Source organism: Eptesicus fuscus, chromosome 22 (assembly GCF_027574615.1).
Source record: "Eptesicus fuscus isolate TK198812 chromosome 22, DD_ASM_mEF_20220401, whole genome shotgun sequence".
NCBI lineage: Eukaryota > Metazoa > Chordata > Mammalia > Chiroptera > Vespertilionidae > Eptesicus > Eptesicus fuscus.
The window spans coordinates 40807539-41016646 of NC_072494.1; the positions used below are offsets into that span (position 1 = coordinate 40807539).

General features: G+C 45.6%; 5 protein-coding genes, 2 long non-coding RNA genes and 1 other non-coding gene across 15 annotated transcripts; 4 read left to right on the plus strand and 4 right to left on the minus strand.

Annotated features, from left to right (window-relative positions):
* Positions 1–8349: 8349 nt before the first annotated feature.
* On the minus strand, positions 8350–23059 carry SFT2D2 (SFT2 domain containing 2). Its single transcript, XM_008153175.3, has 8 exons — positions 22925–23059; positions 18167–18253; positions 17852–17937; positions 14538–14619; positions 13201–13236; positions 13060–13118; positions 10435–10464; positions 8350–8826 (listed from the first exon to the last, which is right to left on the minus strand). Exons 1-8 carry the CDS (start codon positions 22985–22987, stop codon positions 8787–8789), a joined length of 483 nt encoding a protein of 160 aa, XP_008151397.2. The 5' UTR covers positions 22988–23059; the 3' UTR covers positions 8350–8786.
* Positions 23060–25183: 2124 nt separating this feature from the next.
* Positions 25184–49888, minus strand: TIPRL (TOR signaling pathway regulator). Of its 4 annotated transcripts, XR_008555087.1 has the most exons (8): positions 49651–49886; positions 45154–45333; positions 44394–44493; positions 42600–42731; positions 35750–35845; positions 31934–31996; positions 30587–30787; positions 25184–26512 (listed from the first exon to the last, which is right to left on the minus strand). XR_008555087.1 is itself a non-coding variant. In XM_008153120.3 (7 exons), the coding sequence occupies exons 1-7, from the start codon at positions 49854–49856 to the stop codon at positions 30644–30646; spliced, it is 921 nt and encodes a 306-aa protein (XP_008151342.1). In that variant the 5' UTR covers positions 49857–49886; the 3' UTR covers positions 28647–30643. The 4 variants fall into 4 exon arrangements, 3 of the variants coding, with proteins under 3 accessions (XP_008151342.1, XP_054567477.1, XP_054567478.1); XM_008153120.3 differs by lacking the exon at positions 25184–26512 and having other exon boundaries at positions 28647–30787; XM_054711502.1 differs by lacking the exons at positions 25184–26512; positions 35750–35845 and having other exon boundaries at positions 28647–30787; positions 49651–49888.
* LOC129147871 (uncharacterized) lies at positions 31407–38842 on the plus strand. Its single transcript, XR_008555088.1, has 3 exons — positions 31407–31442; positions 38280–38317; positions 38644–38842. It is a non-coding gene; the product is annotated as an uncharacterized LOC129147871 (long non-coding RNA).
* On the plus strand, positions 46356–46459 carry LOC114226931 (U6 spliceosomal RNA). Its single transcript, XR_003613042.2, has one exon. It is a non-coding gene; the product is annotated as a U6 spliceosomal RNA (small nuclear RNA).
* A 25268-nt stretch (positions 49889–75156) lies between the features above and the next one.
* GPR161 (G protein-coupled receptor 161) lies at positions 75157–95142 on the plus strand. Its single transcript, XM_008153118.3, has 5 exons — positions 75157–75545; positions 78456–79180; positions 84989–85093; positions 93604–93723; positions 94664–95142. Exons 1-5 carry the CDS (start codon positions 75172–75174, stop codon positions 94927–94929), a joined length of 1590 nt encoding a protein of 529 aa, XP_008151340.2. The 5' UTR covers positions 75157–75171; the 3' UTR covers positions 94930–95142.
* Positions 81574–84730, minus strand: LOC129147972 (uncharacterized). Its single transcript, XR_008555180.1, has 3 exons — positions 84662–84730; positions 82970–83109; positions 81574–81876 (listed from the first exon to the last, which is right to left on the minus strand). It is a non-coding gene; the product is annotated as an uncharacterized LOC129147972 (long non-coding RNA).
* A 6415-nt stretch (positions 95143–101557) lies between the features above and the next one.
* DCAF6 (DDB1 and CUL4 associated factor 6) lies at positions 101558–190519 on the minus strand. 5 transcript variants are annotated; one of them, XM_054712329.1, is made up of 21 exons: positions 190070–190519; positions 179298–179359; positions 177254–177346; positions 173352–173537; positions 171040–171153; positions 167414–167549; positions 156901–157115; positions 154303–154396; positions 152990–153109; positions 150859–151104; positions 133255–133314; positions 122809–122926; positions 118350–118465; positions 116367–116453; positions 115228–115555; positions 107155–107293; positions 105551–105707; positions 104710–104798; positions 104541–104594; positions 102870–102975; positions 101558–102014 (listed from the first exon to the last, which is right to left on the minus strand). In XM_054712329.1, exons 1-21 carry the CDS (start codon positions 190164–190166, stop codon positions 101950–101952), a joined length of 2682 nt encoding a protein of 893 aa, XP_054568304.1. In that variant the 5' UTR covers positions 190167–190519; the 3' UTR covers positions 101558–101949. The 5 variants fall into 5 exon arrangements, with proteins under 5 accessions (XP_054568304.1, XP_027983617.2, XP_054568305.1 ...); XM_028127816.2 differs by lacking the exon at positions 104541–104594 and adding an exon at positions 140356–140511 and having other exon boundaries at positions 190070–190518; XM_054712330.1 differs by lacking the exon at positions 133255–133314.
* A 428-nt stretch (positions 190520–190947) lies between these two features.
* On the plus strand, positions 190948–208327 carry MPC2 (mitochondrial pyruvate carrier 2). The gene is made up of 5 exons (XM_008153116.3): positions 190948–191332; positions 195966–196006; positions 205032–205116; positions 205604–205715; positions 208108–208327. The coding sequence occupies exons 1-5, from the start codon at positions 191224–191226 to the stop codon at positions 208142–208144; spliced, it is 384 nt and encodes a 127-aa protein (XP_008151338.1). The 5' UTR covers positions 190948–191223; the 3' UTR covers positions 208145–208327.
* Positions 208328–209108: the final 781 nt, after the last annotated feature.

Below are 209108 nucleotides of genomic sequence, written 5' to 3' on the forward strand. Positions count from 1 at the left end.
GGGCCTGGGACCCACGGCTGGGCACTCGGACTGGAGAAAGGAAAAGGCGCGTGCCACCCGAAGGCACCCGAAGCAGAGACATCTTACATGTCATGTGGGGACAGACAGAGTGTCTGCAGCCAGTCGGCCTGCCTGCCTGGGACCTCCCCTTGGTGCTTCCATCCATTCAGCATCAACTCGGGGGAGCCTGCCCTCCTTGGGTGGTGAGCTGGGGGCACGGCAGGCAGCAACAACAGACTCAGCCCTCGGGGACTTCGGGTCTGCCAAGGACAACACAGAGGGGGGGGGGGGCAGGGGGGCGCTCCCCGAGGAAGCGAGGCCGACTCTGAAACGTGCAGGTGAGGAGGAGTCGTCTGGCAACGAGGGGACAGAGGCCGATGGAGCAGCACGTGCAAAGAGCACACGGCAGGAGAGGCGGCCGGAGACAGGACTGACAGACGGAAAGGGAGAAGCAGAGGACCCCAGGCCGGACAGCCCTGTGGGTCTAAGTAGGAGACACGCCTCGTCCTAAAGGCAATGGAAGGCACGTGCAGAGGCCACGCTGGCTGCGATGAAGAGACTGCGGTGGAAGGCGCCGGGACAGGTGAGGGGTAATCAGCAGACACGGCCGGCCATCACCCCAGCAAGCGACGGGCTCGCTCGCACCTGGCCCTCGGCACAGAAACGGTGTTTACTGCCCCCCGCCGCTCTCCAAGGTGAGGCTGAAGGGGCTCCGCTCGTCTTCACGGGGTTGCTCGGTCCTGGGACTCAGCAGGGTGGGGGCACCAGCCTGGGTTTGCGTCCTCACGACTCCCACGCCCCCATCACTACGGGGTTCGCTTCTGGCCCTTCGCTGGCTGGCTTTTCTGTGGGAAGGCTCCCACCTCTCCGTCCCGACCCTGCGCAGAGGCCCCGGGGTGTCGTGGACCGTTTCCGGCTCACCACAGGGAGAGAAAACACACACGTATGTTCTATCTGTAGGAAATGATCGATGTTAACTAAACGTACGGCGGTAATCGTTTTGCAGGATATGTAAGTCATTCCACTGCACACCTTAGACTTGCCCAGGGCTGCCTGTCAATTAAAGCTCAGTAAAACGAAGCAGGCAGGCATCCTGAAGGCAGCGAGCGCAGGGGCGCCGGACGCGGCAACAGGATGGCAGTGACCTCTGAGCGGCACGGGAGGCACCGCACAGAGCACAAGGCAACGCCGAGGTGTTGGCAACGTTCTCTTTCTTGATGTGGGTGGTGGTTACACCATCATTGAGCTGTACATTCTTTATTGTTTTGTATTTTATTTTGCCTCTTTGTGTGTTTTATTTTTCAAAAGGTTTAAAATAAGCGAAGTGTAAACAACTGATTGAATAGTTAAACCCAAGTTATAATTTCTAGAAGTAGACAAAATCAGTAAGGCTAGAACTTGAACAACACTATGAGACAATTTGACATAATTGATATTTATAGAATACTCCACCCAACAACTACACAATCTTTTCAAGTACACCTGGAACACCCGCCAAGATAGACTATATGCTGGGCAATAATAAAACAAGGCCCAATAAATGTTAAAGGATTAAAATCATTTGGAGTATGTTCTCTGACTACAAAACAATGAAACTATAAATCAATAATAGATGCTTGGAAAATCTCCAAGTGTTTGAAAGTTAAATACACTTCCAAATAATCAATGGGTCAAAGAAGAAACCACAGGGCAATGAGAAAATATTTCAAACTGAATTAAAATGAAACACATCATATCAAAATTTGTGAAGTGCAGCTAAAGCAGTGCTTAGAGGGAAATGTATAGTATTATATTAGAAAAGATGAAAGATCTAAAATCAATTATTTAAGCTCCCACCTTAAAAAGCTAGAAGAATCAGTTAAACCCAAAGTAAGTATAAGAAAAGAAATAATAAAGGTAAGAAAATAAATCAATTAAATGAAAAACAGATAACCAATCATGAAATGAAAGTGGGTATTGTTTATTGTCAAATACATAACAAAAGTGCACATACACAAAAAACATACAGTGGGATGATTTATCAGAGTGAACATCTTGTAAATGTAAATTCCACTTAATCAAGAAATAGGGCATGACCAGCACCCAGGTCCGCCTGCACACCGTGCCCCTTCCCAACCATTAACCTCTCCAACCCTCCCGAAGTCATCACTATCCTAACTTTATGCAAATAACTTCCTTGCCTGTCATTTTAATTTTACCGCCTAAGAATGCATCTTTAAAGTCAAGAATTTAGTTTTATTTGGTTTTTAATCTTCATACAATACCACAATCCTATGTAATAAAAGGCTAATATGCAAATCAACCAAACAGCAGAACGACCAGTCACTATGATGTGCACTGACCACCAGGGCACAGATGCTCAACATAGGAGCTGCCCCCTGGTGGTCAGGGTGCTCCCACAGGGGGAGCACTGCTCGGCCAGAAGCTGGGCTCACACCTCCACGGCAGTGCTAAGGATGTCCGACTGACAGGGAGCAGGCCTAAGCCGTCAGTCAGACATCCCTGAGGGCTCCCAGACTGCAAGAGGGTGCAGGCCAGGCTGAGGGATCCCCTCCCCCAAGTGCATGAATTTCGTGCACCGGGCCTCTAGTCCTATATAATAAAAGGGTAATATGCAAATAGACCAAAAGGCAGAACAATCGAACAACCAATCAAAGCATAATCTTACCTAATAGAGAAACATGTAAATTGACCATACCTCCACTACGCCCACAGCCAAACAGAGTGAGTATACAAATTAACCCAATAAAGATGGCGGTTAATTTGCATACATACCTGGGTCCCAGGAACCTCCTCAGCACCCAGGTCACTCCCAGCCAGTCATCGGAGGGGCAGGGGCCCCCTGCCCAAGTCTAAAGCCTCGGGCAGAGGCTTTAGGCTTGGGAAGGGGCCGAGCCTGCGATCAGAGGGAAGGGGAAAAAATCAATGGAAACATATCCTCAGGTAAGGACAAAAGAAAAATAAAGAAATCTCATATCTTATGGAAGACACATCTTGAAAATGCCTAAAGAAAGTTGTCATTTTTTCATGGTGAAGGGACTGGAGTCCGTGTTGATGAAAACACCTTGGCGGCTGCAGTGACTGGCAGTGGCTGCAGCAGCGGGGTTATGGGGCTGGCGCTTTCCCCTGATCAGCCTGGTCGCCTCCTGCAAAGGGAGGTCAGACTGAGGCTTAGATCCGCTCCCAATGGGGAGCGGGCCTAAGCCATCAGTAGGACATCCCCTGAAGGCTCCCAGTATGTGAGAGGAGGCAGGCTGGGCTGAGGGACCCCTCCCCAGTGCACGAATTTCATGCACCGGGCCCTTAGTATGCTAATGATATGCTAAGGCTGCTCAACAGTTTGCTATGACATGCACTGACCACCAGGGGGCAGACAGTCAACTGGTTAACCAGTCGCTATGACGTGCACTGACCACCAGGGGGCAGATGCTCCGACTGGTAGGTTAGCTTGCTGCTGGGGCCCAGCTGATCGGGTCTGAGTGAGATGGGCTGGACACACCTTGGAGCCCTCCCTCGGTCCCTCCCTGGCCCGATCGTGCACCAGTGGGGTCCCTCAGCCTGGCCTGCATCCTCTCACAATCCGGGACCCTCGGGGGATGTCGGAGAGCCAGTTTCAGCCCAATCCTGCAGGCCACTCCCCTTGGGAGGGCATCAGACACAGGGCTCATGGCTGGTAAGCGCTGCTGTGGCAGCGCGAGCCTCTCAATATCGGGACTGATTGGGCGCGAGCCCATGGCAGGCATAATGGGGTCGGGATGAGCAGGAGTAGCAGGTAGGAGCTGCAGGAGGCGTTGGACTGCGGGTCTCGGCCTAATCCCTGCAGGCCACCCCGAGGGACCCCACTCGTGCACGAATTTGTGCACCGGGCCTCTAGTATTAGATATGTTTGTTAACAATTCACATATCTTCTTTTGTTAAATACTTGTTCAAATCTTTTTAACTAATGTTTCTTTGAAACAATAAAATTCATAAACCTCAGGCAAAGAGAGGAGACGCAAAGTACCAGCCTCTGCAATGAAAGACGGGACACTACAAATCCTATAGACATGAAAAGAATTTAAAAAAATTATAAACTTTATGCTAATGAATCTGACAATCCTAGTTTATTCAATGTGACTAAACAAGCTAGGTGTATAGGAACAGCCCCAAAACAACTTACCTCTCAAACACCTTCAGAACTGTCCTTAGACCCAAACACAGGTCCTCTGAGAGGACCACATATAAACACCTGTAAGTGCCTACAATGTATGGTACCCACTAAGGATTCATATTAAAGGCGTGGTCTTTCCTTATAGTCATACAATCATCATTTGGTGTAGTGACTCCTGGAAATACAAACAAGAATAAGAGGCAACACTAGCTTTATTAAAGATCATAACGTTATCATTTATTAAAGAAGGGAAAAAAGCAAAACAAAAAAAGAATTGTTTTGTGATTCTCTTTTTTTTGGGGGGGGAGGGGGTGTGAAATAGCTTATACCAGCAAAATTCTCTCTCTCTGAAATGAGCTAGTAAAAAGAGCACAATCTTTACTGTATGAAATAGTCTCAAGGTAGGAAAGGGCGCACACACACAAACCTTTGTGGATATTAAAAAGTTCAGTGATGCAATCAGCAACATTCAAAATTGTTGACTATACAAAAACGGAATCACGTTTTAACAAAGTGTTTTAAAAGCTCATCATATTGAACAGGCACAATGTTCTGAAGGCACAGAAATTTCCATGGGTTTCTGAACATCCTCACCCCCACCGTCCCCATCCATTTACAAATGCAGCAAAAACTATGCGTTCAGAGGGGGGTTTTGTGTGTTTCCTTTCCTTGTTCTAAGCGGCTAAGTCAAGCAAATATATGGAAGGCAAAGTAAACGTGTCACGGCGGAAAGGCAAGATGAACTGTAAGCTATGATTCTCCTGCAGGACATTTCACAAACCCGGGTTCGTCCAGACTTACGGGAAGCCTCACCGCCCTCTGCCAGCACGGATGTCCGGCCGCAGCCGCACCTGCCCAGACCCGTCGGCATGGTCCCAGGATGCCTGGCTGATGCTCGGTGCGGGCAGCCCGTTCTCATCAGGGAACTTTTACCTGTGACTTTTCCTGGTTCTGGTCATTAGGTGTGGTGACATTACTCTGCTGTGAAGCACACACTAGTATTATCACACGGATGGTCACCCGTGTGCCAAAGGAATTTTAAAACGTGCACCGCCTGACTGTGTAGCCCAGGCACTGACCTCTCTCCCGGAGATGCCAGATACAACAACAATGACAACAGCCAACACAACAGTCACCCAGCGTGAATGGACCAAAATTACACCTATTCTGTTTCTGGTCAAATTGTCAAGAAGCATGTTGTTTTTTGGTGTGCCGCAGAATGTTAGCAGTTGGTTTGTGCCACATGATGAAAAGGTTGAAGTCGCTGGTCTATCACAATGCTGTGGACCGACCTGTGGCTTCAAAGAGCCGGTCCCTCCTGCCCCACGGACTCCCTCCTCCCTGCCCTTAGCTCGTCCGAGCGACAGGATGTTCCGCACATTTCTGAGCCGTTGCCAGCTGGATCACAGGAGGAGGCGATCCTGTTCCGTCCATGCACCCAGGCTCTGCAGCTCCCACTGGCCTCCCGGGCCTCGCCCACCCTGGAGCGAGGTGCCCGCTGGCGCCCCGGGAGCACGCTGGTGCGCGCCGGAGGTCACCCACGCACGGGGTAGGACTGGAAAGCGCCCGAAAGGGGAACGAGACACCCTGTATCTTGAGTGAACTGGGATTCAATACGTTGCACAGCACCTTCCCTCTTTACTCAAATAAAACCCTCAAGATCTCAGAATTTCATCAAGTTTTGTGTTAGAAGGTACTTGAAACACATAATTTAACCTCCCAATGTTTTAAGTAAGGACTCCCAAAAAAACCTGGACTTCTAAATCTAAATTTTGTTGATGTCTTATCAAGAGACACACGGATATAAATCTGCATTTAACTTCGGTGGAAGGTCTGTTAGCTTTTACAAAAATAACATCTGCAAACAAACTACTGCACATGGTTGGGTTGTAAAGTCAAAACTGTATCAGAAACCTAGCCACGTGGCTCTGTAAGCCTGCACCCTGATCGGCTGTGCAGCAGTGATCCGAGGGGACAGGGCCCGGCCGGCTGCCCCACAGAGAGGGGTCCCCGGCCACAGCCCTGCAGCCGCTTCCTAACTCATTCCACGTGGTCTCATCACTCACATGGCAACAGCCGTCACCCGTGGTGCTCCCCAAGCCAGACGCGGCCAGAGCAGCGTGCCCACACCCTCGCACCCTCTTTTTAAGGCACGCCCCCCCTCTCCATTGTATTTAGAGCACACACTGCCGGGGTGGGAGGGAGGGTCACGCGGGTGAACAGCCCACCGTCGCTCCGGTAAGCACGTGACAGTGCTCAGCTGGGGGCAGTTTTGTTCTTCCCAGAGACGAGGCGGCCTGCCCAGGAGAGGGGGACGAGGAGCCAGCGGGCCTGGTAGCCGTGGCCGGGCACAGCCACGCCGAGGAGCCGAGACTCGAGGCAGAGGGAACCGTCTTTGAGGGAGACAGGAGGTGGGGGGCAGGCTCTGCGGGGCGTGGAGAGGCCAGGAGCTGCTGGCCAGCTGCTCCCAACCTCCCAGCACAGCGGCCTCGGGGCGCAGGTCCAGGGAGGAAGGGGGCCGGGGTCCTGCTGCACACCGCTGGAAGTGTGACCGCAGGTGAGCACATCCCGTCTGCAGGCGTCACCTCAGTGGTCCCCTCCACTCCCAGAATGCTATGCTCTCCCCCCCCAGCAGTGAGCATGCCAGGCAGGGGAGCAGCACGAGCCCTACCGCCCCGGGTCTGAAACCCCAATTCCCCACGCCCGTCTCTCCCACCCACTGGGCTGCTGTGAACCAGCAGTTGCCTGGTAACGGTGCTCAGCAGATTTGAAATGGAGTCTTCCTCCCACAAAACCAGGCCTGAAGCAAACAGAACAGGCAGCGGCAGGAGAAACTCAGGGTTCCGGAAGGTCCTGGAAGGCGGGGCCACGCCCACGCTGCCCGAGGTCCTGAAGGGAGAAGTCGGAGCAAACTGGCCGCGGCCACAGAGGCGGGCAAAGCAGCTTTTCTGCGAGAGCCGCCGCCCCCTCCTGGTGGGATAGACCCGAGGCCAATGCAGATGAGACCACCCCCGGGCGAGGCACTGACTATTAAATGACATCCGCATGCAACACCTGCAGGGCAGGCCCGCTGTACTGGGGCACGGCCTTCAGGTAAGTGAACGGCCAGAGACATGCACCCTGTCACCTTCCACGGCCATCATTGATTTCTGGGATTAAATAACGTTTACTGCGACCCACCACCATGCTGGGCCCTCTCCTGCCACAGCCGGTGCGGATTTATTCCCGTTGGTTAAACGTGAGCAATCTGAGGGCCAGAGGTTAGGTGACTGGTTCGACATGGCATGTGACAGAGCCGCAATCCCACCCCGACGGGTCTGACATCAACGCCCACGCTCACGACCACCATCTACACACCCTGGGGCAGCGTAAGGCAGTGCCGCGCCCTTCAGAGACCTGGACTCTCCAAGAGGCACCGGGACCCATAAAAGCCAGAGGGCATCGCTCAATGTCCCTTCCCGGCTGAAAGCAGGTCCGGCACCGCAGCCTCGCTCGGGCCTGTTAGGACCTCCCCGCGCAGAAGGGAAGGCTGGCCGGTCTGGGTCTCAGTGGCAGAGAGAGTCCGGCAACAGCCACAGCCGGGGACCACCACGGCCTCGGTGTGGAGGTGCCGAGCAAGAGCCCGCGTGGGCGGCTGGAGCTGGGCAAGGACAGAAAGCCCAGCAAGACTGCGAAGGTCCTTCAGGACGTTCTGATGGTCAGGCGGCCGTGGCTCAAGGACACAGAGAACAGAGAGGCCACAGGCCAGGGCGCCTCCCAAAGGGACAGGGCCGGAGCCCCCGCAGTGGCGGAGATCGGCTTGCGGAGGGAAGCAGGGACCCAGGCCCAGGAGCACCCAGGGCCACCCCGGGAAACACGGGGTCCTGAGCGCGGCGGAGGCTGGGCGCCCGCGCTGGCTCGGCTCTGCCACCAGCCGTAGCTTTGGGTAGAAAAACTGGTAACCTCTCTGACCCTCGGTTTCCTCAACTGCTCAGCCACGAGGCTTGTGAGGCCCAGACAAGGCCAGGGACACGAGAGCACGTGGGGGGGGGCATCCGGCTGAGCGGGGCCCGCCTGCAGCCCACGGCGCCTTCCCCAGCGTCTCCAGCGCGGCTCAAGTGCCAACGCTGGGAACGCCTGCAGGTCAGGGGCCCTGGGCTGTTCCCACCCTCTCCCCCCGGCTCCAGTCCAGAATGGAAATGAAGGAAGGAAAAACACAGCAAAGGACAGCAAACATGTTCACCTCCTGTCGGCTCTCCCAGAGGAAAGCAGCGTTTTCTCCGGGGCCTTGTTCTCCATCTAGTTCCAGGAGGTCATGAGGAAAGGAAGCTAGAAACCCCAAGGGGAAAAGGCGTGCGCCGAGGTTACAACCCATCCCAGCCGGGGCGGACTCTGCAAGGGCCGACGTTCGGATTCAGAAACACCGCCTGTCACCAGAGGGCGAGGAAGACACAGAGCCCCCCGCCCGCTGTGCTGCAGACACGGGGGCTGGGACCCAGCTGCCTCCCAGCACGTCCGTACACGGTCCGGTCGCGGGAACCCGCTGCCGCAGGAGGAAAGGCCGGTGTCCGTGAGCGGGAGGTTCGCAGGTATTTACAAAGCGTGTGCCGGCTTCCTTCCGCCGCGCCGTCCGAAGCTCTGCGAAGCCGGCCGCCTGTTACTCAAGACACGCGGAAAAACACTTCTTCACCGCGTCCCTAGGAGGAAAACACGAAGGTGAAGGGAGATGGTCACCCCGGCTCCTGTCCACCTCCTGCACCCAGAGTAGCACCTTGCAGAGCAGCGAGCACCAGACTGGGGGGTCAGACCCCCTAGGCAGGTCGCTTGCCATGTTTGAGTTGCAAATGTCTCATCTGTGAAAAGGCGTGTCCCCACTCACACTCCTGACCAGCGGTGGGAATGAGGGCGTGGAATGGAGGAGGAATTTGCTAACTGACAGCCAGCGATCATGACGATCAAAGGAAAAGACAGGAAGGAGGTAGAGACCATCAGGAACCAAGGGACACGCCAGGAGGGTGCCCTTTCTAGCACCCAGAATCCCAGAATGCAGTCAATGCCCTCAGCGAAACAGCCGCTCGGGTTCTTCCCTCTAAGCAAGCAGCCGACGTGCCAAGGGACAGCCGCCAGGGGCTCCTGCACAGGGCGCCCTGCAGCGGGCGCTCCCCGATGCTCCCGGGACGCAGTGCGAGCCGCACGGGAAGACGGCACTCAACCAACCGACACTCAACCAACCGACACTCAACCAACCGACACTCAGCCAACCGCTGCCCGACTCGGCCGGCCACGTGGGCTCGGGCTTCCCCAGCCCCGCCCGTTCCCAGCGGCACCTGTGCCCGGCCCTGGGCGCCCGCTGCAGGGCGGTGAGGGCGTGGACTCCCGTGCGCTTTAACAGCAAGATGATTCTAGAAGAACGTTTCCCAAGCTCTGCTCTGCCCTGTGGCCCCAGGAGGTGCTCTGCGTGAGAGAGGGCCCCTCGCGGAAGCTCACAGGCACACGTCACGTTGGGGATCTGGAAGGCGGAGCCCTTCACAAAGCCACCGCCGCCGTGAACGCGGGGGGCTTCGAAGTTCTCGTCCAGTCACTCCCAGCGTCCACATCACCGTCGGCAACAGACCTGGGAGGCGTCAGACGTAAGCCTGCTGCCCCTGCTCACACACCATTTTTCTTTTTCTCAACACAGTTTAGGAAACACGTGTTGGTTAACAAGAGAAGAACGGGAATTAAATGGTGACATGAGACCAGAGTCAGAGGCAAAGACCACGGACGGTGCCAATGTAAGGAGGTTTGGAGTCAGAACCTTGGCGCTGGAAGGGCCAACCCGCTGAGTCGTCAACGAGCCCTGAGGCCGGAGGGGCAGCGGGCTGCCAAGGTCGCCAAGGTCACCAAGGTCGCACTGCTCCCAGGAACCCCGGCCCTGCTGACTTCCCTGTACAGACTCCTCCCTGAATCGTCCCCAGCTGATGCAGCAGGAAGACAGCACGAGCTTCGATCCCTCCACCTCTGGCTCAGGGATATGAGAAAATCTCCAAGCTGCCGGTTAATGGGTGGGCATGTGCACAGACACGACAGATCGCAGCAGAATGTGCGGGTGGCCTGGGCCGATGCCCATCGCTGCTTGTTTGGGGGCGGGGTGACCTTAGCTCACTAACCTATAAATAGGTATACAACACCTGCCTGCTTGTCTCAAAGGGCTCAGGAAAGATGAAAGAACAAGCACTCTCTGAAAACACTTCATACCAACAGTCCTGTGCAAACACGTCAACATCCCCCAGTGACTATGTTACATCCTCACACAGCCGACTTACCTTGCAAACGGTATGAAGGAGAGGCTATACCTACAAGGAGAAACAAACAGAAGATCAAATTAAATGAAGGCGCAGACGATTACGACAGGACAGGCTTCTGCGCTCTAACAGCATCTGCAGTGACTTATGGGGTCCTGGGGTGAAGGGTGCGCGCACACACACACACACACACACACACGCACACACGCACATGCACACGCATAGTACTGTGCATGCACGTGCACACACGCTATGCCACCGTAAACTTGGGAAGGAAGTGTCATCTGTGTCCAAAGGAGGAAGGCAACACGCCCAGGTGGAGACAAGCCATGTGACTCCAGGCTCGTGGGTGACCGATCTGACCAGCTGAGCCAGCAGCGTCACCGCAAACAGGCAGATCCAGAAATCCCGATGGCACAGAGCCCTGTCCGGAGAGGATGCCAAACAAGCCCCAGGCCCACTGTCCTCTCATATCTTGTAAATCCTCAACAGAACACAACTTCCACCACTGGGAGGAATTGCCTGCTCTGCTCCAATTACTTCTGAAACAAGAAAGAACAGGAAAAAATAAAACCCAGTACCAACTGCTCTATGGATGAAACTATAAACAAGCTCTGATTCTTCAAACCCAAGTCCAAAGACACCTGGTGGCCCCAGGCAGCCCAACGCCCTGCCCGGCAGGGAGCCGTGCCCGCCACCGAGGAAGGCCTGCCGCCGGGCGGGGCAGACACCGCAGCCCTAGGAAAAGCAAACCGTCGGAAAACGTCAGTCCACGGGGATGGCGCCTGGCCTGAGCCCACAGGACGCGGGACCTCTGAAAACTGGCTTCAGAAGCAGTCTCCAGCCGTCCCTCCCCGCCCCGTGCCCAAAGGTTCGCTTTCCATGGTTTCAGTTATCCCTGGTCAACTGTGGTCCAAAAATACTAAATGGAAAATTCCAGAAATAACTGAGTTTTAAGTTGTGTGTTGAGTTGCGTGATGAAATCTCATGCTGTCCCATCTGGGACATGAATCTTCACGCTGCCCAGCGCCTCCACGCTTCCACCGACAGTCACTGAGGTACCAGCTCAACCTTCGGAACCACAAGGCTGGTGTTCGGGTCCCCTTACTTCCCTTAGTAACGGCCGAGTGCAGGGGCAGTGGCCTGCGCTTCGGATCTGCCCCGGAGAAGCCGGGAAGGGTTCCTTTCAGCGAGGAGGGGCAGCCGCCGACTTAAGGCCCTTTACCGCCCCACCGGGGTCCCAGGGAGGCCGGCACGGCAGTGAGGTAATTTGTACCCACAAGAGACCACATTCACATGACGTTTATTGTACTAAACTGTGTAAGTTGTTCTGTTTTACTAGTTACTGTTGTTAACCACTTGCTGTGCCTGATTACTGAGGACACCTCATCACGGGTGGGGATGTGTAGAAAACGGCCTCGTATATACTGTATGGAGTTTGGTGCTATCCCTGGTTTCAGGCATCCACGCGGGTCTTGGAACAAACATGTCCCCCTCGGTTAAGGGGGACAACTACATAAGAAAGACATATGTATGTGGGTACACATTTCTGCCCCCAGAAAACAAAAATATAAACATAAGCGGTCACGCCAGGCCCGTGCAGCGCCTGCTACAAAACACGTGTCATGTCAAAACGGGGCCCTCATTCCCCTCCTACCTGCACTCACCGGCCCGTCTACCCGTGAACACAGTGAGTCCCCGAAGGACCAAAAGCACATTCATCCCAAACTGCCCCCGGGAGGGAGGGCGCCACGCTTGCCGTCTCAGGGTCCACTCCACCACACCGGGTGGACCTGATCCTCGGACGCTCCAACAGTCACGGTCCTCTAGTCTTTGCGTCAGAGCAAACATTTCCCCCCAAAGTACATCCGTCACCCCTGCACTGACCCTGGCCGGCAAAGATCATCCCTCGGTAAGCCCTGAGTGGCTTACAGAAACGGCAGAAGCTACAGACGCCATACGTGCCCCCCCCCCCCACCTCCCTTTGACGCTGGACCAGAATGAAAGGGCCATGAACCCGCAGCCACGGGGGGTCCAGGGAACCACAGCTCCAGCAGCCCTCCCACGGGCCTTGCCCCGGCCTCCGTGCGGGGGCTGAAACCGCCCACAGCCACGTGGTTGCCCGTCAGCGGCGCTCCTGGTCTCCTGCAGACAGCGCCCTCTTCATCCTCCGGTTAAATGAGTCATCCCATCCCAAATGCAGTGCTCATCACTCTTCTTACCACGTTCCTTCTCTTTAATGTCTTTTTGACTCACAGACTATTTTTACCAGCCCTTGTCAGACTTCATTACCCTCGCTCGTACTGGACGCGAGTGGTTAGTAACAGTAACATCTCAAAATCAAGCAGGAGCCCAGCAGCCTCCCCGGGCCACTCCTGCCACCTGCTGGCAGCGGCCCGTCACAGGCGGCACCGCCCCGTCACAGGCTGCTCCGCCCCGTCACAGGCGGCACCGCCCCGTCACAGGCTGCTCCGCCCCGTCACAGGCGGCACCGCCCCGTCACAGGCTGCTCCGCCCCGTCACAGGCGGCCCCGCATCACTGAGAACGCTGTGCTCTGCCAGCCCTCCTCCCGCAGCACACCGAGTGTGGGGCCCCGCGCGTTCACCCGAGGCCGTGGGCAGGGACTGCGCGCGAAGGGTACTCACCACGTCAGGGCCAAAGACTGCAAAATGCAGAAGATGAGGGCGAGCCCCTTGTTGTGCCACTGGAAGGAAAGCGACAGGTCCCGTGAACAGGGGTGCCGAGCGCACACAGAGGGGTTCAGGAGAACGCAAACACAAACTTACCCAAAAGGCAGAACACAGGGTGAGCGTGAAACACAGCTGGAGAGAGAAGGAAACAATGCTGAGTTACTACGGCGGCAATGACGACATGGGGGAAACCAGCAAGACTCGTTGTTGGCAAACGTACACCAACACTGCGCGAGCTGCTGGGTGCAGACCCGAGACGCGCTCGGCAGCAGATGCATCCTTCACGTCAGAGCATTTCACCGCCTGAGCACCCGCGTTTCGCAGAAAAGTTAAAATCGCCAATAAGGTCCCCAGCGGATTAAAGAGAGAAGGATCCTTTTCTAATTTCCCCAAATCTCTGCCCAGCAAACAAAGATCACATTTCTAGTCCCGTCCGTCTTTCCATTCAAACTGTAAAGCGGGTTTCACCCGTACCTGTACCCTAACTCCTGCCAACATCCGTCTTGAGAGTGGAAGAGCCACCTGAGGACAGAGGTTAACACGAGATGCCACGCTCACAGGCGACGAGCCGGGTACCTGTGTCCTTGCCACCTAGCACTTCCTCTAGGCCCCTTCTCAGAAAGTTCTTTCTACAAGACACACCGGTCCAGGCCCCTCCACCCTCGACGGCCAAGGACGACGGGTGCTAGAGCGGCCATCACGCCTGTCGCCTCCTCCTTCCGTCACAGTGACTTCCAGAGAGGTAAGTCTAAGTATTTTCTGTGTGTCCGGCACTGGGCCCAGTGCTCTGGAGGGACACGAAGTGAACAGCCACGTGGGCGTGGCCTTAGAAAACTTAGCATCTGAACAAAGGCAAGGAACATAAAGGAACCCAACAGTACAAGTGTGCTGCCCAGCTCCCAGTGTTACACGACTGGTAATGGACAGACAGCGTGGTCTGGGGTGATTCTGATGGAAGCGAACGGGCCAAAGAAATGACGGGCATTCTGGGTTAACAGACAGATAGGACGCGACTGAAGGCACTGTCGTCAGAGCAGGAAACAGGGCGATGGCCGCGAGGAAGACCCATGGAAACAAACATGACCCCAAAGTCACAGGACGATGAAAGCCACCCCCGAGACTGAGCCCTCCTTCCCCGCCTCCCCGCCTCCCTGAGAATGAACCTGGTCTCTCCCGAGGGATTCCCTCCGTTATGGCTTCACCCACCCTATCGCTTTGGCTAATTTGACAAGCAGCGCCCTCTGGAGGTGCTTTACAGAACTGGCAGCACCTTAACACCCACCCACAGAAACACAAAGTGGGGGTGATAATCAGGTGGAGCATGCTCCCTTCTGCCACAGGGTCACCGGCATCGGGAACTAGGTCAAGAGGAAAGGAAAAGGCTTTAGGAAAAAAAGCCCCGGAGCAGAAGGCCCAGCTGAAAGGCGACCTACCAGCACCATGATGGTTGCGATCAAACGCGTGGGCTCCACCATTCTCTTCAGCTGTTTCATGGGCCCCATGAGGAAGACAGTGCTGCGGACACACACACAAGCATCAGCCACAACAGCCCGCACCGGGCACCGCCGCCTCCCACCGCCCCCGGGATGACCGCAACCACGGCAACGACGGCAGCGTTTGAAGGCTCTTACTCTGTGCCCAGCACTGCGCGGAAGGGCCTTGCGTGCATTATCCTCATTTAACCCATCAACGAACGGGGTTGATCATGGGAACACACATCAGACATATTTTACAGATGAAGGAACTGCAGCCCAGGAGGGCTGGGTCCATCCACGCCACCCAACTAGTAGTGGGGAGAGGCTGTAGGTGCAGGCAGGGCTGACTCTGGGGCCACAGTCACCTCCGCTGGGGGCGAGGACCCTCTCTGAGAGGTGCCACCTTGCCTCCTTCACCGTCTACCCTGGAAATGACCAACCAACCAAAAACACTCAAGTAATTTAACCATTTGTACGCCATAAGCATCTATACACTGAGTGGCCAGATTATTATGATCTCTGAATGCATCATAATCTGGCCACACAGTGTGTATATATATATTAGAGGCCCGGTGCATGAATTCGTGCATGGGTGGGGTCCGGCCAGCCTGGCCAGGGGGAGGGGACATGGGCAGTTGGCCGGTCTGCCTGCTGGTCAAACTCCTGGTCGAGGGGACAATTTGCATATTAGCCTCTTATTTTATAGGATATACACTGAGTGGCCAGATTATTATGCGTTCAGAGATCATGATAATCTGGCCACTCAGTGTAGATGCAAGCGGTGGACCTTTTTAAATTAATTTCAAACTATCGTGGCAGCCCAGTGGTTAAGAAGGAAAAACCACATCTGACAGGCTTAGGTTATGTGTGTTAACAGGAGAGCAGGTCCTTTCCTTCCTCCTCTCCAGAGAACACTGCTGCTGCTGCTGGGAACAGCTCTGAACTGCTGAACGCTCGCGAGACGCCAGCTACCACATACGTGACCTCGTTTCCTCCCCTCAACAGCTGTGGGAGTCGGGTGTTAGCACAGTTCTGTAGAGATGAGACAATGAAGCTCAGAAAGGTTAACTGACTTACCCACGGCCACACAGCTGGGAGCCCAAGGGGCTGCCATTCAAACCCGTGTGCCCTGTGTGCGAACGGAGGGGTAGCCTGCTGTAGCCAGGCTTCCACACACCGGCCAGCAGACAGCACTCGCCACCGAGTGCTCCATAAAGGCAGACATTTTAAGCGTAAGTCCACCTCTCCTTGAAACGCCATTTAGTTCCAGTGGAATTCAAGGCTGTGCTCTTGGGTCAAATATTCAGCCAACACTGAACAAGAAGCAACAGCCGAGGCTGGCCTTAAAAGCTAAATGCAGCACATACACCGACCCCGAAGACTACAGGTAGAGCCACAAACGCCTCGACACAACTGGAAACAGCGACCCGCTCCCCGACTGTCCCCCTGCGCCAGTGAAGGGCAACCTTTTGAGCTTGGGGTGTCAAACTTTGCCCAAAAACTGAGCATAACTCGGGTAGTGTGTCACTTTGAGGAAAAAACATTATTTCGCAAATGTTTCATCCTCAGGAGCAGCAAATGTTTCATCCTCGGCATGCGGCCGCCTCAGCGGCCACGTGTCATCAGAAATGGCTACACGTGTCAGTGCTGACCCGCGTGTCATAGGTTCGCCATCACTGACCTATGCAAGGCTGCAGAGCTGGTCCCGTTGGGATTTCCGAACGGTTCTTCTGGACTAAACCGGCCTGTATCTTTTGCTCAGTCTAGACTCTACATTACGACCTGCGCCGTCTGCCCAAAGCAAAACTCCCGGAAGGTAGCACGGGAGGGCTTTCGAGGCACAGGAGACACGGCGCGCGGCGTCCGGTAAGGAAGCTCCGAGAAGGGGCCGGCGGCAGGCACAGCCATTGTCAGCACTGCAGCTGGCACTGAGCGGGTTTGGGGATGTCAGGGACAAGCAGCCAAGAGGCTTACAGACTGGTGCCGAGGCAGCTGACGCGCCGTGTGCGCCACCACGTACATACATGCGGGCATGCAGAGCCTGTGAGAAAGAGGGGGTGCTGATCTAGAGGGGAGGAGCTGTCTCTTCGAAGAGGTGACTCTGGAGCCAGGTCTGGCGAGTATCCACCCAATGGGGGGGGGGGGGGGCATGGAGAGGAGCGGCACGGGGGCGGCGTCCCATGCAGGAAGGCGGCCTGAGCAGAGGCTCGGGTGTCGGGAAAGGCCGAGGCTCAGCCTCAGGCGCAGGGGGCGAGGCGCAGGGGAAGGCAGCCCTCGAGGGCCTGGCCGGCACGCAGCTGCTGGCTTGGACTCCACCTGCAGAGGGACCAGGAGCCACCGAGGAGCTCCGGGGGCAGTGAGGGGGTGGCCGGCAGGGGGCGATGGAGGAGGCAGAGGACAGGACAAGGGACTCCCGCCGCGTCAGGTGAGCCACAGGGCAGTGCGAGCAGCTGGCGCTCCACCTGCTCCAGGAAGCCTCCCCGGTCCCTGGTCGGGTCAGACCAGGTCAGCTCCCTCCCCGAGCATCTCTCTCCACAGCATCTTCAGTTATCAGTGTCTGTCTGTCTGTCTGCCTGGCCGGCCAGTGAGCTCCACCGTGGCAGGAACCGAGCCATACTGGTCTCCGAATGCTCACAGCCCAGCAGGGTATGATCAAGGCTCCTGGTGTGAGGGGCAATGGCCATAGGAACAAAGGGGCGGAGCCTCTTGATGGGGAAGGGGTGGGCCCCCGGGATTGTGGGGAAGGCGAGGAGAGAGGACAGAGTCGGGCCAGCGCTCCCCCCCGCTGCAGGCGGGACGGGCTGTCAGCCCACGGGTGTGGCTGAGGCGTCAGAGTGAACACACTTGACCCGGAGTGTCTGTGCACCCACAGCACGTGGCACGGGCTGATGCCCTGCCCTCACGAGCAGGTCTGACAGGGTGTCGCTCTGAGTAACTAGTTTCACGTGTCGTGAAATCACGGCCTCAGCGCTGGCGGCAGGAAGACAAGAACAACGCAGAGGGCTGCGTCGTGCCCGCACGGCCATCGTTCGGGGCCCTGCGCCACGTCCCCCCGCGTGTGAAATCACAGCACAACATGCTTCCTGTCTCCCCCCAGGCGTGTCTCAAAGGTGAACTTTGAACTATAAACGCATCTGGAAGGGACAGGACATGGGGGATGGACCCTGACGACCTCTTTCCTTCCCCACCCTCCCTTAAGGCACCTCCTCACCCCCCACGCAGGCACAGCCTTTCCCACCGAGTAACTGGCTGAGGGCAGATTGAAGACTTACCTCCCAATCGAAGCGATGTTACCAAAGGTGTAAAACACTGCAAAGAGGTACAGCCCCTTCCTCGGCACCCAGAGCAGAAGCGTGCCCTGGAAGACAAAGCGGGGTGCCTGCATCTCTGCCACAGCCTCGACCAGGGCCCCCCGAGAAACCTGCCACCCACCCCCACCGCCAGTCCCCTCCCGCTCCCCCCTCCTCCCGCTCCTCTTACCCATGCATTTCTGTGAAAAGCAACAGAGAAAAGGAGGTGGGTGGCCCAGAAGGACCAAGCTTAGGAGGGCAGGGGCAAAGGCAAGGGGGGGGGGGGGGGAGTCTCACCAGCAGAGAGCAGAGAATTCCTGCAACAAAACACGCAATGAAGCCTTTGATTCTGGTATTCCAGCTCAGTGAGGATGTCTCAGCCACCTGCCGTGTGAAAAACAGGTCACACACAGCCCCGAGACAAAGCACGCACGCAGTGTGGTTGGTGTGTGACTGCTTTCAGGGCGCGGGAGCACAGAACCCCACACGCTGTAGCCGAAGAGCCCTCCTGAGCGGCGGGACCAGCTCCTTCTCCACCCACGAGCCGCCTGTCCTGCGGCGGTGAGAGGCCGGGCACCCCCAGACGTGGGGCTCTGTCTCCAGCCCCAGCCACTTCCGACAGCCAGCAGGACGGCGGCCCGGGCAGGCGCAGGCCCCCACGGGGAAGGCACGTGCCCGGCCAGGCAGGCCCCAGGAGATGGGGAAAAGCAGGGACAGCACCCAGCGGCTGTCATCGTCTCCTGCGTCCATTCAAGCTCAGCAGTTGCTGCTCCGCCGGCACCTCTGAGACTCGGGGCTAAGGCCCCCCCTCAGGACGCTCGTTAAGTCCTTTGCTGCTGTCGGTGTTGTTGTCCAGGGCTGGCACCAGCCACGTCCCTCAAGTGGGAGGCAGAGCCTAGTTAATTAGTTACCTCGCTCCCCATCCTGACTCTCTGCCACCAAGATTAATCCCTCCCGAGAGCAAAGTCCAGAGCAGGCCACCGTTTCCAGAGCAACTCTGCCCAACAGGGAGCCGGGAGCAGCTGCCAGGGCTCCTCCCCGTGTCAAAGGCGTCGGCCAAGCGTCCGCCCAGAGATCGTCCCAGTCCGTCCGCCCGACAAGTGGCACGGCAGCTCCAGGCCAGGCACGGGCGCTGCCACGGAGACCGAAGGCCCCGCCCGCTCAGCCAGGGCGGCCGGGCCGGGTCTGTTCGCCCAGGACCCCGCGTGTGGCCCACAGTCTCCACCTGGCCGCGCGGTGGGAGCCGCTGACCACGCTCCCGCCGGCTCTGGAGGAAGGGAGGTGGTGGCAGAGGCTGCGGGGTCACCGGACTGGCGACTCCCTCGGCCTCGGGTGTTCCAGCCCAGGGCCTGTTCCCAACCTTGTCTCCAAATTCCTGTCCAACCGGAGCGGGAGGAGAGCCTGGGGCTGCCCCGGCGCGGCAGGCCTTGCTCCGGAACAGCGGCCTCCGCCCAGGACGCCGCGCTGAGGGCAGGTTCCACAGGGGTCCTGCCTCCCCGGTGTCCACACGCAGTGAAAGCAGGCGAATGACACCGCAATTCCACACACACACACACACACACACACACAGCACCTGCAAGAGCGGGTGGCAACACAGGACCCTGCTCGGGGCTGGTGACATGCGGTGGGAGAAGCAGGTTAGGACCAGGGACACGGCCACCGGGTGCAGGGACAGGAAAACCTCTCCTCCCAAGGAGTCCGGTGATGCCCTGCTGTCCGGGTGCACCCAGACAACCTGGCGAGACCCCCTCTGACTAACCTGTTCAACTCCCACCAAGAACAGAATAAAATCAAACACCACGACTCCTCCTACTCATGCAAGCACCGAAGAACTTACCTTGCCAACGTGGAAAAAAGCACCGGGCTGCGTGTGGGAGAGAAGTGTGGTACAGGGTTGGGCGGGATCGGTTACCGGAACACTGCACCAACGGGGATACTTTATTTTATTTTGTAATATTTTTATTGATTTCAGAGAAGAAGGGAGAAGGAGAGATAGAAACATCAATGATAAGAGAGAATCATTGATCGGCCGCCTCCTGCACACCCCTCCTCTGGGGATGGATCCCTGACTGAGAATCGAACCGTGGACTCCTGGTTCATAGGTCAACGCTCAACCACTGAGCCACGCCAGCCGGGCCAACAGGGATATTTTAAAAGATTCAAACTTTTCTTTTTTTTTTAAGAGAATAAACCATAAGGTTAAGTATCCAACTTGAATTGACCCTGGCATGGAGGATATGAAATGGTCTCAGCAGGCGGACGGCGAGAGGCCAGCCCCGGTAGAAATCAGAAGCACTGGCTCAGGAGGCAGCCTGCCTCCCACCTTCAGAAGGAAAGCGATATGTTGGTTCGACCAGTCTCTCAAGCTGAATTCCACCCACACGCCACCCTGCTCACCACGGCGGGCAGATAACTTTCCACCAGTTTCCACTCTGAGTGGTTGCAAGTTCTCGGTCAAGGGCAGGAGGAAGCTGCGGCCCACGGCTTCTAACTGGACTCGGAAAACGAAACACGTGTATGAAAATACACTCAGCTGGTGCAAAACGTCTCTCTGAACTCATGGTGGCTGGGAACTGGCTAACACTCTTTGGAGATCAGAGCCGCTAAAACAGCACCCGCACAGAATCTGGAGGCAATCCGTCCGTTCACACGGTCTGGCTGGCAGTTACGCACAAAGGTGCCTTTGACTCTGGGATGTGGACAGAAGAGCAGCTCTTGCCAGAAAGAAGAAAAACCAAGAACTGTTGGGGAAACAGGGCTGGTGAGGAGACGGTGAGGAAGGAATACGGCCTCGTTCCTGCGCTGTCCGGCCAGGTGGCACTCAGACCGTCCTTGTCCCTGGAACCCTTTGCAGGAACATAAAACCTAAACTTCTGAAAGCAGTCCACTGACACCACACACTGCCGGTCAGTTAGGAGGATGCGGCGTCAGCAAACCCACCGTGGGACCCCCTGTGCTTGGACATGGCCACGCGATGTGTAGAACCCTCGTTTCCTACCGGAGAACAGACCCGGTCATCCTTCTATGGTTTGCGTTAAAAGAAGAAGCTTTTAAAAGCACGTGCTGCCCTGGCCAGTGTGGCTCAGTTAGCGGAGCATGGACCCCGGCACCAAAAGGTCGCCTGTTGGATTCCTGGTCAAGGGCACAGGCCTGGGTTGCCAGCTCAATCCCCAGTAGGGGGTGTGCAAGAGGCAGCCCAACGATGTTTCTCTCTCTCCCTCTCCCTTCATCTCTCTTCAAAAACAATAAAAACGTATTTTTAAAAATTAAAAGTAAAAGCACTTGCTTCTGGTGACTTCTGACAGCTTATACGCTGACCTGGCAGAGACTGTAAGGCCACCTGTCCAACTGACCACAGCAGACAGACGTTAACCCACAGGAAACCCTGCAGCCTCGCCAGCCCTCAAGCCCTGGGAAATGGGAGGCCAATCGAGCCAGGACCGATGTTTTAAAGGAGACTCTCCCCTAACAGGAAAGAACAGAGCCAACGACAACTCTGAAGATGATTCGGCCGCTGAAATGCTTCCCAGGAGTTCGGACTCTGACGTGCACCGGAATCTACGCTCCAGAGGAGGGGACGGACAGCGGTGTTCGGGAACAAGAGAGCAGCGCCTACTCTTTCTTACACTACACTTAACGCATGCCTGAGCTTCCAACTCACTGCCCTTCCCCGTGTCCAACACGCACAGTCACCGTTTTAGGCCAGAACAAGCTCAGTATGTAGTTTTCAATCTGTACTGCAGCTCTCCCTCTGGGGGGGGGCGGGGGGGAGGCTGTCCACTGATTCATGACGATTTCTAAATACGTAACACTGGCATCACCCCACTGTCAACACGCCTTCCCCAGAGCCTTCGGGAAGAGAAAAGGTCGCCCTGCAGAAGCCCGCTGCTCACAAAGGCTGTTGACAGTCCACAGGGCATCGAGCTGGACACGCAGGACCTAAGTGTTCTGCCCTGTCCCGTCCGAGGTTTCAGGGAGAGTTCATCAGAGAAGCCAGAAATCCGGAACCAAGAACTCGGGAAATGACTCCTGAGCCTCCGCCAATTCATAAAGGCAGCAACTTGAAAGGAACCCAGGGGGCTGTTCTGAAATGCCAGGGGGGAGTTAAATCTGTTCCTCCAACACTGGCTTCCCACGGTGTTACTTCAGGGTGGAGTGTGCAGTTCTGAGATCTCACGGAGGGTGGAGGTACTGGCACCACACAAGACTCAGTAACACCAGCAGTGAAAGAAGCGTGGGAGAAAGCCATGGGAGACACTGATGAAAGTGAGAGGAAAAACAGGTTTGGCGTCGAAAGGAGATGGGGAAACTGAGGCCCTTGAAATACAGGCCAAAAAGTAAAGACATGATATTTTGTTATCCAGAAAGGAAAACAACAGAAGGAGAAAGCACCCAAGAGAGGAAATCAGCATTCTGGAGGCGCCAGCACCCAGGGCACTGGTGCCCGGCTCAGCCCTCCGGAGGGTCCGCAGGGCCCGCGTGCAGGCTGCGTGGGCAGAGACAAGCTGTGGTCCCGGCCCCAGGAGCCCACGGTTTCGCGGCGGAGGTTACACAACACGCGGATGTGCACAGGGCCGGGGAGCGTCACATCACACCCCTACGGAGCAGGAGGCCGGGGCCCCCGGTGCGGCCACCGCACCCGCCGCGCGGAGCAGGGGGAGCCCCCGCCCGGCCGGTGCTCGGCCCAGCCTGACCCTAAGGCCCCAGTCCGGTCTCCAGGGCCGGGCCGACCCACTCCTCTCGCAGACGGTTCTGGGTTCAGCTCCAGCGCCGCCCTCTGCGCGGGGGGATGGGGTGCAGGACCCAAGTAAACAGACGCGGACGGCCAGAGCCCAGCGCCCGGACCAGCCTTGGGGAGCGCGGAGTGGGGAGCAGGGGTCTGCGCGGAGCCCGGCCGGGACGGGAGAAGGGGAGGGCGGGGCAGAGCTGCTTTCCAGGACGTCCTGGAAGTCCTGCTCCTGCCCACCGCCCGCAGCCCGCGCCATTCCCCCACCACCACCCCCCCACTCCGGCGCCTGCGAGCCCGCGCCACGGCCGGGCGGGGGGCGCACTCACCTCGGCCAGGCCGCCCCGGTCCTCGGTGTCCTGCCCACTCAGCACCTTCTTCAGCTTGTCCATCCCGGGCCGCTCCGCGCAGCTGCCCCTCGGCCGCCGCCTGTTGCGCTGCTCGGTCCTCGGCTCTTCCGGGTGCGCGCCCCGCCCAGGTGCCCGCCCACCTGGCCGCCACCGGCGCAGGCGCCCGGCGAGCCCCCCGCCCCCCGCCCGCCTGCGCCCCGCCCGCTTTTACTGGCGGGTTTTGGTCGAGGGCTTCGGGGGGGTCCGGGAGAGTGGGAATTGAGGGCCACCGAGCCCGCCACGCGTCAGTCCACGTCCCCACCTTCCCGCGCCCTCCCCGCCTCGCAGGTTCAGCGAGCAGACGCCGAGTGCCCCGCGTGCGGGGCTGCGGGAACCCACAGGCGAGCCCGGCCCCTGCGCACGTTCCCAAGCCGGTGGGTTCGGACGTGGGACCACGCTGTGCTCTACCCACGTTCTGATTGCACCTGCAATCGGTTCAAAACCCCGTGGGACCACCTGGAAGAAGGTCCGTCTGGAACGAGCTTTGTGGAAACCTTGAAAGACGCTAATTCCAAGTGGAAATGCACCGAGTGTGATTTGGGCGAAGTCAGGTAGGACTTGGGTTTGAGGAAGGGATGTTCGTTTGTTGGTTCCTTTCACCGACTTCAAAGCGGAGCCCCGCGCTAATGAATGCATGTCGGAGAACCCCTAACTCAGGACCGGGGCTCACAGACTGCTCGCTGGGTAATGTCTGCAAAGCTAACTTCCAAGATGAAATCGCTTTAAAAAACAAATCCACAGACCGGTTCCCTGGAGCGTCCACTAGAGTCTCCCGCCGCCTCCCGGACACACGGAGACTGCCTGGACGGACATTATTACCAATGTCAACAAAAGGTGGCTGCCACCAACCAATGCCAGCAGGAGTCCTCGGTCTGAGGTGCCCTGAAGAGAACCGTTTCCCAGGTAGTTTGCTAACCCGGGAGACACAGACGCTGCCAGAAAGTCTAAGTGCACTCCTCTGACACCAAAGGGAGGCTGGCTTTTATAAAGTTCCCTCCCTCGTTACTAATTGGTCCATTGTGATGCAAATGAGGAACCCAGCTTTACAATTTGATTGGTCTAGATAGTAACTGTCCCAAATGGTTGGTTATAGAGCTGCTCGGATTGGTAAGTATGTAAATGAGGGCAGAGCTGCACAGTTCCGATTGGACAGGGCAGGTCTCCGCCCATTGGTTGAAAGCCGATTCCAGGAACTCCTTTATAAAGGTGGGTTCCCCTGGCAGGAGCTAGTGCAGGAGGCTCTCAGCCTGGTCTGGCTTTTCCCTGAGAAGCAGGCTGTGTGAGAGGCCTCTGTTGGCAATGGCTGCTAGACTCTGGTTATGAATTTGTGCCCAGTTAGCCACCAGGAGTGGTTCTTGGTGGATATGTTTCTTCTTGAGGTCTACACCAAGCACTTGGGCCTGTTGGAAATTACTTAAAAACAACCAGGCAGAGGGGGTTACACAGGACCCTATTCAAGTCAGTCAAAAGGTTGTAATTACACTCCTTATGTGACTTCATCTTTATGGATATTCAAACATGTCTTGCTTCTATAATTTTAGTTTACACCTCAGAACTTGAATAACAAATGCTTCTGCCTGGATGCCCTTTACCCCCCTTGTTCCTCTCAGGTAAATTCCTACACATCTTTCCAATGTGAGAACACAGTGGCAAGTCCACCCTCCGTGGAGTTAGGAAGACCAGGGTTTTATAACTCTAGCACCAACTCTTACTGCTAGTTGTGTGGCATTGAGCAAGTTACGTAACCTTTCTGATCCTCAATTGTCCCATCTGTAAAAGGGACAGAAATTGCCACCTCTGTAAGTTATTGTGGGAAGGAAATGTAACAGTGTATGGAGAGCCTAGGACATGGCAAGCATTCAGTTAGCATCTAATGGAAGCCAGTGTCACTCTGCTACCTTCTCTGAAGCCTTCCCTAAGCCGGCCCACACTGACATGGCAGGATGCAGCAGAATCTCACAGAACAATGTACCATTTCCCATTTGTTCCAAGTGTCTATTTTCTCATTTCTCTATATGTTTTGACTATTGCAGAGGTACTCACAGAATGATGCAGTATTTGCAGTTCATACAGAGGGTGAGGAATATTCTACAATATTAAACAATTCATATTACTCTTGATGTGTAAATATGTAGTACTAGGCATTAAATACATGAAACATGATACTGATTCTAAGATATTGAACATTAGAATCACAAATAGCTTTTTAATAAAAATATTTAATAAGATTGCATTACATTTTCAGAGTCAAGTAGAAAGTTTCAACTTAAAAAATAAATAACCCTGGCCACGTTACGGGTTCAATCCCGTTGGGTGCGAATGGAAGGCAACTGATCTGTTTCTCTCTCACATCGATGACTCTCTCTCCCTTCTTCTCTCTAATACCAATAAATAAATAAAGCATGTAATCAAACCCCTCAAAAAAATTCAACTTTATTCAAATACCTGAAATTTAATTTATAAACATTTGTGAATTAATTATAAATTAGATTTCTTCCCTTTAATTTTTGCAGATGATTTTGAATACTTTTAAATAACTGTTGAAAACATAAAAATTTCCATTTATTTTGAAATTGAATTTATATTTTTATATTTTAATTTTGTGATCATTGAATTTAGGTGTTTGAATATCATCTTTTTAAAATTGATTTTAGAGAGAGGGCGAGAGAGAAATATCGATGTGAGAAACATCGATCGGGTGCCTCCCACATGTGCCCTGACCAGGGATCAAACGCGCGCCTTGGGTGTGTGTCCTGACGGGGAATCAAACCCACCACCTTTGGGTTTATGGGACGACACTCCAACCGATTCAGACTGTCCAGGGCTGAATATCATCTTTGACATTTGGCCAATTTTCAGTCATATAAAAGCCATAACTACAAGCATTTGTCAATATAGGAGGGCCATACATAATTTAACAATTATTTAGCTTGATGTATAGCTACGAACTATGTATGGCTAATGGCCTTCCATTTGCACTTTCCCAGGCCCCACAATCATAGGGCAACCCTGCCTGTAAGTGGTTAGTCAAAGGCCTAACCGGATGCTAGATGGCTTCAACCTTGTAAGAACACAAGGATTTTGTTTTACAACAGGAGAGAAGCAAGCTGCTACCTGAGCGTCAGCTCGGGAGCCTCACGTCCGAGTAGCGATGACGTTACCTAAAGCAGCAGATGGCAAGCGTGCAGCCCAGTGTCTACAGCAAGGCCCTAATGCAGACTCAGCCTGAGCCCAAGGGAGAGGTGTCTGTGTCCAGGGGATTGGGTTGCCTGGGTCTTCCCCCAGGGACACCTGGTACAGTCTCCTTGCCCTTGAAGGTCTCTAGACCCTCTCCAAGGCAGCATCCCTGCCTCCACGGACTCAGCCTCACAGGCATCCATTTCTTTGAGCACCTATTACACACCGTGCACAATGCCTGGTGCTTGACACAAATGCAGAATTAACCATTATCCCTGCCTTCAAGGAACTTTAGAGACCAAGCTCCTGTCCTGCTGGAAAGAGGGAATACTTCGAGTTGATTGCAGGTCCCTGAAGAAAGAGGGAGTGAGGCAGAGTATTAGAATTTGCACGGAGCCCAATTTCACTAGTTCTATCACTATGCAAGTAGTTATGTAAAGTCTGAGGAATATCTTAGAACTTTCTCCCCCAACCCCTTTGTTCTCAGGGTTGCTGATTCATTCTTCTAATCCAGTGGTCGGCAAACTCCTTAGTCAACAGAGCCAAATATCAACAGTACAACGATCGAAATTTCTTTTGAGAGCCAAATTTTTTTAAACTTAAACTTCTTCTAACGCTACTTCTTCAAAATAGACTCTCCCAGGCCGTGGTATTTTGTGGAAGAGCCACACTCAAGGGGCCAAAGAGCCTCATGTGGCTCGCGAGCCGCAGTTTGCCGGCCACGGTTCTAATCAATCTCTTATTCACTCTAAGCACATGTATTGAGTACTACGTGCCAGTGAAGATACACGCAGTTCCTGCTCTCCGAGTGGACCACTTCCGCAGGTCATCACTAAGACTGGTGACCCTTGTCACTTAGTGCGAGGCTGTGGTGGCCCAGGGAGGGCTTCTCAGTTGACTCTGATGCCTCAGTCTAAGGCAGTCTGTGTGCCTGGGCCTTGGAGGGTGGCTCTCTCAACACTCCTGCCCCGTCCCCTGTGGCAGCCAAATTCTGCCTTAAATCTGCTGCTGTTCGTGTGTGTGAATTCCGTGCCCATCCCTCAGGGGTAGCACATCTCTGTTATCCCGGCAGGACCCTGGGGCCAGGGTTTTCTGCCCCTGCTCCAAGGTCAAGGGTATTTGCTTGGCCTCCTCTAGCAGTGACTGTGTCAGAGCATTTCTGACTTCTGCCCCAGAGGCTAAAGGGTTTTGCCTTTATTTTCCCCCCAGAAATCAAGGGTTTTTCCCTGGGTCTGAGGGTAATGTGATGTGTTGTTTCTCCCCGCCAGCAGCCTAAGACTTGAATCCTTCAAGGAAAGGGTCTGGGGGGAATCAGGCAGGGTTTCATACCTATGCCTCATACTTCCTGCCTGCCTGAGCCACTAACAGGGGTTCCCCCGACCCGCCCCAGCATCTGGTGAGTGCCTGGTGTAGACCGTTGAGAAGAACTGTGTGTCTCAAGTCCCTTATTTGAGACTCTCAGCTCTTCCAAACTGATGGGCTAGCCCAGTGGTCGGCAAACCGTGGCTTGCGAGCCACATGCAGCTCTTTGGCCCCTTGAGTGTGGCTCTTCCACAAAATACCACGTACGGGCGTGCATGTACAGTGTGATTGAAACTTCGTGGCCCACGCACAGAAGTCGGTTTTCGGCCTGGGCGAGTCTATTTTGAAGAAGTGGCGTTAGAACACTCAAGGGGCCAAAGAGCCGCATGTGGCTCGCGAACCGGTTTGCCGACCAGTGGGCTAGCCCATACTCAGCCTTTAAAAAACCTGTTAACATTTTAGCTTTTTTTTTCTTACCTGCTTGTGTAGTGGCCACCTGTCTCACGTTCTTCTTGAGACAAAGCAATTTGTCCCATCTTGTCAGAGGGCTCATCCCTCTTTGGGATTCCGTTTACTCTGCCATTTAACCTCAGCTCTGACACACCCAAAGAACGCTGGCATTCTGTCGCTTACACAGACTTTTCTCCTTGTTAAATTAGAAGTGACATTCTCCTGAGGCTTTCTATATTCTCTTCAGAAGCAGAACCTCTACTAACAGTGATTTGTTCTTCTCTTAAATCAGTGTTATTTCCATCATTGCACTTACTAAAATCTGTAATTATTTTTACTTTGTCTCTTCCATTAGACTTTAATCCCATGAAGACATAAACTCTATCTCTTACTGCAATCCCTTCTAGCACCATATGGGACACTCAAAACTCCCTGGGTGGAAAAAAACTACATGGAAGGAGGACCTATGAAATACTTTGAACAATAAAGATTAAAAAAAGAACTACATGGAAAGAGGCACACAACAGGTATTCACATTCCCAAGAACAGAAAACGTTAACCCAACACACAGTCAACACTGGCTAGTTGCAACATCCAGAGAGTACTGGGGTACAGAAGGGAGAGAGAAAGAACCCAAAAGCAAAACTGGGATTATATCGGATTTTCATTTATAATCTGTCTGGAGATTCTGGCCATAATGTTGGCCAATTTCAAAACAAAAAGCACAATCAAGAAAGGTATACCAAACCATTCTTTAATTAGCTTTAAGAAAAACTTAAGTAAATGAAATAGCAAAACAGATCAATAATTCCTTGTTTATTCTCCTCTTACAAAAAGACACTTGGGACAAATGAATGTAGAATGGTATATGTCTTATTTAGCAATGGGCAAATACAGGTTTTCTTGGTGTTCTTTGCAGGAATAAACTCATGAGTTTTCAGAAGTACATTTTCCTATGCACAACTCACCTTCTATAAACAAGGCCAGTTCTTTTAATTCCCTGCAATGTTTAAAATGAAGCAAAATAAGCAACCTAAGAATGACTCAAGGAGCAAGACGTCTGAATCAAGTTTTAAAAGATATATATGATACTGCCCAGAAATTTCGACCAGTGAATATTCTTAGAGGTTTTTCATTTCTTACTATTTGTATGAAAAAGAGGCTGTTCTGTTCAAATCTGCATGGCAAATAAAATAACACAGAAAGCTGAGTACAATATGTTTACTTTCCTGGCCTAAGAGAAAACATGAAATTCAGGCATATTTAATACACAGTGAACATGCCATGTGTTTTTGTAAAGTCAACAAAATCTTGATTTCCTATATGTCACAGGTGATGCAACAGATGGCAAACAAATACCAAAGCCATTTGAGACCAAAATTAGGTAATACAATTAGTGAAAACACAATACACACAGGAGTGCACCAGAGTTCGACCAATGAATGAATGTTCACTAAAACTTATCATCAGGCTAATAATACCTGAAGAGCTTTGCTAATACTTTTATTTAAACATTCTTATTTAATGATTTATCCATCAAGTGGAAATATGTACAACAGTTATTTCAAACCAGGAGAAAAGGGGATGATGTTTTCTCCCTTGCCCTGTAAAAAAGTCATTTTAAAAACCCATTTTAGGTAAGTCCTTACTTGGTGCTGTATAACCACTTTCCACTTTCGGAAGATCATTGAGAAAGGCAGGAACGGATATACAGTATGTTTAAAAGGTCATCATCGAATAACCAAATGGACTTTAAATGTACTTTGGAGTACTTTCTGGACTGACTACCCAGGTCTTGTACTAATTACACTTTACTGGATTCCCTGTAATGTTAACAACATGAATCTTAAAACCGAAAAACTGGCTTTGATATTTAAAAATTAGCCGCCTCCTCCTCCTCCACAGCTACCTCTCAAATATTTTAAGCAGAAATTAATCTGGTTGGTAGGGGTTGATGTAATATGTGCTAACCACGATCCACATGGATTCTCTCCCATCGGCGGTTGCGTGGAAGATGGAAGTGAAAATGTCAGTACTAGCAGAAGCGCACAGGCAATAGCACCCGAAGATGGACAGACAGCTCTGCGTTCTGCTGTTAATGCCAACCAGGCTCTGTGTTTCCAGGGGCACAACAGCTCACACTCTCCAAAAGACCAGGTTACTTGGTTCTATGTCTGAAATGTTTTTAAACTTCAAGAGTCACTTTAAATTTAGAGCGGAAATGTATATTTCTTTAATTTTGGGGTGAAGATCATTAAAGTATGAGGTCAATTTCCTGGGAGGCAAGCCATGACTATGCAGCAGGGGGAAAAAACGCCACAAAGCCCAGGTGGAAGGCTGACAACATGCTGACAGCAGCCCGTGTCGCAGTGCTGCGATCCAGGGATTTAGAGCGACCGCCTCCCAGGGGAAGACAGTGTTCCCCAAAGGATACAGAGTATGCCCACTACTCATGAGACATGTACACATCCCTCCTGACGACATCCCACTGTGACAAGTTAGAAGTGCAAGTTAACGCCAGGAAACAAATCTGGACTATGAACCTGAAGCTAGACAGTATAAACAGTAGTTGAGTGGAATCTATCTGCAACAATCTTTTTTTCTTTTCCTTTAAAGTCTACAGAAAATCTGCACATAGACAAGGCAATTAATTCTCATAATAAAAAAACCCACATCCACGTAGCCACGGTCTCCATCAGATTCCACGGTGAGGATCTGGTGTGTCACATTCTATTCCACAGGCGCGTTTGCTTGTGAGTCTGAGGGGTTCTGATCAATTCTTTCTGGAAATATTAGCTTCTCACAGACTGTCTCCTTGATCGGTAAGTACTGTGACATTTCATTAGGTTCCGTGAAGAGGGAAGGCGGGACATGCTGGGAAACACATAAATTATATCAGCAACGATTCAGTTATTGCGCTGACGCTCTTCAGAAATGCTCGGATATAAAGCATGCCGGTTTTATTTTTTTATTTTTATTTTTTTTTAATATATTTTATTGATTTTTTTACAGAGAGGAAGAGAGAGGGATAGAGAGTTAGAAACATTGATGAGAGAGAAACAATCAGCTGCCTCCTGCACACCCCCTACTGGGGATTGCCCGCAACCAAGGTACATGCCCTTGACCGCAATCGAACCTGGGACCCTTGAGTATCCACTGAGCCAAACCGGTTTTGGCAGGTTTTAAAGGAAGTACATAAATGTAGGTAAGGAGCATCACCCAGTACCTGCTAATAACAGGCATCTTTGTTCCTGACTCTTCGACGCTGCTACTTACTGATAGCAGGAATCACAGGGATACGGTATTTACAACGCTGCCATCAATGTCCTAAGAATTCAATACCTCTTTTCTTTCTGCTGAAACCTTTTTATTCCTCTTTGAATTTAGGACCACTTGGCCCAGTCCCCTTTCTCTGTGGCTGCTGTACCGGGAGCCCAGTGTGCGCAGTAACTTCTCTAACCGTGTGCACTCTGTGCCCAGACAGAGGTACGCACAAAGGGTGAAAAAAGAATGTCAAGTCTGCAGGAAGGTATCACGTTTTAAGCAACTTATTGTAGAATTGTAAATCCCAAGGAAGGCCCTTACAAGTCCCAGGGGAGCAAAAATAGAGAGAAATTATGCCAAAAAGAACAAGTCATGGTGTGAAATTACCACACTTGAGGGGAAAGGGAGCCTGGGTAGGAAGACATCACAGGGTGGCATGTGGAAAGAACATCCAGGTGGTGCCAACCAGCCAGAGGTGTGACTCCAGGTAATTCCCACCTCTGGATCTCAGGTTTTCCAGAATGAAATGTGGAAATTAGATTGGATGATGGCTATAGTACCCAGCAACTCTAACTGTTCTTGTATTTGAGGTAAGCTCAGTTATATAGAGTAAGATCCACCCTATTGAGCCCTTTGGGTGAATGAATAGATTTAAGGATGCAGATCTGGGTGGTTGGGGGTGGGGGTAGAGAGGGGGGGAATATGTATCTGGAAAGAAAAAAATTCTACATTTGAAAACTTATTAAAATGCCATACCATTAAATTAGCAATTCTGCTCTCTCGTGACGTATATTCTCGTAACATGTAGGTCTTGTCGGCCTAGGTTTAAAAACAAAAAAGTTGCAACAAGTTTACTTATATTTATTTTATAAACCTTTCTATCAAACAAAGCTGCTTACATTTTAGTACAGGTTGTGATGGTGGCATGAACTCCAATGAGACTACCTTATTCTCCAGTGAAAGAACTGCTATTTAACTCTCACCAAGAATTCTGAATTGTTAATTCCAATCCCTATAAATCACAGTAACATCAGATACAAAAATACAAGCAGATTTAATAATTACCATGTAAGAGAAACACAAGCAAGGTTTTACCTTGAAAGTAAATATGTATATAAGTGAGATACGCAAGAGATTTTCCTGTCACAATATTATCATTACCTACATAACTGCAGCTACTTTTATGTTCCAGAAAGAAAAAAAAACAAACTTCTCCAGTCAGGGCACATACAAGAATCAACCAATGAATGCATAAATAAGTGGAACAACAAATCAAGATCTCTCTCTCTCTCTCTCCTTCTCTCAAACCAATCAATCAACAAAAAAGTTTTAAGTTTTTTAAAGTTAGGTTTTAAAACAGCAATTTATCATAATTTGTTTTTAGAGGTACTTTTCAATAAAAGAAAACCACAAGATTAAACACCGTAAGGTTTCAGTCTTTCATATCAATAAAGACAGATTAGTGTTCATGTAAAACAATCTAATAACAAAGTATGCTATATAATAAAAGCCTAATACGCAAATCGACCGAACAGCGGAACAACCAATCGCTATGATGCGCACTGACCACCAGGGGGCAGACGCTCAACACAGGAGCTGCTCCCAGCCCACAGTCCCCAGGCCAGCCAAGGCGGGTGCCAGTGGGGACCCCCCCCCCCGATCATCCTGCCAATCACTCCACAGATTGGGCCTGATCGCCAGCCAGGCCTAGGGACCCTACCCATACATGAATTTCGTGCACTGGATCTCTAATCTAATCTAATAATAGACAAATATGCAAATTGACCGCACCTTCGCTACACCTAAGCCACGCCCACCATCCAAGCCACGCCCACCAGCCAATCAGGACGAGTATGCAATTTACCCCAACAAAGATGGCGGTTAATTTGCATATCAAGACAGTGTCAAAAGAAGCCAAGAGCTGCAGAAGGGAGTAAAGCTTCGAAGAAGCAAGCAAGCCGGGAGGGGGGGGGAGAAGGGAGGAGTGAAGTCAGGGCCGGGGTGAAGGGAAAAGCAGGTGGGCTGGAGGAGAAGGCGGGGCGGGCGACAAGGGCGGAGCGGAGGCGGGGCCTGGGGCGAAGGGAAAAGCAGGCGGGCTGGAGGAGAAGGCGGGGCGGGCGACAAGGGCGGAGCGGAGGCGGGGCCTGGGGCGAACGGAAAAGCAGGCGGGCTGGAGGAGAAGGCGGGGCGGGTGACAAGGGCGGAGCGGAGGCGGGGCCTGGGGCGAATGGAAAAGCAGGCGGGCTGGAGGAGAAGGCGGGGCGGGCGACAAGGGCGGAGCGGAGGCGGGGTAGAGTGCAGCAGGAAATCCTATTGCAGGATTTTTCCTGCAACGGGAACGCTAGTCCTATATAAGAAAAGGCTAAAATGCAAATCGACCAAATGACAGAATGACTGGTCGCTATGACGCGCACTGACCACCAGGGGGCAGATGCTCAACACAGGAGCTGCCCCCTGGTGGTCAGTTCACTCCCACAGGGGGAGCACCGCTCAGCCAGAAGCTGGGCTCATGGCTGGCGAGCACAGCGGAGGTGGCAGGAGCCTCTCCCACCTCTGCGGCAGCACTAAGGATGTCCAACTGATGGCGTGGGCCTGCAGAGCGGGCACAGCCAGGCTGAGGGACACCCCCCCACCCTGAGTGCATGAATTTCATGCACCGGGCCTCAGGTATAAAGTATAAATCATCAGCATCACAGCTCATATAGATAACTATTCTTAACGTTTAGAAATCTCTACACAAAATCTTATGTAAGATTTTATGCACATCTTTCCAAAGCAGTTAAATATAACTCTCTGGCATTAATTTTAATGACTACTATTTTTCTACTATATGAATATAAAGTAAAAAATTTAATCAATGTCCATTCAATGGGAAGTGTCCTCCTTCCCTCCTGTTTGAATTACAAACAACATTGCCATATACATACTTGTGGATTCATATTTGTGGGTTATTGTATATTAAATCTTTTTTAGGGTAATTCCATAAAAACTCAATATTGTTGAGTTAAAACATAAGATTTTTAAATTTAGATTTATTTCACTCTTTCTGAAGGAAAAAAATACAGCCTATTTTTAGTATTTTGTTACCACTTTTAAAAAGAAAAAGGTCATCACAGCCACCGTATTATTTCAAGGGGAAAAAAACCTTCCCTAAGTGCAGGATTTGGGAAACGACCAATCCAATCCCATCCTATGGGGCTCAGATCCCAGCTCTGCCACCATTAGCTGTCCGATGTGGTTGATATTAAAGTCAGTCAGTCGTTCTTTACCTCGGCTGCGTCAGCTATGAGACAGAGATCATACAGCCCATGTTTCTTTGGGTTGTTAGGAGAGGTAACCATTACCCGACAGCCCTAACTGATACTGGCAGTCTCTTCTCTAATTCATCACCCAACAAATCTGAAGTTAAAAATTCATTCACAAGGGGGAGGCCATGACGAAGCTACTGGAAGAGTTTCCATGACTCAATTTAAGCCTCCCCCATCCTTTTAAAAATCACTTTATCATTATTGTTTATAAACTTTGTTTGTTAACAGTTCCTTGAGCTGGAGCACAAGCTTTCAAACTTTAGAAGAACTTTCCAATATTAGGACATGATATAAACCAGCAGTCACCAACCTTTCAGACCTCACGGACCACCAATGATCCACGGATCACCGGTTGGCAACTGCTAATGTAAACAATACATACTATAAACAAAGGTAATAGTTAAAGGACAGTTTTCTTAAACACAGATGAAGTACAAACACAATTTTTTAAGAAGCATCAGACCACAGTAGGGAGTGTCTTGTAGAACAAAGTTTCAGCTGCCAAAACTTTTGGAAAAGATGGAATGTTTCAGTAACCATGGTCAACAGTGAATATGAAGCATGCCATCCTATTAAATAAAGAGGTACAATGCAAATTGACCATCACTCCAACACACAAGATGGCCACCCCCATGTGGTCAAAGATGGCCGGCCCCATGTGGACACAAGATGGCCGGCAGGGGAGGGCAGTTGAGGGAGACCAGGCCTGCAGGGGAGGCCAGTTGGGGGCAACCAGGCCAACAGGGGAGAGCAGTTAGGGGCAACCAGGCCGGCAGGGGAGGGCAGTTAGGGGTGACTGGGCCTGCAGGGGAGGGCAGTTGGGGGGGACCAGGCCAGCAGGGGAAGGCAATTGGGGGCGACCAGGCCAGCAGGGGAGAGCAGGCCGGCAGGGGAGGGCAGTTAGGGGTGACTGGGCCTACAGGGGAGGGCAGTTGGGGGTGACCAGGCTGGCAAGGGAGGGCAGTTAGGGGTGACCAGGCCTGGACGGGAGGGCAGTTAGGGGCATTCGGGCCGGCAGGCAGGCAAACGGTTGGGAACCAGCAGTCCTGGATTGTGAGAGGAATGTTCGACTGCCCTTGAGGGGTCCCAGATTGGAGAGGGAGCAGGCTGGCCTGAGCGACACACACACCCTGTGCACAAATTTTGTGCAACGGGCCTCTAGTAGAATATAAAGCACTGTTCAATTTCAAATTCTCACACAGACATGAAACAACACAAACAGGCCCAATATCAGTTAGTACATTCATCAAATGAGATTAGATACCTCGTGGTAAAGTCTCGTGTCATTCATTCTGATAAGCACTCCATCAATTCTCAAGAAAAACCGCAATAGCAGAAAAAAGCTGGAAGGCATTACTCTCTGAAAGAAAAAAAGGGCATTAATATTTTAATGAAAATTAAATACTGTTACTGTGCTAAAAGAAAATGAATTTGTTAAAGCATGGGAGGAGGGCTGAATTAGCATTATATAGGAATCTCTGAACTAGAGGTTCTTTGTCCTAGCACCAACTAAGGCTCAAAAACTTGTGTATATTATTTAACATCCTGGTTTTAGCTTCGTACAATAGAAATATATTTTTTCTAAGTCAAAAGATATTTATCTTAAAAAGACAACACAGCTCGGGCCAGTGCTCTCAGTGGTTAGGACACCAGCCTGAGCACAGAAGTGTCTCAGGTTCAAGTCCTGGTCAAGGGCATATACCTGGCTTGCAGGTTGCATCCCTGGTCCCGATGTTTCTCTCTCACTCCTACCCAGCTTCCCTCCCTTCCACTCTCTAAAATCAATAGGGAAAAATATCCTCAGATGAGGATTAAAAAAAAAATTGGAAAAAAAAAAAGACAGCACATACCTAAATAATGAGAAAATTATAATGTTCACTTTTAAAAAATGGTAGTACAGCCCTAACCGGTTTGGCTCAGTGGATAGAGCATCGGCCTGTGGACTGAAGGGTCCCAGGCTCAATTCCAGTCAAGGGCATGTACCTTGGTTGCGGGCACGTCCCCAGTGGGGGGTATGCAGGAGGCAGCTGATTCATGTTTCTCTCTCATCGATATTTCTAACTCTCTATCCTTCTCCCTTCCTCTCTGTAAAAAAAAAAAATCAATAAAATATATTTTAAAAAATAAAAAATGGTAGTACTTATAGTAAATGGTGACACCAGTAATACCAAAATGAAAGAAGAACCTAGTTCTCTGTTGCTGCTTGTCTTTTATTCACTTTGTATAAAATAAAGACGCGAGACCTGAACTAGAATGGTCTAAGCAGCACAGCCGATTAGGTACTGTGTCCTACTACCAAAGCCAAGTTCATCAGGTCATTATTCACATCCCTGACATCTTCCATCTGTGGCACATCTATAAATGTCTGTTTCCCAAATACAACCGGAAAGCCAGAGTTAGTGGAGAGTGAAAAGGTGGATTCTGGTGGCAAGGGGAGAGGGGTGTGGATCCTCAGGTCTTCAAAAACAATATTTTTGACCATTTACTAAATAGATTCTTACTGCCTACCACGTGTCAAATTCTTACTACAGCAGGTATTAGATTTATATAGATGCAAAGATACAATCCCAGTGTTTAAGGAGTTTATCCAGGAGGAAAACAGACATATCCAATGTGGTGGCTGCTGTACAGAGGTATGCACAGGGTTCAAAAGCACTCAGAGGAGCCCAGAGGGGTGGCTCAGTAGTTGAGCATCAACCCATTAACCAGGAGGCCACAGTTCGATTCCCGGTCAAGGCATATCCCTGAGTTGCAGCTTGATCACCAGTGGGGGGTATGTAGGAGGCAGCCAATCCATGATTCTCTCTTATCAATGACTAGTGGCCCAGTGCACAAAATTTGTGCATGGGGGATGGGGGTGTCCCTCAGCCTGGCCTGCACCCTCTCCAATTTGGGACCCCTCGAAGGATGTCCTACTGCCTGTTTACAGAAATCGGGCCTAAACCAGCAGTCGGACATCCCTCTCGCAATCCGGGACTGCCGGCTCCAAACTGCTCACCTGCCTGCCTGATTGCCCCTAACCACTCTATCTGCCGGCCTGCTCACCCCCAACTACTCCCCCCCCCGCCCCCGCTGTCCTGATCACCTCCAACTGACCCCTACTGACATCCTGCTTGCCCCCAACAAGCCCCCCTGCTGGTCTGCTTACCCCCAAACAGCCCCGCCCCCCACCAGCCTGATCACTCACAACTGCTGTCCCATCCTGTCCTGATCACCCACAACTGCCCTCCCCTCCTGGCCTCTAACCACCTCTACCTCAGCACCGCCACCATGGCTTTGTCTAGAAGAACATCCGGAAGGTCTCCTGGAAGGTCTCCCAGTCTAATTAGTATAGATAGAGGCCTGGTGCACGGCTGGTTTGCCCTGAAGGGTGTCCCGGATCAGGGTGGGGGTTCCCTTGGGGGGTGGGGAGGCCTGGGCGAGGGGCCTGTGGTGGTTTGCACCCCACTGGGGGGGACATGGCCAGCCTGGGTGAGGGGCTGAGGGCTGTTTTCAGGCTGGCCACAGCCCCTTCATGGTGGGGGGGGGTCCCGCTGGGGTGCCTAGTCATCCTGGGTGAGGGGCTGAAGGCCATTTTCAGGCTGGCCACACCCCTTTCAGGGTGGAGGTCCCCACTGGGGTGCCTGACCAGCCTGGGTGAGGGGCTGATGGCTGTTTGCAGGCTGACCAAGCCCCCCAGCAGGGACCCTCACCCCATGGGGGTGTGACCAGCCTGGGTAAGGGGCTGAGGGCTGTTTTCAGGCTGACCACGCCCCATGTGACCCAGGCTCCCAGCCCTTCCTTTTTTTTTTCAGCACCTCCTTGAGCAGAGGCCAGGGCCACCTGGAAGCAGGTATCTGGGATTTATTTATCTTCTATAATTGAAACTTTGTAGCCTTGAGTGGAGGCCAGGGCTGGCCAGGGAGGGTGGGGAGCTTGGCTTCCTCCATCGCCGGGGGCAACCCAAGCCTCCTCCTCGCTCCAGCTCCATGGTCGCCATCATCTTTGTTGGGTTAATTTGCATACTCGCTCCTGACTGGCGTGGTGGAGGTACAGTCAATTTGCATGTTTCTCTTTTATTAGTGTAGATATTTCTATCTCCCTCTCCTTTCCTCTCTGAAATCAATAATATACATATACATATACATATATATATATATTATCTTTTTTTTTTTTTAGGTGCTCAGAGGAAGTACCTGAGTCCACTGACAAAAGTCAATAAGAGTGACAGAGTGACACCTGAGCTGCCATGGAAGGAGAGCTGGGCTGGGAGTTCTGGCTGGAGAGAAGATGGTGTGTATACAAGTACTGAGGCATGAAAAAGGAAGCTATATTCAGGGAACTGCCTGGAATTCCATATAAGCACAGGGCAACATTAACCAAGAATAAAGAATAACAAGATAACCCCATGATGATAGTGGCTTAACTGCCTAAGAGTCCCCAGCCACAGGCCAAGCTCTTTCCTGCCCTTGACCTTTCCACACCCTGTTCCCTGACCTGGAGTGTTCTCCTGGCCAGCACTCCCTGTCCTTCAGAGCTCAATGCAAAAGAGACTTCTACATAGGGGCCTTTCCTACACTGCATGTCATCGCAGATTTCCCTTGTTATTCCCTCTCACAGTGCTCATTACGAATGAACAGGTCTATAACTACATCCATTTATGTGTTCACTTGCTTAAAGCCTCTATTTGACTATAGGTTCCACGGTGGTGGGAATACTGGCTTGGTTCAGCACCAGGTCCCCACTGCCTAGAAAAGGAGCCAGCACACAGCAGGTGGCCATTAACTGTGGGCTGAACAAAAGAGGCCAGATGCTCGCTGCTGGAGAAAGGGCTGAGTCAGATGCACTGGGATGGGCTAAGCAGCAAGGGACCCAAAGGAAGACGCAGTAACACAGAGGCAGCACTGACTATGACAATATGCAACAAGTCGATCTGAAAACACATCATTACCCAGCAGAGTGCTAGTTAAAATGTATGGGAAAGAATGACTTACAATATTTCTTCCAATTCAAAATTAGTAAACCTGACACAACGGGGAAGCAAACTAAAGTACCATTTCTGCACAGCACAGTGGGGAGACCAGGAATTAGGGGCCTGTGTTCTAGTCCCAATCCTACCACAATCCACGTATAGTATTTTAAGACAGTGGCTCTCTCCTAAGAGCATCTGGAATGCTGTGGTGAGCAACAGTGATGAGCAACCAGCACCAACATTCAGAGACGGTCGCTGTTCTGTAGTGCACAGGACGACCTTATACAACGAAGTCCAACCCTGCATCTCACAGACTTCCACATCTCTCACCTGGCATCTGTCTAACCTTAGAACCTAATTCCATTTTACATATAAATAAAAAACCCACTCAATTATCCATAAAGGCAATGGCCTTGTAAATCAAGGAGAGATTATACTTCGTTTTGTTTGGAATTTTGTTATTTCACTACTTTGAAAAATGCATCAATGGAATGCCAACCTGTTATCTGAGTCACTGTCAGCATTTCTGTCAGCCTACATCTGTAACTGTCACACCCACAGTGACTCAATATGCACACATAAGCACCTGACAACTTCATCATGTCACTTAGTGGTCATATTATGCGCTTACCTAGTGAAATACATCTCATTTTACTCCAAGTCAATTTCTTTTTAATTTACAATTAAGACATTATGTTAATTTACTGAAAAGTAGTACCTTATCTATGAATTTCATTTCAGGGTAGTAAATGGAAGGAGGTACTTATAGTATTTGGTAAAAAAAAAAAAAAAAAGGAAAAAGAAAAAATGGAGTGATGGGTCTGATGAGATGGCAAACCAGTATCTTAGAGCAAGACACTGAACCACCCAGGTCTCCTCCTCCATCTTAAAAGCGGGGCGTGAGGAACGACCTCAGGCTCTCTCTGTAAAGTCCCCATGATGACATTTCTAACAAGGGCCCCTGCACCAGCACTGCGGAGTCCTCGGCGCCCTCCTCCATGAGACGTGTCCTCCCCCCAACTCTCGGGCACCACATCCCTGCATTCTCCAGACACCCCTACTTCTCAGCTAGTCTCTGCGCTTCCATACAAGGGAACGCCATTGGTCCACCCTCATCACCTCCGAGTACACTAAGTGAGAAGAAAAACGTCTCACAATGATGATTACTCTTCAGTTTGAGACTTACTATTTACTCTGGTACACACATGTTCCATTTATGCCCACACCCTCTCCAACACTTTCACCCACACAAACACGTGTGCTCCCCACATGCCTACCCACTTGCATACATCACAGACATATCCACCCACTTGGTTACAAGTGCCCAATCAGATATGCACATCATAATGAACATTCAACACCATCAGCTCTGTGAGTGGGTAGACAAATGGAAAGGTACATGACTGAATGAGTCAGCATGAACAAATCTAAGTGACAAAGATAAATTGGGGGAGAATGATAAGTGAACAGGGAGTGGGGTGCTCAGAAAACAGTGATGTAATGCTAGAATAACAGATATTGGTTCAAAGAAAACAGTGCTAATTAGTTACCCCAACTTAGATAAACTAGTCTTTTGGGAAGTCATTTATAAAATACAGAGGCTACACTAAATGATTCTGTAAAAATTCATCACAATTCCAAAATCCTAGGATTCTACAGAAATCTTGACTTTAAAACAAATTTACTGCTGCTTTTGATTTATTGTTTTCATTCTTAACTAGAAGCCTGATGCATGAATTCGTGCACGGGTGGGGTCTCTCGGCCTGGTCAGCAATCAAGGCCGATCGGAGCCGGCTGGCTTGGGGGAGTGATGGGGGACCACAGGAGGTTGGCTGGTGGTGGGAGGTTGGCTGTGGGAGCGCACTGACCACCAGGGGGCAGCTCCTGCATTGAGCATCTGTCCCCTGGTGGTCAGTGCGTGTCATAGCTACCAGCCGATCGTTCGGTCCTAACGGTCGCTTAGGCTTTTATATATATAGATTATTGTTTAAACCACAGTACTCACTATCATTGTGCTTTGAGAACAATGTTTGATGCTGGGGCCCATCTTTGATAGACCTTATGATAAGTGCTATAATGGAGGGGTTAAAAATAATGTATTTTTGGAGTATGGACAAGGGATATTTAACTCTGCTGTGGAGGACCTCATAGAGGAGCTGATATTTTAGCTAGGTGTTAAAGGATAGGGCATTTAATAAAAAGTTGTGGTTTTTCTGGAAAATGTTAAGAAACCCAATTACAACCTAGTAGTAAACAAATATGAGTAACTGTTGCAGCCTGTTTGTTTTCTTTTTATGCATGTTTCACCAACAGCATTGGTAATGGAAGCAGTCCATCCTCCAAAGGAACTGATACTTGTCATTCCTGTTTTCACTTGGATGCTAGAAACTGAAGTATAGTTTATGGGGCACTGAGTCCTGACACATGGTCACTTCCTTAAATAGTATCCACCTTGCTGTCTGCTCAGTCTCTCCACGTTGTTTTTAATTCAAAATGTGAAAATTAAGTCATAGTTTTCATTCAAATTACATAATAAGCAAACAAAGTACAAAGTGACCAGGCAGGTCTTTTAAAAAAATGCTTTGCTAAAGTCTTAACAATATATTAAGATTTTGTGAATTTTCTAACGGATATTAATTAGTAAGAAATACTCTAGAGCAGTGGTTCTCAATCTTTTTAATGCCGCAACCCTTTAATACAGTTCCTCATGTTGTGGTGACTCCCAACCATAAAATTATTTTCGTTGCTACTTCATAACTGTAATTTTGCTACTGTTATGAATCATAATGTAAATATCTGTGTTTTCCGATGGTCTTAGGCGACCCTGCTAGCGGTTCTCAACCTGTGGGTCATACAGGTTGAGAACCACTAGCAGGGTCGCCTAAGACCATCGGAAAACACAGATATTTACATTACGATTCATAACAGTAGCAAAATTACAGTTATGAAGTAGCAACGAAAATAATTTTATGGTTGGGAGTCACCACAACATGAGGAACTGTATTAAAGGGTCGCTGCATTAAAAAGGTTGAGAACCACTGCTCTAGACTCAAATGAAACTTTACATGATATCATATTAAGATGGTATAATTCAAAGTGAGTCTTATATTTCTGACCAATAGTAGAAACAGAAGAAATTTTAAACAAAAATCACAATACTCACAATTTTCACACTTAGGCTTGAAACTCCATGATCATGAAGTTCATCTTCAAACAGTAGAACTTCTTCAAAAAACTTAATCTGCTCTCTGGCTTTCAATTTCTCTGTATCTATATGATCTGTTGTAGGCACAACCTGAAAGAAAAATGTCCGAAGGAGCACATAAAAATCTTTCTGAGGAGCTGGAGACATAGGAAAGTAGCTAATGCTACTCCACAGCCTCCAGGAGGCTTTTCCCAAGTCAGCCCACAGTCATCACCATCATTACTGCATCGGTTAAAACAAGTTCCGGAAATTTCCTCACTCCTGGCAACCATGTGCCAGAGGGCGCCCCTCCCAACCCCCGCCAATTTACAGAGTTCTTCAATCAGGAGTGAGGAGAGAAGACATGAACCTATGAAGCATTATAAAGGTCAGACGAACCTTGCTCCCATGAGACTGCAAAGGAGGGATTTTTGTCTGTCCCCTGTGTATCCAGGGCTCCTAGGATTACTGCCCAGCACATAGTAAGAGCTCAAGAATGAATGAATGAATACATGGGTTCTCAAAAACTGTGTTTTTGTCTTGGAAGCAGCACAAAATAGTTAATGCTTGGAATACAGGAATGGCAGCAACTGAAGACAAGAATTAAGTTGCTGCCATGAACTTCCAGGCTCCCAAGATTCTAACAATCTCCTCAGAGACAAGGAGCCCCCACTCCTTACATTTCTGCCTAAACACCCACATATGATAAGGGGTCTCCAGTAACTATTATTTTTTAAAATATATTTTATTGATTTTTTTACAGGAAGGAAGGGAGAAAGATAGTTAGAAACATCAATCAGCTGCCTCCTGCACACTCCCTACTGGGTATGTGCCCGCAACCAAGGTACATGCCCTTGACCAAAATGGAACCTGGGACCCTTGAGTCCACAGGCCGACACTCTATCCACTGAGCCAAACCGGTTAGGGCTCCAGTAACTACTTTTAATGAAAATAGTTACAGTGAAATACATTTTGTTCTCTATGACAAAGTGTGATATTTAGAAACTGCAACCTAAGCCAAATTTCCCTCATTTCAGTCACACTGGAAGATTTCAAAATAAATAATAAGCAAACAAAGCAAATAAATAGGCAGATAAAGCTCCCAATATGAGACCTACCTATTCTGCCTTCCTTGTGTATTTATCATGACGTAATCTACCCTAAGCAGGGCTTACACAGATGCAATTTAACATTCACATAGAGCTTCAGATTCGGTTGGGAGCTTTCCCATCGATGACCTCGTATCAAAACTCTGCTGTGAGGCAGACATTTCTGTTTACCCTATTTACTGACGAGACTAAGACTCAGATAAATAGATTAAGTAACTCCCCTAAGATCATACCAGTTCACACATAGTACAGGCAGGACAGAAGTCCCATCTGCCCACATCTCTATTCAACTGTACAACTGGGAGCTGCTGCTAGCAGGTCTGTCTAAAGCAGCGGTTGCCAACTGGTGGTCCGCAGACTACTGGTGGTCCGTGAGGTCCGAAAGGTTGGCGACCGCTGGTCTAAAGTACATACCTGAACACCTCTTGACAGTGACAACATTAAGGCAGTAGTTCACGATCAAACCACGTGTAATTAAAATCTCTCCACTTTATTTCCTGCTGATAATCAATAAGCAAAATTCCCTCATGTTAGGATCTGAAGCGCCCACAACAGAAATAAACAGGTGAAAATAGTAGTAAAAAATAAGCCATTACTAGAAAGTTCTAATGCCAAGACCGTCCAAGATAATTGATGACTCATAAAAGCAAAAAATAACAGTTACCTTTAACTTGAGGGCTTCTCCAAGTAACGTTCCCTTATAGTCTGTTGTAAAGGTCCAATCGTATGGTTTAATGACTTCCTTGGAGTGCTCACCCTCCGTCCTCAAATACCAAAATGAGAAGGACCAGATTTAGTGATGCAGCATGCAGATCATCTGCATTCATTATCACACCAAACTACATTCCACACATAATGTAAAACATCCTACTACATACACTTGTCAGAATTCACTAACACAAGGCCTTTCTTTCTTCCTGCACACTTACTGCGGTGTCACTTGTCATGTGCTGTGTAGTCTTTCCAATTAGTCTCTACACTGCCTGAGGACCTTTGTTAAAGCCCATACTCCTTGTATCCTCCAAGGTACCTAGTACATAACAGGCACCAAGTAAATAATATCTGATTTGACTATCAAAGAAAATAAATTTTTCTTAATTTCAAAGGTCCTCAATTTTCAATGCAAATCACAGCGTTTTTCTTGAAAAACAGGAACATTCAAGTACACAGTGTACTCTTCACTAAAGAACACTAAACGCTCAAAAAAGAAACTCCGCAGAGCTCAGCTCCAATGTTACGCAATTAACTCAACAAGCATTTAAGAGGTGGGGTAACTAATCTCCATGTTATAGATGGGAAAGATTAATTTTAGAATAATCCAATTACCAAGTTTAATAATAATACTAGCCCCTCATTCTAATATCGTGACTGAGTATTTCTTTCAACTCTCCTCTCGGTTTTACCCATAACTGCGGGACTCTCACCTGCTCTCCTGCCACTCCTCCGCACAGGCTACTTTGAGCATTCCCTGGTAGTTGTTGACACATCTTAAAGCATCTGTAGCATTGAACTCAATCCCAAAGCCAGAGCCATGCTGGATTCTTAAAACGTTGTCTCCAAACATCATTTCGGGGAGGGATGGCATATGCAATTCATCAGCTAACCTACGCACAACCAGAAGTCAGGCAGGATTATTTTATACCACTGTTGACACTTTGGTTTCCTTTTCTTCCCTACATTACTGAGTGAGTTAATTAACATGATACATTTTGTACAATCTGTAAATGCTTCAATCATCTATTCTCTCTATGTTTATCTTTTTTTTTAACCTTCACCTGAGGGGAGATTTTATATATATTTTAGAGACAGGAAGGGGCGTAGAGAGAGAGAGAGAGAAACATCCACCAGTTGCCTCCCGTATGTGCCCGTCTGGGGAGAGAACCTAGGTATGTGCCCTGACTGGGAACTGAACCCGAAACCTTTGTGGTGCACAGCACAATGCTCCAACCGACTGAGCCACCCGGCCAGGGCTTCGGACTTGGCAATGGGCTAAGAAACAGATAGTAAACAGAGAAGTAATAATATATTCTCCGCTACTGGTAAGTGACATAAAAAATAAAGGAAGGCAATGGTGGGGGCCTATTTTAGGTAGGATGATCGGAGATTGCTTCTGAGATAGAATTTGAGCCTCAAAACTACCTTGTGAGCTGAGAAACGCCGAGTTTAGGTACCTAATGACAGATTACAGAGCCAGTAAGTAGTAATACCAGGCCTCCTCCATTATGCCAGCTGCTTTATAAATACTTGTGCCTTGCCCTGCCTCACCCAGCCAGCATGGCTCAGTGGTGGAGAGTCAACCTGTGAACCAGGAGGTCACAGTTCAATTCCTAGTCAGGGCACATGCCTGGGTTGCAGGCTCAATCCCCATCTCCAGTGTGGGACATGCAGGAGGCAGCCAATCAATGATTCTCATCATTGATGTTTCTATCTCTCTTTCCCTCTCCCTTCCTCTCTGAAATCAATAAAAATATATTTAAAATAAATAAATACTTGCCCCTCATTTAGCCAACCTCATTAGAAAAGAAAGTTTTATTTGACACACTATGAAGCCAGGATCACAAATTATTAATCCACAGATGTGTTTTGATTTGCCTGAACAATATTTGAAATAGTTGCCAACAATGATGTGCTCGCTTTGGCAGCACATATACTAAACTTGGAACAATACAGAGATTAGCATGGCCCCTGCACAAGGATGATATGCAAATTCGTGAAGCATTCCATATTTAAAAAAAAAACCACACACAGTGATTGAGAGATAGTTGTCAACAAAAATTGAGAGTCTTTTGAGGAATCTGGACTTCTGGTTTCTTTTTTTTTTTCCAAAAAAAAAAAAAAAAAAAAAAGGGGGGGGGGAAGACTGGCAGTACTGGGCCTGGCAATCCACATAGCACTGACAGGCTGAAGCTGAGTAGAGGCTGCCCCCTTAACGGGGCCCCGGGGGTGCACCAGTCCCCTTCACCCTTAAGACAGTTGAGTTTATAAAGGTTTGTAAGTGGAAGCTACTCACTTCTGAAAAAAGCAGCTATATACAGTATATAAATCACCATGCCCATGACCCATCACCTCAGTCAAAACCAGGACTTTCAATTTAGAGATGCAAGTTCGGCTTCTCAACCAAAGGCAATTATCTATGGGCTGGCAGGAGCCCTTCAATTTTAGCCTGAGAACTCTTGCTGAATTGAACCATGGCCAAGGAAGTATACTCTGACCTCTCTTTTCATAAGTCTGAATGACAGCCAAAGGAAGCACAGACCAAAAGAGGTGACAGGAAAGAGCAGCATGAGGTGGAGAGGGTGAAAAGGTTAAATAACAGCAAGAGAAGCAGAGAGCAGAAAGCAGAGATGGAGAAATCCTATATAATAAAAGCCTAATATGCAAATCGTCGAATGGCAGAACGACCGGTCACTATGATGCACAATGACCACCAGGGGGTAGATGCTCAATGCAGGAGGCAGCGCTAAGGAGCAGCGAGCCAGGCTCATGGCTGACGAGCGCAGTGGTGGTGCCAGGAACCTCTCCCACCTCCACCACAGGTGGGCTGTAAGGAGCGAGGGGTCCCAGACTGCGAGAGCCCTGGACTGCAAGAGGGATGTCTGACTGCTGGCTTAGGCCCGATCCCCCCGGGGGTTCTGGACTGTGAGAGGGTGCAGGCCGGGCTGAGGGACGCCCCCCCACCCCTCCCCAGTGCATGAATCTTGTACACTGGGCCTCTAGTAACAGTAATAAGAGTAGAGACTTGTATATAGTTATTGTTGGGGCCACAAGAACTGCTGCTCATTTTCTGAGATAATTCCTGTGTTTAATTTTCTCCTCACTTACTATTAAATTCCCATCACTTAAGGCAACTTGGGTCTCTGATCCTTTTAACCTGAAAGCAGAGGTTCCATGGAAGTGAATTTTCCAGTTACCCTATGTACCAAATTTATTTTATGGAAAATTTTCAAAATGTGTTATAGACTTTTCTGTGTTCTTAAACAGAAAACATAAAATATTATTTAACTTTTTCTTGATTATCAGAGATCATCACATTTAAGATTCTTGAAAGATACCATGCTCAAGTTCGATTGAGTGTGTACACCCCTAGTGGTCCTATGAAATATTCCAGTCACATACGTAAAAGAATCACTGTCACTAACTTACACTGTCTCAAATGTTCTAAATTCAGACTATCTTAACCACTGGCCAAACATAGTATCTTAACACCATTTCTTTTTTTCTTTTTCTTTTTTTAATTTATTTGTATTGATTTCAGAGAGGGAGGGAGAGAGAAATACCAATGATGAGAGAATCATTGATCAGCTGCCTCCTGCACGCCCCCTACTGGGGAATTGAGCCTGAAACTCAGGCATGTGCCCCAACCAGGAATCCAAATATGACCTCCAGGTCATAGGTCCACACTCAACCACTGAGCCACACATGCTGGGTTTAATGTCATTTCTAAGGCTAAGATTCACTCTTAACAAATAGGTATTACCATTAAGGAGGCAGGGAAGACAGGAAGCCTCTATGGGATTTAGATGTCTTAAATCATTAAAGAAAGCGTCGTTAATCCAATACTTCCCCTAATCCATTTACTTAGCACCCTAGAGGTTTTAACACCCTGGGTGATGCATCACAGGAAATTCAGAATGGGTGAAGGTCTAGCCTTTCTTTTGTCACAGGGAAGGACTAAGTAGTATACTCTGGCAGATCTATTTTAGAAATAACAAATAAAGAGACTGAAGACCTAGGATTTGAATGCCTTTAAAACTCACTATGCATCCAGCCCCTCTTAGAGAGTCTGGAAGTAAATTACATGTTAAACACCACTGCAAGCTGACTGCTTTATATATGCACAAGTTTACCTCTATGGTGCGATAGTAACAGAGAACGTGATAGGGAGAGGAAAACCCAGACAGTAAATCAATGTGCGGTGGGATGAAGGGAATTATTTTTCCCTTTCTTTTCTGCATTTTCCTTATTTTTCTTAGTGAATCTGCAAGAATATTACTTTATTTAATGTATTTATAACTAGGCAGCTAAACATTCTAAGACTCCCTCTCTCCTCCCCGCCACCCACCCCCCGCCACTTCCCTCTACCTCAATCTTCAAAGGCCAGTGCTCCCTAGGGTCCCATATCATGACCTTTTCCTTCTCTCCTAGAAGATGATTTTCACTCACTCCCAAGGCTCCAGGTTTCAATTACAAGGTGATGATTCCCAAACCGTGGCGGTTCTCCCAACAAATCAGCGCTCTCCCTCTCCCTGACCGACGCTCGGTCAAGATCCAGTGCAGGCACCGCCAGCGCTCACAGCCGGCACCCTCCCTGCTCTCCAGGAGCCCCCACCCCCGCCTCATCCCACCACCTGGATCAAGATTCGGTTCAGGCATCCCCGCTTCCCGGATGCCTCGTCCGCCCACAGGAGCTCACAAAACCTCTGAACCATTATCCACACCGGGTATCACCGTGTCTCTCCGAAGACCCTGCATCCCTCAAGGCAGAGGCTCTTTCTCACCTTCCGAATCTCCAGGGCCCTGCCCGGCGCAGCACCTGATGTGCCAAAAACCAAGCACGCACATCATCCCCGTTACCGACGCCAAGAAAACAGGTCCGAACCCCTCAGGAGGAGAGGTGCAAAGGTGACCGGGCAGAGACGGGGGGCAGGTGGAGGCCAGGGCGGGCAGAGATCCTCCGAAACAGCCAGGCGCCACTCAGACCGGGTCGAGTGACGGATTCACGCAGGCGAACCCAACCGAGGGACGGGAGGGGTGAAGCGAAGATTTACCGCGGCTGTCAGTCAGGGGCCCGGCCTCGGCCCGGCCTCCGCCCCAGGGAAGGGTGGGGGCTGCGCGGGGCCGCCCTGCTCTCGCCCAGCCCAGCCCTCGGCTCCCGACCCCCGCCCCGCGCCCCGCGCCCCTATCCGGGCCCGGAGCCTCACTTCTCCACATCCGCCGACTTCATGATGTGGGTCTTGGTGGCCGTCAGCTTCCAGGGCCCGAAGGAGAAGTCCCGGTGGCTGCTCTGGAAGCCGTGGATCATCATGGCCGCGGCGGGGCCGGCGCGGAGCAGGCAGGAGCGGCGGCAGCGGACACCGGTTTCCCCGCCTCTGCGGCCCGGCCCTCTCGGCTTCCGAGCCGTTACCATGCCCCGCCCCGCCCCGCCGCCCACCCCGACGCCCGCCCTTCTTTCCGCCCTCTTCTCCGCCCTGCGCTTTTTGCTTCCGGGAGCAGGCGCCAATGTTGCGTGACCCACGTCTACGTCACGACGCACCGGAAAAGGGGCGGAGGAGAACCAGGTGAGGGGCGGGGCTTCGGTCGAGAGGGGGCGTGGCCAGCGTCGTGCCGCCCCCGGAACTCCTTGGGTGACGTCATCGAGGGGCGTTTACTGAACGGGAGAACTAGGGCTTGGTCAGCGGTGGGAAGGCCAGACTGATGGACCCACTGGATCAAGGCAGGGCTTGGGAGGACCCCAGAGATGGTTGGCGGGAGGAAGCCCAGAGAGACGGGTGGACCCCTCGGGAGAACAGTAGGCAAGCAGAGACACTCCTGCTCCCACGGGGAAGATAAACATGAAGAGAGGGCAGGTGCTCTCCAGGCTTGAAGATCCAGCCACAGATCTGAGGACCCAGAGCAGGACTTGGGCAGCACCGCAGGAAGAGAGGAAGGCAGAACCCCAGCCGCAGAAAGTTGTTGGACAGGCAGGGGATGTGTCAAAGCATCAAGCAAAGGCTCAGTCATAGAGGCGCAGGCAAAGAGCTTAGACCCTGAGTTGGGAATGCACTTTCCTTTTTCTCATGCTTATGGTTAGATCAAGTTCCACCTCCACCCCCCGTTTAAAAAACCTTGGGGGTGCCCTGGCCGGGGAACTCAGTTGGTTAGACCTTTGTCCTGATACGCCAAGGTTGTGGGTTCGATGCCAGGTCAGGGCACATGCAAGAATCAACCAATGAATGCATAAATGAGTGGAACAACAAATTGTTGTTTCTCTCTCTCACACACCAATAAATACATTTTTAAAAAGAAAAGAAAATCCTTAGTGGACTTTCTATTTGTGGGAAACCACCTATTGTTCTCACTAGCAGAGAGGTGTGGACAAGGAGCCCGGAAAGATGGTAACCCTTGAGCCCTGGCAAAGGTCAGAGCTATGCACCCACTGTTTAGTCGAGACAATGGTAGCTGAAGCAACTTCCCCACCAGATAGTCATGTAAATCCTTACTGATAAGGTAGTCTGTCTGTTACTGGAAATTGCCTGCCTAAGGGCTATAGGTGTATCCTAAATTGAATAAAAGGATGGCAAGGCCTGAGCCCAAGCAGAGTCCTTCCTCTTGGGATGGGCTCCCGCCTGGCCCCCCAATTTCCAAATTATTATTTCTTGTCTGGTCTCTTTCATTTGCGTGCAGCCCCTTCTCCAGATCCCGAACCCTGAACCACGCGGGACGTGGGTCCTTCACCTGTTTCTTACAATCAAAGAGCTCTGTGGAAACAATGGGCTGCCTTCAACATCTCCTTGAGTTGCCCTATCCACAACCCTTCATCCCCCAAATATACACATAAAATATATAAGGGAGGCCACGTTCTGTGGGGGGGAGGGAGGAGACAGAATAAGAATTCATGCTGTGGGGAACTTAAAAGGGGGGAGGGGCATGCTAGAGATGAGAATATAAATATTTCAGCAGTGTAATAGGGTAGGGAGACAGGGTATAGAAGACCCATAGGATTTGAAGAGCCGAGAGAAGAGCAGAGTTGATTGCATCCAAATTTATTTTTAAAAAGGAAACATTGCCTACTCTCAACTTGTGGCATGACTTGGAGATAAAAGCAACCCATTAGTAAAGGAGAAATAAAAGCCAGCCATTGCAAGCTCTCAGAGATTTTCAGAGAAATATATTAGCTGACAAGTCCCTGAATAAATATACTTTTACAATATATAGTTTTATACACTTCCAAAACATATATTTTTACCCATTGGTATATTTTCTTAACAATATACACGGTGAAAAATCCTTCCAGAGCAGTTTATACCACTTTAACGCTTTTTTGTTGTTGTTGTTCAATCCTCACTCGAGGATATTTTTCCATTGAATTTTTAGAGAGAGTGGAAGGGAGAGGGAGAGAAAGAGAGAGAAAAACAACAATGTGAGAGAGAGCCCCGACGATTGAGCCTACAAGGGCCTGCAACTGAGGTACATGCCTTTGACTGGAATCAAACCTGGGACCCTTCAGGCCGTGGGCCAACACTCTATCCACTGAGCCAAACTGGCTAGAGTGAACTCTTTTTTATTTAATAATATAATCCCTAGTATGGCTATTCTAGTTTATTCAACCTTTCCTCTGTGGATGTGTGTTCACTTTGCTTATGTTTTTTTGCCACAACAGATAATGTGTCAATAAATATTCTTGTATATGTATAGTCTGTATTGGTGTTTTCCTTTCCATGGGATAGATTCCCGGGAGTAGGATTTCTGAGTCAAAGGACATAGATTTATTTTAACTTAATAGATATTGTCAGATTGTTTTTTCAAGTGGCTATATATATGCAGGATAGGGCAAAAGTAGGTTTAGAGTTGTTTGTATGGAAAGAATACAATAATTAATAAAAAATAATACAAGGACAAACTGTCTCTAGTACTCTCAACTGTAAACCTACTTTTGCCCCACCCTGTATGCACTTTTACCATGAAGAAAACCCACCTCCAGAAACATTAATTAGCAGGTGTTGGGAGGGACTTGGGAATCTGAATTTTTTCAAGGCTCTCCATGTAATTTGATAGAAAGCAAGATTTGTGAGTCACAGGTTGACCTTGCTGCAGGATTTACCAAGAGGGGGGAATAAGGGGCAGGGATCAGGAAAGCCATTTGATGGGACTCCCTTCTACAAATGGCCTCAAATGTAAACTTTCACATGATCACCAGGTAACATAAGTAACAGAGACACCCCAACAAGACTGAAAAAAGAAAATATTAATAATTCAACCATAAATGTATGTCTCAGTATCTGTCCATCCCATTGGTAATATTTATCATTTAATAAATTTTTGTTGCTATCACAGTTACATGGTAGAACACTGCCATCTGTGATGGAACATTTTAAATTCAGTTAAGTCTATAGCTTATGGATAGCATATGGCCATCATTCAAACAGTAATTGGAACAATTCTTTCAGCAATATTATTTTCCTGCAAAAATGTTCTTTTTATATCAATCAAAAATACTTAAATGTTCTAATTTTGGGGGTAGACAAATTATTGTATTGTGTTGGATAAAGTTATTAGAGGTACTTATTTGCTAAAAGCAACTATTGAATGTGCCATGTTTTATAATCCTAGGTTGGCATTTCTTCATTCTTGTCTTTCCTATTCTTCCCTCTCTCCTTCCTAATCTTTCCCAATCCTCTTTCCTTCCCAATCTCCTTCTCCCTCTCTCTTCCTTCATCCCTCTTCCCTCTCTCCCTCTCCCCCATCTCCCCTTCCTCTTCCCCCCTTTCTTTTGCACCTGATCCACCTCCCAGGCCCATCAAGTCATCCGCTGGGACTGTTGCAGCTCCAACATTGGCCACTAGGGGCCCTCTACTACCCTAGCCTGAGAGGAGAGAAAAAAGTCTTTTATCCAACTTTCTTAACAGAAATACCATTCATTCTCATGGGTATTTTCAAAAGAATATCCCCAAGTAAACCAAGGGAAAATGAGAAGAAATAAAGAAAAGATGCGCCCAACAGCAAACAGTCGTTTCCAAGGTGAAGAGGAGTAAACCCTCCCAGCTTCTCCCTGAGAAAACTTCAGGGGAGCCAGCACCCCTGTCAACAGCTCAGCTCCCAGCCTGCTAACACATCCCCCGCCGCTCCAGCCCTGGGGGAGTCTCCACAGGTCACGGCCCTGGCTCCTTCCCTTAGCGCTGCCCATCCCTTCATTTGAGCCTTTGGGAAGCGGATTTGATTCCTGCCAGGATCCAAAGTGTCACATGCCCCTTTGTGACACACTGCAAACAGCTTTTCTCTGTTTGTTTGTTTGTTTTGGATTTTGCTCTGGGTGATTTTTCATGAAATTATTTTTTAAAACTGTGTACTCAAATCTATCTTTTCTAGTATTGTTACTTCTGGATGTGGTTTCTAGTTAGGAAAAAATTTTCCCACCTTCAGATATAAAGGAATTTAACCTTTTTTTCTTCTAGAATTTATGTGGGTTTCCTTTTGACATTTAGATCTCTGACACATTTGGGATTTGTCTTTTACACAAATTCTTTTTTTTAAATATTTTATTGATTTTTTACAGAGAGGAAGGGAGAGAGATAGTTAGAAACATCGATGAGAGAGAAACAACGATCAGCTGCCTCCTGCACACCCGCCACTGGGATATAACCGCAACCAAGGTACATGCCCTTGACTGGAATCGAACCTGGGACCCTTCAGTCCTCAGGCTGACGCTCTATCCACTGAACCAAACCGGTTTCGGCCTTTTACACAAATTCTTAAATCACCTCCTGGGTACAACTTTTATTGATTTGGAATACGCCATTTTCTGGGCAGAGTCATAATAATGATGAAATGATCATAATCACTTATTAGGACAGTACAGTTTAAGACAGATTCTACTAATAGCAATAATACTAAAATCAATAATAATAGCTAACTTTAACGAGAGCTTGCTAAATTCTAGGCATGTGTCAAGCATTATGTCATTTAATCCTCATAATTAATGTTAAAAACAAAATTCAACTGAGTAAGTTTGAAGATCTCATTGGCTTTATTAAGTGACTCGTGAACCAGGGTTTGTACACATGGACGATTTTTATAGGAAGAAGAGCGGGCAAGGGAGCTATTCACAAAGAAAACACAGGTTATGTGGGGACGAGGACGAGGACATCTTTTCTTTGGGGAGAAGAGAACAGGAGGGATTTTATCATTCGATTGCCTCTTCTTTCTATGGGGGATGGAGAGGCCCATGTAACAGATTGTCTTGCTGGTGGTTGGCCAGAGAGAATCCAGACTGGTTGATTAAGACTGTGTTTCTGAGAGAATGAGACAGAGTCCCCTAACTTGGTAAATCTGACACCATGAGTGCCACTGATCACAGTGATGAGATTTTCCAAAAGGATGAACAATTCTTTTTTTGTTTTGTTTTGTTTTGTTTTTTTTGTTAATCCTCACCCGAGAATATTCACTGAATTTTGGGGAGAGTGGAAGAGAGAGGGAAAGACAGAGAAACATCGATGTGAGAGAAACACATAGATTGGTTGCCTCCTGCACGAGCCCTGACCTGGGCCCAGGCCGGGGAGGAGCTTGCAACCAAGGTACTTGCCCTTGACCGGAATCAAACCCGGGACCCTTTGGTCCACAGACCGACACTCTATCCACTGAGCCAAACCGGCGAGGGCAAAAAATGATGAACAACTCTTGATGAGCTTTGAACAAATCAAAGCACATGTTTTCCTCAGTTTACACAGGAATGGTATTCCTGCCGAAACTGGTTTGGCTCAGTGGATAGAGCGTCGGCCTTCGGACTCAAGGGTCCCAGGTTCGATTCCAGTCGGGGGCATGTACCTTGGTTGCGGGCACATCCCCAGTAGGGGGTGTGCAGGAGGCAGCTGATCGATGTTTCTAACTTTCTATCCCTCTCTCTTCCTCTCTGTGAAAAATCAATAAAATATACTTTAAAAAAAATAGGAATGGTATTCCTGGACAAACTGGTGTGTAACAAGACCATGCCAAAGAATTTCAGTTTTGGGGGATCCTTCAAAAGTCATGTGTGTTAATAATAATATGGATGACTTTCCTAACTCGACACCATGCCCAGAAGTAATAATAACAGCAGAGTGGAATTGCTTTTAGTCTTGGACTGTCCCCTGCACTGCACAATGTCTGGTATCCGTGTCCCTACCCACTAAATGCCAGGAGTGTCCTCTAATCATTATGACAACCCCAAAGCACCCCCAGGCTCCCAGAATGTCATATTCAGAAACACTGAATTACATGCTTTCTGTTCCAAATTAACAGAAATAAACCCATATGCGCTTAATAGATAAATATTTATTGGCTTTCGTAACTGATTAGTCCAGGGGTACAACTTCAGGGAAGGTTTCATCCAGGGCCACACAGTTTAGCCAGCATCTAATTTTTCCTATTTCTCACCTCCCTCCCCTTTTTCTGTACTCTGCTTCCTAAATTTTGGTTCCACCCAGTATTCTCGGCAGAATGTCCTCAAGGCTTCGTCTGACCAGTCTCCATCTCTGAATTGACCACAGGGCTGAAAAAGATGGGAAATGCCGACAATCAGAGCCCACCCCTGGAACTGGGGGGACGTCACTGCTATGCAAGCCCCATAGCTGACCCCCAGAGGGAAGCAATGTTTTTCCCAAAGGAAATTATGGATGCTGAGCAGACAGCAGCTATCCCCAATTTCTGCAGACAGGGTCTCTGGGAATGGGTCCTGAAACTCAACATTTTAACAAACTTCCCAAGCGTTTCTTTTCATTGTAAAACAGCTTTTGTGGAGACATAATTTAAAACCCCACAAGGGTTCTAATTTTTCCACACCTTCCACGGTACTTGTCATTGCCCTCTTTATTATGGCCATCAATGAGGGTGTGAAGTGAAATTGTTTTTGTTTTACTGATTGATTGATTATTAGAGAGAGAGGAAGGGAGAGAGGAAAGCAGTGAATTGTTGTTCCACTTATTTATGCATTCATTGGTTGCTTCTTGCATGTGCCCTGACCAGGGATCGAACCTGCAAACTTGGTGTATCAGGACGATGCTCTCACCAACGCAGCTACCAGGTCAGGGCTAAAAGTGTTGTTTTGACATGCATTTCTCTAATGACCGGTGATGTCCAGCAGTTTGTTCTGTGCTTAATGGCCATTGGTACATCTTCTTGGGAGAAACGTCTGCTCAGAGCCTTTGCCCATTTTAAAGTGGGTTGTTTATCTTTTTATTATTGAGTTGTAGGAGTTCTTTATATATTCTGGATGCAAGTCCCTTATCAGATATGTGAATTGCAAATATTTTATCCCATTTTGTGAGCTGTTTTTTCATTTTCTTCATGGTCTCCTTGGAAGCATTAAAGCTTTTAATTTTAATAAAAATTCAAGATATCCAACTTCTCTTTAATTACTTGTGCCTTTGGTGTTGTATCTAAGAAAGTCCAAGAGATACTCATATATCCAAAAGTTTGAGAACCAGAGGTCTTTGAAGACATGCTTTTATTTCCATTTTTTCTTTAATTTATTTAAAATGTTTTATTGGTTTAGGCCCTGATTTTGCTTTGACTAGTTTTATGTGGATTGTGGGATTAAAAAGATATTTTATACCAAAGATGTCTCATCATATGTCGATTCCTCGTGAGCATTTAGGGTTCACTTGGGCAAAACCTCTCATTATTTTAGTTCAGAAATCTTTTTTTTTTTTGGGGGGGGGGGGCGGGGGCGTTACTCCGAAGGGGAATGGCTTATGAAATTGATCTGGGAAAGGAGAATTATTTTAAATCTTTCCCTAACTTTTTTGGAAAAAAAAAAAATTCTTGCTCAAATCAATGTTGTTTTTCACACAACTGTCACCTGTACAGCGATATATAGTGAAATCATTACTTACATAATTTTTGTTTTCTCTGCATTTGACTGAATATTGTTCATGGCTCAGTATTAGCTCTAGAGGAAATAAAAACCAATCTTAAGAGCAACTGAAAAGATGCACTTGTTGGCAGCAATTTCTATCCTAGAATGTACAGCAAGTTCTGAGCTCTTGAGCGATGGGAAGAAAAACCTTTGTGATAAATAATATATTTGATAATGAGCAGCAGGAGAAACAAATGTTTTCATCTGAAGAGTTCACAATGGAGTCAAGTATGGGATGGGCAGTTTTTGCATCATGGGTGGATATGGAGTCCAGAGAGCCATATTGTGTCACAGAAAACCGGAGAAGAACCAAGCAATACTTAAGAGATGGAGTTACACTTATTATGCGCGGGTCCAGAGGAAAATGTCTCTCAAATTCTGGGTCTCCACATGGAGGAACTTTTTCTATTTATATGTTTTTACCTTCTTTGTCTCCCAAATATGGGGTGTTTCCGGCCCCTTTTGCAAGTTCTTAAAGAGCCCCTACGTGCTGGGGCCTTGAGACCTCTACCAGAGGCCTGGCCTGGCGCCAGCACTGATAACTTCATCCAGGGAAGGTTTAATGGCCTCTCTGAAGTGGGAGTAGTCTTATTTTCCTTATTATTTAAGCAAACAAGCATTTACAGAAGCCAAATAGCAGGGTTAAAAGTTCAAACAGCAGTTTTTATATAAAATAGATGCTTCAATTGTAGATTTTCATTCTCGCCATGTTAGCTTATGGCATATATTTTCAGACCTTTCTCTAATTCCAATTTTCAAAGGGGCTCAGCTCTCAGGTTCTATGGCACTAGGGGATTTACTTACATTATCTCTATTCATCTTTTAAAGTCTACAGATAGGCAGGCAGGAGTGTGCCTAGATTGTGTCTGACAAAGCGAGGTTCAGAAAGGTTCAATAACTTCCCCCAAGGTCCCAAGTCGTTGCCAGTGTCGGAATCAGTGCAAATTAAAAAATCATAATAACTAGGGATTTCAGAATAAAAGTACAAACTACTCTGGGGAGCAGACTGCTGGGATCCTTCAGCACCTGGCTCGCTGGTGACCTGGCCTCGGAGGAGCTTCGGCTCGGTTTCTGACCAAATGAAGCAGCTGTCCCACAGGAATGTTAAGCCACCCAGTCACTCTCTCTCCCCATTACACCAGGTGTCCCTGGAGACAAGCGGGGTGCTTGGCAGGTGCTCCATAGTCAATTATCGTTCTAAACGCCGCCTCAGTGGTCTAATAATAACAAGAAAGCAGTTCCCACAGTGCCAGTCTGTAGACAAGGGAATAATCAATGCATTTATCAAAGGTGGATTTCTGGGGAATTTGAATCCTGCTCCAGGGAAAGCATTCATTTTCCCTGGCGTTTGAACTTAACTTCCCACCCGATTCCTTGCTGCCCTGTTGCTCTCTTCTTCCCTCCCCGCCTCCCTCCCTTTTTAAAGCAGTTTTACTTCGCTCGCACTTCTCGTCCTCTGGGTAAGTTGGCTGCAGAGAAAACGCAGGAGGGGACAGAAACCCTCTAAGGAGGCTCCGTTCTGTCCTGCGACCTGGCAGCGCAGTCTGCGTGCATCGCGCTTTTGGCTCAGAGAGACGGGGGAGCAGGCTGGTGAACACCCACCCCGTCACCCCCAAGGGTTGAGGGTCCCCTCCGGCAGGCTTCGCGGTGGCTGCTGTGATACTCCCGGGCCGGGACGTGCCTGGCACCAGGCAGACACTCACACTGGGGCCGGATGAATGAAAGGTGAGCAGGGAGGATGCCCGGAGTCCAGGCGAGACTGGAGGAGGCGGTGGGGCTGCGCGGAGCCTCCCGGAAGAACCCGAAAGTCTGGGTGTGATGCCGAGAGGAACGGAGAGGGGACGTCCCAGAAGTGGAAGTGGGACGGAGGGACGGGCCCGGGAAGGCCGGGGCCTCAGGGGTTTGCGGGCGCCAAGGGGGGCGAGCCGAGAGGTAAGGGCGAGACAAAGAGCCGCTGCCGAGGCCGGTCTGGGGAAGGAATGGAAAAGGGGCGGCGGGGGGAGGGCGGACGCGCAGGAAGGGGCGTGAGGACCTGGAGGGGCAGCGCCAGGGGGAGGGCGCGGGGGGCGGAGGCGCGGGCGGCGCGAAGTTCCCGGCCTGCGCCCTGCGGGTCCGCGTGCCGGCGGCCGGGCGGGAGGAGCGAGCGGGATCGGGGCTGAAACCCGAAACCTCCGGCCCCGCGCGGCCGGGAGGAAGGAAGCGGTGGCGGCCAGGCGGGCGGTGGCCGGTCGGGCCCTGCGCTGCCGCGGCGGCGACCCCTCGGTGAGCAGGCGGGGCGCGGAGCCGGGCGCGGGCGGGATGGAGCGCGGCCGAGGTGGGGGTGCAGGGCGAGGGCGGGGCCTGGGCCGGGGGTCTCCGCGCCCCTCCCCACGCCTCCCCGCCCCTCGGAGGTAGGACTGTCCCCTTGGCCGCACCCGCCTGGCTTTGGGAGCCCGAGTTCTTTGTGGAAGATCCGGGGGGCGCGCCCCTCCCGGCAGCCAGGGCTTCCCAGTGGCCCTGCTCGCAGCCTCGCTCCGCATCTCCGGCGCCGCTGAAGCCGCTGCCAGGACCCGGGCGAGAGAGGACGGCGGTGCGTGCCCCGGACCGGCTAATTGGGGTCGTGCGCCCCCAGGCCGAGGGGCTCAGGCCCAGCTCGGGGACAGGTGTGCGGGGCAGAGCGGCCTCGCCCCTGCGCTGGAACCCGTGAGGACCAGGTGAGCAGCATCCTCCCGCGGGGTTCGGGGCGCTGTCTCACCGCGCCGGGCGGGGGGCGCGCCCAGAAGGCTCCGGGCTACCCTGGCGCCGCGGGGTGGCGCCTCTGCCCCTCAGATCTGCGCGAGGGCGATCCGGCTAGCTTTGGGGGGACTTGGCCAGCCCGCTGCTCCTCCTGGGTCCGAGCTTAACCCCGTGCCACCTTTGACCAAGGCCTGCGGGGCGAGAAAGCCTGCGGGGGGAGCGGGCCGCCGTCTGGGAGTGCTGCTCAGACCTGCGCTCCAGCCCCGCAGCCGGGCGCGGGCACCGCTTCGGGCACAGCTCGGAGGCTCTGTCTGTGCCGGGCTCTGCCTTCGGTCAGTGTTTGCGAAGTGCTTTCAGGATCAGGTCATTTGACGGGAGGTGGTGTGGTTTTGGAGGGAAAGGACCTCAATTCCTGGGTGAGCTCAGTGGGGATAAGGGTAAGTTACGTGGGCCGGGGTGTCCTGGGCCCGGGTGTCCTGGGCCGGGGTGTCCTCGGTCGGCGGTGTCCTCGGCCGGCGGTGTCCTGGGCCAGTGGGTGTCCTGGGCCGGTGGTGTCCTCGTCTGGAGGCCGGGAGAACCGGCCGCACAGAGCCTCCTCCCATCCAGCCGGTCTCCTCCCCTGTGACCTCGACCTGGACGGTCCTCGGGAGAGCTTAGAATCTCCTCCCCGCAGCCCCCAGTGAGACAGGTGGGGAGAGGCCAGAAGCAGAAGGAGGGGGTGGGAGGGACCCAGGTCACACCGTCCAGACTCTTCATCCAACTCTCTTTACCTGGGATCCCCGCCGCCGCTTTGGGCACTTCCTCCAGAGCACCCGTCTCTGTCCAGGGCCACACCCGTCTTATTTTCTACTTGGAAGACGCTTACCAGTACTTTCATACACTCTTTGTTCCTTCACCTGACAGCCCTGTGAAGCGGAGTAGCCCCGTTTACAGGCGAGTTCACTGAGACCGGGGAGATGAAGTTCTCTGTCCAGCAAACTGGGAGCCAACATGGAAGTCAGGTCTTCTGACGCGGCTCCATCACAACTGGGGCCCTGGACTCAGGACCCGTCCCTGTCCTGCTCCACCACCCGGCAGGGAGATTAGGCCCCTCATATAGAGGCCTGCTGAGCGCTTTAGAAACGAAGTCCAAGGCCTCAGGTCCTCACATCCTCCCCTTTTGTGGCAACCCCGTGCAGTGGGAGTCGGAGAGGCGAAGGAGGGCGTGTGGTCAGAGGGGCTGGGGAAGGCAGAACTGGGCTGAACTGAAACTGGCCTAAATGTCAGCCAAAGGAGGTTTGGTTCTGTGTAGTGTGAACTCAGTGCTGGCTGGGGCTGGGCAGGAGGCTGCCTGCGGGAGGAGACCAGGCAGGAGGGCTGTGTGTGTGTGTGTGTGTGTGTGTGTGTGTGTGTGGTGTTGTGGGGGGGTATGCCTTCCCGTAAAGGGACAGGTGCATCAAGGCTCCAGCACAGTGTTGCCTGCCCTCAGGGGGAGCTGTGCATTTTAAAATATATTTTTATTGACTTCAGAGAGGAAGGGAGAGGGAGAGAGAAAGAGAAACATCAATGATGAGCGAGAATCATTTACCAGCTGCCTCCTGCACGCCCCCCACTGGGGATCGAGCCTGCAACCTGGGCAGGTGCCCTTGACCAGAATCGAACCCGGGACCCTTCAGATAGAGCAGGCTGATGCTCTATCCAATGAGCCAAACCAGCTAGGGCGGGAGCTGTACATATTTTTATGGGGGGAAAAACTCCACGTTTTTTAAAGTTGGCAACTAATTGAAAACACTTTCCACATAAGGTGCAGACTTGCACCCTCTGCATCGGCCCTTAGGAGGCACTTGCTGTCCTGGGAGACACAATCAGACATACCTGAGGTGAGAAGCGGTGCTTTCTCTTCTCGATGGTTTTCTTTGAGAACAACAACCACAGAAAACCATCCACAAAACTGGGGGTAGCGGTCAGCTCTCTGGAATTTGGAGGAAGGGCTGACTTGCTGACTCAATTACACCATTAAGTACCCCCCCCCCCCCAGTTTTTCATTGAATTGTTTGTGATTCCATCAATTTGTGAGGCTCTTACTAAATTCTGGAGTTTAATCCTCTTCTTGTTAGTAAGTCAAATATCTTGCCTTTTATGTTTTCTCCATCTTTGTTTATTGTACCTTTGTGCAGGGTATTTATCTTCTAGGTGGTTAAATCTATATTGATTTTTTTTTTTTTTTTAGTGGCTTCATATTTTCTTGATTAGGAAATCCTCTCTGTCTCAATATTAAATTTTCCTTTACCATTTTTCTTGGCTATTGTTTATTTAAATGTATTTTAAATTACTGTTTTTCTTATTTCTTTCCGTTTCTTTCCTCCCTGGCACCAGGCTTGACTTGGTCCGTGAGCCCCTTTAGCCAGTGTGGCATGTATAATTTCTTTCATTTTCATAGTGACTTTTTTACCAGGTTGCTTTTTTTTTTTTTTAGTTCTGCATCCTTTCTTCAATTTAGTGTTTAAAGAAATGGCAGAGAGGTTATCTCTTACATAAATCACTAAAATGAGCAAAGGAGCAGCTACCCGAGTAACATAGGAAATCCACAGAAAAACCTGTGATAACAGAAGTAATTACCAGGCCAGGGGGGTGCAAGGCAAAGAAAATTCTCACCTGATGTAAATTCCAGTCTGATTCACCACGCCTTAAGGATGAGCTCTTCTGCAGGTGGGAGAAGGGGCAGGAGGGACATCCGGGTGATGACAGCATCGTCATGTGCAAAGCCATGGACTTGGAGGATGGAGAGTGCCCCGGGGTAGCCGAAGGGGAGGGTCCCGCGAGCGACTACATCCTGTGGGTGCCAGAGAATGACATGGCACGGTCAGGCCTGCGTAGGGGACTGGCAGCCTGGCGGCAGATTGGAGCGGGGGCGAGATCAAAGTTAAGACGAGATGGGAACGTCTGGTAGTCCTCGGGGGACGATGGGGGTGTTCTGAGCCGGGGCAGTGGCAGGGAGGATGCAGTTTTGAGTGAGACGTTAGTGATGCGCTCAGTGTCTGGGATAGGAGTGGAACCAACCGACGCCTTACACACATGACTTACCGAGAAGGTCAGTGTGGGAATCCAGGGCTCATTCAGCGACCCGGCCACACGGGAAGTGTCAGTCCGGGCCTTCCACGGCAGGAATTCCTGGCAAGAGGAGTCTGGGGCCGTGGTCGGCAAACTGCGGCTCGCGAGCAACATGCGGCTCTTTGGCCCCTTGAGTGTGGCTCTTCCACAAAATGCCACGGCCTGGGCAAGTCTATTTTGAAGGAGTGGCGTTAGAAGAAGTTTAAGTTTAAAAAATCTGGCTCTCAAAGGAAATTTCAATCGTTGTCCTGTTGGTATTTGGCTCTGTTGACTAATGAGTTTGCCGACCACTGGTCTGGGGCATCCAAATTTCTGACTTGAGTGATCGAGCGGGCGGTGTTCTTTCGATGGCAGAGAGAAACGTGCAGAGCGGCATGTTGAGATGGTCGGGCAGGGATGCTGGATTCCATCTGCACATGCATCCCAGGCGCCTGGGCGTGACATCCGGGAGAAGACATCCCCCAGGTGGTGGCTATGAGGCTGGAGCTCCAAAGCGTTGTCGGGGTTATAGATGGAGATTCGGGGATCATCTTTGTTTAAGTGGGTACAGAGAGGGAGCCTAAGAGAGAGAGATGCCATATCAAATCCGACTCTGTTTTCAGTTACAGTTTGCATTTGGTATTATTTCGTGTTCGTTTTGCGTGTATGCATATATGCATAGTGGTTAGACAATCATGTACTTTACACAGTGGAAATAGGATTCTTTTTTTTTTTTTTTTTGCAAGAGATACAAAATCCAGTTGAAATTGACTTAAGCAAAAAGGAAAGCTACTGGCTCATGCCACTGAGGAGCTCGGGGGTCTGTGTGGCTTCAGGCAGGGGTCCAGGTTGAAATCATTTCATCGGGTCTCCTTTTCTGACGTCCTCTGTCTCAGGCTGTCCCCCGAGGAAGCTGTCTTTCTCCCATCTATCCCCGCAACAGCCTCATTATATCTCATAAGCTGATGGGGTGGTGGGAGTTGGGATATGACTGAGAAGGCGCTAAGTGATGTGTCACATCCACGAAGGCACAGGGACTCACACTGTGGCTGTGGTCGGCAAACTGCGGCTCGCAAGCCACATGCAGCTCTTTGGCCCCTTGAGTGTGGCTCTTCCACAAAATACCACGGCCTGGGTGAGTCTATTTTGAAGAAGTGGCGTTAGAAGAAGTTTAAGTTTAAAAATGTGGCTCTCAAAAGCAATTTCAATCGTTGTACTGTTGATATTTGGCTCTGTTGACTAATGAGTTTGCCGACCACTGAGCTATGGAAAGAGGGACCCCACAGAGGAAGCTCAGGGCAGCTACGGGAGCAGGGGGAAGGGATGTAGAGGAGGCAGAATGAGAAAGGAGATGAGAAAGGAGGGCGTGCCCCAGAAGGGAGACAGTAACACTTACAGGGCCGGTAAATGGGGCTGGTCAGGAGCGGAGGAGGGAGCTGCCGGACAGAGCAGGTCAGGGAGCTCAGGCCACAGGGAGTCTCAGGCAGAAACGGAAGCAGTCGCAGGCGCCCCGCTGCAGAGAGCTCCAGGAAGGGCCGCTGGATTCGGCTGGGAGGTCATTGGCAGCCTTGCCCAAAGCGGAGACCACTTTACTATACACTGTGACTGCGACTGTCTTCCAGAGGGGTCCTATCTTACCGCCGTGCGCATGCCCATCCAGCCCTGGGGATGGCCAGGTCAGGGCAGGGATGCAGTGATGGAATCGGGAAACCTGGGCTTTGTCAGTAAGGAGGTGCATGGCTGTAAGTTACTCCCCTCCCCTCCTGGGCTTCAGTTCCAGCTGCAACATAGCAGGACTAGAATGAATTACTTCTCACGGTCTCTCTTAGGTTCCGAATGCTGGGGAGTCATGAATATGATCACTTCACACATTTTTAAAAAACGTTTTCCCTATTGAATATCAGATCTAAGTAGATGTTAATGAATAGGGGGATATAAAATATTCATTTTCTCTACATACAAAGTGCTGCTGGAGATCAAAGGGGCCACTGAGGAAGGATTTCTAAGCCATCTGCAGGGGAAAGCATCTTCTCCGGAAATAAAAACTCGTGCTAGGGCATGCGTGTCTGAAAGGATAACTAAAACAGAAAAGGAAGACGGTGGCTAGTAAGTGGTGCTCAGGGTCATCCTGGAGGTGGAAGATTCCAGAAAGGGGTCTTCAGAATTTTGCTTTTAAGGTGGACCTTGAACTAGATGTTATTCCCTTGAGCGGCACAGGGAGGTCAGAGGCTTGGGCATGGCTGACGCTGGTGATCGCCAGCTTTCCCAGGCTATGAGAGTCTGCCTGCCTGTTGGGGTCCCTTCCCTGGAGAAAATGCTTAATTACAACAAGCAAAGGAGAGAATAACGAGGAGGCTTTTTACTCCAGAGGAGACATAATGTAGCCTGGACCAGGATGGCGGTGGTGGGGATAGTGAGACATAGTTGAATTCGAGATACATTTCATGCGTATATGCATAGTGGTTAGACCAGTGGTCGGCAAACTGCGGGTCGCGAGCCACATGCGGCTCTTTGGCCCCTTGAGTGTGGCTCTTCTACAAAACACCACGTGCGGGCGTGCATGTACAGTGTGATTGAAACTTCATGGCCCCTGCGCAGAAGTCGGTTTTCGGCTCTCAAAAGAAATTTCAATCGTTGTGCTGTTGGTATTTGGCTCTGTTGACTAATGAGTTTGCCGACCGCTGGGTTAGACAATCAATCAGATTGGCTGATGGACCAGTTAGGGGATGTGAGAGGAAGTGAGGAGTCAGGAGGCCCCGATGTTGAGGGTCTGTCTGGGCAACGGGAGGGATGGGGTAGCATCACATGAGATGAAGAAGGGGGTGGAAAGGTTTGAGGCGAAAGATTGGAAGTCGGGTTTGGACACGTTAGGCTTGCGCACAGTGACACCCCCGTGCAATGCTGAGCAGCTGCTGGATGGGCCGGTCGGGAACTCCGGCGTGGCCTTGGCCTCGGCTGCTGCCAGAGCAGGGGCTCCGCGCCACGCCCTCGGTCCAGCCGCCTGGTGAATCACCGCACTGGTGCTGGCAGAGCAGCAGGTGGACTTGGAAGAGCCTGGGCAGCGCTGACCTGGTCTGACCCAGCTCTGCCTTCGGGATTTGCGGGGATCCCGGATCCAGGCCGATGGCCACGGGCCAGTGCGGGAGGCTTTGAGGAGCCTCCTCTGGGAGCGCCGGCCTTTCCGCTCCTCTCCCACCAGGCAGCAGCCAGGTCCGCCGGGGCCGGGGCCGGGGCCGGGAGTTGTTTCTGTAGGAAGGTCTTGCTGCACCTTCGATGGCTGAAGCCTCCCCCTCGCGCTGTGGTCAAGCCGTCACTGGCTTTTCTCCTCTTTCCGAAAGCTTTCCCTCGGGCCCAAGACTCTGCCTTGGGTGACTTGACTTCACCATGACGTCAGCTGCTGTTTGTGGAGTTTCCGGGAGGCTCTGGGGACCTCCCCTGTCCGTGTTGACCGGGAAACAGGAGGGCGATGATGGCAGCTCAGTTGCTGGGGGAGGCCTGGAGAGAGGCCAGTTGCCCTCTGAAGAAGTTCAGCTGACAGCCCGTGGCTCAGAGTCCAGCTGGGCTTAGTACTGGGTGTTCCTCTCGTCCTCCAGCACGCACAGGAAACACTGCAGCAGAGGCCTTTGGTGACCAGAAAGTTGGGTTTTGGTTCAGTATGTGATCCAGGGGGGGTGCAGGCCCATTTCGAGCTGTATTCAGGGGCTCAGCCGTGGACTAGTCCCTTGTGAGGAATGATCCTGGCTTGACAAGGCCTGCGTGTCCTACCTGTTCCAGCAGGGGTTACTCTAGGGCCGTGGTCGGCAAACTGCGGCTCGCCAGCCACATGCGGCTCTTTGGCCCCTTGAGTGTGGCTCTTTCACAAAATACCACGGCCTGGGCGAGTCTATTTTGAAGAAGTGGCGTTAGAAGAAGTTTAAGTTTAAAAAATTTGGCTCTCAAAAGAAATGTCAATCGTTGTACTGTTGATATTTGGCTCTGTTGACTAATGAGTTTGCCGACCGCTGCTCCAGGGGCTTTCTGTGGTTCATCTCTGTCCGTGGGTGAGAGGCTGTGAGGATCACCCTGCCTTCATCGCATGGCCCTCCAAACCCTGTGGGGGGAGAAATTAAAGAGCAGGTACCCTGGGACTTTTTTTTTTAATTTTAAAATTATGGTAAAATACATATAACATAAAATATAGCATTTTAGCCACTTTTAAGTGCACAGTTCAGTGGTACTTGGTACATTTCATATAGTGCAACCACCCCCACCCTCTGTGTCCAGAGCTTGTTTCATCTTGCAAAACTGAAAAATAGCTCCCCATTCCCTTCTCTGCCCAGCCCCAGGCAGCCATTCTGCTTTCTCTATGATATCGACTAGTCTAAGTGCCTCATGATAAGTGGAATCGTACAGTATTTGTGTTTTTGTGGCTGGCTTATGTCACTCAGCATAATGTGCTCAGGATTCATCCATGTTGCAGCATGGGTCGGAATGTCTTGCCTTTTTAAGGCTGAATAGTATTCCGTTACATGGATAGATCACATTTGGCTAATCCAGTCATTGGTTGATGGACACTTGAGTTGCTTCCACATTTAAGCTCTTGTGAATAATGTATGAACGTGGGTGGGCAACTATGTCTTCAAGACCTTGCTGTCAATTATCCGGGGTATATAACCAGAAATCGAATTGCTGAGTCAGATGGAAATTTTGTTTAATTTTTTGAGGAATGACCATGCTGTTTTCTACATTGGCTGCTCCATTTTACATTCCCACCAGCAGTGCACAAAAGCTCCAATTTCTCCACATTCTCACCGATACTTGTCATTTTCTATTTTCTTTATTTCTCTCTTCTTCTTCTTCTTCTTCTTCTTCTTCTTCTTCTTCTTCTTCTTCTTCTTCTTCTTCTTCTCCTCCTCCCCCTCCTCCTCCTCCTCCTCCTCCTCCTCCTCCTCCTCCTCCTCCTCCTCCTCCTCCTCCTCCTCCTCCTCCTCCTCCTCCTCCTCCTCCTCCTCCTCCTTCTTTTGATAGTTGCCATCCCAATGGCTGTGAGGTGGTATCTTGTAATTTGATTTGCTTTTCCTAATGATTAGTGACCGTGAGCATCATTTCATGTCCTTATCAGCCATGGGTTGTTGTTGTTGTTTTGTCATGGAGTTTTAGTTCTCGATATGTTCTGAATATTAATTCCTAATTGGACATTTGATTTGCAAATATTTCCTCCCATTCTGTGAGTTGCCTTTTTACTCTGTCAATAGTATCTTTTGATGTACAAAATTTTTAAATTTTCATGAGGTTCCATTTATCTATTTTTTTTCTTTGTTTGCTTTCAGGGGCATATCCAAGAACTCATTGCCAAGTCCAGCGTGTGACTTGGTATATTTTGAGTTATTCTCAAGCCCCTTTCTCCCCTCCCCCATTTGTTGGTTTGTTTCTTTCTCTCCTTCCATAAAGTTATTAGACCAACAGATCAATAAAATAGTTAGACTTACGGCATCTTCATCCATTCTGCAAGCAGGGAGAGGACAGGCAGGAGCGAAGCAAATTAGAAATGGGAGCACGCAGCACTGCTGGCTGGAGCGGAAGGCACATGAAGGGGTTGGCGGTGAGAGTGGAGGAGGCCACAGCGGGCAGAATCTCACCTGCTCTGGGGATGGAGGGGTTGAAGGTGCATGGCAGCCCTCGGCCAGAGGACCAAACTGTGGAACGACTACTCACTGTTCTCTCGAACCAGGCACTCAACCTTTCTGAGCCTCAGTTTCTCCATTTTATTATTGAACAGACACTTGTGCAAATATTAACTCATTGATTCCTCCCACCAACCCTATGAGGAATATTCTCTGAGCGGGAATATTCTCTCCATTCACGAGTGCGAAGCCGACGCCCAGGGAGGTTGAGGAACGTGTCAAGGCCCAGAGCCTGGAAGCAGCGGAGCCAGGATTTGAACCCAGGCCCTTTAGCTCCTGAGTTCATGCTCTCCCTGAAGTGCGGAGAGGAGCCATTCCTACCTCTCACCGTCACGCACTAGGTCAAATGAGACGATGTTTATAAAGGTACGTTGTGTGCTGCGCGGTGTTTTGCAAACACTGATGATAGTTACTAATAATTAAGCAGCACTCTGGAAATGGGTACGATTCCCCGAGGTGTGGGGAGAGGAATGGATCACGGGCCGAGCCGTGGGGAGTGTCCGTGCTGAGGGGCAGGAGCTTGTCTTGGGGAGACATTTGACAAGAGTCAGCGCTGACGTCCTTGCGGATGTGGTACTGTCTGTGGCAGGATCTGGAGGAACCTGGCCTCCAGGCTTCCAGCTCCCGCACAGGACGCAGGGCAGCCAGGGGCTCACACTGAGAGTGTCTGTGCAGAGGGACCACAGCCCGGCGTCTCCCACGGGCAAACCGGGAACGCAGAGGGACCACAAGGCCACTGGCCCGGACTCTCGCCTCCTTTCCCTCCTCTGGTGCATGGAGCTCAGCCCTGCTCCCGTCAGAAGTGAGAGGTTTTGAACCAAGCCTTCATGGGGACAAGAGCAAAGCACTGTGCACTGTCACAGACCCTGGGCTGGCTGGCTGGCCGTCCGTCTTCAGCTCAGCTGTCACAGGAGTGCCAGGGTCGGATGGAGGAGGGCAGAGAGGGGACCCAGGGTCCTGTGATCTCCTTCTGGCACTGAGCGAGCTGTGTGGCCTGGTTTGTGGGTGGAGTGGGGGCAGGGGTTTGCTCTTTATCTTAGTGCAAAAGAGGGTGGTTATTAGAACCTTCTTCCCTCCCCCCCCCCCCCCCCCCCCCACGCCCCCGCAAGCTGGTGAGTGATGTGTATAAAGTGCTTTGAGGTGCTGAGATGAAGAGGCCCCAGAGTGCGACCAAAATAGCATCACAGTGACCTCACCTGGGCCCCTTTGAAGTGGTGCTGAGGAGTATTTCCTCGCCCCAGGGCTGTTTATTCAAACAGCTACATACCTCCCTGCTGGCCCTGAGCTGGTTCCTCAAACCCAGGTCCTTTGGCTTCTACACTTAACCCCCAGGCCTCGCTGTGGCTCTGACACATGCAAGCGGTGGCTCTGAGCAGGAAAGGAGTCCAGTGTAAGTCAAGGAAAATCCAAGAGTTCTAGGTTAGATATGAGGTGAGCCGCAAAATATCAGACTGACACAATTACATAAGAGGGGACAAATCCACCCTTATGTTATAGTCATTCTGTCCTCACACACCAGGCTTTTCTAGAATTTTATCTTGGGAATTACCATGCTAAACAATTTATAAAGCAATGAATACCCGTCTCAGTATTCCATAGTGTTGCCTTGCGTTTTGTTTTTTGAACCCACACAATGGTATTAATCTCATTTGAGTGGCAGGTTTGGCTTTGATGACTGGAGGCTACTACCAGTCCTGGCTCCTGCAGACAGCTCGCTCCCGGGGATTGGTCAAGAAGACTGGAGGCTTATATGCATGCACACAAGTCCTTTGGTTGATCTCTCCCCCTTACCCCCACCCTCCCCTACCTTCCCTCTGAGGTTTGACAGTCTGATCGATGCTTCCCTGTCTCCGAGTCTGTTTTTGTTCATCGGTTTATGTTGTTCATTATTTCCCATAGATGAGTGAGATCATGTGATACTAGAAATACGCATATAAGAACAGAAAATGGGACAAGCAATAATGGTTATGCTGAGAGGCAAATGAATCAGTCTGTAGTGAGTTTCTTTCTGGGCCAACAGTTCTTTTGAGTCCCAATTTCAATGTCAAACAGTTCCTTATGTGTACATGTCAGCAATGATATTTCAGTTCTGGATGGTGGACAAATAGTGGCAATGCAGGTCCGACTCTCTCTGGTTTGGTCCTGGGCAACCTGCAGCGATGCACAGCTGCTGACTGCTAGTGTGGCAAGGCGTCATCAGTGTCTTCCATCTCTGGACTGTTTCTCTTCCGTCTTCATGGCTGGAGCAGTCCTGTCAATTCCTCTCTGTTGCAGGAATCCACATGGTCTTGGAGTTGTTTTCTGAAAATATACAACCATATTCTCGACCAAAAGTTAATAAAGGAATCTTTTCTATAAATTTGACTTGGGATCCTTTTACATTTTTTGCCCAAACGATTTTCCTTTGGCTTGTTTTGACACCATGTGTGTTTTTCATGGGTGTCTTGCTGTTAGCATTACCAATGAAAGTTAATTTTCTAAAGTAAAAATTTTCTAGATGTAATTTACTTACAGGATATTTTTCCTTACATGATATTCTTCTACTATCCCCCCTTTTTTGATTTAAATATTAGGAGGCTTTTGGATATTTTATAATGCAGTCTTGATAACTTTTAAATTTTAATTTTTTACACTAAAATATGACTGCTTTAGGTTCATTGCATGTTATGCAATTTTACCATGAGATGAACTACCAATAAAAATTTTAGTTAACACTTTAGGAACAGCTTTTTGTCCAGTACAATTAATTTTTCTAGAATATTCGCTTATTTCAATTAGCCAATTTAAATTAGTCTGAAAACTTGACTACTATTTTACTGTCTAACCAGTGCTCACAGGCAACAGGGGGGTGGGGGCATGCGTGGGGAGGGGTTTGGGATGGGAATGGGGGCATGAGGACAAATATGTAATACCTTAATCAGTAAAGAAAATTTAAAAAAAAAGAAAGAAAAAAAAATTGCTGGGCATGATGCAAGGCACGGGAAAGATGCTTCTCCATTTATGGAACCAGAAACAACAACAAAAATGGCCAAACAGAAGAAAGGGAAATAAAATGTTTCCTCATCCTCCTGAAAAGAGCTGCTTTCCCCCTGAAGAAAACAAAGTGGAGCACCCAAGAAAGCAAATTTTAGAATTATTACTTTCAATTTAGGTTTATGCTTTGAAAGAGGCTGCATTTCTAATCTAAGAGTCAGCATGACCTCTGAGAGCCAAAACAAGGCCAAGTCACAAATAACCATCTTAATATCCAATCTCTCACTAGCTGCCTCCATTTCCCTAACAATTAGACATTCCAATCTCCACTTTACAATGTAGGTTTTCATAAGCATAAAACTGCTTCTTCACATGAACACAATTCTTATATGTTCCTCAATTTACTCTTTTATAAACTATATATTTACAAATAAAATTTTAATATATCATATTTGTAGTAAAAAAAAAAAAAAAAGAAGAAGAAGAAGAAGACTGGAGGCAGTTTCAAGAGAGGAGGGGCCATAGTGCATAGAGCCGGGACAGTGCTGACATGCCTGGCCTTCCTTGGAGGGAAGGATTTCTGATGTTCGCATTAAACCTCAATCAAGTTCCAATCATGTTGTTTCTCCAAGCTGGAGCTGTGGGGGGGCGGGGAGGGAGATTATCTGGTCAGGGCAGGACGGAGTGAGTGTGGGAGTGGAACACCCTTGTGTCTGGCAACAGAACTGGCCAGGAGAGTGGAAATGTGAGTCACTCTAGAATTTGCTTCGTTCGATGGGCCCTGGCTTGTCAGGCCCCTGGTACGCTGGCTGCCTGCCTGGGCGCCTTCATGGGCTGGGGCATTCCAAACCCGCTCTTGTTCGTTAAAAGTACACCCCCGAGGATTTGCTGGGGCTTGTGCCCTCCCCTCTCCAGGCTCCTGGCAGAGGCTGGGGTGTGGGTTTCCCTGGTGGGCAGGTCTTTGTCCCACCTCCCTCTCTGCCTCCTGCGCGGAGCCTAGGACTGCAGCCAGCCCGCGGCTGGGATTTCACAGTTCGGTGTGCCTGCTAATACGGCCCCCTGAGAGCAGCCGGGCCCAGGAGGACTTCATTCCTTCTTTAAAATAAAGGTTTGCACCCAATTTTTATTCCTTTCGTGTTTACTTTATAATGTTAACCATCATGTTTGACTTAACAATGACATGGTTTTGAAGGTTAGTCATTCATCAACTGGTAATTCTTGAGTTACACGTTGTGTGCCAGGCACTTGCCCAGGTGCTGGGGAAACAGCCATGACCAAGGCTTCTGGACCAAGACTAACTTAGGTTATTTTTACTGTAATCACACCTCTAAGAGCTTCCATCTTTCTTAGTGTTTTAATTTCATTTTGCTTTAAAAGCTCCTGTCAGTTTTTTGTTCCACCTTTTCATGCATTCATTGGTTGATTCTTGTATGTGCCCTGACGGGGATCAAACCTGCAACCTTGGCACATCACGATAATGCTCTAACCATGTGAGCTACCCAGGGCTCTCAGTCTGTTTTCTTCGCCACTGTGTTATCACGTGTGCAGTTAAGAGTAACAGGCTTATGTAGGGCCTTGTTTTGAGACAGCGATGAATAATTTACAGGTAAGAGTTAACAAAATCTACAACTCACAAAATAAAGACAAAACCCACAGTGACCTCCCAAAGACAGATGTAGACATCCGAGGCTCATCTCTAAAGCGCAGTCGAGGCACAAAGCTGGAGGAACCTAGCACATTGCAGCATTGGATCAAAAGTCAGAATGCTTTGGCAGCCCGGACATATGGGCCGAAGTGGACAAAATAAAATGTAATAGAAAGAACTTTTTAAAATTTAGGCTTAAAAACATTAATTTCATAGGTTCACCATACCTTCCTTCGCAGAAATTCGTATGTGTGTGAACGTTGGCTTTTAGTTGAGCTCACACTTACATGAGCTCATGAAGCCCAACAGGCTGATACACTTGCTTAAGAAAACACTTCTTCCAGATTATCCTGATCGTGGAGGAAATTGCCCCTGTGTCCTCCACCCTCACCCGCCACATCCAGAATGGTGTGTGCAGGTTTGGGGACCACTAGTCGAGAGGGTCACAGACATCCATGAGCAGGTCCCCAGCAGGGAGTCTGAGGTAGGGGCGGCCTGGCTGGCATCTCGGGATCGGGGAGGCTTTATCTGGAGAAGGGAAGGAAGTAACTTGTGAAGTATTTCGAGGCTGTCAAATGCAGGAGAGACTAGAATTACTGGGTCCTGCTCAAGCGAGCGGGCCTAGGACCCGGGGTCATGACCCCCAGGGTGGGCTCCCTCTGCAGGGAATCTTGTCATGAGGAGTGCCGGGGAGGCCAGGGCTGCCTCCCGTGCCAGCTGCTCCCTGTGGCCGGAGGGGTTTGGTGGAGGTGTGGGAGAGCCCGAGGGGCCGCGGCTGTGCGAGGCTCCGGCTCTTCCTGTCTGGCTCGTGCAAAGCAATCTCTCCTTCCTTTCTGGTGTCTTCTGTTTGTGGGGAGCCAGAGCAGGTGGGGAAAGTGGTTGTGGGATTTTTTGGCTGATTGTAGCAGACAGAAATTTTTGGAGAGACATTCATCGGCAGCATTTAATGCTAACATGTGTCAATGTTGAGTTTTCGCCAAGATCCCGAGCCAGTTTCCTGAGAGCAGGAACTGCGCCTCCCAGAGAATGGGTCCTGTGTGCCCAGACCCCTAACTGGCCCTCCACCTCCCACTGGCGATCAGTGCTGGGGTCCTTGTCCGGCCGGAGCGATAGGAACGTCTCCGTGGGAAGTGCACGTGCTTCTGCCCTGCTCAGGGGCCTCAGAATAGCGCCCCCGGGAGTCCGGCTGCCGCCTCAGTGCACCCGGGTCAGCGGGGCGGGAGCAGCACCCAGGCCTGGCTCCTAGAGTCACAGGTGGAGCCTGAGAGGCTGCCTGTCGGGGAAGCTCCAGGGGCCCAGGCTGCTGCAGGTTCAGGGACCACCTGGAGTGGCACGAGCCGCCCGCAGTGTGCCCCCGGAAACCACTTGTTCCAGAACCACCTGCTCCAGCCCGTTTCACATGCAGATTCCTAGGCCGCGCCTCCGGTCTCTGGGGCCAGGATCGAGCAGGTGACCCTTGGAGCTGACACTCAGGGTGACTCGTTGGTGCATTCAAGGTCGGAACTGCCGGCCTGGCGGAATGGATGGTCGTTTAGAACGGAGGAGGCCCCGTTCCCGGGGCACAATGAGTGAGTGGCACACAGAGTGGGTTGTAGAAAACAGGCCGTGTGTGCAGAGCTTGGCAGGGAGGCTGGCTGAGTCTCTGGACGAGCCTGGGGCCTGGGGCCTCTGCTGCTCTCTGTGGAGGTCGGGTGGTCTGACCCGATGACCTTCTCCTGTCCCCCCGTCTTGCCCTGTCCCTCCAGCCATCCAGCATGCTGCGCCCACCCCACGCCCAGGCGCACTGACCATGAGCCTCAACTCCTCTCTGGGCCACTGGAAGGAGCTGAGCAACCGCACGGGGGCGGCCGCCGGTGAAGGGGGCGCCGTCGTCGCCGAGTTCGTCGCCATCGTGGTCATCACCATTTTCGTCTGCCTGGGCAACCTGGTCATCGTGGTCACCTTGTACAAGAAGTCCTACCTCCTCACCCTCAGCAACAAGTTCGTCTTCAGCCTGACGCTGTCCAACTTCCTGCTGGCGGTGCTGGTTTTGCCCTTCGTGGTGACCAGCTCCCTTCGGCGGGAATGGGTCTTCGGCGTGGTCTGGTGCAACTTCTCCGCCCTCCTGTACCTGCTCATCAGCTCGGCCAGCATGCTCACCCTCGGGGTCATTGCCATCGACCGGTAAGCTTGCCGCCGGTCGGAGAACGGAGGAGGCAGGAAGGTGTGCAGAGGGACCCGGCGCGGTCACCTGGCCCTGGGATTGTCACGCTGAGTTTGCTAATGCATTCTGTTTAGTGTCGTGGAACATCGGAGCCCTTTCCAGCATTACGTCCCTGCCCCTGCCCAGGCCGAGAGAGAGGCTGCATCCTGGGAGGGGCTGGCAGTGGGCATTCGAGCCCAGTGCCAGGTGTATGTAATCTGTAATGCTTGTATATGTTTATATATCATTCTCGCTGTAGTTTTTTTTTTAAAAGAGGTTCCAGGGCTTTTAAAGAGCATTCATAGAGACCCCTGATTCTTAGTGTTTAGATGAGAAACAGCAGCTGCGGAAGCTGACGTGGCAGAGGAGGGATTAGGCCTGCTGTCCACTGCCTGTGGCTTTGACCTGGGCCAGAGCTGGGCTCGGGGTGGGGACGCAGAGAGGAAACACTGTCCCCGTCCACAGTGCAGGGACCTCACCAACCTCCCCTCCGGGTGGAAGGAGAGCCGGGGAAGGAAGACAACCCAGGGACGAAGACGCGGGCGCCTGAGAGATGCAGCGCTCTCAGCAGGCTGGCTGCCCCGCGTGGTGTAGTGGCTCCGTAAGGAGGGGCCCTGCGGGTGCCCCTCGCTGCGTCCGACCGGCGCCCTCCGGTTCCCGCTGTGTGCTGTCCCGGGGGCTCGTGGCTTTGGCGGAGAGCTCCCCCCGGATTCAGCTTGGGGATTTGCATTTTGCTGATGGTCAGCTCATTCATCCCAGGCAAAGGGACTTCCTCAGGCAGGAGGGTAGACTCAGGCTCAGCGTGACGCATAGAATCGGGGAAGAAGCCGTCAGGGGAACACGGAGGGGACGAGCCCGTGACACTGTCAGTGGCTGACACAGTCCCCCGGTTCCCGTGGGACCATCAGGGTTTTAGCTGACAAATGGTCGCTGGATTGTCCGTGCAGGGCACAGGCCAGGCCCAGGGCCAGGGTCCTGTGGGCTGTCCGCACGGGGGAGGATGTGGAGGGAGGAAGCAGGCGGTCCTTCACCCCGGATGGAACTCCAGCTCTCAGCAGTGTTCCAATCAGAGAAAGTAGCTGGAGCCACGGCCGGTCCGTTCCGGTGAGGACAGCCACCGCTCAGCATGAGTGACTGTGTCCCCGGGGTGGCCGCAGGATTGCTGTTACTGTAGGGGAGCCTCCTATGAAAGCCAGGGTCATAGCCAGGTCACTGGTCTCCTGGGAGGGGAGCTGAGCGTTGGAGCCCATATGTGCCTGGCGGCCTTTCAGCAACAGGTGACATCAGGAAGCCTCTGGGGACACGGCCCACTTGGGCTCCGGTCGAAGAGGGAGTTGTTGGAGAACAGATGGAGGCCTTCAGAAGACAGCTGAGGGTCCAGGGAGCAAAGGAACCCCCCCGACTTCCCCTGCGTTCCTCCGCGGGGGAAGCTGCCCTTGTCTCCATTTTCCTCTGAACCTGCAACGAGGCCTAAATGAGGCTTAAATTTCAAACATGAAGTTTCAAATCTACGAAATCCATCTTTTGTGGCAGACATGGCAACGATAGAGGTGTAGGTTTGTGCATTCCCATGTATATACATTTCCTCCCCAAGTCCCCCGAAAACCGAATAGCCCCTGGCGAGTGTGGAGGTACATGGCAGTGCTGTGGCCGTCTGTGGGGCTCCGCGGCTGGGCATGCCCACGGGGCTCGGACGCAGCTGGGAGAGCTCACTGTCACCCGGACTTGCTCCTGCCAGAACCTTAGTCAGCGAGGATATAAACACCATTTGTCACAATAAAGCTGAAGTCTTGCCATAAAGTGCTAACACTAACAGCGTCTTGAGAATAGCCAGAGGGCTGTGTTGCAGGGGGACGGTTATTAATCGTGATTGTTTTTGCCAAGGCCAGACGGGGCTGGTCAGAGGAGCCACGATAGCTGGCCTTCTCCAGGCGGGGCCTCCGCCCGCTGCCTGCCCGGCCACCCTGGGGCTGAGGCCACGGCCCGCACGCATTTCAAAGGGCAGAGCAAAGGGGAAAGGAGCCTGGGTCCTTTGTGAGCGGGAAGGAAACGTTCCCAGAAGTGCCCTCGGCGAACTCTCACAGCTCCTTTGCCAGGATGATGGGACCCAGGCCGGTGTCTCCACCCGTCGCCGGGTGAGGTGACCACCAGAACGGCCTGTCTCGGTCCCCAGGACTCAGGCTGCTGTGACCACAGCAGCTTCACGGGAGCAGGAACGAGAGGGCGGCCCGTCCTCAGGAAGGAAGGGGAGCAGTTGGCGGCCAGGCAGAGACGAGCGGGGCCCCCGCTGCCCTTTGAAGGGTGGCGCGGTGCAGGCCCGGCCTGGCGGGCACACTCCGTCCTCGCACAGGTCGGTGGCGAGGTTCTGTGGGTCCGTGTCACAGATGGAGGAACAGAGCTCTGGGCGGCTGAGTCAGCTTGCCCGGGCCACACAGCCTGCAGACGGCAGAGCCACCGTGAGCCAGCGCCCCTGCTCGGAGGCCTGTTTCTCTCTGTGCTGCACGCACGGCCTCAGTGAGATGTAAACCCAGATGCCAGGGTAACAGATGGCTGTGCCCGGGGCACATGCAGTATTCTGTCCGTGTTTCCAGGCCAGATGTGAGATCGGCAGCCTCAGGCTGACCTCGGAGCTGTGTCCCCAGGGACTCAAGAAGGTCCTGGTGGATGAGATGGCTTCACAGGGGATACGTGAGGCTCGCAGCCACAGTCCCTCCTCAAGTCCTGCCTGCACCAGGCGGCGTCTGCGTGGCCGCCCTCGGGGAAGTCCTCTCCCAGCCAGCATCTCCCTCTGTCAGGATCTGGGCGGGAGGTGCTCTCCACCGGGAAGCAGCGGGTGCCCAGCCTGGTGTTTCCTCTGTTTTGACTCCTCTCTCGCCTCCCATCCTTTCCAGCTACTATGCTGTCCTGTACCCCATGGTGTACCCCATGAAGATTACGGGGAACCGAGCCGTGATGGCTCTTGTCTACATCTGGCTGCACTCCCTCATCGGCTGCCTGCCACCGCTCTTTGGGTGGTCTTCCGTGGAGTTTGACGAGTTCAAGTGGATGTGCGTGGCCGCGTGGCACCGGGAGCCTGGCTACACGGCCTTCTGGCAGATCTGGTGTGCCCTGTTCCCCTTCCTGGTCATGCTCGTGTGCTACGGCTTCATCTTCCGCGTGGCCAGGGTCAAGGCCCGCAAGGTGCACTGCGGCACGGTGGTCCTGGGGCAGGAGGACGCCCAGGGGACCGGGCGCAAGAACTCCAGCACCTCCACCTCCTCCTCGGGCAGTCGGAGGAACGCCCTCCAGGGCGTCGTCTACTCCGCCAACCAGTGCAAAGCCCTCATCACCATCCTGGTGGTGCTGGGCGCCTTCACGCTCACCTGGGGCCCCTACATGGTGGTCATCACCTGCGAGGCCCTCTGGGGGAAGAACTGCGTCTCCCCGAGCCTGGAGACCTGGGCCACGTGGCTGAGCTTCACCAGCGCCGTCTGCCACCCCCTCATTTACGGACTCTGGAACAAGACGGTGCGCAGGGAGCTGCTGGGCATGTGCTTCGGGGACCGGTATTACCGGGAACCCTTCGTGCAGCGGCAGAGAACGTCCAGGCTCTTCAGCATTTCCAACAGGATCACAGGTAACGGGACTGGTCGGGAACGGACGCTCTCCCTCAGCCAGGGCAGCCCGCGGCCCCCTCCGCCGCTCTGGCGTGGTGCTGGCCGAGGTCTCACACTGACGGTGGCCTCGAGGCTCAAAGTACAGGTTTCCTTTGGGGGAGGGGCATCCCAGAGGGCCCACTGCGATGCCCGCAGCTTTCCTGAGCTGAGCAGCTCACGGCAGGGGCTCCAGAGCTCAGAAATCTGCTTCCTGTTCCCCTGGCCCCGTCCTGGCCTCCAGAGGACCGCTCCCCCCGCCTGGAGAGAAAACCCAGCACCCCCGGCCGCCTTCTCTCGGCCAATCTCTTCCTTCCAAACGTCTTTCTTTTTTTTTCTTTTTTTAAAATATATTTTATTGATTTTTTACAGAGAGGAAGAGAGAGGGATAGAGAGTTAAGAACATCGATGAGAGAGAAACATCGATCAGCTGCCTCCTGCACACCCGCCACTGGGGATGTGCCCGCAACCAAGGTACATGCCCTTGACCGGAATCGAACCCGGGACCCTTGAGTCCGCAGGCCGACGCTCTATCCACTGAGCCAAACCGGTTTCGGCCCTTCCAAACTTCTTTACAGCAGAGGCCGCCCTCCTCACTGCTCATGCTGAGCATGTCCTTGGCCTTTCGTCCCAGGTCACTGGTGTCCTAGATTGTTACCCCCCCCACACACACCCACACACACAAACACACACACACACACACATACACACACTGAAATGTCCCTGCGAGGCTCTCCTCAGTCAGACAATCGATTCAGGACAAACAAGGTTCTGGACACCATCCCGTCCCCTTTGAGGAGACCCACAGGAATACTCTGGCCAGGGACAGGCCTGTATAAACCTTTTTATTTTAGATAATTTAGACTTTGGAAGGGCTGGGAAAGCCCAGCCTCCCCTAGACTGAACTTCCTGCCTAACCACAGGGGTCACCATCCCCGACGGTAACACTGCCACCGACTACAGACTTGGTTCAGGTGCCGCCCCATTTCCCGCTCACGTCTCTTCCCTTCCCACGTCGCCATCAGGCCCCCTTTGTCACCTCCATGTCTTTGTTCTCTCCTCGTCTCCCGTGACATGGGCACTTTGGTGCAGCGCTGGTCAGGGGTTTGGTCGCAGTCCCTCAGTTTGTGTTCTCAGGATTAGGAGGAGGTTATAGGCTTTTGGCGGGAAAGCCGGGGGCCACGTGCCCCTCTTAGTGATCGTGTCAGGGGCACGTGTGGCACTGTGCCTCATTACCATGGCACCCTTCATCTCTTGGGTGATGTCCCCGTCAGCGCGAGCCCCTGTAAGAGAACACCACAGCCTGGGCGGCCCACAGCAGACGTGTGTTTTCTCACAGTTCAGGAGGCTGGGGTCGGGCAGGGTTCGGGTGCGGGTTCTCGCCCTGGCTGTCTTCTTGCCATGTCCTCTCATGGGGGCCGGGGTGGGAGAGAACAAGCTCTCTGGTCTCTTCTTAGGAGAATCCCAGCCTAACGACCTCATCTGATTGCCTCCCAAAGGCCCCATCTCCAAATACCATCACACTGGGGGTGAGGGCTTCAGTGTGTGAACTGGGGTGAGGGGTACCGGCTCTCACTCCGTACAGTCAGGTTTCTCCACTACAGCCACTATTTGTCATTAATAAATACAACAGAGGAGATGCTTTGAGGCAACTGTTAAACGTCCTGTTGCTCCTTCCACTGTCCCCTGATTTTCCCAGGCTTTGCGGGGCCTTGCCTCCTGCAGTTACTACTGTGCTGTCCTAATGGAGAAGCAGCTGGGTTTGTAGGGTCCTGTTTGAGGGGGTCCTCACCTGGACGAGCTATGGGAAGAGAGATTTTGAGGGCACTTATGAGGTGTTTATGGAAAGAGCCCATACGGGCTGCAGTTCTCATCTCTTGCTGGATGACTTTGGGCAACTCACACCACTCAAACGGAGTCTTCCTCTTCATGAAATAGAGAGGGTGGAGAGAAAGAACCACTCCTAATGATCACCAATACTCAACGGGAGTGATGCTAGGAGGTCCTTTCCCTGAGGCAGTTACATAAACCAACATCACTGGTGTATTTCATGGGTTGATGGAGTGTTACTTCTTTTTTTTTTTTTAATATATATTTTATTGATTTTTTTACAGAGAGGAAGGGAGAGGGACAGAGAGTTAGAAACATCGATGAGAGAGGAACATCGATTAGCTGCCTCCTGCACACCCCCCACTGGGGATGTACCCGCAACCAAAGTACATGCCCTTGACTGGAATCGAACCTGGGACCCTTTAGTCCGCAGGCCGACGCTCTATCCACTGAGCCAAACCGGCCAGGGCGAGTGTTACTTCTTGAGAGAGGGAGGCATTCTGGGACTTTTGACCAAAGGAGAAGCTAAACCTCCCCGTTTATCAGCCACTGGAATGCCACCCAGGACACTTTCGAGATCATGCTTTCAAGTGTGACGTGTGAGCCACGAGCACCTCCAGGGTTTGGTTTTATTTCACTGGTTAACTTATTTGTTCAGATTTTGTAAAATCGCTTATCTTCTAGGCAAAAAAGCATTTTTAAGAATTTTTTATGAAGAATGAGGAAGGGAAAAAAATGAGGAAAGCGAATGGAGGAGGAGAGGGTAGACAGAACGAAAAGAAACGCCTGCTTTTCAGGCCAAGATCCTCCATGCCAGTCACTGGTGATTATCCTGGAAGAGCTTGGGAGGCTGTGAGAACGGGCGGAGAACACCAGCTGTGGTTGGGTTGGCAAGTTCAAGGCAGCCGGCGGTCTCCTGCTCACTGAGGGAAAAGCAGTCTTGTGGGAGGACTTGGGGTGGAAGGGTGTGTGGGATACAAGTTGTTGGCCTTCTCCAGGAATGGGAGCTGGGGGTCCCTATTGCCTCTTCCCTGGAGGTTCCCGGGCCGAGGCCAGCAGCACCAGCACGAGCCTTGGAAACAGCAGGACACAGTGCCCACCAGCTCCGCACCCGGCCCCGTGCATGCTGGGAATGGCTTTCTGATGGGGAAACCCTGGCCTCCACCTCACCTCTGGCCCCTCTGGCTAAGCCAAGGCTGAGCACACCCTGGTCTAGTGCCCTCTGTGGCCACAACTTGGGTCTGCAGGAGGCTCCTCAACCTCTGTCCCAAGCTTGCTTCGGGCCGCCCCTCACCTGAGAGAGTGCACCCCTACTAGTTGTCATCAGGGGCCAAGAAGGACAGTCAGGTCCATTCCAAAGGCAGCAGGAAACCACGTGAGGCCCTGTCCTGCTCCTGCGCCTCTCCAGCTGCCTGGGCACCTGCAAAGCTAGAACCTACGGATGAGGACGTGGAGCCATTTTTCCTGACGGGGCTCGTGAGCAAAGGCAGAGTGGAATTCCAGAAATAGCCGGAGCTCCCAGCTGACTGGGGAGCCAGGAGTTTTATAAACACGGTGTCATGTCTGTTCCACACAGATTTCAGCCACAATGAACGCGTTTTGGTTTTCTCATTCTGTTGCCCCAAGGAAGTGTCAAAGGTTAGGTTCTCCCTGGGGTGGCACCTGCCACTGAGCCACCCAGGTATCTCCTGCTCGTGCAGTGTCATTAGCGACTCCCCTGGGCTCCCCTAGGAATTTGGAGGGTGGCCTGGACAAGGGGGGAGGGCAGCATATCCAAACGCCCCTCGCCTGATGCTCACGGCTCCTGAAACTGGGCATAGTGCCGTCCCAGTTCCTTCCGGGGACAAGGACACTGGCTCACGTGGACTCAGAGGACATGCTGGCTCTTGGGCCCTTTTTGAAAGGCGGGGCTGCAGGGAGGGAGGGGCCTTTGAATTTCCCACCTGCTTTTCCAAGTTCCTTTCCTGGTGCCACCTGGAGCCTTCGGGTTACTTCCAAATGCCCTCTCCCCTGCGCTGGCCTCGCGCAGGCACCAGTGACTGCCCCAGGCTTCTGACTGACCCCTGGGGCCTCTCGCTTGTGCCTTTAAAATGATGTGTAAAAGGGCTGGATTGGGCTCAGCCCAGTAGGTCTGCTATTTCACGTGAAGAATCTCGGGGTGACTGCACCCGCTCCGGTGGGGAATGCTGGGTGAACGGACTGGAGGGCACCTGGCTGCACTGTCCCCAGACCTTCCAGCCCAGCCACGCTGGTCTGGCCCCAGGGAGTCCCCCTGTGGAGGCCGGGACTCGTTCCTGGCTTTCACCGCAGCCTCAGAGTCAGTGTCCAAACCCACTGTGGCCTCAGCCTTCCCACTTGGCAGTGAATGGTCCCCGGCCTCCCTCCCAAGCCAGGCTTCCTGCTGAGACACAGTCCTATTCTGGGGTCAAGACCCTGGAGGGGGTGGTCATGTGGGGTCTCGTCCCAGCCGACCACACCAACCCTGGGCAAGAGGGCAACTCCCGGATGTCATGACGGGGAAGGTCTAGAGCCCGCCCGTCCCTCCACCATCGCATTTCGTCCTTGGCTCCAGAGAACAGAGGAGAGTGAGTGTCTGCACCTGTCCTCTCAGAAAACCAGGTTAAGCCCTGGCCGGTGTGGCTCAGGGTCGGAGGGTGGGCCCATGCACGGAGGGGTTGCAGGTTCGATTCCCAGTCAAGGGCATGAACCTGGGTTGCAGGTTTGATCTCCAGCCCCAGTCAGAGCCCATGCAGGAGGCAACCAATCAATGTGTCTCTCTCAGACTGATGTTTCTCTCTCTCTCTACCTTCCACTCTCTGAAAATCAATGGAAAAAATATCCTCAGGTGAGGATTAAAAAAAGAAAAACCAGGATAAAGGTACAGACTGGAGTTCCCTCCTACGTGTGTTTGTGGGGAACAGGGGCGGCCCCTCGCAGGAGGTCCTGCCGTCTGCCAGGCCGTCGATCTTCCTCGTCACATCAGGGTTTGGCTTTGGAGCTCAGGTTTTCATTCCTAAGAGCCCCTTTTTGTCGCCTCCCTGGTCACCAGCCTCTTGTCCGTGGATTCATTGTTTTCTCCATTTTCAGAGAAAATTAGAACTTTTTTGTTTTCTTAAGCTCCCTGCATTGTCGCCTCTGAGACCCATTATTTTTCTTTCCTTGTTATCCCCCATCTCTGTCTTTCCAGCGCCTTTGCTCTCAGGCCTGGTGGTCTGGGCCTCCCCTTTGTGGTTCATCACGAGGCCCTGGGGGGAGCGTCTGGGCTGCGGGTCCGGCTGAGCCGATGCACGGTGGCCAGCTCTCGGGGCCCACGGGGCTGTGTGTGGCGTCTCCCAGGCCAGGCTCGGTTCCTGTCCCCCCACTCTCCTGCTGACACTGGGCCCACTGCTTCCTGTAGAGACATCCACGAGCCCACCTGCCTGTGGAGGCGCCCGGGGCCTCCACTTCCTGAGCTTTGGGGGCGCAGGGTGAGAACCAGCCTCCTCCCACTGCCAACCCAGCTCCCTCCCGGGTCACACCCGTTGCCCCCCCTCCCCCACCCCCGCAGCTAACAAGCATTCTGCCCTGCTCTGGGGGGTAAACCTTTTTAAAAAGCCCTTTTTGGTATTCAGGTAGGATTTCAGGAGGTAACGTACACCCACGTCCCATGTTTCACCGGAAAATCACCCGGGCTGGGTCACCCCATTTCCTCTCCCACCTGCCTTGTTGGTTTGAGTTGTCACGGGAGCTCCCCTCTGGGGACCCAGTCAGCGATGTCACAATGCAGGCTGCCCGGCGGGCACAGGGCCCCGTGGGGAAGGGCAGCAGCCACGGCTTCCTGTCTGTCCATGGCTTGAGAGCGTGTTTTGCAGGGAGACCAGAGGGGACAGGAGCGTGGAGGTGAGGCGGAGGGGACTGCCCTGGGAGGTCCAGGCCGTGGAGCGGACTCGGTGTGTGCAGTCAGTGCCGACTTTGCCTTTCAGACCTGGGCCTGTCCCCACACCTCACGGCGCTCATGGCCGGCGGACAGCCCCTGGGGCACAGCAGCAGCACGGGGGACACGGGCTTCAGCTGCTCCCAGGACTCAGGTAAGCCCCGGCGCGGCCTGCCTCCCGCGTGTCTCTGACGCGTGTGGGCCCCGGTGGGCGCGCATCTCCTGTGCCGTGGAAGGAGCGGGGGGGGGAGGGGGGGGGGCGGGGGCCGGGGGCAGGGCTCCCAGTCGTGCTTTTAGCTCGGCAGAGCCCGGGCCTCAGCTTCCTTCTCGCTAAAGCAGGGGTCTCACCCCGGCCGTGCGGGCTGTGAGGCCGCGGAGTCGGGGGGCCTGGTGTCAGTCCCTAACCTCTGAGTGTCCCCGTCTGGGAATGAGGGACGGCAACCCCTGTGCCGCGGGCAGCCCCGACGAGGCAGGTACCCTTTCCGTCACTACCGTCCCGTGCCCTGCGCCCGTCCCCGCAAGAGGCACGGCGCCACCACAGATCCCCGTCTTCCCCGGGGGCCGTGCACCCCAGGGCTGTGCAGTTAGGGTCTCTCCTGGCTGCTGGTGGGAAGCGGAGTGCCACATCTGTGCCTGCCCGGCGTGTCCTTGGGCTCTAACCAGGCCCTGGGGTGGGGGGCGGGGGGCAGAGGCTGGCAGTGCCCCCCCCAGTCCGTGGCTCCACGTGGCTGGAGAAGCACCAGGGTTTCCAGCCCAGGGCTCTGGCCTGAAGGGCGCCGCGCGGAGTCCTGGATGGAGCAGCAGCGGGCACCGTGCTGCTGTCGCCGCTGCCGGCAGCTACAGGTCTCTGCCTTGACGGGGCTTCTCCTCCTGAGCCTGTCGTGGGCTCCGGGGGCAGGCACTGAGACAGGCCTTCTGTCGCAGAATCTTCCCTGACACGTTCCCTCACCTGACAGCCCAGAGGGGGAGCCATGGCCACACCATCCCTTGTAGCCCCGGGTCCCTCGTGTGATTTGAAGGAAGGGAAGGTCTCTGCCCCCTTCTCAGACAACCAGCAGAGGTCCCGAGACTCTGACATTCGTTCATTCAACAAATGTTTGCCAAGCTCCTGCTTTGGCCAGACACAGTACTAGGCTCCGGAGAGCCGTGTGAGCCACCCTCCTGGAGTTTTCAGCCTGGTGGGGAGACAGACAGGCATGCACTGTGAATGGGTGAGTTGTGTGGGGTGGGAACTATACCTCAATAACTCTGCTGTTAAAAAATTGTGAGAGACTTCTGGTGAAGATGGCAGAGTAGGCAAACACTCTCCTACCTCCTCCCACAACCACACGAAAATTACAACTAAAGTATAAAAAAAAAAAAAGACAACTAAAGTATAGAGCAACCATCATTAAGAACCAGCTGAAGACTAGCCGAACAGAACTCCTGGAACTAAGGATATACAGAAGAAGGCACAATGAGACTGGTAGGAGGGGCGGGGACGTGGAATGGGCAGGTCCCACACCCACACGCGTGGTTAAGAACCAGGAGGCATGTCTCCACAGCAGAGGTGCCCACTGAGGCGTGAGGGGTCTCGGCCCCATGCTGGGCTCCTAGCTCGGAGCAGCTGTACCAGGAAGAGGAGTCCCCACAGTGTCAGGCTGTGAACATCACCAGGGACTCTACCTGGGTGACGTGGAAGGCTGCTGTGGACCCAGGCATCCTCTTTAAGGACCCGAGGTCACAGATGCTTGCTCTGAGCACCGGGGACAACCAGAGAAACTCAATGGTCTGGTTTCTGGGTGGGGTCTGGAGGGGCAGCTCTCTCAGGGACAAACATGCCAGCAGGTGCCATTGTTCCTTTGTTGAGCCCTCACCCCCCCAGCCTGCAGGCCAGGGCACCCAGTCTGAGTCTCCATCAACCTGGCTCACACCCCTCACCACACCCAGGGGACGCCCTGAGACCCATCCCACACACCGTGCGCACCACTGAACCTCTTTCAGTGGCTGTTCCTCACAAGCAGCCAGGCTCTGCCCATGCTGCAGACTTTCCTAAAATCTCTCAAAGGTCCACCCCCCCCCGCCCAAAAGCAGCATCTGGCCACTGCATGCCCTGTACCTCTGGCTAAGTGGCCCCAAGCCCAGCAAGAGTGGAAGCCCGCCTCAGTTTGCAGCATAGTTTCTCTCAGGTAGCTACCAACTGCAGATCACTTTGTAGCTCCTACAAGGTGGCCCCAGGCCAGGCACAGACAGGGCCAACCTTGGCCTGCACTGGAGTCCCTCCCAAGAGGCCTCAGAAGCAACACACCCTGTGATCAGCTTTGGGCCACATCAGAGCACCACCCAACCACTTCCACAGATGACCTTCCAAAAGGGTGGACTCAGCTGGGACCAGAGTCCCACTAAAGTAAATCCAGCTCCATGGGGTCAGCCCTGCACAATAGCTCATGCGCTGTAGTCATGTAGTCAGCCCCAGGCCAGTCCCACCCACTAACATGCCAACAGCAATCAAGGCCCGACTACAACAGGAGGGTGTGCACAGCCTGCTCAAGAGACACCCTGGAGCACCTGGCTCAGGTGACCAATGAGGCTGCACCGTTGGGCCGCTCAGGACACCTACTACGTACGGTTATCCTGCAAACACTGGGAGACATAGCAGCCTTAGCTGATATATAGAAACAAACAGGGAGGGAGCCAAAATGGGAAGACGAAGAAACATGTCCCAAAGAACAGGGCAAAACTCCACAAAAGGAATGAAATGAAATTGAGGCAAAAAATCTCCCAGGGACAGCGTTCAAAACACTGGTTAAAAGGATGCTCAGTAGTTCAGGGGAAGGTTAGATGAACCCAGTGGGAACTCTAACAAAGATATAGAAAAACATAAAAAAGGACCAGTCAGCCAGAAATCAGTGGCATTTTTAAACACCAATAATCTCTCAGAAAGAGAAACTAAAAAAAAAAAAAAAAAATCCCATTTACCATTGCAAGAAAAAAAAAATTAAGATACTTAGGAATAAACTTAACCAAGGAGGTAAAAGACCCATACTCGGAAAACTACAGGATATTGCAAAAAGAGATAGAAAAAGATATAAACAAGTGGAAGAATATACTGTGTTCATGGATTGATAGAGTTAACATCAATAAAATAGCCATACTACCCAAAGCAAACTGTAGATTCAGTGCAGTTCCTATAAAATACCAATGGCTTATTTCACAAATCTAGAACAAACACTCCAAAAATTTATATGGACCAAAACAGATCCTGAATAGCTGCAGCAATCTGGAGAAAGAACAACAAAGGTGGAGGGATCACAATACCAGATATCAAGCCATATTACAAAGCCACCATAATCAAAACAGCCTGGTACTGGCACAAGAACAGGCATATAGATCAATGGAACAGAACAGGGAACCCAGAAATCGACACAAGCCATATGCTCTATTAATATTTGACAATGGAGACAAGAGCATACAATGGGGTAAATACAGTATCTTTAATAATGGTGTTGGGAAAATTGAACAGGTGCATGCAAAAAAAAGAAAGAAACTAGACCACCGACTTACACCGTACACAAGGATAAAATAAAAATGGGTAATGGACTTGACTTAAATGTAAGTTGTGAAATCATAAAAATCCTAGAAGAAAATATAGGCAGCAAAGTATCAGACATCTCATGTAGAATTTTCACAGATACATCACGTAGGGTAAGAGAAACAAAGGACAGAATAAATGGGACTATACCAAACTAAAAAGCGTCTGTACAGCAAAGGAAACCAGCATCAAAATGAAAAGGGAACCCACTGTACAGGAGAACGTATTTTGCCAATGATATATCTGATAAGGGGTTAATTTCCAAAATATAAAGTACTCATACAGCTCAACAAAAGGAACACAAACAATCCAATTTAAAAAATGGGCAGAAGACTTGAATAGACAATTTTCCAAAGAGGACATACAAATGGCCAAGAGACATATGGAAAAATGCGCAACGTCACTAATCATGAGAGAAATGTAAATTAAAACCACAATGAGACATCACCTCACACCTACCAGAATGCCTATCAACAACAAACCAACAAACAAGTGCTGGGAGCACGTGGAGAAAAGGGAACCCTAGTCCTCTGCTGGTGGGAATGCAGACTGCTGCAGCCACTGTGCAAAACAGTGTGGAGTTTCCTCAAAAACTTAAAAAATGGAACTGCCATTTGACCCAGTGATCCCACTTCTAGGAATATATCTACTAAGAAGTCTGAAACACCAATCAGAAAGAATGTATGCACCCCTATGTTCATAGCAGCATTATTTACAATAGCTAAGACCTGGAAACAGCCCAAGTGCCCATCAGTAGATGAGTGGATAAAAAAACTGTGGAACATATACACAATGGAATACTATGCAGCTGTGAAAAAGAAGGATCTATTACCCTTTGAGACAGCATGGAATGACCCAGAAAGTATTATGCTAAGTAAAATAAGCCAGCCAGAGAGAGACAAGTATCACATGATCTCACATGTGGAATCAAGTGAACAAAATAAACTGGTGAACAAAATAGAATCAGAGACATGGAAGCATGCAACAGACTGATATATTTCAGAGGGAAGGGTGGAAGAGATTACCCGAAGAACATATATGCATATATACATGACCCATGGACACAGACAACAGGGCAGTGAAGGTTTGCGGAGGAGGAGGGAGTGGGGTGGAGGGGTCAATGGAGGAAAAAAGGGGACATTTGCAATACTTTCAACAATAAAGATTAAAAAAAAGAACCAGTCAAAAATGAAGAATATAATAGCTGAAATGAAGAATACATTAGAGGGAATAACACCAGATTAGATGAAGCAAAGGATTGAATTAGTGATTTGGATGACAAGGTAGCAGAAAACACCTACTCAGAATAGCAAAAAAATAATTTATTATTTTTAAACTAATTAATTTTTATTTTTAAATACATTTTTTATATATTTTATTGATTTTTTACAGAGAGGAAGAGAGAGGGATAGAGAGTTAGAAACATCGATCAGCTGCCTCTTGCACACCCCCTACTGGGGATGTGCCCGCAACCAAGATACATGCCCTTGACCGGAATTGAACCTGGGACCCTTGAGTCCGCAGGCCGACACTCTATCCACTGAGCCAAACCGGTTTCGGCTTAAATACATTTTTTATTGATTTCAGAGAGGAAGGGAGAGGGAGAGATAGAAACATCAACGATGAGAGAGAATCATTGATCAGCTGCCTCCCTCCTGCCCCCTACTGGGGATCAAGCTCATAATACCGGGCTTGTGCTCTGACCAGGAATTGAACTGTGACCTCCTGGTTCATAGGTTGACACACAACTGCTGATCCATGCTGCCAGGCAGAAATAACTTTTTAAAAAGAGGAAAATTTAAGGGACCTCTGGGACAACATCAAGTTGTAACAACATTTGCATCATAAAGGTACTAGAAGAAGAGAGAGAGAGAGATCAAGGAATTGAAAATCTATTTGATGAAATAATGACTGAAAACTCCTTAACCTGGTGAAGGAAATTGACGTATAAATCCATGAAGTGCCAAGAGACCCAAACAAGATGAACCCAAAGAGGCCCACACCAAGACACATCATAATTAAAATGGCAAAGATTAAAGACAAAGAACCTTAAAAGCAACAAGAGAAAAGCAGTTAGTTACCTACAAGGGAGCTCCCATAAGATTGTCAGCTGATTTCTCAACAGAAACACTACAGGCCAGAGGGAGTGGCATGAGAAATTTTCAAAGTGATGAAAAGCAAGGACCTACAACCAAGATTATTTTACCCAGCAAAGCTATCATTTAGGATTGAAGGTCAGATAAAGACCTTCACAGACAAGAAAAGCTAAAGGAATCCATTACTATCAAACCAATATTATAAGAAATGTTAAGAGGACTTCTTTAAGCAAAAGAAGAAAAAAGATTAATAATAAAATGACAATAACTACATTACCTATCAATAATTACTTTAAATGTAAATGGATTACACAATCTACAAGAGTAAACTCAAAATGGATTAAAGGCTTAAATGTAAGGCCTGAAACCATAAAACTAGAAGAAAAATAGGCAGTAAAAACTTTAACATTGCTCATAGTAATATCTTTTTGGATATGTCTCCTCTAGCAAGGGAAACAAAATAAATAAATAAATAAACAAATAAGACTACATAAAATTAAAAAGGTTTTGCACAGCCTAGCTAACGGGGATATTATTCAGCAATGATACATCTGATAAGGGGTTAATAAGTAAAATATATAAGGAACTCATGTAACTTACCAAAAAATAACAACAACTACAAAAAAAAAATCCAATTAAAAACTGGGCAGAGGACCTGAATAGACATTTCTCCAAAGAGGACATATAGATGACCAACAGACATATGGGAAGATGCTTAACATTACTAATCATCAGAGAAATGCCAATTAAAACCCTAATGAGGTGTCACCTCACACCTGTCAGAATGGGTAGCATCAATAAATCAACAAACAAGTGTTGGGAAGGATGTGGAGAAAAGGGAACCCTCGTGCATTCTCGCTGGGATTATAAATTGTTGCAGCCACTATGGAAAACAGTATGGAGGTTTCTCAAAGATTAAAAGTAGAACTACCATATGAACCAGCAATTCCACTTCTGAGTATATATTTTATTTATTTATTTTTTAAAATATATTTTATTGATTTTTTACAGAGAGGAAGAGAGAGGGATAGAGAGTTAGAAACATCAATGAGAGAGAAACATCGATCAGCTGCCTCTTGCACAACCCCTACTGGGGATGTGCCCGCAACCAAGGTACATGCCCTTGACCGGAATTGAACCTGGGACCTTTCAGTCCGCAGGCCGACGCTCTATCCACTGAGCCAAACTGGTTTCGGCAGAGTATAGATTTAAAAAAAACAAAAAAAAAAAAAACCCAAAAATATTAACTTGAAAATATATATGCACCCCCATTTTCATTGCAGCATTATTTATAATTGCCAAGATATGGGCGCGACCTAAGTATCCATTGATAGGAGATTGGATAAAGAAGATGTGGTACATATATACAATGGAATATTACTCAGCCGAAGAAGAGAATGAAATCTTATCCTTTGTGACAACATGGATGGTCCTAGAGGGGATTGTGCTAAGTGAAATCAGTCAGACAGAGGAAAACCAATACCATATAATTTCACCTATATGGAATCTAAAAAAACAACCAACCAAAGCAAAAACAAACTCATAGGGACAGAGGACAAACTGGCGGTTTCTAGATGGGAGGGGGGTTGGACTGGCTGAAAAAGGTGAGGCGATTAAGAAGTACAAATTGGCAGTCATAGCAGTAGTCGGAGCTGTGGTATGCAGCAAGAGGACATTCTATATAATAAAAGCCTAATATGCAAATCGACCGAACCGCAGAACGACTGGTCCTATGAGGCACACTGACTACCAGGGGGCAGACGCTCAATGCAGGAGCTGACCCCTGGTGGTCAGTGCGTTCCTACAGGGGGAGCGCTGCTCAGCCAGAAGCCGGGCTCATGGATGGCAAGTGCAGCAGCAGTGGCAAGAGCCTCTCCTCAGTCAGACATCCCCAGAGGGGTCCCAGACTGCAAGAGGGTGCAGGTCGGGCTGAGAGACCCCCCCCGCAGCCCCCACCTCAGTGCACAAATGTCATGCACCGGGCCTCTAGTAGTCAGTAATATTGCAGTAACTGTGTGTGGGGACAGGTAGGTGCAAGACTTATTGTAAGTTATGTAAATGTGTGCCGACTGTGCCGTAACACCTAAAACTAATATAACGTTGAATGTTAACTGTAATTGAAAAATAAAACGTATTTTTTAAATGTTTACTTAGCACAATGTATTTTAACCACAAAGTGTTTACTGCCTGTTTTTCTTCTCGTTTTATGGTTTCAGGCCTTACATTTAAGCTGTTAATCCATTTTGAGTTTATTCTTGTAGATTGTGTAATCCATTTACATTTAAAGTAATCTATATATATATAAAAGCCATGTGACCGGAACGCCTAAATGGCTGGAATGACTGATCGCTATGACATGCATTGTGGCTGGTTGGGCGGCCCCTCCCCCCGGCCAGCCCTGGCCAGATTGGAGGCAGGGCTGGCCAGCCAACTTCCCACAGCCCCTTCCCTCAGCTGTCCCGGTCCCCAATCGCCACCCCCCCCCCTGATCGGGGGCGGGGCCGGCCGGCCAACTTCTCACAGCCCCTCTCTCCCATTGGCCAGGCCTAATGGCCCCCATTGGGGAGGGCCAGCCAGACCCTACCCGTGCACAAATTTGTGCACAAGGTCTCTAGTTATTGATAGAAATTCAAACTGTAAGAGGAATCACTCAGAAGACAAAGCTCTCTTACTGGGGCGGTCTCTGCCACTTCTCCCCTCCCCGAGTCCAGGTCCGGCCCACTGGACACTTGAGTGTGCCCGCTGTGGCCAGAACACCCAGCTCTGCATAGCACAGCTGTAACTTACGTGTCGGAAGAGGCCCAATGGCTGGCTGCCAGCTCCCTGAAATAGGATGGCACAGTGTTCACTTCTTGGGCAGCTCTTGCACAGGATTGTGGGTGGGAATAAATGGGGGAGAGGGATGCAAGGGGGTTGAAAGCGGGCGGGCAAGGAGGAGGCGGCGAGGAGGACTTGGGACGGCCGGTTCCATGTGCGCAACCTGCCCCTTGGTCTTAGGGACGGACGTGATGCTGCTTGAAGACTTCACGTCTGATGACCAGCCTCCCCCCCACTCCACTTGCCCAGCCAAGAGGAGGAGCTCGGTGACGTTCGAGGATGAGGTGGAACAGATCAAAGGTCGGTTTCTGTGCCTGACAGCTTCCGGACAACCCAGGGAAAGGGAATGGTCTTAGGAAAATGCCTGGCTCAGCCCGTCCCCACCCCAGCACACCAGGCCCCCACCTTTGCCCCCTCCCCTTACCCCCCCCCCCCCCGCCCCGTGCCACTCCCAACCCTGCAGTCTCCCTCGAGTCCTTGGGCTTCCCAGCCATTGGATCTGGAAGCTTCTAAGCTGGGCAAACAGGGGCTGTCGAACTCTCCCTGGACACACAGTGCTCACACCGACTCCGTCCTCCCAGATGAGTGCAGGGAGGCAGAGCCCACGCCCCCCCACCCCCCACCCCCCCCCCCACCGAGAGTGGGGTAGAGGTCGCCTGCTCCCGAACATGTGAGGAGTGGGGGTACTTGTTCCCGCGAAGTGTCAGGAGGAAAGTAGGCGGTGAGGTTCACAGTAAGAAGGCTCTGGGGGCGAGGGAGACCCACATCCCTCCCTCTTCTCCTGTTAGTTGTCGGGTCCTGTCCTGGGTGGGGCGCCCGAACCGTAGTATCCTGCCGACCCTGAGGCTGTCCTGACTTTGGGGAATCTGAGCCAGTTCGGAGATGAGGCGTCCCTACTGGCTCAGCACTCAGCCTGTGGAAGTTTAGAACCACAGACATCACACACTCCGGGGAGCCAACGGCCAAAGACCTCTTCCAAAGGTGTAAAATGCGAATGTGGTTAATGGAGAATATCGATCAAGCCTTTTCTGTGAGCCGGACCTCGGCCAAGCATCTTGGGAAGAATGGTTTATCAGACAAACCCTATGGAGTAAGGTGCACCATGACCCTCTCTTGGCAGAGGAGAACCTGAGGTCAGGCTAACTCCTGAGATTTCCCCGGCCCTAGGAGGGAACCTTGGAAACCCGCGCCCTCCACATGGATCTGGCCCCTCGCTAACCTTGTTCTGTCTTTCCCTCAGAAGCTGCCAAGAACCCCATCCTCCACGTGAAAGCCGACGTGCACACATCTTTGGACAGTTACGCAGACAGCCTGGCCAAAGCCATTGAGGCGGAGGCCAAAATCAACCTGTTTGGGGAGGAGGCATTGCCCGGGGTCTTGATGGTGGCGCGGACCATCCCGGGGGCTGGCTTTGGGGGCAGCGGAGGCAGCCGAGCCCTCGGGAGCCAGCGGCTCCAACTGCAGAGCATCGAGGAGGGCACCGTTCCAGCTGCGGAACAGAAATGAGGGCCTCGGGCTGGCCTGTGCCCCAGACGGATGCCCACAGCCCACCGAGCCGGGGCCCTGGGAACGGGTAGGAACGGCATCTGGGGTGCAGCCACCAGAAAAAACACCGAGAACTGCGTCCACGCCAGGAGCTCTGTGTCTGTGCGAGCCCACCCGTGGGCTTCTAGATCCCAGTGATGGGACCGAGGCATCAAAAGCACAAAGAAAAGCAGACGGAGGTGTGGCTGTGGCTTTCTGGGAGGTGGGGCACAGGTGGGGCCTAGAGACCCGGCCGTGGGGACCACCGGGCAGGTCATGTTCTTTTGTTCACATCTGCTACTCACTGTCCCCCCAGGGGGCTCAGGAGGGGGGCTCTTCCAGTGCACTGGGGCGGAGGTACCCCAGGCTTCTGCAGGGTTGAAGCAGGCCGTGTGGGGTCCCTAGAGGAGAACCCAGGAGCAGGGCCCCCACGCAGTTCCCAGGCCTCTGTGCTGGTTACGACCTGGCCTCGGTGGAGCCACCTGCTGGTGCTCGCGGGGCAGCCCCAGGCCACCTCCCTCCTCACTGATTCTTTGCTATTTCGAAAGAAGGGAGAGAGAAACCACTATAACAGACTGGAGGAAGGAGCCGATGGCAGATGCTTCATTTCCAAGAATTAAAACTGTTTGGCTAAGACATGCCTGGACGGCCGTGGAGCCCACAGCAGGGGGAGACACGTGTCACTGGAGGAACTCCCTTCACGGAGGAAAACCACCTCCCAGGGACTCGGGACTCCGTGTGTAAAGTTTGATTGACAGGAGATAAGGCAGAATAGAAAGCACGTGGGCCTGAGCCAGCACCTGCCGCCCAGCTCCACCTCTTCCTCCTCACCTCACCTGCGACTTCCCAGCACTCTGTGCAGCCGGGGGAGACGGGATGAGGGAGTGAGCTCTCAGATTGAATGGTCTCCAGGATCGTTTCCAGCTGCCATCTCTGATGTCCTCTGTAAGTCAGAGATAGGAAAAGAAAAGGGACTCACGGGCCCATGTTGGCACAGCTTCTGAGTGACTGCGGACAGAGACTGCAGGCCCGGGTGTGCGGGCTCCCCGGCTTGTCTGCTCAGAATGCCGCCTGCAGGGGGCCAGTGTGGAGGAGAGATGCCTCCTCGGAGGGGGAGTGGATTTGCGGTGTAGACACCAGTGGTTGGCTGGTCCTCAGTCTGCAGTTTGCAGAGACCTTTGCGAGACCTGGGGGCTTGCACCTTCGTGGTGATCAGCTCATGGATAACGACTCCCGGCCGGCCAGCTGTGGTTCTGGGTGGGCGGGAAGGAGCAGGGTGGCGTCACCTGCGGGTTCTGCTAAGGAGATGGGCAAGTCAGGCTGCTCTCGCTCCACAGCATTCCTCAATCAGAGCTTTACTCTTCTGTTATCTTCCTAGCACTTGTCGTTTGTAAAGGGACCATATTCCTGACAGCTGGCATGCCCCGAGGTGGAGCAGGGCGCTCGCTGGTGAGCCGGAGTGCAGCACATTTGGCTGGGAGCCCGGGGGTTGGAGTGCGCGTCCCTGGGCTGCACTGGGCCGGGCTCTCGGGAGAGTCCTGAGACCCCAAGTCCGCACTGGCTGGTTGCAGACTAGCTGGGATTTACTAGGATTAAATCTAAACTTATCTAGAAATGCCACGCATCATAGAAGGACTCACTGTTTCCTTTTTTTCTACTGAGGACCATTCGTTTCTTCATCTTCCAGGCCCTGCACGTCACCTGTGCAGAGCACCAAGCTCAGCCCGTGAGCAGTAGCATGGACGTGTTTGCACTCTCATTTAGGGACAGACCTGGGGGATGCGGATGCTGATAAATAGCAGTGGAGTAATTATTATAGAGAGAACTGTGGGCTCCAGAGGGAGGTGACTACTTCCACGTAGCTCCGTGGAGGTGGTAGTCGAGCCAAGCCTTGGAGGATATCTGGCAGCTAGAACCATATTTTGCATAATCGAGAATTCAAAGTTGCCAATGAAGCCTGGGAGAAAGAGAAAAGGAGGGAGGGAGCAGGAGGTGGGGAGGGAGGAGTGGGGAGTCCCATACATTCTGAAGCTCCTGAGAGGCATTTTTGAGAACACCTGCCCTTAGTGCAGGCTGGAACCCAGGCCATAGCTTTATAGTTCTGTGCAGTGGCTACATGGACAGTGGCAGGTGGTCCCTGTGCTGTGCCTGCCCAGATTCCAGGCTTGGGGCTGTTATGACCCAAGCCCTGGGATCCCCACACCCCAGCACTGGGCTCCCTGGCCTGGGAAGACTGGAGTTCAGCACCTTAGCCACGAGGTGGCAGCAGTGGGGAGCGCTAAGGAAACACCTGAAGGCTTGCCTCAGCTGAGCTCTGGCTTTGAACTTGTCTCCACCTTGGTCCTCAGCCTTGGAAGGACCACCCAGCTTGCTCACACGTGTGACCCCTTTTGGGGCGGCAGGTTCTGCCCCTGCTCAGCTATGAGATCTTAAGCAAATGCCATGAGGCAGGGCTGAGGACCAAGACCAGGGCCAATGGTGCTAATGTGCTTTGCCATCCCAGGAGCTGCTGCGACCTCTGTCTACACCTGAGCGACCAGTGAGACTAATCAGTATTTGCAGTCAGCCAGGAAGGGGGGCAGGAGGGGAAGAAGCTTGCCCCAGCAAGAGATCTTAGCCTGTTGGGTTTCACTGCAGGAAAACGTTCCCACCGGACTCGCTGAGACACCTGCACGTGAGGCGTGTGTCTGGACAGAGCCCAGGATACTCTCCGGTGTCCAGCTCTGGCCCCCTGTCCTGTCTGGGAGGAACTGTGAGGGTGCTTGGCTATGAGGGTGGCCGGTGCTGAGCACCTACTGTGTGCCTGATGGTGGAGGATTCTGTGCCTGTTGTGCGGCTTGTTAGGCACTTGAGGGCTCTCATTCCGTGTCCGTGTCCGTGCACGTGAGCTCCATGGGAACGTGCAGACTTGGCTGGGCTGAGTTCTGGATTCAGACCCACGCGGCTGCGGGGCAGTTGTGTGTTCCTGGGCCAGTTCATTTTCCTGCATCGGTTTCTCATCTGTGAGGTTTCAGAACCTGTTTCCTGTGGGGGTGTAGAATGCAGGCCCCCCCACGGGAGGTCACGGGGATTAAAGCTCCCGGCACCACATGTGGGACGCAGTGGTGCTGAGCCACTGGGGTCTTGTCCGTAACTAGGTGGGTGTCCTATTCTTGCCTCATAGGACCTCTAAGGAGCTGTTACCCTAGATGAGAGGTGTTGAGGCTTTTGCTGTGGGAACTGTCCGGTTTGCTGAGCAGCACAAAAGGACCTGGGATTAAAGGGATGTGGTGAGGAAGGCGAGAGAGAGGAGGGGGAAGGTGTGTGGCGTTGGGAGCTGCAGAGGTCTGAGGGGCTCAGTGTCTGTCCAAGATGATGGCCCGGGGCCTGGGGTAGACCCCGTGTCACGGCACCAGCGCAGCTTCCCAGCCCCGAAGAGACGCCCCGGAGACGTGACTGGGCCCTGCGGCCAGCTCCGTCCCGCAGGACTAACTGCGTGGCGGTGGCTCTGGGGTTCAGGTTCTCCTGTCCTCCACCCTGAGGAAGTCAGTGCGGGGACAGGAGTCCATGCTGCTACCCCAGTGCGTGCAGAACCCCAAGGCGAACCATGGGGGCTGGAGGAAAATCACCGTTTTCGGCTGAGAGTCATACATTGACAAGAGGAGGCAGAGTGGACACTCCTCCTGGTTGGGGACAGACCCAGAATCCAGGAGGACCTAGGAAGTGAGGAAGTGCCCAAGGTCTCAGGTGCACGACACCAGTGTCAGGGCCCAGCGCCGGGTCTTGGCCACGTGACCGAGAGGAAGGAGCCAGCTGTGCAGCTCGAGGACGAGGGACAGTGAAGTCCTCACCAGAAGGCAGGCCAGTGGGCCTTCTTGTGTAGAAAGAGCTGGCGGCTGAGTGCCGGGGGCCTGGGACACCCGCTTGCCGGGCCTGCAGAAACCAGACCGGGGGATGTGCTTGGAGACTCACTCGTCTGCAGACCAGCATGGGCACCGCTCTGCTCGGCGTGATTAGAGGACGTCACACACAGCTCATCCCCCAGGAAGCATGTTCCTGAGCAGTAGTCATAGCTTGGAATTCAAGGCCACGTGCTGTTCCTTTTGACACCACCATTTTGCAATGTCACCAATCACAGGCAAGTCAGCCCCTCCCAGGGGCAAGGACAGCCCCGGGGCCTGGGCTGGGCAGGCAGGGCCACACCAGGGCAGTGGGAGGAGCCCAGTGGCGCGGGCGCAGGGGTCCAGCTGTGGACCTGCGGAGGGGAGTCCTGGGCTGTGTTCTGGTGATGGAACCCAGGATGCAAACGTGGTTAAAAACCAACCTTCAAACAAAACAACGACAAGCTAGTCCTGAAATACATTTCACTTGAAACTTTTTTTTAAAAACAAGAAAATGTTTAGGGTTATTACAAATCAATATTTATAAACAAGTAAGAGTGTATTTAGAATAGCTTTGTTTACCTGAGTAAATGTTTTTGGTACGTGTACAGATGTGGAAATTGTGAATTTGTACTTGGACTTGTGGACTGTGGGTTTTGGGTGTTCCCTCTTTACCCCGTATCCCCGTTTCCCACAGCCCCTTTCCTTTCTCCCTTCCCCCTTCCCAAGGGCTAAAAGAGGAAGGAGACTGAGCAGGAAGGGCTGACTACTGCAGAATTGGGGGGAGGGGGTGGTGGTGATCCATACCACAGTCACCTGGGTACATCCATCCATGCATTTTCAAAAATACACCAAGACAGTGAGATTCATGGAATATTGTCTAATACAGAACAAATACTCCTAACCCAGATTTTATACAGTTTCTCACACGTTCATCCCATAACCAAGGTCAAGGGGGTGTGGTGATCAGTGACTCAAAACCACCTCAGGGCATAAAACCCAGCACCTCCACCTGAGCCCTCACCGGCCGCAACTGAAGGCAGTTCCTTTTGCTGAGTGCGTGGGTGAGCTCCGGCTCCAGCTGCCTAACCTCCTGCCCCCAGCATGCATTGCACCATGGCCAGGACCTATTAACTCTGCCGGGAACATGTCCTCTTTCTGCCCCTGGACTGTGGTCTGGTCTGCCCTGTGCCTATGTAACACACCAAACTCTACAAAATCACCCAAAGTAGGAGAACTAATTCCTTTGACAAATACCATTAAAAAATAATAACAGCCCAGCCAGTGTTGCTCAGTGGTTGAGCATCGACCTATGAACCAGGAGGTCATGGTTCGATTCCCACTCGGCACATGCCCAAGGTTGTGAGCTCGATCCTCAGTGGGAGGTGTGCAGGAGGCAGCCAATCAATGATGTCCCTCTCTCATTGATGTTTCTCTCTCTATCCTTCTCCCTTCCTCTCTCTCTAAAAATCAATTAAAAATCACGTAAAAAACAAAAACAGCTTTACAGCAGTTTTGGGTTCTGAGCAAAACTGAGCAGAAAGGTCAGGTCCCATATACTTCTGCCCCTCCCCGCTGTCCCATCCTGCCCAGAGGGTACACAGACCATTTTGATTTTCGGTTGCTTTTCCTGCCAGTTACTCCTGACCCCACGGAGTCCTCCAGTAGCCTCTGTCCTGCCAGCTTTCCAACACTCTCTAAGAATCCCTGCAACGGCTTCATTTCAGTGAGAAATGGTGTCCTGGATGTGCTGACAGTAGTGTTTTCAGTTACTCTGTAAAGCCCCTCACCTCTGGGTGTGTTGAGGCCCGAACTCAGCCCCTGGGACATAGGTGTGCAAATCTGATCACCTCCACTTCACGGGAGGTGGAGCAGCAGCCCAGACAAGTCAGGTGGCCCCAGCAGGTCACATAGCTAATTGGGAACCAGAAACTAAGACCCTGGCACTTTCCAGAAGTCACCTGTAGCCAAGTCAGCTGCCGTTTGGCTAAAACTCTAACTCCTTCTCTTCACCCACTGACCTCGTTCTCTAATGTGGAGACACGTGTGCATCCAGGGCCAGGGCCAGGGCCAGGTGTGGAAGTCCAGCTCCAGTTACTGAGCCACCGGAGGGGCTTTTCCTCTCCACAAAGCCAACCTGCCACCCGCAGCCGGGCCCCGGGTGTGCAGCCACCTGGGGAGAAGCGGCCCCGGTCTCCACACCTATGAGTCTCATGGCCCGGCCAGAGAAAAGGATGACAATTTAACAGTGGGAAGGGAGGGTGACTGAAGGGTTAAGTCTGCAGGAACAGATTCAGGTCATAACCTCTAAGATACAGGCCGGGGTGTCGATGGCTGGAGTGGAGGTGAACACTGGAGTTAAGGAAGGCCAGGATGTAGAAGGCAGGATGGTCACAGCTTTCAGCTGAAATCTAGCTGCAGTCAGGAGGACCAGAAGCCAGGGCCCCCAGAACTAGCCTGTGCTCCTATAGCATGTGAACTCCAGACACTCTGGTCTTTGCTGGCCCTGACTCCTGTCTTTGGGTAACGCAGTCTCACTGATCATTAAGATGATGACTGGTGGTGAAGATGAAGTACTTTGGAATGAGACATGAGTAATTCTCTTCTATGTGATTCTATCACACACAAGTCAAAACAGAAAAGATGATTACAACTAGAGAAGACTGGAGAAACAGTCTTATGTGACAGGAAAGACTGGAAAACATGGGCCAGGGTAACAAGGCATTAAATACAATGTCAAATTCAGGAGATCTTACAACAACCAGCTTCTTTAATTAGAAAGCAACAAACATGCAAATGGCAAGTGTAGAAATTTATTTGAACCAACATTGTCTCTACCATGAGAACTGCTCTTCAACGTTGATCCAAGCTCCCCCGTGTGGAGGCTGGCAGTATTGCACTTTCATTGCTAGCACTCCTCATACATGGCAACTAGGTTTTAAAACATTCTGCTAGTTTTATTTCACACACTCTCCCAAGTTCATGCACACAATCACTCCACACCAATGTCAGGTTATCCCCCACAAAAGGGAAAACTCCAAAAACCATAACCTTAAAATTGCACTGAAGCTCTGTAAAGAAAAAAATATAAGTGTCTTATACAAATATCAAAACATTGTAAGTGCTGGCCACTCAGAGTTGCTTATTCCTCATCCTCGTTTTCATTCTCCTGACCGGAGCCTTCTGATCGGTCACCCTCCAACCGGTCTGGAAAACAGATATGAGACTCACTAAAAGAAATACTTTTAGGGTTATGATTAAGATAATCTTCAATGCCTTTTATTTAAAGCTGCTTAAAATGTATAGAACTCAACACACCATTATGTAAAATTCAGTTCACCACTGTGTGTACATACTTAATTTTTGCCTCTACAGAGAAATTTTAAAAAATAAAGGAAACACTATTAACTTTGAAAATGGATGTCATTCTAAACAAACATTTTTAAAACACTACAGATGGCTTCACCATGTACCAGTGGAGTGGCCTGGGTAAGTCACTACAGAAAGCCCGCTGAGAAGGGCCGGAGCTCAATGAGGGTGGTCATTGTTGTCATCAACAGACAGGTGATGCTCAGCATAGGGAGACATTTCATTCGTGAGGTCAGTGAACATACTCGTGTTTATAATGGATACTGGAACTTTTTCTTGTTATGAGCACAGCTTTTGAATTCCTTCCTGAATAGTAGTTACAATATATGCATTTTGTGTGATCTGTGACACTGAGCCTCAGTTTATCACTTAAGACAAAACAATGATGAAGAAAACAGAGAGGTGCCTGTTCAGCCTTCCTAGCATGCTACCTTTCTTTCGTCTGGGCTCTGCCGACCTGGAGCGAATGGACCGCTGAAGGCATTTATGATGACAAGGCTGTGTAGGAGCCTCCACTCAGAGAAGCAGAGTGGGTACGTTTTCAGGGGACTGTCTTTCATTGTGATGCATTCCAATAAATCAGGTTCCTGAGGACATGAGTTACTGCGCTAAGGAAGTTATATATATAAATGTTAAGTAATACCATGTTGTTGAGACATAATCCTAATTGGAACAGAGGCTGACTGTTCTTACCGGCCCGGATGTGGTTCAGGGAGGCCAGCATGCGGAGCATGAAGGAGGCGGGCACTGTGATGGTGTTCCTTGTCTCCTCCAGCATGAGCTCATTCCGAGTGATCACCTGGGGCAAGTGAAACCACCGTCAGAGACCACAGAGCGCCCGCCCCGCCCCTGAAGATTAGGAGAACGGCACGAAAAAGAGTGGCCTTCCTTCCCTACGTGCCTGCCGTCACGTTTCCCTGTTAAGGCTTCTCAAGGCCAAGTAGTTACTTTGACTTGCATATGAGGAGTAAGATGAGAGAACATGCCTCATGCAATTGGCAGGAAGACAAAGGTCAACTCTCGTTGCTAAAACATCCAAGAATTCAATTTGTCTTTACTTGTTCCCCGGAGCAGTCTACGCTGTGCCGCTCCTTATGTTCACCGAGAGGAGAACGGGTACTTTGGGACAAAGCAGTGCTAAATTATTGTCCCTGGGTCACGTGGATCCTTGGAGAGTTGTTACCTTCGCTGAGGCAAAGTAATCTTGAAAAATAAACCTTTGGACAAGAGCTACCAACGACTTGTGTCAGAAGTATCAAGGAAAGGACTAACAATATCCGTGGCTCTGAGGGACCCAATGTATGTCATGGGCAAAGGAAAGAAGGAAGAGTTAAAGCAGAGTGTGGGAAGGAAGAAAGGGAAGCCTGAGGGCAGGAGAAGGATGCCATCCGGCCAACAGTCCCCAGTGAAATGACCACTCTTTCAGCTCCTGGGTCCCTCAGGGCCCTTTACGGTCCTAAATGAGCTTTTCAGTCTGACTGAGCAACTTTCCCTCACACTGTAGGTTCCGCACACGGATGTTTCCTTTACCTTCTAACAACTTGGAACCTGCTGGCCCCGTGTCTCCAGCGCTCCTTTGCTCCTGTCTGCCTGGTGAACGCCGTCCTAGTGACTTTTATAGCCTCTGTGAAGACGTTCCCACCCCATCGACTCCATTCACAAGCAGTTTTTCTTTTCTACAGGCTTCCAAACACTGAGCATACACCTCAGACACTCACTGCACTACACTACACTGTGCTGTCTTTCCCTCTTACCCATGCGCTCTGAGTGCAGGGCTGACACAGAGTGTTGTGTAAATGTCTATTAAATGAGTGAAAGCACCCATGGGAACTGTGCTGAGCTGTCAACCTCACTCTGAGGTGCTGCTTGACCCCCTTACTAATATTATTAAGTGACAGATCCTTATTTATCTATTTGTGCCCTCATCTACCCATAGGAGTTCAGCAATCAGTAGCTGATTAATGCAACGGACCCTAATTATTATAAGAAATCTATGGAAATCAACAAATGAAAACCCTGGCTGAAGCTTGGGGTGGGGGGCGCATAGAAATCAGCTTTCTTATCCTAATTTCATAAAAGACCTAGCCCTTCACTGAACTCAGTTGGAAAACTACTGATTTAACAAGAAGCTGAGGAAATCTTAAAACAGAATAAAGGAAAAGATTCTCATCATTTGTGCTGCTACCTCTTGGCCATGATGATGAAGACGCTGCAGTGAAACCATTTTCTCAAAAGGACAGTGTTTTTAATGATTCTTTACGGCAGTAAGCATAGTCAACCTATTTTTCTTAAACTACAAAACACTTAATCTGCTATTACTAATACTCAGTCTTCTAATTAGCAAAATACTAGTTCAATTTTTACCTCTAGGCATGGTTTTATCTTCATTTTTCTTTTTCTTAAAACTGACTTCCTTACCTGCATGAAATTGTTTTATGTTACCAACTAAGGGAGGAGCTGCTTTGATATTTCTTAAGAAAGCATTTCAGGAACAAGGTAAACTATGGTCTAATAAGTGTAGTAAACATCTTACTTCATCAGCAAGTTTTCGGTTAAAAATCCTTGACTCCTCCAGTGGTGACCAGATCTTGATGTCATAATCTATGCCAGACGAGGCTAGAACTAGAAACAAAAAGTACGGTTAACATAAACTCAGAACACATGCATTTATTCAAGCTATGCACACAGACACGTGTGTGTGTGTATGTATAGAATATGTGTTTGTAGGGTACAGACGCAGGCATATGTACATATACATCAGGGCCTTGAATAAAGTTCTGTTCAACGTCTTTTCACTGTGCCACTGATGAGATGCTGAAGGAACTTAATCTTGTTTATAACCATTAGCTTATGATAGAATCGGTTTTGTTACATGTTGTTTCACTTAAAGTTGCAGATCCTATCTATGACGTTCAGTGAGGACTTCCTGTGTGTACATCATAGCAAACGTGAGCTGCAATGGAAACTGTACTGATGCATGTGTTAACTGAGAATATTATTTTGAAGATTTCCTAAAAGTCACTCTAGAATATAATTTCAAGACTATGGGGAATTTCCAATGGAAGGCAAGAGCACGCCAGTGAGCCTTGCAGATTCAATTTGGTAAGTAGTGAGAAGTTCAATCAGCCAAACCTCTTACAGCTAATACAGCTTAGAAGAAATATTAGGAGAACACTCTTTAACCTACTTCACCACACTTTCTGCCCAAAGCAAGTTATAAGTGTGTTTTGGTTTTAAACCCAAGCAGAGCTAGAAGTGACTCCCGTGGCTGCCTACAGATAATTCGGATTATTTGTATGTTAACTAGAACACCGCTGGGGCTGATGAGCCACACTAATGATTTCTAGCCCTTGCCTTATGCACGGTCCTCTTACTTGGGTCAAATGGATGTGGCTGCAGGCAGTTCACCACGTGATTGTCAGCCTCCAGAAGCATTAAATGCTCAGCGGTGTGACGATCCCAGATGAATATATGGCCGCAGTCGGAACCACTCATCACAAAGTTAGCACCCCAGAAATTGGCTTCTTTTATCTAAGGGTTTAAGAAAAGGAAGTTATAAGGAAATTCAAATTAAAGTTATTAAAATAAAGTCTTATTCTATTCTTGTGTTAAAAAAATTAATTGGCTTAGAAAATAAAATACAAATTGGAGAGTGTCCTGGTCTTCTAGTATCTTCAAATGATAGATTTGCCAGCAAAGAGAACCCGGCCTTCAGCAATGAAGAGTCCCCCACGAGGACAGGGGTATGTTTTTGTTCCATACTGTGTTTATCGTGCCTGTAACGGCTCTTAGCACACAGTAGGTGCTGAATTAATTAACTGCTAAATGAATGAATGAAATTTCTGGGTTTTTGACAGTATAACAAAAAGTACCAATCTTTTTCTTAGTTATTTGAAGTTCTCATAATTAAAAGAAAAGATATAAACACATGTACTTTTATGAAGCAATGAGACAAAGGAATAGACAGTTGGAGTGGTTATGATGACATTTTTTTCAATGGATGCATACTAATGAACCATCAAAATCTTTGTGCTTCAGATTGGATTTTCCAGTCATTTTATCTGCAGCTGTCACTCTGCTATTTTGGGGAGAGCAAAAGAGGAGAACCTGTTCTGTTCTTACTTGGAGCTGTTATTTTACTTGCTTATCTTCTTTTTTTCTTATTCCAGCCCCTAATTATTTTCCTCTAAAATTTTAACCAGCAAAATGCAAGAAATATAAATTGGTTCTTCTATTAATAATAGTATTATTTTTTGAATGATTAAATTGTTACTACCACTGATTTCTATAGAGAGCTTATTATTTCCCTAAAGTAAGAAAGCAGTTTAAAACTGATTCTATAGATACGTTTTGAGAACTCAGTGAATGTGAGAACAGCACTTTCTAGACAGAAACGGTTCAGAATCACACTTAGTTATGACACACTAGCCACCTCCCAATATTCCCTTAGTCGGTGACGGATGTAGCACTGGGTGCACAGATGTGGGGATTGTAAAAACTGGAAAAGACCTGAGAGATCATCAGATCTATTCTGTTCAATTCACAGATGAGAAACTTGAAGTTCAGGGAGCAAAGTGACTAAAACCAATCTTGACTTGTCCATCTTAACGGGGTGATGATGAAAGCAACCTGACTATATTTCTCAATGAATCTGAGTTTCATATATCCAAACCCTTCTCTCCAAAACAATCTACTAGGAAAGTACACAGCAAGTGTGAGAGAGCAAAGAAGAAGCAATGGTTACTTGTATAAGCTAAAAATTTAAACTCTACAATAATTCCCGGGTAGAGTTTCCTTATAAAAACTGTTGGTCTTTCCTGATATATCACAGGACTAGAACGTATTTGGTCTGGAGATAACCATGAAGGTGCCCCCTATACTGGAGCCCCACTGGCAACACGGGAGGATAATTGTTATGCAAAAACATTCATGCTATGAAAGTGCACATTCTGCAAAGAATGCCACGAGCACTTGGTACCATTGTCCTGGAGTTGCGATGGCCCTTATAAACCATCTTCACTAGTGGCCTTCTAATGTTCAGAGTGTCCAGTTCTTCCATTTCCTTCCTTTCTTTCCTCCGCCTGAAAAACTCCTGAATTCGGGCAACAGCAGAGCGTCTATGAGTTACATATGAAAAGAAAAGAACAGAAATAAATGAAAAACACTCACTGTGGAATGCAATGATGCACATTGAAGTCAGTAAGTCAGAAAATATGTAGACTAAATATTATCTCAGTAAGGCACCCCCACGGAAAGCATCAAAAGGCAGACACAACAGTGGGACTCCACGAGACTAGTTGAGTTACTAGAACAAGATGTTTTAGTGAATAGGTCACTTAGAGATTCGGTCCTGGCTAGGACGGTAAGGGGAGTAGCATGCGGCACACTAGGGTTCAAAGGGCTGTTTTATAAAAATGTAATACAGACAAATTCATGTGCAGTTTACCACAAATAAAACAAGTCCTGGTCCATGCCATTTTTCCTCTCCACATTAGAAAATGTAAAGGCATAAATAGGAACCGAAAGAAATTAAGGGTAACATGTAATAGCAATAGATAAACATATGTTTTGAGATTTTGTTTAAAGATGTTCCCAGCAAACAACAGACAAGAAAAAAAGAGAATAAATATTAACATACGTGCAATAAAAAAAGACCTTCCCAGAGCATCTAAGCTATATGGACTCCACGGTGGAGTGCAGATTTGGGGCAACTGAGGCAGACTTTACTCTCCTAAGAGCTCAGCTGATAACAGAGCTGGAGACTGAAGAATAATGGGCTCGTAAGACTGATTTACTTATTAGAAGAAACTTGTCCTAACACATGATACTACTTAGTAAGTTTCTTAGTCTGAATATGTTATTTAAAACATTGTATTTCAACATGTAATAGACCAAAAATCTAAAATATGTAAAAAGTCTATTAAGTCAGTAAGAAAAATGAACATTATAACAGAAAAATAGGCAAAGGACATGAGTAGAAAAATTATAGAAGAAATGGTTAGTAAATATATAAGAAGATGCTCAGCCTTACTAATAATGAGATAATGATAAAACAATCTGATCTCTCTGTCTATTAGATGAACAAGACTTCTGTCAGTGGCAAGAGTGCAGGAAAACAGGCACTGTTGCTGGGAGTTGAAAGCGGTTCTCTAGGTAAAAAGAGAGTGCACTCTTTTTATTGTAAATTTTCCATTGAACACATATACATACATATGAAGAACACCAAGCAGCAAACAATATTCCTTAAAAGCCTACTGTTTGCAAAGTTGTTTTTGAGAATATTAGTTACCATTTCTTTTATGATTCATTATACTAACTTGGCGTATGATTTAAAATTCATGAAAGACATTAATATGTATGAAAAATTTCAGAAGTAAACTCTTGGGCAACCACTAAAAGAAGTAAAATAAAAGTATAATTGACATGCCAAGAAAGGAAAGAAAATGGACGCATATAAAATGCCGAGTTAAAATCACAAAAGGCAGAAAATGAGTGGAAGACAAAAATAGGAATGAGGAACAAGGGCAGGAAGAGACTGCCTTTCCTGAGAAACTCCCCAGACCATCTCTCTGGAAGAAAGAAGCAACTGAGGCAGAGCAGAAGGAGGAGAGGTAAGGGTCACATTTCTGCTTATCATGGTTCACCAGTTCATAATAATCTCCATTTTGATGGTTAAATGTGACTCATTTAAAGCAACATCTTATTTTTTAGTTGCAATCTTCATTGTAAGAGCAGAAACTGGCTTTGAGTATTTGGGATAAAAGGTATAAACCAAAAATTCAAAAAAGCCCTGAAACAAATTCCATCTTACTGTTATTTAACTAGAAAGTGATAATTGGCAACAGACCAATTTGCTAAAAGTTACTTCAAACATACCTTAATGTGAAAACAGTCTAGAAACACCAGCATAAAAGCAAAACCAATTTGAGACACTAACAGGGGATTTCTTAGTTTTGGGCTTATTTTGGCATTCCCTATGGGGAACTCTACCATTGTTGTATTCCTGATTGTTGCTACATATTGTGTCATATTCCACTTTGTTTCAGAAACAAATGGTAAATAATAGGCATGTGCCACCAGAATAAGGTACCAGGTTGATTTAGTCAGTACACCAGGTTTTGTGTAGATAAATAATGGTTCCGAGGTTCACTTTAATGTCATATTTTAAAATGTACCCCCGTGTTAGTCTTCAGGTTGCAGAAGTGTTTGAAGAGTTGTGTACTATCTTGATGTGTTGCCTTATTACGTTATTAAGGTATTTGTAAGAATACAGCTTTCTTTTTAAAAAATCAGAATCTTTAGGCACAGAATTAGACTCAAGTCCATTTTTTAGTTAATGATCTCAAGGAAAATGAGATAATGACAAAAAGTTGCTAACTGTTAGCCCAAACAGCTTTTAAAAATACCCTAAGTTGCATTTCTCAACAACATAGTCAAAGCAGTTCACCAACATTTGAAGTACATCATTCCAGGTTGTAGTCGCTTTAGCGTACGACACACTTGAGTGAGCATCCGTTAGGTGTGCACACAGGACATTTCCTTTCATTCTGTCCCCATGCAGTCATGCAGCTAAGACAGTTCGTGAAAAGCAACCTGCTTTACGATGCTTAGCACTGAAGAGTTCAGTACATTCCAGGAGTATTAACTGTTAATAGGAAAGGTGGTTAGCTGTGGAAAAGGACGACCTGGCAAATTCATCGTAAAAAATAAAAGAATGAAGGAACATACTGAATTACCTCATTATTCTATCACCTATTGTTGTTCCTCTGATAATAAATCTAGTGAAGGGAACACAATAAAGTCACTCACAGACCTCAAAGAACCAGATATGTAAAGCATCAAGGTCACCACTTTCATCACCAAACATCTCAACCTGAAGAAACCTTTGCTTCCCTTTGTGATTTAGGGTATTATGTGAAATCTGTCATTCAACTAAGTGGCTGAATGAATGGTTGAGGAAATGAAGGAAGCAGAAACACTCACTGAAGGCAGATTAGAAGGAAGACCCTGCACTTAACACCTTTGTCTTTTAAACAGGTTAGAACCCAGCCCTGTTCCAGTGGAGGGACCTGCCAGGACTCAGATCTTCCATACCATCCCCTGGGCACCTGGGAGACCCCTCAGGGCTGAGCTGCTCTTTTGGGAAATAACTAATTAAGCCCCGAGTTGACTCACTGTCCTAACCAGGAGACTATATAACAAGGGAGCGAAGAACAACACAGCTTTTAATGCCCTAGGAACCCTGTTTCTTCTCTATGATTATTCTTTTTTCTCTGCAATTTTCTTTAATAAAGAATAAACTTGAATCATTAGAAATACTGAAAGTGATTCTATGATGACTAAATAGATGATGGCAAATTTACAGTATGTGAAGAATTTTGGCTTCCAGTAGGTAACTGGAACCAAATTTCTATGCAAATAAATACTTTTTAAAAGTTATTAACAGGCTTATAGGGTTAATGTCTTGAATTTTGGAGTCTGTAACCACAACCTATTTGCAGGAAGCTTACTTAGATGCCCCCAGTTCTGAGCAGAGAATTCCTGGACTTTGCAGGTGGAAGAGCTACTAGCTAGGCCTCTGCCCTCTACTCTTAAAATGGATTAGGCACCTTGAAAATACTTTACATAAAAACCCACTTGCCATTCACCCCACTCCCAGGCATGTGTGTCTATTTCTAAATCTAGTACGTAAAATCACTACGGGACACACATATTGTTTTTATGTATTGTTTTATCAATATCATTTTTATTTCTTCCTTCACTTTAGTTTCCATTTACTCTTCTGTGTTCCTGCCCCAGACCAAGTTCACAGGGACCTAATATGTGGGAATCATAGACTTTTCGTTGTTCTAAACTCTGGGTATCTGCCAGTCAAGGTGTTTTACCATACACTCTAGCCTGGTTTCTCTATCAGACTGACTGGCTACAAAGGGAAGAGCAGCAAACTATGGCTCTTGGACCTAACCCTGCAGCTAAGACAAGTTTTCGTATTTGTAAATGGTGACATTTTAAATGATTATACAAGGACCTACATAACAGCCTCCATTTTGCCTCTTGGCCAGCAAAGCCTAGGAGTTTCACTCTCTGGCCTTTGAGGGAAAAGTCTGTCGACCTCTGCTATAGGGTCCAGTTCTGTTTACACCGAGACTAGCTGTAGTTAATAAGAGCATTCCATTTTAAAATAGCCATGTTAGTTGTTAAGGTCTTTATTTTCTAAGACATTTCCTTCTCATGCTTAATCTCAGCCCAAAAGTAAAAACCAAGGTCGTATTTATTTAACCAAAATTTAAGAATACAAATCTTTAAAAAGATATCATTACTCTGCATTGCAAAGAACTGTTTTGATGTTTTTATTAAATGTTTGTCCAAAATGGCTTGGCTATAAACTTTTTAGGTTTCATTTTTAAAAATTAAAATTGGGCTCTGGCCTGTGTTGCTCAGTTGGTTGGAGCATCATCTCATACAGTGAAAGGTTTCGAGTTCAATCCCCAGTTGGGACATGTATGGGAGATAACCTATCGATGTTTCTCTCTCACATCAATGTTTCTCTGTTTCTCTTTCACATCGATGTTTCTCTCTCTCTCTCTCTCTCTCTCTCTCTCTCTCTCTCTCTCTCTCTCTCTCCCTCCCTCTTTCTCTCTTTCTCTGTGTGTGTGTGTCTCTCTTCCTCCTTTCCCTTCTCTCTAAAAAAAACAAAACAAGCCCTGGCTGGTTTGGCTCAGTGGATAGAGCGTCATCCTGCAGATTGAGGGGTCCCAGGTTCTATTCCGGTCAAGGGCATGTACCTTGGTTGCGGGCACATCCCCAGTAGGGGGTGTGCAGGAGGCAGCTGATCGATGTTTCTCTCTCATCGATGTTTCTGGCTCTCTATCTCTCTCCCTTCCTCTCTATAAAAAAATCAATAAAAATATTTTAAAAAATCAATAAGTATGTCTTCAGGTGAGGATTTAAAAAAAAAACCACGTAATTTGGGACAAAAGAAATTATGAGCTCTACTATGTAATTCTTTATAGAAATTAAAGTACAGACCTAAATACACACTTTCACCATTTTTAATTTCGGACCATTTTTCTACCCTAACCAAACTAATCTTGATCAGCTTCTCTTTAAGACATGCATACTTTAATTGGGCATCCTATCCACGTGAGAAATGTATCCTGAGACCCCAAGAACTGAATGTTTTACAACAGAGCTTTGGATCCTTTGTCCCTTCAGAAATAAATTCTCAAAAATCATATGCCTACTTACAAGCTGGTAAATTATTCTTTTCCATGTTCCTAAGAAGCAAAGGGTCTTAAACTTTATCACTTTAGAATAAAAATCAACATAGCTATTCCTCTGAATTCAGAAGATAAATAGGCAGCAGTCTCAGGATGAAGAGCCCATAGAAAGGGCAGAGATAGTAAAGTATATTTTATACAGGTAGCTCAAGACTTAAGATGGTGCTATGGAAGTTAGGAACCTTAAAAACTACTTAGATGAAAATCAGAAGGAAGATTTTTCACCATTTACAAATTTTTGGTAATTAGCTAGGAAAGAATAATTCAAAGAAAATTCCTAAATATCAAAGAAAAATTGATGAAATTGTGAAGCAGTGATTATAAACAGTTTGGCATCACATTCATATGTACATCTTTGTAGAGCACGGTATTTAATTTCGTAAGTTTATTAAAACTGTTTTCCATGTTTTTATAAGTGGCTTGTGTACTGTCCTCTGTTCTTCAATTGAGTTTCTCTAAGGCCGTGGTCGGCAAACTGTGGCTCGCGAGCCACATGCGGCTCTCTGGCCCCTTGAGTGTGGCTCTTCCACAAAATACCAAGGCCTGGGCGAGTCTATTTTGAAGAAGTGGCATTAGAAGTAGTTTAAGTTTTAAAAATCTGGCTCTCAAAAGAAATTTCAATCGTTGTACTATTGATATTTGTCTCTGTTGACTAATGAGTTTGCCGACCACTGCTCTAAGGGTAAGGATTTTATCCTTCGGTGACTCTTCAGTAAGTTTACTACCGTGTCCTATAGAATAAAACAAAATAACACAGGGGACAAACTAAGGTTAAATACCTAAGATCAGTATACAGACTATCACATAAGTTCATCAGGAAAAGCAGGGAAGCAAATGCAGACCCAGAAGCGGTCTCAGATCTGGATATGGGGAAGGAGAACATGAATTCAAGAGTGCACGCACCGCACAGCGTGGAGCCAGCATACACAATTCCTCCTTCTCCACTGATGCTATACTACTCTGTTTTTAAAAAAAATGCACCTTAGGTCTAGAATATAGAAAACCCATGCTTAGTACCTCAGATTCCTCAAGTATAAAGCACGCTTGGTAAAAAAAAAGTGTTGTAATTAGCCTGGACAAAAGCTGCTAAATAATTATGATTTTCTGCAAGTGTCTATTATCTATTAAAAATACAATTTCTTACTGAAGCAAACAAATCTGGAAAGTGATAGTATGTTTTATTTAAAAGTGGATAATTTTATTTTTCATTAGACCTTAGTATTGTTTTTGTTACCTATGTACAGAAAAAAACAAGGACACGTCTCCCTTATACCACAGAGGCCTTAAACGTACAGACTTAAACACAACTCTCACTCTCCACCCTAGGTTTTAGAAACCATCAATTTGATTTCCTAAATGTGCTATGCCTGCTAACCTTGTGGGATTCCCTCTGGGTATGTAAAGTGTTAGCTGTCTAAAACATATAGTAAGAACGCTGAAGACTAATGTGTGCAGGTAGAGATGTATGATTAATCTCCAAGTACAAATATAGGGAAAAGTACCTGGCCATGTTAGGAATTCAATTCTTTTTTTTAAATATATTTTTTACTCGAGGCCGGGTGCATGAACTTGTGCACCAGTAAAGTCCCTCGGCCTGGCCTGTGGGATCAGGCCAAAACCAGCTCTCCGACATCCCCTGAGGGGTCATGGATTGTAAGAGGGTGCAGGCCAGGCCAAGGGACCCCACCGGTGCACGATCAGGGCCGGGGAGGGACGCGGGAGGTTGGCCAGCAGAGGAGGAACTGTGGGAGGGCTCCAGGGCATGTCCGGCCCATCTCGCTCAGTCCTGATCGGCCGGACCCCAGTTGCAAGCTAACCTACCAGTTGGAGCATCTGCCCCCTGGTGGTAGTGCACGTCATAGTGACAGGTCAACTGGTCGACTGTCTGCCCCCTGGTGGTCAGTGCACATCATATCGACTGGTCGACCGGTTGACTGTCTGCCCCCGGGTGGTCAGTACACGTCATAGTGAGCTGCTGAGCGGCCTTAGCATATCATTAGCATATTATACTTTAATTGGTTGGATGACCGGACAACCGGACACTGAGCATATTAGGCCTTTATTATATAGGATTGATTTCAGAGAGGAAGGGAGAGGGAGAGATAGAAACATCAATCATTGATCAGCTGCCTCCTACATGCCCCACACTATCGAGCCCGAAACATGGGCATGTGCCCTGACCAGGAATCAAACCATAACCTCCTGGTTCACAGGTCAATGCTCAACCACTGAGCTATGCTGGCTGGGTAGCAATTCAATTCTTTATCATGGTTATATTTGTTATTTGGTGTAATTTTTCAGTTTCTAAATTAAGTTACTAAAATTTAGTAGAAATCAGAGAAAAATAATGTTCTCAAAACAAGAACTGCTATCACACTACCTTATCCAGTGTCAACAGAAAAGCAGATAAACTGAAGAGTAAAAAGTATCCAAAAACCTGCTAAAGGACAGGATGTCCACAGGGCAATATGATCGCTAAATATACCCGACTTCACGACTAAGCTGCTGGGCGTTCCTCCCTCCCATCTGCCAGCTGAGGAGCAGCCTCAGTGTCAGAGAAACAGCGGGAGACTGTGCTCCCTCTTCATGCACACTCTGCTTAGAGAAGGTACCATGTGAAATGATTTCATTTGAAAAGTTCCATAAGTTTACATGACTAAGACATCCTTAGAGAAAGCAACTGTCCAAAATGGAGACTCCTTTATGTGACTAAAAAGAAAGACTTGTGAATTATACTTTTTACAGTTCATTTTAATTAAAAATTTACCAACCTGTCACCAGGTCCTGCTCGATACCTGGCACCTGGGATCAGGACTGGGTCATCGTCACTGTCATCGGTGTCCTGGAGAGCAGAGTCTGTGGCTGAGGTTTCCTCGGGAGGCACGGGCCCCACAGCTTCTGTCTGTGTCTTAGGCTCAGCATCAGGGCTACTGAGATGGGCAGTGCTGTCAGCACTGGTTTGATCCGAAGTCCCTGGTTCCCAGCCTTTCTCAGACAAAGCGGTGTCTTCTGGAACTCCACAAGGACTATCAGGATTGAAATCGTTCCTTTCTCCTGAGCTGGAATCCGACGGCTCAGATGAGAACTTGTCTGATTGTGCTGTTGGAAAATAAAGTAGTAACAGGTGGTCATGTCGGCAACCTTGACTATTTCATCTAACTTCAAAGCTGACACAGACACTTTCTAATAAAAAGTATCTATATATATAAAAGCCTAAGCGACTGTTCCACCGTTCGACCGTTCACTATGATGCATACTGACCACAAGGGGGGCAGATGCTCAACGCAAGAGCTGCCCCTGGTGGTCAGTGTGCTCCCACAGCAGGAGCGCCACTCAGCTGACCAATGGGCGCCAGACACCAGGCTCACAGTCGGCAAGTGCAGCTGTGGCGGCGCAAGCCTCTCCAGCAGACACTCCCCGTGTGCGCCCCTCCCCCAACCGAATCAGGACCAGGATCGAGATTGGCATCAGGACTGACTGGGTGCAAGCCTGCGGCCACTTCTCAACCATGGGCATGCCAGTATTGCCCTAGGGCAGGCACGTGGAGACCGCAGCGGAGTGGCAGCAAGTCTACCGAGCGGTGGCAGTGGCAGGTGCAGTGGGGCTGGGATGAGCGGGAGCAGCAAGGCGCCTGACCCGGGCTCGGGCTCCTCCCCAGCCAGCCGCCACTTCATGCACTATTATATCCCTTGGGGGATATTGAACTGCCAGTTTCAGCCTGAACCCCGCAGGCCATGCCGAGGGACCCCACCAGTGCATGAATCAGTGCACCAGGCCTTTAGTTATATTTACTTTCTAATATAAACTAACATATCCCTAAACAGAGGGGAAAAGTCCACACACATCTATTTGGAAATTACTCTGACTCTAGGAGACTAACACCTGAAGCACTAGAGAGAAGACCGCTCACCTGTGTCTACTTGGCTCTGAACTGTGCTTCCTGCAGATGCACCTTCCTGGGACGTGTTCACATCCTCTGAGGATTCTTCAGGAGCTTCTGGGAAGTAAACCAAATGGTCATTAAATCCACATTATTTTTTGTTTTAATCCTCACCTGAGGATATTTTTTTCATTGATTTTCAGAGGGAGAGTGGGAGGGAGGAAGAGAGAGAGAAAGACATTGACGTGAGAGAGACACATGGATTGGTTGCCTCCCACATGCGCCCTGACTGGGGCTGGGGATCAAACCTGCAACCAAGGTACATGCCCTTGACTGGGAATCAAACCCATGACCATTTTGTGTGTAGGCTGATGCTCTAATCACTGAACCAAACCGGCCAGGGCCCAAACTGTTTGTTGGAAAATAACCACCAACTTAATACATCAGCTCTCTTATGTATAAGTAGTTCTTCACCCTTTGGGGGCCATGGAAACTTGAGATACTCAGATGAGCCTCCCCTCAGTATGACACAAATACAGACGTGCACAAATACGAACACCCTCAAGGAGGGGTGCCCAGCTGTGTCCTCAGCCCCTTCCAGAGGCGCCGGCCTTTGAGAACTAACTCTATGTGAGAATATCTGGTGACAAAGATGCTTCATAGCCAAGATGACCTTATCTTGCTTGTTTCTAATCATCACAAAAGCTAAACTTAATACAGAGTATTTTTCAGCCCCTCAAACATTTGGCATAACCTGAACTATCAAGAACCAATAGTACTGTTGAGCCTACTTTAAATTCTGTTTTGTCCATTGAAAACACTTAATTCTGGGATTTAACTCCAAGACCCATGAAGGATCCGTTTTTTATTCCTAACTGGACATCTGCTTACCTAACTGGACAGTTGTCTTACACATATTTAATTCTTGTAAACTCTGTTACACTGAAGTATCTGTTCACTTCTTAAGAAACAGAATTCATTTATTCCTTCATTCATCAAATAATTATTGAGAATCGACTGTTTCAAGCTCTTTGCTAGACTCTAACTTTCATATAATCCTGCAAATTGTCCCCTCGGATGGTCGTTTGACTGTGAGTTCAACTGCTTGCTATGACATGCGCTGACTACCAGGGGGTGGCGCCGAACATGGCAGGCGGCATCAATGCGGCTCTGGAAGTGGGCAACAGTGGAGGCGCTGCCAGCCCTGATGGGCCCTGATGAGAGCAGGACTGCAGCAGGATGGTGGAGCAGGTGAGCAGGTGGCACCAGGTCAAGGCGGGTGTGAGCGGGGGCCCAATCGCCCCATAGACGGCAACCAGTGGCGGCGGTAGGGGGCCCGACCCTGATTGATCATCCTGCAGGCAGGAAGGTGGAGCAGGTGAAGGGGAGGTGCTAGGCCAAGGCGGGGTGCCAGGCGAGGCTGTGGGGCTGCAGGCGCGAGCTGGGCCTGCGAGGGTGAAGGTGCGAGCTGGGGCCCAATCTCTGCAGGCTATCCTGAGGGACCCCACCCATGCACAAATTCATGCACCGGGCCTCTAGTGTTACATAAAAATATTCTAGGAAAGGGTTCTGAAAAAGTCCCTAAATGGCACTTCTTGTATGAAACAAGATTCACTCATAACTCATTTAGATCACGTTTCTTCTTTCTTTTCCTCCATAAACCACACACACACTGAAAAAAATCAAGACAGATACTCTGAATTCCACTGCTTGGCATAAAAAAACGGCAGGTGATCCAAACTGACACCGACAGTGCACACACTGTCAGTGCGGTGACCACGTCTTCTGGCCATTTGTCCAGAGGGAAACTGGGCTGCACTGTGAGGCCCCATCTGAAATGCTGACAGTCCCTTCCTGGTGAACCTGTTACCTATTTGTCAACAGGAATAGCTAGACTAGAGGAAAAAGTAATTCATTAAAAATAAGAAACCAAAGGGCACCATTGAGGCATCAGAAAAATGGGTGGACGTCCATCATTGGGGATTGTGATGACAAAGCACCGTCACAGCTTACCTGTCTCGCTATCTCCTGCTGGAGGCGGCTCCGAGCTCTGTGGGACCAGGGACTCCTCCTGACCCTCTGGTTTGCTATGGGTCCCATTCCCTCTAGAACTGGAGGATGTACTGCTCCTGTCATCAAAACAAAGGGAGTGATCCCACCAGTAAGTTAATAATAAACAAAAGTTCAGGCTCAAATAAAATATAGGGTGTATTATTTTAATAGTACTTACAAAATATCACTTTTGATAATCAAAGTGACTACTCTAACCTACTTATCTTAAAAAGGAGACCTAGAAATACAAAAGGACCACTTCCACACTGTTTTAATGCTTCTATGATCGGCTTCACATTTCTACCCAGCTCTCTCTTGAACTTCATAACTTAATTACATTGTCTCCTTCTTACCCTCACTAGGGATGGTTCACCCTAATCCTTACTGATTCTACAGACTTTGATCATATGCCCGATTTGTTGTTCTAGGCTACTTTTATTTTATTTTTTTCCTAGGCTACTTTAAAATTAATACTTTAAAAAAGGCCTAGACATTTCTTTGGTCTTTGCACTGCCCTCTGTGGACCACTTCCAGTTCGGACTGTTGTTCAATATGGCAGGTGACTGGGCACCAGTTTGTAGAAGCCGAAGATGTTTTCTGGGTTAGTTTTACTACCCACCTGATGATGGCCATAATTCTGTTAGCATTTTTGGTGAGAGAAGAATGCTAGACCAATTTAAATAAACAATTTAAATGAATTTCTGCGACGACCAGTCATTGCATCACATATTATAGAGAGGGAATTGAGTGGGAAAGAAAATAGGGGAAAATGTATCTGACTCAGATTAAAATTAAATTAACAGAAATGTGACAATTTCTCTAATTTAGAATGCGAACAAGGAAATGAAACTTAAGAGTTACGATAACCTAAAAACCATTAATTACAGACAAATATCAGTGCCTCAGTAAACAATACAAATTATCATGAAATTTTTGGCCAAGATTTTATAAAAAACGCTTTTGGGCTAATTACAAAAGTCAATTTGATTTTTTAAAAAAGGGCATCCATGTATAATATGGAATTTTTTAAAAAAGAATGTGTATCCATCTGGATATATTCCCAGAGAAAAATGTCAGAAAGAACAGGCAGTGGTAAGTGTCATTTCAGTAGCATTATTGCCAGTGATTCTTTTGTGCTTTTCTGTAAATTTTGAATTCTTTTTTGTAATTAATATGTATTTCTTTTTAACCAGAAAAAAGTATATAGTCACTTGGGTAAAGAGAAACTAATGTCATATTCCACTGAGAAAGCTATGACACAGGCATAAATAAAATGCTTATGTATAATAGTTATGATGATTAAAACATCAGGCACTGATGTAGGAATTGAGAGCCATTAGTGGAAAAGACAAAGTAACAAAGTAAATAAATTTAGCATATGTTAATATGGCATTTTAAATCACAGAGAAATGAAGAGATTGCTCAATAATGGGACTAGGACAAAGGAACCACCGTGTGGAAAAATTAAGCTATAGCTCTATAGCACACTTCATGGAGAAATAAGTTATAGAAGCACTAAACATATAATTTTTGATATAAAATCATAGAAATTAAGAGGAAAACAAGAGAAAGCTTTCTCCCTAATCCTGGGAAGGACAGGCTTTTCTAGGCATGAGCTCAAAGGCTGTAACCTTTAGAGCAAAACTACCATAAAACTGAAAGACACAACAAACTGGGGGAAATATCTGCAACAAAGGAAAGTCAATGGTATCACCCCCACTTACTCCTATAAACACCTCTTATAAATCAAGAAGAAAAAGGCAAACACCCCAGAAGGAAACTGTGCCAAGGATCTGAAAGGCAATTTACAAAAGATGGTACTTGCAGCTAACGATTCTTTAGGGCTCGTCAATGTGCTAAGTGCCATGTACTTTTTCTGCGTGCTCGCGCTAACTCTACAAGCACCTCTGAAGGAGATTCTATTAAATATGCCCATTTTCAGGTGAGAAAACTGGAGTCCAACCTCTTAGTCCATGGGCTCGATTGCCTCATTTGTCCTCAAAGAAACTAAACTAAGAGTAGGATGCTCTGTGGCAGAGATGAAAAAAGATTGCATCCTTTCTTGAATTTCTTTTTACAATGGTACTGAATATTCTCATAATCAGAAAAAAAGCTAATTACTTCTTTGATAAATAAATAAGAAACTGGTAAGAGAATATAATTCACGGTCAGTTTTTAGAGACGGAAAAGTTCAAAAGAAGAGGGACTGAACCTTTTTTTCTAAAAAAAAAATGTGCTCAGATGAGATTTTTTATAAGAAACCAGCCCTTTTGTCCAGAATTATGAGAAAAGACAAACAGAATAAGGATGATAATCTTCTGTGATGTTAAATTACATGTTAAGAGAAAGGGCCATAGATATCCTAATTTTAAAAAGCAGAGGTCAAACGCTAGGGCTCATAAAGAAATTCTATTGACTGCACCTTCAAATACATATCCAGAACCCAGTCTCCTCTTACTACCTCCCCTGTGCCCGTCCTGCCCAAGGCACCACCACCTCTCACCTTGCTAGTGCCACAGCCTGTTCTCTGATCTCCTATCTCTACCGATGGCCTATGTCTACACAGCAACCAGATATCCTCTTTCAAATGTCCTTCTCACTTACTCGGCTGACCTTTTCTGCCATTGCTCTCTCCTTTGGTCACTCCCCTCTGGCTACACATGTATGCTTTCCCTTACAGATCCTTACACATAGTAGGTCTGCCCCCACAGAGCCTTGTGCTGGCTTTCTCTCTGCTCTTCCCCAAGCTGTGCACAGCTCACTCCTCCTCATCCTCCCAATGATGCTGCCCACCCTGTCAACCACCCTCACCTGCTCTCTTTTCTTCCAGAGCACTTAGTACTTTAATGTATTATACAATTCACTTATTTATTATGTGTACTGTCTGTCTCCTCCACCTAGAATGTGAGTTCCTACAGGACAGAGGTTTTTTCCCCCTATTTTTTTCACTGATGCACTCCCCATGTCTACAATAGTGTCTGGAACATAGAAAGTATTCTATAATATTTGAAAATATTATTTAATCACAGATTTTAATGTAAAATACATACACACATAAACACAAATAGAAACCAGTGAATTGGAATACATAAATATTAATATCATATGAACATATAATTAATTATATATTAATAAACAATATATAATGACATTATATATTATTTATGCATATTATATATTAATATGTGATTAAGTATGTTAATATATTAATTATACCAAGTAATTAATATATTGGTTATTAAATGATTAATACAATTACTATATATAATATGTAGTTATATTAATACATAATTAATGATATATTAGGAAAGATCATATTACTTTTTTATTAATATTAAATAGCAACAGTAATAAATTTAAATAAAAATGTTGGAGGCAATCTGAAGCAGAAGGCCATGAGACAGTGGGAAAGAATTTAAGAAGCCTACATAACTGGTTTTTTTAAAAGAGTAAGATTTAACTAGGTTAATGGGAATAAACATAATCAGAAATATCATTAAAGAGAACCTATACAACCATTAAATAAATATAAAGCTCAACCTTATTAGTAATCTATTAAATAGAAACAAATGTTATTTTAAAATCAAATATACAAGTTAAAAATAAATGAATATATTGAATATTGGCCCAGAGATAGCAAAATGTGTACTTTCATATGCTGCTAGTAAAATGGAATGATACAAGATTCTTTTGAAAGTAATTTGGCAATATCTTTGACCTATATAGTTCATTTCTGGAAACATATCTCAAATCAGTAATCTTAAAGGTAGGAAAAAAGCCTGTAAACAAAGATATTCATTATAGTCTTACTTAGTTAAATAAAAAAAGGATAAACAAATTCACTGCCCAATTAAAGAGAAATGGATAAGTGCACTGTAGTACATCTACTTGATGGGCTATATACAGGTAGTAAAATAACGTTTATGAAAGCTAAGTAGTAACGTGAATATTTATTATAAAGTTAAGTCAAATGCAGGGGAGAATAGAGTACATTCAACACGATTAAAATTATGATTTAAAACTCAAAACAAAAATCATACATATATATATATATGCACACATACATACACAGGACCAAGACTACAAAAAGCTCCAAAATGCTAGGTTCATTATTTTTACACAAATGGTCTATAGGTGATTAATTCTTTTTATCTTCGGCATTTTCTATCAAAAGGAATATCCCAGAACTAGCAACATCAGCATCACCTGGGAAGTTTCTAGAAATGCAAATTCTCGGATCCCTCCTCAATCTGAATAAACTCTGAGTAGGACCCAGTCCTCCGTTTTAACGAGCTCTCCAAGTGATTCTGAAGCACACATTATAGCAAAGCAAGGCACAAAGATGATGAAGTGCTGCAAATAATATCTAACAAAATCCTACAAAATGGCTAAGAACATCTTTACAAAAATATGAACTTACCATTCATCTGTAAAGTTCAGTTTTATTGTGCTTGTAGTTGTTCCTTCTGTGCTGTAGTGCAAACTTAAAACTGGTTCACCTGTCCCTGGTTTGGGGCTCAGCTTTTCATTATTGTTATCTGAAAATTGTGTTTAAAACATTTGAAAAAGTCTCTGAAACCAATAAAAGATGACATTTCCTAAAATTTATAAAACTTAAATTAGGTTGTCCTCATCATAACTCTCACATCTGTTATGGTTTTCACTTAAATTCAAGGGCAAGTGTCATAGAAACACTCAGATTCCAAAGCGGCACTGCATCCTGTTCTAGCCTTGTGTACATGACTCCCTTGGATTCAGACGGAAGTCAGACACATTTGAGAACCGCGTTTCATCATTAGGGACTCAAAGAATATTAACATGCAATGACATACGTTATAAACTGGTACTTTTATTTAACAGAATGCTCATGATTTTCTACTTCAGTTGCTAAAGCATCAATTGTAACTACCATGGGCTCCTTCAGAAACACTGAGAGGATGCAAGGGCTCCAAAAGGAAATTCTTTCAAATTCACAGACATAATCTGGGGGAGGAGGGAGAAAATTTCCGGTGCTTTGTAATTTTCTAAAACTCTCTGTTATTAGAACATATATTTTGGTATATTTCATCTCTTCCTTCTGGCTAATCTTGCAAGGAATTTGATCACTAAATTAGAGAAAAGAAAATTTCCCCTTAAAAATCTATAGGTGATTTCCATGACATACCTCTATTTCAAAGAACATAATATTTGTAAAGTGGCAAATAAAATCAAGAAACTCTACAGAAATTGATATAGACCACTTCAAAGCCACCCTCCCAAGTATAGATATTCAAGGGCAAAATTAAATAGGGCTTTAAAATTTTTCCTTTTTATGATGAATAGCAGCTTAGGGGAGCATTAAAATACATAGGGAATACAAATTGCTATGTAATCAAACATGTACCGTTTCTGCCAGTGCCTGCAGAAAGAGAACTCTTCTATGATATAATTGTTTTCTTGATACCAGTTCAAGGAGTGATATAATAGTATAAAAATAAGCTTTGTCTTATAAGATAACAACAAAAACAATAACAACTTAACAAAACCCAAACTACTTAGGCTCTGTGGTCCTGAGGTCCACTTTACAATAAAGGACTTCGGTCTTTTCGAATTCTGCTGGGAGACACTGGCGCACTTATTAAGAGAGAATCTCAGAGACCCTTTGTCTAGCTTTGATCATGAGAGAGAACAAGTCACAAGACTTCTAAACAGAACTGCGGAGGAAGGAAAGGGATTCTCTCCAAGAGCTGAGAAATCAAGCTGATAACACTCTCTTTACCTTTGTCTCAGGAGAAGTCCTCTCCGATAACATCCATTACTATTGGAAAATAAACATGTAAATGAATTCTAAAGCCGATTTCCCAAATGGTAAAATCACTGTACTACTTGTGCTATGACTTATGTCCTTGATATAAACAGCACTGGAAATAAATTAGCAATCCCTTACAACATCCAAAGATTCGTTATCACACTATTTTATAGGAGGTATTTTGCCAAATGATATTTTGATAAAATAATTAACAGACCTTTAGCTTACATAAAATTACCAAGAATGGGACTTTTAAAACATCTATCCTGCCTTTGACCATCTCTGAAAATTTTGATGTTTGTTAGTCACTTGTCCACACAGTTTTCCTGTACTCTTTAGTTCTGTTGCTGAAATTTTGGTCTCACTGTTGCTGAAGTCATGGTCTTTAGGCATCTGGAGTTGGTGAGGACCGAGAAAGACTGCTGCTCAGGGAAACTAAGCGGCAGAACGGGACTTTTTTTTTTCATTATCCCACAACGTTTTATAAAGTGCTTTGCTGTTTATTTTCATTTTAAAGTAAAGAAGGAATAAAAAGAAAACCATGCAGGTGTGAGAGAACTACAGACTAAATTTCCTACATACACCTTGGTTAGGAAGCCTTGTAAAATTTAAATGCTACATTAAAGCTTTCCTTTAGAATTAGAAGGGGTTTTAGAATGCATGCTATGACTACAGGAATATAGTAAGCAAACAGCTGTCAAGAGGTCAGAATGGTGTAAAAAATACCTTATTTAAATAGACAGGACCCACCACAACCCAAAAGTAAGAAGCTCTGAGATGGTCACTGTTAACTAAAATCTTCTTCCTTAGGGTATCTACTACAGAGTTACCCTTTACTCTCTCATGAATATAATCTATATACTGTAAATCATGTCACACACAGTAGTATTCATTTAATTTATAAAATAACTACAGTTGTCGTAAGTTGTTGGGAACTCAGCAGTCTGTGTAAAATTGTCCCACTATCTAGGTAGAATGCACCCCTTTGTCAGCTACACAACTTCAGACTCCAGGCACCTCCCTATAGACCGCACATAATCAGGGTGTCTCTGGCCAAAACACTACACAGCATAGAACCAAGTTTCTCGAAGCGAGGTATGAGTGGGAGGGTCTCTCTGAGGCCCAGAGCTCACAATCTCGCCTGTTCCATCCTGCTCTTTCCAGTTCAATGCTCCTCAGCTGGATCATTACAATCTATCAGGTTTAGTTTTCTCAGAAATAAAGTTCCCTGACGTACTAGTAAATTCATTCACAATTTGTTTCTGATAAAGTGCATATTTTAAGCTACAAATGTCTAAGAAAAAAATCTGCTTTAAAGAGCAAAAATAGCCGAAACTGGTTTGGCTCAGTGGATAGAGCGTCGGCCTGCAGACTCGAGGGTCCCAGGTTCGATTCCGGTCAGGGGCATGTGCCTTGGTTGTGGGCGCATCCCCAGTGGGGGGTGTGCAGGAGGCAGCTGATTGATGTTTCTCTCTCATCGATGTTTCTAGCTCTCTATCCCTCTCTCTTCCTCTCTGTAAAAAATCAATAAAATATATTAAAAAAAAAAAGAGCAAAAATATGCCCTGACCTGTTTGGCTCAGTGGCTAGAGCGTCGGCCTGCAGACTGAAGGGTCCCGGGTTTGATTCCGGTCAAGGGCATGTACCTTGGTTGTGGGCACATCCCCAGTAGGGGGCGTGCAGGAGGCAGCTGATCGATGTCTCTCTCTCTCATCGATGTTTCTAACTCTCTCTCCCTCTCCCTTCCTCTCTGTAAAAAAAATCAATAAAGAGCAAAAATATTACATTTGTTTTATATCTACTGTATTTGAAAAAAGTATTTATAACCATTTTAGTTCTCCCTAATTTGCTCTATTTGTTAGAGGTTGGATCAGCACATTCTAAAAATGTTATTACTGAAAGCCTTGCTTATATAATGCAGATATATATACTATGTAAGACTTCTGCTAAACAGGTAGAGATTTAATTTAAGAGACATAAGGTTAGAGCTTCACCTCAACACACAAACGGCACTATACAAGGCACTATCATGACAGTAAGTGAACATGCTGAGTACTCATGTCTCGGGAGAAAGATGTGCTCTTTTTTCAACCTTTGTAGCACCTGTCACCCTCTCCACTTTCCAGACGATGGAACTTTTCTCCAGTTACCTAGTTTCCTGCAACATGAAGTTCCTACTTACTAGACCGACGTGAAAATAGCTTGACCACAAAGTAGAAAATAAGAGTGCTTGAATAAATAACTATTTTGACTCAGAAATATCAACTGTTACTGCTGCTATTCCTCAGAGGGCTGTGTAACCCGTTCATTCAGCAACACTACTCTAACTGATCAACATCCTGGTAGCCACGCTGTGACTCTGGCGCGGGAGCACTGGGCAACTGAAACACCTTCTTCCGGGGCACTTAGAGACCGCCCTGTTTCTTACTCCTCTAAAGACAGCAGAGGAGACTAAAGTAACTTGAATGCACTCAGCACAAGGACAGTGCAGTGGGGAAGTCACTTTGGCCTTGTCCGACACTGCTAAGACTTCAGGCGCCATGCTATATTGCTTAGTGACTACAGTTATGAAAAACAACCTATGTCGTTAGTAGCTCAGCATGCTCTCAATCAAGGCGAATGACACCTAATTAAAATACATGCTTCAGAAGCACAATAATCCTATATTATAAAAGGTTACCGGTCACTATGACGCGCACTGACCACCAGGGGACAGATGCTCAATGCAGGAGCTGCCCCCTGGTGGTCAGTGCACTCCCACAGGTGGAGCGCTGCTCAGCCAGAAGCTGGGCTCACAGCTGGCAAGCGCAGTGGCAGGAGCCTCTCCCACCTCCACAGCAGTCGGACATCCCCCGAGGGATCCCGGACTGCAAGAGGGCGCAGGCCAGGCTGAGGGACCTTCCCCCCACCCCCGAGTGCATGAATTCCATGCACTGGGCCTCTAGTAACCACATAAAAATGACAATGTATGTCCTGGAAAGACTTCATTTTTCAGGGTTAGAAGTGAATAGTCAATAGCATAAGATTCTTGACAAATTTAAAGATCCCTTCCAGAAATGGTACAAAAGCCCTTTTGTCAGGCAAATGAAGAACTTTCAATATGGGCTGGAATATAATTTGAAAGCAACTTACTTTAACTTTAATTGTTTAATTAGGTATCTTATAAGCCTTTCACAGAAGAACCACAAACTAACTTTTTTTGGTAATGCATGTTTCAAACCACTTAATCTGTGCATTTCTACTATGAAATTATATTTATTTGTGGTTCTAAACACACATGCTCAAAAACATACCAAAAAAATTAAATGTGCTAATAGTAGTACAAAATATACTATTTAGAAACTAGGTTTGTATATCCTGTTTATTCTACATCCTAAATATTTCATCAATCGCTTCACCTCTCTCCTACCTTACTTCTCTCATCGGGTCAGAATCTATTTCCAGGAGAACCTCCTACATGAGTTAGTCTCTGGACAATTCTCCCTACTTGTGTGGAACAAACCAGACCAGGCTACACTCCATAATACACATCCTCCATTAGCTTCCTGATGTTCTTAATATAAAACCCCAAACCTGAAAATGTCCAAAAGATCCTTCTCCATCTGGGCCCTCCCCCTCTCTTGATACCATGACAAGCTCCGACCACACCAGTTGCTTCCAGTCATTTTGCTCACAATGTCCCTGCTCCCTTCACCCGACTTAGCCTGACCCTCTTTCAGGACTCAGCTGCTAGGCCCCTACCAGAAGACTCTTTCCTACATGTTCCCCATTGAACTCTATTTTTTCTTTATGACACTCATCACACTTACATTTATTTGTTCATCATCTGTCTTAATGATCACAGATGATGAGCAAAGCACAGTCGTAATGTTTACAGATGCCGGAGCCAAGCTGCTTGGGTCTGAATCACATCCCTAACGCTTAGACCCATTTCCTGTGTGTGACCTTAGGCACACTTAGCATAGTTTCTTAACCTCTCTTTGCTTTAGTTTCTTCATCTGGAAAATGGGGATAATAACACTCTCTACTGTATGAGGTTTTAGTGAGGATTAAGTAAAGTAACCATACAAAAATTCCTCAAAGTAATATTCAGTATCTATGTTATTGTTATTATTACAGTTAATTGACTCTCTTATTGTTAATAATAGTGTTATTGTTAATCAACTCTATGTTCTAAGCTCACGGAGCATTAGCTTTATTCATTTATGCATCCTAGTGCCGAGCCCAGTACTTGCCACGGGTAGACAGGCATTTAAATATCAGCTGAATTCATGGAATAGACATTTACAAACATGGCCCACCACTTATTGCACTTGTCTTTACATATTTCTTGGCATTTTGGCTTCTTCACCAATAAGATGAAGGTAGTATTAGCATTTACCTCATTAAATGAGAACAAATGCGATAATGTATATAAAAACATTCAAAAACGCAAAAAATGTCAGTTATTTTTATCACAGACAATTCTGAGTTAGAACCATTTAACTGGAGATATACTGACTTGGTTAGCAGGCAAGTGGAGCAATAAGCACAGGCAGAAAAACTCAATAGGGCTTAACCTCCAAAAGAACAAAGGCAGGGAGCCTGCTCTCTGAAAGTGCACGTTCCGCCACTTCACTTGATGAAAGACCTACATTAGCACCTGTTTTCACCAAACCTAAAGAAATCCAAAGAGGGCTTTTGCTTTTATGAAGAGACACTGGTACTTTCTTTTGCATGAACCATGACAGAGGCAGCGTGCACCTAAGCAGCCAGTGGCCCCACGGTCCCGGAACCACACTGGGCATGTCTGGCACCAAGCCAAGCCGCCAGAGCTCTGCACTACCTGTGGGCATCTGGGCTTATCTCCATTGATGAGTGCTCCCCGCTTTTACAGTATGTTGGTGTTATTTTAGGTTTTATGCGTTATTTGCTATGATTTGGTCTGGAAACGCTACAAAACTTTCCCATATTAATTAACGGTAATTGCATCTTCATTTTATGCCGTTTCAGCTTACAAAGGTTTCACAGGAACCTCTTCTTTCAGAGAGCAGGAGACCTGTGTATCTCTACCTGGCCGTACCAGACTTAGGAGCTGGGGAGAAGGGCCGGAATTACTTCATTCTAAGCACCTAAGTGATGATTATTTCTGAGGAGCACAGAAAATCTAGAGTAAAGTCTGATTTTACTATTTTTCTCTACAATTTAAAATACAGTATCTATAGATAAATTCCAGTGTGATGAACACTGAACTTATATTTACCATTAACACAGCAGGCTTCAATTATTAGATATTTATTTAATGAAGATGAGAATTGTCAGAGTGAATTTAATGGCTATCTAAAATATAATTTGATGCAATCTTGTCAAGATGATATTGCTAAAATAAAATTTCAATTTGGTGACAGGTCCAATTTCCCAATCTACCTAATAAAACTAAGTAAATCTGTTTCACTGGGTTCTGATCATTCAAGTCTCTTTCTATAAGTAAATATTTATTAACATCAAAAGAAGTCTGGCCCAGCTGGCATGCTGCAGTGGTGGAGTGTCAACCTATGAACCAGGAGGTCACGGTTTGATTCCTGGTTAGGGCACATGCCTGGGTTGTGTAGGAGACAGCCAATCAATGATCATCTCTTATCATTGATATTTCTATCTCTCCCTCCTCTCTGAAATCAATAAAAATATATTTTTAGAAAAGAAGTCTGCTTATGTAAAATAGTACCTAATGGATAGTTAACACTTATATTTTTAAACCTGTAAATTAGCATTCATATCTCTTTAAACCTGGAATAGAAAGTGAGTGTCTGCCTACAGGCTTAAATTGTACACTTCATAGCATCATTGACTTCCACTGAGGGATAGTCACCGTGATGAATACAAAACCATGTGGCTTTAGTCATGGCTGAAATGTAAAACTCAGGCAAGTTATTTTCTCATACCCTCTCAAAAGTTAAATGTGAAGATCACAGTTTTCTTTTGCTGTTGTTATTGTTTTAATAGAACAAGGAGAAATTGCTGGCATAAATATTTTTAAGAGGAAAAATTTGTTAGTTTCAATAATATAAATAGGCAAGATAAATAATATATCAGAAGAGGACCTTTTTCCCGTAGGCATAATTAGAGATATAAATAAATAAAAACTACTTATTGAGGCATACTATTCAAACTAAAGAAAACACACAACAGATATCATTGTTACCAAATGGATTTTCTAATTAGCTCAGAAGGGCTGATTGTGTGTACACACAACCCTAACTTTGGAGAGTATAGAAAATATTTTACAACAGGATTGAAACAATCTGCATGTTGTACACTTATTTTGTTTCTTAAAAAGTATTTTGATAAAAGAAAATAAGAACTATGGAGAAAGTATGACTCTCAATGTTTAGACTAAATATATTTGTTTCTAAAATGTTGTACTTTTGTTAAAAATTCAAGATAAATAAGCAAAAACACTATTTGCAAACAACCAGTTCAATAATGTGTACATAATTAATGAAAAAAAAAAACATTTTTTTTCAGTGAAGTAAGCCATTAAAATGAAAAAAAATTAAGAACATTTTTATCCTTGGTGATCACCTCAAATAAATAATCTGATATATATATATATATTTTTTTTCAAGTGTCAGCTTATTCCTTAGTGTGGGTCTGCCAAGTAGAAGGATATAGAAACCTAGTATCATTTAGGAGAAGTGTTACTGCATCCTTGGGTAAAGTCTAGGGAGTCTGCCAGCCCCTCAGAGAAAGAAGCCTCCTAGTCAGCATGAGTCTATAATCCACTCTAGTGAGGATTAGTGGGGAAGCCAAGCGCTGACTGAGGCTACCTCTCACGCCCCACTGCCCAGTGCAGAGAGAGTCACAGTGCATTCATGTCACCAGCCCCCAGAGGACACAGAGGTCCTGAGCCTCAAATAAAGAAATAGATTCAATATTATGGAAAATTAAATTAAAACATGTAAAAGCACCTGGGCTGAATTATCAATTAAAAATACATTAGTGTTTCTTTAAAAGTATGGCAATCTAAAATATGCTTAAACAACCATTAGTTACAGATATATTCAGAAAGAAAACTTATTAAATCTACAACTTGTTCCATTCTACAGTTTTGAAACTACACCCCCTCTCCCAAAAAATTTACATTTCCTCTATCTTTTCATTCCTAATTGAGCTTACTGAAAGAGTCACCTACAGGCCAATGTCTCCACTTAAAAAAAAAAATCTTTCCACCACCTCACTGGAACTGCAATGCCAAAGCAATCGATAACCAGCCAACTGCCAACGCCGGTGCTTCCCATGGCACCACTGACCAGATCCCCCAACTTTGGAAATGGCACCCTTTCTGCCCCTCCTGTCTCTCTGATCACTCCTTCCCGTCTCCGAGCTAGACTCTTTCTCTGCTTCCTCCTGTATAGACTTCTTTTCCCTCACCCTCTTATCCTCAACAATCTCACCACTCCCACCTGGAAAGTGGCGATTCCTAGTTTTTATCTCCTCCTCAGACCTCTCTGGTGATGTCCAGAATCACATATCCATCCAACTGTCTATGAGATTGCTCCATGTGGACATCCCAAGATACTTCAAACTCAACATATGGAATTGTCCTTTGTCTCTTTCCATGATATCCCATACCTTATGTAAATTAAGTACCAACTTAAATTGAATATGATATTTAATACAATTCCATGGAAATTATTCCATGTGATTTTATAAACTATGAAGCTGGCTACAAACTCCCTGGTAGTAACATACTCTTCACATTCAGATATACTTACCAAAAAAATTACTTGATTAGAGAGCAGTTTTAAACAGTAGTAAAATATAAAATGTAATGCCACTATAATTGTATTTAACCTCAAAGTAATTATTCTTCACTGTTAATACCACTACAATAAATATATAAAGTTAAAGTATGCTTAATGTCTTAGTTTTAAAATTAATTTTCCAATTCATTCATTCATTTGTTCTCAAGAACAGAAAAACTGCCCGGCCAGCATGGCTCAGTGTTTGAGAGTCGATCTATGAACCAGGAGGTCAAGATTCGATTCCCGGTCAGGGAACATGCCCAGGTTGTGGGCTTGATCCCCCGTGTGGGGTGTGCAGGAGGCAGCCAATTAATAATTCTCTCTCATCACTGATGTCTCTCTCTCTCTCTCTCTCTCTCCCCATTCCTCTCTGAAATCAATAAAAATATATTAAAAAAATAAAAATCAGAACAGAAAAACCTGTAGCATAAAACCTACTTGTATAAACAATAATTTAAGATTAGAAGTACAGGCGTTTTCTAATTTGCTTTAAAATTAGTTTCTGAATATTTCTCCAAGAAGATAATTAAAATTAGATTTCACACCAAATAGGTTCTTCAGCAATATTTCACTTTCCCAATACTGCTTATGAGTGAGGCATCCTGCGTATGGAAACACTGAGCCAATAAGCTTATGGCTTTCGAGCTCAGTTTTTTATATGACTGTTTGAAAAATGTTTGTAATGACTATCTCATCAGGCTCTGCTCCAGGCTCTGAGGCTGACTCTGCACCTCTCTTGCTTCCGAAGTGTAGGCAGGAGATGGAAGTCCTTTTCTTTCTGACTGTGGCTTTGGAGCCTCAGGACTGTAGCTCGTAACTGTATTCCTTACAGTTACAGCTATCCAGAGCTTACCCACCAGAAAAGTGAGACATAAAGCCAAGTATCATGACTATAGCAATGTAGTAATATAGAGTACTACCATGTTCAAATAACCTTTTCTAAATTACACACTAGGTAATATGCTAACCTCACATCCACAGTCCTACACAATTTTATGATAGATACCTAGAATAAAAAATGGATATACTTTATATCCATTACAGTACTGGTATAGGAAGAGAATTCAATTTGGCATAAAGGGCCAAAGGTAGAAATTACCTTAGTTTACATAGAACATAATTTGTATAGGTCAAGAAGGCGCCTTGCACAGTACCACCTAGGGCAATTTAGCCCACAAATACTGACTCTTAAACCGTAATGGAAATGGAACCTTCTGGAAAAGGAGAGAGGTTGGCCTATGCACTGCAATAGAACTATGGATGGCGGGCATAGCACATCTCCTGTTGCACGCACCCTGTTGCTCGTCAAGTGACATGGATCCGAGCTGTTTGTTAACCACAGAAGAAGGAGAATCTGAAACAAAAATGAGATTTCCACTTAAAAGTAAGCAGCAGACAACTGCACAGCAAGGTCATGATCATATCTAAGCTTAAGAAACAAATGACCAGGGTGGGGACAGAAGTAAGACTGCGGTGTGTTCCCCAGGCAGTGAGTAAGCAGGGCATGTGCTTAGGATATGTTATTCCAGGCAAGCAGGCAGCAACTTTAAGAATGAGCTGAGAAAGTATCCTTCCACTTCCATGCATATACCTTTAATTAATGAAATTCACTCAGCGCAGGCAGAAGGGGCAAGGGAGATAAAACAGAAATGGCTAACTCTTCCACTAAACAGTAGACTTCTTGTCCTTCTTAACCCCTTTGCCAGCTCCTTAAGGTGAGTTTATTCTGGATTGGAGGATTCAAGCATGAAATGAGGTGCTCACTACACTTTGCTAGATGTTATTCGTTATACCCTGAGCTGAAAAGAAGCTCAAGTGAGGACGTTAGACAAGAAAATGTTTATGTAAGAACTATTCAGTGAGGTCATTACCACTACAGAAATAGGTAACTTTAAAACTCTGGGACGTGTTGTGGCTAGTACATTTGTATGCTGTAAAATCAGGCTTCTTTGGGTGCCTGGTGGGAAAGAATGAAGGCTTAATGGTCTGGCTTCATGCTGATGTTCACCTTGGCTCCAAAAAGAATATTTTATTTTTTCTTTGATACACTGAGTTTCTGTGGAAGAATTTACTTTATAAATGGGCTCTATTGTTTGAAAAACCCTGGTATAGAGGGGAGGCAGCATGATAAAATGGAAGAGCAGTCGCTGGAGTTAGTCATTTTTTATTCTATTCTGATTCTGATAATGAGCTCTGTGACACAGAACAAGTCACAACATTTTTAGGCCTAAGCTTTGCCTTTCTTCCTGGCCATCCTGGGGACCTGATAACCTGAGCAAGGCACTGGGAATAGTGGGAGGTGGCTACTATTCCTGGCTTGGGTTCCAGTGTTCCAGGTGAGCTACAGGAAAAGGAAAATTTGGATAATAAGCACAGTTCTTCCTTAAATGTAAGAATGGTTCCTAGTTTCTAATCTCTTAAGCTCTAGTTCTTAGCAAGTTCTGTTAAAAAAACAAAGCTCTAGCATTGTGGCTGATCACCAGTTCCTGTTCATAATGGCATCTGATGCCCCCTAAAGTAGATCTTCTGAGTTAAGAGTGTCCTTAACACGATAGCAAAGAGTTTTCCAATATATCTTGGATTCTCAGCAACTTAATATCACTTGAATATCTGTACATTTAATAGTCTGAATCCTGCTGCTAGGACCACTTGTATCAACTCTAAATTGTCCACTTTCTGATATAATCGGTTTGCTCATAGGTTTTTGTATTGCTAGAGCATGGCCATCATTTGAATAACAGCTTTACTTATCCTTACTTATCACCTCTTCATCAGAACATTCTGTTCAACAAATCTGTACCACACACACAAAAAAGAAAGTAGGAATGACAGAACTTCAATCGGTTCCCTAACTCTTCATGCTTTCCTCTCCTTTACAAGACTGCTTCTCAATTATCCATTGCAGAGTTGGATACAATCCTATGTTGTTTTTGAAGAACAGATAAGTTGATTTTTACAGAAAAACAAAATTCTATTCTTTGAAGAAAAACATAATAAAAATGAGAGTCAGAGTGAAATAAATATTGGAAAATCCTCCTAGAATGTCTCCTATGAGATATTTTCCATCCCTTTGATTTAGTATACATTTTATTGTGCTCTCATTTCATGATGAAGATCTTATAAACTCTCCAAGCAATCTTTTTACAAATCTTTAATTTTTCCATAAACTTACAGAACGTACAAATGTTATAAAGTGTGTCTTATTTAATTATTAAAATAAAATTTAGGAAGGAATAAATTTCTAAAAAAAACCCCCACAACTTTGATAAAGGACCTAGAATGCTGTCATTTCCATAAAATTGTATATTTTGAACTGTTAAAAGGATTTAAAATATGAACAAAGTTTATGTTAAGATAGATACTATTAAACTAAAAGTGTTTCCTTTTCGTTTCCCAGACACAGATATTGCGTATATTCAGGGAACTTTTGTTGTTCCTCCCATCCTGAAGACCAGCATTTAACAAGCAATCCTTCTTGTCCATTGCTTCCCTTCTATTTCTAATCCTGGTGCCCTGCAGCTGTTATTGTAAAGATTATTTGCTTATCATGTAAACATTTGAAGTGATATGTTTTTATACCACTAGGTATTCATAAATATCATACCCATGACTTCTACTTAGAAATATTTCTAAAAATTAACTCAATAACCATCAGAATAGCTTATATTTCAAAAATCCACTTATTCGCTCAATGCTGCTTGCTTTAGTTTCCGCACTCTACTCCATCTCTCTGTGCGACACCTTTTGGAAGGCACCATCACAAAATAATTATCTAACCATATGGTGCAGCAGTAATTTACTACAAAGCACAATATGGCCTGTCAGCTTATTGGAAGTGTCTAGAATGATATTATTATTTTTAAGGTCAAGATAAACTTTAAGCAAAAGCTCATTCAATAATAACTCAAGGTGTCTCATGCCAATTACTGTATGTTTCTGAAAAGTTTGTGCTTTGGTCTTGAGAAAGTTCTTTAGCCCTTTAGTCAGAATCTTCTCAACTATAGAAAAAAAATAATGAATTGAAGTCTGACAGGTAAATAACAGGGACTCTTCAGCAGCCAGGCTCCCTGGGTTCAAATCTGGCTTTTCTCCTCAGTAGTACTGTAATGCTGGGCAAGTTATTTAACTCCTCTAAGTCTCAGTTTCCCCATCTGTAAAATGGACATGGTAGCTACCACACACTATTCTTAGAAGATTTAATGAGATAATCCACATAAACTACTTAGGTTGCTCACAGAAAAGGGTTAATTCATGGTATTATCACTTGCCTGTGTTTCAGGAACATAGTATTAAATGAAAACTAATGACAGGAAGCTGTTCTGAAAACTATGGAGCATAGCCCCATATTTAAAGTTCTAGGAGAATCATCACCGCTTTGCTTGGACTCTCATTCAAGGTCATTAAGGAGTGCTTGCAGAGCTAGGTCAATATTGTATCAAATTTACTGTGGCCTCTGCTTATAAACACTAAAATGTGGATGGAGTGCATCCACCTGAGAAGTGCCACACGTGACTGTGATGGAAAGAGCCTGCTTGCCCAGGATCGAGTAAGTGCTGATTTTTTCCAATATGGCTCAGTTTTGAAAAGCTTTTTTTGAAAATAATCACCAATGTTCTACACCCTTTGGGGGGGTATAAAAATTACTTTTTTCCAGTCAGCAAAACCGTGCCATAAAGTGAAAAAACAGTTCCTACCTGACCCTCTCTAGGCTGGCTCCCTGCTCCAGTGGGGCTCTGTGGTGGTCGGGCCAGTACCAGCAGACTCCACAGGGTGCTGTCACTCTGAGCAGGAGCCAGCAACCCATGACTTCAAGGGACCTGAAATGGAAAAAAAGAGCTGGGTTTAAAATCAGCCATATGCCGAAGGCCTTTGCCATAGCTATTTGCGGCATTCGTCTGAGAAATATACACACAGCTCATTCAAAATCCCAGATGCTATCAGCCTTACGGGGCCCTGATAAAAGCATGTTTGAGGTAGTAAGTGAAACATACTATGATTAGGATAATACATTATTACATATACTGTTCTACTTAGTATAAAACTTTTTCATATTATCTAACCATTCCTTATGCTATCTCTATAAATTATGGCCAGTCACACTATCTAAATACAGCAATAATTGGGAAACTGAGGCATAAAGCAGCCAAATGACCTGCCCAAGGTCATCTAGTCATAGAGCCAGGGACAAGATCTCAGCCAAGTCTAATACCCAGGCAGTAATCTGATGAAGGCAAATTCATTTCTGTATGATTTTAAAAAATCACCGAAGGCTAGAAATGAGTTATGGTGTATTTCCTAAAAGTGTAGGGGGGAAAATGCTATTTTTTAAAACACGAAATAAAGTAAAACTATATTGACTGAAAAATAAAATGTTTGAAAATCAGCCATGTAGAACTGTCATTTATAGGTGTCAAAATTCTTTAAGAGTAGTGGTTTCAAATGCGCTTCAGGGAGCAGCAGTGCCTTGGGGGAGGCACGAGGAGCAAGCAGGTGAGTAACCTTCCTTATCTTTTTTTATGCTGAAATCACAACGGTGTCACTTTTGTGTATTTTGTCTTAGAACTTCTATATGAGGCTGGTACAAGGGTTCACAGTTGAAAAGAGAGAGAGAAAAAAAAAAGAAGAGGAAAATAACTGTTTAAATATATTTTAACATCTTCCAGAGCTCATTTAAAACAGCAATTTGAAACTGAAGGTGATACCATTTGGTGCCTTCGAATGATGTTTTAGTTTTTACTTGCCAAGAAATACTGGCAACTAAATATATATATTCTATTTGGGATTATCTTTTACTAGCATGAGGCCCCATCCCATTAAAACGTAGATGATTTCTACCAAATGATTTAATCCCACTCTCCTACAGAAATTAGGTACTGTAGATTCATCTTAAACTTAGCCTTTCACAAAAGATTCTCATCAATCCTATATTTTAAAAAGAGAATAAACTGTTTGCTAGACAATGTAATAATTCAGAAATTCTACAGTTGTGAAAATTGTTTGGTTTCCATATTACATTAATGTCTCCTTTGAGCATCTTATATTGATAAGATTTAAATAGGTGAGAAGACAATAGAAATATCATTTACTGACAGTATTATCACTTACTGATACTCTAAAGATATCAAGGTATAATGAGAAAATACAGGTTTATATATGAGAATTGCATATTGCTTATTGTTAGTAAGTTAAAATCTAGATACTTTCTCTACTGATAGAAGACTTTAGTAGTAACATCTAGCATGAAAGAATGGACTACTTAATGCCCATAATATACATACAAAAAATTGTATTTAATCACTAAGTATAACAAAATGTTTTAATAATAGTTTTTCAATAAAACCCATCTCCCTGTTTAATTTCATAAATTTCATTCCTATTCTTTATTTCTATAATTTATGTGTTCTATAATGAAGAATTTTGTATTTTCTAGAATTTATTAACTGGATAAAATATATAGATTTTATTAGTTGTCCTTTAGAATAAAGTGACAACCCATAGTTTAACAGTTCTTGTAATTACCTAAGTGTTCCTGTGACATGTGGAAGGAGCACTGTTGAGGAGCCCAGGGCATGTGCAGAGTAGACATATGCTATGTCAAAAGCATTTGAAATAGATGAAGACCCCACCTTTAAGTGAGGGGAGTGGCACACCTGGAGTGGCAATACAAGGGTCTCTGATACTGTGCATGTGGGCAGCCTTGGGGCCCAAGTACTTTGTTTAATAACAAAGAAAAGATAACACGTTTTTCAGCTTCAAAACTGGAAAGGTGTCTACTCAGCTTCAGCTTCTTAAAGTTACCACCAATATATTGATTACCAAACTAGATACTATTTTCTAAAATGATACTTAAGAGTTGGGAAAATAGCATCTAATTTCACAGAGACTATATAATCACCCTAAAGTTTTCTAATTCAAAAAAGAACCTACTTCCATTTAAATTGCTTTCCTGCTAATGTAGACAGCTTTGTTTTATACTCAAACTCACTTAAGTTTCTGCATTTTTAAGATACACACACACACACACACACACACACACACACGGACATTTTGTCTTCTTATTGGTCTCTATGTTGCCTATTTTTTACTTCTGAAATAATTTAGCTAAAGTCTTATACAAACACAAAGTCATAGCAAATGTTTTATTAAATGCCATGATTGTAACCTAATCAAATTTTTTTTTTGGTTAGTTTCAAGTATAGGAAAAGATTTCTCTATAGTAAAAACAAAACAAATCAGAGACATCTTTGCCTGACCCCATTAAAAATCAGGCCCAAAATGTGTTCCAAAGAGCACACCTATATAAGTTATTTAAATCTGTTTTATTCCACCATGGCATTATATAATGTGCTTTTGTTATCAGAGCATATACTGGAACAAATAAACAGAGAAGTTGTCCAATTCTACCAATATTGAAATTAATCCCAAGTAATTAAATCAGAGTTCTCAAAGCAATTAATGCCCAAACTCACCACCCTTTATGGTAGTAAAATAAAGTATAATAATCTCTTAGTATGAGAATGCAGACAAACTTTAGTTCCTAAGCAGAGATTTATGGAACCTAAGACAATACCTACAACACAGGATATGCAGTACCTGTGATCCATCTGGAAAGAGTTAACAAATTATTTTATGCTCTATCTTTCATCAATTCTCTCAACAAATGCTTATTGAGCATCAAAAGCTTTCTTGCCATAAAAGAACTGGGCCAGTAAAATACTCCAAGAAAAAGAGAGGTACAGATAATTACTATCTCAGAGTTTTAGAGCATCAGAACAGGAACATAAAACTGTGGAGTACTTCTGCTGTCCTACATATCAGAAAGCTGATTATGTGTAGAAGAGATAAATCAGCAGATATTGAAAATTTCAAATAATTACAGAAGGGGATGACTGAGTCAGTATGCTAGTATGGACAAACAATACTATAATTCTAAAATCCAGCATAACTACATTTATATGGGAATAGGAATACTGGTTAACTTTTAAAGCAATAAAAAAAAAAAAGCAAAAAAGAAAGAAAAAGAGGAGGAGCAGCTAGGAGCCATAAGCATAGATACCATTTAAGGGTATAGGAAATTTCAATAGAAATATCAATGGAGGCTCAAAATTCAATAGATAATTATTAGAAAGTAGTTCATTGACTATAAAAGCAAAAAACATTAGCCCCTCTCCAAATATAAATAAAACAATGCATTATTTTATATTCCCTTCTGGCAAATACTGCTGCCAATGTGTCCCTCTAGCTATGGGATGATCACCACCCCGATGGGCAAGAAAGAGGAGAGGCTGCAAGCGCATCAGCTTTTGTTTCCAGGGGAAGGGAAGCGTCTTACTACACAGTAGCAGTGTTAAACACCAACTCCACCAGCTACTTAAGGACACTGTATGCTAATAACCTGCAGCATGAGGGTCTTGGGCGGGGCCCTCACTGGAAGCCTGACCGGAAGTGGAAGGCGCAGCCAGCTCCTGCTGCCTCTGCTGCTCAGCCTTCTTAAGCCTCAGTTGCTGCAGCCGCTTACGGAGCAAAGCTATCTCAGGCCCCCTTAAAAATTCTGACACAGATAGGAAAAGAAAGGTGAAAAGATAGTAATAAAATAGAAAATAGCAAGAATCTGATTATACACTAAAATAGTAATCTGATTATACAAGAGAGATGGATATAAATTAAACACATGTATCATGGAGGAATACTAAAAACAAATTACTCATATAAAAAGAAATTACCAGTCATTAAGAGATAAAGTATACACTCTTATAAGCCCTAATGCTTCTGTTTAACTTGATGATTTAGACACATATAGTTCACTAAGAATATTTAATTAAACAGAATGAAAATAAAGTCCTCCAGATGAAAACATTTTAAAACAAACATTCCTTTCCTCACTCCTCACTAATGTCATTTATTTTTACAACAAAACAATACTAAGAAATTAAAAACTAAAAAGTATCAGTTATCTCATCTAATCTACAAAGTGTTACTAATTTTATTCAAATAATAATTAAAATTCAATTAAAATGATGAAAAAGTTAGACATTTGGAAACAATTCTTGGAATGTATTAGTGGAGAGCTCTTTAAAAAGTAAAAATTCCGTATTTTTTAGCTAAAATATTTCTTTTTATGTTAGAATTGTCATTTGCTTTTGCTTTTTTAATGCTCAAATATATGTACATAATCTTTAATATTTTCTTAAACTTTCTCTGAAGCTTTGATCATAGATAAAAAAAAGTATACAAAATTCTGCAGATACTTACTGAGTGCCTACTATGTGTGAAGCACTGCTTTAGGCTATGGAGTTAAATAGTGAACAAAATAAAATAGTCTCTATGCATGTGGAGTTTATGTTCTGAGAAGAAAACAGACATCACTGAACACACATGTATATAGCACACATGTATGTCTGTATGTGTCAAGTGGGATAATGCGATGATTGAGCAGGACATGGAATGGGGACAGACAGTGGGAGGGTTGTTTTGTAATTGGTCATGAGGAAGGGCTTCTCTCCTAAGATGGTTTTTGAACAAAGACCTCAAGGACGCACTGTTTGGAGGAAGGGCATTCCCGATGGAGGGAACAGCAAGTGCAAATGCTGAGAGGCGAGTGCACTGGGATGTGGGATTACCTTACAGGCAATGGAAGCACAGTTTGCTGATGGCCTAGGTAACAGGAAAAAGAGAATGCCATTTATTGCAACACTGAAGAACAGAGAAAGAGCAAGCAGTATTAGAAGAAAGAAAAGAACTGACATATCCAAGTAGAGAAGCTGAGCAGGGACTGAATATGACAATCTAGAATTCCCCAAGTTATCTGGATGTCACTGGTGATGTGACTAGAGAGTAAGTGATGATAGAGGAGAAGTCTACGAACTGAACTCTGGGACACTCCAGTGTTTAAGAGGAGTGAGAAAGAGAAGCCCGCAAGGAGCACAGGGAACTGAGTGAGGGACTTCTATAGGCTGAGTGACAGAATGTGTTGAGTTTGGAGTAAGCCCTGACTGATTTGGCTCAGTGGATAGAGCGTCGGCCTGTGGACTGAAGGATCCCAGGTTCGATTCCGGTCAAGGGCATGTACCTTGGTTGCGGGCACATCCCCAGTGGGGGGTGTGCAGGAGGCAGCTGATTGATGTCTCTCTCTCATAGATGTTTCTAACTCTCGATCCCTCTCCCTTCCTCTCTGTAAAAAAAAAAAATAAGCAGTTGTGTCAAAGCTGCTGATATAATGAAAAACATACTGAGAACTTCCCATTGGATTCTGCACTTTGGAATCACTGCTGACCTTGACTAAAGGTGTTGGAGTGAAATCACAGGGGCCAAACCTACTGGAACAGGTTCAAGACAAAGGTGAGGTAATGATATAGAATCAAGGCACATATGCCTGAAGGTGTAGCTCAGTGATTGACCTATGAGCCAGGAGCTCATGGTTCAATTCCCAGTCAGGGTACATGCCCGGATGATAGGCTAAATCTCCAGTGGGGAGCATGCAGGAAGCAGCTGATCAATGATTCTCTCTCATCATTGATGTTTCTATCTCTCCCTCACTCTCCCTTACTTTCTGAAATCAATAAAAATACTTTTTTTTAAAAAAAATGCACTTACATTCCAAGTCTTGCTAATGGGGAACAAAGAAATCGGGTGAATGGTTTGTGTTAGTTTGGAAGATAATCCGTTTGTATGTTAACAAACAATGCTGAATTGGGAGCAGAAAGAAAGATGATGTATGAGAAGAAGTGGCAAACACAAGGAGGATACCCTTGAGTCCACCACAGGGGATGGCTGCACTGAGAAGAGGAGGCACTGGTACTGGACAGGTGCATAAAACGTCACTCACCAGAACCAAAGGGCCGGCGGGGCGCACGGGTAAGAGTCAATAGTTGTAGATTTGATGGTGGGAGCACACACAATTTCTTGTGACACTGGCTGCAAATTATACAAACTGCCATAATAGCTTTCAGCCTCTTGTACATACATTATAAGGCTGCCAACACTGGTGTATTACTTCGGGAATTCATTATGCCAGAGATACTAACCTCTCATTACTATGTCATCTATGTATAAAGAGTTTTATTCAATTAGCCAATTGGCAGCTAAGATTTCACAAGCCATTCAGGTACCATCATAGTCTCTCACTGCTAGTTCTTCCTGGAGAATTCTGCAGTACTCAGGAGGGTAGTATTCATTGAGAAATGAACTGTTTGCTCAAGGGCACAGTGCTTTCCTTTTAGGTTGACACATATACCTCACTAGAGATCCAGTGCCTGAAATTCGTGCACTAGAGGTGGAGGGTAGGGGTCCCTCAGCCCCACCTGTGCCCTCTCTCACAGTCCAGGACCCCTCAGGGGATGTCTGACTGCTGGCTTAGGCCCAATCCCCCCGGGCCTAAGCCGGCAGTTGGACATCCCTCTGGCAGTCCGAGACTCCTGGCTCCTTACCACCCGCCTGCTTGCTGCTCCTTACCACTCGTCTCGCTGTTTCTTAATGCTGCTACTGAGGCGGGAAAGGCTCCTGCCACCACCACTGCGCTTGCCAACTGTGAGCCTGGCTTCTGGCTGAGCGGTGCTCCCCCTGTGGGAGCGCACTGACCACCAGGGGGCAGCTCCTGAGCATCTGCCCCTTAGTGGTCAGTGCGCATCATAGTGACCAGTTGTTCCGCAGTTCAGTCAATTTGCATATTAGGCTTTATTATATAGGACTGACTGTCAGCATAATAACAATGCTTTTTATAATATAAAATAGAGCATCATTATAAAAGCATAAAGTCTATCTTTTTATACTTCAAAAGAAATTGCTATAAGAAGTGAGATTATCTGTCAAATTTTGCTATGAAAACAGAAAAAAATCACCAAAAAATTCACCCAATTTCATGGTTGTTCTAACCCTCTCTCTTGTACTGCCAAATCTTTTGTGGGAATATAAGAGTCTCCATCCTAGACCACTAGGTGATGTAGCAAAGAAAGAGCAGCCCTAAGAGCAAGCAGTGAAGGTTTCTAACCTAGAAAATCAAGATTTAGCCAATGCTTCCAGTGCTCTAGGAAGAAGAATTTGTTTGTCTGCTTTTAAGGCTGATTGTATGGTGGCTCTTTTCCCCCTTGGGTTAAAAAAAAAATGAGCCTAGAAAAAGAAGTCAACACATAGTCACCTGGGAAAAGCAAAAATTGAATTAAAAATTTCAACCATACATACAAATAGTTCTGCTAGTGGGTTTGACATATTAAAGACAGGTAAAACACACACATATTATACCTTTGTAAAAATGCACGCACAAACATATATAATTTATAATGCAAATAAATGCTTAGAATTAGTTTTGCTAAGATAAGCCAAAATAGAAAGTGATTAAAACGAATACCTTTGGGTTGAATTAAAAAATAATAACAAACAAAAACCCTCAACAATGTGTCAGGAAATGCTAAAGGAAAATTTGTACTTCCATCTCTAAAACTACTAACTTTATTCTTGTGTTCTTCTCAAAGATGCCAGGCTAGTCTCCTTAATGCCTTAATTCCCACTGAGACAGGAGAACAAAGGCCAGCTTGGTTCTAACCTCAGGTCCTGCCTCTCCAATACACAGGGTCTTTGGTGGTGAACACTGGGCTATGTTTATGTCTGACTCCATGGTGCTTTCTCTGCCTGCTCTCAATGTGTGTCTTGTCCAGGTGGTCCTTGTGCATTCTTTCTCCTACAACTGGTCACTCCTTTACTTAAGACTTCCAAGTTCCTCTAGCCTCTTCTTTAGAGTGGCCGTTAACCTAACATTTCCACTTGTTTATAATCTATAAATGGCCTTACCTAGTCTGAGTAGACCCTGATCCCCTTTAAGGAAACTAAAATCTGGATGTTTGTGCTTTAAAATGTGTGCTTTGATAATAGAGTTCTTATCTCCCCAGACATTTTTCTACAGAGCTCAATTCAGCTATAATGATTCTGGATAGATATAAATAAATTTGTAAATCTGAGTAGACACAGTTGTTTGTAAATAAGCAGGAATCCACACATAGTCCAAATCATATATTATCTTAACAAAATGAAATCCTACTGGTCTAAGTGATCCATTTAATTCAAAACAGGGGCCCTTGATGTGACTCACTTCTCAAAGGGAGCCTCCCAAACTGAATTTTGTATGTACTGAGATACCCATCCAATCCAAAACCACCTTTTCTAATCATATTCTTTGATTTAGATTAAAATGCAACCAAAGGAAAAAAGCTATAACATGCTGGAATGATGGCCTCATGTAACACTCCCTCATTACCATGGGAAAAAATTATAAATAACACACAAAATGAAGACATTTCCGGGCTTAGTTTAGAAATGACTAAAAGTGATGTTTGATTGGCATTACCAAGAAAAGAAGAAAATATCTTATAATCGCCTTGAAATACATAAAACAGTGAAGATTTCATTTTAACCTACATAGTTTCAACTCATAGTCAGACCTTTCTGGTTTTTAGCTAATCATATAACCAGCCTTTTGTTAAATATTCAAGAAAAGACCACATGTAATATGAGAATCAAAATGTCTCTTTAAATTCTGGGTTATGTATATAGAGTATGGTTTCAAATGGTCTGACTACTCGAAATAAAATTCAAGTATACAAAGAGTAAAGAAGTCAAACAAAAAGTACTACCAGCTGATTTCAAATTACACTTGAGTGTACTTATTTTCCTAATTAACAATGGTTCACTTGGGTCCCCTAGATAGACTCTTCCTTGGTAATGCATTTAGTATGTTCACCTCACTCATGGCTTCATTTTATTTTTTTCCTACTTATATTTCTGTTTGTTCTAATTCCATCATTTATAAAAATGATTTTAAAAGTATTTCTGTAAGTTACCTTAAGATATTTTTGAACAAAGTAGGAAAGAATGTAGTCTTATATGTTCTGAATAGTTGAGGGCAAACAGTGGATCCAAAAATGATGAATGACTGGATACCCACTCACAGCATCTCCCCTAGATGACATCACATTGGGGAGCCTATGGGAAACATCCAGAATGAATGGAGTGGGCTGACACTATACAGACTAACATACTGTAGAGCTAAGTATACCCTATCTATCTATCTATCTATCTATCTATCTATCTATCTATCTATCTATCTATCTATCTATCTAAAAGGCTAATATGCTAAGTGTCCGACAGTCCGACTGGTTGCTATGACACACACTGATCACCAGGGGCAGAAGCTCAATGCAGCAGCTGCCGAGCAGCGGTGGTTCTTGGGTGACGCACCCTGAAACCAGAGAGGGAGCCTGATTCCTCACGGGGCTGCGTGACTTCACCTTCAGCCGTGGGTTATGTTGTTGCTGGTTTACTGCACACTTGTGTTTGCGTTCCACACCCTATACAACAGCAACTTTGCAGAGTGCCCTCTCACACTCCGGGACCCCTCGGGGGATGATCGAGCCTGTTTCAGCCCGATCCCCGCAGGCCAGACCAAGGGACCCCACCTGCTGGAGACCCCCACTCACTCTGCAGATGCCGGGGAGGGACTGCGGGAGATTGGCTCCAGGGCATGTCCAGCCCATCTCACCCAGTCTCACCCCGCCAGACACCTTCTAATTAATTTCCTTTCAATGTGCATGAATCCATGTACCGTGTCACTAGTATAGCTATACTAGCTTAAAGATAACAATCTTAACAGTACCTTTAGAGAGTGACTATATTTTTGGGGGGAGGCTTATATAGAACAAGGTAGATAATGTCTCTCTGTCATCATGAGAATATATTCTAGTAAGAGACAATAAGTTATATACCAATCAAAAATGAGCAAGAAAATTACAAAATTTTATAAGAACTTTTCAGGAAATAAACAGAACTATTTATAAGGGAGAATAAAATTTTAGGAGGGTAGGAAAAGAAGATGAATCTAGCTAGGGGAGTTATGAAAGACCTCCCTTGGGAGACATTTGAGCTGAGACCCAAGAAACAAGGGCTTGACTCTATGATTAAGTCAGGGGAAGAGTTTCTCAGCTCAGGTACTTATTGTTCTCCAACTCTACGTACAGAGGCTCAGAGTCAGAAAGAAAGTGGCACATTTGGGAAACTGAAAGGAAGCCCGGACAGCTAGAGCACAGTCATCATTAGGGACTGAGAACGCGGTGTGAGACAAAGCTGGAGCGGGAGGCTAGGGTCAGGTCAAGTCAGTTCCTACAAGTCCACAGTAAGGAGTTTGATTTTCTTCTTTTGTAGTTGTATTTCCAATTGCAATTAGAAGTCTTTGAAGGTTATGTTTTGTGTGTGTGTTTTGTTTGTTTTGTTTTTGTTAATTCTCACCTGAGGATATTTTTTCCATTGCTTTCAGAGAGAATGGAAGGGAGGGAGGAAGAGGGAGAGAGAGAGAAATATCGATGTGAGAGGGACATATCAATTGGTTGCCTCCGAAAAAGCCCTAACCGGGGGCGGGAGCAAACCTGCAACCCAGGTACCTGCCCTTGACCAGGAATCAAACCTGTGACCCTTTGGTGTGCAGGCTGATTCTCTAACAACTGAACCACACAGGCCAGGTCTCTTTGGAGGGTTTTAAATAGTAAAGTTATATAATCTGAGTTAACATTTTAAAAAACTTTAAAAACACAAGGCTGCTGCCTGGAGAATAAATGATAAGGGAGCAAAAACAGCTGCAGGAAGAGTAATCAGCAGACAAGAAAGGTGGTGAGAGGGAAAGAAGTAGAAACAATGGGACTTGATAGTGGACTGGGCCTGGGACGTGAGGGAAAGTGAACAATCAGGAATAAGGCATAGGCTGTTAAAACAAGCAAATGGGCAGTGGTATTATAATTTACTAAGATGTAAAACAACTAAGATGGAATAGATTAGGGGACTGGAAGGGTGGGGGGCTAAATTAAGTTTTAGTCTGGACACACTAAAGATGTTCAAAGACAGTCAGAAAGCAGTGTCCTATAAGCCACTGCACGTAGGAGTTTGGGGCTCATCAACTTGGAGGAGATACTAAAAAAGCTATGGGAACTGACACAGGATAGATCACTGATAGAGAAGAGAAGCCAGACTACGGGGTTCTACAGAAGAAGAAACATCAGCAGTGGTCGCTGAAAACCACCGAGAGAGTTGGTAGTCAGGGTACATAGGCAAAAGTTGTGTCAAAATGCCAAGAAAGGAAAGTTCCAAGAAAGAAAGGAGCAGCAGACTTAAATGCAACTGGGTCAAAAGTTCGAGTAAGGTACTAACAGAGAAGTAGACTTTAAATTTGGCAAAATGGAAGTCACTGGTGACTCTGACAAAGGTTTCCCTGGAAAAGGGGGCTGAAAGACAGATTGGAATTAGTGGATACATAAGTGGAAGATGGTAAGAAAATAGAGTAATATATGTGAATGACTATTTTGAAGACTCTGATTTAAAAGAAGCAAAGTTGTAAGGCTGGAGGGGAATTGGGATAATTAAGAGAAGAATTTTAAAGACGGGATAATAACAGAGCATGCTTGAGGCCAAAAGGAATAATTCAGGAGAAAAGGCAATAATGATACAGGAGAGGGAGAAAAGTCCTGGAGGTTCTGGGAAGGAATGGGAGCGTCCTTTCATAGGAGCAGACATGTCTACGGCCATACCACCCTGAACGCGCCCGATCTCGTCATAGGAGCAGACACTTCTCCCATCACATCAATGGGAGTGTCGATGCTGGAAGGTGGTCAGCTGGGGGTGGGATGAGGGCAAAGGGGAGGGTGAAAAGTCTGAGAGATAGGAAGGTGTAGAATGAGCAGCAGTGTTGAAGGACTACCCTGATGTGTGGAGCACACACTGACGTGTGTGGTCATGACCTTCCTCACTACCACTCAAGAACTCAGCTCAGTCTAAGAGAGAGCGAATAATTAGTCCAATCAGAGAAGGAATTTTGCCAGGCAAGTTTTCACATTCTCAATGTCCCTTTCCCTCACTTCAGCAAAAGTGACAGGAAATGCAAGGGACATGAAGGAAGAGCATAAACCTTTACAGAAAAAGGTATCCACAGCAAGGCAAGAAGCACACTTTTCGTTTTCTCTATTTCTATGCAGGGCAGTAAGAGAAATTATGGCTCGAAGACGATGCTCCCACCCACTCCATGGACAAGTCCCACCATCACAAACCTTGGTTCTGGACTTAAATGTCCATAGAGATTGGGAAACAAAGGAAGACATTAAGTCCTTATTGTTAAAATGTTGGGTTCTGGGGTAATGAAAGGCCTACTGTCAAAACAATTATAAACATAATCCTTAGATGTTACATCTAACATCAAACACTTTCTCAATAGCAAAACTATCTTGATAACATAGAAATATTCCAATTTTCCATGGTGTAGTCAACCAAAATTCTTTCAATAATCTACCAGGTAAAAGTATTTCCTTACTTTTCTTTGAAAAAATTTATAGGCAAACTGCCAAGTGATCACATGGTCATCACAAAGTTTTTCTATTTCAATGATTCACATGACTGGAGTATTTAATATATTTAATATAAAAGGGATTTAGCAATTTGAAATGTAGTATTAAGATGTGTTAAATAACTATAAAAAAAAAAGAAAAAGAAACTCCACACTAAGTACTTTTCTCAGAAATAACTGTAATGAGTTGAGATGCACTGGAATGTGAACGTGACCTAAGGAGTCTTCTTAAGTTTTTCTGATAACTTATAAATGACTACAATACTGAAGAATATTTCCAAGAATGCTATCACTTTAAAAATTCTTGTTTTTACCAATTTTACCTGCTTTGAAAAGCAAACTTTTAACTGATCCCTACTTCCCAAACTCTCCAAAATATTTTATTTTCCCATATGTTGGAATGCTATGTTGATTAGAGAATGAAAAACCAGATTTTATAGCTTAGCTTTATCTTACTACTATAGATAAATTGAGCATAGTGTTAACAGTTACATAATTGGTTCTGGCTTCCATTCCCATAGAAACCTAAAACGAATTCATAAAAATGGGAAATATTGATTTAAAAAGTGCTTAATTTTAAAACACCCCATATTTGGTGATCTGGCATCCAATTCCAGAGAACAAGAATACAGTGACAGCTTGGCAGTAAGACTGTTAGGAAATTTTATCAGTTTCAGCTTAGGCCTGCCAGTTGTACCTCCAGGTTCTAATATTTTGGTTACATGTCAAGTAAAATGGTTCCTTAGAAAAACCCAAGGAAAAACATCTTACCAGTTATTATAATTACATATATACAGTTAAGATGCCAAGTAACTACAGACATAGCTGCTAACAATTACTGTTATAAATAGTAGAGGCCACAGTTTGAGAGAAAAATAAATTGAACACAAGGAGTTATAATACTGAGGAAATAGTATTTTAACAGAATTTAGAAGTTAATTTTTCCCCTAATATCAAGCACCAAAAAGACAAGGAATAGTTTAAACAACTCTTTTTTAAGTAAATATAGAAGAAATAATTCTTTTAGTAACTGTACTGTATATGTTGCTGACAACAGACCACATCAAATGCACTATACAGAGTTATTAAAAGTGCTTCATGATTTGAGAAAAAAATAAGAAAAAATATAAATACAATGGAAACAATAATAATCAGTGCTATATTTTTACCATTACTTTAATAAAGACTTACAACCAAACAGGTTTAGAAAGATTTTGGTCTATAATGGCCTATAAAAATAATCTTTAAGAGAGGTGTATTAAACTAAGTGCATTAAACTGTACCCATATTTTTATAAAACTCTCTTATGTAAATGGAAGATTCCTGCTACTTATTAAAATTCATGCAGGTTAGGCACATTTGAATTTCATGTTTTGGTTATATGTTCACATATTACGTGTCATTTAGATCATTTGCTCCAGCAGAAACAAGTCGATGTGACTTAGTATCTTTCCAAACAGCCCCTAGAGAATAATCATGATCATAAACCATCAGACAACCCACCGCCTATTTAAAGAGTAACATCCTCACCAGACTGATGGTGTGTGTGCTGTCCAGACGCTTCAGCAGATGGCCTGTGTTCACTGTCTGGAGAGGACAGCAGAGAAGTAGAAGTAGAAGGTGTAGGAGATGCTGTGGAGTGGGCCATGGAGGACGTGGAAGGTTGTAGAAACTGTTCAGCTGGAGTGTCTACTTCCATCACAGTGTCACCTGCTTCCAAACCAGTGCCTGATGGGACCGTAGGAAGAGTCGAAACATCTGACTGACTCGTCCCACCTTCAAAGAGCACATGTTAATGAAAGTTCAAATACTAAATGCTTTCCAAAACCAACCACTCAGAAGAGGTATGTTCAGGCACACTTGCTTGCGCGCACACACACACACACACACACAGAAATATATAATATACAGGAAAATCAAAAGCACCCACTGTAGTTTGGTCCATTTGACTAGGCTAGTCAATAGGGGTAAACATCTATCTATAGCACATTCTTATTAAAAATAATCATTCTTTTAAGCAAAATGCTCCATATGGCAGCTTCATTTAGACAAAGCTACTAGTAAATAACTTGTGAGATGCCTAGAAGCACTGCCTAGTTCCTCAAATTTAAAGGTGATGATTCCTTATGGAATCTAATGAACAAAATGAATTGACCAACAAAATAAGACCCAAGGCAGGGAGGCATTGAACAGACTGACATACCTCGATATAGGGTTGGGAGACAAGAAGAGATAAACCAAAGGACTTATATACTTATATGCATAAAACATGGACATGGGCAATAGGGTAGTGAAGATCTGAGGGAGAAAGTAGGGGCTGGAAAGGGGGGGAAGGAGGAAATGGGAGATATCTGTAATACTGTCAACAATAAAAATATATTATAAATAAATAAATAAGGTGATGATTCCGATGCAAGAGTTGGATAATAGAATAATGGATTTATACTGAGATATTTCCACTCTATAACATCATGTCCTTGGTAAAACATTTAATAAAAATTTTATTAGCAAGAGTAAAACAACAAATAGGCCAGAATAGGATTAAGTTCTTCATTCCCATTTCATTAGCCATAATGTTTTAACCACTAAACTAACATGATGAAGGCATGATTTTAAAGGGCTTAAGTGTCCATTATGTGTCGTGCTAGGCTTCCTGCTATCTGCAAAGGAATAATTAATACTCAATAAATATTAAAAATTTTCCTGATTTTGCGTCAAATCTAGATTTTATTAAAAATGGAGTGGACAAACCAAGTTCATGCTTTGCAAGATACAACTATCACAGAATGTCAAGTTTTTTTTTCAATCACCATGATTTGAATATTTCTTAAATTTAAGCACAAATTTAGTAACTCATCAAATCCACAGTCCAATGAATTTTTTTAAATGTATTTTTATTGATTTCAGAGAGGAAGAGAAAGGAAGAGAAAGAAAGAAACATTAATAAGAGAGAATCATTGATTGGGTGCCTCCTGCACGCTCCCTACTGGGGATCGAGCCCACAACCCGGGCATGTGCCCTTGACCAGAATTGAACCTGGGGTCCTTCAGTCCATGGGCCCATGCTCTATCCACTGAGCCAAACCAGCTAGGGCCTAAGGAATTTTTTTGAAAGTTAATTGATCTGCATGACTTAACAAAATCCACTTACAGATAAAATTCAATAGAAATCTTTAATTTGGGGATTTAAAATGTTTAGGAGTTAACTTTTATACGCTCACTTTTGATAAAGATAAGTAACTTGCCAAAGACCACAAAGCTGGAAAGTAGTGAACAAAGATATGAAAACAGGTCAGCTAACACCAGAAACATAATTAATAACCAATGATATAAGTAACCAAAAGTAGAAACTATTCAATTATATAAAACTTATTTATCTACATAGTTTTATATATTTCTACTTTAATTTATAAAAGGGCTTAAATGGGGACTATCAGCTGCTCTTACTTTTTTTTGAGAAAAGCAAAAAATAAGGGCTAGAACTAGTGGACCCTGAAGGGACCAGTTGTACCTAATGCCCTCTCCCTCTCCTGCTTCACACAACAGTAAGAACCTTGTGTTATTGTAGATCTAAAACATGGTGGAAATCAGATGGCAAAAATAAACCCCACTCAGGAGTTTTTACCAGCTTTCTGATGACTGTAATTAATAAGAGCACTTACCTGTGGGTCGAGATCTTCCTCGTCCTCTATTACTTTGTGCAACCTCACTTGCTTCTTCAAACCACCTTGATAACATGTCAGACATTCTCTGCATCAATGACACATTGGGACTTTGCTCTCCTATGAAAACACAGGTCGTATCCGTGAATTAGTAATAAGTCAGCAGCTTTCATTAATGCAAAAACCCAGATTTCAGGGCCTTAAAAATGAACATAACTTAAAAAAATCAAATTGCCCAAATAATTCTATGAATGTTCACAGATCCACAAGAGCCATCATCACATTTCACAGTAAAAGTTTAAATGAGTGGCTCTCCATGTGTATTTGAGTTCCTCAAGAACAGGACTTAGCTCCTACATCTTTGCCTAGTCTTAGGGTCTCCCCACCCCTACCCAACCCACCTCTTTAGTTCCAAGAGTGCACAGCTAGGAAGGGCTTGTGCATTGTACACTGTTCAGATTAAAAGAAAAGTTTGCCCTCTCACTTAAATTTTCTTAAACTGAATTTGTTTTCATCGTTTACTGTAAGCAAATTCCACATACTTGAAATTAACTGAAACTAGAAGTGTTTCGTCTCTTCCCTCCCTGCTTTTCCTCCTTCAAATACACAAGTTTTCTTGAGCATTTTCAAATTACGTATGACATCAAAACTGACAATTCATTTCTATTCTACAATCATATAATTAAAAATGGAAATCATTTGTTCTTCAATTTTTTGTGAAAATAGAATTTATTGTATACTTCATTGCCTTTATATTATGTAGCTTTATATTTAGGTATTATAATACAAAAGATAATATACTGGGAAATATGCCTTTGATCTTGAAAGATTTCAGAAGTCATTAGAGTAACATTTTCGCTAAAGACCCACTTATTAAAATTAATTCTATTTAAAGTGCCGTCTTAAAGCTTCTGAGGTAGTTTCTCACACTTGTCAAAGGCACCTGAGAGAAGGGTAAAAAAATTTATGTGCTATTATAAAACTCTCTGGTTGGAAACTGAGAGTTCTCATTCCATTTATATCTAAGAGAAAGGCAAAAATTAAGAAGTTTGATGACACCTGATGTTTTATGAGGCACGAGCATTCTTACACTTTCAGTGGGAATGTAAATGAGTGCTTTCTGGGCACTAATCCAGTGGCCCCGCCATGCCATTTGTGGAAATTTAGCTGCACCCACTTGCACAGGTGTGCTAAGAGACGTACCAGAATGCTTGCTGCAACATCACTTGTAACAGTGAAAACAATGGAAACCAGTGAAATACCCATTTTTAAACACCATAGAAAAAGAAAAAAGCTGACCAAAGTATAGTTACCATCTCGCTCTCGTTCACTCTCTGGCCTGGCTCGGGGTCCAGTATCTGACCAGTCACCACGAAGCCTCAAGCGCTTCACCGGAGGCTGCCGTAACTAAAAGATGAGGAGAACACTCGTTTGCTCACCTCTAAAGCACACTTCAAATCTAATAGCTTCTCCCCACCCCCCTACTTTCTGTACTAAGGACGCACATAGACTGAAGAGTAAGAGACGCAAAGGAAATATTGCAGAGGAAGCCAAGGGCCCTCAGGTAGAGGCCTGCTTAGCTGCCCGCGTGAGCAGATGTGCTAGAGCAGAGAAGCAGGGAGAGCAGAGGAGTATGAGAACCAATGATGTAGGTCTTGAAACTACACTACTAAGAACCTCAGTCTGGCTCTGAAAGAAGTGGGAGCCCCTTGGAGAGCTGATCAGAAGAGCAGCATGACCTGAGGAGAAGGTTATGGGAAGAGTGGCAGGGGGACTGGTTAGAAAGCCCCATAACATAAGAGGAGAGAGATGCTGACACCTTGCACCCAGTAGCAGTGGTAGCCAGGGTGGTGAGTAGTGCTACAGATTTGGGATGTATATTTTAGAGACAAACTATGGGGACCAGGAAAAAATGAGAGATTGTATTCAATGCAGCAGTTCAATAATGAAGTGGGGCAGGCGTCACTCCAATAAATTCAATTTAAAAATTAGAGGAAAAGGAAAAGAGAGAAAAGACAATAAAAGGAAAAAATAATAATAAAGGAAAATGAGAAGTGAGAAACAACTGAAGAAGACAAAAGAGTATTCTTTTGTCTTCTTCAGTTGTATACTCTTTTGTCTTCTTCAGTTGTTTCTCACTTCTCATTATTCTTTTGTCTTCTTCAGTTGTTTCTCACTTCTCATTTTCCTTTATTATTATTTTTTTATATATATACTAGCGTTCCCGTTGCAGGAAAAATCCTACAATAGGGTTTCCTGCTGCACTCTACCCCGCCCTGCCTGCTCTCCTCCCTTGTCCCCCGCCCAGCGTTCTCCGCCAGCCCCTCTGCTTTTCTCCCTTCTCCACCAGCCCACTCTCCTTCCTTCTCCCCTGGCCCCGCCTCCGCTCCTCCCTTCTCCCCCAGCCCGCCTTCTCCGCCAGCCTGCTCTCCTTCCTTCTCCCCCGGCCCCGCCTCCGCTCCTCCCTTCTCCCCCGGCCCTGCCTGCTCAACTTCCTTCTCCCCCGGCCCTGCCTCCGCTCCTCCCTTCTCCTCCCCCTGGCTTGCTTGCTTCTCCACAGCTTTGCTCCCTTCTGCAGCTCTTGGCTTCTTTCTACGCTGTCCTGATATGCAAATTAGCCGTCATCTTTGCTGGGGGTAATTTGCATATTCGTCCTGATTGGTTGGTGGGCATGGCTTGGCTGGTGGGTGTGGTGAAGGTGCGGTCAATTTGCATATTTGTCTATTATTAGATAGGATAAAAGTGCACTGACCACAAGGGGGCAGACACTCAATGCAGGAGCTGCCCCCTGGTGGTCAGTGTGCTCCCACAGGGGGAGCGCCGCTCAGCCAGAAGCTGGGCTTATGGCTGGCAAGGGCAGTGGCAGTGGCAGTGGCAGTGGTGGGAGCCTTTCCCACCTCCATGGCAGGGCTAAGGACTCCTCGGGGGATGTCCGACTGCCGGCTTAGGCCCACTCCCTGCGGGCCTAAGCCAGCAGGCAGATAACCCCCAGGGGGTCCTGGATGGCGAGAGGGTACAGGCTGGGCTGAGGGACATCCCCCCCCTCCCCCAGTGCATGAATGTTGTGCACCGGGCCTCTAAGTAGGTTATAATTGTGAAAGAGAGGCAGTCTTTGGAGCAGAGGGGACTGCTGGCCACATATGAATAGTAAATGGTAACAGGTAAAACTCCTATTAGTGCATGACCATAAACATTTAGTCTCCTGGAAATCTGTACATCACATTTTTTATTTTAACTACCTTTTCTGTAACTGTTAGACCTGTGGCTATTTCTTGCTGATATTGTGCAACCTCATAGTGAAGCATTTTGTTATTAAATATTTTCTCTTTAAAAATATTTTATAATACTTCTCTCTAGAGCAGTGGTTCTCAACCTTTCTAATGCCGCGGCCCTTTAATACAGTTCCTCATGTTGTGGTGACCCCCAACCATAAAATTATTTTCGTTGGTACTTCATAACTGTAATTTTGCTACTGTTATGAATCATAATGTAAATATCTGTGTTTTCCGATGGTCTTAGGCTCTACAGCAGCGGTTCTCAACCTGTGGGTCATGACCACTAGCAGGGTCATCTAAGACCATCGGAAAACACAGATATTTACATTACGATTCATTAACAGTAGCAAAATTACAGTTATGAAGTAGCAACGAAAATAATTTTATGGTTGGGGGTCACCACAACATGAGGAACTGTATTCAAGGGTCACGGCATTAAAAAGGTTGAGAACCACTGCTCTAGAGCCTTTCCTTAATTATTAGCTCCTGTTCTTTCATGTATGTTTTGTGTCCTTGTTTCCTAGACTGTAAGTACCTTGAAAATTAGCTCTATTTTTTGAAGCGCTTCAGGCCCCAGAAGACACTGAATTAGTATTTTCTGAGTAAAATAAAGAAGATGGTTTTGAGTAAACTTACCTCTTCCCTTCTCTCTTCTGCAGAAGGAGTTCGAAGTTCTCGTGCGGTGTCATCTTTGGGGTCAAAAAGGTAGATATAATCTGAAGAGTAGCTAACGAGAATCTCCTGACCATCTTCACTGTAACACAGAGACGTCACCCTGCAGGACTTGTTGTTAAGATGAGAAGGGAGAAAACGGGCAACCATTCCAGCAGTGCCCCGGCCTGCGTAATTCCCTAGAATAAGAAAACAGGAAGGTGTTTAAAATTCATGTTTTTGAAGAAAAACATTTTAAAAACTCTTAATCTGCACGAGGAGATACGTGATTTAATGTAGCAATAGAAATCAAAGCTATCATTCTATTTCTAGAAGAAGAAGCTCTTTTTTCAATAACCAAATTTTATAACAAAATGAAAAAGAATACAGTACAAAGGAAACGTACCTTTCAAAAAATTCAGAATCATCTAGAATGCCAGATTACATATTTTATTGGAAATATGAGTTATTTAACCAATTAAATAATTTATTATTATAGTCACACTAAATCATCTTCTAAAAATTCTCCCCAAATTAATATACTTTTTATAATATAAACTAGAGGCCCGGTGCATGAAAATTCATGCACTGGAGGGGGGGATCCCTCAGTCTGGCCTGCCCCCTTTTACATTCTGGGAGCCCTCAGGGGTGAGAGGCGACCCGGTGATCAGGGGAAGGTGACACCCCATTACACTCTGTTGCTGCCACTGCCTGCAGCGCAAGCCTCAGCCAGCCCTGGTTACCTGAGCCTTGGGCGGCCCTGGGCAACTCGGCAGCCACCATCCGAGGCTTGCCTGCACCTCGGGCTGGCCCTGGGCGACTGGGCAGCTGACATCTGAGGCTTGCCTGCGCCTCGGGCAGGCCCTGGGCAGAGAGGACTGGGGGACTTTGGAGGCGGGGCTGAGGGGGCTGGGCGCCGGCATCTTGTGGCTGTGGGCACCTCCATCTTTAAGGGTGGGTCAATCAATTTGCATATTCCCTTCTTATTGGCTGTGGGGGCTGCCATCTTTTGTGATGGTGTGAGGGTCAATTAGCATATCCCTTCTTTATTAGATAGGATAGGAAAGCTTATATTTATTAGTATACTAGATAAAAGAGTGCAGTATCCTTTTAAACTGATTTACCTTCTATTTTATGTTTTTTAAAAATTTGACTGTCGTGAAATTTTTTTCCTTCTAAGACTACAGAGTGGCAATACTATGCCAGTTTTAATTCATTGCAGTAATCATTAATACAATACAATATGACAGAGAGGTACAATGGGCACTTTGTGTCCTGGGGACTCAGGAATGCTCAATTCTAAGAATCTAAATTATACACCAAGTTGTACAATTCTGCACAATGAGGTCTTACGCCCAAAATGTCACCTGGGTCCCACCTGTTGAGAAACAATAATGAAGCCTGTAATTCCATATTTAATACTGTTTCCCTAAATGTGCATATTCAAATAGACAAGACTCCTGAATCAGTTGAGAAAAAAATAATTTCCTCTCACCTTCCCATTTCAATAACCATTTTTAATGACATAAATTGACAATGAGATTGACACTGTGTTCGTTTCTGGCCAAGTCCACTTTTATTTTTAGCAATAGAATTTATGTGAATATATATTTGATATTGGGTATGTGAGTGTTTAAGTATTCCTGGCTTCCGTTACTGAGAAAATACTAATGGAGGCTGGCTTTGAATTGGGAATTTCAGAAGTGGTTTGGAGAGTCTGAAAAAATGGCGACTGAATAGAGTCGTGTTTGGAGGCTGGTCCTGGGGTGGAGAGAGGGAGCAGCAGAGGCTTGCAGAGGGAGTGTATGTTGGCAAACCAAGGGACAGCTAAACTCCAGGAGAAGGTGGGGGAGTGCGGGCAGTGTTCCCCTGACCGGGCAGCACCCACAACACAACACAACACAACACAAAACAAAACAACAAAACAAATCCGGCTGGGTCCCCTCCCGGAGCTGCGGGCTCACCGGGCGCCTTGCCATCTTGCAAGAAAAGGAGGATTTTATTGGAAACCTGACTTTCCGCGACAACTGCACACACTGAACTGCTGCGATCACCAGACCACCGGTCCCCTATCAGCGCAAACATTCGGATTCAAAGGAACTCTTCACTGCACCACGGAAAGGTCAGATTTCGCCTGAAATAAGGTGCGGTTTCTAATCCCCGCGGTGGGTGAGGGAAGCGCTGGGTGAGGGAAGCGCGGCGGCCGCAGGACCTGCAGGAGCCGGGAGGTCTGTGCCTAGAAAAATCAGCGGCAGTTGGAACTGCCGTGATCCGTGAATGTGGAAGGGGGTCCTCTGAGCTGCTAACAGAAGTGACCTCTTAAAGGCAACTCATTTTAATCTGACGAGGAGGGTCAGACTGGGAGTTTTCAAAGGAGTGCAGGATCCTTAGTCTGGCGCACAGACCCACTGTCCGCACACTTGGGCTCTTTCCTACTCTGATTACTAAGCCCAATACATAGAAAAACCCAGGTGGAAAAACCCTGAAAGACTGCAGGGGGAAGTTGTTTTTTCGGAACCTGGGGAGCAGAGCTTGTGACCATCGGAGAGGCAGCTCTGAGGCGCACACCTCCACAAACCAGTAGTGAGTGCGATAGAGGGGAAAAAAAAAAAAAAAAGCTAGAGAGGCCCGGAAGTCAATTCAGAAACACTGCCACCCAGGGGCTGAAACGCTAATTGTCTCTGGTGTAATCAAAAATAAATACGAGAAATTAAGACACGGCCGGCTTAAAAAGCAGGACTGGCTTACAACACTGAGGAGCCGTGGAACGAAGCTAAACTGAAATACCGCCCAGACTGGGAAACAGGCGTACCAAACAGAATAATAGAGGAAGTGAATGACAGCCGCTACTGCACATTTTAGTCTTCCTATTTATTAATTTTAAAATCTTTTTTCAATTTTTTTAAATTTTTTATTCTCATTTTTTTATTTTCATTTTTTGCATCTTTTACTTAAGAAACTAAATTTTTTTCTTTTTCCTCACTCGATTTTCACCTTTTTAATTATTACATTTTTATTTTCAATCAGCATTATTATTACTATTATTTTACTTTTTTTTTTAATGTCATTTGATTTTCTCTTTCTTTTATGTTGGGATTAGTGTCCTACATTCTATTTGCATCTTTCCCTTACAATCATTTTACCCTATCTCAACGCTAACATTATGCCATCACTCTCCTCCTAACCTTTCCCCTTTTGGTCTCCTGTTTATCTTAACCCTTTCTGGCTTTAGATTTCCCCTACTTTTTCAGTTTACCCTCTGCTAAAATTTCACCCTACTTATATATCTAATTCTGAACCCCCTGGTCCAAATCCATACAAACCTCTATGCTACCTTAAAAAAATTATTTTTCTCTCTGGCCTTTTGTTGTTGTTTGCTTGAATGTTGATTAGATTGAATTTTTATGCTTTTTTATGAGATTGTTTTGATTATTCTTTTTGTTTGTTTGGTTGGTTCTTTTGTTTGATTTGTTTTTGTTTGTTTTTTACTTTTGTTTTCCCTTGCCTCACTTGATATTAGCTGGTGTTGCAGTTTGTATTAATCTCCAGGCTCGTGTTGCTGGAATTTGCTGGGAATAGTGGTTGTTCTAGTGGAGTTTACTCCCCATATATATAGTTTGTTCCCCTTTTCTCTCTTAGTATCGTTCTTGTCTCTCTTACTTTTTTTCTTTTTTTTTTCTTTCTGCTCTTTTCCCAAGTTCAGATTCACACTCTTTTTTTTTTGTTTGTTCTTTCTTTTTACTCTCCCTCTTCCACTCCTATTCCCTAATTTGTCTTTCTCTGGTGGTTACCTTTATTGGAGGTTATTAATATCGTGAATACAATTCTGTTCAGTGCCTTGTCTGTTGTGCCTGGTTGTGTTGTATTTTGTACCTTTAAATCAATGCCGGAGAGAGAGATCTTTATAACCAGACATCTGGAGAAGAGAGACCATGGGGAGACAAAGAAATAGCCCCCATAGGAAAGAAAAGCAGGCATCACCAGAAAAGGAAGTAAACGAGTTAGAGGCAAACAACCTATCAGAGAAAGAATTCAGAGAAATGGTCATAAGGTGGCTGAAAAGGATGGAAGACAAATTCGACAATATGAGTAAGAACCAAGAGGAAATGAAGAAGAACCAAGAAGAAATGAAAAATGACATCGCTGCTGTAAAGAACTCAATAGAAAGCATCAAGAGTAGACTAGAAGAAGCAGAGGACCGCATAAGTGAGCTAGAAGACAAGATGGAAAAAAATACCCAATTACAACAGCTTCTAGAAACAAAAATTAGAAAGCTTGAGGAGAGCCTAAGGGAACTTCAGGACAACACAAAACAAAACAACATCAGGATAATAGGGGTACCAGAAGGAAAGGAAACGGAGCAAGGAATAGAAAACCTGTTTGAAGAAATAATAACAGAAAACTTCCCTGATATAGGGAAGAAAAACCCCACACAAATCCAAGAAGCTCACAGAGTTCCAAGCAAAATGAACCCCAAAAGACCGACACCAAGGCACATTATAATTAAGTTGGCAAACACCAACGACAAAGTAAGAATCTTAAAAGCGGCCAGAGAGAGACAGACAGTTACATACAAAGGAACCCCCATCAGACTAGCAACTGATTTCTCAACAGAAATTCATCAGGCCAGAAGGGAATGGAATGAAATATACAAAGTTATGCAAAGGAAGGGTCTAAATCCAAGAATACTGTACCCAGCAAGGCTATCAATCAATATTGAAGGTGAAATCAGGAGCTTCACAGACAAAAAAGGACTAAGGGAGTTTATCACCACCAAACCAGCAATGAAAGAAATGCTAAAGGGTCTGCTGTAAAAAAAAAAAAAAAAAAGAAAAAAGAAAGAAAGAAATACGAAGCAAAGAAGGAACACAGGGGTATAGAATAAAAATGGTGACAAATAAGTACCTATCAATAATAACTTTAAATGTAAATGGATTGAATGGCCCAATCAAAAGACACAGGGTAACAGATTGGATAAGAAAACAAAACCCATATATCTGCTGTCTACAGGAAACCCACCTCAAAAAAAAGGACGCATACAGACTGAGAGTAAAGGGCTGGAAAAAGGTTTTCCAGGCGAATGGAAATGAAAAAAAAGCTGGGGTAGCAATACTTATATCTGACAAATTAGATCTCAAAGTGAAGGACATAACAAGAGATAATGAAGGCCACTTCATAATACTAAAGGGAGAAATCCAACAAGAAGAAATAACTCTGGTAAACATATATGCACCCAATACAGGAGCACCAAGATACATTAAAAAACTCCTGGAAGATATCAAAGGAGAGATTGACAGCAATACAATCATAGTAGGAGACTTCAATACCCCACTATCACCATTGGACAAATCCTCTAAACAAAAAATCAGCAAAGAAACATCAATCCTAAATGACTCACTAGAACAGATGGAATTAATCGACATCTTCAGAACATTTCACCCCAAAGCCACAGAATATACATTCTTCTCAAGTGCACATGGGTCATTTTCAAAGATAGACCATATGTTAGGACATAGGCAAAGTCTCTCCAAATTCAAGAAGATAGAAATCATATCAAGTATCTTCTCAGATCACAGTGGCATAAAACTGGAAATCAACTACAATAAAAACAACCCAAAGAAATCAAACACATGGAGACTAAACAGCATGCTATTAAACCATGACTGGGTTACCAAAGACATCAAGGAAGAAATAAAAAACATCATGGCAACAAATGACAATGAAAACACAACAATCCAAAATCTATGGGACACAGCGAAAGCAGTCCTGAGAGGGAAGTTCATAGCTCTACAAGCCTACTGCAAAAAACAAGAAACAATGGTAATAAATTACCTAACCCAACAACTCAAAGAGTTAGAGAGAGAGCAACAAGATAAGCCCAGTGTAAGCAGAAGGAAAGAAATAATAAAGATCAGAGCGGAGATGAACGACATAGAGACCAAAGAAACAATACAAAAGATCAACAAAACCAAGAGCTGGTTCTTTGAAAGGATAAACAAGATTGATGACCTCTAGCCAGGCTCACCAAGAAGCAAAGAGAGAGGACCCAAATAAACAAAATCAGAAATGAAAGAGGTGAAATAACAACAGACCCCGACGAAATACAAAGGATTGTTACAAAATACTACGAACAACTCTATTCCAACAAACTGGACAACCTGGAGGAAATCGACATATTCCTAGAAAAATACAACCTTCCAAAACTCAATCAGGAAGAATCTAAACAGCTCAACAGGCCAGTAACTATGGAAGAAATTGAAGCAGTCATCAAAAAGCTTCCGGCAAACAAAAGCCCGGGGCCAGACGGCTTCACAGGAAAGTTTTACCAAACTTTCAAGGAAGAACTAAAACCTATCCTCCTCAGACTATTCCAAAAAATTCAAGAGGAAGGAACACTTCCAGGCTCCTTCTATGAAGCCAGCATCACCCTAATACCAAAACCAGATAAAGACAACACAATGAAAGAGAATTACAGGCCAATATCCCTCATGAACATAGATGCCAAAATCCTCAACAAAATTCTAGCAAATTGGCTCCAGCAGTACATCAGAAAGATCATACACCATGACCAAGTAGGATTTATCCCAGGAATGCAAGGATGGTACAATATCCGCAAATCAATAAACATGATACATCACATAAACAAATTGAGAGATAAAAATCACATAGTCATATCAATAGATGCAGAAAAAGCATTTGACAAAATCCAACACCCTTTCTTGATAAAAACTCTCAACAAGGTGGGAATAGAAGGATCATACCTCAACATAATAAAAGCTATATATGATAAAACCACAGCAAACATCATACTCAATGGGCAAAAACTAAAACCATTTCCCCTAAGAACAGGAACAAGACAGGGATGCCCACTCTCACCACTCCTGTTTGACATAGTACTGGAAGTATTAGCTATCGCAATTAGGCAAGAAGAAGAAATAAGAGGCATCCAAATTGGAAAAGAAGAATTGAAGCTGTCCTTATTTGCAGATGACATGATATTGTACATAAAAAACCCAAAAGATTCCATAAAAAAACTAATAGACTTAATAAATGAATTCTGCAATGTAGCGGGATACAAAATTAACGCCAAGAAATCTATGGCCTTTCTATACACCAATAATGAACTTACAGAAAGAGAGACTAAAAAAGCAATCCCATTTACCATCGCACCAAAAAAATTAAGATACCTAGGAATAAACTTAACTAAGGAGGTAAAAGACCTATACGCAGAAAACTACAGGACACTGAAAAAAGAGATAGAGGAAGACGTAAACAGATGGAAGAACATACCATGTTCATGGATTGGTAGAATCAACATCATTAAAATGTCCATACTACCCAAAGCAATCTACAGATTCAATGCACTCCCCATCAAAATACCAACAGCATATTTCACAGACCTAGAAAGAACTCTCCAAAAATTCATCTGGAATAAAAAAAAGTCCCCGAATAGCCACAGCAATCCTGAGAAAGAAGAATAAAGTAGGTGGGATCTCAATACCAGATTTCAAGCTGTATTACAAAGCCACTGTACTCAAAACAGCCTGGTACTGGCCCAAGAACAGACATATTGATCAATGGAACAGAATAGAGAACCCAGATATCGACCCAAACCACTATGCTCAATTAATATTTGACAAAGGAGGCATGAACATACAATGGAGTCAAGACAGTCTCTTCAATAAATGGTATTGGGAAAATTGGACAGATACATGCAAAAAAATGAAACTAGAACACCAACTTACACCATACACAAAAATAAACTCAAAATGGATACAGGACTTAAACATAAGACGGGAAACCATAAAAATACTAGAGGAATCCACAGGCAACAAAATCTCAGACATATGCCAAAAGAACTTCTTCACTGACACTGCCCCTAGGGCAATGGAAGCTAAAGAGAAAATTAACAAATGGGACTACATCAAAATAAAAAGCTTTTTTACAGCAAAAGAAACCATCAACAAAACAACAAGAAAGCCCACTGCATGGGAGAACATATTTGCAAATGCTATCACTGATAAAGGTTTAATCTCCAACATCTACAGGCAGCTTATGCAACTTAATAAAAGGAAGATAAATGATCCAATAAAAAAATGGGCAACAGACCTAAACAGAATATTTTCAAAAGAAGACAGAAGGAAGGCCAAGAGACACATGAAAACATGTTCAAAGTCACTTATTATCCGAGAGATGCAAATCAAAACAACAACGAGGTACCATCTCACACCTGTCAGAATGGCTATCATCAACAAATCATCAAACGACAAGTGTTGGCGAGGATGCGGAGAAAAAGGAACCCTCGTGCACTGCTGGTGGGAATGCAGACTGGTGCAGCCACTGTGGAGAACAGTATGGAGTTTCCTCAAAAAACTGAAAATGGAACTCCCATTTGACCCAGTAATCCCACTCCTGGGAATATATCCGAAGAAACTAGAAACACCAATCCGAAAGGATATATGCACCACTATGTTCATAGCAGCACAATTTACAATAGCTAAGATTTGGAAACAGCCTAGGTGCCCATCAGCAGATGACTGGATCAGAAAACTGTGGTACATCTACACAATGGAATACTATGCTGCCATAAAAAAGAAGGAATTCTCATCATTTGCAGCAACCTGGATGGAATTGGAGAACATTATGCTAAGTGAAATAAGGCAGTCAATGAAAGAAAAATACCACATGATCTCACTCATTTATGGATAGTAAAGAACATTATAAACTGATGAACAAAAAGATAGATACAGAGACAGTAAAGCATCAAACAGACTTTCAAATTACAGGGGGAAAGTTAGGGAGAGGTGGGGGAGATAAGAAATCAAACGAAGGACTTGTATGCATGCATATAAGTATAAACAGTGGACGCAAAACTCTGGGGGGTGAGGGCATTTATGAGTGTCGGGTGGGGGGGGTAATGGTAAGATATGTACACATATAATACCTCAATAAAAAAAATGTCAAAAAACAAAACAAAACAAAAAAAAAGAAAAGGTGTTTACGATCGAACTGGTTTGGCTCAGTGGATAGAGCATTGGCCTGCAGACTGAAGGGACCTAGGTTTGATTCCTGTTAAGGGCATGTACCTTGGTTGGGGGCACATTCCCAGTGGGGAGTGTGCAGGAGGCAAATGATCAATGTTTCTCTCCCATCAATGTTTCCAACTGTCTATCCCTCCCCCCTCTTCTCTGTAAAAAAATCAATAAAATATATTTTAAAAAGAAAAAAAAAAGAAAAAAAGAAGTGGTTTGATCCCATAATGAATGAGGAGTTGAAGGCAGATTCAAGTTCAGTGCTGTAGCATCACTGATAACAGCACTTCAAATCAGCTAAGCAGGCAGAAACATATGCTATACATTAACGTACACCCAAGTTACTGTTCTTTCCTGACTTTTCTCTCCACCATGCTTACCGTTATCCTCTGAATTTAAAAAATGGCAAAGAGAAATTAGGAAAACCAAGTGTTGTGTGCTGAATAGTGTCCCCCTCCACACACACAAATTCATGTCCACTAGAACCTCAGAATATGACCCTATTTGGAAATAAGGTCTTTGTAGATGTAATTAGTACAATGAGGTCATACTGGCTTAGGGTCCTAAACCCAGTATGACCGGTGTTCTCAGAAGAGAGAAATACAGACAAAGACACACCCAGGGCAGAAGGCAGGTAAATATGGAAACAGAGACTGAAGTAATACACTTAAAAACCAAGGATTGCCAGCGGCAACCATAAGGAAGCAAGGAGAGCCCTGGCTGGGTAGCTCAGTTGGTTAGAGCATCGTCTCCATACGCCAAAGTTGCAGGTTCAATTTCTGGTCAGGGCACATACAAGAATCAACCAATGAATGCATAAATGAGTGGAACAAATCAATCTTCCTTTCCTTCTTCCTCCCTTCCTCCTCCCCACCCCCTTCCTCTTTCTCTCTAAAATCAATTTTAAAACTTTAAAATAAAAAAAGCAAGAAGAGAAGCATGTAATAGATTTTCTCTGAGAGCCTCCAGCACAAAACGACCCTGCAAAACCCTTGCTTTAGCCTCTGAATTATGAGATAATAAATATGTTATTTTAAGCCACCTAGTATACAGCCCTAGGAAACTAATATAGTTGGCCCTTGATATTTGCGGGTTTTAAACCTACAGATTCAACCACCCGTGAAGGAAAACAGTACCTTCCACCAGTGGAGGGCTGAATTTTTCTAAGCCATTTTATAAAGGACTTGGGCATCTGGGGATTTGGGTACCCAAGGGCTCCTAGAACCATCCCCTGGAGATAGTAAAGGACAACTATACATCAAGTGCTACAACTTTTTAAAGTGATAAACTGCAAAAGTACCACCCCAACAGGATCATAAAAACTTAGTGAAACGCTGTTTTTATAATACATATTATTTAAACACATTCTACATACTAAATTGTAATAAAATTTTAAAAATTTAAGTGTCATATTTATTTTCTGAACAGACAGAATCTTGTATTTGCATTAATATATATCTTTGTACCTGTAGCTCGTGTGCCCAGCATTCTCCGATCATATATTCGAACTGAGCTATCAGAACAACCCACAGCAAGGTAATATGGTATTGGCGGACAAATCGCTACAGAAGTAGCAGCACGTCGGCAGTTAATTAGAATATCCTACAAAAGATAAAATAGCAGTAGTTACATAGAGCTTTACAGTAGAGATGATACTATATTGAAAAAGGTTCTCTTCAATTAGAAGAAAATAATCTTTCTCAGAAATCCTAATTCAATAAGTATGACATTGAAAGGGGAAAAATGCGGTTTCCTTTCATTTTTCAGATTTCTTTCTATCAGTAAGTTTCTAACACATTCAGCTTATGTGAAAGGAAGATAAATACATGCAGTCAATATTCCTCCTCAGCAGTTTACCACTCTAAGAAAAACTTTCCTGACAGTTTGCTATACAACTCCAAAAGTGACTTTTAATACAAATTTTATGCTTTCCTTATGGATCAGACAAAATAAGAAAACATATATGGAAAACTACATTTAATTAAAGTAGAGATTTAAAAACAACCAACATCTGAGTAATGCAAAATACATTCTGAAGAGGAAAAAAATAAAAATTGTTCCCTGATATAAGACTCAAACAGCAGCTAAATCAACAGCAGCTACAAAAGAGCTGGTAATAATTCAAGAAACTCATCATTAATCATGGTTTAAATCCTTTCTCAAAACTAGCTGCACTTCAGATAATGATATAATACAACTTGAATTATTTCTCAGAAATGCCCCCTAAATATCCTCATGCTTATGACTAATGAACATCTTTATAAATGTAAAACACTCACATATGTAATGTATCAATAAGTTGTTAACCACATTAGAAATGCCGCTGTTTTTGGTCCACTGGACAGTAAAGATGGAGGTATAATCTACCTTTGTCTATTATAAGTACTAATTATTTTATATGGTACTTATAATATTTTAGTTCTTTCACTACTAAAATATAACAAAAGTATTATTAACTGATTTTAAACTTTTCTTAACTTGTAAAATCTTTCTTCTTATCAGTTCAAATACAAAGTACAATCTCTCTCACTCTCTCTCACACACACACATACACACACACACACACACACACACACACAGCCTATAAAAGACAGATTTTACTATAATGTCACTATTTACCCCTCTATAAGCATTAGAAAATGTAAGAGTTATGACCCGGAACACATATCTTTAAGGTGTTCTGTTAATTTTATACTATTTTGTCTGTGATGCAAGCTCCTCACTCTTCTCAGTACAACTGTGTATTTAGAATACATTCACCTTATGTTTTATTTATTTAACTAGAGGCCCAGTGCACAAAATTCATGCACTGGGGAGGGTGTCCTTCAGCCCAGCCTGCACCCTCTCCTATCTGGGACCCCTCAAGGGATGTCCAACTGCAGGTTTAGTCCCAATCCCTAGATATCCTGCAGTCAGACATCCCTCTCACAATCCGGGACTGCTGGCTCCCAAATGCTCGCCTGCCTGCCAGCCTGATCACCCCCTAACCACTCCCCTGCCAGCCTGATCGATGCCTAACTGCTCCCCTGCCGGCCTGATTGCCCCCAACAGCCCTCCCCTGCAGGCCTGGTCCCCTCCCGCAACTGTCCTCCCCTGCAGGCCTGGTCCCCCCCAATTGCCCTCCCCGACCAGCCTGGTCACCCCTAACTGCCCTCCCCTGCAGGCCTGGCCACCCCCAACTGCCCTCCCCTGCCAGCATGGCCACCCCTAACTGCCTTCCCATACCAGCCTGGTTGCCCCCAACTGCCCTCCCCTGCTGGCCTGGTCACCCCTAACTGCCCTCCTCTGCTGGCCTGACGGCCCACAACTACCCTCCCCTGCTGGCCATCTTTGCCTATATGGGGGCAGCCATCTTATACGAGGCTGTGAGGGTCAATTTGCATATGGGTTATTGACCTCAGAACATTATTCCTATTACACCGAATTTGTTCACCAAATGCCTTCTATAATTCTGTTTTAGTAGTTAAGGATTACTTTAGGTGCCAGTTTTTCTTCATACTTTGGCCTCTATTCATTTTTATATATAAAGAAATAAAAAGTTTAATTAAGGAAAATTTTAATAATGTTTTCACTTATTAGCTTTGCTTTCATCTTTATTTTTACCGTATTTTTTGTTATAAAAGGACAACTAAATCTTACTATGTGCACACTAAAATATGTCTTAAAAGAATTTGACATAACGAATTTTAGTATCTAATATTTACTGAGAAACAGGACTACCAAATACCCTAGTAAACAATCTGATATTTTAAACTTATTCTGCCTTTTATATATTAGTTCAATGCTTTCCTAGTTGTGTGTGTGTGTACATATATGTAAATAAAAACAGACTTAAAATTATACATTTAAAATTTCTTAATTTCTATGTTTTTGTTTCAATATAGAAAATAATCTCTCCCTCCCCCCCCCCCCCAAGAATGTTAATAATAGTAACTGGTTTAATTAGCAAGCATTTAACCTCGTTACTAGTAATTCTTCTTTGAGGGGGGTGGAGACTTTCAATAAAAATATATTAGCAATACTTTCTTATTTCATTTGGTACTTCAAAATGATCTGAGAAAAAAGCCACTGTTTCTAAATAACATTTGGGGTTAGCTGTCTGGGGCCGTTACATGATTTCTCAGGCCTTTTTCAAGTTTAAAATAGTATTAAAAATACAAAATTGATAGTGAAGCTATGCCTATAGAGAAGTGTCCTAAATCTGAATGAACACATTGATAGAATGGTATCTTGTTATTTAAAAAAAAAAAAAAAAATATATATATATATATATAATTAATTGTTGGTTTAAAAGCTAGGGTAAAAACAAAGAGAAGACACTAAACTACCACACACTTTCATCATGGCTATTGGTTAGCCAAAATTATCTCCATAAGTGGGATATATTGATAAATGCTCTAGTTTTTATAATACTAGAGGCATATACTGAACAATTCTCTCATATATATAATTTGAAATGTACAATAAAAATACAAGTTCCCTAATTTCACTATTAACCTTTTGCACTCGGATGTCGAGTGTGACTCGACATGGTTAGCATCGGTAGCAGAAATCGAGAAAAAAGCAAGCGAGTGCAAAGGGTTAACATTTTAATGTAAAAAATTTGATTATAAAATATATGCTATTGAATATTTTTGCTAAACAACTGACCCATAATCTCGATAATCTAGAGATAACTTACTGGTACTATTCATTTTTTTTTTTTTTTAATCCTCACCTGAGGATATTTTTAACTTTGATTTTCTGGAGAGAGTGGGAGGGAGGGAAGGAGGGAGAGAGGGAGAGAGAGGGAGAGAGGGAGGGAGGAAAGAGGGAGGGAGAGAGAGAGAAAGGAGGGAGGGAGAGAAAGAGAGGGAGAGAGAGAGAGAGAAACATCAATGTGAGGGAGACATAGATTGGTTGCCTTACGCATGTGCCTGACCCTCAAGGATCGAACCTGCAACCCAGGTACATGCCCTTGAACAGGAATCAAACCCGCAACCCTATAGGGCGTGGGCCGGTGCTCTAACCACCAAGAAACACCGGCCACTGTTTCAATTTTAATTATAATCTTAAATATTTTGCATCATTTATACAAAAATTTGATTCTTACATCTTTGCAATCTTCTTTTGTGCAGCTAGTTTTGATGCGCGTATCAAACCACCTAACAGTTCCGTCTTCACCACAAGAGAGGAAAGTATGCGGGTCATTGGGTACAGTCATAATCTGAAGATGAGAGCAAAAGTCCAGGTATTCTTATTGAACACTTAAACAGATGGCTTTGAGAAGCATTGCTACTGTTTTATAAAATGATTAAGGCAAAAGCAACTAAGTCAAAACAGTAAAATACATATAGAAGTATGCAAGAATAGTTAAATTAATATGACTCATTACTTTGAAGTTTGAAATGAATGTTCCTGCAGATAGGAAGTTGTTTAAAATTATAAACTTCTAACAACTTTGACAAGAAAATTTTTCCCCTAGGAAACCTGTTCGAACTATTCAAAGACTAATTTTTATGATTTCTGGATATACATTTGTAATTATACTATAAACACATTACAGTTTTCTTATAAGATAACTAGTAGCCCATTTGCAGAAAGAATCCTGCAAGCGGCCGCGTGCGCTGACGCTGCTGCTGCCATTGCGGCTGCTGCGCCTGCACCTGCGTGCTGCTGCCGCCCACTCCACTCCGCCCCACCCGGACTTTCCCTCTGGCAGCCACCTTGCTTTCCACTTTTCCTCCCTCTTCCTTCTAAGTTGTCTTCAGTCTTCACTCCTCCCTCCCTCAGCATATGCAAATTAACCGCCATCTTTGTTGGGTAATTTGCATACTCGCCCAGATTGGCTGATGGGCGTGGCTTTGGTTGGTGGGCATGGCTTGGGCATAGCGAAGGTGTGGTCAATTTGCATATTACTATTTTATTAGGTAGGATGCTTAAAAAAAAACTATAAGATGCTGAATTGATTAAGGCATTTAAATTGACGTCTCAAAAATTTTGACAAAATTTCATGATTAAGACACTCAACAAGCTAGGAAAGGGAGGAAATTACCTCAACATAAACACCAAATATGAGAAGCTCATGGCTAACATCATATTCAACTAGAGGCCCGGTGCATGAATTCGTGCATGGGTAGGGTCCAGCCAGCCTGCCCCGATTGGGGCAATAGGGCCTAGCTGGCTGGGGGGAGGGGATGCAGGATGTTGGCCGGCTGGCCCTGCCCCCTGGTTGAACTCCCAGTCAAACTCCTGGCCAAGGGGACAGTTTGCATATTAGCCTTTTATTATATAGGATGGTGAAAAACTGAAAGCTTTCCCTTTCAGATCAGGGAGAAGACATGAATGCCTACTCTCATTACTTCTATTCAATACAGTATTGAAAGTTCTAGCTAAAGCAAGAAAAAAGAAATAAAAGTAATCGAAATTGAAAAAGAAGTAAAACTATCTCCGATTGAAGATGACATAGTTTTATATGTACACTATTCTAAAGATTCCACACCAAAAAACCCCATTAAAACTAATAAATGAATACAGAAAAGTCACAGGTTAACAAATCAACACAAAAATCAGTTGTGTTTCTTCTAAGCACTAACAATAAACAATCTGGAAATGAAATTAAGAAAACAACCTCATTATATTACAAGCAAAAAGAATAAAATACTTAGGAATAAACTTATTCAAGGAGGTGAAAGTCTTATATACAAAAAACTACAAGACGTTGTGAAAGAAATTAAAGGAGACACGCACAAATGAAAAGACATCTATGTTCATGAATTGGAAGACTTAATATTGTTTAAATGTCCATACTACTCAAGGTGATCTAGATTTAATGCAATTTCTATCAAAATCCCTGTGGCATTTTTTTTTTTTTCACAGAACCAGAAAAAAAATCTTAAAATTCATATGGAACTCAAAGGACACAAATAGCCAACACAATCTGGACAAAGAAAAACAAAGCTGGAGGCCTCATACTTGCTGCTTTCAAAAAATATTACAAAGCTATTGTAGTTAAAACATCACCAGTATTATAGTACTGACATGAAGACAGTGATAGTGTAAGAGGTGAAAGCCCAGTAGAGAGCCCTGAAGCACAACACAGGAGCCTCTCTTAAAGGCTGACACCTGCTTGCCAAGAGTATGGCTGCTCACATAATTACTATTACTCACAGCTTATTTCTTATTACTATTACTCACAGCTTATTTCTTAACTTTATTCCCAAGCGTATCAAGACCCATTCTCTCAAATACTTTACTGAAATCTAGATATTCTGTCAATAATATCTTTGCCTACAAATTCACGAAGGAGTGTATATACACATACACAAATCTCACATATGTACTACGTACATACATGCACCATACATACACTTACACAAAAACATACACATATGTATCACATATATAATCATAATAATACTGCACCTCATAGGTAGTTCCATAATGGCACGTAAATTGGCATTGTCTGTTAGTTTCTGCATCTTGCTCAACATTGGTATAATATATTACTCCATCTCCAGAGCAGGAGACAATCTGCTTATCATTTGTGCATGGTAAGAACTTTGCACTGAAGATATTTGCTCGGTGCCCTGAACGAATTGTCGTCAAAACCTGAAACATACAAAGAAGGTAATTCTTGGCAATTTATTATTTACTAGAAATAAAAATTCTTATTTAACATAAGCATAGCCAGGAATAAATTCTCATTAACATTTTTATCTCAATGAATATTACCATTTGATTCGAAATATTATAATTAGGAAAAAAAGAAATCAAAATCACTCATATTTTCTTTTTTCCCTCTGAGATGTGAAGAATTTTGACGATTATTTTGGACTGAACGCCTCACTATCAAGGCAGTTATCTGTTACTTTTAGGACTATTTTAAAAGTTATTTGTTATTTTTAGGACTAATCAAGCATTTTTTCATTGTCTTCAGTGGGAGGATTGGTCCAAATAAACTAGCCCATAATTTTTGAAAAACAAAACTTCTCTTTTTAATATATTTGAGATTTATTATACATACCAGAGGCCTGGTGCACGAAAATTTGTGCACTGGAAGGGGGTCCCTCAGCCCGGCCTGCCCCCTCTCAAAGTCCGGGAGCCCTCAGGAGATGTCCCATGGGGAGCGGGCCTAAGCCACAGTCTGGCCTCCCTCTGCGGGAGGTGACCAGCCAATCAGGGGAAGGCACCACCCCCCTCATCCCCTCGCTGCTGCTGCCTCTGGCCTCCCTCTGTGGGAGGCGACCGGGCAGATCAGGGGAAGGCAACGCCCCACTGCTAGCCGCCGTGGCTTGCCTGAGCCTCGGCCCGGTCCTCACAGCAGCAGCCACTGTGGCTTTGTCTGGAAGGATGTCCGGAAGACATCTGCTCTAATTAACATATTACCCTTTTATTAGTATAGATGATTAATATATACCATTAATAAGAAACACCTCTGATCTCTTAACTCTAAAGGTAGTGTTTTGAAACTTTCACTAGCCATAAATTAATCTTCCCATGAATTCACAGGATCTAAAAATAGAGTGAAACTATAAGAAAAGATTTAACTCAGGATAAAAAAACTATTTTCCTATGTAATGAATCATTAGTCTTTTACAATAAAAATAAAAATATTTGTATGATATCAAATTTGGAACTATTAAAACCACTATGTGAAAAAGATAGTCTTCTTATACCTAAAATCTCTGAAAGTATTATCTGATTAATCATTTATCAAATTGGAAATGAGGATGGGTAATGAGCAATTGCTTTTCAAATCCTATCTGATAAAAGAGCAATATGCAGATTGACCATCACTCCAACACACAAGATGGCTGCCCCCATGTGGACACAAGATGGTCGCCACAAGATGGCCAGCAGGGGAGGGCAGTTGGGAGGGACCAGGCCTGCAGAGGAGGGAAGTTGGGGGTGACCAGGCCTGCAGGGGAGGGCAGTTAGGGGTGATCAGGCCTACAAGGGAGGGCAGTTAGGGGCAATCAGGCTGGCAGGGGAGCAGTTAGGCATCAATCAGGTTGGCAGGGGAGTGGTTAGGGGGTGATCAGGCTGGCAGGCAGAAGCGGTTAGGGGCAATCAGGAAGGCAGGCAGGCGAGCAGTTGGGAGCCAGCAGTCCTGGATTGTGAGAGCGATGTCCAGCTGCCTGTTTAGGCCCGATTCTACTGGGATCGGGCCTAAACGGGCAGCTGGACATCCCTTGAGGGGTCTCAGATTGGAGAGGGTGCAGGCTTGGCTGAGGGACAACCTCCCCCACCCCATGCACGAATTTTGTGCACCGGACCTCTAGAATATATATATAATCTACTAGGAACCATGCATAAAACAAATATCATTTAAAAAAAAAAACAATTAAAAGAGAAACACCTGATCTTTTAAAAATTATGCCATTGGGCTTTTTAAAAAATATATATTTTTTTATTGATTTCAGAGAGAAAGGGAGAGGGGAGGAGGGGTAGAAACATCAATGATGAGAGAGAATCATTGATCGGCTGCTTCTTGCACGCCCCCTACTGGGGATCTAGCCCGAAACCTGAGCATGTGCCCTTGGCCAGATTCGAACCCAGGACCCTTCAGTCCGCAGGCCGACACTCTATCCACTGAGCCAAACCAGGTAGGGCCCATTGGGCATTTTCACAAAATAACTGAAAGCAGGAATTTGCAGAGATATTTATATACTTACATTCATAGGAACATTATTTACAACAGACAAAAGCAAAAGCAACCCAAGTGTCCACTGATAGATAAATGGATAAATAAAAAGTGGTCTATCCACACAATGGAATATTATTCAGCTTTAAAAAGGATGGAAAATCTGACACATGCTGTAATGTGGGTGAACCTTGAGAAAATTATGCCAAGTAAAATTAGCCAGTCATAACAGGACAAATACTGCATAAACATATGTGAAGTTCATTAACATCAAACTAGGGCCAGCAGCACCAGCTGTTGTACCTAGAAGTAGATGCAGTACCTAGAGGAGTCAAATTCGTAGACAGAAAGTAGAATGGTGGTTGTGGGAGGGTTGCCGGGAGGGGAGAATGGGGAGCTCCGGTTTAATGGGCAGAGTCTGAGTTCTGCAAGATGCAGAGTTCCGTAGCTGGATGGGGACGATGGTATCACAATAAGGTGAATGTATATAATGTCACTGAACTGAACTCCTAAAAATGGTTAATTTTATGTTATGTGCATATTATCACAATTTAAAAAAAAATAAAGCTCTGCATTTCTTAAAGAAATTTCGTCGGTACCTAGATGAGTGCTTTGTATATTATAAGCACTGAAATTCTAATGATCAGGAAATTTCTCCACCGTAAGAAAAAGGTAGTCCTAGTAATTACAGACCTACGAGAAGCAGAGCTTGAAAACATCAAGTTCCCCTCTCATAAGCCAGTACAATTAAGCAAAGCTGTCTCTGAAATAAAATTATGACCTATCTTTTCCATCAAGGACAGCATCAATGTGAACTTCTTTTTAGGCTGAAGGACCACAAACATTTATTTAAATATCTTAACTGTTTGTAGGAAAATAAGAAATACATGAAGTATTGATCCTGTAAGATTGATAATATTAAAAAAGGGTGCCTATTTACCATGTTCTCACTGACATAAAAATGGTTGCATACTCCTTCTATATAAGAAGTCAGAGGAAGAGCCAGTAAAAACCAGAACACAATTCTAGTTCCTAGCCCAGCTTATTGAACTGAAGAAACATGTCCCTAGAACCTAGCCACTGTTTTTAAACTGATAAAATACCGTTTCTTATACAGTTTGGCTGAAAATTAGTTTCTCTGAGCAGAAAGGAAAAAAACATCACATTGCTTTCCCGGCCCCCAAAGAATGGTTTATTGAGATAATTTCACTTTTGGCAATGTTATCCACTTGGATAACATGAAGCATGCTTAACCTTTTGCACTCAGATGTCGAGATTAAAATCACTCTTTGAATGTATCAATAATTTGAAATATAAAAAAATCCAAATAAATAAGTTTGTATGAAAAGAAACTCCAGTTTTTTATTCTACTGCCGCGCTTTGTAAAATCTGGGGTATTTAAAAAATTAAATCCCGAGTAGAATAAAGGAATTGAGAAAAAAGCAAGCGAGTGCAAAGGGTTAAATATTCTAGAATCAAAAAGCAGAATGAAACCTAACGTTTTGCTAAGGAAACTAGGAGACCCGGCTATAATAACTTATAAATTATATAACAAATGTGAACAAAATAAGAATATTCTATTACAAATGCCCAGTCCATAATTATTATAATTTCTTAATTTCTAGGGTTTTTTTTTATTTTTCTCTCTCTCATGAAATTGTAGATTTTATAAACTACTTACCTTTCTGCTGTAAGGATTACTAATTACTAACTTGGTGTCATCTGAGCCAGATAAGATATATTCTCCAGTCTCATTCCAACAGATTGTATTAACCTAAAAAGAAAGCAAAAAAGGGATTGCAGCAAACTTAACATAAAAACAAGTATGAATCTTTTACTTAACTGACGGTTCAAAATTTATATCACTAGTGAGGTTGTATGTACAAAAACTAGTATTTACCAATTTACTTCCTGAAAGTACATGCTGACTACTATTTAGCAAACACAATATTCTGAAAATTCACAATGAAATGTCTGTCTCTCTTAAATTTTATTATTTAAATTATTTTTAATGAATTCATTTTATATCCAGAGACATAAAATTGGGTCACCTATAAAGGAATTAGAAAAACTTACTACAAAGCTTCAGTGGTCAAGGCTGTGTGGTGCTATCATAACCATAAACACACATCAACAGAATGGAATTGATAGTCAGAAATAAACCCTTACATTCATGGTCAAGTAATTTTTATCAAGGAGTCTAAGACTACTCAATGGAGAAAGAACAGTTTTTTCAACAAATGGTGCTGGGACAACTGGATATACACAGGCAAAAGAATGAATTTAGACTCCTACTTCACACCATATATGAAAACTAACTGAAAATGATCAAACATTGAAATGTAATAGCCAAAACGATGAAACTCTTAGAAGAAAACATAGGTATAAATCTTCATGAAAACTAAAACCACAATGAGTTACTATTTCACACCTACTATGGTGGCTATAATAATTAAAAAAACAAAAATACAGAAAATAAGAGTTGGTGAGGATGTTAAGAAACTGGAGGCCTTATACATTGCTGAAAGAATGCAAAATAGCACAGCTCTTTGGAAAAAAGTTTGGCAGCACCTCAAAAACTGACAGAGTTATGCTGTGACCCATTAATTCCACAACAAGGTCTATATGCAAGAGAAAAGAAAACATGTCACACAAAAACTTGTACACAAAAGTCCATAGATGCATCATTCATAAGAGCCCAAAGGGAAACCAACCCAAATATTATAAACAAAATGTGACTGCACATTTGCTTATAACAAAATATCTGCACAATGAAATATTATTCAGCTACATTACCCATATTGTGACATGGACAAACCCTGAAAACGTTAATGACAGTGAAAGAAGCCAGTCTGAAAAGCCACACATGTTATTCCATTTACATAAAAAGTCCAGAAGAGGCATATCTACAGAGACAGAAAGTAAACTAGTGAAGGCCAACAGCTAGGTGGGGAGGGCATGGGAATGACTGATAAATGGTACAAACTTATATTTCAGATGCTGAAAATATACTGGAATTAGATAGTGGTGACGACGGTACCACATTATGATTATATTTTAAAAACCACTAAATAATATTTTAAAAACCACTAAATTATAGGGGGGATAAAAGGTGATGGAAGGAGACTTGACTTGGGGTGGTGAACACACAATACAATATACAGTGTATTAGAAAACTGTACACCTGAAACCTATATAATTTTATTAACCAATGTCACCCCAATACAGTCAATAAAAGATACATAAATAATATAAAAAATATAAAACATAAAAAAACGCTGGATTACACATGAAGATGGGTGAATTTTATGGTATATGAACTATATCTAAATTTTAAAAAAACTAATTAGACTTCCACTTTTAGTCAAGATGGAGTAGCATGGACCATCTCTACTTTAAAAAACACATACCATATACTTTTCTAAATTCAAAATCACTTCAATGTAAAACTTTATTCTCCCAATTTATTGGTCAGTCACAATCTCTCCAGGGAAAACTGGGGAATTTTTTTTAAAGATTTTAAAATTGATTTTTAGAGAGAGAGGAGGGAGAAGGAGAGAGAGAGAGAGAGAGAGAGAGAGAGAGAGAGAGAGAGAGAGAGAAACATCAATGGGCTGCTTCCTGCGAACCAGCAACCTTTCAGTGTGCAAGACTGGGGCATTTTATGAAACATTTGAATACTCAGTTTTAAAGTCCTTCACGGTTGAAAAACAACTGTTACTTACACAGCCATCATGCACATTCAGGGTTGCTTCAAGTTTTAATCTTTGGATAAATTCTCTTCTTCCTGTTTCAAAAGAAAGAAAGAACTAAATATATCCTACCATTTATTGCTGCGGAAAGTAGAACGCTGAGGTTAAGAGCCTAGGATCTGGCATAAGTAGATTCAAGCTCTAATTTCAACTCTTCCACTTATAAACTGAGTGACATTGGGCAAACTAACCCCATCCTATGCCCTAGTTTCCTCATTAGAGTACCTACCTACCTCTTGTAGTTATTGTAAGGATTGGGTGATTTCAAGGACATAAAGGGCTTACTTAGCACAGTGTCTGGACCACAGTAAACACTCAAGGTTCCCTTCATTCATTCATTCATCCAACAAATACATTGAGTACTCAGTGTACTTACTCTGTTGCAAGTAGTATTCTAGGAGCTAGGAATATGGTGGTAAAACAAAACAGAAAAAGATCCCTGTCCTCTAGTGAGGGATGAAAGACAATAAACAACATATACTTGAAGGTGAAGGTGCTACATGGAAAAGTAAAGCAGAGAAAGGGGTGAGAGGCCTGGAGGTGGAGGACGGGGTTTTCAATTTAAATAGGGGGGCGCACAGCACTTGCTAGATGCCACCTCTACTGAAACACATCTCAATTTGAGAAATGTTAAAATATTTCAAAGCTCATTTCACAATGATGAAATGTGGCAGCAAAAAAATAAAATCAACCCAACTGTCCATCAGTTAAAATACTACAAAAATAGAATATGTTCCTTCTTTGAAAAAGAGAAATATGTTTCCCTTTAAGACATGAATCATCTTTACCAAAGATGGACCAAAAAGCTTCATGTTTATTCAGAAACGGTAATGAAAGGAAGCTGAGTATGTGACAAAGAGCGATAATTAGCTAAGTAATCAGGCTGATGAAATCTCGGATAAAATTAAATTTGACTATGCTCTCCGTATGCTGTCATAGGGACAGATTTCTTTATTATGTTTTCTCGCCATTCTACATAAAGATCAGCATCTTCTTTGAAGCCAAATTGTTTTCTTTCTCCTTCCTTATAACTGGCAAGATGGCTAGGTAGAGGATGAACATAAGGATTAAAAAATAATTTCTTTTTGTGTGTGGGGAATGCTCTACGGTTCCAAAACTTATTAGAATAAAACAATTGACAGAAATTCAGTAAGGTATTTTCCTGAACAGGGTTGTACTTTAACTTTTCAAATCTGATTTTCAGTTATAAAACATTATTAATAGCAAATTTTTTAAAAATATTTTTTTTATTTATTTCAGAGAGGAAGGGAGAGAGCGATAGAAACATCAATGAGAGAGAATCATTCATTGGCTGCCTCCTGCATGCCCCACCCTAGGGATTGATCCCAAAACTTGGGCATGTGCCCTGCGGAGAACTGAACTGTGACCTCCTGGTTCATAAGTCAACACTCAACCACTGAGCCACATCAGCTGGGTGCAAATAGATAACTTTTTAAAAAATTCTTTTCTCTTTGGCCAATGGCAGGCTTGGTAATTCTACAGAGTAACCAATTCACAGTTAAGAAATAAAGTACTGAGAACCCAAAATGGTGGCATAGGTAAACACACCTAAACTGCGGCCATGCACAACAATTTCAAAACTACAACTAAAAGACAAAACGTCTATCACCCAGAGCCACAGGAGGGCTGGCTGAGTGGAAGTTTTACAACTAGACGGAGAGAGGGGAGCATTCAGTGCACAAACTCTGAAAAGCTGAGGTACGGGGGCATGCGCTATACAGGCTAGCGGCGGGCGTTGCTTTCTTCAACCCGAAGGGGAGACGCGCGAGACCCAAACTCCTACGGGGAGAAGCTGGACAGTTGGAAAGTGAGGGTGGCTTGCTTGCAGAGCTGCACGGAGGAATAATTGTTTGCTGTGCTGAGGCCCGGGGGCTGGCTGCCAGCCATTGCTGTTTGCCATGCCCTAGCCTAGTGACGCCCTGAGACTCCGCCCCGCACAACCTACAAACTCACCCAAGCTCCAAGCAGCGGCTTTTGCATATGAATGGCCTTCACTATCACTGCTAACTTGCAAATCTGTTCAGACAGCTCCATAATCTACAAATCCCAAGCAGGGAGGAGAGGACTGTAGTTCTTGCTGTAGCTCCTGCAGGGTGACCTCAGACAGTAGCTGACCTGCACTCCATTGGAGATCCAGAAGCCAGTGTACCTAGTGGTCAGTGTGAGACAGATTTCAACTCCTCAAATCCATAAGTGACACATTCAAGAGACAGACTCAGTGAGCACCAAAGCCCCACTGAAACAAGTCCTACACCATAAGCGTGTCTCCAGCACAGCAGTTCTTCCATTATAAACACAGCAGGTCCTCACAGCCAATTGGCCTGGAGGGCAATTCCTCCCAGGGTACCAACAGCAATCAAGGTTTAACTACACCAAGACTTTGCACTCAGCCCACAAAGGGGTGTACCAAGACCGTCCACCTCGGGTGATTGGGGAAGCTGAGCTACTGGCCCCTGTGGGTCACCTACCACACAAAGCCGCTCCATCAACACAGGGAAGCAGCCAAAATGCGGAGACACAGAGGCATGTTGCGAAAGGGGGCAATGGAGGAAAGCAAACTACGGGACGATATGGAATTCAGGACCACATTTATAAGGTTACTCAAGAATCTTCTAAAAACTGCTGAGAAACTTGATGAGACCTTCAAGGACCTTAATGAGAATACCAAAAAAATGGAAAAGGACCAGTCGGAAATTAAGCATACACTGTCTGAAATAAAGAATATACAGAAACTCAACTGTAGACCAACGTACCCCAAGAATCAAACCAAAGATCTGAAATATGAGGAAACAAAAAACACCCAACCAGAAAAACAAAAAGAAAAAAGGATCAAAAAATATGAAGATAATGTAAGGAGCCTCTGGGACAACGTTAAGCGTACCAACATCCGAATTTTTGGGGTGCCAGAAGAAGAGAGAGAGCAAAATATTGAAAACCTATTAGAAGAAATAATGACAGAAAACTTTCCCCACCTGGTGAAAGAAATAGACTTACAAGTTCAGGAAGCACACAGAACCCCAAACAAGAGGAATCCAAAGAGGACCACACCAAGACACACAATAATCAAAATGCCAAGGGCAAAAGACTAAGAGAGAATCTTGAAAGCAGCAAGAGAAAAAAACAGTTAGTTACCTACAAGGGAGTACCCATACGACTGTCAGCTGATTTCTCAACAGAAACTATGCAGGCCAGAAGGGAGTGGCAAGAAATATTCAAAGTGATGAATAGCAAGAACCTACAACCAAGATTGCTCTACCCAGCAAAGCTATCATTCAGAATTGAAGGTCAGACAAAGAGCTTCACAGACAAGAAAAAGCTAAAGGAGTTCATCACCACCAAACCAGGATTACATGAAATGCTGAAGGGTATTCTTTAAGAAGAGGAAGAAGAAGAAAAAGGTAAAGATAAAAATTATGAACAACAAAAAGACATCAAATACATACCTACCAACAAGTGAATCTAAAAATCAAGTGAGTAAAAAGTCTGAAGAACAGAATGGACTGGTGAATATAATGGAATCAGGGACATAGAAAGGGAGTGGACTGACAATTCTCAGGGGGAAAGGGGTTTGAGGGGTGTGGGAAGAGTCTTACACCTATGGATGAAGACAGTAGTGGAGGGTAAGGGAATGGGGTGGGGTGGGGAATCGGGTGGAGGGGAGCTATGGGGGGGAAAAAAAAGAGGAACACCTGTAATAATCTGAACAATAAAGATTTATTTAAAAAAAAAAGAAATAAAGTACTACTCAAATTAACAACATGACAACAATTCAGTAAATATTTTTATAAATGTACTAGAAACTTTTCCAAACTTTAAAAATCTGGTTTTGAAAACACAGCTCTAGCCATTTCTGTCTACTGAAAATAATGATGGCACATGAGACAAATGAAGACAAAGTGAGTTCCAGCAAGAATGCTCATTTACGAAATTTGTACATAAAACACACGCTGAAGTACAATAGTTAAGTAGATAGCTCCTGAGTATTTTTTAACTTGACTTTGGAGATCAAAATGGTTGTACGTACACAGATCCCATAAAATGTGCTTCTAGAAATAACAAGTGTCAACACCCTCTACCCTTTCAGCCAATTAAATGCGCTTCCAAGAAATGGGAACTGAAAGCCATCAGAAAATAAGAACTGTAAGTTAAAGAAACTCAACCCCCCTCAAATAAAAGTAAAAATAAACTCATGCCTGCAAAGAGTCTGGCCTACTTGCAAGCTAACAAGCTACCTGCCATTTCATGGGAGCTGGCAGAAGAAAAAGACTCTCAAGCCAGAAGCAAAGATTTTACTACTCATGGCACAGCAAAGGGTATCGGCTTCAGGTTAACACTTGACCCTCAGCCCCCAATTCCCACTGGGCAATGCGGAGCAGTCTGGATGCAACAATGTGCAAGCATTGGATCTGAATCACAGCCAGAGGCCTCTGAACTGCGGGGACCCAAATCTTGAATCAAATAAACTGCCTGATAAAAGGGACACATTATCTTCATTAAGCTGGACAATAAATAAATCTGCCCTCTGCCCCAGAGGGAGACACTATGTAAACATTGTTGGAAAGATAGTCCAGAACAAAGCAGCCAGTTCCTCTGCTCACAAGATGTGCAGAAATGTAACAAAGCCAGGAAAACTCTCCCAACAATTACACTCTTGTTACGGATGAATTTACCTATCATTGTGGCTTCCTACTCCAGTCTTTCTGCAACCCAAAATGCCTCATAATTCCATTTCCATCTCAGCATTCCATTCAATATTAATAGATTATAAACTCCATAAAAAAGAGGAACAAATGCCTAGAACAGTTCCTAGCACAAAGCAGGCACTCAATCTGTATCTGCTGAATCAATGAATCAATGAATGGGATCAAAGTCTTCCCTCTGTTCTATAATGTGTTTCACTCAATAATTTGGGAGGAACATCTTTCAATGACAATAAATATTGAGCCAATACTCATGTTAATGGCTGTGAAACTTATTAAATAGCTTTATAACTTATTTATCTGCATAACTAGCTCTCTTATTACAATATCAGATGCTTGAGACAAGGAAGGTCAGAACTGGGTTTAAATATCTAACTTGGAACATACTACACATACTCTGGGCAAAACCTAAACTCTAAGAGCCTCAGTTTTCACATTGGTAAAAGTTTTACATCTGATGAGAACAATACCATCACCTTTACAGGTTTAATGCTGAGAGTAAACAATTAGCATATGGGAAACTCACAGATGTGCCTGATACACTGCAGACACTCATGATTAGTAGTCTCCTTATGCACATGTGGGATTGTTCTAAGTTAATATTGTCTGAAAAGAGAAAGAATGATTTAAAAAAAGACTTTATTGAAGGGGCTGAGGTAACTTCAAGTGGTTAAGAGAAAAGAGTAAGGCTAGTGATACTGAGAAGGAAAGCGCCTGAGCAGAAACGCTCACTTTTCTTGATCCTATTGTCTCTTTCAATAACTTCTTGATGCCAAATTTCCCATCATCTACATTTGCTGCCCTCCCTAGCTCATGGTCAGGTCTTCCTTTCCTGACATTGTGCCTTTGGTCCCCTCCTCTTTATTGGTTTTGTTCTTGGAAATCATGGGTTATCAGTGAATCCAATGGTCTTTTTTCAAGACATACTTTTCATGACCTCCCAGTATTATCTGTCACTACTGACTGCTGTCTTCCTGAAGTAACAACCCCCATGGCGTCGTACCACATAGCTGGAAATGAAAATCAAAGGGTGACAAAACTCTGGAGAGACAAAACAAAATATAGGGAAAAAACAGAACAAAATATGTGTAGATTTGTACACTGTAAAAAATAAAAATATAAGACATTGCTGAGGGAAAAGAAAGAACACCTAAAAAAATAGAAAGAAAACCATGTTCATGGTCCATTGATTTCCAACAAAGGGAAAAGGACTTTTTCCAAATGGTGTTGAATCAATGCACATTCATAGGCAAAGAACTGAAACTTGACCCTTACCTCATAGCATAAGTAATTCAAAATTGTTCATAAACCTAAATGTAAGAGTTAAAAGTAGGAAATGTTTAGAAAAAAAAGCACAGTAGAAATCATTTTGATCCTGGATTAGGTAGAGTCTTAAATAGGACACCAAAAGTATGAACTACAAAAGACACTGTTAAGAAAAATAAGGACAAGACAAACTGGGAGAAAATACTGCAAAATGCATATCTAATTAAGGACCTGCATCAAGAATATGTAAAGAATTCTTAAATTATTAAGAAGGTAAATCTGAACATTTAATCAAAGTGTATGGGTGGCAAAAAAAAACAATGAAAAGATACTCAACATCATTAATCATGGGAATTAAATCAAATGCAAATTAAAATGACAATAATGGCCCTAGCTGGTTTGGCTCAGTGGATAGAGTGTCCTCCTTTGGACTGAAGGGTCCAGGGTTCAATTCCGGTCAAGGGCACATGCCTAGATTGCAGGCTCGATCCCCAGTAGGAGGTGTGCAGGAGGCAGCCGATCAATGGTTCTCTCTCATCATTGATGTTTCTCTCTCTCCCTCTCCCTTCCTCTCAGAAATCAATAAAAATATATTTTCTTTCTTTCTTTTTTAAAAAATATATTTTATTGATTTTTCACAGAGAGGAAGAGAGAGGGATAAAGAGTTAGAAACATCGATGAGAGAGAAACATCGATCAGCTGCCTCCTGCACACCCCCTACTGGGGATGTGCCTGCAACCAAGGTACATGTCCTTCACCAGAATCGAACTTGGGACCCTTGAGTCTGCAGGCCGACGCTCTATCCACTGAGCCAAACCGGTTTCGGCAATAAAAATATATTTTCTTAAAAAGATAATAATGTACCTCTACAAACTTACTAGAAAGGCTAAGATTAGGACTCACAATGCCAAGTGTTGATGAAAATGTGGAACAACTGGGCGCTCAAACACCGCAGTATGGTACAATTACTGGAAAATAGTCTGGCGGTTTCTTGAGAAGTTAAACACACTTATACAACTTAGCAATCTCCCTGTAGGTCTTTACCCAATAAATGAGGATTTTAAAGAATCCTGCTCTAGTTTTATTTTCCAAGGTGTAAATAAAAAGTTTCATGATTTATATCTTCCATATTAGACATCAGCAGTGTTTTAAACATTTTTTAAAAATCTGCTGTACTTGGAAACCCCAGCCACTCTAACCCTGAAGTCAACAACATTCAATTACAGTTATAAAAAAAAAAATACACATCATCTAGAATAGTTTTGCAGACCTCAAGCAGAAACTCATTAGTGGATATTCTACTGGGTCAACACCAACATTTTCAATATGATAAAGAACGTAAATTAAAATGTACCCCACCTAGTAAGACTAAATCCCGCTCATAGAACCTTTTATTTCAGTGTGTGTGTGGATCTCAAGTTGCCACGTATATGCATTTTCACTGTGGATCATGGTCAAAACATTTGCAAACACTGACCTAATACCTAACTGTAACACAAGTTCTGCGCTACCAGAAGCTCTTATCCCTCCTAAACACCGTACGTTCATCCAATACCAGGGAAGGATGAAGTCCTCAGCAGAGTGATCCTATCCTGCTATCTACATTTATGGCTGAAAATATGCCTCTGGTGGTCTTATATTCAAGAATTAGCATATTCTATTTGATATATTTTCATATTTGACATTTTCACTACTAAAATCAGACATTTTCCAATTTTCAGAGATTTCAAGACTAAAGAAACACTAACTTTTCCCCAGTAGCTAACAAGGAGGTAAAGTCAGAATTTACTGACCCTCATATAATATATTGTAACTTGGCAACACATTATGGATTTGGTAAATCTGAATGTAGATATAATTCAGGATGTGCCAAAAATGGGGGACATCTGTAATACTCTCAAAAATAAAAGTTAATTAAAAGAAAGAGTAAATGGAAAATTATCCATTTCAATACATAATGACTTTAATAATATTCAGACATTGTCTTCCTAATCCCCTTACAAAAAGATTACAATCTCCACTATAAAGTTGTCACAGGCTGCCTGCTATATACTTCCCCTCCCCAAACTCCTCTCCTGAAATCCTGACGCCCAAAGTGATAGTATAGGCGGGGGGATCGTTGGGAGGCAGCGGGATTGGATTGGGCTTTTCTAAGAGACCCCGGAGAAGCGGCTAGCCCTTCAGCCACATGAGGTGATGGCGAAAAGATGGCCATGCACCAGGAAGCAGCCTCACCACAGAGTCTGACCCTGTGGACACCCGATCTCAGCCTTCCAGCCTCCAGATTTGTTACAAATCAATTTCTCTTGTTTGTAAGGCACCCAGTTTAGGCAATTCGTTACAGCAGACCACACTGACCAAGACACTACTTAATCGTAACTTAAACACTTTATATTAAATATTTTAAGCATTATAGCAAACAGCTCCCGCAAAAAGTTCCTTAAAATTACTTTTGTCAACTACCATCCTTTAGAGGCGTTAGAAAGTGTTAATTCAAGTAGTAGACAAGTCTGTCTAAAATGAAAGATATATGGAAAGAGGAAATGTACAGAAATGAGTTTATTTTATAATCAATGCTTATCTTTACAAAACAAATATACACTAAAATGTGTGGCTAATAATTTGTAACAATCACTGAATTCCAAAGAACCACCCAATGTGCTCAGTGGATAGAGCGTATACAACATATTGAGAAAATCTGAATACTTAAACTTATAGGTATCTCTAACTCGGGACTTTGACAATTAGTGTTTAAAAAAAATAAATCCTACACTGAAATTTTTATCAGGCTCATAGAGAAGACAATTCCTGGCCTACTGTCTCAATCCAGGCTCTATTGGTTTAGGTGAATTTGGGGGCTACTGGTATAAGTAAATATACTTTTTCTCCTAAATAACGTATGACAAATTATTATCTTCATTCCCACAATGTAAAAGTACATTTTGTGAATTGTAACTTTCTCTCATGAGAGGAAAAGAGATAATTAACCAAATTTAAAGAAAATAAACAACAAAGTTTGAATACCACCATTGAAAAGATACGTTCTATGGTGAAATAATTTGAAATGCAAATGTCACAAGAAAGATCGGTCACTTCATTTTATCCCAATTTCACTGTTATTTAGTAGTAATTGATGATCAGAAATACAAATAATGGAAATAAATTAGAAATGTAATTAACCTACAATACTATAAATAATCAAAACGTTTAAATGTTAAAATCTCAAAAATGGGATCTAGCCTGGACGGTGTGGTTTAGTGGTTGACCCTCAACCTATGAAGCAGGAGGAAACAGTTCTATTTCCTAACTTCAACACAAACTCCACTCCATTAGAGAGTTGGAATAGGAAGGGGGAAAAATATAGGATTTTAATTTTAATAGATTCTATCGTAGACACAGCTGAACCAGAAGCATTTGTAAATTATATATATATATACATATATATATGTTTCTATAGAAAGAACAAATCTATTTTTTACTGCCATGTTAAGATTTCTAAGATGTGTAGGAAAAGAAAGTTGCAAAGCAATGTTTACAGCATAACACATATATGCTGGTCACACACCCACACGCACACACACACACTACAGCATCTCCATGTATACATATGTGCTGGTAAGAATGCAAAGAAAAAAGTCTGGACAAATATTCAGGAAACAGATAATATTGTTACCGCCAAGGATATGTGTGTGAAATTGGAATGGGAAGGATCACAGGGATTTTTATTAAATTTTTACAAGGAGAATGTATTCATATGTCACTTGCAACACTAAAAAAACATCAAGAATAAGAAAAAAAATGCTTCCAACTTCTCTGTTGACTTGAAGTCGAAAACAAATGACATCAAAAAAGATTTAGCCAGTAAAAGTGACAAAATTGGAAAGAAAAGTATTTTAATGTTATCCTCAAATAAAAAAATGAAGACTAAAGAGAAATGATAAGATTGCACAAGAAGAAAACAACAGAAAGCCCCATCCTCAGTATGTCCACTTTTAGGATAGTGGACTTCTTGGTTAGCTCAGGCGTGACCCAGAATCCCCACAAAACCACTTCATCCCAAACGGAAAGCGGTGGAAGACGGTTCCCTCAAGCACTGGCGGCTGTTTTTAGAAAGCTGAACTAAGAAACGGAAAATGCCAAGTGTGTTCCGCAGCGGTGGGAACGGGAACGTGAAACCCTACACCTCCTCCAGGCGGTCGGAGCCAACCGCACGGCGGGTCGCGGACGGCGCGCGGTGGGACAGCTCAGCGACCCCCTTCGGGCTCCAGCTCGGAGCCGGGGGTCTCCGCGGAGCCCGTTCGGGGCGTGACATTCCCGAGGGCGGTCACCGCGTCGCAGCCGACACCTCCACCCTCCCGAGACCGAAGGGGCGGGGGTGTCAGCCAAAGGCCAGGTCCTCGGCGGAGCGGGGACCGCGCTGGAGAAGAGCAGGAGCGCCAACTTCTGCCCCAAACGCTCCGGGAGGCCCGACACGTCGTGTCCCGAGTCCCACTCCAGAAGCCGCCCCAACACCTTCCCCGGCCGGTACCGTCCGGCCCCGCGAGGAAAACCCGGCCGGGGCGGCAGCTGGCAGCACGCAAGGGGGCTTGGCCGTGGAGGGCAGGGCTCGGGGTCCGTCTGTCGAGGTCCACCCAGCGCCCCCCGAGTCTCCGGGGCGCCCCGGCCGAGGCGCCGTCCCGCCGCCAACAGCCCTGACCGCGGCCCCCTCCCCCACTCCTGGGCGGCACCCAGCGCCTCCGCCCCGCGGCCCCCGCTCACCCAGGTAGCGGCTCCGCAGCCGGGCCGGGTCCTCCAGCCCGAGGGACCTTTTCCTCACGTCCCACAACAGGTGTGGGCAGGAGCCACCCCGAGACATGGCTCCGCCACCGGGTGGGAGGGGAGCCCACCGCGTGGGGAGGGGCCGGGACAGGGGACGTGCGCTCAGCCCCCGAGCCGCACCGGCACCATCCGCGCGCCGGACCTTGCGGGCGGTCGCAGCGACTCAGAAGGCGGCGGCGCCTTCGCCCCCGAAGCCCGGGCGTGCTGCGGCCGGAGCTCGCCTCATACTCTCCTCAGACTGCCCAGAACGTCCAGTTCAGCAACAGTCCCGCCCTCGGCCTCCAGCAGGGGGCGGGGGAGGAGGCGGAGGCGGCCGCGACTCCGCCCTCTCCCCGCTCTCGACCCCTCCCTGCAGGCTTTCTCGCGAGATGACGACCATCCGGGGGACTGAAGCCGCTCTGTCCGGCCCCACGAGGAAGAGCCGCCTTCATCCCTAGAAAAGCAGGTTCAGGTCCCTGCAGCCACATCCTTCATTCTGCAAGGATAAACGAGAAAGCGGAGATGTGAAGTTTCTCGCTCGCGAGTTTCATTCCAAAAGGAAACCAGAGAGTTGTGCGCCGTCATCTTTAGTTGGGGCACGGCAGGCCCCACAAGCCCATTTTAACTATGGGCCTCCTTAATCAAAATGAAAGGGGCTCCGAGCAACTTCACTTTCCCTTCTCCAACATGGCCTCGAGGGCAGGAAGGAGAAATAGGAGGTTCGCGCTGGGCCACGCCCACTCCGCGGGGCAGGCCAATCACCGTGGGCAAGTCCGCTTGCGCACGCGCGCTGCGCCGGGCTCCGGAGGAATCACGGAGGTAATTCTTCTGACCCCGGTTGCCATGCCTCCCCTCCTCGTCGGCGGCGGGCGGGCGGAGGGCCGACTCAGGGCGGGCCGTCGCGGAGCCTCCGCCTCCTCCGCCTTCTCCGGGCCCCGGCCCCACGGTGATTCGCAAGGGGAACTGGCTGAGCGGCGGCGGGGAGAGCACCCTAGGGGAGTGTAGGACGCGAGGCGCCGAGGCAGGGAAAGTGACAAGCTGCCCTTTGTCGTCAGCCAGGGACGAGTACGCGGCCACCCTCCCGCCCGCCTGGCCACGATCCCTCGTCCGCAGAGATGTCAGCCGCCGGCGTCCGGGGCCTGAGGGCCACCTACCACCGGGTCCTCGATAAAGTGGAGCTCATGCTGCCTGAGAAGTTGAGGCCGCTGTACAACCACCCGGCAGGTAACGCACCGGCGTGGCTCCCGCCGAGACCTCGCCTCCGAGGCCCGCGGCCACCTCCGTCGCCGGAGGCGTCACCTACACCCTCGAGTGAATGCGTCTACTTTCTCGCCTTCCCTGGTGTTCCCTTTGCCTCGTCCACCATCTTTCACCAACCTTGACGACTTTTGTCGCACCCCCTCCCTTAGGCGCGACTCAGACCCGGTCTGGCTCCTGGGCCGGAGCCGGCTCCATTTCCACCGGCCCCGAGCGCCCGTGGCCTCGGAGGGTTTGGCGGAAAGGTCACGCCGCCTTCTCGTCCAGCTGGCAGAGCCGAGCTCCAGAGTCTGTCATTCCCCGGCCCGTGGGTCTAGCTTGTTTAAGTCTGTCCTTCCTGAAATTCCTGGGTGAACCACCCCTGCACCGTTTTGCGTGGACACACCTGGATCTCATCCAGATGTGCCCCTCACTGCAGGTGTGACCTTGGGTGAAACCCTCGGTCTTGTGGTTTTGTAAAATGGTCAAGGTGAGAGTTAAATATAACATGCGTGTTTGTTCATTCATGCTCAGTAAATGTTTGCGCTCTCTCTTGTCCTGTTGGAACACAGTGTTGTGGTTGAAAAAAAAAATCTATCTATCTATCTATCTATCTATCTATCTATCTATCTATCTATCTATCTATCTTTAGGAAACGGGAAGATCCCAGTCCCTCCCACTCTGTATTTATGATCCGGAATCCAGTGGGCAGTAATAGTACTTAGTTGTCTGAGAACGAAAAGCAGATCTCTTTCAAGCCTAAGAGTTTGCAAAGGAGAAAAATCTGCTATAAACTGAAATATTGAAGTGCAACCATCAAAGGAGCCCTTTTAGCTGACTCTTCTCTGCACTTGGCCTCATTAGGAGAGTTGACTGTCCCCCCTTCTCCCCGCCTTCCCCTCCCCCCAAGTGGCTGTCTGGAGTCTGAACTGGTTATCACTAAATCTGATTTTCAGTTTGATAATGGAATGAACTGTATTTGGGGATTATACTGAGTATAGTGTTGTTTACTGCAGTACATATTGAACCCATTATAAAATTGATCTTTAAGGAGAGGTGTTTATTGCTGAAGTTTATTTAGTTTGCCTTTTAGTTCTTTTAATACTCAAATGTTTAGAATTGTGCTGCATTTTGTGCTAAGATATCAGGAGGGAGGTTGGGCAATGCTTCTGTAATAATCTGGGCTTTAGAGTCAACTGAATTCTGTAGTCAATTCTGACCCTTTCAGCTTTGTGTCTGGGCGGTAGGACAAGGACAGGGTGGAGCAGGAGCAATTTTAAACCGTTAATAACAGGGTCGTTTTATAGTGATCTTTTCCAAGGCCTTGGCTGTAACCACCCACCTTCCTTGCTTATAATACTTTGTCAACTCTCAGAATGAAGAGGAGTACCTTTCATTTGTAGATTGTACGTTTCATCCGGGTATTCCTGAATTAGATGAGTTGTCATCCCTTGTCTGTACAGTGGAAGGAGCATAAGCTTAGAAGCCAGACAGACCAGGTTTGAATCTTAACTGTGTGACCTTGGCCTTAAATCCCCAAAGCCTTAGTTTTCTAATCTATAAAATAGGGAAAATAATTATCACCATTTAAGGATTGTTATGAAAATTAAATGACAGTGTCAGTAAAACAGGTAGCAGAGTGTTTGCACTTAGACTTTCAAGGGATGTTTGTTCTGTCCCTCCTAAGCTTTTAACCAGTAGGCAGGGAAAGAATACCTATCACTGCAAAACGATTTGATTAGAAAGTTGTAGGCACACCAATGTAGGAATGGAGAAGCATGAAAAACATAACTGTCGATGTATTACTATTGAATAAAATCTAAGGTAACACTGATTATGTTCTAGAGTTACTAGATTGAATCTTCAAGCTTTTTTGTACTGTTTTGCATAATAGCATGTTATTGAATCATTCCCATTTAAATATTAAGCCTTCAGTTAGAAACTTTATTTTTCACATTGGGACTTACTGAGCACCTCAGCTCAATATGCTTGTTTGTAAAGTTACTTACTGGTACTCTGTTCCAAGAAGAGAGTATTTTCTTAGAGAGAAAACCATACATACAATAAATGACGTAGTTTCTTGGTAGAATTAATTTGTTTGTTTGTTTTTATTTTTTGTTAATTCTTACCCAAGGATATTTTCCCATTGATTTTTAGAGAGCCGACGGGGAGAGACAGAGAGAGAGAGAGAGAAATACCAATGTGAGAGATACACATCGATTGGTTGCCTCCCAGACACGTCCTAACCAGGGCCAGGGATCTAGCCTGCAACTGAGGTATGTGCCCTTGACCAGAATGGAACCTGGGACTTTTCAGTCTGAGAGCTGACGCTCTTATCCACTGAGCCAAACCGGCTAGCGCTAGAATTTATATATTTCATTAACAGTGATTCCTCTCAGATAAGGAAATTGGGAGGTAAATTTATGTCATTTTATCAACAGGTTCATCAAAGTTCATCAAGGCAGCTAGATTGGTTAATTTGTTGGAAAATGTATGTCACAGATTTGGTTATGATATTCCCTTGCAGAGTTTCTCAAATTCTTCTATGAAAATTTGAACTCTGAAAAAGTTTCACTTTAAAAATAAGACAAACCCATAACAACACAAAAGAAAATGACCATTATATTATCCTCTGCATTTTCTGTTATGCCTGAAAATAGTTTATAGTTTTAAATGTATATATACTTTTTGAATACTTGTTTGATATTTTCAGATTGTCAGCATTTGAGACCTTTTTCAACTTCAAGGAATGGACTTCTATGAAACAAGATGAAAATAAATTAATTGTTATTTAACTCTTTGTCTAAAAGAATGTACATTTATATCTGATGGGGACACATTTCCCTCATTTTGGACTCCAAATTAAATATATGAGATGATTTTTATTCAGTATATTTCACCCGATCAAGTTTTTTCATGCCTCATAATGAATATTAGCTTTGTACCCTATTAGTTTACACTTCTACCTATCTTGATCTTAAGGTATTATAATCATTTCAGGCATCATAATTATTTAATTGTCTCATATTTTTAATGAATTGCTGTGTTTTAATGAACAGCTGTGAGAATATTTGTATCATTCTGTAAACTATAAAGCTGGTTTTCCCAGGTCTAGAATGACACTCAGATCTAATGTGACATTGTGTTGTCATTGTATGAGCATATCTATTTTTAAATGTTTTGTTTTATCAAAACTTTGCTTTAGAAATTTGAAGTAAGTTGGAATCTTTTCTGATTACCATGTCCACTATTGGTTAATTGCTTTTTTCAGGAAGACAACCTTTGTACTTGAATTCTTACACGTTTAAATTTATTTGGCTTATTTACTCTTAAGGTAGAAAATGATTAGATAAGGTAAATTGGAAGAGTGAGCTAAAATTAGTTTTGAAATTTTTGTATGATCACAGAGAGTGATAGCCATACTCCCTTTTTTTAAACAATGAAGAAAACACTACTGATTTGCATTTATAGATATCTAACTCTGATTTTTATTTGCTACTGATATTTTTAAATTCAGTACTTATGTAGGGTTTGTTGTTAAACTAATGTAGGGTTTGTTGTGTAGTTTTAAATTATTCACTAAAATACTCATATCGCTCCTAGTCCAGGCTCTAGTAACTGTGGTCATATTTGAAGTTTTTTTGTTTGGTTTGGTTGGCGGGACAGGGGCAGTTAGTTAATATTTTAAGACTATCACCTAGCTCGGAGCATTTATCAGTTACCAGGAAAACCTACTGAAAAGCCTGCCTGTTCATTAACCCTGAAGTATCAATCACTTAAGCTGGTCAAGAACCAGAATCTAGAGGCTTTGCTCAGGAAAGCACAAGAGGAAACATGAGTTTTGAAAATAGAAAGAGAGGAGTTTGCTGAAAAATTCAAAGCCAGAGACTAAAACATGGGCGGAATTACCCTTAGTGATGAAGCCAGGCTTCATGCAGGGATAAAAGATGAACTTAGTAATTGATCCTGCCTATGACCAGAGACTTTGTATACGACAAAGAAAAATGAACCAGGTGTGATGATAGGAATCCCAGAAGCTCAAGCTAAATAAAATAACCAGACAGTTTGCAAAATTGCCTTATGGGATCCATACATCATGGTATCAGACTCATGGGAAGCATTTTCAGGAGCCAGATAGGGGAGTGGCATGGTCTAAGAGAGGAGTAACTAGTGAGTGAAAGTCTAAAGCAACCCTGATGTAAACGGATCCTGATGTCCCTGAAGATGAGTAAATACCAAACTCTAGCCTTGGGTATGAAACATCGTCAAGGCAAATCTGTAATTTCCCCAACTTGAAGTTATCCATGAGTGAACAAACATTAAGTTCTATGTTTTCCAAAACCATCTCCGTTACACTTTAGTTACTTTTTAACAGGTCACAAAAATACAAATAATTGATAAGGAGATCAAAAGAACTTGTATGAAAGATTGATATTGTGGGCAACTTTCTAAAGTTAACTTATGAACAAAATATGCAGAAAACAGTAAAAAAAATTAGAAATGGAAAAATGATTAGAAATAGATTCAAATAGGTTTTTGAAATGTGATAGCTATTAAAAGACATATGTGGAATGGTTGAATAATTGATATATTCCTAAATTTTTTGTTGTTGTTGTTTCAGGTCCCAGAACAGTTTTTTTCTGGGCTCCAATTATGAAATGGGTAAGTTTTGAGTTTTTATAGAAGCTACTGAAAAAAATTATCTGATAAGAACTTACTAATTTGAAGTAACTTTTATGAAGGATGTACTTTGAAATGTTCATGGTATGCCTCTAAATGATGTCATGCCAAGATTCTCAAATGTATCGTTTTCACTAGCTTTTTTCTGAACACCATTGATCAGGAGGCCTGGGAACATATTTGTTATCAAAACACAATCGTGGCCCTAACTGGTTTGGCTCGGTGGATAGAGCATCGGCCTGTGGACTGAAGGGTCCCAGGTTCGGTTCCAGTCAAGGGCATGTACCTTGGTTGTGGGCACATCCCCATTTGGGGGTGTGCAGGAAGCAGCTGATCGATGTTTCTCTCTCATTGATCTTTCTAATTCTATCCCTTTCCCATCCTCTCTGTAAAAAAATCAATAAAATATATTTTTAAAAGAAAAAAGCGTAATTGTGAGCCCTTTAAACATGAAACTTCATTCTAAAATTTTATGAATAAGAAAAACATTAAACTAGTTAGAACCCTCCTCCCCAAATTAACTGTTACTGTTAATTTAGTATGAGAACTAAAGATACACCAAAACAGAGACAAGGAAAGGTAGTCTCAAAAAGTAGTGGGGTTTAGCCAAGGATGTATGTTAACATTTGGTTAGTGATAGAGTCTAGGACTTCTGACTCCAAATGCTACTGTCAACAATGGTGGACAAATGTCTGTTCCAGTCCCTGCTTTCAGTTTTTTTGGGTTATACTAGAAGTGGGATTATTGGATCATATGGTAATTCTATATTTAACATTTTTAGAAATACGTTTTTATTGATTTTTAGAGAGAAAAGAAGGGAGAGGGATAGAGAGATAGAAACATCAATGAGAGAAGAAGTCATTGATTGGATGCCTCCTGCATGGCCCCCACTGGGAATTGAGCCCACAACCCAGGCATGTGCCCTGACCGGGAATCGAACCAGCAACCTCTTGGTTCCTGGGTGGACACTCAACTGCTGAGCCACACCAGCAGGGATATATTTAAATTTTGAGGAATGCCATTTTACATACTCAGCTATAAAATGGCAAGATTAGATGAGTGGTTGGGAGCTGTATTTTAGAGAGAACTAGAGAGCAGTTGTTTTTTATACTTATATATTGAGAAAAGATCCCATTAGTTTTTTTTTAAAGTTTCAATATATGACCTTTGGTGATTATGCTCACACTCTAAGCATTCAAATATAGTGATATGCCCCCCCCCCAAAAAAAAAACCCACAAAACTAGACTAATGGAAGGTATATTATTATTTCCTCCTTCTCCTCTCCCTACCACAACTTAAAATTATATAGTAATAACATATCTATAAAGTGGAATTGATTACTGAAGTATTGTTTCTACACCATTATTAAAAGAATTAAGAATGATTTAATTTATTTACCATAAATTTGGGGTCCTCTTTGACCTCAAATTTGCCACAATTTGGGAGTTTATTTATTTTATTAATAGCTTTTGTGTTTCTTTGATCTGTTCCACCAGTGTTTTGAAACACTGACAGTATCAGATACGCCTGACTGCCTTCTGTCTCCTTTAAAAACATCTATTTTAAGTTCGTGTTGAAATCAACATAGTCTCCTGATGACTGCATAGCAATAGAAACTTCTGTGTCTTGTTCGCTGGTGCAGAGACTTCTTTTGCTGGTTATTTACTGTATGTACAATGTGTGTTCTCCCAGAGCATTTGGTAATTAATCTGTGGTAGTCTGTACATGACATAAAAATTGCTGCTGCCAGCCATATGTGTTCTGTTTGAAGAATTTCAGACTATACTTCTTCAGACATTTAACTATGGTGGAGAGCTTAGCCACTTTAATTGGAACCAAATAATTAATCATAAAAATTATACCTTAAATATTTTATTTTAACTCAAATTATATAAATATGTATTCATTTGCGAGTCATCTACTATGAGGCCAAAGCTTTTATTTATGTATGGATCCATTGATTTTGAGTTCCACATCTTCTGTCTTGGATGAATTATATCATAGTGCATCCCATATAATTTCCACTTTAGTTTTCTTTAAAGCAGAGCAAGTTCATAGATACTTTCATAATAGTATGACAACAGAAGTCTGCTAGATTTGTATGGCTTTCCCTCAGATTTTTGTGTATCTGTCTTATGCCAAATTTGACAGTAAGTTTTAACAACTTGCCGTTATTAAGTCTTTTCAGAATAGTTGCTTGAGTTTTCATAGAAAGAGCAACCCACTTTGTAGTTCCCCTGTTTCCCCTATAGTCCATTAAATCATGTAACAGGTAAAACTGGCATAGACAGGTTTGAACACACACAGTGATTGATAAAAATACAGCTCAACTAATGTAATACAGAGTAAGCAGCCCACTAGCCATGAGTATTTAGCATGTCATGGGCATCTGTTGGCCTGTTTACAGAAGGAATGGAGATCATTGACCAGACTAGGGAGATTATTATGTGAAGATCAGTTAAGAGAGCTTCTTTATTTTTGTTCAAAATCTTTTTGTACAGACTGAGTTATATTAATTCTTGAACAATGTGCCATTTGGTATAGCTTTATTTTCTATTTTCTTTCCTCCTTAGGAATAAATCAAACTTTCAGATAAACCATACATATTTTTAATACCTGTCTGTTTGTTCTTTCAGCTGGAACTACTTCTATAGATTAATTCACAGTTTAAAATCTTGAGGGCTTTGCTATCTATGAGCATTTTGGAATTGGAATATTCAATAGTGGTATTTCATATTTTAAACACTAGCGTTCCCGTTGCAGGAAAAATCCTGCAATAGGGTTTCCTGCTGCACTCTACCCCGCCCCGCCTCCACTCCTCCCTTGTCCCCCGGCCCGCCTTCTCCGCCAGCCCGGCCCGCTCTCCTTCCTTCTCCCCCAGCCCCACCTCCGCTCCTCCCTTGTCCCCCGGCCCGCCTTCTCCGCCAGCCCGGCCCGCTCTCCTTCCTTCTCCCCCAGCCCCACCTCCGCTCCTCCCTTGTCCCCCGGCCCATCTTCTCCGCTAGCCCGCCCCGCGCTCCTCCCTTCTCCTCCCCCTGGCTTGCTTGCGTCTCCGAAGCTTTGCTCCTTTCAGCATCTCTTGGCTTCTTTCTACGCTGTCTTGATATGCAAATTAGCTGCCATCTTTGTTGGGGTAATTTGCATACGCGTCCTGATTGGTTGGTGGGCGTGGCTTGGGCGTAGCGAAGGTGCGGTCAATTTGCATATGTGTCTATTATAAGGTAGGATTCCTCTAAAAGTGTTATATGACCTTCTTTAATAAATGAAAAAAATATTGAAGCTGTAGCTGGTTTGCTCAGTGGTTAGAGCATCAGCCCAAGGACTAAAGGGTCCTGGGCTCGATTCTGGTCAAGGGAACATACCTCAGTTGCAGGCTCAATTCCCAACCCCGGTCTGCACATGTGCAGGAGGCAACCAATCCATGTGTGTCTCTCACATCAAAGTTTTTGTCTTTCCCTGTCCCTTCCACTTGCTCTAAAAAATCAATGGAAAAAAATATCCTCGGGTGAGGATTATCTATCTATATAATCTATACTAGAGGCCCAGTGCACAAAATTTGTACATGGGTAGGGTCCCTAGGCCTAGCCGGCTGGCAATCAGAGCTTATGTGTAGTGCAACCGGCTGGGTGATCAGGGACCCCTCTTGCACCCATCTTAGCTGGCCTGGCACCGCCTGCTTGGCCACACACCCTGCCGCCACCACTGGTCGCCTCCCTCTGTGGGGCAGCCAGTGGGGCGATTGGGGGGCCCCTTCTCACACCCGCTTTGGCTGGCCTAGCACCACCCACTTGCCGGCCCTGCCCACCACCACTGCCACTCAGGGCCTGTAGGCTGATGGCAGCTCCTGTATTGAGCATCTGCCCCTTGGTGGTCATTGCACGTCATAGCAACGGTCGTTCCACCCATCATTCCACTGTTTGGTCAATTTGCATATTAGGGTTTTATATAGATCCTATATAATAAAAGGGTAACATGCAAATACTAGTAGACCAAACAGCAGAACAACTGAACAACCAATCAAAGCGTAATATGCTAATGATATGCTAAGGCTGCTCAAGTGCTCACTATGACTTGCACTGACCACCAGGGGGCAGATAATCAACTGGTCAAACAGTTGCTATGATGTGCACTGACCACCAGGGGCAGATGCTCTGACCGATAGGTTAGCTTGCTGCTGGGGTCCAGTTGATCAGGACTGAGCAAGATGGGCTGGACACACCCTGGAGCCCTCCTGAGGTCCCTCCCTGGCCCAATTGTGCACCGTGGGGTCTTTCAGCCTGGCCTGCGCGTGCTCGCAAACTGGGACCCCTCGGGATGTTGGAGAGCTGGTTTCAGCCCAATCCCGCAGGCCACTCCCCTTCGGAGGGTGCCAGACGCAGGGCTCATGGCTGGTGAGCGCTGCTGCGGCAGCACGAGCCTCTCCCGATCGGGACTGATTGGGCGCGAGCCTGTGGCAGGCACAGTGGGGGCGGGATGAGCAGGAGTGTCAGGTAGGAGCTGCAATTGGCATTGGACTGTGGGTTTCAGCCCAATCCCTGCAGGCCACCCACAGGGACCCCACCTGTGCACAAATTCGTGCACCGAGCCTCTAGTCCTGTATAATAAAAGGCTAATATGCAAATTGACCAAACAGCGGAACAATCAGTCGCTATGACGTACACTGACCACCAGGGGGCAGACGCTTAACACAGGAGCTGTCCCATGGTGGTCAGTGCGCTCCCACAGGGGGAGCGCTGCTCAATCAGAAGCCAGGCTCATGGCTGGCAAGCGCAGTGGCAGTGGTGGGAGCCTCTCCCACCTCCGCAGCAGCTCTAAGGATATCCGACTGACGGCTCCCAGACTGTGAGAGGGAGCAGGCCAGACTGGAGAACTCCCAAGTGCTCTTGTAGTCTGGGACCCCCTTGAGGGATATCCGCCTGCCAACTTAGGCCTGTTCCCTGCTGGCAGTCAGACATCCCTCCAGCAGTCCAGAACTCCTCACTCCTTACCACCCACCTGCTCGCTGCCCCTTACTGGTTGGCTTGTTGCTCCTTAGCGCTGCTGCGGAGGCGGTAGAGGCTCCCGCCACCACCACTGCATTCACCAGCCATGAACCTGGCTTCTGGCTGAGTGGCACTCCCCCTGTGGGAGCACACTGACCACCAGGGGGCAGCTCCTGCATTGAGCATGGTCAGTGCGCATCAAAGTGACCGGTCGTTCTGGTCTTTCCACCCATAATGGTCGCTTAGGCTTTTATTATGTAAACTAGAAGCCCGGTGCACGAAATTCGTGCATGGGGGGTGTCCCTCAGCCAAGCCTGCACCCTCTCCAATCTGGGACCCCTCGAGGGATGTCTGACTGCCCGTTTAGGCCCGATCCTTCTCACAATCCAGGACTGCTGGCTCCCAACTGCTTGCTTGCCTGCCTTCCTAATTGCCCCTAACCGCTTCTGCCTGCCAGTCTGATCACCCCCTAACCACACCCCTGCCAGCCTGATTGATGCCTAACTGCTCCCCTGCCAGCCTGTTTGCCCCTAACAGCCCTTCCCTGCAGGCCTGGTTGCCCACAACTGCCCTCCTCTGCCGGCTTGGTCACCTCTAACTGCCCTCCCCTGCAGGCTTGATCACCCCCAACTGCCCTCACAGGCCTGGTCCCTCCCAACTGCCCTCCCCTGCTGGCTATCTTGTGGCAGCAATCTTGTGTCCACATGGGGGCAGCCATCTTGTGTGTTGGAGTGATGGTCAATCTGCATATTACTCTTTTATTAGATAGGATGGCAAGTAGCAATATTAAAATATTTCTTCTAATTAATTTTCTTTCAATGTGCATGAATCCGTGCACTGGGCTACTAGTAGATAATAAAAGCTTAAGCGACCATTACGGCAGAATGACTGGTCGCTATGATGTGCACTGACCACCAGGGGGCAGACACTCAATGCAGGAGCTGCCCCCTGGTGGTCAGTGCACTCAACCAGAAGCTGGGCTCATGACTGGTGAGCACAGTGGTGGTGGCGGGAGCCTCTCCTGCCTCCATGGCAGCGCTAAGGAGCAGTGAGCCAAGCAGTAAGGAGCCAGCAGGCGAGCAGTAAGGAGTGAGGGGTTCCGGACTGCGAGTGGTGCGAGAGGGATGTCCGCCTGCCAGCTTAGGCCCAATCCCACAGGGGGGTCCCGGACTGCAAGAGGGCACAGGCCAAGCTGAGGGACTCCCCCCCTGCCAAGTACATGTATGTCATGCACCGGGCCTCTAATATCCTACCTAATAAAAAGGTAATATGCAAATTGACTGTACCATCTACACACCCACAAGCCACACCCACCAGCCAATCAGAGCAAGTATGCAAATTAACCCAACCAAGATGGCTACAGCCACAGAGAGCAAGGCTTCCCAGGTAACAGAGCAAGCCAAGCTTTCCGCGGGCTGTTGCAGGCCTAAGCGTCCACTCAAGCTACAAAGTTTCAATTATAGAAGGTAAACAAATTCAAACAGAAATGGCGGCAAAACAGAGCTTGAGAGAGCAGGCCAGGGTTGCCGGTGGCAACAGGGGAAGCAAACCTTTCCGCACACCCTGGCTGGGCCCAGCCTCCACTTAAGGCTACAAAGTTTCAATTATAGAAGGTGAATTAACTGCCACAGAAATGGCTGCCGGCCGCGGAGGGAGCAGCAGGCTTGGCTCCGCTCCAAGCTACAAAGTTTCAATTGTAGAAGGAAAATAAATTCCAGATACCAGGGTCTCCGCTTGGGTTGCCAGGGGGTGTGGCTGGCCTGCAAACCACCACAGGCCCCTCGCTCAGGCTGCCCATGCCCCAAGGGAACCCCCATCCTGATCTGGGACACCCTTCAGGGCAAACCAGCTGGCCCCCACTCCTGCACCAGGCCTCTATTCTATCTAATAAAAGAGTAATATGTGAATTGACCATCACTCCAACACACAATATGTCTGCCCCCATGTGGTCAAAGATCCTGCCCCCATGTGGACACAAGATGGCCACTACAAGATGGCCAGCAGGGGAGGACAGTTGAGAAGGACCAGGCCTGCAAGGGAGGACAGTTGAGAGGGACCAGGCTTGCAAGGGAGGGCAGTTGGAGGTGATCAACCCTGCAGGAGAGGGCAGTTAGGGGTGACCAGGCCAGCAGAGGAGGGAAGTTGGGGGCAAACAGGCTGGCAGGGGAGCAGTTAAGCATCAACCAGGCTGGCAGAGTGATTAGGGGGTGATTAGGCTGGCAGGCAGAAGCGGTTAGGGGCAATCAGGAAGGCAGGCAGGCGAGCAGTTGGGAGCCAGCAGTCCTGGATTGTGAGAGGGATGTCCGACTGCCTGTTTAGGCCCGATCCTAGTGGATCCTAGTGGATCGGGCCTAAACGGGCAGTCGGACATCCCTCCAGGGGTCACAGATTGGAGAGGGTACAGGCTGGGCTGAGGGACAACCCCCCTCCGTGCACGAATTTCGTGCACCGGGCTTCTAGTATATATAATAAAAGGAAGGAGAGAGAAAGAAAGAAGAAAGGAAGAAAGTTAGTTTTATACTATCTACTAGAGGCCTGATGCACGAATTCATGCACCAGTGGGGTCCCTTGGCCTGGCCTGCGGGATTGGGCTGAAACTGGCTCTCTGACATCCCCTGAGGGGTCCCAGATTGTGAGAGGGCACAGGCCAGGCCGAGGGACCCCCACCAGTGCACAATCGGGGCCGGGGAGGGATGTGGGAGATTGGCCAGCTGGGGAGGAACTGCAGGAGGGCTCCAGGGCATGTCTGGCCCATCTTGCTCGGTCCCGATTGGCTGGACCCCAGCAGCAAGGTAACCTACCGGTCAGAGCGTCTGCCCCCTGGTGGTCGGTGCATGTCATAGCAACTGGTCGACTGACCAACTGTCTGTCCCCTGGTGTTAGTGCACTTCACAGCGAGTGGTTGAGCAGCCTTAGCATATCATTAGCATATTATGCTTTGTTTGGTTGAATGGACCACTGGACACTTAGCGTATTAGGCTTTTATTATGTAGGATTGAGCATCCCACCTAGTGGAGATAATCAGATGCCTGAAAGCATCATAAATCTGGGCTTTAGATATTTAAAAAACATTTTTAAATTTGTTTACTCATGCCAAGCCTTCTGTATTAGGATTTTAAAATACATTATCTCATATTTAGTCTTCACCAAAAAATATCAGAGAAATAAATAGAATCAGCATTTTTCAGAGAAGGGTACTGAGGTTCAGAGAACTGGCTGCACATGTTGTTGTAGTGGCGGACTCAGGATTGGAAGCTCCAGGTCTGTTTGACTCAAGTCTATGCTCTTAAACACTAACATGACTGCCTTCACACAAGTCACTGTGGATCTACCTATGGTCAGGGAGTATTTTATATAATCTTGTGGTATACTCTAAGCACTCTCTGAATATACAGTTCTATTATCTGAATGAACAAAGTTCAGAATAAAGATGAAAAGGAACATGGACCTTCTGCCCCTGATCCTGAGACTATATGAGTGGGTAATTCCATCAAAGACAGTGTCAAAAACAGCAGAGATGAAATGACCAGCTGTCCTCTGACATTAAAGAAAAACTGTCTAACCAGGACACTAAAATTCTAACAGAGCTTTGCTGATACTTCCACTTTAAAAAAAAAAAAAGAATAACATTGACAAAAAACTGAAAGGAGGAATCTATACAAATTACCTTAGTTTTCAGGCATCCTCCATGTCAGTGGTTCCTGACATGTATAAAGAATATATAAATTCATATGTGAAAAAAGTGTCATTTGTGGAACAAATATATATATATATATACAACACACACACTACTGATTTTCAAATATATCAGGTTTCTTAATGTGATTAACAAAATACAGATTAATTGTGAAATTATTTCGAATTCACTGCAGCTGTTGTCATGATACACATTTTCTTAAGGCATGGATACTAAAATTACCGCTGTTATCATGTGGAGATCTCTGAAGCAGTTCTGTGTTTTATTTAAAGTGAAGAACCATTACTTGACACTTAGGATGCTTTTTCCTTTTCCTGTGTATTTCAGGGGTTGGTGTGTGCTGGATTGGCTGACATGGCCAGACCTGCAGAAAAACTCAGCACAGCTCAGTCTGCTGTTTTGATGGCTACAGGTAAATTAAAGAATACCCTTCGTGTTCCATATGGACATTCAATATTTGTATATTGTTTTACCTCACTTTACTTAACAATTTAATGTTTAGAACACATTACACATACACACACAAAGGAATTCAGGGCTCATCTCTAGGAAGTTATTAGACGGAAAAGGCAGAGGAGGGTTGGTGAATAGGTATCTGCATGGGTTTTTATTTTTCACGTTTTGTCATCAGCATAATTTTATGAGTTGGAAAAATATTCCAGTAAATATTCACTTGCCCTATAAAGATTGCCTACCTTTGATGTAAGAACTGAGTATTTTATGTAACAATGAATTATAGCAGCTTAATAAAGACTTAGAATATAGTTTTTCTTTATCCTCTGTCCTACATTATGTTGTCATAGTCTTATTTAGAAGTATTTTACTGTAATATTAAATATTCAGATAAGATATTGCAACAGTACCTATACTTTAAAAATATATATATTTTGTTTCAACAGGGCTTATTTGGTCAAGATACTCACTTGTAATTATTCCAAAAAACTGGAGTCTGTTTGCTGTTAATTTCTTCGTCGGGGCAGCAGGAGCCTCTCAGCTCTTTCGTATTTGGAGGTAAGCCCACCAAGGGTATAAAACATGTGTCTCAGAAGCCACACAGGTGGCAATACTTTTTTTTTTGTAAGGTTCATGTATAATACTAAGATGGGATGTGTATGAAGCAAAAATTTAGCACTTCTAGGAAAGTCGGGTTTTAAGCTAAAAAGTGTTAAGCAGTATGTTACCTAGGTTTTAAATTTGGATATTATCTGGATGTATAGCTCTTTCATAGAATCTATTTCATTAACATAACATATATACTTTATGATATACTAGTTTTCTGAATGAACTCTCGATTATATATAATAAAGTGGAACTGATACATATACTTATGTAGTATTGGGAATGATGTTTCCAGTGAGGCTTCTGGTTTCATTAAAAAATGTTCCATGAGCTTTGGAAATTTTTTAAACTGTTTACTCCATCAGTAACATTATTGGTCACCAATCAACTAATATTCTGCAATGAGCTCATCCGAGATGAAGGCTCTGGCTTTGTTTGGACCATAGAACCTTTCTAAATTACAAAACTGTGTTATGAATAACAGTTTTCTTTAGCTAAAAAAAAAAAAAAGAAATTGAATGATCTCAATAAGGAGAAATATCTATAATAATAAAAGCCTAAGTGACCATCGCAACTGAAGGATGACTGAACAGGCTGCGTGGGACGACTAGGCCGGCAGGGGGGTTAGTGAGGGGCGACCAAACAACTGAGCAACAAGCTGCGTGGGGCGACCAGGCTGGCAGGAGGGTTAGTGAGGGGCAACCAAACAACTGAGCAGCAGGCTTCGTGGGGCCACCAGGCCCACAGGGGGGTCAGTTGGGGACAACCAGGCTGGCAGAAGGGGGCAGTGAGGGGTGACCAGGCTGGGTGGGGGGGCAGTTGGGGGTGACCAGGCCGGGAGGGAGGGCAGTTGGGGGCAACCAGGCCAGCAGTGGGGGGGGGGCAGTAAGGGGTGATTAGGCTGGTGGGGGGCGCAGTAAGGGGCAACCAGGCCAGCAGGAGCGGGCAGTTAGGGGTGACCAGGCCAGCAGGGGGGTGCAGTTGGGGGTGACCAGGCCAGCAGGGGGGGGCAGTTAGGGGCGATCAGGCAGTCAGGCAGGTGAGCAGTTAGGAGCCAGTGGTCCCGGATTGTGAGAGGGATATCCAACTGCCGGTTTAGGCCCGCTCCTCAGAATTGGGCCTAAACTGGCAGTTGGACATCCCCTGAGGGGTCCCGGATTGGAGAGGGTGCAGGCTGGGCTGAGGGGACCCCCCCTCCCCACTGTGCACGAATTTCATGCACCGGGCCTCTAGTTAAGTTATAATTTACATTCCTTTCAGAAGGCATTCTATTCCATAGAGTAGAGTACATTTCATTCATCTTTACCACCCCTAGGTTAATGATTAACTCTATAATTTAATCATTTCATAATCATCTAGCATATAATGGATGGGTGAATAAACAACTCATTATAGGGTATGCCTCACAATATTTTAAAGACTTATTTAATATAAACTTTATTTTATTTATTTATTTATTTTAATATATTTTATTGATTTTTTACAGAGAGGAAGGGAGAGGAATAGAGAGCTAGAAACATCGATGAGAGAGAAACATCAACCAGCTGCCTCCTGCACACCCCCCACCGGGGATGTGCCCGCAACCAATGTACATGCCCCTGACCGGAATTGAACCTGGGACCCCTGAGTCCTCAGACCGACGCTCTATCCACTGAGACAAACCGGTTTCGGCATATTTAATATAAACTTTAATTTGTACAGTGATTTTATTTATATTTTCCTCATATACCGTCCCATTTTAACATTAACTCATGATAGATAATATAGCTAAGATAATGCTAAGTGCCACATTATTTTTATTATCAGAAATTAAAATACAGTTTGACAAAAGAATTTTTGGCACCTTTTGGTACAATAGCAGATTGAGAGATTTCGTTAAGAGATGCAGATGTTGGGCTCTGGAGCATTTAGGAAAAGACTATCGAATATTTGCATCAGGGCCTTTTGAGAGACCTGGGAGGTATGCTTAGCATCATGGAGTAAGTTCCTTCCTGTGCCTGTCCTGTCCTCCACTCTGAGTCAGTGAAGCAGTCCACACGTTTTGTCATGCTCTTGTATAGTTCAAGAATGAAAATAGTCATTAAGATAATACTTCTATACAGGAAACTGCATGTCAGTTAAGTTAGTAAAACTTTCTGGCAGCTGGAAGCCAGATGCAAATAAAGTCTGGGTCACTTTGCCTTCTGCCTGTTTGTACCCACAAGGCCTTGGGAAGATTGTATTTACAAATAGATAGCCTCTCAACTAGTGAGAGGGAAGAGATGGAATATGCTTCTCATTCCCTTCTTATTGTATCCTTATCTGTTATGATTCATGATTATTTTTCTTTCTGTTTTCTCCATAGATATAATCAAGAACTAAAAGCTAATGCAAACAAATAAAAGAGTTCCTGACCACCCCAACAACCTAGATGTAGCCATAACCACTGGGACCTAGTTTGATTTATTATTTGTTATTGGTAAGGTGATGCTCTCTATGCTAATAATTGGAACGCATTTTAAAAATCTAACTTAAATAGGAGCTAGTGCTCAATTCAGCAGAAAAATAAAGCAAATTTTTAATAACAGTGTCTCTCTCTAATATGACTTATCTATGGGTATTAGTAACATTTTTTTCCTACTCTTTTCCCATAATAAATCATACTTGCTCATTCATACCTCTGGCCTCCTCCTGTTCTAGTTCACCAAAGTATGTGTGTTTAAGAGTGCACACGTTCAAGTGAGTCGAAAGATAGTTGAAAGGTCAAGAAATCTATTTTCAGTGAAGGATGGTGAATTTGCTAAAAGTGGAAGGAAATAGAGCTAAAGAGGGTGAGAAATGGGTAGAATGGCTAGCAAAATGACTTAAAACTATCTTAAGAGATTTTAACTTGAAAAATCTTGAAAAATTATATTTTGCATATTATGTGAAATTATTTTAGAGCTACAAGAGTAATGAAGGATTTCTAAATGTTAGGCTTTCTGTAAATGTCTGGGACCTTCATCCCCATTATGAGGAAAGACTGGGCATAGATTGCTGCATACTAGAAATAATTAACAGTCTATTGGATGTGAGCTCCAATTTGGCATATGGAGCTTTTTTCTAAAAATTGTAGTAAAGCCAGTCCTAGTTAGGACTGCCCTTAGAGGAATCAGCAAGCAAATTATTTCTAAATATGAAGAAGCAAATAAAAAAAGAACTTGTTGAGTAATAATATACTATAACAATCAAAATTTGGCAATTAGCCATTGAAAACCCTGCACTTTTTCATGTATCCCTTCACTGTAGTTCATCTTTGAGAAGGAATTTGACATTGGCACTGCTTCCTTTTTATAAGCTACATTGTTAAATTTGTGTGGCATGTGT

Excerpts from the sequence above, each read along its gene's own strand:
- TIPRL (XM_008153120.3), bottom strand. The coding sequence starts at position 49,856 with ATGGTAACGGCTCGGAAGCCGAGAGGGCCGGGCCGCAGAGGCGGGGAA. Across the intron at positions 42,732-44,393 it reads GAGAAGCCCTCAAGTTAAAG|GTTGTGCCTACAACAGATCA; the intron begins GTAACTGTTATT and ends TTTTTCTTTCAG. Across the intron at positions 31,997-35,749 it reads ACACGAGACTTTACCACGAG|GCCGACAAGACCTACATGTT; the intron begins GTATCTAATCTC and ends TTTTAAACCTAG.
- GPR161 (XM_008153118.3), top strand. The coding sequence starts at position 75,172 with ATGAGCCTCAACTCCTCTCTGGGCCACTGGAAGGAGCTGAGCAACCGC. Across the intron at positions 75,546-78,455 it reads GGGGTCATTGCCATCGACCG|CTACTATGCTGTCCTGTACC; the intron begins GTAAGCTTGCCG and ends CATCCTTTCCAG. Across the intron at positions 93,724-94,663 it reads TGAGGTGGAACAGATCAAAG|AAGCTGCCAAGAACCCCATC; the intron begins GTCGGTTTCTGT and ends TCTTTCCCTCAG.
- DCAF6 (XM_028127816.2), bottom strand. The coding sequence starts at position 190,166 with ATGTCTCGGGGTGGCTCCTGCCCACACCTGTTGTGGGACGTGAGGAAA. Across the intron at positions 157,116-167,413 it reads GCTGGGCACACGAGCTACAG|GGAATTACGCAGGCCGGGGC; the intron begins GTACAAAGATAT and ends TTCTTATTCTAG. Across the intron at positions 153,110-154,302 it reads GAGTGAACGAGAGCGAGATG|GAGAGCAAAGTCCCAATGTG; the intron begins GTAACTATACTT and ends GTGTTTTCATAG.
- SFT2D2 (XM_008153175.3), bottom strand. The coding sequence starts at position 22,987 with ATGGACAAGCTGAAGAAGGTGCTGAGTGGGCAGGACACCGAGGACCGG. Across the intron at positions 14,620-17,851 it reads AACATCGCTTCGATTGGGAG|CACTGTCTTCCTCATGGGGC; the intron begins GTAAGTCTTCAA and ends GTGTGTCCGCAG. Across the intron at positions 10,465-13,059 it reads CAGTCTTTGGCCCTGACGTG|GTATAGCCTCTCCTTCATAC; the intron begins GTGAGTACCCTT and ends TTCTCCTTGTAG.
- MPC2 (XM_008153116.3), top strand. The coding sequence starts at position 191,224 with ATGTCAGCCGCCGGCGTCCGGGGCCTGAGGGCCACCTACCACCGGGTC. Across the intron at positions 196,007-205,031 it reads GGGCTCCAATTATGAAATGG|GGGTTGGTGTGTGCTGGATT; the intron begins GTAAGTTTTGAG and ends TGTGTATTTCAG. Across the intron at positions 205,716-208,107 it reads CAGCTCTTTCGTATTTGGAG|ATATAATCAAGAACTAAAAG; the intron begins GTAAGCCCACCA and ends TTTTCTCCATAG.